We start from the raw sequence: 271805 nt of genomic DNA, 5'->3' as shown, positions 1-271805 counted from the left end.
GTTGTCCCTCCTGAGCCACTCAAGGACTGCAACGAAGAAAATGAAGATGTCGGGAATAAAAATCATGCGAGTTCTTATTTTGAAGGGGCAGGGGGCAAGAAGGGGAACTTGTCTCTCTCTGGTCAGATTTGATCGCCCGGTGGGCGCCGGCTGTGCCACTGCAGAACCAGCCCCGCGATGTTGGGGGGGGGGGGCTGGCGGGGAGGGCAGCGGGAGGCGAGTGCGGGGAGCCGGGACGCTGAGCGCAGTGGGTCAATGCCCCGCACCCGCGGCCGCACCGCGCTCCTCGGTGGCGGGACAGGGGGGGCGCCGCGCAGGTGAGGCCCTGCCTAGCGCCCTCCGCCCCTCTCCCGCCACCCCCCCAGCAAAACCCCGCGGACTTCGCTTCACCTCTGTATTGCCCTCCCCCGCCCGCTTCCCGGGGGGCGGTGGCACCCCGAGCGGCCCTGTCAGCCCCGACGGGGTGGTGATGGCCCTGCGGGGGTCGCCCAACGGCGGGGGCACCACCGGCCCCCCGGGAACGGGGAGGGACGGGAGGCGCGGGAGGACACGCCGGCCCCGGGGCAGCCCTGCCGGTCTCGGCGGCGGGGAGGGGTGTTCCCGCGGCCCGCCCTGCGGGGGCAGGGGGAGGCGGGCGGGCTGCGCCACCGCGGAGCCGACCCCCCTCCTCCTTCCCTCCTCCCCACCACCATCCCCCCCACCCCCCCGCCGCGGGCGCCCGGGGCGCGGACGCGCAGCGCTGCCGCCCGCTGACGGAGCGGCTGGGCGCGGGGACGGCGCTTTGGCGTTTTGGAGGGGAGTTTTGCATGTGGTCAGTGCTGCGCGGCTGAGCCAGCCCCCAGCTCACATTACAGACTACTGTATTTATAACCTCCCGGAGCTGTTTCCCCCTCCGAGCAGTTCTCCGGGACCACCTTCTCTTGGCTTCAGCCTCTTCCCGCTCCTTGACATCTGAGCAGCTCTGAGAACGGCTCATCTAGGTCCGCGCGTTGATGCGGCGGAGCCTGGCCCCTAGGGCTACAGACCTGGATTATCTGAGCTCAGCTGCCTGCTGCAGAGTCTGTCGTTGCCGTTTTGGGGGAAAAAAAAAAAAATTACATCCAGGCCCCGATCTGTTTACAGTGAAAGTTGACAAAGGGTGGTGAAGTTGGATCCTTCCTAAACTCTCCTGCCTGGAACCTGAGACTTGCATGCCATGGATCACACACTCTTTGGCTGCCTGCGCAGCCCCCATGCCACCGCGCAGAGCTTGCACCCTTTCTCCCAGTCTTCTCTTGCCCTGCATGGAAGATCTGACCACATGTCCTACCCTGATCTGTCTTCTTCTTCTTCCTCTTGCATAATAGCGGGATACCCCAATGAGGAGGGCATGTTTGCCAGCCAGCATCATAGGGGGCACCACCACCATCACCACCACCACCACCACCACCACCAGCAACAGCAGCACCAAGCTTTGCAGACGAACTGGCACATTCCTCAGATGTCGTCTCCTCCCGCTGCGGCCCGCCACAGCCTCTGCCTTCAGCCCGACTCAGGAGGACCCCCGGAGCTGGGCAGCAGCCCCCCCGTCCTGTGTTCAAACTCTTCCAGCTTGGGCACTAACACCCCCACGGGGGCAGCCTGCGCGCCAGGGGACTATGGCAGGCAGGCTCTGTCCCCAGTGGAAACAGAGAAGAGGTCCGGCAAGAGGAAAAGCGACAGCTCAGGTAACTGCTCCTGCGGGGCGGGACCCCCGGGCGGAGGGTGCTGGGGTGGCGGGGTTGTGGGGGGGAGCTGCGCTGCCGGGCCTCTGGTGCCCCGCCGACAGCTCGGCTGGGCTCGGCTCGGCTCGGCTGGCCCCGGCCCGGCCGCCGTGGTGGTGTCGCCGCCGGCTGACACCCGGCAGCCGATTCGCTCCTTCCCTCAAAGGCGCGCTCGGGATCTCCATCATTAAAGCAAAGCTTTAGTAGGGCTACGGCGGGAGGGGGAAAAAAAATAAAAATGAAAAAATCCAGCACGTGGTAGAGCATGAAATCAAGGTGGCGGTGGTGGAGGGGGGAGGGAGAGTTTCCTACAGTCAAGGAGAGAAACGCTTTGCAGCTTTGGTGAGGATTTTAGCATCTGGTCCCGCGCCCCCCTCCCCCCTGCCCAATTCGCCACCTCTGCTTCAAAATTCAGAGTACAGCGCGCTCCTGCGCCTGCCCCCGCGGAGCTGGCCGCCGCTCCCGGGCGAGGGATGGATGGCACAGCGCCGGGGAACGGCGGCGGGGATGCGGCAGAGGAGCTGGTGCCTCGCTGCCCGGTAGGACCCGGGTGCGCCCGCCTCGATCCTCGGGGTGGAACGGGGCAAAATTTGGAGTCTGGAAAGCCAAGGGGTTGAAGGGGAGTTGTAGAAAGCCGCTTCACTTCAGTTTGCTGGTGGCGGGGGCGGAGGGGAAGGAAGGAGCTGTCTGAATTTTAAAATCACTGCAATTCTTACTTAAAGACGAGCAGAAAAACATGTAGACTCACAGTCATTCCAAGGCAATGATTTGGCATCGCTGAGCATGCAAAAAAAAAAAAAAAAAAAAAAAAACCTTGACATAATCTCCGCTTTTTAAAACGGCGAAGCCTGTCAAAGTCCCGCTCTGACAAAAAACACTCGGCGAAGGCAACGCGACTGATGGTACTTCCGTTAGGGTGCACCTAAACCAGGGGGTCACCAAAAATATACTGAGACGGGCAGGAGGCACTTGAGAAAGAGAGGGCTCAACAAGTTTGAAAACTCAAAAGCAGGCGTAGCAAATTGTTTGTTATCGAGGAAGAGAAAGTGAAAGGCTTTTCCAGATATTTATGAAGTTCACAATTGAAACCATGACCTCTCTCGCTCAAAATGTTGTGAGCTTGGTAAAGTGGTAAGCAACAGAAAGTCTTTTAAAAAATAACGCTCAAGGACACCATCATTTTATTCATTGCCCATTACATTAAGAAACGTTTACAGTAACTCGGGGTGGGTTTAACTGAATTCCATCTTATGAAGCTGGTGTATGGGCTGAAAACTTTCAAGATTAAAAGCCGTATTTAGTGAAAACACTGGTGGCGGAATCTATTGTTGCATCTTCATTATATTTCACGAAATAAAAGGACTTCTCTGATTTCGTGAGGTGTACGAGCAATATGAAAATTTGAGTCCCTGTTACTGCTGGGAAAATAACGGGATGCCTGTCGGTGTAAAGATTTATTGTATTTGTCAAGTCTATTTAAAGCTGAAGGCAAAAAGGAAATCGGTCCCTTTCACTGTCAGGGAAGTATCTGTATCACTTTCTGTTTATTTCATTTTGCAATGCAAGCAAAAAAACCCCACTAGTGGGGAACCTTGCCCTGCAGTGACTGGAGCCTTCCACTGGATTTAGTGGAAGAGGGATCAAGCCTTTAGCCATGCTTACGCTTATCTTGCGCTGTGCTCCGAACCTTACTTTCTAAGACTTCCTGAAGATCAAGGCAGGTAACTATTTCCTCCTCCCTTCCCCTAAGAAAAAAAATATTATGGCCGTTCACACAGTTGTGAACCTCTCAAACTGAAAATAGGCATCTTTTGACAACAACTGGGTAGCTGCTCTATCTTCGTGTTTTTTTTTTTTTTTGTTAGGAGAAGCCTAAGTTTTGGACTGAACATTTAACCCCACCCCTTTATTAATTCTGAACTCTGGTGCTGGATGTTTAATGCCCTTCTAATGTATGGCTGCAAGAGCTGTTTTTAAGTCACTGCGTTTCTATATTTGTCATCCATAATTACCTCTCATTTGATTAAAAATAATCCCCTTTATTTCTCATTAATCTGGGATTTTTTATAAACAAATTACTGTACTTGGAATAATTTAATCCACGCCTTCCCCACTTTTTGGAGATGTATTCATCACACTTGGAACTACTTCAATAGGCATTTGTATAAAATCCTAATAGTAAATAACTAAGGAGTGAAGAGAGACTGTTTTAAGTTTCAGTGCCAGCATTCTGAGACAATTATTAATGCTCTTGCTTATTTACAGATGTATTTCCTCTTCTTTAGCGTATCACTTAAAGCCACAGCATGTTCAGTGTTCTCTTGAGCACGGAATCTGTTCCGCATTTCAGAGCTGAATTAACCTTAGGCTACCCCTTTCTTGCACTACTTTGCTTTCATTCCTGAATGTTTAAGATCAGGAACGCCGATTCATAAAACTGAGTTTATAGATAGTTTAAAGAAAGTAAAATGTGAACATTGCTCATATCATTTATCTCCCAAACTAGTAACTGTTGTGTAGATACTCTGAAAATTTACCAGCAGAGATACCCCATTTTCCTTGTTTGTGATGATGGCGGGAGCATAATTTTTTAAAATTATAAACAGAAATCCAGAGGGCAAGGAAAATTTTGGATGATGGACTGTGTGCTTGTCCCTGCGCTTGCTCTTTCCTCCTGGAATTCACATATTGGAGGGAACGGGAGGACAGAAATATTTCGCGCTATGCTCTGTTACACTTTTGTTCGGGATTGAGAAAGCAAAGTAAAACGTGCTTCCGTGGTAGTTTTATATACGCTGTCTGACTTACAGTTTTCTTTCGCCCTAACCCAGGTTTTAAGCTTGGGAAGTTTCCTTTGAAGATATTGAATAGGCTGCTACAGAACAGGGTGAAATTGTCAACTGTTCTTGTTGTAAAGGACTGGGAAACACTGCTTACTTAGTCACCAGCCCCTGCATGCTACAGCTGTCCGTGTCTCAAGGTTTTGCAGTCGCGCTCTCATTATCTTCAGAACGTTCCTTTCAACCTGCCTAGGCCCAGAAGTGGGGCAGTAAACGAGCCCGCGAGCTGAGGAGGGATGCACACAAATCTGTAGCTGTTCCATGTTTCACAGTGAATAATGGCATCTGCATCCTTGCCTCCATAACTTGGCTTGGCGTGTGTCAAGGATGCAGGAGTAAAGAGACGATACTAAATTTGAGGATAGGTTACAAAGAAAATCGCCTATTTTAAAGCATACTAATGGTCAGAATTATCTGTGTGCTAATGAGGTGCGGATGAAAACCATGCTGAGTGTATAAAAAACATATTCTTGGAGTGCTTTGTTGCTTTGTGGTACGAGTTGTTCTATATGGAATATTTTGGATTTTTCTAATGCCTCCCTTTCTCATTATTTGCCTGTGACTTTTGAGGCCATTTTAGTTCTGGTTTTTATAGAGTAGGTTTTGATTCTCAGATGATGCAGAACACATCAAATGCAAAATTACTACTGCAATTGTCTCAGTTGGCTTATTTAAGTTCAAGTTTTCTTAAAACTTCGGTCAGGAGAAAAGCATATTAATGCCTATATAGAAAGCGTAATCTAGGTTTACTGAGAAATACAAAAAGAAAGTAAATCTGGTAGCCTTAAGGAAGCCTAACAGGCTATGGCGAAAAAAATATCTGTACTATGCTGAAAAGACCAGGGGGAGGCTGAGTACTGTTGAAGGCATTCTTCTAAGCACTACAGCTATTCAAACTTTTAATTGCAATAGATAAATATATGTTATATGTAAATTTGATTTCAGTTAAAGTCTAATCTAATTAAACACATGCCTCCAGGCATGAGAAGCCTTTTTTTTCCCCCCCTTAAAGTTTGACATGGAAAAATGTTTTTATATGGTGCAGATTTCCGAGGAAAGGCTAGCAGGTAATAACAACCATTCATATTTTTGACTGTATTTACAATAGTATCATACAGAAACACTGCTGTTAAGCCTACACAAACAGTTCAGGAATCCAGTGTTTCAATAGCTGTTCTGCTGGTTTTTGTTCATTGACAAATCACATGAAAAGAAAACAATAGTCTTTTTTTCCAGTGTTTTAACATCTTTTATAACCTACCTGTTCTCAACATGCAAGTGGTAAAAAGTTACATCTCCAGGGAATTTATTTTAAACACATCTAAATATCATAAATCATAGGTACTTGTTTGACATGGTCTCTAAAAAGCAGGTCATTTTGATAAATGATTATAAATACTGCAAAATCATGGGTTTTGAGGATTTCTGATTGGTTTCTGAAACACATCTGTAAGAAAAATGAGCTGCACACTTGTAGTCAAAAAGAACTGTGTAGCTGATTCATCAATATGTCTGTGCTTTTCAGCGTAGTTGTAAACAGAAGCAAGAAAAATGCATAATAAAATATAGTTTTTCTGGAAAGAGTTAATTTGTTTAGTATACAGTATCAAAGCATCACTTGCCATTAAAAAAAACCCACAACCTAACAACAACAACAAAAAGCCACCTCTGTAGATTTTATAAATGAAACAAGACCAAAATCTGATGAATAATAATTGTAGTTTTAGGTTGAAAACTTCCAAGGCTGATTGCTTAGCAAATGTTGAACTACCTAGCAGGCTACTTGCTGGATTGTTTAATAGATGAAAATCTGTAATACATTCACTTTCACTCTCAGGAAATATAATCAGGAACTTTTCTAGGACTGTAAAATTTTTAAACACTATTTTAATGATACTTTTTCAGAATTATTTGCCCATAGCCAAAGCGTAATTTTGTGTGGACAGAAGTAAGTATGGCCTCTAATTATGTATTTCTGTCTGTTTGTATATATCATTCAGTAGGATTTACACTTCGCCCCCAACTCGCCCTTTTAGAAACATCGGGGTCCCAATATCCAGACGTTCACGGGAGCACAAATGTTTTTGTAAGAAGGTCTGTTGACTCTAGTGGAACTACTGAAGTGCTCAAGGTTTTTTAAGTCATTGGAGCTTTATTCTGTTACTCTGTTTTAAATTTTGGCACATGTAATTTGGCAAATGTAATTGCATGTTATTCTTTTTTTATTTGATATTAAGCGCTATCAAGGATCCCAGTCTTCAAGTTACTGAGGGGTTTGGATGAGTAAGAAGTGTGGTACTAGGACCAAATGCGGAAGGAGATATGGACACATAGGGATTAAAGATCCAAACATTCTGGCAATATGTGGAGAAAATGTCACTAAAACTTTTTAAAACCTCATGGCTGTAGTTACCTTTCAGGATTTTTAAATTGCTATTGTGTGGTAAGGAAAGCAAAATTCTTTACAATTCTTGCAGATATTTACTGATAAAATATTAGGATTGCGTGATTGTTTGAACATTGCCAATTCAGCATTATTTATATAAATTGAATTTTAATTTAATTGATTTCAACATCCTTGGATAAAATTTGTCCTAACATATAGCGTAATTTCTCTAGTATTTTGCAGAGTAAGTAATCAGATTCTGCATTTTTTTTCAGACTTGTTGCCCTTTTTAGATGTGCTAATTAATACATGCTTTTTAATTGAACCTATTAATCTGCATATAGTTTGCCGTTCTTTAGCAGTGTGATGACTGGATATGCTACAGGATAGACAAGACTTTGAAGTCCTCAAAAGTAGGAATGAGCTCTGTGTCTTGAAATCCAAGGGAAGGTGACAACATTACCTCTGCTGCTGTCTGCTAATAATCAGATATTGCTGGCGGGATTATTGCTTTCAGCAAATACAAAGTTACACAGCAGTAGGAATGGTCGCTGTAGTGTGTTTCTTTCAGTAGCAAAATGTATTCTTCCAAACAGTTTTGTTATTCTCTGGAAAGGAAGTGAAATAAATCTGGTTTCATCTGCTGGAATGAGCAAAGTTTAAATCCATCAGTGAAACGTAGTTATGGCGAGGCTGGGTTCAATCCTTATCTTTGCTATGTTATCCTGTGTCCTTGTTCTAATACACTTAAGAATGCAACTTGAAAGGACGCGAAAGGAAAGTCATATTTTTTAAATATAAATACTTGCATATGTCGCTAATAAGGTTTCTAACTAAAATAGCGTGGTGTTAAGAGAAGTTTGATAAACAGTGCTTGAGGCTACTTCATTACATCAGTGCACAGCTGGGCACTGAACCCAGCCTTACGATCGGCCGCGAGCCTGTGCCCTATGCTTTTATGTCTGTTTCCTCAACCTAGACAATGGCAATACCACTGTTTTCCTTCCATTTGTAGAGTACTGTAAGATTTTATTTAATGAAAACCTTTGTGTTCATGTGTGTGCACGTGCGGGCTTTTTTTTTTTTAGTAAGCATTAAAAGACTCACAGCTCTGCATCACCACTTCTCGAGTATTGCTGGTGGCAGGGTAGGAGCGAGACGGTGCGCAGCCACCCCACAGAAAAAGTCTTCCTCCCACTACTCAGCAGGGCAAGGCCATCACCTTTGCCAGTATGAGCTTGTCTGGTTGCATAGGTGTGCAGAGCAAGAAGTCGTTTGACTTCTGGAGTGAGTGTCTGGGGTCTCTGATGACCCCATAGCTGCTTTTCTATTGTATTGAATGAAATTTTGAATTAAAAAATAGCCTGATGTAATTGTGTTGGATGCACACAGTCTGATCTTGTATGTATTTCAAGTATCTGAATCACTAAAGAAAGTTATTAAAATAAATGGTATATAAACATACATGCTAAGGGAAGTTTCACCTGGAACATATCGATGACAAAACTCCCACTGATTTTTGGTAGTACCAAATTTTAAGACATGCATTCTTACTATGAATATAGCTTAGCTTGGAGGAAGGGGATAGACCAGTTAGCCGTGCTAGTGCTTATGCTTTGTGTGATACACCGTCTCGCATGCTTCCAGCGGCAAACACAGCAAAGGAATGTTTGTTTAAAAAACCACTGCTGCCATCGATTTAGCGTTCTAGCGTCTGTTGTTCTTCTATTTATTAATATATATTACAAAATCCGTGTCACTTGATAAGTTTACCTAAACCATATCCATTAAAAATAATATTTTAAATCACACTGATGTTATTCAGTCTCTGCTAATTTTATATATATATCTGTAATATCAGTAGTGCAGAGTTGCATCACTGTATCCTAGCATTCATGGAGTGATGCGAAGTGAAAAAAAAAAGCATTAATTTAATGAGATATAGTAGTATACAGTTTGCTGCCATACATGAAAAGTTGCTTCTGAAGTCTTCTACTAAACATTATAAATATTTACTAAGTTATACTACTACTACTACTGTATGTTACCGATGTTTAGTAGACAAATTTAGGCTGTCAAAATTCTACTTGTTAAAGTCAATCATATTAAAGGTGTAATATTTGTTGTAGATTAGGGAGGATGTCCTTTGTTTTGAGATCTTGGACCTACAGAAGACCATACCTCCTATTCAGAATTTGAGTTTATTTTCCATATGGAATTCTGAATTTTCCAAATAGTTTTCGGGGTAGGTTACTTGACTGGATAATTGTGCCTATTACTAAATAGGCACGCGATTATACTTCAAAATTAAAATCAGAAATGACATTTGGAAATTGGCTACTGAATATTTTGTTGTTTAACGATGAATGTAATCATGCAATACTACGCAGTCTGAAATCACTGGAGCTTCTTTCTCAATACAAAGAAAAAAAAGCAGTCTGAACTTTGTATTGAAATTTACCTTTGCTGAATAAACCTTTCAGTAGTGGGAAAAGGGGCTCTTAAAATACATAAACAGAAGAAAACACCCATGAAAGCTTAATGGTCATTTGAACAAAAAGTTATTTTGTACTTGAACCTATGTTTCCTTTTATCTTTCTTTTCAACAAATAAAACAAAATAATTGACCAAACAGCAGAAGAAATAAGTCTCACAGGAACGAGTTGAATCTTTCATTTATGATAGAAGAGCATAGTTTTACTAAACCAATAAAATCCAGTGGATTATGAAACCCTAACTGGAAGCCAAGTAATCTTTTTTCTTTCTTTCTTTCTTTTTTTTTTTTTTTATGAAGCTGCTTCTTGGACTAGAGAAAAATTGGTTGATTGAACATTATTTTATAGCAAATAGGATATGAAAAACTAAAACTGAAACAGATTACTGCAGGCTTTTAAAAGTCCTTCTTCCTTCTGGATTCTCTTAGATCTCTAATAGCTATTTTTTATTTTTAGCAAGTGAGCCTGAACAAATGCTGCCTTACATAAACTGTGTTAGACGCAATTCAGTAGCCTCTGCCACCATTGTGAGTTTTAATTCTTAGACTGTGATCCTACGATGATGCCAGTATGCATTTAATTTTGTATGTTGCGAGATGAATGAAATCTTGGGTGTGCTGAAGTCAAAACTAACTACTCAGTGGAGCCAGGACTTCACAGCAGAAGCAGTCGTATTACTTTGACACGAACACACCTGAAGTTAAGTGAATGTTTACACATTTCGGTGAATTGGAGGCATTAGTCACTTAAATTTACCAAGCGGAAAAAACCCTCTTTCCCACTTTGGTCCTTCTAAAAATAGATACTAAAAAATCTGTTGGACATATGTGGACTGACAATACAGCTCTGAAGAGAGTTGAATGAACCATGGGGTTTTCTACCTGCCAAGCAAAAAAAAAATGGCATATTCTAGAAGTATGCAATGTACCCTGAATGTGCACGGGGGCTTTTTTGGAAAGGGGTGCTTGTACAGGCTCCTCAGGCACACAAGTTCCAGTAGCTTTTCAAGCCTTTCCTTTTCTTCCAGCTGCTGTAGAATACCAGAGTGCTGTAGGCTCCATCCTCGTAGGATATGTGGGCTAGCAAAACCTACTTGTTAAAATGTGCTTATTACTGTAAAAAGAACAATAGGAACAGTGACTAGATCTCTCCTAAATTAATGAAAATACCAGTTGGTTTAGTGAATAGAAACAAACTGAAGTCAGAGGTGTTCATAAAGTATATGATGGCTGTTTTTTCAAGGCTTTGGTACACAGAGCTGGTAAAAGCCATATGAATGGAAGCCGGGGTGGCTACGGCGACGTCAATCGCTCGAAGATGCCTTGTAAAGCTTTTTGCTTAGAATGCCAGATGGTATTTTTTACTAGAAGAAAACAGAAGTCTAATGGGGGCTAAGGCGTGTGCACTCCTTTCAAATTGCTATTTTCTGATCTAGACTTTAAAACCTAGTAACAGTCCGCAAGTCATACACGCCTTACATAGGGCTTAGGGAGAACTGAGAACGTTGTGGGTCCTTTGCGTTTTGGAATTAACTGATTTGATTGACTCAGAAGCGACATAGTAGTATTAAGCTCTTGTTTTTCTTTTTTTTTTTTCCTTTCTATATTCTTGTTTTGGGAGTACCACAATGACCTCAAACCGCAGCTATGTGTTAAGTCTTTGCGTTCCAGAGGACATTAGAACAATACACACTAACGGTCTCACTCCCGGCTCCCTCTCCCTCCCTCCCTCTCTTTCTTTTTTCACACAATTCCATTTCTGAAGGAGTGTGTGCCTGTATATGCTTCTGATTTCCATTTATCCTTGCAGAATGAGCACTTTCTTTACTGCAAAACAAAAAAAATACCTCCCTTTACCTTAATCAGACTTCTATTAGATGTTAACCTACAATAACTTAAGAACCACAGTGATCCAGTACCGTTAGGCAATGTTAGTCTGTTAGACAATGCAAGATGAAACAGTTATGGATCAGTGGAGCAGAGTCAGATAAAAATAGGAGGCTTCGTTAGCCGTTGTCCATAAGGCATCTTGAATCGTAGCATTATATTTTCTTGTTTTATTACCACTTGAATTTACATGATTTTCTAATAGATTATATTATTAGGCCAATAAAAGAGTGACTATCTGTATTATTTGTTTTTATGAAGCAATATATTCTTATTAAAAGTAGTAAATAGAATAACTTAAATTATAAATTTTTAAAAAATGGTGTGAGTACGCACAGGAGAAAAAGCTGGAGACAAGGGCGCAAATATTTTGGACTGGTTTACGTTATAAAGAAATACACTGCCAAACTTTCCTTTTGTTTAGCTTTGCATTTTAATTTTTTTTCCTCCATTCATTCTGACTCCTTTGCTTTTTACATTTCAATACATTACTACAACTTTACAAGCAAACATCTTTATCGCTTTAAATTGAGGGTATGTAGAGAAATCTAGCTGTATTCAAACCTTATAAAGCTATCTTTATTTCACTGTTTCCAAACTGAAATTTAGACATGCAGAAAATGCGCCAATCGAGTTTGCAGTCTGCTGGCATGAGAAATATCAGAGATTTAATGTTTTTGTATTTGCAAACATATCACAAGAGCTTTGCCAGACATGACACCCAAACAAACACTTTTTTTGGATAGAGATTGTGTGTTTCAAGTACAGTGGCTAAATGTGTCCAGCCGTTTTGAAGTATGTTTGGTGAAATACAACTTACAGAATGACCCAAGTCTTCAAAATTCTTGGGAAAGCCGTTTCCTTCCCTACTACAAGAGTCACTCAGTGCTTTGCCAGTCTGTGTACTGATGCTCTAATCCTGTTGAAGCTTAGGTTACTGTGTATAATTCTCTTTGAATTAACAGTATAATATTAAAAAAGTTAAGCACAGGCATGTCAGTTGCCACTCTCATTTGATTCCTTCAGCTTGACAGTGTGCGGCTAAGAAATGTTTGTAGTTCCACAACATCTGGGTAGATACCATAAAAAGATTAGTTACGGAGGCTCTGGTTTGCTTTGTTTTTCAAGTATGTTTCTACAATTAATTGATAGTCTTAATTCACATACACATAAACTAAAAGCTGCGTCCATGATAACCTTGAAACATATGGTTGACTTGATTCTGTAGATAAGTAGAAAGCTTGATGCTGCCCATTTAGTGGTGTCTGCCTACATGTTATTAATTAAAAGGACCTTGTTAATGTATCAGCAGATTCTTATTGCAAAAGGCGGGGGTGAAATCTGCACTGAGCTAGAAATGCAAGAAGTACTGCTCTTGCCTGAGGTCTTCTTATGAACCTACATGGAGCATTCAGAAGTGACTCGGCAGTTATTGGATGTGTTTCCTAAATACCTCTGGAAGAGTATTTCTGCAAGTTTGGGAACTGAATCAAGTCCAGGGAATGCATGTAGCATGTTGCAGCACAAGCCGAAAAGGAAGGTCTCACTAATCAGCCTTTGCACCTTCCCTGCCATGTCATTTAATGTCTCATCTATCTCTGCTCTCTATAAAGCCTAAGAGCTGGCTTTATGCAGTTAAGATTGGTTTCTTTATAAAAGCAGGCAGCATTTCCTTTCCTTCCAGGGCAAGAATGCACAAGCGTAGGAAAAAAGTGCTCACAAAAGAGACCTGGGGTAAGCACAAAGCATCTTTTTACAAGGGCAAAACAACTTTGTCGGTGGTTTCCTCAGCACAAGGCCATGGGCTGCTGCTTGTTCTGAACAAGGTGAGAACTATGGTTTAGAAGATCTTATTTTGCCATGAGAGTCTGCGAGTTGCTTTTATCAATCTTCTCTCTCTCCAACATGTTTTCAGACTGTTTTGCAAATGACTTTTACATCACTTAGCAGAAATCAAGTACTGTTTTCCTGCCCTGGCCCTCTTTTGGCTCCTATTTTAACCCTGCCAAAACCAAAGCTGATGAAATTATCCCACCTTTCAATCATACCCTTTTGAAATTCCCTCCCTAGATCCTTCTTCTGGTTCCACCTTCTCCTCTCTGAGTTAAACTTATTTCCCTGCAAGGCGTTGCCCAGGTGTCTTCAGATCCTGTTTCTTATCTACCTTAATGTTTTCTCTGTTCTGTCTTAAGTGTATTCTTCCTTTTCCATTCACACTCTTAGCTGTCTTTGGTACAGAAGCAATATACTGTCATTATCCCATTGGCTCCAAACCCTTGACTGTTTTATTGTGAACTTTGGTAACTGTAGGTCAGTCGTGATTCTTCTATGCATTTATGACGTGTAAGATAAATGTGCAAATCTGAGAGTAAAGTGGGGAAAAAAAAAAAAGAAAGGAAAAAAAGATGGTTTTTTGTGCTCTCTATTCTCTTGAGGTTTTAACTTCATAAGTGTGTGCACCACGGAGCAGGTTCTGTAAACAGTTATAGGGGAAATCAAGCAGACATGACAGTGCTGATGGTTAACATTTAATACCAGTGATATGCCCAGTGTTGAGCAGAGCCTTGTGTCAAAAGGGAGCATTTGAAACTAAGCCAAATGGGTGAAGAAAATGAATCTAACTTTCTTAAAATGCACTCTCTTAATTCCAAGATTTTAGGTAATAATTACTTGTGCCAGAAGGAATGTGCTTCAAGGAAAGTAAAGTCTCATTTTGAAGGGGCCTCTAAACTCTTTAAATAGCATTGGCAATTTGTCCTTTCACTCTAGTTTTCTGTAAGAAGAATTTTGAAAACAGTAAAATATTTTTTTTTGTGATTCCATTTCATTGATGGAATAGACATGAACTTTGTTGTGTGTGTGAGTGTGTGCATGCATGTGTGTATCAAATCTAAAATAACAGCAGATAGGGACCTGGAGAGTCCACTTGATTTGACTGAACCAGGGCTTGGGTTATACTGTGCTATTTTATTTCTAAATGTGTTTTTAAAACAGTTTGGGGAGGGAGCTGCAGGCAGGGACGGAAAAGAAAAGGTACAGGAGTCTTGCTGATACTTTTTGAATGCTTAGGCTTGGCAATTTTGCAATTATTCTCAATATCTAGAATTTTTCAGTGTAATATCTGCAAATAGATTGCATAGTAAAATTACAGAAGATATTAAATCTGAACTCTGGGGACATAAATTCATATGAGGATCAGATCACAAGACTGGCTGCTTTCTGACTAGTCTCCAGTGGGCTTTTTTCCATATCACAAAAATCACCATGCAGTTTGGCACAACCTTCAGGCTCCATGAAGAGGGTTCTGTTCCAGGACTGAAATAGCCAAAAGCACTAGATGCCAGAACTGAGGTGCTTTTGCAGTGTAGGATGGAGACAGTTTTACAGCTTTTGTCTCAACTCTTCTTTTCCCTTGCTAGGAATAAATCTCTTTGGGTTTTGGTAAGAGTTCTATCAACTTTATAGAGGAAGGAGGGAGGAATGAGACACTAACCTTAGTATTTGTGACTTTATAACTAACAAAAACCTAGAAGTGTGTTGTGTCAGAAACTCACATTTCTGCAGCACACATTAGAATCTAATAGCCAGTACTTGAGAAGGGTATACAAAAAAATTGTAAACAGATACTTTTCTGGTAAAAATTAGAAAAAATGTAAACAAGAAATTTGCAGACTTCTGAAAGAGATGGAGTCCTGCTCCCTTCCCCCATCTTCCATCAGTAAGCTGATGTTTCCAGCAACTTCAAAAACAGAAGACTTCTCTGTAATCCTAAATGTACATAAGGAATAGATTAAAGTTCTGATTTGCAAAAAAAATTTAAGCATATGCTTAAGAACCATTGACTTCAATGGGAGTTAAACATGTCCTCACACACGCTTCTTGAACTGGAGACTAATAAGGATATTAAAAAGGATCAAGAGGCTGTCCCCCTTCAGGAAATGCCTCAAAACTGTCATAGGTAAAAACTTTTTTTTTTTTTTGTCATAATCATACTAACTTTCATCACTACTATCCTCACCTCACTTTCAGTCTTCACAGAGAGGAGAAAACAGCCCTTCTCTCCCTCTCTTCCCCGCTCTTCTCCTCTCCTCTCTGTGCTACTCTATGCCAGCCTAAGCTTTCTCTGGCTCCGTAAAGGAGAGGAACTACAGACTTTGCAGTGTCCATGAGGGATGCCATTATTTCCAGTGTAGTGAATGTGGATGATGGTCAGATTGTACAGTTGATTGTGGCTGAACAGTCCTCCTGAGTGAATTAATTACAAGATAATTAATTACATTGCTGTCTAGCTATGCAGACCTAAGCATGATTGGAAGGACATAAAATATAGTACAGGCTAAGAAAAAAAAAAGCAAGAAGGAAAGGAAACCTTGCTAAAAAGTCACACGTAATTCACCTAAAGGAATCCTCTTTACAGGGGAAAAGGCACCCCCCTGTCAAACAGCAATCCATATTAATATTCTTTTATTAGACGAGTGACAGATGGAGTGAAGTAGTGATGACTAAAATACTTGAGTGTGGGTTGATTTCTTTCAATTCAGTATGACAAAACGGGTTATGTATATGGTTTGTGAGTGTGGTACTCATTTATTAAATGCTCATTTGGACTTTAAAAAATAGCTTGCCTTCATTAGCAGTCTCAGGAAACTGACTCCATGGTGTAATAAATCTCACTTGCAGGAATTTTGGCCTGACACTCATCTTAAAATACTTCAAACTTTCTTTTTCTGAAGCTTGTCTCATGCTCTACTACAGTCCTAAGTAATTTATCCCTTCTCTTCATCATACAGCTTTAGAAGGCAATTCTCATGCATCCTTATGCACAAGATTAGTTAGCTTGGGGATGAGTCTTTGTTCTTATGTTCAAGTCATTCATTCCAAATTTTTTGTTTTATTTTCTTAATGAAAACTCTTTCTACAACTGAAGGTCAGAGGTAGCTTTGGCATAATGGCTGTTTAGCATAGTATCACTTATAGAAAGTAATCTGTGTAAGAATCATAAAGCAGCAGAAACATTAAACCTGAATATAGTTTGAAAAACAAAAAAATATGAGAAGAATGCTCATTGGGTGTAGACAAATCTGAAAATGGACTGTATGTTTCTTTCCACCCCCTATATTTTATTAAATTAGCGCATGTAAATTAGTAAACGTTTCCTGCCAACTCTGTTTACGTGCTTCTTGAAGCAGCTTTCTTTCATGCAAGTCAGAAAAAACCCACTGATTTCCATCTGTGGTTTTGTGTTTTCGTTAGTTGCTGTTTCCTTTGCTGCTGCATGTATTATAAAACTAAAATGAGATATCAAGTTGTTCTTTACTTTTGTCCAGTGGAATCTACTTATTAATGAACCTGCTTGAAAGTGTTGAATGTTTCAGTATTCACTGTGATAAGCCTACAAAATTTCTGTGTTCTTAAGCAGAGATTTTCATAAAATGTTTGAATTCGCACATTTCTGCAGAACGAGTTTTCCTGTAGTGGGAAGAGGACTGGGAATGGACCTTTACTCTCCCAGGGTTAGTATCAGGTAATGCTGTGCATTTCCTACAACGTCTGTTTTAGTCACTGAGGTATGGCTCTACCACGTCATTACATTTGCCTGTCTGTCTCAATAGTTGCCCTCTAACATTTAAAGACAAAATCTTACGACTACTTAGCACAGCTTTCGGCCATCTCAGGCCATATCACGGTCCAGGCACAATGATGCATCCTAGGCTCTTGCAGAGCATTGGAGCTCCCATATCAGGCTCTGCACCACTGTAGGATGGACGTAATTGTCCTGAGCAGCGGGAATTATGTAGCCTTAAAATTCCCCTTAGCATGGTGTGGCACAGCACACATCGACTTATATTCTACTTACACGTCATGATGTGATCTCTTTTGTATTTTCTTATGTAATTTACTCGGTAATTTTCTGACTGTTTCTGCTACTGTGTTTTGGTTTATGCTGATTTGCAGTCTCTTCTGTCTTCAAATCTGTGATTTAATCTGTGACCACTTTTTGATAGCCAAGTAAGATGGATTCATATTTTTTTAAATGCATTAAACCAAAAAATCTTGTTCCAAAACATATTGCTTTGAAAGATTTTTACAACGACTTTATACAAACTTTATGTCTGCTACTAATAAAAAAGAAAATATTGCAAATAATCCCTAACTGGGCATTTTGCTACGTTAGTGTTTTATTCATCTTATTATACTAAGGAATTTAAAAGCTAGAAAAACTGGCATTAAACTGAAAGGGCAATGGAAAGTTGGTAGCCTAAACATTTGTTTTGATTCATATAGAAGGAAAGAATTTGGACCAGATGCTTGAAAGAGCTCAGAACCCAGCAGACCCCATTGTTCTTCATTTAGGTGCCTAAACGGTAACAGTCGGGTGTGCAGCTTTCTTGAAAGCTGATCCTTTTGTGTTGATGCAGCTTTTAGGCTTTAGCCTATCTCTTCCTAGCTGTAGAATGTTAACTGTAAATATTTTATTCCAGAATTGTCCCTCATCTACATCCTTCAAGCATTTGCTTATAGTTAAGAGATCTATTGTTAATATTGCAGGGCTGCAACCCCTTCAGCGTGTCCTGAGTTTTAAAGATATGTGTCCCTCGTATTGCTTTCACACTGGGGACCTACTTCTCTGCATCTAATGCTTTGGTAATATGTTTTCAAGGAGCTCAACCAGTGTGTGGACTTTTAAAATACTGTACATTCATACGCCTTTGTTTGCTTGAGGCTGGCAATCCTGTAAAACATATTTTAAAGAAACCAAGGCTGTGCACTTCCTTCTATAAAGTAAGTAAGCTCCCAATCCCAGAATATTTCTTGAGTGAGGCTAGTGTATAGGGTGCTTGCAAATGGTTGTGCTTATACATTGTGCTTTGCAGGACTGGGTTAAATCAAGACCAAACAAGGCATCTAGTGCGCCTTCTTATGGTTAAAAAAGGATCGTAAATATTAGCTCTCGATTTTACATAAGTTCTGTAAACACACACACTCTCACACCCAAATACAAGCACAGTAAAAATACCATTTGAACTTCCGTTGTGCCATGGGCTGTATAAGATGTATTTGATTCAAAAGCACCTTTGGACTTCATTCTTGGATTATAAGTTTTGAAAATTTAGACATAATTACTAAAAGGAGGGGGGGGGTATTAGTAGGCTTAAAAGACTTAAGTGTAAATTTTAATAAGCCACCATGCTACCCTGCACGCCAAAAGTAGAGAAGATAGATGGCTTTGAAATAAGACACTGGAAAGAAATTGAGGAAAAAAAACCTTGATTTTCCAACTCTGCCACCGAGTTCTTGTACGAATTTGTCTACTAAAACATTGCCCAGAAACACCCAAGCAGTCTCCAGGGCTGGAAGTTAGCACATACAGGTCAGCATCATGATTTTGCCAGGCAAACTGCTGCTGCTGAGAAGCAAGTATGTTATTCTGGGCCAATCACCCTGACAGTACTCCCTACAGGAGTCCCTGTGTAGACCCACTAGTTTCATTTCCTTCAGAGTAATTTCAATAATCCTTACACAGTGCTGTAGTTATTCCATACTTCAGATCTTCAGTCTGTAAAATGGGAAAAACTACCTTACAGTTCCTTATGTATAAACAGAACTAAACCATTTGGGATGTCAAGCTAAACTAGGGAGTAGGACGAGTCAAAGTGCAATGATAATTCCAGTTACTAAATGATGAGTAAATTATTGATCAAGGTATTTTTGAGCAGGTATATGGGTCCAAATAATAAATAACACTTTTTATTTTATCATCTTAAATAGAGGTATTTTTATCATTTTGATGATTTTTTGAGCCAATTATTGGCAGATGTGCTTTAGCCAACCATATGTATAGAGGTGATGTACAGATATATTTCTCTGCCTCAACAAATATTCCAGCTTCTTTCCAAATGGTGTGTTTGTTTGGCTGATGCAGGACCTCAGCCAGACATTTTTCTGAAATTGAATCCAGATAAAATGGAATGCTCTGCTGACTGCCTTGATCACCCTTCCAGAAAACGGGCAATTGTCAGGTTATCTGCGATTTTCAACACAGGTTCCTATATGTTGACCATAAATCTATTTTACCTTCTTTGACAGATGCAATTATCCCATCCAGTTATTATTTGAAGACTATAGCAACATAAATTTGGTAGTGTCTTGCTCTAGAATGATTTTATTTATTTATTTATTTTTACATTGAGACCATGTAGTTCTCCAAGTAATTCTTCATGGGTTGCAAACCTACCAAATGCTGAAAATCCCATGCCTTTTCCTCTTGTTGAACTGAGTTTGATCAGCAATATTGTACAATTTATATTGGGTCTCACTAAAGTTTCATATAGATTTTCATGTTTTATTGCTCCGATGTAAAATTCTCCTCCACCAGGAGCTATTGTGAATTGCCATATTGTGAATTGTCTGTCCAGGACTAAAATTCTCTTCTATCCTGAGATTTAATTGCAAGAGATCAGACACCCAGTTATTTCTTGCCTATCACTGACTGACTCATTGCCAGGAGATACTCAACAGTCTGGCTCCTTTTGCTGTATTTTCAAGTCTGAATGTACACCATCAATATACCTGGATATATTTCAGTACAGTGGTGATTACATTTCTGTACAGAGCTCTTGCAAATTGTGTGAAGGGTGCTATATAAATGTACAGATTAGAGTGGAGTGGATTAAATAGGACGGGATTTCTGGAATGCACATCACCCCTTACTATGAGTTCTCATACTGTGGTTAGAGCCAGCCTGTACTGCATGAAAATTTTTTTGTGATGTCCATTTAACCAATAAATCTGTCATCACTGACTGGTCTCCATTTCCTCTGAAATAAACAAATCACTATTAGGTTCTTTGAAGCAGCAGACTGCCAGGAAACACAAAAGTCACTTTTGCTTCATCCACGGAGATAAAGTAGTTAGTAAGTGGAAATGAGCTGCAACTGAAGGAGCCTCAGTGTTCTCACACCTGCTAGAAAGTACAGTAGATTTCCACACAGCAGGAATTCAAACAAACCTCAGATCACTGTGCTCAGTGAAAGTGAGCTTGCCTAGCCAAGAAATGAATTGCAGGCCCTTGGAAACTGCTTAAAGAAAGCTGGTTTCACAGGGACAGAGGAAATTTGAAAGAGTCCAGGAAGCTCTTCTAGGTCGGCGGCGTGCATTGTGTCAGCTGTTGTTTGCCTGGGCGCCATTTTGCTGACCCCCACAGCTCTCTGGCTCCCATTTAGAACTAGATGGTGCTCTGCTCGTGGCACTTGGTGTTCCAGTCTGCAGGGTACCTCTCTGTGCCTTGACTGCCTTTAGCACCGAGCGTTTTCACATCTAAGTTTGCATCTGCTTTTTCTTTACTCTTTGAGCTGGGACTTATTTCATCGCAGTCTCTGTTGCCCAACAACCTGTGGCTTAAGTCTTATCTGTTACCTCTTTTCAACGTGAAAAATTAGCCTTGAAAAACCAGGGAAGTCCTTAATCCATTCTGGTTGTTCTCTGCTGAATTACTTCCACTGCTGAAAAAGGCTGTGGAAGTTAAGCTTCTGACAGGCAAACATAAATGTTGTGAAAGGAGAAAAAAAAATTCTTGGTTTTAGGTTCTATACTTCATTTTTAGGTTAAGTTAACAAGTATAGTAAGTATAGTTTATTTCTTAGTAAAAGCGAAGGAAAATGTTCCTGATAAAAATTTTCAGTTAATTTCAGCAAAGTAGCTTTAAGCTTTCTTCCTAATAAAAACTGACTTTTGACTTGTACAAATGTCTGGGAATATGAAAACTACAAGAAACTGCTAATGGAAGCTGAACTCATGACAGGAACAATCAATAATAATAGAAGAAAGATGACTATTTTTAAGAAAATCTAATGAATCTTTCTTAGGGGTAGACCCCTGGCCCAGCAAAAGCTAATGAGAATTTTTAAATCGGACAGCTTTACAACATATCTTATAAATAGTGTTGAAAAACCTTTCATGTTTCTTTATCCATTCCATTTGTTATGCTTTTTTCTAAATCACTTGATGCTTGTTAAGAGTTTTAACATCAGTATTTCCAATGACATTTTTTCTTTGTTGGAAAACAGTGTTATTACAGTTTCAGTGAAAGTTCAATCTTAGATTTGGATCGACAGCCAGTAATTTTTGTTTTTTTCCTTTAGTCCTATAAATAAAATATTTAATTTGTTCTTATCCAAATCCTTTTAAGTCACTTATTTTCAGACTCGTGCTGACATTCCACTCTATTTTTTATTGCTAGCAAATTTAATACTTCACATTTTGAACTCAGATAAGGTAGAAACTATTCTTGTAATTACTGCAAGCATAAACACAGTCTTGAGCTGTATCCTGTCCAAACACTTATTCTAACCCCTGTATTCAGATTGCCTTCTGATGCTTTGTGTATGTACTGAGTTTTATAAGTTAACATGGACTTCAAAAAAAATTTACATGTTTTTACCAGTAGCGACTTAAGGGGAGATTCCTGTATCTCTCTCTTTCCTGCCATGGACTGGGGGTTTGCATGCTCCCAGCACAGTGCTGAAGTGTCTCTGTGTTCCTCAGTGGGAAGATCCTGGAGGATTGAAGGGAACTAGAGGGAAAGACAGTCCTGTGCAAAGCTAGGGAGATAGATGTGCTTCACCACACCCTGTCCTGAGCCAGGAGCTTACCTCATCACACGGCCTCATGTGAGGGTGGGATGACACTACCCTTCTTCCTTTCTTTTTCATTGTCTGGACTTATAATTGCTTGTACTAGTGACAGGCAGATGTAAAACCAGACCCATGGTAAAACGGTATAAAACAAAACCAAAAGGAGTGTGGCACTTGCTGTGGTGCCAGATGCTAGATCTAATTTGAAAAAGTTGTGGAAATCACTTGGGGTTCCAGTTGACAATATATATTTCTTGGCTCTTGTTTAATCCCACATAAATGGTGTTTTTTGTCAATAACAGAACAAAAGCAAGGAAAAGAAAGAAAGGGAAAGGAAAGGCTTGTATCTGTCTGCCATACATATGACAGTTCAATTCCTACAAAATACACTACTTGTTTATAAAACTGGGATTAGTTTCCAAATTACATTTGCCAAAATATCCTGAAATGAATCCATAGACACTCTGAAAAAGTGCTTAGAGATGATTTTTTAAATACGATTTTGGTAGCTTCAAGTCCTGAAAAGGCACATTTGTTGAAACTACACAACTCTTTAGGTCCTGATGTATCACAGACATCATATGTGATCATTAGGAACAAATAATGAAATGGTGGGAAGAATCCAAATCTAGCTGGTGGGAATGTAGGAAATATGAAGTAGAAAGCACTAAGTCTGGTCATGCCTTATCTTTTTCTTTTATTTTCTTTTTTTTTCACCTCCAGTTATCATCTATATATTTTTTTTTGTTTCCCAGAAGCTTATAGCTCATCATTATTCTTAAAGACTGACGGTTGTTCACATGAAGAAACATCTGCACACCTGTATCTTTGTATCAGTCAGGTAGCATGTAGCCTTCTGCATGGATGGGAGTCCTAGTTTTGCCACTTTCAAGTTAATCTATAAAAAAATAGAGGGGAAAAAACCCATAAGATTAAATGAGCACAGGTATACCTTAAAGGATGTGTGAATAAAAATTGCATAAGGGTTTCTGGATTATGTCCTTAGATGATTTATTTATAAAGCTGCTAAAGCACCTTGTTACAGGAAGAAGGAAAATTTGAGGGCTACTAAACACTTAGCTGTACATTACATGAACTTCAAGGAATTTTAGTTATATGACAACTGTAAAGAATGTTTTTACATTTTACTGAGCAAATAAGGGATCGCTTTCCCTGTTGATTCATTTAATATCTCTGAAGTTCTAAAAATGCAGTAAAGAAGTGGATTTTTTTTTTTCTGGATCAAAAGTAGTAGGATGAGGTACTGCTAAAATGGGATCTTCAAGCCATTTTAAATAATACTGGAACTCAAAACTTGGGGAATTCTGTCTTTGGTTTGATAGCTAGTTTTGCAAGAGTTAAACACTTGGGAGTTTCCTGTTTACTTTGTCTTCCAACAAAAAATTGAGCCAAAAAAAAAGTATAATGCAGACAGTATCAGTCCAGTCAGAAAGATACTTCTTTTCTAAGAATTTATCTAGTAACATAAACCTAAGTTTGCAATGACTGGGCAAGCTCCAGGTAAGCATAAAAAAATTTCAGGGGTTGTTCAGAGCAAAAGCTACAGCCAGTTATTCAAGGCTGATTCACTGTTTTTATTTATGCTGCTCTAGTACTTTTAGTATGTGAATAATTGAAATAATAAAAAGTTTTTAAGCTGCTTTACGAGACCCCAAAGATGCCCTGTTCATGAATTCTGTATATTAATATGGCAGAGAAGAATTAAATTCTTCCTGTGTGTACTACATAGTTTTTGTTTGTGTCATATGTATATGTATAACTTATAAAATCAGAATTAAGACAACTTTGTATCTGCTCAGGTAAGCCATGAACTCAGAAACCACACTTTTCTTACGGGAATGAAGTTTCAGTCTTGCTTGGAAAAAAAGACCGGGTTCTGCGTTTGTGAGCCTCTCACACTTCTAAGTTTTAGAATGGTTTCAGGGGAACACAGTTGTCCTGGAAAAGTCGTATCTTGGAGAGAAAAAGCTGCCAGATTGCTCAAGCTATTTCGGGGGGCCAGGGGGAGCTTTAAACAGCTAGAGAGAGACCTCAAGGTGGAGTCTTTACTCCAAGGGGGAGCCAGTGCACAGAGCAGGAGGGGAAAGTGGGATGTTGTGTGAATCTTCACACTCAGCAGACAACTTGTGTCTTTATGTATCAACTCAAAACTTGTTTTCAGGACGGGTGACTTAATACCTGCATATGCATTACATCGGTTAGCAAATTCTGCTGGTGGATGCCTGCTTTGTTTCGGGTAGGACGGGGACTAATCTCCATCATCTGGAGTGAGAGTTCAGCACAGTGAGATTCCATCCAAGCAAACAGGCAGCAGCTAGGCAGTGACAAGGGCATCGGCCTGCACGTCTGAACATCAGGAGGAGGTAGGGTGAGGCGGAAGGCATTCAGAGAGAAGGAAGCCTTTCAGACAAGTACTTTGGTCCTATCTAGTGTCAGCTATGCTTTGTCCGAGTGATGATTTGTACCGGATATAACATTGCCATCTCCAACATTTTTCTTAATATTGATTTAGAGTAAATGAGGAGCTGAACATCGTTTTTGGCATCTCAACATTATTGCCTTACTGGTTTTTAACTACTTTTGTAGAAATACTGGATGCTTTGAGACTGGAATGGTACAGATATCCCGGGACATTGTATTCATAATGATTCACAAGGTTCTGAATCTGAGAGGAAAGTTTGTGTGTAATAATCAGTTAAAAATTGGATTGATAAATTTGATGATCAATAGCAGCAGAAGATGTAGAGAAATTAATAATCCAGCACAGCATTGTGGGTCATTGAAGGTCATTTTCCTTAGAAAAATAGGTACAAAAGGCAGCATACTTTTCTGAGCACTTTCTATGCCTTCTTTGTTTTTCACACACACGTTGCTGAAACAACTGATTGTTCATATCCTGTATGAGCCCTCCATGGGATTGTGATTTGTAAACAGGTTTTCAGAACTGGATTTGAGCTAAAGACTTTCATACACTATGTGTACTTTTACCAAGTTTTAAAAATTATTTTGGTTTCCCTAAAATCTCATGTCCAAAGGGAGTTTCAGAATGGCTGTTTTCGAAATACATTTGGGAAGATGAAAGTCTAAATACTGATAAGTGATTTTACCCCTGCACAACTTGACATATGAGTTGCCTAAAAAAAAAGTCTGATTTTCATAGCTCTCTCATTGATAAATTGTTATCTTGCATTTGCAATGATGCTTCTATAATTTCAGAAATTGCTTCCACCCTGAAACAATTTTTGGGTGATCGTGGCTTGTATTCCTGCTTCCTAAAAATGTTCCTGGAGTTGTAGGTCAGATTTCTATGTATAAGGATCTCTTCATCTGTTTGAATAATTCATTTATAAAAGGAATAGATCATACTCACATTGCATATTACCAGTTTGACATGTAGGAGATAAGCTGACTTACACCCACAAAGATTGATGCTTTCAGATGCTAAAGCATCTGAATTCCTATGTAGCTCAGTGGACCTGAGTATCTGTTGACATATGTCTCATGAAAGGTTTGCTCACCTTGTCACAAAAGTCTACAAAGGTTTGATGAGAACTATATATACATTTTCATGTTGCTTTTGTCCTTGGTTTAGATCTCAATGTTTCTTTTCCTTAGCCTTTTGCTGAACACGAACCTGAGGATACTGCATATTTTTACCTTTCCTATTATTTAATTTCCTGCAACATTGAGATAAACTATACTTTTTTTTTTGTTCATAAACATACTGTAAGGAATTGCAGAATTACAGTAGTAAAGAAGTCCATTTTGAGTTAGAGAAACAGACTGTTGCTATTGCTTCTGCAATTGTACCTCAGTGAGATGTGACCTACACAACGTCCTATGCCCTGTCTGCCCACCTTTGACGGGATCATACACAATTTGACTCCTCCTTGCAGTTTTTTTTTACCCCCAGGTCTGTTATTTTAAAAGTGAATTTAATATGATACTATTTATATGCAAAATGATATGTAATTATACAAATTTGGCCACTTATTGCCACCTTATTTGAATAAGGATCAAGATCTTGTTCAAGATATGAACTGCTGTTTTCACTTAGATTAATCGGGAGACTAAGTTGAAGGATGTCACAACTGTGATGTTTTCCCTCAGTCTTTACTTAAAACCTACTCTGATATAATACTCAGAATGATAACAGCTGGAATGCAGTGATCAATGTTTTCACTTGTTTGTTACCACCACAAAGAAGTGAGGTGCAGCATACGATAAATGCATTGTCAACTCTTGGGAGCATGGACTTTCATTTGTTAGTATGCAATGTCCAGTATAATGAGGAGGCCCTTTAAGCAACACTGCTACAGTAATACTAAAGAATAACAAATTTGGAAGTTTCTCTGTCTCATTCTATTTATGCATACATGTCTTCATTCAAAGAAAAAGCTTCTGGGCTCTTTCTACAGTTTTTGAACCAAACAAATGTCCTCCTAGCTAGGGAAGTAGCCTTCCTAGCTAAGGCAAATATTCTTCAGTCTTTGATTGAATAATAGTCTTTTCCAAGTAGTATTATAAAAATGTATTTGTTTATTTATTTCCCTTTAAGGCTTAGTAGGGTCACGCATTGATGTCCTGATGGTGTCCCTTCTCTGACAATAAATGATGAATAATTCCAAGTAGTAGCAAACTATCTGAAATGGGCTCCTGTTATCTCTCAGTGCAAGTTAAAGCAAATCAAATAAAAACAAATCAGAATTAGTTCTTAATTAAAAGGCATTTTTGATGTATTAAGACACACAAAAGCAAGTGTAGATCTATTCAGTAGCTTCTGGGGGCAGATCATGTTTACAAATAGCACATCATCCACACAAATAATCCTGTTTGACTTGCACGTTGATATATATGTGTGAATTAATGCTCATTAATATGTTGAAGTAGGATGGTTAACCTGAACTTCTTATCCAGTCAGCATTGATGCAATCCAAGAAGGAATGACTGGTGATTTTTTAATATTCTCAGCTTCGTCTTGACAACATCAAAGGAGTTGGTATTGAAATGTTTAATAGGGACTAGATCAGCTTGAAAGAGGTGAAATTTGTAGACGCAGGAATGGAAGCTATCATTGAAAAAAAATGGTTTAGGTATACATTTTTATTGATGTGACTTAAAAGCTAAGTCATATCATTGTGTGACTTATTGATGTGACTTAAAAGCTAAGGGAGGTCAAATGAGAATGTTCTGTTGTAATTGCATGACTATGAGATTTGTTTCTTCAGCTTTATGTCTGGATAAGCAGCTGAATAAGAGAACACCAAATAAGAGAACACCAAATTTGAACACCAAATAAGCAAGCGGTCTAAATCCCAAAATAGAATAAGTAGATGATGTAACCAATGTAACCAATGAGGTCTTTTATGGTAGACCAAAGTCTCCTTTGGAAAAGAGGTAAAAAAAACCCCCACCAACAACAAAAGAAGAGACAGACTTTAAAGGGAAACTCCAAGTCTAGGAGCAATGTACTGGGATTCCCTGGTTGGTTAGGTAAAACACATGATATAAAAATAATTAATTTTTTTTTTGTTTACATTTTGAGGCATGAGAAGATACAGATTTCCTGCTTTCAAAAAGAAAGTGAAAATATATGGGAGTAGGAAGGCATCAAATTGTGTTTAGAAAAAGCTTAGTGTTCAGTTAAATGCACAGATGCATAAACTAAACACTTTTTATGCCTAAACCACTGTTTATGTAGTAATGAGGATTTTCCATCAGTTTCTTCAGTTCAACAGTAGCTGTCTTTTCACTGTTTAATGGAAACAAGGCAGTCTTGCATAAGAACATCAGCTATATCAGCATGTTATGCTCTTTCATCTTTTATGAGTTCAGCATAGTCATAACTCTAACCGACCAACATTTTAACCCCCTTTCCTTTTGAATTTTGCCTCAGATTTGTGAAATGAACTGCGTCCAAGTTTGTTTGCTGGGGTTTTGGATGATAGAGAAAGTCAATATCCAGTTTTAGTTTTGTTTTGAGAGATGGAGAAAGCTTGTTTATGACTTGGAACATCTGCCAAATGCTCTAACACCAGCATAAATTAACTATTTACTCAAACCCATGTTTACATCTATGAAAGAAGCTATTGCTCCATGTTTTCAGTGCCCCAGAGGCCTATAAATCCCCCGGAAAACATTGCAACAATGTAAAACAACCCCGTCCAGTAATTCAACAAGTACCATTTTTATCAAGCCGTGCTGTACCGGAGCATGCTCAGTCCAGCATTTACAATAAAGCCAAGCCTTAGTGACATTTGTTCTACTCACTGGAGTCACTAGGGACCACAGAAAGGACGGGAGATGGAAGTCATGCTAGTTGGACATTTTAAATAAAGGAGGGAATGGGGTTGTTCAGGACATACCCGTAAGTCTGCCTCACGACGCTTTGCCTCGCAGCGGACAATTGAGATCACATGCTTCAGGTTTTGTCGTATATCAACGGAAACTATCAGCCAGTATAATCGCAGGGATGGCCGTGCTAAGCGAACAGTCCCTGCTTCGTAGGCTCTAGCCTTTGCCTCAGGCTTCTGAGCGAGAGGCCCATACTCGGAGTGGTTATCAATGGGTAAAAAAGATTGGAAAAGCTCCTTTCTTGTCATGAAGGTTTTCCAATGCTGTGCAACTTTAAAATAAGATACCCCTGATAAAAATAGTATGATGTCCAATAATCTGATTTAATTGAGTGGAAACTCAGTGCCTGAGTAGTTTAAAATTAGATGGAATAAAGTTTTGTATTGAAAAGGGTAACGCCCCAGAGCGCATGTCTAACTGCTATAACTCATTTTGTTGGAAAGTTGGAGACCTTTATTCCACTTCTTAATATACCTCTTGAATTTGTGCCGTTTCAGAGCTACTACATACTCTTTTTTCAAAGCTGCCGGACCAGAGTTCAGGAGGTATTTTTTGAGGTTCAGAGGGAGATTTTTCTACCTCGCTCTCCTTACCCCATTATCACTGCCAAATGCAGTGTTCATTGTTGTTGCATGAAGTCCAGCCCTGGAATTGCTGGTTATTGGTCTGTATGCTGGGATTTCATTGTTGTTTCAAGTCTCTGCTTTTTAGAGTGCACTTCTACATCCTCCAGTAGGTATGCTAATAATTTTTGTTGCTCCTTTTTTCCCCTTATTTCTGTGACTTGATAATCTCAAGTATTGCATCTGTGCTTACTGCAGATCATCCAACTCTAGATTATATGGATGGGAAGAAGAGCAAAAAATAAAAAAGCAGTTTTAATTTCCTAGAAGGATGGCGTTCAATACTTTCAGAGTCAAAAGAGGGAATGATGTTTAACCTCCAGCCTGCCAACCATTACTGGAAGGTGACAACTGATCACAGTAGAGAATGTGAGGACTGATATGAGTTTTTTTTTACAGAAGAATTAAGTAACTTCTGTATTTGTTTTTGGTGTTATAACTTTTAGGATGGAGAAAAAAGCTATACCTACCCAACTTGTATCTTCAATTGTAATGAATGTTCCTTAATTTTCTTGTCCCAGTAGAGGTAGGTATTTAAAATGAGACTTGTTTAAAAAAGTTCAACAAATACTGTCTGAAATTATCAAACATATATAGGATTTCCTATGCTTTGACATGCTCTGTCAGACTATTTCTCTAGCGCTTTACCAGGAGGATCTTTCTTCTCCAGCTTATATGCAGCAAGTTGTGTGAGCTGAATGATGGAAGAGTCAGGCCATATTATTTAACATTTGTGTGCCAAATGGCCTCTCTTATTTGGGAAAATAAGAGTTTCTACTTTTGTATTAGTCTAGTGACCACAGAAAGACTTTCCATTACTGAAAAGAAGTTGGAAACGAAGCTGGGGATAAAATGACCTTTTGATTTGACTAACGTACTGTGGACTTGTGGTTTAATTATTGGATGCTTTTGGGTTTTGGGGGATTCTTTTCTTTTCTTTTTTTTTTTTTTTTCTAAATATATCTGTTCTCAGAGTGCTCACTTGAGACCTGAACTTTATGAAGACACTGACATGTTTGCAAAATCAGGCCCTTATTACTGTACTTTCTCTTTCCAAACTAAAAATTAAGACTATGTAAGGAATATCAATGACTTTGGAAGTAGGAGTCCATTTTAGATCTTTAAACTATAGCTTCTTTATACCATACATATAAATGGTGATAGTACAAGTATGGCATAAAAGTTTGCTGTCTCAAAAACTATACTTGAACCCATAGTTGAAGTGACCTCCCCTCTTAGATATATAGTAAATATTTTCTTGCACTCTAATCTTAAAATAATAGGAAGTACTCCAAACAATTATGTCGCAGCTTTTTGCTAAGATCAAAGTTGAAGGCTGGGTTTTTTTAATTGCACTCTGCCAAAGCTCTCCATTATGAGTCACGCACTTTAACTGTACAACAAGTTTGATTGTTAGCAATCAAGAAAAATTATTCATCAAAAAGCTCCCCTAGACTGTAAACTTAATAGTAAAATAGATTTAGCAGAAAACATAAACCTGCACTGTAAGTTAAATTTTATTTCTTTTACAGATTTACCAAATATCTTTATTTAGAGAACTATTTTGGGTTTTCTGTTTAATTATGTGAGCGTTTTTCCATCCCTTAACAATTGTACTATAACTTGAAAAAGGAATTTGTGTTAGCTTCAAACATGACAAATCCTTTGGGTGTTTTTAATAGATTCTGCCATTTACGATAATCATTTGAGAAAACACAAAGAAAGGAAAATGTGGCATGCCGCTAGGTAGCAGAACTTGTAAGTCAAAACCAGCTGATAGTCAGGACGTCTAAAGTAGTCATTAGGAGGTTTTCTATCTAGTATTAACAGATAGTAATAGTTTAAAGTGAAAAATGAAACTGTCACGGTTGGTCTGAAAGCCAATGATATAAATAGTTTAAACATCTGAAAAATTTTATTTTATAAGCCTTTTTATTTTGGTTTCCCTTGAAAGACAGGTAATTCAATTTAATTGCATGTGGGAAAGTACTTTCCACTGTTTTTCCATTTTTATAGTTAGTGTTATACTTCAGCACAATGTTGTAAAGTAAACTGTGAATGAAATAGTAGAATACACCCAGAAAAGCAACCCTGTTTGGTAGGAGTGCGTGTGTGTGTATTTTTCTGTTCTTAAAAAAAGTCTGGATATCTACTAAGGTATGTTATGAGCACAGCTGGGCCTGTTGGCTTCATTTTAATGCTTTCTGAGGGATAATAAGATTTACAAAACATGTCACTAAAACGTATGCAGGCATATGCATTTACACAGATATCTATGATATTTCTTAAATACTCAGACAGGTATTACATTTGTGCCTCACGCTGAAAGCTGTAATGCTACATTAGCTAAGCCATGTCCAACCAGGGCAGCAACTAAGGTAGGAATGACCGTGTGAAATTGCCTGTGAGGACCGCTACACTCATCAGGACTGTGAAATGGAAGGTGATTTGTGTTCCTGCAATTCTGCAAGGTGCTACATACACAGCAGAGGCCAGTTATGAGTGTTTCAAAAGGACAAGTTTTAGAAAGAGTAAAAACATTTGAGGCAGACTGATTGGAGAAAAAAAAAAAAGAAGGGAGAAAGGGCATGCTAACATAGGATTAGGCAGAAATATTGGATGTTAGATTTGCTCCAGACACTGTTTTTATTCTGTCACATGTTCAACATATATAAAATTTTCACTACATCATTAAGGAGTTACAAAGAAATCCGTTCCATGATGAATGGAAAAAAAAATTAGCCAGTGTACCACACGTGGAAGAATTACACTGAAAAATACCACTGTGAAATGGCTTCCTGTTTCCTGTAGCAGCAAAATAATTCTTAGAAAGAGTTAAAGTAGAATTGTTGGTACCAATTTATATTTTCCTTTCTGTAACTGTATCCTGAAGACCTGCTTTGGAAAGATGGGTGAGTAAGGCAATATGGAGTCCTAAAGAAACTCCAACTGTATTAAACTTCTGTAAATGTTTCAACTTTTATTGCTTAGTATGGAAAACTAAAATCCTGGGTTCTTTGGCTTATGTGCAAAGTATTTATTTTTTTTGTTCGGACAGGAGCTCATGCAATTGCAATAAATTTTTTTTTAAAAAGCAAACTTAGAAGTCAGCAAGATTTTGACTGTAAGTTCTACATGTATATTTTGAGAAAATATATATGTAGAAGCCTAAGAAAACACTTTTCTTTAATCAACTCAAGACTTCTCATGACTATACACAAAGTAAGCTGGGACTTATAATAGGATCAAAATTGGCTCTGACACCCTTGTGACTGAGAGGCAATTCAACTGAAACTCTTGGGCTTGCCTCAGCTTGCCCACTGTAATCTGGGGAAAAAATTGGCCCATCTTTAGAAACTGTCCCAAAAACATACTGTTTTCTAGGCCATTTGCTCTAGTGAAGGTACATATTGTGGCACAATGATGTGGTCTGTTACAAGATCTACCAGAATTACTAGAGATTCTGGGTTTTACTTTTTTTTTAATGTAATGTCTTGTGTGTGAGGAGTGGGGGCAATGGCACTGTCTATATATAGCATGTCAGCTAAGGAAGAAGGAGCATAAGGCTATACACTTGTTGAGGTCTGAAAATTGTACCTTAATTTTGCAAACTTTGCATAAGGTGACCTTAGTGACTACATGTAAAAAACCTGAAGTCTATTTGCATACAGATAAAAGACAATAGTTGGTTATTATAAGAATATGTGGAAATTCACAATCAAGATCTATCGTAGTGATGTCTGAAAATTAAAGAATTGGGATTTTTATGTGGAGTAACCAAGTTGGAAATACCTCATTAAAAGTGTTTTACTCGCAGATTTGAAGAATAATATCCACAATGTCTGAACTTTCCAAGCAACAGAATTATTAGCAAGGGCTGACTGCCATTTGGGAAGCAGGTCTTGTGGTGGAATACACTGCTGCTTTAAATGCAAGGGACTTTGAATGTAAATTTGAAAGCACGTAAAACTAATGGCCATTTACATAAAGAAGTTAATATAGAAGCAAAGTTTGTAAAATGCATTGCTTGACATACGTTCCCATCCCCACTATACTTTGGATTCTTAATATTAACAGTGGTAGTCTGGCTTTACAGAGAAAAAAATAATCATTTTCACTATATTTAAATTCTAGATAGCACATGTAGGATACATACGGGTAAAATTTCTCTATATATTTCTTAGCAGTAAGTCACCGCAACATATTTTTCCATTCCTTAGCCTCATCTCTGGTTTTGCTGGCAAGATCATAAGCTAAATATTTAGTATTTTGTGTCATATAAAGTGGAGTAACCTCAACTGCGTTTTAACTATGATGAAGAGGCAGATCTACACATACTTGTGAGAAAGCATCTCCTCAAAAAGCTCACTGGCCAAAGGATTAAAACATCCAGAGTGCATTCTTTATCACTGAAGTATTTTACTTTTTTTTTCTTTTTTTTCAGACACAAATTAAATATTGCCTTCTGTTAAACTTGAGTCCCAGAACACTGCCTATATTGGCTGCTCTAGTATTTTTGGCAGGACAAGGGTCTCTCTGCTTCACAAAGCTAAAATGAAAACTACAACCCATCATTTTAGGGAGATAAAACTTGTTGAGAGGTGATTATCTAACTAAGTTCTGTGTGTCATATGCTCTTTTCTCTTCTTAAGCAACCACTTCCCTACAGTTTGTAGTGATTTAGATCCTTCATTTTTACACAATAAAGTAGGGCCAAAAGGAGTATTTTAATGCCTCCTTGGAGTTCTGATACAGCTTCTGTCCAGGGAAGGGCTTTCATCAGATCGATGATGATGATTGAGGCACGCCCAGTGTTTGGGGTGGGTTTGGTCACTCATCACTTTTATTCTGCTTTCTTTGGATAGGAAAAAGCCTCTGTGGGAGATGCCTAGGAGATGAGACTCCAGAAAAGAAAGATTATATAAACTCCTATCTCAACTACTGTTTTCTTCACTTGGATGTCTTTTTGTTCTAAGAGGCTCCTGCATGCAAAATTTTTTGGTTTAATTTTGTAGGTTAACTCAACTCTTACTCAGGAGGACTCACTGCTAATCTGTGAGGAGACAGTGCTGGCAGCTCTAACCTTCATTTAACGAAACTCTTCTACATGAAAGCAAATTATAAAAATGGTTTGGTAAATAGGCAAACCATCACCACGTGTATGTTACTTGATGCTGCATGTAAGAGATGTATCTCCAAAACTCCAAATGGGAACTGGAAGTCCCAGTTGTATAAAGTACTATTAAAAGGCAGCCCGTAAAGTATCTTTAAGGGAAATCCTGTGTCTCCTTTCCTAACATAAGCTGTAATTATACAATCATTGGGGACTGAGAGTAGTGTCTTCCACATGAAGATCTACTAACTAGTGCAATTATTCATATGAGAGAATTCATATGTTGTCTTCCATATTTGCATGGTTTGAAGAAGAAATGACGTATACATGCTACATAGTTAGATCAATTAGGTGACCTGGCAGAAGCACATCTTTTCCAGCATAGGTATCTTCAAGACCTTGCAACATTAGCTATCACAGTGTAATGAATCAGTCTTTCCAATACTGCAGTATAATTCCTAGACTTGTACTTTTAGAAGGCAGTAATAACAAAATGTTGGCAGTAACAACTAGTAGGTAATGGTTTAGGACAGTGTATAGTGTGTTTCGGAATATCCACAGGTTTTCTTGTGCCATTTCATGGGGTATTTTTGGGAATGGATATGAGGCTGTTTTAAATTCTTAATTGTCACAGACTGGTTTAGAAAGCATTAACTCAATAAGCAAACAAAAGTTTGCTTTTCTTAGAATGAAAAGAAGGATTCATATAATTTTGATGTCATACTTGTGCTACTGTGCATCTTTGCATATGCAGAGGTGTGAATTATGGAAATGATGATGCCAGTTTGTTCCAGTTTTCAGAAAGGATTCTCTAAATATATTTAGTGAATTGCAGTTCCAGAAATACTTTTACTGGCATTCTCAAAAGAGACACTCAGATTGAATATGTTCAGTGATTTGGAACTGTACTTTTAACTGAGCAAATTCTTCTATGAATACTATTTAAATTACTTTAAAGAGAAGGAAAATAATGAAACAAATAGATTAATTAAGTCTGCAGCATTTGGTTGCGTAGTGTCAACTAGTGCAAATAAGAGTGGTGTACGGAAGTAAGCATAGGTATGTAGATTTAACTAACTTTTTTTGGTAAAAAGTTTATACTCAGAAGTAGGTAGTGAGGATTTAAATCAGGATCCTGCAAAGCAATGGGCAATGTTTTGGACACAAGGTAAGTTTACATATTAATTCTGAGCAATTTTGAATTGAAAATTTGGAAAAAAATGTCATGGAAAAACTTCATAGTATTCTCTATTAAATGTCAGAAATATGTGAAAGCGACTATTTCTAGGTAAATCTTGCTCTTGCATGTAGTTGCTGGCAAAACAACAGGAACCATATGGAGACCTTTAGGCCAGCTCCTTGCTTGTGTCTCAGTAGACTATTTCATGCTGTGGTAAAATATAATTAACTATAAAGCATCAGAAACAATTAGATTAGGCAGTTCAGCTGTACACCAGTATGTATGTCTGACCATTAAAAAATATAGTAGTCCTCTCCATAGAGGTAGATTTAGACTGGACATAAGGAAGAAATTTTTTACAGTGAGGGTGGTAGAAGACTGGAATAGGTTGCCCAAAGATGTGGTGGAGGCCCCATCCCTGGAAACATTCAAGGCCAGGTTGGATGGGGCTCTGAGCAACCTGATCTGGTTGGAGATGTCCCTGCTCCTTGCAGGGGGGTTGGACTAGATGACCTTTAAAGGTCCCTTCCAACCCAAACCATTCTATGACTCTATGATTCTATAATATCCCTTTGCAATTGGAATAGTACAAAGTTGCTTATTTTCTTCATATGTGTATTTCAGATTAATGATATTTCGCCAGATTTTAACCCTGATACTAAAGCATTTTTCCCTAAATTTGTATCACTAATATCTTGAAGGAAAAGAAAAAAAAAGCATTTTGCATTGAATCATTATTGTGTCCTATTGATCTTTAGCTTCTGTTTACATGTTAGTGATTTAACCAAATGTAGAGGAATTCAGCTTCAAAGAAATTATCTTTAACGTAATGTTAAACTACTTAGAAGTAATCAACTTTTTGCATTGATTACTTTGTATAGATTTCTTCATTTTAAAGTAAACAACCATGTAGTCCTCATCTCTGCAAACACTTGAACATAATTTGTAGGAAGGTATGCAATTAAGAACATTTAACTTTTCCAACTTCATTATAGATTTATAGTGAAATAAATTTAGAAATATGTTGTTCATGGTAGGGGCTTTCTGAGAACAAATGTGGAAAGATGTGAGTGCAAGTTGAAAACCTGGACACTGAGTAACAACTCTAGAGATGAAATTCCGATGGCCTTTTTGTCACAAATCATTAGTGGCTGTTGTCACTACTTGCTCTCAGTATGGATGTCAGGATCTGCAAACCATCTGGAATTGCCAATAGAACACTAGCAATCTGACTTATTTTTGAAAATTTTTGTCTGGGATCTTACATTGCAGGCATTAACTGAAAGTTAATTTCTATATGAGTAATGAAGGCACGTGAGCTGTCGAACTAATCCAAGAAAAAAGAGCAGATGCTTCTTGCACATTTTGCCTGTGATTCTGACATTAACCAGTTGGCAGCAGATCTATGTATTGCAGATATTCTAACCAGTCTCTTTTCCCTATTCTGTGACCAGTCCTTTTTTTCCTAGGCATGCATCAAAAGCAAAAATACCAAAATGACCACTTTTTATATTCTACACAGGGGAGTTAGATCCTGTGTTTGCTTGCTTCATTTCTCAATGATGTAAAGAGAAGGAAATAGGAACCCTTGAGGGACAATAGAAATATAGGGATTAACAGCAATCCTTTCCTTAGAGTAAAGCGGAAGTAACTCTTGACGGTGGGGAAAGTGCAAATAGTAATGATTTTTTGTAAAAAAAAAAAAATAGGAAAAACCTAAACTTTTTAAAGTCAGAAAAAACCTAAGCCTCTAAAGACCTGTAGAACAGTAACTTATAGCTTTGAATTTCTTTCCAAAAGGTGCCTTCTGCATCAGTTACCAGCAAGCATTTTTGTCTAACAGGAGATATTAAAGATGCTGCCTGGGGTTTTTGAAAACTGATAAAAACAGTTCTGAGAAAGAGATATGGTCTGCATCTCTCAAAGCAGTGTTTAACTGCCTACATTACCTGACACCAAAGAACAAAGGTTTGCAAAAGAGAGACTGATAAGGTACTAATACCTGCATGTGGTCTACATCTTCTGAGAGTGTGCCAGAATTTGTCTGGGAGAAGACGGAAGACAGACAATATAGATTGCTGTATTTTTCATCAAGTGGTTTGTACCATCTGTATATATTTTATGTGTGCCTTTTGAGAGGCAAGGAGTGTAAGTTAGATCCCCCTAGGCTTTGTTCTATGCCTCTGCACCTACCATTTGGCATAAGACATAGCCAGTAGAAGAAAACTAAGGTTTTGGGGACTTTTTTTCTTGTCTTAGTTGCAACAGCTGCAAACCAGATGTGGGCCGACAAGAGTTCTGCCAAAAATCTCTTCCAAGACTCCCACCCATTTTCCACCAAAGAGAAGCTAGTCAGGTGACATGAGCAGCGACCTGAAGGTCAGAAAGAGATGGGAGCTCCCAATCCTGGCTCTATAGAGACTGTTAAAAAGAAACAATCAGAAAACCTAGATTTACCACTTTGGAAATTAAAACAATCCAAATTTCTAAAATTACTGTTCCAAGTAGTATGATATCAATAGGAAATAAAAGGCAATCTATAAATGAACCACAGGAACACTGCAGCAGAGAAAGTCAGATGACAGCAAGAGCTCATCGCTGGTGTTCACCTAACTGGCATCCATCTAAGTCTCTTTTTAGATACATTTTCAATATCTCAAATGCATTAAGCAAAATACAATTGTCTTGCTGGCCAGATATTTGCCAAAACAGATTTCCTAGGATTCTAGTTGTTCTGTTGTGTCAACCTCAGCATTGAGAGGGAGTCAGCTTTGTCTGTACCTGTCTCAGGTTTCTGCATACCTCTCCAACTTTCTATTTCAGCAATATTTAAATATATTTCATGGGGTTTTTTTCAGAGTATCTTGACTGTTACAAATGCATTCAATGACATTCACAACAAATAAATAAATAAATACCTGAAAATTTTCCACTGTGTTAGTCTGCTGATGAAATCGTACTGCTGACAAAACTGTGGCTGCCAGGCACTTACAATACAGCATGGACTTAAAGGTAGCACCCAGCAATGGCAGAAATGTCTAAATAACTCCTTGTCCAAGCATGCTTATATTCGCAGAGGATCTGTGTGGGCTAACATTGCTAGCAGTGCTCAATCCTCTGTGCTGGCAAAGATGAAGGACAAATGCTACTCATGTAGTTACATTTCCCTTTCTTTCCATCAGTATTCCAGGAACCTGGAATTTAGATGCTAACCGCATTTGTAAATTGGGAACTCAGAAACATGAGTATTAACCTGAACAACGACTTGGCTCCTTGTGATCTTACTGGCTGTACAGTAATTATGTTTTCCTCATAGAACTATCTGCTTGCAGATAAAAAAAAATTGCTTGTGTTGCAGGTTTCAGTCATGTACAGAGATCAGTATCCTCCTGAGAGACGTTTGGATGGGTACTCCTGAAGTTTTTCCCTTTGACCATTCACAATAGCAGTAGCTACCGAGGTTTTACACCCTTGATCTTATTTTCTGTTGCATTTCCAGGATTATGTCTTCATTTCTAGCATTTAATTTTCAATATGGTGTCAGTGTCATCTGTAGGTGCATTACTTTTATTTAAGGCCACAATCTTTAGTTTGGAAACCAGTGAGCTCTGGATCTTTCTTACAGCAAGTACTTACATCGGAAAACTTCTTGGCTCATGGCCTCACGCAGGCACAGGTTTACCAAGACAGTTAAGAGGACTTTAGCAATGACTTGCACGAAAGACATTTCTGTGTTGTACTGCGGATAAGGAGTATACACACCTACCTGCTTTCGAACACATATGAAACACATGTCCGGTGGTATAAGAACAGTAAGTCCGAATGCTAAGAAAAATGATTTAGGTATCTCAGTGATTCACTGGAATGCTGATATAGGGGTTTAAGTATTTAAGTTCAAGTCATCTACATAGTATTTGGACCTTATAATGTGGCAGGAGACGAGGAAATTTCAAGGAAGAAGAGCAATGTGCATGTTCCTGCAATGGAAAAATGAGGAAAGAAGTTATAGTGACTCCAATTTGCCAACTAGTATGAAGTAAGAAATGTGAACTTCTAGGTTTAAGGTGGTTTTGATCTGTCAAGTTTTCTATGTTGAGTTTGGACAATGGACCTTGGCCTCACACTGTAGTCAACGGGTGTGCCATCTAACAGGGTCCTATCCTAGAAAATCCCTACTCCAGTTGTGGCTGAACAGCTCCCAGACCCACTCAAAAACTTTGGTGGATACCCTCAGTCATACAACCAGCAGTACACTGCACGTCTGAAGCACAGGTCTGTGTGTTATGTCAGCAAAAGCTAACAGGTTTGGTGATTTGAAGCCATTAGCTTTAAAACATTTTAAATTAATGACTATAGCAGTGAGTCAAGCATCAACAGTTGTCATTAAAAAAAAAAAAATCCCTTCCAAGCAACAGAGTAACTGACAAAAACTAAAAACATTTTTGTACCTCTGTAAAATGTAGTTTTGAAACCAGACTCACTGGCCAGTTGGACAGTCTCAGGCATGTCGATGATTCATCTGACAGAGAGTCCCAGGGAGTGATTTCTTGCAGGCCTGTTCATTTGGATGTTGATGCAGGTTTCTATTTAAATCAGCAGCTGAAGTGTGAATTAATCTGTGACATTTTTAAGATGGTTCATGAGCCCAGAATTTGACTAATGATACTCCTCCTGATCTCCTGCTAATTTTGGTTTTATAGGTGTTGTATCATACCCAAACTTATAAATGTCTGGTGTTTTTTTTTTTTTTCCACTCTTTCTCTATTTTTTTTTCTTCTTTTTTTTTTTACAGTTTCATCTCTCTTCATTCGTTTAAACAGACTTCACAGACAGCAACACAATAACTGTTGTTGAGTTCAGTAGTTTGGTTCAGGATCAAGTGTACCTGTTTCTGAGATTGAAAGGAATCAGGAGGGTGGTAATGAAACTTTCAGCAAAGCTCCTTTGATTGTCGCCAAAGTATTCCTTAGATAACGAGCTGTAGTGGTAGCAAATTTCCTATACTGATGCCAGCTGTGGTATAACCTCCCTACCTGCACAGTGGCATGAAGAGGAGGGGATCCCATTATTACATGGGATGTGCTTACCAATTTATTTTTTATGTGTATTGAATTTCCTGTGCTTTGTCTGTTACCTTTCCCTGAAAGTGTAACTAGACTAAACCTTAAAGGGTATTCTTTAAAATAGAGCCTTGGCTTACACTACTAGTGAAATGAAAGGACAGAGATTCTTGAAGTATTACTCATTAAAACACTAATCAAATGATACACATCCTGTACTGGTTGGATGCACTGAGAATTGCCAGAAGTGGGAAGGATTGAAGCTTTGCAGAAATTCTGCAGAGAACTGTTAGGAAATGAAACACTACAAGGTTTTAAGCTAAAGTTTGATGTGGATGAATGGAAGCAATAGCTCATGTCCATCAGAATTACTGCTGCTTTCCTGATTTGCAGTGAAGAATCCAAAGGTATGAAAGCAAGGGTGTGTTTCTGAGAGAAGAAAGTTTGAAGAATGTAACAAGCATGTTGTTATCTTTGGGTTTGTTTCCTGTTTATCTGTATGCTTATCATTACCTCCATTTTTTAATTTTATTTTTTTTTTCAGATTCCCAAGAAGGAAACTACAAGTCAGAGGTCAACAGTAAACCCAGGAAGGAAAGGACAGCTTTCACCAAGGAGCAAATCAGAGAGCTAGAAGCAGAATTTGCTCATCATAACTATTTGACCAGACTGAGGCGATATGAGATAGCAGTAAACCTTGACCTCACTGAAAGACAGGTACTGACTTTAAATGCTTGCCCAATATTTCCCAGTGGTCAGTAGCTCCTCATGGTAGAGCACTTGCTTATGTTACTAATAGATATGTTGATCTATCAGATTTAATGTTTATAGCAAAATGATATACATATATTATCTCTCTGCTATGCAAGTAATTTATATTTTTATGTCTAGCAGCTACAGAATAGTTTCATCTAGTAGGCAGAGATGGAAGAATAAAGCATGAGTAATATATCTGTTAAACTGGTGTATATCTTTTCTAATCTGTCCATACTGATGTGGCGGAAGAAGTGGTAGGTCCCAAATACTGCATGCGCAAGCAGTTGATTTGCCTGCATGCAACAAATATGAGCATCTTGTTTTAGTCTATTAAATATATGCAGTTGCCATTTGTCCGGAGTTTCTGAACATCCTGTTTCCAGATGGCAGCAAGAATGGGAACACCAGCAAAACTGGAATACAGGCATTTTTAACCACTTTATCTTACCCTGCACTATGAAAACAGAGGAGATGATAGAATTTCTTATCATTGTTATTGGTTTCCTGCTCACCAAACTCTGGTCCGGGAATCACTTCTGCACGTGCTCAAATTTCATCATCCATGTTGTCACATTGATTTCTAATAGAAATATTCATGTTAAGCATGTACTGAAGTGTTTCAGGATCTCATCCCAACACACTAAATAGGTAGTAAAGTCACATTTCAAATAATAATTGCATCAACGTACACATTTAAAAAATGTGGTTTAGTAAAGACATTTAGAATACCAGACTTAAGTAGACCAAATCTGATGAAGTATTGTGTACAGTTTTATCATTAAAATTGAAGGCTTTTTACCCACTGATAGGCAGTCATCCTTTCCTCAGGAATCAATATTAGATTGAGCAATTTCTTTAGATACCATCAGTAAGATGATGAAATATTTAAGGGAAGGTATCAAAACAGCACCATGATTTGTGAACTCTAGATATGAAAAGTTTTGCAATTTTCTTGAGTTCCATTAACACATGCTATTAGTAGATATGGCAGTGAAAATCCAGTCTTTTCTATACACATGAACACACATTTACTCACACAAGCAAAGGAAACAATTTTTTTCTTTGAAGGCTTCTAGAAAATGGCTGCTCTTTCCAACTTGCCAAGAAGCCACCAGTAATTTCTCTTGCTTGACTTGGACACGTTGCCAGGTTCCACTGAGGTATTTTTCAGTTTACTTAAATATGTGTGTTATATTTGTAAAGCACACCATTTTGTATCAAACAATTGATAATTTTTTTTTCTTCTTCATTTCCACTGACTAAGGTAAGCAGAGACAATCAGATTAACTTCCACACTTGACTTTGACAGCTAAGGAGAGGAGGAATGAATTCTTGTCTCAGTGACAAAGGTAGAGTCTGTGTGGAACTGAGCAATGATAAATAAATTTCTAAAAATATCTGCTGGCCAATTTAATGGGAATCAGTCAGCTGAATTCAGAAAACATATCTTCATATTTAATAATGGTGAATTTGGCCTGGAATTTAACTGATCTTCCTTTATTCTTTATTCTTTTCTTCAAAGATAAGGTTGAGTGGTACAACTAAATGAATAAACAATTCATTATCCTAAAGGAAACAGTTAAAGTAAAAGCATTTAACATACTGGAAAGGGACAGATCAATAGTGAATATTCTCTCTGGAGGAGAAAAGTCAGCCTGTGCTACACAAGTGCAGAGAATTCATTTAAGTCATGGGAGCACTTGCTGTTTTCTACCTGTCACATAATGTTAGTTCTAAGCATTCTGCTGATAATTGTGGTAATTTCTATAGAATTATAATTAGTCTACCTAATTATGTAATTGAATTCTTCTCTGCTTCCCCAGATATTCACAGAGTGACAACTGAGCTGCTAGAGATAACTCCCTTCCTTCCTTCCTGCTTTCCTTCCTTCCTGCCTGCTTTCCTTCCTTCATGCTTTCCTGCCTGCCTTCCTCCTTAAAGCCACACTTACTTAGAAAAGGAAAGCATTAAAATTTTTAGCTTGATAAGAGTCCCGTTCTGTATCTTGCCACAATAAAATGGTCTAAGAGGAAAAAAAAAAAAGCATAAAACCTGTATTGTTAATTGAAAACAAAAAGAAAATTGAGAGAAAATTCTGGAGATATTTTTCAGTTTCTGAATCATACTAAGCCAATGTCGTAGTTCAGCCCTGATCAGGACCAGACTACGCAGTCTCTCTCTCACTCCCCCACCTTCCAAGAGAACAGGGAGAGAAAATATAAGGAAAAACGGCTCGAGGTTTGAGGTAAGGACAGGGAGAAATCCTTAAAGTTACCGTCACAGGCAAAACAGACTCAACTTGGGGAAAACTATTCATTTATTACTACAAACAGCAGGATAATGAGACAGAGAACAAGATAACCTCCCTCCACCCCTCCTTCTTCCCAAGCTTAACATTATCTCTACTACCTTCCCTTCCTGAGCGGCACAGGAGGGAAGAGGGAATGGGGGTTGCAGTCAGTTCATCATACGTTGTTTCACACCGCTGCTTCATGGTCAGGGGAAGAACTCCTCACATTCCTCCCCTGCTCCATTGTGGGGTCCCACCCCTACGCCACAGTCCTTCGTGGAACTGCTCCGGCGTGGGTCATCTCTTCCACGGAGTTCAGTCCCTCCAGAACGGCTGTCCCAGCGGGCCCTCCATGGGCCACAGCCTCCTTCAGGCATCCACCTCCCCCGATATGGGATCCTTCACGGGCTCCAAGTGGATCTCTGCTCCTCTGTGGACCTCCATGGGCTGCAGGGGGACAACCTGCTCCACCATGGTCATCACCACAGGTTGCAGGGGAATCTTGGCCAGGAGCCGCATTACTCCTCCCCCTCCTTCTTCACTGACCTTGGCATCTGCAGCCGTTCCTCACAACAGGCTGGCAGATGTCTCTCAGGATCTTTTTTACATCTTACTCACTTCTTCTCTCCTCTCCACTTCTTGCAGCTGGGCCGGACCGAGTCGGGCCCAGCTGGCTGCCTGGCAAGAGGCCAGAGGGTGAGGCCTGCAAGGCCCATGAGGCCTGCGCCTCCCTCTCTGCACCTCTGCCCCCACTCAGCTTCTTCACCTCTTCTCTCCTCTCTTTTTTTTTTCTGTTTTCCCATTCTTAAATACGTTATCGCAGAGGCGTTATCACGGGACATTCTGCTACCAATCGGCTCGGCCTTGGCCAGCAGTGGGTCCGCCCTAGGCCTGGCCAAGTCCACTGAACAAAGGGGAGTGACTTCTAGCAGTTTCCTACAGAAGCTACCACCTTAGGCCCCCCCTCACTAAACAAAACCACAACAGCCAATTAATGATGTCACTTCCAATGCTGTCAATTAGAAATGGCTTTTTAAAAAATCAAATGTATTGCTTTAATGGAAAAATGGCATAAATAGGCATGGAAGCGAGTGTGGGTTTCCATGGTATATGGCAGTCTTCAGAAGCTGAATGCAGTAAATCAAAAGGCTTGACTCTTCTTGCATACTTGTTTTAGATCAATATTCCTTCAGTGACTTAAAAAAAAATACTCCAGAGCGAACCTGTGTGACACTAGTATTTCTCTTTTTTTCCAGTTAAGAGATTGAACTCATATTCAGGACTTGTCTTTCCATCATTAGCAGAATGAATTATTATTATTCTTGAGTAGGATAACAGAACTTATTTACTTATGACTGTTATTACTTTCTTTTACTAGGTGTCCCAACAGAGGGGATAATATTGGATACCTATTTTAAACAGATGCAACAAAACCAGTCCTTTATGTAAAATTATTATGATTGAATTAAAATATATTGATGGAATTCCACAAAACCAGAATTCCTCTCCAGTGAGGTAGCATTTTTAAAAAATTGTTTTTTTTCTGGACCAGCTTTCCTTTACTTTTTTTCCCTCAAAGGCTACATTGCAGAAAATGGTACCTTATAGGCAGTAGTTCCTTTGCTTGAAATAAGTGAACACACAAGTGATAACTGCGATCTCATCACTGTTTGTGTTGGAAGCTCTCTTGACTCTCATGAAACGCTAAATTTGCAAACAGAGAATTTAAACTTGCTTCACATAATACAATGACAAAATCCAGCAGTGGGTATCGAGTGAACTCACGTATCTGCTCAGAAAATGGGTTGGAGAGCAGACCTAACTCCTGATGGAATGAATTGTTTAGCACAGTTGTTTTTACTAGTTTGTTTGTTTTTTTTTTTTTTTTTTAATGGCAAGTATTGTATCATTCAGCAGGCAGAACAAAAAATGATCTGGGGAAAGTATTGCTGGGTCATCCTAAATTTACAACTTTCAGTTATTTCCCAAGATGTGAGATAAATCACGGAGCCTATTATCTTAAGAAAGCTCTATCTTCCTCTTGACTATAGTGATAATTTCAACCATACGCCGCAGTTTAAAAGAGGCACTGACCAACTAACACTTCATAATTACCTTTCTGGCATTCAAACAAGCTGTAGAAAAAAACATATGTCTGACCATATTTAAAAAGCTATATAAGGGTATTAAAGTTTTCTACAGTCATCAAAGTAAGGCTCCATTTGACTTTTGAAACAACTTACAAGATCAGTTCAAACATAAATGACTCATGGAAGGCCATTTCACAAAAATAATAATGAAAAAAACCCCTTGCAACATATGGATTGGGAGAAGGAAGTAATCCTATCACTCCCTAAAAAGGAAACCTGAGTTACAAGACAGAAGGATGAAATGAAATAAGTGCCTCAATTGCCTAGATATTAAGAGTGCACTTTGAGAGCATTATAAGTACATCTGGTGGTAGGATGGCTCTATTATGGTATTGTAAGAATTCCAGCAGTATAGGTACATATAATTCCTGTTCCATCTCCTATAGAGTGCACTCACAATGCCTGCTCAGCCAGCAGTTAATAATTTTCAGCTGGCAGGCCTCTATTATATTTTGAAAAGCCAGTTAGACTAAAAAACTATCTTAGCTCCCTAGATATTTGTAACTTTGACAAGAGCATTTTTGGCTTTTTTTTTTTGTACGTCCAGATAAACTTGGAGAAGGTTCCATGCAAACTGTTTATTATCTCGCTGTGGGATGAGGAGAGGAAGCAGCTGCAGTGGGGTATCGGAGGCATGGCAAAATGGACATTTTTATGGAGTTGGTCCTGCCAAATATAGAAAGAGTAGGAGATCTTTCCACCTCGCAAGATCTTTTTGCATGGAGCTAATCAAAAGAGTAATGTTGCAGTTCTGCAGGCTAGCTAAGGTTACCGGAATAAACAGTCCAAATATGTAATGCTTCTGTTTGCCAACATAAACGGAAAATCCCACCTAGTCAGATTAAATTCTGCCCATGGCAATGAGAAGGTTTATTTCTTCTTAACTTTAATTTCCAATACACTCCCAGAAGCCACTAATCATTTATAAAAGGCCCAAAGCCATTGATTTTACATAGACAAAGGACAAAATTTTGTCAAAATGAGGAGTGCTTTTGCATCCGTGTTTGGCTTCCGTGCATGTGGTACCAATACGGGATGAGTGACAAAGGAAGAAGCTTCGTAATGCCTTTTTCTACCAGAAGAAGGAAGCAACATTATTATTTAAGTACATTTGGGCAATGCTGGTGTAGTACCATAACCCACACTGTAGCACTGCATTGTTATGATTATACAAATAATAAATGAAGTTTTCCATTAGAAAAGTTTCCTCCAGACCCGGTTATCTCAATTCTTCATCACAAGGGACTTCATTAAAATCCTTTTCAGCATTGCAGAGCTCAGGAGAGGCAAATCACTGCATTGTTTAGACTTAGAATCGTAGAATCATAGAATCATTAGGGTTGGAAGGGACCTTTATAGGTCATCTAGTCCAACGCTCCTGCAAGGAGCAGGAACATCTTCAACTAGACCAAGTTGCTAGGTAGGTCCACTTAGTCATCTGGGTGTGAAACCAGGGAGTTCAATGTTCCTCAATTAGGTATTTGTTCTGAACCACCCCGGAAGAGTAAATGTCTTTCCATGCATCACACAGCATGACTAGTTTCCTACTTTAGGAAGCCAGATTTCTAAGGTTAGGTGGTGAAATTATTCCCCTGTATGCTTTCAAACAAAATCAAACCACGGATTGATAGGACAAGCTTGACCATATCTGTCTGATTTATTGTGCTGTCACATCTTCTCTGAAAGACAGCTGCTCATTCTAAGCTTCCACGTGTTAAGCACTCTCTATACACCCTCTAATAATGAGCCTATGTGGCTTGAAATCCTTTGGATTGTTTGTTTTATTTAAAGTAACACTCTTAATAAAATAAAACTCACTAATACTTTTATATTTGTCTTGAGCAATATAAATACCAGCAGTAAGAGTTACTGTGCTAACTCAGTTTGTTCTTTCTTGGGAAAGAATGCTGCTGGCCAACTTAATTATAACTCCTGCATAATTTTGATTTGTACGATAATTTAAAAAAAAATACCTGGCAAAACTTCAAACAGCATATTTACTTTTGCAGTATTGATTGAATTCAAAAAAGCAAATCCATGTGCAAAGATACAAGTGCCTCAAGCTGTCAGTTGTGGATGGACCCTACACCTGCAGAGAAGCCCTGTGGGGTTCTGGGTGGGAAGAAACCTCGGTCTGTGCCAAGCAGCATATGCGATGTAGACAGAAATATTAGCAGCTCATACACCTGCTTTTACAAAGTGAGTAAGGCTCTGCTGTCCCCTACCCCTACCCTTTCTTAGACAAAAGCCGAGAAAGATGCAGCTTCTTCTGTCACCCGTTTAAGGAGATAGGAGCTTTTTAGGTTGGTCATTTATGGTTATTCTGACAAACAGAGAAGAAAGCAGTGAGGAACAAATGGTATTGGAAATGTACAAATGAACGTGTAGAATAAAGGAGAGATTTTTTTTTTTTTTATGCAGGGCATTGAAAAATGTAGACTCTCTTTCTGATTTCACTAGTTTCTTCTTCTCAAGGCAGGCCCTGCTGAAAACAGCTGCAGCTTCTTGAGGCTTACTAGCTTCAAAACTGGATGTTGATTTTGAGGCTACTTTACCATCAAAAGACTCAGGACTGGCTTGTTTTGGAAGGCAAAAGCAGTCCCTCCAGATTTGAAGTCATGAACGGTGGAATGAGTTTAAGTGAATACAAATGAAGGTGTTTCTTACCTGGGAAGGGAGATGGCTTCCGTAGCCATAAAGCCCTGGAGGATTGTTATGGGCTGGTAGTCAGAGGCTGCTTTCTGCCAAGTCCTGCTTCTTGACGTTTGCCTTTCTTCATGCTAAAGTAGTAGCAGAAAAAAAGCATAAATGTACTCAGCCAAAAGCCAGTCTTGATAACCCACCATCTTTTTTTTTTATTTGCACTCAGCTGACCTGTGAAAAATGGGTGCAGAATCGTGCATGTTAAAATTTTTTTTCTCGTGAAATAAAATGCTCTACATGTGAGTAAATCATGCAGGTAAATGCCTATAAAAAGATGAGACAAAGTTTAGCTAAAGGCGATCTTCGTCCCAAATTAGTTTTCCACCATTTGTTTCTTTTGTAGATTTCTATATATATGGAAAGAAACTGGATGAAAGTAGACTCTAGAAAGATATATTATAGGATAATAAGGTAGAGGGAGTTCTGGCAGTAGCCCCACAAATTGCCTTTCTTTGCCTCTGGACAAAAAAGAGAGACTAATTTTAGAAAAAAATACTCCCTTAGATGATGTCCAACAAGCCAGTAGGAGGAAAGAACCTGAAATAGTGTGTCCCATTCTGCTTAAGGTATGTTAACTCTGAAACCCTGTTAAGAGAGGTTTTGGATAGGAAGGGTTAGCTGTTTGATCATGAAATTAATTTTGAAGATCACTGGTAGAGAAGGTGGCAGTTCTTTGGATGGAGTAGAGGGAGGTAAACTGAGTGCTCTCGGAGACTTCTGAGACTGGAATGAAATATTCCTATCACTGCTGTCCTCTGAAATATAATGTCTATTCCATCTCTGTCTAAACGTGGGAGGTAGAAAGGAGAATGTATCACCTAAGCAGTACTCAAACCTCAACTGACTTCTGTGTAACGAAAAACCAGAACTTACTCCTACACCTTCCTGGGTGCCAAAAGCTCCAGCTGTCCTTTGTGCACCTGCCAAGCTCTCCCCTTTTTTTCTCAACAGCTGCTGCAAAGTACTTGTGCACATTCAGTGCAAAGTCCTGTAACGCAACATGGAGCAGATTGCTTTAAATCAGTGAGCAGGTGACTTAAGCAATTTTAATCAAAGGTTCTGGTAGCACTCATTAATTTCCAAGGAAAAGTTCATTTTCTCCAATTTATGTATTTTGGTAACTATTTTATAAAAACTAAGAAGACATTTAATACTCAGATTTACTTAAACTGGTTTTATGCACAAAATATAGTTAAGATTTTTAAAAGGATTTTTTTTTTGAATAGAAATTGAATTCCTTTAAATCATATAAGGAAGAAAATTAAGTTTAATTGAATAAAATTACCTTAACTCACTCTCCCATGTATCCAGCATGACTGAAATCCAGCTGAACTATTTAAAATGTCATGTTACCTTAGTTACTGAAATGAACTGATAACTCTGACTACCATTTCTGTAAATATTTTGAACTAATAGATTTTATTCTTCCAGCTCTTATATTTACTCATATTCTAGAATGGGAAAAGCAACTTTTCTGGTTTTATATTCCTATTTGCTTTTATACATTTGTTGAATAAACTACCACGAAAATACTATCTCTATATGTGCAAAAAAAAAAAAAAAAAGGTAAGTTTCAGCTGTATAATACCAGTGATTTCTGTAAAGTTCAGGAGTTTAACTTTCTTTAAAACTTGGCAGCATAAGTGTACTATCTAAAAATAACAGGAATGTTTTCAGAGCCAAAGAAAGTTGAGAAGTAAATTTTTCATTTTTTTTTAATTTTGAAAAGTCAGAGTTATTTTTTGTTATCCATATGTTTGTCTTCATTAGAGGAAAGTAAATTGACAGATTTAAAAAAAATAGTAATAAAAGAAAACGGACAATGGCTGACCAGGGGCAGAACGCTTAAAAGGCCTGGTGATTTGGTCTTCTTAACACATCATTTAGGTATAATAAAACATGGAATTTGGGATACTGACTTCAAAGACTCATACTTAGAAATATGCATCCCTTACAGCAAAATAACAGTTTCAACTGGCACAGCCCTCTTGTTTCCCATTTTTAAGGTTTGTGAGATATCAGGCCTCAAATTTTAATCTCATTTGGGACTCATGCCACTAAAACCTGGAACAGTAAACCTAATTTTAGGAAAGAATCTTTCATTTCAGAAAAGAGCTTTTTAAAGAGAAATGTCTTTTTTTTTTTATTAAAAGAAGAAAGACAGCAGACAGTGCAACTAAGGTAGTTTGAATTCAGTCATGCTCTAATTTATCAGACAAGAATGTCTTTGTTAAGAAATGCTCATTAATTACAGAAGGTGTCTTTTTAGCTTTTCTCTGTAAGTACAGAACGCTATAATTCCCTGTTAAAAGGAAGCATCTGCATTCTACTGAGGATGGTTGAAGTCAATTATTCTTAAAGTTAATGAGATTGAAGTGCTTTGCTGAAGAAGGAGTATTAAATCAGAACTTCAGGTGATATGGTCATTTGGAACCAAAATGATCTGTTGATGTCCACATCATCAAGTTGTATTAAAAATACACATGCAAGGCGCACAGGGGTGGCCCTTAACCCTATTAAGGACCTATGTATCATAAGTATATAATGATTAATTTAGTAGTGTAAACATTAACAATGTCAGCCTCATCTTTTGAATCTCCTCCCGTGATTCCTACAGAGCAGACCTTAAAATAAATTGGTCACAGCAAAAACATTTATCTTGTACATCAGGAGATGCACAATGTGAAATCATTTACTCGTATCTTAAGTAACAGTCTAATCATCAGATGTGGAGATGCAGATGCTAAACAACTTGTTGACTAAAGGAAAGGAAACTGTGCTTTCGTGCCAGTAAGCAGATGTACTCAATAGACTGGCTTGTAAGTGCTGATTTAAAAACAGCTGTTAATGCTACCATCATCTTTAATATAGTTTATTTCCCTCCACTTCCTTTGTTTTCAGTACATACATATGCTTGCTTTATACAGTTAAGTTGTGCTAGTCAGAGGGTGGAGGGAGTGCACTTTAATAAATAATAGGTAATCAGGACCTGATTCTGGGAGGTGGTGAGCAGTCTCAGCTCCTGCTGGAGCTAACTTAGACTTGAAAATCAGCATTAAAATGTTAATAAAACCTACAGTATCAAATTTGTCATAGTAGATCTTTAAACTACTTTTAAAGGATATCGTTTTTGCAAAAGTTGTAAATGGCACAAGCTAATTCTTTCACTGGCAAAAAAATCAAGTGTCTTTCAAGTTCACTTTAGCAAGGGCAAATAAAGCCCTCTCTTTTATTTTTATTTTTATTTTTATTTTTATTCTTATTCTTATTTTTATTTTTATTTTTTTTATTTTTATTTTTTTATTTTTTGTTTATCTTTCTTTCAGTCATTCTCTCCTTAATCTTTTGCTCTCTCTCCTCTTTCTTTTTCCTCTCTGTTTCTCAAGGTGTTTTGTTCTGATGCATGCTTTGTGCAACACGTGTAAGTTTTAAATGAGTTGTGCATTTGAAAAGCAGTTTTCCACGAACCCAGATAAATTGACACTCTGAAGTACTTCATACAAAGTTTGCTTCACTTCCTTCCCATTACTAAAATATAGGTGGATCACATATCAGTAACAACTATACCCTCCATAATTGACTCTTCAGCTCCAAAGGAAGTTCAGAATTCCAATATCTGAATTTGATCTCTAGAGGAAATAACAAGTGAAGGACCTGTCTTATATTATTAGCACATGAGTATTAAAGTCTTCATCTAGAGTCCATTGAACTCATTGAAAAAACTCACATTGACATTAGTGTACTTTGGATCAGGTCAAAAGTGGATTTCAGTATTTTATAATGGAGGACATAAAGATATATATATATATATATATAATACCTAATGTATTCCCTCATACAAGAGTCCTGCTGTATACTAATGCTGTGAATTACATCAAAATAAAAATACTTTCAATGATAAACTTCACTATAATTAATTTCTACCTTTTGAAAATAATCTTTGACATATCAAATAAAGAAGTTTCTTATTTGACATTATCTAAGTAAATCAGGTGCAGATTATTATAAAAGCTAAAGTTTTTTTTTTATTTTCTTTTTTATTTTTTAAATTGTTACCATTTTCTATCTATGGGAAGCCTGGCAGGCTATATGCCAGTCAGTAGTATGTATTTCCTATGGGAGTGCCAGACTTACTCTTTTCCTCCTAACACTCAAAAGAGGGGATGCAAAGGTGGTTGGAGTCCTTTCAGCCCTGCTTTCCTTAAAGGCCATGTTTCCCAAACAGTGGGTCATGTGCAGCGTTGCATGCTGAATCCTCTAAGGAATTTATAAATGTGTCTTGCGCTTATTCTTGAAAAGGGAAATCATCATCCTTTAACCAATTTATATCACCTCATATACAGACACTGACCTAGACCTATCCCGGGTGGAGGCATTTCAGGGCATGGTCAGATGAGCTAGTCTGAGGGTGGGTGATCTGAATGAAGAGGTGTTCCCCAGCCTGGCCTTGGCTGCTCACCTGGAAGCTGGTGCCACTCAGTTCTCCTGGGTTTAACGCTCAAGGAGAGAGACTGCGCTCACCTGTGGTTTTGTAAAGTGACCTGAATTATAAAAAGCAGAGGCAACAAAATATTGTAAGAAAAAATGGAAACAAAAAAAAAGAATCTTTTATTAAATTTTAGTCAAAAATGTCAAAAGAGAGAGGATGTCAGAGTTTAGCTCTGTCTGGGAGAGGAGAACAGAAATGAGCACCCACATCAGGAGCCAGGCAGCAGCCATCCTGGTCACGTCTGTCCCAGCCAGAACAGTTTCAGACAATGGCTGTAGGAGTATCAGCTTCAGTTTCTCAAGTATCCAAAAATGAAATGGATGCATCTGGAAGGTAGTTTGCTTGGATCTCTCCTGTTCCAGTAAGTTAAAGTAGGTTGAATCCAGACTGTGCATTGAAATTTTTGCTTCAAATGCATCATTGTCATTTTTCTCGAAACCACTTTTTGTATACATTATTATTTTGTTTTAGGCTTTCAGTACTGTGACTTATTCTGTGAATGTTCAAGGGCATAAAAATATCTGGAGAATTGCTTAGATCTTTTAAACATCACTCTAATCCTGTCATTTCTTCTTACTGAATGAAATTCTTTTGGCCCTTAGTTCAGATGAAGAATGATAATATTCTGTAGTACTGGGTTGAATCCAAAGTGTATTATTTTTGATGTTTAGATTATGACTGCAGTTGCATCTACGGCACTGTCTGGCACCAGTAGTGTCTTTTTCAAGAGAAACGTCATTGTCCTAAAACCCCAAAATAAACAAAATGACATCTTCACTTCCCCCAGAAAGCTGCCGATGCTGTACTAATGCTGTGCGCTTTTGAAGACACTGGTTTCATGGACACCTCTGATATGTGACCCGAGTATGATAATTCCCAACATCACAGCAGCCAGGAATAAATACCTTCCCCTTTACACTCATTTCACTTTACAAGCCAGATTCTTTGGCTCTGATAAGCTGAATAAAGGAAAGGATGTGCTGTGCTTTGTGGCTGTTAACTAACCTGGAATTGTTCTGCTCTGTTCCCAGGGGATTGGTTTTAACAGCTCACATTTGCTTTAACGGGAATATAGAGTATAAAAAAATAAATATACCTCTCTCCCTTCCCACATACATACGTACAGATAGTGACGTTAACTATCAGTTCAATTGTAAAATTTTAATGTAAAATTCAAAGTGATTGTAAAGGTTAAACATGGCAATGTTTCCTGGATGTATAAGACAGATTCAGCAAAACAGCATTTTTGTGGCTCTGCTACTCATGTTGTACAATACATCCTGCTGTGCCTGTTCCTTGCTGTTTCTTTTAAAACTCTGAAACACATTCTGCTAAATGCAGCAGAGGATACACTGACATTGCAAGCCTTCTTGCTTTCTTTCCAAGTGCAAAGTTGCAGACGTTGTTTATTTTTCTGTGGAACCTTCATGTGAAGAGCTGCACAGACACACACGCATGAGTTTTTTTAGCAACATTAACTCTACATGGATCAAACCCAACAATCTTCTATTCATGCTGTTTTCAGTGACAATATTTTAAGTTGATTTGAAATCAGCCTTTAATCTGGTCTAATACATTTGACAGATGCTATGCACATCTTTTTTTTTTCCTTTTCTTTTGGCTATTGAAAAAAAAAGTCCTTGTGGTTTGCAGTGCTGGTACTTTAGAACTGTGCAAATAATTTAGGTTTACTCCCCCCCCCCCCCCCCCCATATATTGCTATACAGAGAAGAGGAGGAGGGGAAATGAGTTTCAGCTGGAGTAAACTCTTGGAGTTTAATGTGACAAATACATATACATTTTAAATCTTTCATGCTCTGAATTTCTTTTCCATTCTTATCTAAAATTATCTGCTGATTTTGACTCAAATTTATAAATGCCTTGCACTCTGGCTTTGGGAGTATTTATTTGTCTGAAAAATTTGACCAGGGTCTATGGCTAAATGTAGTAGAATGGAGGATCAGTCAACTAGGATCTTTTAAGTACAATTGTGAAATAGACAGGAAAGACATAAGTTTTGATGGTAAGAAATGCTCTTTCAGATACTTCAGCAATTGAAGGGTGATAAAAAGCACCCTGAGCACGAGGGACAGCAGTATGGGTCCCTGCTACAAGCTGGGGCTCCCTGTTCCACAAAAGGTACGTTCTTCTGCGCAGTCCCTTCATGGGAACCATTTTGCTTCTGTTTCTCTGCCTGTGAAATGGCATTAATATGTTTTTCAAGAGTATGCAACCTTTTAAATGTTTTCTAAAGGGCTCTGAGATCTTCCTGCAGAGCTAACTGCTGTGGATGGCCCTGCTGCCTTCTCGCAGTAACCCCATTCCCTCCTTTGCAGTCATTATCCTCACATCCCCGGGGTTTACGTCCTATTCCAAACTGGGTTGCCTGCTCCCCAGGGAAGGTTTGCTAAGCTTTTTACCATACAGACAGAAAGGCAGTGTGTTGCACATTAAAAAAAAAATAACTCAAGTGCTGTGCTACAGCTAGAAAGATCATTATTACCTTCAGTGACCCAATCTTTATTTTCTTGTTTTGTCTTTCTTCCGTGAAGGTAAAAGTTTGGTTCCAGAACAGACGAATGAAGTGGAAGCGGGTAAAAGGGGGCCAGCAAGGGGCAGCAGCCCGGGAGAAGGAACTGGTGAATGTGAAAAAGGGCACGCTGCTCCCCTCCGAGCTCTCTGGTATCGGCGCGGCTGGTCTCCAGCACACGGGGGACTCACTAGCGAACGACGACAGCCACGACAGTGATCACAGCTCTGAGCATGCACACTTATGATACACAGAGAGTGTCCCAGCTCCGTTCTCAGGAAAGATGCTTTGCTGGCAAGCCTCACACAGGCAACGTTTACGTATGCAAGTGACTCTGGCAGTGATTTTTACAGTTGTTACGGAAAATTCAGGCTTATTGGGTCTGCTTTTCTTGATTTTTAGATGGTTTACAGTAAGTGCCATGTCTTAAAGGTGCCTCAAGAGTGCAGAAGTGGAAGACGAACTTACTTTGAACATTCCAGATTTGTTTGTCATGTATATGACAGCGGGCAGGTATTTTTGCTTTAGCTTGCACTGAAAATTACATTGCTCTCAACAGACGTTATATTCTGAAAACCACAGTGCCACAAAATCACTATCTAGTGGATAAGAAATGTATTTTAACTCTGTATATATTTACCTTACAGCATTTTCCTGTCTTCACTAATTTTAGCAATGCATTCATATTAGCTGATGGCAATAGTCACTCATGACAATAAATGGCTTTTTGTCTCTTTATTTTTGTTTTGTTTCTCCAAAGACATACAATACATGCAGATACTTTTGTTCAAGTAGAGAACAATACAAAAGTGTCTGCTAGGACACGTCCTTGTATGACAGACAAAACAAACCTTATGTTGCATTTACTATCAACTGCTGCTAATAGGGTATTATTAACTTACCTAGCTCCTCAATTCTTCTTATCTTATAACTGCAAAAAAATGATTTTTAGGATCATAAGGATAGTCCAGTAACCTGCCAAAAAATGTCATGTTCCACTTATGCTTGGTGGAAACTTCCCAAAGGATTATTCATTTCTACTTTGTCATAATTGAGTACATTGATAAATACTGAAACTCTGCAGAAATGTTATTGCTTCATCTACAGTTTAAAAAAAACCAGCAGATAAGCTGAAAGTTATTATCAACTGCTTACGTTGGTAGAAATCAAAATATGAAGGTAGCTCAGTATTGTGTCCCATGTGTAAAATCAAGACACATTTTCTGTTATAAGCTTTTTTTTTTTGTACATACAGGCAAATACCAAACCCCAAAATTTAATGCAAACCATTGATTGTACTTTGTAAAGAAATATGTTTAATAAATAATCCTTTTTAAATAATTCTGGTCTCTCTACTGTGATTTCATAGGAAACTTAAAGTGCTTTTTGTAGGTCTTTAGCAGCTCTGCCTTTTTCAGGTCTTTCAGAACTGGGTCTGTCTGTGGACAACACAAAGCTGTGTTTTCAAATTTAGGCTTTTAATCTTGGATAAACCTTCTACCTTGATCCATTTGGGAAACTCTTTCCTTTAGCAGGAAAAAGGCATCTAGCAGCTAATGATGTCTTCAGCCAAAACCAACAAGAGTCTGCTCAACCATTTTTCCAGATTTAGAGCAAATATAAAGGGTTATTTTGTTGGACCTTGTTGAAATGGATGAAAGGGAATAAATATCAGGAAGGGATGCATACTTATATTATGCCTTTGTTCAATAAGCTGTTCAGGAGAAAAAAAAATCTCCAAAAAGTTTGGAGCTGAATTGGACTGGGTAGTGCGATAGAAGGAGCTGAGTGAAAGAAAGAACAAACAAGAAATGTGCGTATCCTGGTAAATGCTTGCGCATTCCCTGAACTCTGCTACGTGGAGCAGTAGGGCATCATAAAAGTTAAAGGCGATCAAGAACGCTCTGTTTTCCAAATCCTTTCCACTGTAGGTTTGATCTTTCTTGCATGTTAATTGTTGTCACAATCATTTTAGTTTAAAATATCCAAGCAATGGGTAATTCTTTCTTTAAAGGCTTCAGAGCATTTTATTGAGTCCAGCAGTTAAGGGGTTTTGCTTTTGTTTCTTAGTTCTTTTGCAAATGCCTTTGTCATACAAAATAGCTGAAAATGGGAGTAGGAGAGAGAAGTAAGCCAAATACTTGCGAATATTTGATATTTTTGATTACATGGCTGGATGGGAAATTTTTTTTGGGTGGTGGTGGCAGTGATTATCAAAACAGGAAAAAAACCCCAATGATTCAGACTAAAGGTTTTTATTCCTAGCGTTTTTTTCTCCCTCTTAAATGAAATACAGCTAAATTTCAAAATGAAAAATTAGAATGAAAAGTTGAAAAAAAGCATCTTGAATTTTCAAGTAACACTTCTTGACAACAGAGAGTCAAATATCTTATTACTTGTTTTGCTAGTAAAGTGGGAAGAGAAGATTCTTGTTTTTCAAATACTCTTCTTGCCAAAAATGCCTTTTCAGGTTTGCAGAGTTGTTTGTTGCTGTTTTTCATACAAAGTTTAAGACTAAACCTGAAAAGGGATCAGCCAACTTTGACACTTTACAGAACAAATGGAAGTGCTTTATTTATATTACCTGAAATGTGCCAGCAACGTGTTCCTAGCCCACGGCATTTTGAGAGGTGTATTATTCTGTTAGCAGCATTGTGATTTGACTGGGAGACTTGCAGTGGGGTAGCTGCCAATATGTGTGATGATGGCAATCTGTGAGCCATAATAATCTCCCTACCAGGAAGAATTTCTCCTATTGAGACATATAGTCTTTTTCCATTTTCCTAGTTTTCACTGAATCTGTTGAGACTTAAAGCCCAGAATGAAGAGAGAGGAACATGCGCAAATGGATTTACAGTGCTAGGAGATTTTTTGTTTAGATAATTGAATGAACCTTCAAACAAAAGACCAAATTATTTAACTTTATATTACAGGAAAAAAAAAACCAATAGACTAATATAATTTATCATTTCCCATGCTTTAAAAGCAGCTTAGACTTTGGCTGTAAGGTGCTAACTGTATGTAGTAACCTCTCAGCTTGCTTAAAGACCTCTGGTGGCTTTGAACAACTGTTCTGTGGGTACACCATTGGTAAGTGCAGAATGGTGCAGAGATCTCACGCTGGCAGAAGTTGAAGCTATGAAGTTTAAGCATAGTGAGCTTCCTACCATGGTCTTGAAGGACTTTACTTAGAAGCACAGCCCCACAGAAATAAAGACATACTTCTTCCAGATTTCAGCTAGCTCATATTCAAGTCTCCCATAGCAGCAACAAATGCCCTCTGCTTTAACTCCACTTTGTGGGTTAGTGGGTCTGCTCAGAACTCATCAGTGCAGATGATGTCTTATTTTGTTCTGAATACACAATTACTCAAAAACTGTCTTAGGAAAGCCTCAGGGATCAATCACCTGCTGTAACATATTATGACTCTGTATCAAAGTTTTAGCATAATTTTGTAGCTGAAAACAGCTTTGGATAAAGGCTTTTAAACTATAACTTGAAGTTTTGTTTTATCTTCATTGGCTTTTATCTGTCTGCAGACCAACAGAGGGTTCTTCTACCAATCTAGCCATATGGTATAGCTAAGACTGTACCATCTAACAGATGGACAAAATCAAGCCCTGAGATTGTGATTTGCCCAAAGTTGTGCAAGCACTTGGTGGCAGAGTACAATGTGATGAAACCTAGTTTGGTTTATTTATCTTTATTAGTTCCTCTTATTAAATAGTGGCTAATAACTTTTCATGCCTTATTGTCAATGAATCCTGCTTCTAAGGACTAATGATGTATTTTTTGAGTTACAGTAATTTTTAAATCCTATCTGTCCACTTAGGAAATATACACAGAAAATATTGACTGCAAAAAGGCAGTGATGTTTAACAGTTTAATTTTCAACATCATGGATGCTAAGAATTCTTTTTTCTGCTGTCTCTGAGGTACATATATTATTCATAGGATTTCTTGCTCTTCCCTTATGACTGTTGAGTTTTTATTTTGTGTTTTTGTTTACTATGGCTTCATTAATTTATTTTGACAATACCAGCTCAAGAGGTGTGGTTAAATTAATTAAATGCTTATCTTTTCTTGACTTTCTTTTCTTTTCATTGGATCAAAAATTAGTCAGAAAAGGAACACAAGAAAGAGACACTCTATACCTATGTCTTTCCACCACAGGCCAAGTTTCAAGGTATTTTATGTATCCTGCTTTCTTAAATGAAGGCTCTGACTGCTGCAATAATATTATTTGTACAAATAAAGAAAGAAACACCATTAGGACATGCACTCTTAGTAGTTATGAGGAAACATGGTTATATAAGTTAGGGACAAAATGTCAGCTTGAGCCTTCATTTAGAATTTCCTGGCTTCAGTCAGTTTATGTCTCTTGGGTGAGCTTGTATTTAATAGACTACATGCAGTATTTAAGATTGGCTATAAGATTCAAGAAATTTTAACGAGTAATGTTTAACCAATTATGTACTGTAATTTAATATTGTTATGTGCAGATTGAAAGGGAGAATTCTGTACACGACCCGATGTCTATATTCATTTAAAAAAGGCAATGTAGCCAGTAGCCAGCAACAACTGGCGTGGGGCTTTAGTGATGATGCACATTATTACCTCAGAGTAATAAGGACTTACTAGAGCTCATTTGCTTTTATATATTTCTATTCATTTTCATTTTAAGCCCATAGCCTTTTGACATCATTTACAGCTGAAAGCTGCAGTGTAGGAATCCATTTCAGCGTAATTTAAGGCCCCTGGCTGTTAGTCAGGGCCTCCATATGGCATAAGAAGAGGTTATCACAGTCATCTGTATAAACTGCAAATGTATTAGAAATTTCTCAGCCATTTGTTACTTCTGTCCAAGTTCTGCATGCAGATCTGTTAGCCATTGTTCTTCTTCTGGCATCTGAACTGTCATGTCCTACCTGCAGAAATCTGATGAAACGTCAGTTTCATTCAGTTTAAAACAATCACCTGGGCAGTAGACTTCGTTAGTATCAATAAACGGAGAAGACCCCAAAAAGTGCTGAGCTTTTTAAAGAGCAGTTGTCATAGGAAATAATCATCATTCCCTTTTTCTGTAGTGCTTTTCTGTAGACAGAAATAGCCTTTTTAATGGATAGGCCACAAGGGATTTAAGTCATTTGTACTGGCCACCTTGTATCATAGGCCCAGTAAGCCTTTTGGGATTAGGTTGGTGCTCTACTAAATGTGCTGTGAGGACTTGGTTCTGCTCTTTTTTAATCCTTTTTGGCCCTTTAATGCTTTCTATGGTGACCTCTTCCAAGCCTCATCACTCCGAGTCCTTCCCCTAACAAGACTCACAAAAAAAAAGAGTAAATATACAGTTCTTCAAAGCGCAAGTGAAAGATACAATAAGGTATAAGAATGGGATCCAAGACATTAAATAATAATTAAAATGGCATTACTTCTGTTCATTCAGAGGACTAATTGACTGGAATAAAGCATATTGCCACATCCCTGTTCTTTCCATAAATGGTTTCATATTTTTATATACCAATGTGATTATTTTAGAAATTTTTGCCTATTATATCTATTAAGGTTATATGTTTGAACTTAAATATTCAGTTCTGATGTCTAACAAAATAGCATTACTAGTCCACAAATAGACTTCTCTCTCTCAAGAGAGAGACAAAATCTGGCCATAAATACTCTTCTGCTAACGTTTGGATTTTATTTGTAAATTTTTAAAATTTAACATCTATTAAGAGAAACCTTGTTAAATGTTATTTTACATTAGTGACCAACAAGTTTCAGATTCACTCATCCTTTAAGACAACAGCACAATAATTGATTTGTGTAGGAAGTTTCTTGTCTTATAACTGCGTGATAATATCACAGTTTTTGTGTTAGAGAAGTGTGCTCCAAAACTGTATGACGCAATGAACATGTCAAATATCTATAAAAATGGTTTAGTATTTAGGGATACCTCATCCTTACTGTCATCATGAATATACAGACAATGTATATGTTACTTACATTTGCTTATGGACTGCAGGGTTTTTAGAAATATGCCTATTCTGAATGCTTACCATATTATTTGCCGAGAAAGTCACATGCACAGCTGAGAAAATACTGAAATGGGCATTTTCCCAAATTAAAAAATTATCTTGAAAAGTGCCCTTAGAAAAATTTTATGCAATTGCCACAGAAATGCATTTAAGAGAGTAAAAACTACCAGGGGGGAGAAAAAAAACCCCTAGTTTGGAGTTACAACACATTTTAAATTATTTTGTATATGTATTTTATAATTCTTGCATATATACCTATTCATTGGAACTGTGGAAATAAAATGCACAACTTTTTAGTTCATAAGCGATACTAAGTACAACATAGAGCAGTTACTTTTCTAATTTTAGCATATTTGCGTAAGACATTTGATTCTGATGACAATAATATGAAGAGTTCTCAGGACTCCTTTTATATAGAACATTTTTGCAAGAAAGAAGTAAAGATTCGTCTAAGGAAGCAAAGGACTTCATCTAAAGCCTATAGATGGCAATGGAAATATCACGATTGATTTCACAGGGATTTGGATTTAGCCCAAAGTACACACACAAGTTCATACAAATCAGTGAACAGTCCAGGATTAAGACATTAGCCAATAATTTCCAAAGTGACTGTTGACTTTGTGCCTCTATTATGACACACGGTATCCTGATTTCAACAAAGTTTTGAGTACACAGTGAAAATTAGGACCACTTTATGGAAATGTTGAGTTGAGGACCCCGTATTTCTAGCCAGTTAAGAAAATTTTGTTCCTGGTTCTAACAAGAATCTTACAGTATGGGATTTCTATGGCTGGCAAATCATCACATTAGGTTATTAAATCATAGGTTTCATAACCAATATAAAAGAAACTTGCTATGCTGCTTTTCTTCTCCTGTAATTTGTAGCATTAGTAGATAAGAAAAATAAAGCACATTATATATAGGAGTAGGTTTAAACAGATGTTCCCAAATGGTTGCGGGGGGGGTAGGGGTGTTGAGGAAGGTAAAACTTTCCTTCCACTCAGATGTCTGTCTTGAATTTCTCACAGTTTTTGCAGACAGTTTGGCTCACTTCCAACATACATCGTTGCCTGTCTGGTATGAAAAATGCCATCTGTGGTGTATGGAAGTTCTTTCTTTAAAAGTGGCCTGCTAATTATTCTTTAGGCAGGTGTTACTAAAGTGAAGTCAGGTGTCAAGCATGGTGTAACCTTCGAATTGCCTAAAATTGCCCTGTTCTTGTATGCTGTTCTTTCCCAAAAGAATAGAACAGAATTTTACAGAGAAAGAAAATGTTGGTTGATACAGAATTGAGATGACTCTTGCAGCAGTATATATTGTGGTGACACTCAAAAACTGAAAGTTAAAGGATGTGGGTTGAATGAAGTGTGTAAATTTTCCAAAACAAATATCCTTCTGATTCTTATAAGCTGCCTTTCTGTTCCTTTACATTTGCACTGCTGTCCTGCAAAATGTTAAAAATCCTGATGCTCTCAGAAATTTCAGACGGGGTAGAAGGTGACGGAAAGAATTTCCTTCTGTGCTTTAATAGACTGGGAGAGCTGTTTGTTGAAAAGAAAGGGGAAGATGGCTGTATTGTGTGAATGACACCTGCAAATTCTCACCTATATTCACTCTCTGAAACACTCGTACTTTAAAGCTTTTTGAAGATTAATAGGATGGTTAATGGGCCAGAATCAACACATGGGGGCTGCAGGCAGCCATTCAACTGATCCAGGAGTCCCAGCTCCCAGGATAAACACTGCTGCTGCCTCTCATTTACAATAGCTAGTCTGCTCCTCTGTTCCTTACATGACATCAGCCCTCCCAACTGAAGATGAAAACTCACCACACTCAGCCAGATGTTACAACACTTCTCTCTCCCTAACAGATGAGTGTTGTTCGGAGGTGAGGGATTACCAGAATAAATGCAAGGCTTCCTGTTTCCTATGCTGTTTTCAGAAGGTCTTTTGAATAAACAGTCCTTTTACTCTTTGTAATCTTGGCGTTCAGAATGAATGACACTCTTAATGGTTTAAAAAAAAATGAGGATGAGGAAAGCACAGGCACATTTACTCCTTTTGACAATAAGACTTCGCATTGTTTGCTGTATCAGTGGTGAAAGCAACCTAACTTTCTCCCAAGCCTTATGCAGAACCCTGGAAAAAATATTTACAATAGATTGACATGACACTGAGATAAAGAGTAGTCCTGTAAGTAACTGAGGATCTAGTGCTGTTATATTTTTGATCAATCCTGAGACATTTGGATGATTCTGAACTACCAGTCTTCTACTATGAAGAAGAGTCTTACTTTCCTAAGAACTTCCTCTTATGTTTTCAATATAATGCTTAGTCTCTGACTAACTTAGCATATTGTGATAATGAGATGTACACAAAGCACTGGCATGCAGCATTACTGAGATGATTTCCTTTTTGGCTGAGCCAGATTCCTGTTAAATGTTATACAGACTCTTAAGAGACTAACAAAAGAAGAATTAAAGATCCAGCAATGGCACGAAGATAAGCCTGATGAAGCTGGAGTTAGGACCTCATGAAATTAAAAGCAGACTTTGTATGAATACATTGATTGAACTATACCAAGGTCATTTCATTACATAACAAAACCAAAAAACCCTAAGCCCCTTTCTTGGCCCAAGTTGAATACCTATCAAAATCCCAGCATTTACTTGTTAGAGTGAGTTCTTCATTAAATTTGCAGAATAAAGGCTTAGATGAACACATTTTGATTAGAAAGAAAGGAAAATAAAGCTGAAAAATTTTACTGGAATTGTTCCTGTGCTGTTAACGCATTAATGGCTAAAATCCATCCTATACCTGTTCACATTGTGGATTAAATGAGGATGAAGCCATAACTTTGTGACTGAGTCCATCCTACGATGGCCTTTTCAATGACTTTGTGAATACAGCATTTGACAATTCAATACAGAGATTTATTTACATTCTATCAGGAGACCATCGTCTCCTAACACATTTGCAAGGTATGTGCAAACACCTTCCACTGCCTTAGAAAAGCAGAAAATCACAATGGGATTAAAAAAAAAAAAGGGCTTTTTCACTGAACAGTCCTTTTGGAGTCATCTTTGATGAGTCTGATAAAGTTTTGAGGACCAAGATGGATATACATTTATCAGAAATTTTGACAGCAAAAGTTATATTATCATCCGAGTATTTAAATTTGTATCTAAAAATGATGCTGAAAGGTACATGCAGCATTATGCAAACCACAAACACCTATTATCCCTGCTTTTGCCTATCAGTGCTGCACAGCTCTCTCTGAGGTGACACTTCACAACTGTAGAACAATTCAGAGAATGACAACAGAACAAGTGAATGTGAATAAAGATGCCTCTAACCACAACTATAATTTGCTTACTTAGCATCACTTTGATTACCGCAATTACACAAACTGGTTTTTAATGGGGACACTGGATTCCACTCCTCTGTTTTTTTAATTTCTCCTATCTGGAGAATGTTGCAGGTTGTTTTTTTTTTTTTAAGTGAATTGGGAATGTCAAATATTATTTCAACAATTACTTATATAAAATATAATTTTTGATTTTTATTAACTGCGAATTGGCAGATATGTCTCACATATCAAATGAGTAATGGCAAATTCCTCAGACTAGCATCAATAAAATCATGCTTGGGTATTGTATCTCTTAAATGCAAAGAAAGGATGACAATGTATGCAAAAAAATTCATCAGCTCAGTTCCCACAAGGATCTTCTTCTAGTACAAGTGTGTCCTAAGCTGACACAAAACATGAGATTTCATTTTACAAATGATGCTGTGATGCTCAGGGCAATAAGAGCATCTTATTTTTAAGGATATTTAAGATTTTTTTGTATGTGTTCGTGAGTCACAAAATGAAGTGAAGACCTAGTGACATATCTGAGATGAAATAAAAGCATTCCTCTGAATTTAATTAAACTGATTCATCAGAAGTCTCCATATATTGTATCTATGATATATCTATGATCATAGAGTACTCATTTTGTGAACTTTTTGTAAAATGTAATTCTTGTTCTGTGGAAAATTCAATATTTTAAATTAGTCTTCACCCCAAATCAAGTTGCAAAGTTAACCTGATCATAACAAAATGAACAAAGAAAATACTTACAAACCAAAATTGAAACTTGTAGAGAACATATATATTAAGAACTTTTTGAGTTAGAATGCTACTTTCACATTTCATTTTTTGTTTAAATTAGGAAATACATAAAATTTTGGGTTGTCTTCACACTATTGCAGTGGCTTAGGCATCCCATGTTGTGTGATTCAGAAAAAAACAAAATTATATTAAGTACTTACGTGAGCAATGGAACAATTAAAAGAATTTCAGTTGCCCAGAATAGCCAAGGAAAATAATGTAAAGAGTATTCCCCTTCTTATCTGGGTAAATAAAAAGAAAACTCTCAGCTTCTGAAAGGCCAGTTGGCATAAGGTCCAAGACATTTTTTGTATTATAATGTCAGTAAGACAAGAAGTCTATGGAGGTTGTTTACGTAGGAATGTGCTTCTCTGGAGCAGAACAACTGGATGTGACAGGTATCAACATTTCACATACTATTTGCATGCCTGGTAGTTCAGAATTAAACATCATATGTCTCATTGCAGATTCTAATGTCAGATACAGTATTGTAATGCTAAAGCAAATACAGATCTGTATGTGATCATTACATCTAGTTTCTAGCAGAGAAAAAAAAAGCCACAGAAAAAAAGGGAAAGAATCCTCTAAGATGCCTTTTCATTGACAATTGCTTTGCTCACTACATTTGAGTAAAACCTAGGGTTTTCTCAGGTTGAAAGGTAAAAAAGCTGAAAAAAATATAAGGAAAAAGAATAGGGAGATCTAAACTGGAGACATAGATCAACACGTTTCCATTTCCTTTAGCTTTGTGACAACAGCTGGACTCCAAAGGTACACCCATATTCAGTGGCACTTCTCAAAGAGAGTCTGAAGTCAATATTAACTTTCTTCTCTGAATTCTGAAGAGATGGTAGAGGAAAGTTTGTGTTTGTTCTCTGTTTCCCCACTTCCCGTCCCATCCCTTCCTCTCACTACATTACAAATCGAAAGATATACCTCTACATGGCCCAGAGGGAAGGACGAATGATGCTACAGACATGGCTCACACATATCAACAGCACTTTTACTGATTGAGAACCATGATCTAAAAACTTCACAAATTTACAAGTACCTAGAGAGCATTGTGAGGTCAAAGTATTTTTTTTAATTGGAAACTGTAAAATAATGTATTTTATAAATTGTATTGCTTTATTCAGATTAACTATTCAGATTGTTCTAGATTTCGTAACCTTTTAAGAATGAACGTGAATTCCCCAGGTAGCTCATCAGTCTCTTAAAAGCTAGAGGGATGATTCATGTCAAAATTATGGAGCTGATTCATTGCAAACCTACTCTAAGTAGACAGAACTGACCTTGATAGCTGCATCTGGACTCTTGCAAATCTTTTTCTAATTTTCCAGTATTTTGTCTCCCAGTATCTTGAAAAATTGCCACAAAAAAAACCACAAACCCCTAAGCATCTCCCAAAACACTACACATACAAATCTTACTATTGTGATTGGGCTTTGGGGCAGATATTAAACCAGTGAGTGTTTCAGAACAGGTAAACAGCAGAGCAAAGCAAACCTTACAGACATCTTGATCACAGCTGCTGTGTAAGTTAGTCTGTAACACTGGAAGGATTCCCCAGAACTAAATATCAGGGAATACATTCCACACTTACGACATAAAAATTTGAAGTCCATTTCATTCCCTAAACATAAAAAGAAATTAGAAACATTCATGAATACATGGAGAAATAAATTTTAGAACTAGAATTAATGTAGGCATTTCATAAGTGAATTTTGTAGTGATGTGTATGAAATTTCTATTTATCTTTTAATTTACAATCATCACATTAAAAAAAAGGGGATGGAGTTTATTGCTGCAGTGAAGTGTGACATATATTACTTGTAATGTGATTGATCATACTAACTTCAGTAATTTATTTTAACAAATCGTTTTTGGAGTTATTCTTATTTTTCATACTATATTAAAAAGTGTGGGGCATGAAATGAACTTCAACTTGCAAAATGAAAAGCACTCAAAGATTTAAAATCTTTAAGCTTAACATACAGTTCCAGCGCTTATACATTACAGTAGTCTTTAATTACCTCATCATATGCTACCTTGTACCAGGACCTCTAACTAGATTTCTGCTTTTGATTTCAAATATTCCAGAAACTCTGAGGTTTCTATGAATTTTAACTTGCTTACTTTCCTTTAAGTTTTTTTAATAACATTTTCCCTCAACAATTATTTGCAGATTTTGTAGTATTTATTATTAGGTTTTGCTCTAGTTTAATTTTTTTTTTCTTCAGTCCAAATTTCAGCTTTTAATTGCTTCTGAAAGCTTCCAGAGTGTTCTGGAACTAACAGCTTCAGCTAGTTACCTTCTGAAAGGGAGACTTGATTAAGAAGTGTCTGCAACTTCTCTCTTTATCTGATTGGTGATTAGGAAAGAATGTATTTAGGTCAGTAAGAGTTCGGCTAATAGTTATTTTGGCAATTGGAGAGTCAGCTGGGGTTTAAAGAGTATGCTGCAACGTCTTCAGGTAGGATGGGATTGCACTGTATTGTAAGATCTGGTCCTCCACACATGACAGATAAATTACCCGAGTGCATCTACTGGAGCAACAAAGGATGCCCTTATGCCAGTTTGGGTTGCAGAGAGCACTTGGTGCTTCTTCTTGGGGTGCTCTCACAGTGGGAGATGTGCTTTGTCAGAGGAACTTGGGCACTGGGTAAGGGATCAGTGGGAAGAAGTGTGTGACTGTAGCTTCAAAGATGACAAGTAGGTGATGGACAGGGTCCCCACAGACTCCTGGGGCAGCATGAGCATCACCTGCAGGATGTAACAAAGGAGGGAGACTGAGAGGTTACTTGTGGATGAGTAGTGGATGGAGACTCCCTTGATGGAGGAGGCTGTCAGCTTCTGACTCTGGGCAGCAGGAGAAAGGCTCCTTCTTTGCCCTCAGACCTGAATTTCTGGCATTGATGCAGTGTCTCAAAGGCAAGGAAGGGGAAAAAAACTCTACTAAGGGGGGAGCATAGAGGGAGCTGGATCAGAGGTGAGCACTAGCTCTGGAGTGGCAAGGGACAGTGGCTATAGGCCCCATTTGGAGGGTGGTGGGTTGGCAGTGTCCATCTCCTACCAGGCTTACTGGCACAGAGGCTTGTTGCCTGCCAAAGGACCAGGTAACCTATTAGAAGGAAAGAAAAGGAGATTTCCACCTTTCCAAAGGTGTTCTACCACCTTTGGAAGCCAAGCATTTTATTATTTTTAGTTTGTTCAAATGCATTAATTGTACTCAGCATTTATAACTCACTGTAGTTTATTTAAGGGAGTCGTCCACAGAAAATAATCTCTCCCTCAAGGACCTGGGAATTGCAGGCTAGGAAGAAATAGAATCACAGAATCATTAAGGTTGGAAAAGACCTCTGAGATCATCAAGTCCAACTGTCAAATAGAAACTATGTGATTTTCCTAGGAAAAATAAATTTATCCCTCTTCCTCATGATAAAGAAAAATAGTTGATTTAAGGCCAGATGATGCTTGAAGATCTCAGGCTTTAAAATATTACCCAGTGATTTTTATCAAGTACATCTGCTGCTGGTACTAGAACATATCTTTAAAAAGATGTTCAGCATCAATTTATGACAACTGCCTTTCTGTTGAAGTTCAGATATATGTGCATAATCTTTACAATTCTCTAGGACTGTTCTTCATGCTAAAAAATTCAGTGTTTTGGTTAGTCTTGCTTGAAAGGTGGTACTTCCTACGCTTCCACTCAGAAATGACCCAAATGATTCCTGCCTGCACACATGCAGTAAAGTGGTAGCATCTGCTATATCTCATGAGATGTTCCATAATTTTGGATCTACCTAGCGTTGATATTCATATGCTTCTAATTCAAAAACATGAAAGAGACTGTTCTGGTGATAACAAACAGTTATAATCATTGGTCAGACAGTACAAACACCTATCAAATAGGTTATAACATGTCTGATCAAGTGATCTTGATGTATAAGATACTCATCCTGAATCTGATGTTGGCAGCTGACATACCATGTAGGTTACAGCATGCAGCAACTTGAACTCTGGTAATAAATTAAAATAAGATTTTTCAGGAATAAAAGTGCAAGAAATTGCACAGTGGAGCATGTCAAATAAAATTTGGAAACACTCACAACAGGTGGGCAGGCTGTTCTTCTAAAGTTACTTGATAGGCTTGCCTGGAAGATGGAATTTATTTTTCCAGTAACTCCCATCCCATCCCCTCTCCCACCAAAAAAAAACAAAACACATTTTTCCTCAGTAGGAACAAAAGGTTAAAGTATTTCAAGAGCAGAAAATGCTGAAAAAAATACAAAAACACACTTAAAAAAAAAAGTCTGCCTTATCCTTCAGCCTGCCCAAGTACCCTGATGACAGCTTCCTGACTCATTAGGCAGCTGTGTCTGTATCAGAGCTGGGCAGGAGCGAGTCAGCTGCTGTGGGGCTGCTCACGGCTTCAAAGCAGCTTCTTAGAGCTGTTTTGGGTTGTGCAGAGATACGCAGCCCAAGAAGCTGAGGTTGGGGAGTGCCAGCCACTGACCTAATTAAGAGTTCACCACTAAGCTGAACACCCGACGGACGGGGCAGCCAGGAGCCCGCCCATGGGCAGCTGAGCAGCCCAGGAAAGGAGGCATGCAGACAGAGGATGAACAATCAGACCACATGCCTGTTTAACGAAAAACTTTTCTACAGAGCTTAGGCATGAGATATGGAGATAAGTCTGACATTCTGAAATTCCCAAGCTTTCCTCAGCAGGGTAGAGTCCAGAATACTCCGTCTTCCTGCTCATCCTTTCTGTTGTCAATGTCTGTCTTGACTTCAGCCCAGAACAACTCAAGCCAGTCGTAGCATTTTGTTTTGCTGGGCTATTTTCTGCTGATGGAGCATGTTGAAATGGCTCAGCATAGTGTCTACTGACCACCAGGGCTTACACAAGGAAAGCAGTGAGAGTGCACAACGCGCAGCTGGAAGTGGAGGAGGGCTGAAACCGCTACTTAGGCTCTCTTGGGAACTTCTTGCCTTTACAGCACTGTTCAAGAAGGCCAATACGCAAACATGTCAAAGGGCTTTCTGATTCTGATTGGCTCCCAAAAATCAGTCAAGAGCTTCGGGATGAACCTCCTTGTCTGTCTTCTTTGCAGTCAGCATAGCAACTACACCAAAAGGGTTTTCTGTTTCTAACATCACTTTATTAGAATAGAAACTAAACCAAAGTAGCTTCTGAAATACAGAAAAGGGTTTTTTGGTTTTTTTTTTCTGATTGAGGACTAATAAAAATACAGAGCATGAATGCCAATTTCCCTGCTGCTGTGTCTTAACAAGGTGAGCCATTACCTTCAGACTTTGTATGTCTCATCTCAGCTGGTTTCCTGGGTTGCAGCAGCTCCTCTGGTCTCCAAGAGAACCACCCTCCTGCAGCTCTGAGCCACTGTTGTGTCCTCTTCCTCATCATGCCTCTGCCTCATCTCATGCCGCATCTTTCCTTTGCTACACCTCCTGGAATTTCCCCTCCCAGCTTTCTTGCAGCCTGATAGTCCCTTGTGGTTCTCATGGAAAGCACCATCTTCCTCTCCTTCCAGAACATGCCCCGTGACTCCATCCACATGTGGCAGCTACAATATGGGGTACCAGGGAGCTTGCCTGTCCACCCAAAATCAATCCATGAAATGCAGTATACAAGACACAGTTATGTGAATAGGCAAACAGCAAAAGCTGCCATCCTGCTAGAGACTGGCCTTCCAGAAAAAAAAAGGACAACTTTGAAAAAGGCAGTTACTGAAGTGCTGATGTAAAGGAAGCGTGAACTGTTCGAATGTAGTTGCATGTTGACATATGATAGCCTGTTGAAGCCATATTTTTGGCAAATGCACAGGAGGCAGTGACTTCGTGAGCTGTTCAGTTGATCTAATAACTTGCTGCTGCTGCTGAAAGGAAGAAGTCCTGTTTCCACCTCATTCTCCCATCCCTGGTTTGTAGCAGTGTGGTTCTGCCCTCTCTCTCCTGGGGTCTCATGCCAACTCCTGCACTCCCTGGCACCTCTCATGAGCCACTTAGAGCTCGCTAGAGCAGCAGAAAAAAAAGTAAAACTTTATTTTCTAGCTTAATTTCTTATTACAGGAGTTTGTGAGGCAATTCCTCATGGAGGAATCCTGTCAGTCCCTGTGCCGTGGAAAGGTAAATGGTAGAGCAAGCCAGTTGGAAGTAAGGAGGGAGAAAGCAGTGCTGCCCACCCATTTTCCAGCAGAAAGTCAGGATCTGGGTCAGCTAAGTGGGGGACCAGAGACTAAAGTGCAAATGATTCCCATGATCAATACACTAGGGGACAAAGGAAGGCAGATAAGGAATTTTAAGAACAATTTAAAAAAAAAAATATTTTCTCCATAAGAGAAAGGAGAAAAATATCTGACGTATCAATGTGATAAAAAAAATTAACCTGCTATAGGAATAAGAATAGATGCTAATAACAAAGAAACATAAAGTTCTATGACTTGTATGTACATTTATCACAGTAAGTTTCCCCCAACAGATTGCTTGAAGGATGTATTACTTTATCTGGACATCTTGGCAACCCTTGAATAACCTGATTTTGCTAACAAGTTGCACTGAATTTAATAATTTAGAATGATCACATATAAGCACTGTTTTGTGGTTAGCAGTCCTGCATAGAAGAAATGGAAAGTTAGCAGTAAGTGGTTATGTGCATGGCATGACGTTGATTAATAAGCAGAACATCCCAGTCTTCAGGCTTCTGGAGTCATATTATTCTGTTATTAAGAATTGCATATTAATACATATAGCTTATATAATATGAAAAAAACAAACATCTGATTTTTTTTTTAAGTTACTGTATGATGTAGGGTTTATCACTGGCAAAGACTATGTTCAAAATATTTTGTAATACCAGTTTTATAATAACACTGTTGCCTGTAGTGCCCCCCTAATGACATCCATTGCCAAGCTTGAATATAGAGGCTGAATACCTTGTGCAGGCATACAAAAAAATTCCAACATCTGCTCATCACAATGTACTAATTTAAAGTGCTTCTACATTCAAAGATATCACTTTGTAAACACAGCACGCTAAGCCCAGCTCGATTCTGGATGCGATTCAGTTTGCTGTGAATGATTGCCAAGGCAGACTATATCGCCCATCCCAATTTCAACCTGCCCTAATTCCCTTTATGAGTTTATTATTTAGTGCTGGTTTAGTGCTCAGAGAGACCCAAACAGGAAGCGTCTGGGCGTTCTCTGCTTGTGAAGTGGGTGGGATGGAGTTCTTTAGAGAAAACAAAATATGATCCACCTACAGATCATGTCAGGCCAGCTCCCCAGTTTCCTCTAAGTAGAACAGAGGCTTTTGTTGCCTTAGTTACTGGAACGATCTGCTAGTCAACAGCAGAATCCCAGTCTCCAGACAGAACATCCTCCTGCATTTCTGATGGAAGCATAGGATGGGGAATATCTACTTCTCTATTTTTTTTTTTGTTGTAAAAAGAAAAAAAAAAAGTAGGTTATTTAACACTTTGAAGAAAATAAAATAATTTAAAAAATTAACTCTTGCAAAAAAAAAAAAATCTGCAAGGTAACTGAATGGAGGGAGCATTGTCTGGTAGAGAGTTAGAGTTTCCACTTAAGCAACATTCCTGGATGCTTTATTTTCCATTCCTTTCCTAACAAAGAAAAGAAAGAGCACTGGAAACTGCATGCTGTTTCAAGGCTTAAATAGACAACAGCAGCTACATTTGTATAGCTAGATTACTGTCTAAAACTCATAGATGCTCCAGATAGGCTTTAAAATTGTTCTTCTCACCAGAGGCGTAGCTATTGTAGCACGATCATCTACTTTTCCTTGGACACAAAAGTTGGAAAATAAGCCATCTACTTCCCCCGTGAGGCACAATCAAGTCCAAATTATTTCCTTTAGTTTTGAAAACAAGAATTTCAGTGTGGTGATACTTGGGTGATAATTTACACTGAAATGGTAATCCAAAATAACAATTTTTAAGAAGGTATAGTGTCCCCAAACCTGGTGGATTCTCTTCTTTCCCAGAATGGTGTGACATGAGGTAGTGGTTCCATGGTACCTGAAATGTATCTCACCTTGTGTAGCCATGGGCTCCCTTGCCCTGCCCCTCGTTCTTCTCACCCCAGAGTGGTCCCCAGGTACTGATCACTGATAACATTTTATTGTGGGATTAAGTTTTGGTCATTTTAACTCTGCAAGCTGATAGCGGAGCAAGAGGAACACCAGCACTAGAGCGACAGAGGGCTCCGGGTGGCCTGCTGGGATGGTGTGGCTGAGGTTAGGGCGAGTTCAAGGAGCTTGAATGTGAGAGTAACACCAGAGAAACACTTACGCTAATCTAAATGAAAAAGCAAGCATTTTCTATCATGTGTCATTGCCTTCAATGAAGATCTAGTCAGAATGCTGTTGCTTTGTGTGATTTTGAGTAAGTCTGTAATTTTGATTTAGATTAATTCAGTTTTTAGAAGTTATTAACTAAACTTCTATAAGAACTTCAGATTACCATAAATCAACATTGAAGTTGAGAATACTAAGTTATAATTTTGAAGCATTTTAAGTTTATTAATTTTTACTTATACCATAGTACTAGTAGAAACTATAGAAATTAAGAGGGTGCCCAAATCTGTTTCATCATTAACACAATTTTAAAATACTCGTGCTTTGTTCAGCTTAAAGTAATATTTTTATTAGTATTTCCACTAATTTTCTGACATTCATGCTCTACGGTACTGTCACATTATTCCAATTGCAGAATATTGTTTAAATCTCCCCCCTAGCTGTTGTTTAAATGCTGACATATTTAATACAAATACCACAAATGTGCATTGCTTCAATTATTTTAATGTCAATTTCTACATAGGTTTCTTTTTCTAAACAGAAATTTCAGCTGAAATTACCTGTCATAGTTCCTTTCCAAAACCAAGAGTTGATTCAAAGTAGAAGGCTTTTCTTAATTTAATGACTGGCAGGATTTAACGTGTGGCAAAATCCTCTACAGCAGGATTTACAGTCCATTTCTTCTGCAAAGACCGTAAGTGGAACTGAATGTTTGAGATGAAGGGGTTTTTGGGACATTGTGTTATTTTATTTCTGGCTGATCTATTTTATCACAAAGGTTATTATTTGTACTAATGCCAAACGTATCAAGTGTGATTGACAAACATTTGACAGGGAAATGCACGCTCCTGAGCTTCAGATAGAAGGCCTGAATGTACAAAGCCTGTCCTTATTCCAATGTCTAAAAGTCACTTTCTGCAAGGACCCGGCATACATTTAATTTCACTGTTTCTTTGTATTTCCCTGGTTTTCATTCCTTTGTAAATAAAAGCATAATAGACTGCTTGTAGAGGCTACCTTCAGTATAGTCATGTTAATCAGAGCTGTATGAAATTTAAACTCCTGAAAGTTTAAAAAATAGAACCTCTTAACTGGAAGAGTGCTGGACTGACCAAGGCAGCTGAACAAGGGAGCCAACACGCTCACCTTGGCTTGCTTCTCGGATCCCTTGGAATTTTGATTTTATAAAATTCTGCTTTTTATGCAGAAGGCAAAACCTGAGCCACATTTTTGTGCGTAGAAACCTATACGGAGTTGTCTGTTTAGGGATTTCTGAGGGTGAGGAGGGAACTGGGGCAGGCAGTGGGTAGGTGTGCGAGCGCTTCCTCTTGACTCCCAAAAGCGGGCCACGCATGTGATGACACACACACACACACACACAAACCAAAACCAAACCACAAAACAAACAAAACCCACCAAACCCCCAAAAAGCTCCAAAGCAGCAGGACTCAAAGAGAAAGAAGCCATTCGAGGCTTCCCCCAGGGCTGCCTTCAGGCTCCCCAGCGCCATGGGGAAACGAAGCCCGCCCGCCGGGCCGACTTTAAAGCGCGGGCGCGGCGCGGGGAGTGGGGCGCGAGGCGGGCGGTCCCCGCCGCTCGTGCACCTGCAGCGCCGGCGCGGAGCGCGGCCGGGTCGAGCCGAGCCAGGCCGGGTCATGGGCAGCGCGGCGGGCGGCCCGCGGGCCACCACGCCGGGGCAGCAGCTCCGCGCTCTGTTCTACGTGCTGCCGCCCGGTGAGAGCTCCTTCCGCGGGGTGGAGGAGGTGCCCGACTACGTGGAGAAGGTGAGAGCCCCCTTCCCTTCCCCTTCCCTCCGCGGCAGTGTCCTTCGGGGGCCGCCGTCTCCGCCCGCCTGGCCCGCGCCTCCCCCCGCCTTCTGTTTCAAAGCCGCAGGCGGCCCAAGGAAACGCTGTCCGCAAAAGGGCACCTAAATTAAGATTAAGTACCTTGTCTTCCTCTGTCTGCTTTCACTCCCGGGCTCTGCAAGCTGCCTGTGTAACCCTGCACTCTATTTTAATGTATTTTAAGTGAAAGCTCAGGTGCTTTCGCTGATACCAAGAGCCAGAGTTTTCAGAGAAGCACCCCAAATACCTGAGGGTGGATGCTGACATTGGCAGTGCCGCTGGGTATAACGACAGCAGACTGAACTGGGTAAGCGAGAAAACACGATCCTATGTTTGGCTGTTATGGTTCTTAAAGTAAGCAAAACGTCAGGACTCTTTGTGCCCTTCAAGCTCAGCCAAAGAAAGAAAAATAAAATTTTTTATTTAAAATAAAGACTGTTTAAGAGAAAGAGAACAAATATTTGTGTTGGGACAGCGCTGTCTCCTAAAGCTGCAAGGCAAGAGTACAGAGGTCAGGGGTGAGAGCTCCCTTGTCAGCAGGCAGCAGCATGTCCCTCCCTCCCCTCCTGCCCTGCCAGCTTATCCCCTTCCATGCAGGTACCTTTGCTCCCTTCTCTCCTGCCTATTGCACATACCTTGGTGCCCAGCTCCTGAACTTGGCACCGATGCCAGCTTCTCATGGAGACAGCAGATAAACACTATTTTGCCCTTGTCAAAGTAAATTCAGTCCAGCTTCACCAAATACCCTCACTTTTTACAGAAGGCCCTGTTAGCTCTGACTAGCTCCTCTGCCTTGGACTGCTGTGCAGCAGCTGCTATTGGGTGGCAGTAGGGCTGTCATGGATTGCGCAGAGCCGTGCAACACCATCAGCAGCTTTCTGGGAATTGCAGTACGCGGCAGTCCCTTGCTGACGGCTGTTATCAGCAAACATTGCCCTTTCAGATAGGGTACGCAGACAGCTGCTGCAAACAAGCCTATGTGTGCATTGTCTGGTCAGTGGACTGCGTTCCTCAGAGGCATTTTGCAACTAAGCTTGAGCGGCATGATCAAGGAAGACTTGAGCGTGACAGTTTTGCCTAGTCAGCTGATGTCTCCCTCCAGCTCTATCCATTGCCTATCTGAATCCCTTTTACTGTTCTCACATTTCCAGACGAGCAGCGTTCACTTTCTTTCTAGCAGCATTCCTTAATATCCCTGGGCTTTCTTCTCCCATGCAGACCTGTGCAATATTCAGCTCAGACCTTGGCCAAACCTGGAATTTCTTTTACTGGGCACACAGCTGTAAAAGTTTGCAGAAGGTTTCCTAATGCTTTGCATTATAAAAGTGCCTGCAGGCTTCTGCTGTTGTAGAGCATCGTTGTGATAAATTTGTAAGGGAATATATACCTTGCAAAAAAACTACACTAAAAAAAAAAGTTTCCCATTACGGTTATACTTCCCTATAATTGCTGTCTTGGGTTGGTTATACTAGAATCTACCCCCACTAGTGCATTTGTTGCGGGCAGAGACAGTGGCCCCCGAAGGAGGCTTGGTTGGGTGGATGTGTAAAAGTCTTTTAGTGATATGACTGTCTTAACTGTATGGCTTTGGTCTGAGCTTAGGCAGTTCTCACACCTCTTCTTCTGTCCATGTGTGTGTGGGCAGAAGGTAACTACCTACAGTCAGTCCCTCTCCAGCTGCTTGTCACTGTTGTTTATTTGACCTGCTAATCTGGCAGGTCAGTGGTAACCCCTTAAGTTGGTACAAATACAGAAGTGGATGTCTGAGCTCAGCCCAGCACAGGACAAAAACATTTCTAGTGTAGAGCTGGTAGTAAATGAAGACCTCAGCTCACACTATTCACTCTAAATGACAGTAACGATGATGCGAGTGTGAAACAAACTACTGATTACCTTAGTGTCTTCTAGACAGTTTTGGGGCTTTTTTCCTGAGACACTGTACGGAAGTAGGATTTAGAGCCTGGGTCTGTGATCTATCGTGTATCAGATGGATGAGGGTATTTCTAGTACATTAGATCACATGGCTACAGCTGTGCCAATATGCATCTTCCAACATTAGGCAGGTGGCAGAACCTCCTAATTTACTCAAATATACATATTTTTAGTGGTTGGCAAAATTGAGCACTTTGGTAATTTACAAAATGTATCCACTTCATACAAGTAGCTCCTTTCAGCTAGAGTGAGCTGTGCTGTTACAGCTGGGCAACAAATGACAGCAGTGGGTGAAACAGCTCTTATTTTGAGAACAGAATAACTTAGCTTAACTTGAGTGGTGTACTTTCTGGCTGTGGTTATATTACTTCCATTTTCAGAGGCAGGACAGCTCCCAGTTCCTGCGTTGTACTCTCTATGGTGGCAGAGCTGTATGTGAAACCCCCAGGTCCTGTTTAGAACGTGAGCTGATTAGCTACCAGTGACTAGTAGCAAAGCTCTGCAGCCCAGGGAAAAGTCACCCTTCCAACTAATTTCCAGAATTCTGGGAAAAGGGGTCTGAATCCTGGACTGAAATAATGGAATTTATTTTTATGCAAGCTTTTGTAATGTAGAACTTGAAACCCTTGATTTTTTTTCCCCTTATTTGTAGGAAGAGAAGAGAAAGTATAAGTCAATTTTCTTTCTCCAGGGCAGAACATCCTTACAGTGTGTGCCCTCTCCTTTCACGAGTATCCTCTTTGCTGGGGATATAAAATTATGCTGTGCATGGTCTGGTTTTTTTGAATCTTTCATAATATACAGATGGGCAGATGGAATGCTGCTTTTTGCTTACTGAATATAGTTTTCTTGAACAACAACTTTCGTTTGGTCCATGGTACATCCTGAAATTATCACTTGTGCTCAGTAAAGACTTTCATGAGTCAGACTCTGGAAGAGAGAGCACTGTTGCTTCTGCTGAGAGCCCCAAAATGAAAGCTTTAAATTTAATAATAACTGGTTTTCTTTGCTATTTACTCTCTACTTTTGAGACCCTAAAGATTAAGTTAACATTTACACTCAATTCACATTTTAGGCTTTGCTTCTAAATAATGAGGTGCAGAACCTTTGTATTTAGTTTTGTATGAAAGTTGAGATTCTTATGTTACAAGGACCTGGAACTTTAAGAAAACATAAACTGTTTCAAGACTTGCCATAAAACCATGAATTTATGCTGAGTTTCAACTTAAAATATTATTTTTTGCAACTGTATATAGCAGAAACTGATTTTAAATGGTCCTTTGCATTCTGTGAGAGTTGGTTACTTATAAGGGAACCCCTCCTACTCAGTGCTCAGAGTAAGACTTCTGAGTTATGGATCAGTTATTCAAGTAAACCACAAGGTCACACAAATTTCCATTAAATATTTCTGGTGATGGGTGAAGAGAAAGAAACTGGAAACAGAGAGGGAGTAAAATTTTTATAGATGCGAAGATACCAAAAGGATCCAGCTTCTGTCTCTGACCTGTGATGCCAACAGTGGCTATTTCTTAACTTTGTGCCATTTTATTTCTAGGGGCAATCCATGAAAACTTTTGCAGAGCTACCTATCCTCAATGAGTTCCTTAAATGTCTTCGTTGTCTTTACAACTAACCAAAATGGAAAAAAAATAAAAGTAATGGTTAGGCTAGTGACACTATTGTCTGTCTTGCTGACTGTCTTCTTTTTTTTTCCTGAATTATTTGCATTATCCTTCTGCTGTCTTACATTTTATCCTTAGACTGTAGGCTGTCTGGGACAGGGAGTGCCCTTTCCTTCTCTAACATTATACAATTCTGCTGCATGACAATAGCTGTTAGGTGTTACGGTCACATAAATAATACATAGTTCTGACATAGTTGATTTCTTTGATCTGCTTTGGACACAGCTTCATGTGAGCGTGTGGGAGAGTGGTAGTAATTTTTTAGATACTAAGAGGTATGCCATAAATCATTCCTTCTGCAGGCTCCTTGATGGGCAGGAGGTTAAGACTGTCTGAATGTTTCTCTATCCTCCTTGCTATGACACTCCCTATTTGTGAGTCAAAAACTGCTGCCAAGTGCTTGGCTATCTTACGGCTTCACGGTGGGAAGAAAATATTTAATGAAGTCAATGGGAAAGAAGTTGTATTAATGCGTATTAATATAAAGTCAAATATTTTAACCATTTCAGAGGTTGCCAGGTAAAGTGAATTGCCACATAGAATACAGACATCATATATTTCCTATTCACTATTTTCATTCCATTAACAAAGCATCCCACTTTTTCTGCCCTGAGCCCATTCAATTTGCTGTGCAGCTTCTGCTGTTTCATAGCTTCAAACTGCCTGTAGTCTGTGCTAGACCTGGCTCCTAATATTGTGGTCACGTGTTTCTTAGTTGTTCTTAGTAAGACCCTTTGTACCTCTGCTGGAATGTATAGCTGTGGCCATCTGGCTTATTATCAACCTTTGTTTGATAAGTTAGGAATCTGTTTTTTAATTATATTGATTAAGAAAAGTACATTAAAAGTCTTGTCTACTTAGAAATGAAATAGCTAGAGCAAAACATGGAGTATTTGTATTTTCCTAGAATGTTTCAGTGATGTCAAATGGAAGATTGTGAGGTTCGATTTTAATTTATTTATTTATCGTTGATTTCAAATATCCAAAGGTTTACCACATCTGTTTTCTTGGGTTCTGTTTAGGCTTTATCCGTAGGTCTTCCTTTGCTTTCAAAGTTTTTTATATCATCAGTTAGTGTGTATCCCAAACAGGCTTTTAGATACTTAAAATGCTGTTAAAGAACAAGCTAGGCATCTAAATTAAAAAGTGCCATGTTGATATTAATCTCTGTTCATCTGTTATTGTAACCTAACCCCGAGCTGCTGAAGTTTATGAACTTTCACATTTCCTAGACGCTATAAATCTCTTGCTGTTTGCATGGTTTGAATCATCCAATTCTTCTTTGACTGAGCAATCTGGTCTGTATCCATCTTAGACTCTATAGTGTCCCAGCCTGGTAGGAATTCCTGGATCATATCTCACTTGGCAACCAGAACTGAACACCCTCCAAAGTGCAGTGGCATTTGCAGAGGCAAAACGCTTCTTCCATTATAATATTGTATAGGCAAGAGCAGCCTCTCTTCTACAGCAGTGCAGTTTGAAGGGTTTCAGTCTGTGAATTTATTTGTATTTGAACATCATGTAAAGGGGCAGTGACAGAAGACTAACTGGGGCAAGTTTGGCCATGTGATGTCTCCCATAATGGTGCAGAAAGACTCGCTAGTCTTGCACTTCTCTAGGCCTGCAAAATGTGGTGGGAATTTTACGCCTTAATACCACCAAGAAGGGGTTGTCTGAATGTTTTCAAGATCACCTAAGTTTTCCACAAAGTAAGGAGGGAGCCAGTTGAAGGAAGAATTCATGTGCACAGAGACCAGATGCAAATAGCTGCTTTCTGGATTTTGGTGGTGGTGGCCGAGATGCTGCCACTGCCTCATCATTCCTTTCACCTATGATGTGCAGGGGCTGTTAGGACAGTAAAAAAGCATATGCTCTTCCAGTTACTATTATTCAATCCTTTTTTTTTTTTTTTTTTTTTTCCTTGCCTATGCTGATGAAAATTTGAGAACTGTAACAGCTATAACAGTCTTTCTCCACTAACGAAACATGGTATTGTCACAAAAATGTTACCAGTCCTACCACTAGTCACAGCCGTACCTTTCTCTACTGGGTGCTGTTCTTGTGCATTTTCAATTTGCCAGTTGATCTGGGGTGCAAGATGGACAGTGTGAACTGAATCCTAAATTGAAGCAGGGTTGTGAGTGAGAAATGTTTCGGTCTCACTCATCATTACACTTTTCTTCAGATGGCAGAAAATTGTTTTACAGTTACTACAACCCAAAAGAAAAAAAGGGACCATTGTATTGTTGCTACTTGGTCTGGAAAAAGAACATGCTGTATGGCTCAAATTGGAATGGGCTGCATAGTTACTGGGTTGTCTGATGAAAACGCATACAGAAGAGCAGTTGCTATCTGCCACAAGAAGCACAGTAACAGAAATGTCAAGCAGAAAGAAACTCACTGTAATATATCTTTTGGATAATATTGTTGGATGCCAAATTCAGTGGCTGAACACATTCAAAACCACTTGCGTATCAAATCAAAAGCAGATTCTGTTTTACCTTGTGGTTAGATGAGTCCACAAATGTTCCTGCTCCCACTGATTTACTTTAACATGAGAAATACGAGTTTAGAGAGACTTTTGTCTTTTGTTTTGATGCCAACTAACATTTTATGTGCAGAAGATACCTCTTCCCATATTGTTTTCTTTTGTTAGTGCACTGGATTTATACTGGGGTTGTGAATTAAATGGTGGTAGCCTGGGTTGTTCTGATTCATAAGGTCCATGTGTGGCTTTATCTAAGTAGTAGTTAGTGAGGTGCCAGCCAACGCGAGAAGTATCCAGCTACATAACCTGCTGCTAGAAAAGGTGGATCTAATTCTATTTGTGTTGTGACTTCTTTTCTTCAAACTCTTTTTCAGAGTATTCCATTCTTCATTGCTTTTATTGGGCTGGAGTTTGCTGTCAGCTGGGTTCAGAAGCGTAAGCTGCCAGGTCGGATCAATGATGGCATAAGTTCTCTTTCCTTAGGTATCCTCTCTCGGCTGCCAGAGTAAGTATACATCTTACATTAGCTTCAGATTGTTGTTTTTTTTTTTAATCACTAAGAAGGAAGAAAACAGAATTATATATTGAAGATGTTATTGCTAACCCAGGACGATTAAACAAGGTATCTGGATCTTACTTTGAGAAAATGAATGCATGAAGAGTGCATGAAGAGTGCATGTAAATGTCTTTCTAAACTGTAAGACTAAATATGATACGTGCAGGGTCTTTTCCAGCTCCAATTATATTAATCTATATTTGATCTTGACTGTCACCTTTTTCCTGATTCTGAGACTTCAGCTGACTTAGCTGTATCTTATCTTAAACTGTATGTTAAAATCTGAGTTTTCTTTCATTAAACTTCAGAAAGAAGAAAACGAAACATAAAACAGTAAACCAAAGCATGTCCATTATTTTAATTAACCTTTAAAAATAAAATTGTGTGCATATACTCAGATTGATAGAATTGTGAATATTCGTATGCTCCAAAGTTCTTTGAACTCAGTCATAATCTTGTGTTTGTCTTCAGTGGACTTCTCAAATATTTTAACACCTGAGAGAATTGTGAAAAGTGAGAAAAACATGATAATCTAATCTACTCTCCAACCTAAAGGCCATGAGATTTACCTAAATTAGTTTATGCTGAACAGAATTTTGTTTTAAATAAATATCCACCACGGATTACGAAATACCCAGTAACAGTGGATCCAGCAAATTCTTTCTAGAATTTGCTGTAAGTGTTTTTCAGGAGGTCTGATTGCTTCTATTGAATATAATGTTTTAGATCTGCCTTCGCATGATATGAGCTTCCAGATTATAGATTTTACTACATCTTTTCTGTTAAAATGAAATTACATTTCTCTTCCCCATGTATGAATTTACAGATTACCATCAAATTGCATGTAATCTGTTCATTGCATAAAGAAAAGTTTCTCTTACTTGAATTTGACTATAGGATATGTTTTCAAGTCTTTCAATTATTCCCACAGTCCTTTTTCTGAATCCTCTGCAGTTTTTCAGCCTTCTTAATGTTGATGTCTCAAGTGCACTCCGTATTTCAGAACTGACTACATCAGTGCCAAATAATGAAGTCATTTGTTCTCTATTTCTACTTGTTGTTCATCCCTTTATATATCCCAGGTCCTTTGAGCTATGCTTCATCCTAAAATATTTTTTTAAATTCTGTGGCTTGCATTCATCATTCATAGGCAATATGTTCTTGTATTTGGCAACATGGAAATATATGGATGATACAGTTGGTCACCCTGAAATAGTTTGATTCTGTAAAATTTTGTCTTTGTTACTTACAGATCCCTGGTTTATGTCATATTGAATTTTACTAGAAATCTTCTTTTTCAATCCAGGTTACTGATAAAATATATTAAAAGAACACAGCAACTATTGAACATTTGACATTTGGTTGGTTTTTGGGTTTTTTTGGGTTTTTTTTTTTTTTAACTTTCTAATCAAGAAAAGTTTTCACAAGATCTATGTCTGTGCCTTTAAATTGAGTATAGAGAGAATTTGTGATGGATTATCTTAGTTAACACTAGTAAATAGCATGGATGAAGCCTTTTAAGGAGTTTGGTAGATAAATAATGTCACTTAGAGATACTCTCCCAAACTCTTCATATGTCTGCAAATAAGAGGCATGAACTTTCAGCATGAGAAATATTCAAGCATAATGTCTTCAAACATAAAGTAATGTCTAATTTGAGAATTCTGTGAAGCTATTTTTGCATCTTGTGTACAACCTATATTCAAAGCATTTTGCTGCTTTTAATATTTCTTGAGAGCATGGTCTTGAAGGAGAAACAGTCAATTTTTTGTTATACTTTAAGCTGTCAGAAGTTAAATATTTAATACATTAGACTTGGGTGCACCAACTCACAGCCCTAAGGAAGGCTTACTTGAGTTTGTATACAGCTGAAACTGAATTGGTTAAAATGTTGCTTCTTCGCCTAAACCCAAATTTTCTAGACAGTCACACACTTCACAGGTTTACCCTGCTAAGTACTTATTTTTCTCATCTGAAAGATTTAGGACTGATTAAGTTAAACAAGGGAACTGAGATACATATAAAGTAAGTTTGAATGGTTTTGCAAGGCCTTTTGGCTTTCTTTTAAGAATACTAATATGCTTCAGCTGCACTTATTCCTGAAAGAAATGCTTGCTAAGAAAGCTAGCGTTGCATGTGTGGAACGCAGCTTTGCAAGGTGCTGAGTACTTCTATTATTATTTTGGCACTCAATACTTTGCTGCAGAATTTGGCTTGCAGGCCATGCAGTTTTCTTTCAGATAAGAATTATTTTGCAAGGTTGTTTCAATTGAGTGAACCCAATGACCCTAAAGAACACAAACATCTCGGGATCAGGCAAATCAGCAGGATTGGTACACTTATTCATTGCTACAGTAGCACAAGAAGTCTCTTGCATATGCTTCTGTGGCTCTCATGGCTGGAAGTACAAGACTGTCCTCAGCAGTTCTTTCTAGAAAAGAGTTCTGTAAAGCTTTTAACTTTCTGACTGACTGTGAAAGCAGCAGGCAAAACACAGACTTCCTAAATTATTTAATCACATGTTAATATCACACTTATAATGGTGACTGCTTAGTGCAACACTTCTTTTGTAAAGGAAGTTGTGAATAACAGACTGGCTAAAAAGGCTTGAACTGAAAAAACAGAACAATTTACCCTTCTGTGTTCTGCTTCCATGGTGTGGAAGAACTGGGTCAGAAAAAAAAAAAAGAAAAAAGAAAAAAACACGCGCAAAATCTGTTGCTAAGACTTTCACTTCAGTCTTTCCCTTTCAGGCAGAAAAAAGGTAGGGAAAGCTGACAGAAACTGCTAAAACAATATTTCAGCAGAACCCACAGCATCAGGGGAAATAGTAGTGCAAATCATTAACAGCTGAAGGTTAGATTAACACACCATTGATTGTATCCTCTCCCAGGGACTAATTTTCATTTTCTCAACTAGCAGCAATGGTTTGCCACTTCCTTAAAAAAATCTGTGGTTGAACTAAAATGGTGGGCTTCAGTCTGTTAGTTAGAATGAAGCTTCAGATGCATCGTTGCAAAGAGGTCTTTACATTTAATGAAAAAATTAGGAGCCTCTGAATATGTTTTTCCATTTCACAGTCTGTATAACAGAAGTACTACATACCTTGAGGGAAAACAGTATTTATTCAGTGTTTGTTACGTCATTGTGGAGAAAATGGAAATCATAAATTGTTGATATCCGTATGCCAAATATTAAAAATGTAGGTGCAAGAGGAAAAGCCTAATCGGACAAGGCAATGTGTTTTGTTTTTAGGCTTATTAGACTCAACAGCATGTAGTAAGTTGAATTGCTTTGTGTGTACATATTGTCTCTTGTAAAATAGCCCATAGATTTCTTAAATATAATTTTATCTGCCTTAATGCAGACTATGCATTCCTCTGCATGTATGAATACTAAGTGTTAAATGCAATGAAAAGTAAATTGAGGGAAAGGGAGAAACTTGAATTAGTAAGCTTACTCCCAGTATCCTAGATGTTGGTGGTTAAAAAAATTCTGAGAACTTTTATTCTAAATAAATAAATAACTTTTCTAACTAACCATTGCCAGGAGACTTGAAATGCTGCTTTAAAAATATTCTCCCAAGAGAAAGTTTATTTTGGGTATAAATATCCACTATACAAGTATGTGCATTATTTCATATTGGCCCATTTCTTCTTTTAAAGCAGCAGAACATAAATCAAATCAAAAGGTGTTTGGGGGATAACTGAGGTAGTTACATTTTCAAACTAGTTGGGAAAGTCTCTGTTCTTTATGCTCAGTTGCCAATTTGTAGTGTTCATCTCTGCAACACAGTCGTACATTGTGTGAGTGTATATATATATGTCTAACAGTTTTGTCAGTTAAATCTGCAATGAACTTTTAAATTTCTAAAAAGAACATTACAATTTGTGTATATTATTTATTTTAGTTTTTGAAACAGAGGAGATTAGAGTTCTCTGAAGTGTTGTTGAACATCAGAAAGGAATGTGAAAATGCTTTTCGATTAGTTCATGCTGTTATGCATTGTAAGATATCTGCACATCAGCAATAATTGAATCAAAGGGGTACAAATCCTGTTTCTGCTGTAGACCACCATATTCACAGTTTTGTACATCATCTGGATTTTTAAAAATCTTTTTCCAAAAGTTAGATTGAAGAAGCAGTTTCATGTACATTTTAGACCAGCACTGCTGCCAAATGAAGCACCTTTGACTGACTTGTACTTCTGGTTGCTCATTCCTGCCTCTGCACCTTCTCTCCTCTTTCACCAGTATCTGCATGTGTGTTGCCCTGTGGTAAAGTGGCCCAGGAAGCTAGTCCAGCATCCCCCATCATATTAACCTGCATCAATTCTTAATATGGCTGTACAAAATCTTGTGGTAGCACAAGAAATGGGCTTGGAAAAAGCAGTCAGGGTTGCAGGACAAGAAATAATTCTTTTGTAGCATTACTGAGTTATCCACTTAAAAACATGTAAAATTGCAGTCTGAAACAAGAAGTTTTCAATTCTTAATACTAACAATATGCAGAGCTCATTAGAATACACTTGATTCAAGTTGGTGCAAGTAGTTCACAACCCTGTGGGGCTGGCAGTGTCCTGATGGAACACAAAATACTCGCCTGCATGAATTTATCCATTTAAAGTATCTGCTAGATACTTCACGTATGACTGTAGAAAATTATAATCTCATAAACTAGTGATTGCGTCTCTTAGAAGAAAATCTGATACATGCAGTTTCTCGTAAATTATATTTTCACTTCAAGACTTTTTTTTTTTTTTTTTTCTTCACAGCTGTTTGACTAAGGCTTTGGGCAGATGTTTATTTAGAGCATGGTCAGATGTATTGCTTCTGATCCAGCTGCCCCCTCAGATCTGCCAACATAGCTGCACATTTAATTGCTCCCTAACCTGGTCCTGACAAAGTGATCCAGCTAAAAGCAGAAACAAAAGCCCCCCAAGAACTATAAAAGAGGTGTTTAAGCTCAGCTGCATTCATTTTGACAGAGCCAGGTCAGGGAGCAGTTATGCACACAATTATGCTGGCAGGTCTGAGGGCTGGTAACCACCACACTTAGGCCAGTGACGAGCAGATGGGGCTAAACTGGAAAGGTAATTACTTAACCTGGTTAAATGGCAAGTAAAGCTGCCATGCTGTGCCATGCCCCTAAACCAACCTAACTTCTGGCTACTGCACTTCTGTCCTTCCTGTACTCATTTACGTAGTCCTCCCTTTCTCTTGTGTTGGTTCAGGTGCTCATCTGATGCTGTGCAAAGGTATTTCAGTTCACTATGGGAGCAAAAAGGTATTTGCTTAAGGCAGAGAGACAGGCAAGGGATTGGGAATGTGGCAGCCAAGAGCTGTTTTGGCTTAGGCTCTACTGAACCTGCAGTCACGACCATGCCTGCAGCAGCTAGCTATGGCATTTTAAGATACTACCTGTCAATAGATGTTTCAAAAAAATATGATTTTAATAGGTAGCAACCCTGAAGAGACAATCTACTTACCTCCCCATTCCACCCACTCTACAAGAGGCACTGAGTAGTTATATATTTCATACGAGCACCCTCCTGGCTACACTGTCTCATATACACCGCTAATTGTTCACACATTTTGCCAAAGGTCACAGCCCTCACAGCTCTGTCAGAAGAACAGGTTTTGAAATAACTTACTAATCTTCTGTACGTAAAGCAGTCACAGCAGGATAAACAGTTCCAATAAGGGAGTAGTACTGTGCAGTACAAGCTGGTAACGTTTTCAGCAGGCAAACCTGGCTCTGGAAGGAGGTTTTCTAAATCAGTTTAGTTAAGTTCCTGGTAGTGACTGTCTTCTACATGAAAAATTTGTGTTTGGTCTAATTCGTTTTTGGGTTTTGTTTTTTTTTTGTTTTTTTTTTTTTTCTTTTTAATCATTGATGAACTGAGTGGGACTAAATCAGTAAGTGCTAGGATAATTAATCCGTGCAAGAGTTACTATCTTCTCACTGCATAACATAGTTTTATAAATTTGGTGAAAATCATGCTGCGATCTTGGGCCAAATCCAGCTATGCCCAGTGAAGATGCTAACGTTTCCTATCTGCTCTCAGGTGCTCATCAACACCTCCCCACTCCCCTATTACCATCTCCACTTCTCTCAGTGATGAGTCCTTCCCCGGCATAGTAGCAGCATTACCTTCAGTGGTTTAAAATGTAGAATTTTGTTAACCTGGTTCATCTTGTGTGAAGCAGGCTAGAGAGCACCCATATGGGCACAGCTGTTACCCATGAGCAGCTCTAGACAGCCTAGCCTGCATGGAGCGGTACTTTTTTGGTGACAACTAAGGGAAACTGAGCTTAAAACTCTGGAGTTTTTTTTAATGAAATGATGTGTAAGCTGCTAAACATTAAAAAGAAGGATTTGGGAGAGAGACATGGGCGAGTCAGGCCGTTCTCAGACTAATTGACTGAAACAACTGGTAGTCCCTATCTGCAATAGTGTTCTAGACATTGCTATATTTCACACAAGCTTATCGGGGAGCCAATTACTCTTTTAGGTTGTAATCTATTATGCAGACACAGCTGGTTGCAGAATGCATATTTGTCTACATCCTTAGTATTGCATCATTGCCTTTTGCTATACAGTGGGGCCAGTAAACGGCTCGGTGATTGCCCGTTCGTGAATCTCAGAGCCCAGCTTTGCACCTGCCGTGTCTTTAGAGACAAAGGCAAGCTGTCAGCATTTGTTCTCAGATATGCTTGTGCTTTTCTTTGGAAGTACAGACTGTGAACTGAGTTTACCCTTACTAGAAATAACATTATTAATTAAGTTCAGTAGTCTCTGTAGATCACAAATATACTAATTTCTCAAACCTATTAAATATTCTGTAGATTTTTATTCCATGTTTCTGTGTTTTTCTTTCAGATAAATTGTGTCAGTTTGCATGTGTTTTGAAAAAACTCTAAGGAACTTCTTCTGTGTAGAGTACCCTTTTGACTGAAGCGCTTCTCTGGTAAAAGATGCATTAAGCTTAAATCAGGATTCCACTAGATGGAGCACAGGGGTAGCAGTTTTTGAGCTGGCCAACCTAGTTTCCTGGGTCAACACCCAGAAATTATGGAAACTGGGGAAAAATGTCTCGTAATGATTTTGTAAATCAGTGTTACAGATCTGAAAATAACAGACTTTCACCACTGTGTAGATAGTGGAAAAAAAACACACTACAATTTTAAAAGTTCAGAAGTATAATCAAAGCAGTTCAGTAGAAATTCTCATGTAAATATTTTTTTTCTCATTTCATTTGATGTGCTATGATGTCTCACTGAAGTTATTTCACTATATTTTTATAGACATAGGAACAGTCATCTGTTACCAGTTGCTTTTTTTCTAGATAAATTTAGAAGAGCTAATTGAGGTGAATAAATACCCTTTTCTCTTTCCTCATTACTTCTATGTGACCTTTGAGAGTATTATAGGCTTGTTTCTAATCTAACTTTAATACAAATTTGCTGACTTCAGTGGAACAACCAAGTAGGAGAGATCAGATCTTCTATTGGAAAAAAGTACTAAGTAAGCATTTGTATTACATTTATATGGTACTATACAAATATTGAAAAGTCAGGTCCATTGTCCCACAGAAGATAATGTTCTAGAATTTCCCAGTGTCCTGAATTTACTGGAACAGTATTTACTGCCCAGTGTGCTGGGCAGGTGTAAATAGGTCTACGGAAATAAAACTTCCATTCTCATAAAAGAAGAGTAAGCTACAATGCCAGAAGCTCAGCTGTACTGAAGTTTTTAAACTAGGGTTTATAATCTTTTAAAGTTCCCATGATTATATCACTAAAGGCAGTGGAACTTCTCATGAAAATATTTAAGTTGTGCTGGTTTTTTGTTGATTACTCGTTTATGTATGAAAGAGCAAAGATAAACAACAAGTGACTCAAATCGTATAGGTAGGACTTGGACTTAATAAAGTGTAACACCGACTTCTCTTCTTTTCCTTCCAAAACCTGTTGTTTCATGTTTTATTCCACCCACTACTGTAAATTAATTTTAGTGTCTTAAATTAGAGGGTAAAAAGTGAAGTGCAAGAGAAGTAGGTTCAATGAAGAAAAGGTCAGCTCTGTCAGACAAAACGTTATGCAACACTGTGTATAATAGAGCTAGTAAGGATACCAAACTCACCTCTATTTTACCTTGTGTTGCATTTCATAGTTTTTTTTTCTCCTCGAGGAAAAATGGAGTTTTGCATTATTTAGGCTAAAATGCCAGAGAAGAAAGCCATACTGAGGAAGAGGAGAAGCTCTGATTCAGCTTTTGTGTCTGGTGGGAACTTTTTCTCAAAATGTAGGTGCTATTTCCTGTAATCAAGGGCTTTCCAGAGCCTGATAATCATTTCCCAGCTGTATCATTTTGGTGAATTATTTTTTAGCCTTGGGTTATTTCATGACTGGTTTTGCATATTAAGAATGGGAGAGGATCATATTCATCTTGATGATAGAAAACAGGGAATAGAACTCCCACAGCTCCCTCTCCCCTTCCCTCCACCTTGTGGAAAGTTTGGCTTTGTGCTAAAGCGTGAAAAAAGCCTTGACTGCAATACGTCAGGCAGATTTCAGCTCGATTTGTGTCAACCCTAATAAGTCAGCTGACAAGGTAATAAATTGGGTGTCTGTTCAAGACCTGGCACCTGTACAGGAAATAAAAGGGGATTTCAGTTGCAGGAGGTTTGCTTTGTTTTGCAAATGGACCTTTTCTCAAGGCTTCTCTACCTCCTCCCCACTTCTCCTCTTTACTGAAGTCATGTTATCAAAATGTTTATTTCAATTGTGACTGGAGCCAGTTTCTCATCTGGAAAAGAAAGCTCTATGAGTATCCTTGGAAATGGAAATCCTTACACTTTCCACTCTGAAACAAAGGCTTACAGAGCATTTAATTATTCATGTATGCTGCTGATGCATATATGGTCTGAATAATTTCAAATTATTGAGGAGAAACTGCCTTTGTTCAACATTTTGAAACTTTACATTCATGTAGTTTGAATCAGGCTAGGAAAACTGAATTTATTTAACCCAGGGAAACTGTATTAGTAATATCTCACTATTTTTAATGATAATATAACCTTGTGACCAGGGTGTCTTAACATGTTTCCCTCTGTGTCTGACCTCCAAGGATGCAAGTCTGTTAAAACCCTTGAGAGCCCAGCTTTTGTAGGTCCAGCTGTAGAGTTGTGTTTTTAGCCCAGGGGCCCCAGGTCGGTTCCCAGTGTGACACAAGGTGATGACTGCAATGCTGGCAAGAGCTGAGGCGGCTTCCCTGGGTTTCCATGGATCTTCCTTTGCGCTTGGAAGAGAGACTACAGCTACTGACTCTGACCCATTTTTTACCTTTGGTGACTGTCCTGGGCAGGGAAGAGGTTTCCTAAAACTTTAATTTTGGGCTCTAAGGCTTATCTGTGAGTTGGAGGAAGCAAAACAGGACCTTGCATTCTTTAAAAAGAGGCATCTGCCTTTTCTTCCTTTTGAATTTCCTCCACCTTTTCCCTCCTTCATTATCCCATAGGGATCTACCCTAAGTAGATCTTTCATGTTCACATGAAGAGTTCATCTCCCAGAATTTCCTTCTTGGACTTTTTTAATTAGAGGAAGTGATAATCTGACCCAGTGGAAGGAGAAGAGGGGGAAACGGTTTATTAAAACAAATATCACCTTTGAGTAAAGTATATATGAACTTCAGAAACAAGTCTATCAAAGTCAAAACAGTTGCCTAAGTGCATACTTTGCACATAATAAGAAAATTTTCATCTGAAATGTTCAAAATCCAAGAAGATAAATCTATGCATTGTATATAAGAAGTTTTTCTATATAGTCAGTCTCTTCTAGGATTTATTACTCCTTATGCAGAGAATTTGACTTGATGACAAATATCTTACCTGTCAGCTTCTGTCATATTTATGGTTAAAAATTAACATTGAAATGAGGAAAAAGTTTTCTTAAGTTCTCTTCAGTATTTTCAAGTAGTGAAAATGGAACTTGAGGGGAAAAAAAAGGGCAATATAAACCTTTACCACTTGAAGTGAACCTTCAGAATTGTAATTGAATGCAAGCTCTGGACTTTCCTATCTATCACACTGTAATTTAAAAAAAAATACTTAGCTAAGCAACTCTTCTTTCTCCAGCATTGCATAGTGATATGATGGATTACTCTAAAATAATTACAGTAATCAGCGAGTGTTATGTGCTGTAGAGTTGTGATTCAAGCATGAAGAAAATAATAAGCAAATTCTGACTTGTACAGCAAATTACATATATAAAATATGTGTAGCAGGGTTAGCTAAAGTTTTACACCTTGCCCTCAGCCTGTGGAAAAAAAAAAAGGGACTCGGGGGTGAAATACTGAAAGCTGATCAAAAAATGAAGGAAATGTACCAGTTCACATATCTTTGGATGAACTGCAAATGCATTATATGTTAATAAAAGCAAAAGAATAAAATAAGAAAACAGTACCTAATAATAACTGATGCTCTATGTTGCAAGAGGTGTTTTAAATTTCCTGGTCATTGAAAAGATGTTAATAAATGCCCGTTTCTTTGTGTTTGAATAATATCAACTCCCTTCTGACCTGTTGTGAAAGGCATTGAGAATTTATACTGAATTTTACAGATGCCTCATGAGGTGAATTGCAAAAATCTGGTTGGACACGTATAATCTTCTTTAAAAATATTTATAGAACACAGCTCTTATGAAAATTAAACATGTTCCAGGTGTGTATAGTCCAAATTCTGGGCATAGCTAAGTTGTTTTTGAAGTAGTAGATACACCTGTCATTGCTTGTCTAGAGAACTTCTTCATCTGCCAGCTGCTGAAATGAAACTTCGTGGGTTTTGCTGTGTTTTGTTTTTGTCCAAGAGAAAAATTGGGATTATTGTAGTAAAGGTAGGAATGAGTTGCAGGTAAGATGTGACAGCTGGCTATGTAAAAGATATTAGTTCTTTTCTTCCCAAGCAGCAACTTGTAAAGCTTCAGCTTCTCAGGATAAAATGGTGGATGTGATACTATTCTGCTTGCAGGCTAGTATTGCGAGCTTAGGATTTTCTGCTGACTTTGTTCCTCATTAGCAAAGAAACTAGCAGCACAGAAACTCAAGATGTTTCCTTCTAGCCTTATTCAAAACACGGTTATGGGAGGAGGTGCTAATGCCAGAAGTATAAAAGTTCTGAATGGGTGTCTTTGCAAAAATATGAAGGCGACTGCAAAGTTCAGTCATAGCGTGGGAGATGGTTGCAAGCTGAAACAGCCACGTTTGTTGGGGTTCCCTCTTGTTTCAGGGCAGCTACCTAAAAGAACAGGGCATGGCCAGATTGTTTGCAGGAATGTTTCCCAGGTGTGTGAAACAAGGCTTTAGAGGAGGAGGAGTAGAATGTGTCCTTTTTTAGTTTTGCAAATTAAGTATTTTTGGGGCCATGCTGTAAACTAAATGTCTGAAATCATATTAAAAAATAATCTAGATGAATAAAAGGTTTTTTTTTAAAAAAAAAAAAAAGCAGGGTTTGGCAAGAAGTACCAGTGAAAAGTGCCACTGAGACAAGAATGAGCAGACATGGACAGAGAGATGCATGGAGACTCTTTTAGCTGATTTCAGTGTAACGTGAAATTTCAGGTGAGACTGAAATGACAGAGACTTGTTGGTCTGCAACATTCCTTCAGCTGAGGATTTGCAAGGTTGTGACCCCTATGTGCAGTTTGTTACCACTTCTATTCAAGTAGTGGTATGCCATTTGCAATCTCCATTTGAAGTTCCCTGAATTTGAATCCCTCAGTCTTCCTCTGACCATGAATATGATTTCTGTTCTAAAATCTTCCACAACTTTGCACAAAGATGTTGTTCTACTGATAATTCCTCCACCCCCCCAGAAAAAGGATACCAACAGCATAACATCTGAGAACTAGATTAGTTTTTCCTGTGCGTAGAGATGGTGCTGATGATAACCTTTTTTTTCTGACTCTTAGGCCCTCAGCTGTGGTGCGTTTAAGCTATTGATACATAAAAAAAGGATAGGTGTGACTTTCCTACAGCTGGTGTCTTTTCCCTGTGTTTTTCTGCATGCTGTTTTTCAGAACTTGCGCCAGTTCAGTTCACCACAGTCCCACAAACTGTTTCAGTAGCACAACAAAGGGGAGTAGCAGGAGGGAGTGTGAGGAAGCTGCTGCAGATCATGCTGTGGACTACTCCCTTCTACAAATATGCCAGTTTAAATATACATCAATTTGCAGCTGAGGTGCCATTTCACAGCTATGCAAGCCAGTTGTCACCTGGGCCACCTCAGTGCCCATAGCCTCCCATCTCACACTAGGGTTCACACTTCCCAATCTGTCCAAAAACTCACACAGCAAAACCAAAGCAATTTGTTTGCAGACAGTTCAGCCTCCAAATCTGTGAAATGAGGTGGGAGGTAGCAGGGCACTGAGGGGAGGATATGATGGTGGCAACCCAAATCTGTATGAACCTAATCAGCTGTGGAGAGTTACTGCTGGATCTGGCCTGCCCACCCCAAAGCTACTGTCTTTCTCCTCCTGTTCTCAGTACTGACCTGCATTAGGTCAGGGGTAGCTGCTACTCCCTGTAGTCCAGGAACTCGGCAGTAATAGAAGGTGCTGTCTGGTGGCTTTCCTGCCTTTGCAAATTCATTATTTTTTCTCCCCCTTTCCGGCAATCCTGCCATTTCTCTCTACCAATTCCCCTTTCGCTTCTTTTTGAATGCATTGGGCTTTGTCTCCTCCTGCTGCATTGATCCTCTTTTAAAGTGAAGTTAAAGTGGTATACTAAGCAGATCAAGTATCTCAGTGGTCTCAAAAGTCCTGTCACCTTCCATGTCCTTCCTTACAGTGTTTGAGGATAGTTGCTGCTGCATTTCAGTCACTTGTGAGTTAGCAAGGATGTGTTTCTTCCAGACTTGGAAGAACAGGAACACCATAGCACCTGCAGAGCACAGGAGTGCTTCGGGCTTTGAGCATGCCTCATGCCACAACACAGGTGGTGAGTGGGTGAGGGCTGATTGAAGAAACCTCTTGGATGCTAAAGAAAGGTTCTACTGAAGTCAGTAGTAGCATTACTTGACAAAGATTGCAGAACTTAGAGACTAGTTTTATGTGTTAAGACTCATTCGATAAATGGTAAATATATAGTAAAACAGTTCTATAATTAAAGTTGACAAAGTTATTGATAAAATTTTTGGGATCTCTGTTTGCAGTGTTTTATTCAGAAGTGTCGATTTAATTAGTTATATCTACGTATGGAATAACTACAGACTCTTTGAACTGCCTTGGGACTCGCCATGGACATGGCATTTGACGCTTCTGGGCGTGGACTTTGCATACTACTGCTTTCATCGCATAAGCCATGGTAAGAGTTAACAAGTTTTTCATGTATTAAAATACAAAATATATTAATTATTTATTAATAAAACAAGGTATTTGTTTTTGTTTCTAAGCTTAATCTAGTGTAAACGTATATAACTGCTGCTCTACCTATAATTAGCAAAGATTCACTTTGAGCGTGGAAAACAGTTTATACATCATACTCTGTATAATAAATTTGATTTTGTGAAAATGAGTATAATTTGAAAGCAGTACCACAGTGAAAGTGAAGTATCATAGGAAAAAATAGGAAGCTCATAAAAGTTTAGGGTTAGTATCCCTACGTGCCTGCATGAAAACACAGCACAGTACAGATAACTGTTTCAGAAGAATCTCATGGATGTACAAAATGGAGAGCAGTAATAAGCAAGGTGGCAAAAATAATGACAAGACAGCTGACTAACTTAATCTGTTTCTGTGTATTATTTTAAAAATATTTTTAAACATTCAATCAATGTTTAATTGGGAAATGAAAGAAATGTTTTTATACTTTTTATATATATAGATATAGATACACATATATAAATAAGATATTTTAGAAATCCTGTCTGCAATTAACATTTGACTACGTAAATGCAAGCCTTGCCTTGATTTTTTTTTTCAGAAGTACATTTTTAACCGTACTTGCTTTTATACATGAAAGAGAAAAAGCACAGTTTAGAAAGGATTTAACTTTTTGTTTATTGTAACAATGGAGCCCATGTAAATCATGCCAGTTATTTCAGCACATCTGTATTGATAATATCGATCCCTCTGTATCTGTCTCATTACATATTTCTGTTCTATAATGACAACATGTTTTTGTATGCTAGCTGAAAATGCAATAACACTTTCTGTCAGTCTAATTTTGGGCCTGATCTAAAGTCCGTAGCAATGAAATAAGAATCTTCTTGTTGTTTAAGAGATTTTGGATTGGGCTTCTCAAGGCAGAGCGCCCACAGCTCGCAAAAGCTGTGGGATCTAGTAACGATAGTTTATGTAATGCGCTTTCAGAAAGGGAAAATTTTTTGATGCCGATAGGTCAGCAGAATATATGGAAGTAGGTAAGAAAGGAGCCTGAGCTGCTGCAGGGATGGGGGTGGGGGGAGGAAGGGTCCCTCCCGGGTGGGGATGGCAGGCGGGCGGGGGCAAGAACAATGCAGGGTGGGTGCAGGGGGACAACAATGGTGTGGGGGGCCAGGGCTGGCGGGGGGATGGGGTGGGAGGCGAGGAAGTCGGGGGGAGCTGGAACAATGTGGCCGGGGGGACATCGCGGCCAGGAGCTGGGAGCCCTGCGTGGGTGTACGGGAGACTGGGAATACGCTTCGCAAACAATGACATTAACAGCGCTGGCAGGGCTACAGCCTCAGGCTGAGAACTGGACCAGAGCGGAAGGCTATTCCTGCATTTTAAAATAAAAATAATTGCCTTCAAGTGTTAGAAAATCACTAGCCTGGCTGTGCTTTCACTGGAGTCAGTGGTAAAATTCCCACTGGCAGAAAAGGGAGCAGGGTCAGCTCTGTGCTCTCTAAGGCACTTGCACGTATTTCTGTTCCTGCAGCAACTTTGCATTTACTCTCATCTGTTTTTCTGTTTTGAGAGGGACATTGGGGTTGTGCACTTTGAAATTAATCGCTCTAGCAGTTTTAGAATTAAAAATCCAAACCAATTCTGTCTATGTGTAATGGATTTGAGGAAACTATAACAAAATGCTGCTCTTGTCTTAAGGAGGTCAGCGCTGAGCTGTTCTATAAATGTTAGTTTACTCTTCTTCAGGTTACAGAAATATTGTTCGCTGTTAGGCCTGTGCTTCTCAGCAGGGAACTGAAGCAATGTTAGAGCAAATCACTCTAAAGTAGTGATTTTAACTCAACGGACACTCTTTTCTCTGGTCAAGCAATGATGAAATCTGTAGTGCGGCACCACAGCTGTGAAAGTAGGCTGCTTTGGAAGTTGCTAAGGAAATTTAAGTGTAGGAGATGCTTTTAAAAAGTAAAATGTAAACTCCTGAAAAATACCTTTGCACTTTGAGAAGTTATGGCACTGGAACAGTCTCTGGTATGAGTGGACAAAACGCACCCTTGCACTTGAAAGTGACAGGGCCTGGTGATTCAGGCTTGGATCTAGAGTGAGTTAAAAATTAATAGCACATGTATATCCCAGGAAATTCAAGCTGTGTGGGCTTATGTGTGGGGATGTAAATAATGGCACTAATTGTTTCAAACTGGAAAACTAAAATTCAAATACATTTTGCAATTTTTTCTTAATACTTGATATAATTTTGATACAAAGAATCATCATCATTATATAGCTTTACCTGTCTCCAAGCAATAATTTGACAAACCCCTGGCTTTTTACTACCTTATTTCATATTATCCATGCAATAATTGAATTGTCTGTTCTGCTTTGAATAAATAGTCTGAATCCTTTAATGATTTTTTACTTTCTTCTGTAGCAGAAACTCTACTATACAATATCAAGTTTTTACCCTGTGCTTTGAAAGCTATTTTTTTCCTTTTTGCTATATGGGTGTAATAGCTATTATCATAAACTGAAGTTATACAGCAACAAGAGGAAGTATTTTTAGGTGTGATCTCATTTTGCGAAGGATAGAGTTATTCTAAGTATGTGCTTGTATTTTCCATTGTTTGTGGTAGCCACTAAAAAGTTAGAAAATAAAATTTTTCACCACTTATTCCAGCATTCTTCTGGGCCTGTTCCAAAAGCCATGGCAGTCAATGGGAGTACTTTGTTAACCACTGCTTTTTCTCCTGGAGTTTTAATGAATTTATAAGTCAATGTAACTTTTCCCTTTGTTTCAGTAAAAACACACATTATGGCTATACTACTAAGGAAAGTAAGCTGTAAAATCACAGGTTTTATTGTGGTTTTTTTTTTTTTTTTTTTTTCAGGGAAGGATATGTGTGGGTTTGAGGGATTTTTACCAGATATTTTAATCTAGCATATATGGATTACTCCTCAAGTTTCCTCTCCAGGTGCAGAGTCCTTGCAGTTACTCCCGCTAGAAAGGGGGATTCAGAGGTCCCAGAGCAGTGCCGAGCCCTAGCGTGGTGCAGCACACCCCTCCCCGCACCTTGGCCTCATGGATGCTCCTGTTGCAGACATATGACAATGGCAGTAAGGAATTTGGAGGCTCTGTAAGCTAATTTCTTCAGCAGCCACACCTTTTAATCAGGGAAGGAAATCTAGAGACTTCCAGATCCATGCAAAAACAAGGGAGACAGCCTCTTGAAGAGCCCAGGTCCTGGCTGCAGGGCAGCAGGGGGTTTCGTGGCCAACTTGGGTGCTGCGGACTCCGCTGAGCCCCAGAACACCCCTGCGCTGAGTAGGGCCCTTGGCAGCGACTGCGCTCTCAACCCCATGCCCCAACGGACAATAGCAGGGAACAGTAAAACTCTGGTCTTCTGTGGAAGGGAGTAGTTTTTAATCTACATGTCCTGGGGGTTTGCATCCTGCAAAGCAGTGTAGTTTTTTGTCAGCGGGGGACCCCCTTCTCGTCTTTCAGGCCCTGGAAGAAGCTGTCCAAGTCTGGCAGCCAGCAGGTTTAAGAGAGCCTGTCTCTTTTTAACAGCAGCTTCCAACACCTTTTCTTTTGTTCTCCTTTACTGCTGGGGAATTTCCATTGCTTCAGTGTCCCTCCCCTCAGACAACCTGGGAGAAGCGAGTTTCCTTCAGCGGGGCCAACCTCCGCAGCAGCTGCATTGTTCTGCCAGGGCCACAGCAGCCCATGTTAGCCGCTCACCCCCATTGTCCGCTGGCGGCTTCCAGCCGCCCTGTGGGATACGTGACATGGTCCCTGTCAGCAAAAGGCTGAGCCAATATGAGCTGGTGGTTTGAGTTATGTGCAGAGGTCGTAAAATAGACTTCAACTGATAAGTATATCCTCAGCAGATTCCCCAGCTGCTACATAAAATTTTGAGTTAATGGTGTTTCTCTTAATAATTCTGAGTTTATTTATGGTGAATGAGAAATAAGCCTTCTACTACACCAGGCATATTCTGGAGCAATAGACTCTGAGCTTCTCAGATATTCCTACCCCACAGGACTGACCTTCTGGCCAAGGCCAGCTTCTGAAGGGTCAGAGGACAAAGGAGAAACCCTGAAAATTCACTTCAGTTTTCTCCCTCAGCAGGTCTCAGATCTGTGGCAAAATGTCTCAACTGAGAATGCTGAGGAGGTTTCCTTTCTAAGATTTACAAGAATTGGAAGCTTTGTGAACTTTTCATCTCCTGTTTTGTACAATTTTTAAAAGAGGAGTTTCTCTTAGTGATGACTTACATTGCCTCTTCTCCCAGTAACCATCTTTTGTTATAGTTTCATAAAGCAAGTTCTTCAGCAGCAGAGCTGACTTCAGAAGTTTTTGACCACTCTTTCCTACACTGCGCTGCAGTTCGCTACCCACTCAGTTCTGAAAAACCCGTGGAGACTATGTGCATAAGATCACTGAGATTGTCCATGTTGAAAAAACAGTTTTGTGTTGGGTTTCTTTCTTAAGCAATCCAGCTCGGTTCAGTAGTCATGGGGCCAACTTAGCCAGTGGTCAAGGACATAAGCAACATCAGCAAGATATGGTAGCACAGAATCTATGGGATAACTGGAGACTGCAGAGAGGATTTTCTGGATCAGTAGTGTGCAGGCAGGTAACTCATTCTTGTATAAGGATGTGGAGTGGATAAATTAGGGCATGTAGTGTCTCAGGATTCATGCCATGATGGAATGAGCAACACTAAAACCTAGTCCTGTTGTTTCTGCTAATTATATATGTAGTCTGCAATAATAATCCTAATATGTTATCACTTTGGACACCAGTGGGATGCTATGTTCACTGTTAAAGGAGAAGATGAGCTTGACCTTGCAAGCTTGTTGAAGGAAAAGACAGCAGGGCTCAGAGTCACTTCAGCATCTACATTTACTGCTCATTTTTGGAGAGTGTATTGGAGTCATATGATCATGCTATCTTTATTTATCTGACCCGTTTCTGCCTTTGAAGTGGTCCTTCCATCTGCGTTTTATAATGTATTTGTCTAAAGTCAGTGTATTAGAATGGACTTGTTAAGTAGATTTTTATATTAAGAATTGATAGTATATTGAAATGATTTTGGATTTAAAGGATTTCAGATTTATGGGAAATTCATTATGATAAAAGGATGTCTGACTTTTGTTATTAGGTACATGGTTAGAGACACAACGTTTTATTTCAGGAAAATCTGTGTTCTTCTAGAAATACAGTAAACGACAATGTCCTTTTACATGCCAAAGGCTTCATTTGAAGGGCAGTGGGGAAGGGTTGGGTGGTGGTGTTTTTTTAGGCTTGTCCTTGCATGTGGGAAAATGCCACTGTTTACCTAACTAGGAATTCAGTACCATATTGATTATCCAGCACGAAACAAATTTAATTCCACCCCAGTGAAAGACAGAAAACTTTGGGAACTTTCAAGTGACTGAATGAAGCTCTGCTCTTGTCACAGCTTGTGTTGATTGCAAAGGGAGTTGATACCTAGTGATTAAGAGAAAAATACTCTCTTCTTGCGAATTTCAGAGAAAACATTTTTTGCCATTCTGTCAGTTGTTTTTTCTTATTTTTTTTAAACAGGCTTAGGAGGGCAGGATATTAAAATGCTGACGCTGCTTGCCTTCCAAAAATAGCAAAAGCAATAGCTGGTTGTCATATTTTCTGTTCTGTCTTCTGATTGCTTCTAGTCTAATACCTGCAGACAGCATAACATGAATTGAAAATAAATAGAGAGTTCATGTGATTATGATTCATTCCCTGCCTTCGAACTCCACTGTAAATAAGCAGCATAATTTTTTATTTCTGTACACTTGTTTTGATAATATATCTTTTACCTTTCTCTTACTTCTCAGAACTAAGAGGTTCTCCTTTACAATGTGCCATCTAATTTTCCAAGTGGACACTGAATGTCCACTTCGCAAACTAAAATATTGCCATTGCTTCTGACATTGAAATGTGTATTTTGGATGAAAAGTTCACCTGGAAACGACCTCAGCTGCAATGAGGCTTCCTGATGTGGTGTGGGCTAGGGTCCCGTAAAATTATAGGAGCTTGCTTGTATTGTTTCCAGGTTGTTATTGTTCCTTATAAATTCATGTTGCTTGAAAGACTGATTTCTTATGTACTGGCAAGAATAATGTCCTGATAGGTGGTGACGTTGACTCATTTATTCTGTTAAATTTATTGTGGCACATGCAGATATCACAAGCCTCTTGCTGGTTTACTTTAGAAGCCATGAGATAAGTGACTTTCTGAAAAAATCTCCATAAACTGAAGAGTTTAGAAGATGGGAAGAAGAGGAAATCCACTAGAGAGCTTTTAATTAATTTTATTTTCTGAATATCCAAAATGTGTTTATGGGTAAATAGATTTTCTAAATATGAGATATGCCAGCGATTATTAAGAATGATGGTAACAACAAATTCACCAACAGGTTGGATGGCAGACAAAGTGATCAGCCACGGATTTTTAGCTCTTTGGAACTGCTATAGGATGTGCTCCGGAGTGGGAATATGATGTAGTGAAGGGTAGGACATGGATCATTGCTATAGGTGAGGGGCTAAACTCCATGATCTGGGCTCAACATCTAATCCAAGGAGAAGTAAGGGACTTACCTTCGGATGATGGAAGGGTATCAGGAGAAAAGTCACTGTACACTTGCCATGGTTCTTGTAGGTTTTCTGTAAATATCTGGTAATTGCTTTTCTTTGCCACAGGGTACTGGGAGAGATGGATCTCTGTCTATGGTTGTTATGAATTAGGCCTTGATATGAATATAAAAGCGATCTTTGTTGATTTTTTTTTTATGATACCAGAGACGATGTATCTTCTAAATATAATGAAATATGTATTCATGAAAGTGTGAGCTGACGCTATTATGACACAATTTTTATACCAAAAGTTCAGGTGGTAATTCCATCTCCTCTCAGCACTGTTTGTCTTTTCTCAAGCTCCCACCGTGAAGAGTTCTGGCAAGCTCCTCAGTACAAAATTAAAAAGAAGACATATTCCTCCATTTTCCTTGTTAGTTGTCTTTTCTTATGGTTGGGAAAGGGGCCAGCACAAGGTTAATACTCCTCTTAAATATCATTCAAATCCTGCTTTGAGGTTTTACATAATACATTGGCCTTCTTGAGGCTGTATATATAGAAATGCATTAACTGGGGGTACCTATGGGTGTATGGAGGGTAGAATCTCATCTTTTTCCTTCCTGCAGCGCCTGGGTTTTCCAGAGTGCACAGACTGGGGAAAAAGCTCTGGATCTGCTTGCACAAAAGCAGGTTTGTAGCATACTTTTACAATAAAACACTAGAAAATGTAAAAGAAATAAATACTCAAAGCCATGGGGAAAATCCCTGCTCTTTTTCATCTTTTTCTTCAAGGTGGTAAAATGTAAAGTTTCTGAAGCTTGAAATGAATTCCAAAAGTCATTTATGAAACAACTCTCTTCTGAGATCCCCGGGAAATGTGCACGGTGTGTGGATTAAATGAGAGGCTGTGATGAAGAAACTGATACATTTCACACGTGGCCGTTGTGATTACTTCTAACTGTTAAGCTAACCTGTTAGAAGTGCCATTGCACATGAACAACTTAACACAGTATCTTATGGGATGAAGTGGGAAAAGAAAGTTTGCTATAAGTCAGGATGGGTTGACCATTTAAAAAGACAACAGTCTTCACACATTCGTATCCTTGGCTACTGCTGCCCTCTAGTCTGTGCATGTGCGTTTCTAAACAGGGAAAAGAAATCTCTTTTCAGTCTGAGTGGAGACATGAGTATGAAAGCATCTAACTCACTGTGCAGTGAAGGAGTTCATTTGACATACTTTTCCAAGTGTGCTGCTGAAAACCACTGAAATGGCGCATAACGCTTGTACTTCTTAAGGTATTATAGAACGTACAGTAAAATGTGAATTATCCAAGTTTTGAAGTGAACCTTTTTTTGCAGTTAGTGAGTGTGGGAGAGGAGAAACTAGTTCTTCTGCAATCGTTTGAATTTTTAGTTTTTATGGGGTTTTACTTTAAAAAGGTTTGAAATAGTTATATTATAGACGCTATTTAACCTCGTGAATGTTACAGAACCGCTTTCAGTCAGGTGACTTCATAAACTGAAGAGAGAGACTGTATGTTTGAAAGTTCAACTAGTTGTTCAAGAAAGGCAGTTCAGCTAGGTCTGTCTTCCTTTTCTGTTCCTTTCTTAAACTTTGAATATGTATCATATTGAGTAAGTGAAAACCCACTTGAGAGTATATATCCTTGTTTCCTTTGATCGAATTTTAAGCCTTGTTACTTATTTCAGCTAAAGGCTTCTTACTAAATTGAAGAGAAACATAAAAATATTCACTAATATCTATTTCCTGAATAAGTTGCACACAAATCACTGGATCCACAGTGATTTTTAAACACATTTCTTTCCTAAACCTGCAATGACTTTGGAGATGCTACCTCTCGGTTTCTGATACAGCACCTTTGCACACTCTCTTGTTAGAAGGCTTTGTCCTGGGCTGCAGGGATGTTTGAAGAGAGGCAAGGTTCATTTTTATGTCACTTCCATGTTTTGCCAATCTACTGAAATCAGCAGATCAGCAATAAAAGGTACCAAATGTAACAACAGTTTTTAATTTGTGATATGAAAATGTGATTGTAGGGAATTAGATTTAGAGTAAAAGCACACGTCATGTAATTCATCAAACAGCAGCAGTGGTAACTATTTCTTGTCACTAAGTTTTAAAGTAGAAGCAGAGGCCTAGAGAAATAAAAGGCATTGTTAAAACAGATGGCCCATTGAGATGCTTGTGCTTTTTCTGTTACAAAAATAAGTTGTTTTTCTCCTGCTGTGCTAGTAAAAATTGCCTGGTCCTTATTGCTCTGTCAGTCTGTATAGTTTTAGCATGAGAAAGAAATGCACAGATCGATGGCTCTCTGCATCCCTGCTCTGAAGCAACACTTCAGCTAATAAGCACTGTGAAGATCTATAGTACTTCGCAATTTCAAATAGCTCTCTTGAATTTTTTTTTTTTAACACTTTCCAAACTGTGTGCAGAATTTAGCTTTGGAGCACCTTCACAGTCTACCTGCATGGAAAGGTAAGGTGGCTCCTGGGGCACGTATGGGGTTCTGTGGCTGGGGGGTGCGGAGCATGGATATGGACCCTGGTTGTTTCCTCCTGGGGAGATGGGCCGCTCTGAAGGGCTTGGACTCACACCTCTGTTCCTCAGTGGGATGTTGCTAAAAACTCCCATTTCTGGAGTATTAGGACCAAGGATATATCAGAAATATCATTGCTGTTTCCTTTTCTTCCAAGGACACATACTCTTTATCCGCATTTTTCTATCATTTAAATTGTCCATTGCTAATTGCACCATCAGTTTTACTGACTGATGTGCACTCCTTACAAAGAATAGATGGATGATTATTTGCAAATTTGAAAAGGTTATTGTTTTTTTTTTTACTATGAGAAAGAAATTCAAAATGACTTTTTAAAGCAGACTAAAAGTGCATTCCACCCCAACCCCCAAATGGCACTCTGTTTCTTTCAGGATATTACTCAAATTTCTAGAAGCTGGTTGTCTGTAATAGTTTTCCTTGCTTGCTAAAAATCTAGTGAGGCTACTACCATTTAAAATACTTTGCTATACATTTCAAGATTGGCAATTAACATTTAAAGTGTGTTTGGAGTGGACAAAACATTATTGTATCTGGACAATGTTCCTCGCATGTATGTTTCCTTCAGTATATCTTTATTGCCTTAATTAAAGTATTTAAACTGCCAAAAATGCTTTTTGAGTATAGGAATGGCAATCTTTTCCACATCACACTCTATCTAGATTTGATAGCATTCTAGTGGAAGGTGTAACTTAATAAAAATTACTTATTGGATTTCTTGCCTTTTTTCCCTTCTTTTTTAAATAGTTAAAATTATCAGTAAATCCTTTTTTGACATACGTGGTTTTTTTCAACCAAAGATATTTATATAACTTACAGTATTTCTCAATTAGTTTTTCTCAAGAATCAGTAATGGTCAAACCTGAATAAATTCAGCAGCGGTAATATTTAAAAAGTAAAATTACTTGTTTAATCTTAAAAATGAAGACATGTTACAAATAGAACATACACATCGTGTTGCAAGGAGATATCTGCAATGTTCTCTTGTACAGATGTTCTCTTTCAGACAGACATCCCAAATAAGAATCACTCAGCTGTTACAATGGTATTCATAGTTGGATTCCACAAAGCACTGGGATTTTAGCACTGGATGTTGACCTCTGGGCTGCTTATTTTGATGATTAAATAGGAACTGAAGTATTAAAAAAAATTGTTTCTGGTAAACAAAAATTGTGAATAATGAAATCATATTGGTATGTATGCATGGGGCAGTGCAAGGTTGTGTAGGGTCCAGGAGAAGGACTCTTGATTCTTTGTAGTTTTTAACTTTCCAGAAACTTTTCTTCTGAAAAAAACACGATCATACTCAGCCTGTCTGATGAGGACAAATAAGTGGCAGTCATTATGCAGACTATCAGTAAAATGGAGGGGGCATTGCTTCAGACAATGCAGGGCAACCTGGACACCTGAGCTTGTAAAACATGGGTGGGATTTTCCATTGTTACTTTTAACTTCAATGAAATTAGAGGAATTCCTTTATAATTAATGAACGTATATCACAAATATCACTGTCGTTCTAAGAATACCTTGCCATATTATAGTTGTAAGTTCAGCAGTTGCAAAGCTTTTGCTAAGTATAAACGAGGAAGTGCAGACTCTCAGATTGTAATAACACTATGGCATGTGAGATGTTTTCACAAGGAATCATTTCAGAAATCAATGACGTCATGTTCATGCCTTCCGTCATCTGGAAACTACCCTATTAAATCAAGACGGAAGAAATTATAATTTTTTAGATTTAACAGCACAGTGGTGTAAGGAAAGTATATGCTTTATATATGCATCATATATTTTACATACTTTTAGGTTTTCTTTTCTTTTAAGTTATAGTCACTATTAACACATATGGATGCTGAGATCCTAAAAAGTTTATGGTCATAAAATCTTCCTTTTTCCCCAGTAAGTTAGCTGTGTTACAGAAATAAAAATAAAAGGAGTTTTTCACCTGAAACTGTCTTTTAATTTAAACAGAAATTACCTTCTGTTTAAGAAAAGAAAAAAAAATTAAAACAAAACAAAAAAAGAAACTGTTCCCAAGTTGTTTGTTGCCTGGAAGTGATGTGAGGCAGGAGTAAGCAAACGTGTCAAAGCCAACTTTCAATTATTTCCCACTATTCGTGGCTTTGCTCTTCTCCTGATCTCTCTTATCCACTCATTCTAACATAAATTTTAAATTTTTAAATTATAAATGTTGTTTTGGTACTTAAACATGTATTTTATTTGTTGATTTAAAGTTGAAAAATAAATTTAAAAGCATTATGGAGAAATGCAGAGTTAAGTATGTAAGCTTGTTATATCATTAGCAACTTCCCTTGTACCATATGGTTAAAATGAGTCCGAGTCATGAACGCTTTGCAGCCTTCCTATGGGACAAATGGCAGTGTGCAAAGTGCCCACAGTACACGTATAAAATAAATTCATACTAAATGATAGAATTTTAAGAAGCCATAATATTAATTTTTGCTCTTTTGTCTATAAATATTGGTATGATTTTTAAGTTAACCTCTCTTCTAAGAGCACTTCAACTTTACCAAGCAGAGTTAAGTTGGAAAGCATGAAGCTGGTTCAAAGAAATAATAAAGGAGAAGTGAATACAACCTCAGCTAAACAACAGACTCAATGCATAGTTTGAATTGTTTATTTTTTGTCCAAAACATTTTGCTAAGCAATTTCAAATTGGATACCAGGATGGTGATTTGGAAAATTTAAAGTCAGCAGTAGGTTCAAATTACTGAGTAGTAATAGTAAGAAAAACTAAACTCATTATTAAGATAGACTCAGAAATGACTGACATTTTCCTTTTCTAAATATGTATCTTTAGTAATAACATTTGAGTTTCTTAGAGTGGGTTTTCTTTTTTCATAGTTAGACTGTGAAGTGTTTTGCAAAGGAGGTGAGTTTCGTTATGCTCCCCTGTAAAACGGGAAGGACGGCACCAGCAGATGGAGAGACTTTCCTAGAACAGTTGGCAGCGCAAGGTTGAAACTCGGGGGTGAGCTCCTCAGGCTGATGCCTCCAGTCCAAAGGCAGTGCTTCCATTACAACAACTCTGCAAATGAGGTGGTTTGTTTTTTTTTTTCTCTCTCGCTCTCTTTTTTAAAAAGTGAATTGATACTCTTATTTCCTCTTTTGTTGCTATCCTAAATCTGAAGTTTCATTGACATCAGTTTTTCTATATAGTTTATATCACGAATCGGTCTGTATTCTTATTTGTGATTTGAGTGGTTTCTTCTGGATGTGTGTAACACTTAAAATAAAAAAAAATAAAGGTGTGGGATATTTTGCATGCATTGCAGATATAACTGTGTAATAAATACAATTGCATATGTATGCTCCTTGTGGCTACAGAAGTACATAGTCACAGAATAAAAACAACAGTCGAAGGAATCCAGACTGCTTATTTTTATACTTACTGATATCCCAGGGAAAAAGGTAAAAAGCTGTTTATAAAACCTGGACAAAAGAAGGATGTAACATTTTTTTGTACTCCCTTGGGCTGCATCTCAGCTGAAATAACTGACAGTTTTTGGACTTACTGAAGGAAATGATGAGTGAAGATAAATATCCAGATGTTTGCTGGCCAGATGTGTAAGGTTACATTTTGAAAGGCATGAATGCTCTACCTGTGTCTTCTGAGAAGGAAGTTGTAAATAGTAAACATGCTAATTTTTTATTTCCACAGTTTGGTGGGGTAAAGGAGGTTCAAAGTAAAACTCCTTGGTTTGCCTTCAATCTGGTGTCTTAAGAACACATGCAGTTTGTGCGTGCAAATTTGCACAGCATACAAGTGGGATTTTTTTAAATGGCCATTATGTCTGTGTGGCTAACTTAACACCCTTTGTGCATTGTTTTTAATTTAGGGGAGATGCAGCTTATTGAACTGTCTTAGTTTTCCAGCAGTAGGAAATAGGTGTGTCAAGCCTTAGAAAGTTTCCTATTTTCTGTTCCCATGTTTCAAGACGCTTATTTACAACAACAAAAAAATTTAAACCTTGACTTTTCCCCCTCTTTCTCCTGCCTACACTAAGTCTCTCCCTTTCCCACCTACCATACAGATCTGCTTCTTTTCAAATAAATTGTTGGAAGCGGGTGCCTGCTTATACAGCAGCACAGCTCATCTCAGCTTGTGCTTGCTCTCAAAATTGGGAAGAGGAAAGAAAAGTCTTGTTAAAGTCAAGTAAATAACTTAGCTGCTAGGCAGTAGGAAAAATATTGGATTTGATTGTGTATTATTCCCATATGGGTGAGATATATTTAAAATTGAAAAGGAAACTAGCTTCCTTAAAACTTAAAGGGACAGATTTTAAAAAATTGGCAGCCAATTTTCGCCTATAATTGTACTTAATGTGGAAGGGATTTTCCTCTGCTGATGAGGGATAAGAGGGTCTTGCCACCAGACTAGCAGTGAGGCAGAGGAGGCCCCTTCCAGCATGTCGATATTGTTACTGGCCAGATCTTTCTCTTCTTCCTTAGGCTAAAGCTCTCCCATGTGCCGCAGGGCCCCGGAGAGATGGGCAAGGGCTGGACCCTGCCCCAGTGCATGAGAGATGATGAACTCGTTTATGTGAACTCCCAAAACAAGCATGTCAAGAGTGAAACTCTCTTTTTTTTTTTTTTTTTTTTAAGAAAAAAAACTTTTAAGCAGGGTTATCGTTCTCCTGGGCAGGCAATGTTGCTGTGTGTTCTAGCACTGCAAACTTCCTTAAATGGTATGGCCTGTAATTTTAAATTGAAACAACCTTGAAGGTTTTTTTTTTGTTTACTGTGCTTATGTAGACTTGTTTTTGTGTTGCCATTCTGCCAGTCTGTAAACATTAGAAAACATGGTAACTATATAATTACAGAAATTCAGTCTCTTCCTCCATAGAAAATATAAAAAGCTTGCAGAAAGCCTTGTCTCAAAGACACGGACTGTCTGACCCCAAATATCTTCAGTGACTTACTAATTTCTTCCCAGTTGTTTATGAGAGAACAAGGGAGCATGACCATTGCAATCATGTAGATATAGCTTGTTTCAATTTCAGTGTAATCTTCCTAACATTGCTTGGAAGTATCATGTGCCGAGGGCAAGCAAAGATGTTAAAAGGTGCAAAGAAAGTATGGCGGTATCACCAGATGCAATACTTGTTGTCATGGGTCTTTGCATGTAGATGGGGAAGGAGAGGGATCAAGAGTGACCACAAAGTAGTGATTATAGAAGTTATATGATCCTGGTCCTGGGAGTTCATCTGTTCCTGGGGCAGCTGCTGCTCCCTGTGAGGAGAAAATAAATTGCCAGGCTCTGGGAAAAAACCCTTCAGCTAAAAGCTGAGCAAGCAGGTTGTGCTTGGAAGCTGCCCAGGTCCATCACTCTGGTTGTGGTGGGCACCACAACCCCTGGGCAAGCAAGGGGTCCAGACCCTGCCACCCACCTGCTCTTCCCACTTGTGGCTGTGGTTCCCTCACACAGGTGGAGGGATGGGTGACTGGAGTGACAAAACACGTAGATTGGATATGCTAGTCGAGCTTGTTTTTCAAACACGTCAAGGCGGCTTATCTGTTTGTGTTGCCGGGTCTTGCAATGTTACTGTCTGTCTCAGTAACTTTTTTTTTTTTGTGGTATTAGCTTTGAAATTCTTATTTTATTTATTTTTTTTAGGTTATTAGATTAATTTTTGTTTGTCTTTGATATCTGTACCTATAGGCCACATTTGCATTTCCCTCCCCCCGCCCTGTATCCTGGAGGAGTGAAATAACTGATAATAGTGGAAGGGATCTAGACTACAGCAGCTGAAGCACCAAGAGGAATTTCAGATATCACAAAAATAACTGTACAGGCAAAGCACGGTGCATTCAGATAGGAATATGCTATGGATCTATCTGCCTGTGTGAATGGGATGTGGAAGCTCCACTGGATGCAGGGGAAAGCATGGGGAGGTCAGGGAAATGTGATGGAAAACAGGAGGCACTGGAGCAGTATGGAGGAACGTATGCAGAGTCAGGATGAGTTTAGGAGGAGTGGTCTGAGGCTAAGGGAGGGAATTTCAGATGGATAGATTTATGGCTACTGCATGACAAAGTTGAGGGATAAAGCCCTGTCCCACAGAAGCCTGCAAAAATTTTAATTAGAAAGTGAGAATTTGCACCAAAAGTAAAGTCAAGTCCTCTTTTTTTTTTTTTTTTAATTAGGCACTAAGAAATCCTGTATTTTTGTATATGGCTAAAACAAAATTTTGCCGTGAAGTTTGGGCAGCCCTCTCTAGTCTGGTGAAAATACTCTACTCACTTCCCAATTAGTTATGCTTGAAAAGCTTGCGGTCGTCAAGGGAATATAATGATTTCTCCATGTGTAGAACTGGCAGTGGTAGTTTTTAGTGGATGAGTTGGGTAAAATTGTGCTCTACTCTCTGTTATGAAGGAAAAAGCTATGACAAGTGCTAGAGGACTATATTTTTGTTGTATATTATGTGTATTTTTTGTAGATTTTTAAATCTCTTTAGAAATACCTAAGATTTTTTATTTGCTTATGTTCAATAAAAGGCTGTATTAATAATTTTAGTTACATATAGTTTTATATCTGTTAGTTGAGTAATGTAAGCATCCCTTGAGAGGTGCGCGACTGAGTGTTAATATAATTGCTGAAAAGTTTCACACATTTTTTTTAGTTGGGAATAATATCCAGTATATAGTAGTGCCTTTCGTGTGAGGCGATAGCACAACATTTTACACATTAATCAAAATAATTCACAGAGCTTACTTCATCTTCCACTCTAGTAGGATATGGTTACTACACAAATAACTTTAGGACAGGAAGTAAGAATAATACTGTAATTAGCTGAAATTGCAGGGGAACTTAGGTAGTCAGAATGTAATTATGCAAGGCAGAACTCAGTCAGGAAACAGGATTAACTTTCCTGTTCTTTTGAAAAATGCCAGATGATTGCTAATATTTATAAATGGTTTTTACACATCAACTGAATAATGATGCCTGTGACAGAGGAGCTGCCTTTAAAATTGTGCTAAGCAGTTGGTTCCTCTCTGACTCAGTGATAAAGATGCTTCCTCCAGAAGCAGCTGTTAAATTTCCTTCTTGCAAGTTAGATTTCCTTAACAGTGTCACATCCAAACACTGACCCAATCTTTATTAGTTTGTCAGGATTAATTTGATTGTGGTATATCCAAACTAAATTCAAATTGAAAATGACTGAATAAAACTGGTTTATTTTAGGGGAAAAATAAAAAAGTGGATATTCTATGTTATGTCAGGCACTGATACAGGGAAGTTCAGCATGGCGGATACTGGCTGAAGAGTGAAATGCAGTTATCTCTTTCAAAGGATTACAAGATCCCTCCTAACTTTAGTAGAAATTGTTTATATAATCTGTATCATTCCTGAAAGTGTTTGCCATGTGGTTCAGAAGTAGCACAACAGAGGTAAAGCCAGAATCAAACTGTCTGAAGATGCCAGAAGAAATATAAAACAGGCGTAGTTACTAAGTATTGTCAATTAAAATCCAAATGCAGGGAATCGTGTTTAGTTCAGGAAGAAATTCACTGTGTCTGTGATTTGCTCCAAAGAGAGCTTCTGAATGCTAATGGAAACCAAAGTGTTGCAGCCCCCAGGTCTGACTCAGGTGAATGCTGTGTTGGCAGCTGCTTTGAATGTGAAATATTAACAAGGTCAGACAAACCACAGGTGTAGTCCTACTGCATAGTATCAATTCCCGTACAATAGCCACAACAGCTTTAATTGTAGGCCTGGGGTTGTTCTTCAGGCAAGTAATGAATTTAACTTTTAATTGTTTTATTTAATTTTTATTTTTAAAATTGTGTTTGCAATACTTTTAAGGATTTAAAAATTAAATTGCTGATTGCTATGTTAAGCTTTGAAACAGGTTACAGTTGTTAGATATTTTGAAAATGGGATTTATTTTAAAGTAAAAATTGAATTTTTTCTTCTAAATTTGTTTATTTTCTGTAACTCTGAATAACTTCGTTAATTGTCTATAACCTACGAGGTTGAAGAACTATGTTTACAGTATGATGACCATTAAATAACGTTGTTTTGTAAAAGAGAGCATGATGTTATACTGTTTAGTGTAAAATACTTAATTAGAATACTGTAATCTGACACTTTAAAAATATTAATCTTAATGCAAAGTAAAATTATTAAGTCTACACCTAATTTTACTGCATGCATTGAGTCTACAGGGTAAAATCACAATAAAGCCTATAACTTCTTAATGATCTTGAGAGATTTGTTCTGCTTTTAACATGTATATTTCTATGAAAATAAGATTTCAGTAAGTAGTATTGCTTACATTAGATGCCTAAGTGCCAGTCTTTCTGACCAAAGAGCATCTTGAACTCAGGGGCTGAGGTGCAACAGTTCTGTATCTTCCTTTAAGGAACACTAACCAAAAGCTTACTTCTGTCTTTTTGGCTTCCCGTAGCAGTGAGCAGATCAGCAGAGAGATACAAAATGTGAATCCTTCGTACTCACTAAAGTATGTCTGACATCATGAGCACAATTCTGCGGTGTTAGGGAAAGACTTGCCAAGACTATAAAGAAAATGTTTTTGCAGGGAGCCTTACTTTGTCCTGACATTTATGTGAAGACACAATTCGCCATGAAGCTTTTAGTCTTCCTCTTCCTTCAGAGAATAATGAAAGGAGCTTATTCATCCTGGTCTCTTGGAGTTTTTGTGGAAAAATAATAGTTCAACTGCACAGGCCCACTCCTCATCTGAAATATGAGTAAGCCCTTGAACCGGAGCAATCTGTGCCCACTGCATATTTCTACCAGGATGCTGGACTATTGCCATTGTTAATAATGTTGAACCTAAAATCAGCATCCGCAAATGACAGAAACAGATAAAAATACTTATAAAAGATCAATGCTTATAGAATAAATATACCAAAGATCACATTAGAAAAATATGTAGGATAACTGTTTATTATTACATTAGATTTTAAAATATTTACACTTAGAAATGGCCTTCTCTGATTTTGTAGCTGTGGAATATTCCTCTGGGAGTAATGGCAGGATGTTTTCTGTTAACCTCATTTTTTTTTTTCTTTAACTAGAAAAGGAAAACCTTTTCTAGCCAATTTTTCTTTTTTTTTTTTTTCTCTCTGTAACTAGGTAATAAACTTGTATCTAAAAAAACACTTGCTAGAAAGTGCTGTTATCTGCTTAAAATTTACGGAAACACTGTAGTTTAATGGTACAATAACTAATGCTCAATTATAGAGGAATTCCTCCGGAAGAACAAGTCATAACTGCAAGTGCCAAATAAATCTGGTGGTGTGACATGGATAGTAAAATTTCATAACAATAGTAATCTGAGGGTTGTGTTTTCAAAGCAGATTGTATTGATAGTACTATAGCTGACCTGGCCCTGTTTGATTTGCTGTGTATGAGAGGTATAATGCTGCTAAACTACTGCGTATTGAACAGGGTGACTTACTGTATCTGAGGTGAAGAGTCATGAAGTTATAATCCAGATTAAGTACTTTTTAAAAAACAATAAATAGTATTGTGGTTGCGGAGTTCTCAAAAGCCTGTGTCTTTCCTCAGATGGATACCCCTAACTGTAGTGTTGTAACCCAAATCCATGGCTATCAAAAAAAGCAAAACACTTTTGTTATGCCCTCTAAGAAAAAAAATATTTAAAATTTGAAGGGGAGAGAGAAATGAGGAGAGCCTCACTCAGAATTGAGCTATTACCATATAGAATGAATTTAAAAACTGGATTACTACAGGCAGTCTCTAGGAAGTCAGACGTGATATATGGAGAGAGGTTGCAACTTCACTGCAACTGTGAGTTGCAAGACTGCTGCTGTGACTACTGTTGGAGTTGACAAGGAAACAGGTAAAATTTTTGGGTTCAGAATACCCTTAGCTTCCATGTCTGTGGTATTCTGTTTCTTAATGCTGGGTTTTTTTCCACTAGTGGTTCTTAAATCTTAAAAAAATGAATCCTGTTTTTCTCAGGTAAGGTATTTACATTTAAGTGCTTATATTTGTACTAATACATTAAGTAGAACAAAGTATTTCTCAATTTATTCTTTTAGATAAATTCAACATACTGTCTCTTGCTGAAAGTACTAAATGCAAACCTGCAACAAAATGTTAATGCTCCTCTTTTTGTATTTGTTAATATATTTGCTTTTAAGGATTAAGTTAATTTTTCAGAGCAACATTCTGGTAAAAATGCATAGCTGACTTCCTTCAGGAAGTCCATTCCCCATTTATATTCTGGAAATATGATGGAGTAAAGATCCAAAGTTTCCTTACAATTTCAGATTTCCAATTAAATGAGAGAGTCCTGGCAATTGAAGACATATCTTTAATGAAATAAGATGAATTGCTTTCAGGATTATGAGATTTATTTTTTTTTTTTTTGCAGATGAGAGGGTTTTCATTGTTTTCATTTATAAGTGAATTGGAAACTTTAATTTTCTAGTTGACTGAAGCGATGTGGAAAGGTTTTGTATGAGCATGGTTTGCAACGGTATCAATTCCATACAGAGTGCATAAAATATTTTTCATCTTTAAGAAGTTGAATAAATGAAGGACTGGGGAATTCATTTAACACTTTTTTAGTGAGTATAGGTGACATAAGAAGCATAAATAAAAATGTATCATCTCGGAAGTCACTTATCATTTGGTTACTGGAAACATTAATTCCACAGCATATTGCAAAGAGTAATTACTAGAGCAAATGGTTATTTTGCAGTGTCTTGGATATGATGATGGCAATGACGTTTTAAAAGAACATGTGTAGAATTCAAATTTTGTTTAACATACAATTTATATAATGTCCAATCATGTATTAATTTCAAATAATATGAAATTGTTTTATAGCAATACAATAGCAAGTACCAAAAGCTTAGATTTTAAAATTCTAAGTATCAACATTAATTATCAAGGTATGTAAGTCTGTGAAAATAATGTTATTTTGACAGGTGACTCCAAAAAGCTGATATTTAAACATTTCCATTCTGAGAAAGAGAGAGGGAAAGTGAGAGTGTGTGTGGCTGGGTGTGGTTGGGTGGGTGGGTTGGTAAGGGTACATTAGGACCATAGCGAAAAACATTTCCATTGTTCAGAGTTCCCATTGCTTTAGAAGATTAGGTGACCTGGTAGCTGACCTTGTGCTGGAGAAAGAAACAGGTAAAAAACATGGCAAAGAAAGGGCTGAATTTGTTAAGGAGAAGATTCTTGTTTGCCATCTTTCTTTGGGCACGAGATTGTGAACTGTTGTAAGGTAAGGACTGCGGACAGTTGGCTGCTGTTGCCTGAGAAATCAGGGGGTCGTTGGGGTTGGAGCCTCCTTCACATGTGGAAAAGGTCAGTGGAAATGTTACTGGGGATGTGCTGAAGTTCTAGCACTTCCCTGCTGGCTTAGGAGGGAGGGCCTTTCCCTTACTGCGCTGTGACTTGTAATGTACTTTACATCCAGCCGTGGTGGAGGAAGTATGGAAAAGTCATCTTTGCAGGAAGAAATGTTTTTGAACCTGTGCACGTTTAATGGATGGCTATTTTTATATGTTCATAACATTATAAATATATGGAGTATTTTCTATTTTAAAGTGTTTACCTGAGACAAATAAAAAATTTTAGACACTATGAGGAGCGAGGCTGCTGGGGTAACAAAATATATTGCTTCTTATAAATACATCTTTAAAATTGAGTCGTGCGACCGTTGAATGACATCAAATTCTGATAGTCAGTGTCCAGCTTCTGTTGAAAACTTGAGAGCATCACTGTGATTTTCTATGTATCTGCTAAGTTCTTCAGCCATTGGTAAATAATACAACTATTGAGTTGAACATATAAAAATATAACCATAAGTAATGCCTAAAGATCTTAGTAGACAATATTCTTGCCATAGTTTTTAATGCTACGTTCAATACATTTTAAATTGTATTTAAAGATAAAATATGAAACTATTAAGAGTTATGTTGATGGTCTCCTAAATATGGAGATATCTAGAACCAGAACCAGAGCTTTCCATTTGCCAACTCGAAGTGAATTGTGGGTCACATTTTCAGATCCTGTCTTGTGGACTTCTAAATTACTGGGCTCTACTTTTTGCTGTGATAACCTGTAAGGGGAGACAGATCAGTTCAAGCCAATCAATATAATTTTCTAATTAATTAAGTTGATCCCATGCTGTGATCCTGCATCAATATGAGAATTGAAAGAAAATTATAGATGTGTTTCACCTGAGCACCATTTTCTTATATTTTTAAAAAAGCTTGGATTTAAAGGGGGAAATTGTATTACTTTTTCCTGTCTGAAGACAATAATGTGAGGAGTACCTTTTACCCTGAGAGACTAAAGAACATTATCTCTTCCAGAATAGCTGTGGTCTGTACTAATTGCTCTTGTGCAACTAACTACTACTTATGGAGACATCCTTAATCTAGCTGGTTTATTTCTGATAGCCATGGAAAAAGCTCGTTGCAAGCTCTTAAGACTATTCTGATAAAGCAGAATTAGTTTGGTTTACATTTTGCTGCCTTGGTTTGCAGTATGCGGATGAACTAGCTGCAGATAAGCTTGGGTAGTTCAACCCAACCTGTCGTCACCACCCACCTAGGAAAGTCTTCACATTTGGCTGCTTTTATCTCATATTGCTTTGAGCAGGAATTAGTCTGTCCTCCAAGGACACTTAGAACGTATGCACCCTCTGAAGGCCTATTGTACGGGCTGTGGTTTCATCACCTGTTAACAGAGCTTAACGGTGGATTAGGAGAAGAACATACCTTAAAGCAACTTTCGAAATTTGTGTTGCACAGAATGCAACACAAATTTCCCCTTTTAGGGAAAGGTTTTAATTGATGATGACAGATACATAATTACTAATAATATCTTTGTAAAGTTAAGCACGATTCAGAAATTATAGGTTTTTTTTATAAAACAACTTTTGTATGTGTGAAACTGCTCAAATGAGAGAAAAATGCAGTTTTTTACAGCATGAATGTTGTTTTACTACTGCCAGGTTCTGACTCAATAGCAACATGTGCATATGTTTTTTTAATGAAAGACTTTTCCAATTGCTCAGTGTTCAGGATGAATTTATTATGAAATATTTAAGTGCTATTAATGCTCTCTTTGAGCAAAATAACAGCTTTTATTGGGGGAGTCAATGTTCATTCAACTTATTTCCTTATTCTTAAAATTATCCATCATGCAAAGGATGTGTTTCATTGATTTACTCTCCTACTGGCCAAAAAAAAAAGGCAGCAAATTCTAATTAATGGAAGGTTGACACCCACTTTTATACATAGTATAAGGATGTGGCAGGGAAAAAAACTTCATTCCCTCTGTCTGTCTTATTAGACTTTGGAAGCGGTAGTCTTTAGTTTAATGAAGGCTCTGTCCTCCAGCTGGATTTGTGAAGGGAAATGCTCCCACACAGAGCCGATTGAAACTAATGCTTCTTTTATGTGAATGCGTTATACCTATCTAGACCTTGTGACACTTGATATAGTGAGTGCAATCTACAAGTCATCAGTGTTTTATAAATGTGAACAATTCAGTCTGTGATGTCTCAGTACCCTGTCATATTACAAGCTTCTATTTATCATTTAAATAATTTGCATTGTATATTGCTCGTGGTTTCTTTATGTTGTTGATTTCTATATTCACTTTAAAACTTGATTTAAATTCCTTATGCCTTTTGCAGTCCATTACCCATAAATGCTTCTTGCACATTGTTCAGTTTATAGCACAGAATATTACTTTTTTATTGGTAATTGCACAGCAGATTATTATGTGGTGAAAAAAAATCCATTCTTTTCCTAAGGCATAAAACCAAGTTCCTGTCTGTTTTGCGGATGTTAAAAATCCCTTGACACTCAAAGAAGAAGAGTGGGAGTATTAACTCTCAGGAACCCTTGGCTGAGTATCCATGAAAAGAGTCTTTCTCCTCCCAGCACAGGGGACTAAGCTTGTTAGGAATGCTTACTGTGAAAGAAACACTTCATGTAATCTTAATAAATAAAATAAATTTAAGAGCATTTTCCTAAGCAGGAGAGGAGGAATGGGAACAAGTTCAACTTTTTAAGTTATTAAGAAATATACAGAGTAGGATAGATTATCTGAGGATTTGTCCAAGCTTCTAAGCATGAACTGCTTTGGAGAAAATGACTGTAAAAATAATTTTCTCTACCTATTTTTAATATTTGATAACTTCAGTGGAAAAAAAAATCATTTTTCTCCCTCTTACAAAACATATATGCCATAAATAGCCAAACCACTTGCACTGTAAAGGTCATAAGGGCCTTGAAAGTAACTTTTAACATGGTAGAAAAGAATCTCTTAATTATTGGAAATTACAGGAATTTTTCAGTCAGGGTGACTGCTCTACATGCTCAAATAATGTTAGTGACTGGCACATAAAACTAAAGGGTCTTGCACTGTAATTAAGTATAATCAGAACCTCTATAATGTTTTTATTAGTTCACCTCACAAACTTTTTACAGATTTTGCAGATTTGCAAACTTTTCCGAATATGTAAAGGTATAACCCCACTGGCTATGAGATTCCAGCCTTTAGAAACTCGAAGCGGTCCTGGGAGGTGTGGATTATCTGGGCTGACATAGGTTTGGCAGAATGCAGGAGATGGGGCTACTGTGCCTAGGGGAATTCCTGGCCGCCCTTGCTAGAGCTGGGGGCTTTGTGTGCGCCGGTTGTGAAGACAAACAGGGAAAGCGAGTGCCAAGAGAGACCGCCCTGCAGAGCTGCAGATAGATGTTATTATTTTTAAGAAGAAGCCCTCTGGTGATATAACAGGGCTGACCCTGTTAGCGGAGGCTTCATAAATCTTTCTCAAGTGAAAGTTCCTGGCCGCGCAGGTTGGAGGGCAGACAAAAGAATCAAAAGAGCCAGGATGTGAAGTCTCTGTACTGTACATGTGAGGGCTGCCTGTGGGACTCTGCAATAATATAACAATAGCCAAGATTGCAAGGCACAGCTTCAGTTCACTGCCTGCTTTCAACTGCTTCTAATAACAGTTTTAATTTTAGATTCCTCGCAGCCTTCTGCATAAGATCTTAAAGCCATAACAATTCTTTAATTCTCTTTTTTTTTTTTAATTACCATTGAAATCTCAGTTTAGAAAACTCTCCTTTCTCTCTTAGCAATATAATAATAATTAAAGATGGTGATTAGGATAGAAAATATAAAACTATGAATGTCTAGAATATAAATGTTTTTGATTCATTTTGGCTTTCCACATATTTGTCGTGCTGTGATGAAAAGAACTTTATATAATGTATTATCTGTCAACCTACAGGAGACATTTTTATCTTGTTATCATCTGCTAATCATTGCGGTTAGATGCTTTGCAGCACAGGACCTTCACAAAGCTGACTGAAGAAGCCTCCTTGGAGCATACTGATGACATACCAGTCTCACAGTCCAGAATGAAACTGAGAAACTTTCTTTGTGGTTAATATTTGCACCTGTTCAAACATGATATATGTAGATGGAATATACATAGCCTTTCTTACTCCATCAGTGCTGAAGCCGCAGGCCTTGGTGTTTGCCAGCTGTGTATTGGTGACCCTGCAAATGGAATAGACACTCTTCAGGTCCAAAAATCACAAGACTTCTGCCATTTGAGCTAACTGGGCTTACAGTAGGAGTTAGGCGGTTTTGTGTTGCAGCAGGTATTAGAGATGACATAATCTCCAATTCTGGGCTGTACCTGAAAATTTTATTTTATCCCTCTGTGCCGTTGTGCATAAACAGCTGGAAATTAGTTGTGTTACCCTGGAATCCATATTTTCTGTGCAAGAAGTAAGGGAAGGACAAAGAAGTGGAAGTATAACATCTAGACTAGTATGCAGGGCCAGCTTTAAGGCCATTTGAATTGAATAGCGAGACTCTCAGGTTTTTCTACTTGGATTCGGGACAGGAGCAGAATGTATGCTGGTAGAGTTTATGTGCTGTATTATTTCTAGGGCAAGTCTTTCTTTCTTTATTTGCTATTTTAACATTTCAGCATACCATCATTCCCCCAAGTGGAAAATTTACATGAGGTGAAACATAATGAAAACAAACGAGCAAGTCTTGATTGGCTTTGCAATTTACGTAAAAGGTTGGCAAGAGCTTTGATTAAGAGCTTAAATTCACACAGGCTTAATCAAAAAGAAATTAAAATCCTATAAAAAGGCTGCTCAGGATTCCCTTACAGAAACCAGAATTGTCAGCAAGAGCTAATTTTGTGTGTTTATATCAAGACAGGGAAAAGGGAATGGAAAATAGAGCATAATGGGCAGTTGAAGTGTAATTAATACATGTACATCAGTGTACTCCCAGAAAATATGATAAATAATACATGCTGTAGAGCTGTGAGCTTGGGCTGATAACTACCCGATGGAAGACACAGCCTGATCTGGTTGGCAGGGAAGGGTACCGCTCCTGCGGTTGCAGCCTGGTGACATGTGCCAGGAATGAATGAGGACAACCCTAACAGCTGATAATGGGTGGCCTTAATGTTCCTCTGCAGTAAATCTGCCCAGACTTTATCTTCTTATGTTATAACCTATGCTCTTTTGTTCAATAGTTCAGGAAATTCTTACTGTACATGTTGGAAAGTTTTAGGCAATACATTGTAACTAAACAAAATTAGCCTATGTTATTCTCCATATAACTGAATTATCATTCACCTTATCCATCATCAGGAATGCAAGTTGTACATTGCAGTGCATTTTAATTACATAACAGGAAAGACATGAAAAGTAGTCTAATTAAAGTTCAGAATGGAAGGAAAAAATAGAGAAAATAGGAAAAAAATTGAAAATAGTTAATGCTAATTTGACAGAAAGATTCTCTGCATTAAAGATTTAGTCAGTCACTTTCTTTTGCACAATCTTTTACAGCTTAGCAGATGGGAGAAATGTGATTTTTAAAATGAAAGGTAGCATATCAGGAAAAGAACTTCATTGTTTCACAAGTGAAGGTTGAATTATTTATGCTAGTTGTTGTTCATATTTTATTACTGTGGCCTGAGCCACCTGTTTTATAGCAAATTTCACAAAGGTGCAGATCTGAAAAAAATTTGGCCCAATAGTGCTCATTGTAGATGCCCTGACAATCCTGATCTTTCCAGGTTTTACCAAATGAAAAAATCCACTGTTTCCAGATTTATGTAGGTCAGTAAGACAGAAAATGAGCAAAGTTTGTATTCTTCATACCTAGAATTCACCAGAATTTTTGAACTTAATTGTGGGTTTTTAAAATGGAAATTAAACACCAATAATTTCACTAGGAGCAGGTTATTACTGGGACAACTAATCATTTCCCTTTTGAGAGTGCGAGCCTTTAATATGTTTGAAACTATTCTATATTTTTGGCAGGTATTTCACAATTGTAGTTAAATTTGAAATATGCCAAATGTATGATCTCAAAGGACTCTGGGCAGACAATAGATTACAGCAAATAGGAGCAAAGCAAGATCCTGCATATTGGTATGTGCTTTGCTACCATACTGGGAGATATTTCTTTTAGCCAGCTACAGACCTTTTGTATTATGGGGAAAGCAATCAATAAATTGTGTGCTAGTAACGACTGTTCCATGTATCACATCATATTTCTATATTTCAGTACCCAGCAAGGGTAGAGGGTCCCCATATTTTATTATACTGAACTGTACCTGTTCAGTTCTCAAAGCCAGGTTAGGAAGAGTTGTTTTCCAATTCATAGTAATTGCAACAACAAAAAAATCAATTCCTTCTGCCAAAGCGGAACAAAGCAAGGCATTGAACAGAAAACTCCATTTACCCAACGTTCCCAATGTCTGTGGCCTTACTAAGGAATTGCAAATTGTGCAAAATAAACAAATTACATTCCTTGTAAGAAATCTTCATGAGTAAACTACTCAGATGATAGCTAGTCGTAGTCCCTTAAAAAAAGTCAAAGATACTTTTGACAATAACAGTTTAGATGTGTTGACATTGGGGCTTGAAACACCTAGACTGAAAAACATTTTTATATAAAGTTCTGATTTTTCTTTTTTTTTTTTAAATATTAAGAAGGAATTCAATGTACAAGGCCCCAGTTTATACTCTAGACTGTAGATAGCCAGACATGAATGCATATACTGTGCGTATGATTCTGCAAAATACATTGACTCTTTAAGTCCTGCAGAAAACGGGCATGGCCCATCATCAGCTTTCAAGGACACATTCATTTAGTGAGTGTTCAGAAAATACCAGGTATGTAAATTGCTATTTTTACAATGAGTTTCTTGGAGATGCTCAATACTTCATTACTAAAGGGATGAGTTTAGAAGAGGAACTGTAACAAACACAGAATAAAACTACTTTTGATATGCTTTCTATCTGACCTTTAGGTAGTCAGGATAAAGATTTGAACGAAGAAAAAGGCCATCTTGAGTTAATCAGAGTAATTGCTGGAGGTTTAAATACTGTTGCACACAAGTAATTTTTTATTAAAACTGATTTGAGAGAGTCTGCATTTAATATAAAAAGCAGGCTTTTCTGCTGGCATGGGAGTGAGAACAGCAATGTGATCTGTGATGACAGCACGTGACATGTCCAGTGTCCTAGGATCCAGTGTTGTTTTGCTTGGCCAGCGTCACGCAGCAAATTCCATAGGATTTTGTCCTCCATTGACTGTGCTGGTGACAAGATCTGAAGTCACTCAGCAGACAGAAAATCAACAGCTATTCGGCATATTGCTTGCATGTGCTTGACTCCACTGTTTTCTGTAAGGTTTATTAGCTGCTTTCATTATTTTTTGTAGTAAGCATTGCACTTTCTGATCCAGAACAAGTTTAGAAAGCAATAAAAAGTGATTTTGTGCTGCTTTTTACAGTTTTAACTGTGTTTAAAAGTAGAAGCACATGACAGTTTATTGAGTTGCATTGATTTTAATGAGTTTTCAACAGCTCATCTTGGAGATTTTTTTTTAAAAAAGGTTGCAATTCCAATGTGAAATTTCCTCCCTGAAGCATCTCAGTTAGTTGTTCAGGTTACACTGTAAAATGAGAGATTTCCTTTTTCTTCTTTATTGGCAAAAATTGGCATACTGTTTATTTCTCAGTATTTGAAAAAATGCTCAAGCAAATACCTGTGTTTCTTGAAAGTAATTTCCAGTTGTGTGTACTGGAGCTTCTGTGCGTGTACCGGTGAAAAGGAGACAGAGAACTGGGACTGAATTCTCACCCATTAGTGAAGGAAATTGCTTTTTGAGCTGTACAGTTATTCCTATGCAATGTTTTTGTATGGCCCTTACAACTAGAATATCTCATTACCTCACAAATGATATTAAATATTTCCTCTCAAGGGGGTATTTTCTTTTCACAGTACCATTTGCAAACATGAGTGTAAAAAAAAATTATATATTTCTAAATACGTTTTTCATTTCAGTGTTTTGTTGAAAGAATTTTAACAGACAAAAGCAATTCCATTATATCTTCTGTCTTTATTAACAAATAGTGTGCTATTAGGAAACTGAGAAACATTTTGAAGTACCATTTAATAGATGGCTTTGTTTCCATTGTGTTGATCCTTATTTTAATTTATGTGTGAAATGCTGCTGTCAATATAAGTCTGTTAGATTGAAGGTGCTTTTTTCAGTAAGCAGTAATTCATGAATGCCGCTCAAAAATGACCAATTTGACTTTGCAGTGACAAAGAATGTCAAGACTTTTCTTGCTGTGGAAGGCCTAGATGTTGGTTTTGTGTTGTGTGTTTGGAGCCACATGTATATCAGTAGCACATTACCATCACCTTTAAATCTTGCACAACTGTTTTCCAAAACATCCTTTTCTGTGGGAAAGAAAGAAGCCTTTTCTCTTATGTATTTACTGACTGTGGTGGAAAGTAACAAACAAGTGCTGGATGTTAATCTGCTCCTCCCACTCACCCCTTCCCCAACAACAACAAAAACCCATCCATGTATTTCTTTTATCCCCTTTTCCATTGACTCAACATATGAATAATTTGTAGGAACACTTATAATTACTCGTAGTTGATTTCTTCATAGGGAACACTTGGCTATAGTAATATTCAAAGGGAGAAGTGTGTATCTACATGCAGATTTTTTAGGTGGCTATGTTGACTTCTAACAGTCTGACACTTTGTACAGATGATAAATGAGCCAAGAGTGGTCACCAAAGGACAGACATGTGCAAAAACAAATGTATGTTCAAGGAATTATAAAAAAAAATTAAAAGCATGCCAGAGAGCAGGGTGCCTTTAATGTGAATATATATATGCACATTTCTAAAAAGCTTTTCTTTTCATTATTTTCAGTCAAATTATGTATTGTCCAATCTGTCTTCCTTTCTCCTTTATACAAGATCTTTGGCTGTACTTCTGTGATGAGATTCAAGAGGTGGTTCTAATCTTTTTTTTTTTTTTTGTTAATCTTTAAGTATGCACATGAAAAATGCTGAAGTTATTAGCTCTTCTGTAATGACAAGCAATTAAAATCTTGAGATGCATTTTGGAGGATGTCTGGATTCGCAGTCCTGTCCAGGACTGGATAGGATTCAGAATCCAGGGATCCCTGCACCTACCCAGCTGTTACTGTTTGCACTGCAACACCTCTTGCCGTCACACCAGAGAAGAGCAGGTCAGTCGTCTGTATCCGACAGCATGACTTAAATGTTTTAAACAGCAGACGTTCAGGTGGTGATTCCTGCTTTCCCATCTAAGACACAGATCTTAGAACTGTGGAGAAGTGCTAAAGCATGAGATAGGCAGGGTTTGAAAACTGCAGTTGCTTGTTTGAAGTTTACTTTTTGCTTGTCTTCACTTCAGAACGGTGCCTGCCCTTCTGGAAGCCCATACCTTTCCCTACGCACGTGATGAGGGATAGAGGAACTCTCTGAACTCATGGCTGACTTTTAGGTGTTTCTGTGTTCACTGTTACTATGACGGTATTTTTATAACTGGATCCAAATGCCCTCCATGTGAGTAGAAGCAGGGGTTAAAAGGAGAACTAAACAGCCAAGGATGACTGTCCCACTTCTCCTCTTGTTTTACAGTCCCAGCCAAAACCAAACCTGGTGAGCTGAATTACCCTGCTGAGTGTTGTCGTGAGTGCCAGAGTGAGCAGGCATGTGTGTGGGTGTAACAGGAGGAGAGTGGGGAAGAGGAGCTGAAGAGGGACGCGTGATTGCTGCTTTGGTTAGAGCAAACTACCAGATGGACTTTTCCATGTGGTCTGGCTTCTCCCTGGAGCTCCCTTCCCCTTCCCCCAGAAAACATTTCCTTTGCGTGTCTCCAGATGCAAACTGAAGCAGGACTTCAAGGCCTTTCTGCTTAGGGTGGATCCAGCACAGCCAGGGTGGCACGTGGGAAGTCCCTATGGGGCTGTATTTGGCAGATTTGCATGTCCCTCTGTAAATCGCTATATTTTTATTGTTTCTGATGGACACACGCTATTCAGCACTGCCAGGGAAAGGACCAGGTCTGCAGAGAGAGCTCTCAGCTTTCCATTGCTGCAGCAGGCAAGTGCTGACTCCAGGTAGCACTGGCAGAGGTGAAACATTGCCACCTCCTTCCAGGGCTTTGGAGAAGGCAAGGTCGGAAGGAAATCTGACTCAGGCTTTTGAGAGGGGCAAGTCTGTAGCTGAATCAAAGCTGAGAATTGACGAGAAGAAGCTGCCAATCCCTAGGGCTGGTGGGAAGAGGAGGTGAAAGTAATGGTTGGCAGGAGCTCTAGGAGAGGTGGGAATTTCCCAGATACCTGAATGTCTTGCTAGTTTTTCTCCTGCTTCACATTTCTTCCAAGATACAGTTTTACTGATTACTAAGCATTTTCCATACAATTTCATGTGGGTTTTTTTTATTGTTTGGATTTTGAGTGAGGAAGGAGGGGATGGGTTTTTCTGTTGTTTGCTTTCCATCAGAAAAAAACTTCAGTGACTGTCCTGTTACTCCATCAAAAACATGCCACTGAGGTTTTAATTCTCTGGCATCCTACCAGAGCAGAAGAGAGAGGAGTTCAGAGTAACAGCTCCATTGATAAATGGCAGCTCTGATTGTGTGTGGCCATTTTCTCTTACCGTAAGTATGCTGCTGCAGAGTCAGCAGTTTTGATGATGTTTGTTGTAAGTTCACATGAAACTTTTGGATAACATGAGTTTTAATATGTCAGCTACATATAATGTGTTAAAGTCAGATTTCTGTCCTGGCTTAAAATCACTTTTAGCTTAAAACCACTCTGAACTAGACTGGCCGAATACTTTTTAAGGAGTCTATGTGAATCTGAAATAAAATAACAGAGAATGATATCCTGGGACAATAGCTTGTCCTAGATAACAAACAAATCACTTTACTTCTGTAGGAGTCAGAATGTTGACTTGCCATTTCATCCAATCTCAAATTTTAAGAGTGGAAGAAATAGCCTATGGCTAGGTCCAGGAAACATAATCAGCTACTGATAGCTTTGTACAATGTCGTCATTTCATTTTCTAAAATTGTTTTCTGCTTTAGCTCTCAAAGTATTAGAACCACTTTGTTTGTTTGCTGTATGTTTGTATTTAAAATCCTTGATGTATAATTAAGCTTAAAAGAATGCAGAAAGTAACCTTGAGTAGGACTCGGAAGATGTGTAGGTAGCTGAAATTATTTTACATTTGAAATGTATCAGTAAAGAATTAAAGAACTGTGAAATGAATCTTGTTTTGCTTCAGCAGAAATCTTTTTTCATCAGATTGTGGTTAAAAAAAATCTGATAAGTTAAGCACAATAAGTGTTTAACTTTAGATTTCTAGTATGTACTATGCTCATTTCCACAACATATGAGAAAAGCCTCCTCATAAACTTATAATATGTACGTCTAGTGGCCCAGCAGGATAGAATAAATATATCTGCTTTTTGTTAGCAATGTGTCTACTAGCTACTTGAAAAAAAAATCATAATATAAAGACACTCAGAAGGGAAATGAATATTTTATTTTATCTGTTTGTTTCTAATTTAAAGTTGAAAAGGAAAGGGAAGCTTTTTCTGTCCGTAATAAAGTCAGATTTCCTAGAAGGACATATGGATTCTTTTGCACTTATCTTTCAGTTTTGTATTCAATAACTCTTCGAAAACACAATACATCATAAAATATTATTTATATAAAACATAATAAAAACGTTTCCTTTACAACCAGGTATTTGTTATTTCTGAGTAGTTCAAAACCAGAGACTTGAGGAATATACTTCCAAGGAAGACAGAGTCTCTGGTATAGCCACATGTAAGCATTGAACAGTCTTCTGTTTCGAGCCTCCGCTTGCTTTCAAATCACACTAATGTCTGCTGCTAAAGTCACAAAGTAATGAATGTTGTTTGATGCTCACTGGTGGATTTTTGGAAACAGGCAGAATGCCGTGGTGCCCTAGGGGTCAGACTAAAGAAAATCTTATAAAAAGCTGTTTGAGCCATTCAGATTTGAGATGAAAGCTGACATTGAGCATCCTCATATCAGTCAGCAGAGCTGGCCTGTGCCATCTGCATCTGTCGCTGTTCAGATTATGCACAAAGAAAATTTCTTCTCTTTAGAGCAGTGTGAAAATTCAGTTTGTCCTGTTTGTACTCCCAGCAAAATGACCAAGTGTTTAATTGCTAATCCAGACTGGTTTTACTCTTCCACACCAGACATCCAGGGCTTCTTTTGATGGCCCTTGAAACACCTTTTGTGTTTTGGCAGAGGAAGTGTCTACTACACAATCTGCTGAGCCAGAAAGCTAAAAAAGTTCCAGCTCCTTTCATTTTCTTGGGACTTTCTGGGATTGCACGTGTCCAGAGAGAACAGCTTGAGGGCTTGGGTACGAGATCTCACCACTCTGGAAAGGTGCTGGAGGAGCAGGATGTGAGGACAAGGAAGGTCTCCTCAGAATGGTGGCGTTGGGCCCCTTTGGGACCAGAGGGCTTTTCCTACTGCCAAGGGTACCTGTTTGGAGAAGCCCATGTTTCCAAAGTTTCTTCCCACTTGACTCTGCATATGAAATGTTTTTCTGTTGCCTGATTAGGGGAAAGGCTGCAGCAGGATGAAAAGAAACGGAGGGTCAGGCTTTATTCCATATGTGGTCAATTATCTGTGACTTAGGGGAGGAAAGTGCGTGCCCAGCCCTATTTCCAGGGTGTTTCCAGCCACACCAAGTACTTTCTAGAGAAGCCCCAGGAGCACAGTACTTTGCAGGAACAGGATGTTTTTGTTTGCCAATGTGTGGATTTATAGGCTGATCACATCAGAAAATCTTGGGCTTGACCTTGAGTTACACATATGTAATTTGTGTATGTATCCACACCATATATGTACATTCATGTTGTCTGTGTACATATAACATCGATAGTTCCTGTGATTGCATGCATCTATTTCAGGATAAGAAAGACAACATTGACCCAGTGCCACTATTTTTCTCTCACATGAAACTTAAAGTTTTGGTAGTATGACTTGATTGATTCCAGCTATAGCTGATTTGGCAAATAAGTAAATTTTTACAGTTTTTTTAAGCAAGCCCATACAAACAATGTTGAGAAAGGAAATTGTATCTGGCAAGTTAAAGCAGCATGGATCACCATTCTTTACTTCACTACAAGATACACCCACACAAACTTTGAACTCCATTGCATCCCAAGTTCCTGCTGGCTGCATTTCCAAAGATTCAAAATATTTCTAATAAAAGAAGTGATCAGCCAGCTTTTCCCTCTGAGTTCTGAAATAGATGGTGCGACCTGTAGTTACCAGTTTCCAAAATTAATGTATGAATCATAAGAAGACATACTTTATTCTTGTTTATAATTTGAAAATGTTGGCCTTTGTGTTTAGGAACTTTTTTTTTCATTATTCATAATTTCAATATTATAAATGTGGGAAAAGTTCCTAGTGGGAAAAGAATGCTGCAGACACACACACACACACAGAGCGCAAAGCCAACCCCCACATTGCAATTTTCCTATTGCCTCACATCTGGAATGTGTAACTTGCAAACTCAACCATAACAAGAATTACGGTTGAGCAAGTTAAAAAGTTTGCATTTGATAAGGAGAGGAGTGAAGTTGACCCTGATAAGGACATTCTTTTTCTTTATATGAAGCCATATATGTTTTCTTAAAGGCAAAGAAAAAGAAAATACGTGCTAACGTTAAGCCTAAGCCCAGGAAGTTAAAACCCTACTTATGAGGGCTCAAGCTCACACAGCTGGCTTGTAATCAGGAGTAACTGTACTCCACATTGTCTTGCACATATATTCAGGTTTTTTTTCTTCTTCTTTTAGACAATCATCTGTACATTGCAGCTGGGACATGGTTCAGTTCATAGTTCGTAGCTCATATTTAGTGAATAGCACAGTGAAGGGTAGGTTGACAAAGGACTGTTGGATCAGAAATTTCAACTTTATATTCCATTAGACATAATTCAGGATTTCTGTAGTAATACAAAGTCAAAAGAATATCCTTCACCTAGAATGATTATGTATTTTAAAGTATGCTAAATTCAGCAGCATACAAAATAACAGGCTTAATCTCTCCCTGATATAACTCAAGTGAACTCAGAAAATGTACTTCATAGATTATTTTCTCCTTTGATAATTTCTAGTTGCACAATTAAGAATTACTATATTTATGGAAACCTTTGCAAATCTGATGCCTCTGAAATTCTGGTTGTCTATAGGTTTTGTGCAAATTGAAAAAATGTAATTCAATAAACCAACAAAGACCTACTGCATTTCTAAATAATAGAAGCTGGGGAGGAATTAACTGAAAGATTTGATTACATAAATATAACAGTGATGATTATAAGCAAGAAATATAATAGGGCCTGTTGTGACAGGACTAGGGGGAATAGTTTTAAAATAGAGGGAGGTAGATTTAGATTAGATATTAGGAAAAAATTTTTTACACTGAGGGTTGTAGAGCGCTGGAACAGGTTGCCCAGAGAGGTGGTGGAAGCCCCATCCCTGGAAACTTTCAAGGCCAGGTTGGATGAGGCTCTGAGCAACCTGATCTAGTTGGGGATGTCCCTGCTCCTTGCAGGGGGTTTGGACTAGATGACCTTTAAAGGTCCCTTCCAACCCAAACCATTCTATGATTCTAAGAAAAGGGAAAAGAAGAGGTGGATCAATATCAAACCACAGTGAACACTGAGGGATATAAAGGCAAAGCTTTATGACCTTATTAATGTGAAGATAAATAAATTATTACAGATAAGATCTCCACAGCTACAGACTAATGCTGATGAATTTATGTGACTTATTTGGTAAAAAAATTGAAAGAATCCTTACTACTGCAGCTAGATGCATAACATGTGTTAGACACACTTCTTTCAGATGTGTGCAATGAAAGCATCATTAATAGAATTGCTCCCAAACAGGAGTTATGCTGTCCTGAGAGCTTAAATCCTCCCACTTCCGAAGTGATCAGATCAGTATGAAGAATGATAGAACCATTTTTTGTATCTGCTCCCATTGCCAATCTGTAAGAGAATGCTGTAAAATATGAGTGGACATAAGATTAGCATGTCAAATGCACACTGGAATTTGTTCATCATCTGAAGCTGAAAACATTGGGTGTTCAGGATAAATGTTCACACCAAACAACTCCCTTTGGTAAGAAACACTGTCTTTTTCAAAATAAGTTGAGCTCGTTAGCAGCCTCCTAAAGAAATGCGATATATTATATTAACCTGGCTGTCATTTCCTTTCAGTAACTCAGTTTCCAGATTTTCCTCATGTCTTACAAATTCACTGATTTTATACTTGATCATAGAATCATAGAATCATTTAGGTTGGAAAAGACCTTTAAGATCATTGAGTCCAACTGTGAACCCAACACTGCTAAGTCCACCACTAAACCATGTTCCTAAGCACCACATCTACACGTCTTAAGTACCTCCAGGAATGGTGACTCAACCACTTCCCTGGGCAGCCTGTTCCAGTGCTTGACCACTCTTTCAGTAAATAAATTTTTCTAATATCCAATTGAAACCTCCCCTGGAACAACTTGAGTCTCTTTCCTCTCATCCTATCACTTGGGAGGAGAGACCAACACCCGCTTCCATACAACCTCCTTTCAGGTAGTTGTAGAGAGCAATGAGGTCTCTCCTCAGCCTCCTCTTCTCTAGGCCAAAGAACCCCAGCTCCCTTAGCCTTTCTTTCAGATTTATCATGATCTATTTTAATATTTGTTAAGAGTACTTTTCATTTTTAAAATATTCTTTGTCCCTAGCATTGCATTGATTCTCTCCATTAACTGCTTAACCAACTTATTTGTTACTTTTCTGCAGCTATAAAGAAATTAAGGCATTTTGGACTTAGTAAGTAAATAGTTAAAATACATAATTTATATCTATGGAGTTATAAAATATGAGTTCTTAATATTGTAACTGTCAAAGTCTCCTTGGAGTTTTAGTATTAATGATTTCTTTAGTCTTAAGTTACATCCTCTAGCCTCTTTTCTTGGAGGGTTTCCTTCAGGGCTCCCTCAGCAGTGCTGAGGCCACACATAGCAAACATGTAGCTGATGCTTATTTATAAAGGATTTGACCTATCCCTTCTGCTCGCCTCTTGCAACGTCTGTCTTATGATCTCAACATTTCACTCAGTCAAGCCTTGTAAAATTCTGCTTGTTTGTGGGAAGTACTTTTTATGAGTATCATTTTCCTTGTTTTTTGGTCATTGTCCTCACAATTGCTACGGTAGAGTTGGTTGCACAGATGTTGTATTTTGACTGGAAAATTTTTCATGACAGTTGTGTAAGGCTGCCTTAATTGCAACAGCCTTCCTCAGCCGTCCCTTGGCTGTGACCTATGACATCTTCACTCCCCTACTTCTAAAACCATTTCCTAATAGAACCCGGCAGATCTTGTCTGTGATAAATTGTAATTCTAGGTTGCAGCTGGAGATCTCATCAGATGTGCAGTGTGTTCTGGGGCTCATTCATTAATCCAAAGTAGTGGCCACAGGCACATCCCTACATGCACCTTTGAAGATTTGAAGTTCAGTTGTGCTGAAAGCTGGCCTAGTAAAATAGGCTATGAGTAGGATCTGTGTTCATAGTCAGTCACCTCTACTTGGATACCAGTGGGTGACTGTATTGCAGAGGGGGTATCATTAGATAATAAACAGCAACACACTTATATAGAAGTACATAGAGTATGGCACATTTGTGGACTCAAAATCTTATGTTCCTGTTTCTCAATTTTCTTGATTTTACATTTGTATATCTTTAACTTCAAAGGAGCCATCCTATTAAGAGCTCAAAATCACACCTAATCTCCTCATATGTTGTCTGTAGCCTGCCTCTCTTCCATATTTTAAGTAATTTTGTACTGATCTTCTGGGCTGAAGCATCAAATTGATCTTCACATGTGAACTGATAGAGTGAGTAACTGAGGGGCAGAGGACTGTTCTTGTTCCTTGTCAAGAGCTTTACTAGTCGCTAGAGGATGGTCATGAGTATAAGGTGGTGTTTTTTGACCATACTCTGACTGTCATAAGCATTGCTTGGAGTCATAGCAATTGGCCTAATTCTAAACCAGAGTTTCCCGTGAGGATGCTGTTGAGGTAGGGCAAAGCCATATCTGCAAAAATCAGCAGCAATGTATGAGTTGGAGCTGATGAGTTACTCTCACAGGCCCTGAAGCTGTAGCTTGGCCATTCCAAAGACCTGGTTGACACCCAGAGATCAAAACATTAGGTGCCACACTGAAAGGATTAACTTGTATAGATTTAGGATAAATAATTGGGGGGGGGGAGGGCGGGGCGAGGGGGGAGCCAGAAATTTCAGAGCAGAGCAGCTATATTTCTCAATAATAATCTCATTGATTTTTTTTCTAGTATGGCTGGAGATTAGTCAGGAGGTTAATTTTTCTTCTCAGGAGTTCCTCCAACATTTTGACATAGCACAAAAAGTTAGAAAGAAAAACATTTTTTTTTAGTACTGTGCCATCAGCAAAATTTTTCTACCCAGAAATAAAAAATTAATGTAGTAAGTTTCTGAAAGTGACTAGGAACAATCCTCTGGATCTTTATGATTGGTGATAATCTTGATTTATCTGAGAATTTAAAGCAAATGTTTGTCATTTGCGGTTCACTCTTCAAGCTGCGAGAAAACCACCCCACCTGTAGATTTAATGGCGCATGAGGTCATAAACTGCATAGTCCTTCGGTCATGAGGTTGGTAATTTATATGTAAGCTCCTACTGTCCATAGGACACCAAAGGGGTGAAATTATTCTCGAGTTTAAGTTAAAGATTAAGTTTTTTAATGGTTTCTAGAGAGTCCCATTGTTTCACAGCCTTTATTATCTCCTGTTGCTTTGGTCTAGCACTGCAGCTCAAGAAAAGACTGACCCAGCCTACTGTACTACATTGCTACTACCTACACACTGCTGAGGCCTCAGCACCTTGCAGAATGAAGCCCTATCTGAATTAATGAGGCTGGGATTAACTGATGCAATACATGGATAAATACTAAATCATTTCAGTTGTTCAGTTACTCACACAAAGGCCATCCCAGTATGTTTAAAGAAAATATGCTGTGAACTGGCACTATAAATGGTAAACAAACCAGACAAAAACCCGTACCACCTGCCAATGAAAATGCTTGCATATCTGCAGAGTCGAGACCAAGAGAATGTGTGAAGTATGTTGTTAAAGCTGTTCCTGAAATATGATCTGTACTGGGTGCTGTAGTATATTTTTAGTTTCACACTCTCCCTTCAGCATTCCTCAGGAGTAATTACAAGAGAATGAACCAGCAATCAATAACTATGAATATTAGTGGCTGAAGAAAGTACCATGTTCTATGCCTGCTTTAATAAACATATGTTAAGAATAGGTATTGATAGTTTATACATTTTTGTAGTTTCCTTTAAGGCTCCCAATAGATGTGAACTGGAATTTAGCAGTTCTTCACGTGGCTTCATGCTCCTGCACCTGGAATGCTTGAAGAGCTGAATCAAAACTCAGACTCTAATCCAGCATTTAACATGTAAATAGACATAAATGCAGAATAATTTCTAAGCTTTCATAAGGTTATGATAGGCACAGTATACTCTGTCTTAAATATTACAATATATAGTATGAAATTTCAGTGGGGAGAGCTATTTTGGAAAGTAACGATAGTTGTTGATTGGATTGTTCTTATGTCTAGTCGTAATACTGTAAAGCCTGTCACTCCTTTTAATAACTTTTTCACAGGATTATTAGAATCCTTACAGCATCAAAGGATACCCCACAACTGATAATAAGTTTGCTTTGCTAAAAGTAATTTAGATCTGCTGTCATGCACAAGCCATTCTCACATTAGTTTGAACTTTAAAATAAGCTTTATCTTATATGTGAAATTTTTTGTCTAGTGTTGAAATAAATTAATGTAAATTGGGAGCTTAGAATGCTAATTTTTTTTCTCGCACCTGTGAATTTAAATTTATAGCCTCTGAACTGTGACCCATGTTAGATGAAGAAGAGATTTAGACATGGTTGGTGCCGTTGTAGATTAATGTGTCGTGCAATCTGTGTGACTGCAGATTAGTCACGCCCATTAGTTTTCCTTCAAATTTTCATCTTTTGATACAGAAAATATGGTTTAACTTTAAATTTTGTTTGTATCTAGTAGCAATTAATCCTCTAGATTAAGATTTTGGATTTTTTTTTCTTTCCCTTTTTATATGGTTTACTACGTAATTTGTGTTGTAAAAGGCAAAACTTCTTCTTGTTACACCTACCAGTTTCTCCTCTGTGTAAGCAGCATTGTAAATTATTAAATACAACTACAGACAGTGTCATGATAACTTTTAATGTGATGGTGAAGTGAGAGCATTGATCTTATGTAATTTGAGTCAGAAAAATCTGAACAGGTAAACTATTTGTAACTTCTTACAGCTGAATAGGAACATAAGTAATATTAGTAACAGAAAAAAGGCCATCTGGTCCAGCTTGCCTGAGTTTGTTTGATTGGTGCATTATAATCTCAACCACCTGCTTTTCCACAGAGCTCTACTTCACCAGTCCTATCCTATTCCAGAAACAAATGTATCTGTCTCTTGTACACCTTTATAAATCTTTCCTTGTAACTTTGATTATTCAGACCTTATGTGGTCTTATGGCATAGGAGATCCCAAAGTCTCAGAAGAGATTGGAGCTGGTAGGTTCTGGATGCTCAACAAAAGCACAGAAGGAAACAGAAGGAAATGCTCTTGGTCTAAGGGTTTGTAATCTAGTCTCAGAGAAAATACATGGATACTTAGAAGAGTAGTGTGTTAGAATTATTTGAACATCTATGTGGTGATATGATTGCCTTGACCAATTACACAATACAGATATTTATTTTGCTTTTAGATTTAACAGCAGATACCTGTACTATTTATAGTCTGTACTGGCATTCTACTAAGACATTTTTTATTGTTTTCTCCAATTTTTTTTTCAAGGCAGTACTATCTTTCTTGTAATTTTGGAGGGGTATAACCTGGACAAGCTTGAGAATTGGGCCCATGTGAACCTGCTGAGGTTCAACAAGGCCGAGTGCAAGGTCCTGCACATGGATCAGGTCAACCCCTGGTATCAGTTACAGACAAGGAGATGAAGGGATTGAGTGCAGCCCCGCCGAGAGGGATTTGGGGGTACTGGTGCATGAAGAGCTGGGCATGAGCCAGCAATGTGCACTTGCAGCCCAGAAAGCCAACTGTATCCTCAGCTGCATAAAAAGAAACATGGCCAGCAGACTGAGGGAGGTGATTCTCCCCCTCTACTCGTGAGACCCCACCTGAGCTCTTGTGAGACCCCACCTGCAGTATTGCATCCAGCTCTGGAGCCCCCAACATAAGAAGGGCGTGCATCTGTTGGAGTGAGTCCAGAGGAGGCCACAAAGATGATAAGAGGGCTAGAGCACCTCTCCTATGAGGACAGGCTAAGAGAGTGGGGGCTGTTCAGCCTGGAGAAGAGGAATCTTCAGGGAGACCTTATAGCAGCTTTCCAATACTTAAAAGGGGCTTATAAGAAAGATGGGGAGAAACTCTTCAGCAGGTCCCGTTGTGATAGGGCAACGGATAATGGTTTTAAACTCAAAGAAGGTAGATTTAGACTAGATATAAGGAAAAATTGTTCTACAATGAGGGTGGTGGAACACTGGAACAGGTTGCCAAGAGAGGTGGTGGATGCCCCATCCCTGGAAACATTCAAGGCCAGGTTGGACGGGGTTCTGAGCAATCTGATCTGGTTGGAGATGTCCCTGCTCCTTGCAGGGGGGTTGGACTAAATGGCCTTTAAAGGTCCCTTTCAACCCAAACCATTCTATGATTCTGTTAATAGGGAGAGTATTTAGTACTCTTAAACTACAGTTCTTTTCACTAGTAGGCAGAGGAAAATAAACAACAACAATCCTATGAAGTAGCATTTTCATTCTATAAACTAAGTAACAGAGAAATTTACAGTTCTGCCCATGCCTCTCAATTCCCATTTACTTTATCAGACATGCTGCTGCTTTATCGCTGTGGTTAAGTAGTTGAGAATGTTACCTAAATGAGATTAAAACAATTTAAATGATCACTTAAACATTAGTTTGATTAGTTTCTACAAAATAATGTCAACCTTGATATCCTTCAAGTTTTTTATGAACATATGTGAATTTACTGTCCTGATATGTTTCAGCAACTAAATCTAAATTAGATTCACTTGTGCTCGTAACATTTTTTTTTTTTCCTTTTCTCCTCTTCTACTTCCCTGGAGGTGAAATAAATAAAGTTCCTGTGCTATAGCCACTGTCCTAGATTTTTTGATACTGGTGCTAGGTGCAGTAAATTGTACAGCTTTCATTATCTGAGTCTTGATTCCCTAGTGTAAACGCCTAGCAATTCCTCTGGGGTTTTAGCAAAGGATATTCTCAGCCTGGACTGGCACAGTTGTGCTGCTGCTGAGTGTCTCTTGGCTGAGCAGCTGAAAAAAAAAAGACTTCATCCATTACTGGGGCCGTCTACCAAAGAATGTAAGTTAGTTCTGGGAGGATTATGGGGTAGCCATTTAACTTTCAAGCTTTGAGAGCTCCCATGCTGAGTATAGGGATAATGGGTACTGGCGTGCATATAAAATACCCTATGAAGTTACACATAAATGCTTACTGTTTGGTATGTCTTAGCACACTGTAAAACTTTGTACTTACAAGTATGTTTTCCATAAAAATAATCAACACTTTGCAGATAAAGAGAAAGATTCTCTGTTTCCCTCTCCTCGCCTGCTAAATGTGGAAGGAGATTTGCTGTGAAGGAAGAGGAATTTTTTTGGTAGACGAGAGTTGCGTTTGGCACAATCTGCCTAAAGAAGCCATGAGCATGCTCTCATTTTGGGTCAGCTCTTTTGTCTAGCAGTGGATCTTAACCAGAGATCTCAAAGCAGCAAAAAACTTCTATTTTTATATTGAAAATAAAATAGTGTACTCTTGCCAGATAATAATGACACTTTATAAAGTAAAGGAGCCTATTTTTCTTAGGCAGATCTGTTTCCTATATACAGTTTTAGTGGCTGAGGTAAGTTTGCAGTCTAGTATCTTGCACTTCATAGCTTTAATGCTTATTTTTGTGTGTTTGGAAAGTACAAAGTACAACAGATGCATCCTGCATTGAGCTTTCAATCTTAACTTATTTTATAGCTTAGAGCAAACAGGTAAAGGAAAAAAAATAATTAATTTACAGTGGGATATATTAAAATGTCATAATTAATCAGTTAAAACACATTCTTTTCCATACGTGATATTTTCTGTCTCTGAAATCCTTTCCTTTCTGTTAGCTCTGCTACTAATCCTGCCACTAGCTGTAGGCCTTTAAAGTCAGAAAATGCAACATCAGTCAGGAGACATGTGGCTGTGAAAACCAGTGAGCATGTGGGAGGAGTGCTTTTACAGGTCGCCTGCTATAGTTGTTCTTTGACAAATCCATCTGAATTAGCATCACTGGAGCCTGCTGATATTCCTGCTTCCACACACCTTCGCCTTCATCTCTTAGCTGCTGCTGTTGCCAACCCTCATTTTGCGTTCCCAGATCTGTAATCTGTTTCAGTGTTTGTTGGCAGTACTGGGGGGGCTTTGACCTCACAAACATGACTACCAAAACTTATGGCAAGCATTGAAATAGACTTTGCACCTGAAACTCCACTGTGTATGGCTGTGTGTACAGTCTTCAGCTAGTAATTGTTTCTTAATATTTTGGGGAAAGAGGAAATGGAATATAGAGTAACTCCTCTGACTGATGGTCAAAGTTCAAGAGATGCCATTAGTAGCAATGGACACTCAAGTAAAGGTCCTAAACCCCTTTTTTACTAAATGTATTTGATCATACTATTTGTACCTGTATCCAGAGGTGTCTCCAATGAAAAGACCTACTTGTGTAGACCTAATTTAGGCACAAGTCTTTGTTGCCTGCAGAAGGGCAGGGCAGGGAGTGGTGGGAGAGAAAACCTTGAAGATAGCATTCTGATGCTAGAGGCATCCTCTAGATAGTCCTAGCTGACACAGGGGTGGGCTCTACCCACCCAGTTTGGTAGGGTACAGAGACAATTTTATACACCTTCTTTCTTTTTCACCTTTAACTTGAGGCTGTATGCTTTGACAATTGCCTGTGTTCTGGTCTCTTTATCTAATCTATCTGTCTATGTGGCCTCCGTGTTCTTATTAGTGATGAATGGAAAAGGCTATTAAAGTTTCAGCATGCTTAATAGTGTCCAGAGCCAATCTGCTGTATGACAGATGCAGCAATAGGTAACTATTTGGTGGACACAGAGGATCTATGGATCTGAGGAATTGGTCCAAACTGGTCCAAATGTGATCTGTAGAAGTGCAGGTTTCTTTTTGTATGCATCACATATGCTATGAATAAGCAATATGACTACCAAATACAATGGATCTGTCACTGTTAAATAAGCACATTGTGTCTGTTACTATAGTGGTTCTTATTTCTCAGAGAAATGATTTGATGCTTGTAAAACAAATGTATGAATAAATGGCTAATCTCACTAAATACTTGAACTTGACTTCAAAGGGTTAACTGTCCTTTGGTTTGAATTGTATAATATATAACAAATTTGTTTCAAAATCTGTTGAAGTTAATGGATATTTTTCAACTGAATTCAGTAAGTTCTGGATCAGGTCCATAGAGAGTGCAAAACTATGTGCATTGCCTGGAGTGTCTGTCTGGGTTTTTCTATGGTTTGCAAATCTACAAAGAGATGGAAAGTTGGATGCAAATGTTTTTTTCTAGAATATTTTAGAAGTTTATTTAAGAGGGGTGGTGTGTCTTGATGCCCCCAGACTTTCCTGATGTCTCAGGAAATTTCAATAGATTCCTTTGCAAATCTAGTGTGTATTTCCACATATCTGTCATTCAGAAACTTGACTTAATAAATAATCTAAAACACTGCAAAAGAGAGCTATGTAGAGCTGATTCCTCTTTTACACCAGAATAAGTCCGCTGACTTATTAGTGTTAATTCTTACTGTATCTGGCTTGCAAAAATGAAGAACCAAAGAAATGAATGCAAGAATTTGACCTACAAGGTAAAAGTTATGTGAAGGGGCCTTGGATATTTCCTTTGAAAAAGTGTGTTTATGCCTTTGAGGTGGAAGATTTTAATTCATTCCTGTTCATCCTTTATTTTTTCTTTTCTTGTTTTAGTGTGTGTGTGTATTTCCCCAGCATTCTTTGAATGTATTGTTCTGAGGGGCAAAAAGAAAGATTAATGCAGCTGAGTTAGTATCAGTTATTGTTTTCTTCCTAATATCCTGCAGCGTTATGTTGCTTTAACATATGCACATTCAGAGTTTTGAACATTGTGGGAAAAGGTTTCACTGGCATCCATTCTTGCCATTAAAGTGCTTCCCATCTGAATATTGCCTGCCAAAGTATGTGGTATCCTGCAGAGCGAGAGGATGAGGACATAGATTGCAATGAAGCTGAACAGTTTGCACTTCCTAACGGTGACACCAGACATCAATCTTTTGTAGAGACAGTCCAGAATACAGGAGAATAAGATATCTCACCCCTCACCCACTCCCCCAAAAAACAAAAGAAGAATTATTTTCTCTTTTTTCCCATTTCATTCCAGCAGTTTTCTTCTAATATCCTCCAAGATGAGTATGATCTCAAATTGCATAAGCTGACATTTCAGTGGCTGAGATGCTTTTGGGGAAGGAAAAAAAAAAGAAAAGAATTTAAGTTAAAAAAAAAACAAGCCAGGTTCTCTGTAGTACCTTTTTAAAAAAAAAAAAAAGAATTTTTTTTTAAATTTGGTCTCAGTTCTCTTTATCATCAAGCTAAGGAGCAGAGTGCTAATTTGGTCACAGTTAATGTGTTTCACACATTTATACCACAGTTCGACATCAGTATTCAGTGACCCCAAGTTGTATTATACAGGTTGGCAAACGCTCAGAACTAAAGATTGCCAGTTCTGTCATCGGCCATATTTGGAGAAGCTTGAGTCAGGTTTGCAGCTTGTATAAAGTGGCGTAGATCTACGGAAGTTACTTTGCACCAGCTGCTGAGGATCTTCTCCTTTACACAGAAATTTGTTGCCGGCTTTTATTTTAATATATAAATTTAACTTCACCAACAGGATGATTTATAGTTGTGCAATTAATGACCCATATGCTCCTCTTTGTAGTAAAATAGGTGCAGAAAGAGCTAAGTGCTAGAGAAATTGCTACATCAATGAGCTGCAGAAGTTAACATATACTGTGTCACTCAGTCAAGAGGCTGTGAGGGTGTAAGGTTGATAAACCTTGCTAGAACCAGTAGGAACCATCGCTAAAGAAAGAATAATCAAAGAACTTGGGCCAAATAGTGGACTTAGGCTGAGAAACGCTTGACAGGATGCTTGGCAGGGCTTAGGACTGGGTTCACAAACAGCATTTTGTGCTATGATTTAATTATCCTTGAAAATGCCACAGCACCAGTTTAATTTTTGGTATAAATCAGAGCTGTTTTCAAACTCTTAAAGCTAAAGAATCTTGTGTGAAAGCCAGAAAAACAGGAAAACGGGTTACCCAAATCAAGCCTTACACACCCATGAAAGAGACAAGTGATTGTGTAACAGCAGCTGCAGTCATGGTTCCTCATGATCCAGAGCTCAGGTAAACTAAACTTTCACCAGCTGTAGAGCTGCTCCAAGCAACTAGAGAACTTGAACAATTGGCTTCAGGAGGGTTTGAGAAAAGGTTGGTCAGGCAAGTTGGTGTTGCAGAATTTGTGAGACCTGCTGTGTACTGAAAGACTTGCCAAATATTCCACTGTTTTCAGAGGTTACATATATACACATTACTAAAACTTCATTCCTTCTGTGTATTCCTTCATCTTTTGAATTTTTCCTGTTTGTCTTTGTGGAAGTGTCCAAATCCAACATTTGCATGCTAAAATTGCTTTGGATCATTTGTCTTCTCAATATCTTTCCCCATGAAGGAATGCACCTTCATTTTTTTATTAAAACTGTGAGTGAAGTCAGAGATTGAGTCACTGTGAATTAATTTCTGAATCCTTACCTAATAAATTTGGATTCCTTTGTGGTTTTCCATGGCATGTGTGGGAAGAGACTGTTCAATTCCCGGCAACTGTATGAAAAGCTCACAAGCTGTGGGTTAGGACTGTCCTAATGCAATTAACTAAGACTCTTACTCTTGTTTACATTGATATAGCTACATTGCATGAAGTTTGATCCATGCAGCTTAGCTTCCGAGGGAGCTACTCCTACTAGAAGAGCCTGAGTCTTTGGGAACATCGTGGCTTTTTCTAAACTTTCCATTGGTATCCTATGCTTATGAGGATGCCAAGTAACATAGGGCACGTATGGATTGAGAAGACCATTATTTTTGACCTGGCCAAGCTCTGCTTTTGTAGCCACATGATCTCTTAAATATTTTACAGATTCAGAAGTGTATCTAAGTATAATTCGCAGTCCCTCGGATTCTTGCTAAGAGGAGATATGATCTGGCCTGTTGTTTGTTCTGGGTAACATATGTAATACTTTGGCTTGTCTTGATTCTTCCCACGTTTCCCTAGACCATTCTGCATCTTAAATTTTACAGATCTTATTGTGGATTTTTTGTGTGGGAGCAGTTTTGTGTTTTCAACTGGTATGGCAGCAGATCAAGCAGGAGGTTTTGGCTTGTGGACAGATTCTGGAGGCAGGTTTTGTAGAAGGTTGCTCCAATTTTTGGCTTGTAAGCCATGGGAGCATATACCATGTATTACTTGATTATACATTAGCCCACTCACTAAATAGTTTTCTGACCGCATACAGTAACTTAAGAAGGAGGCTGAAAAACAGAGATAATACTGAACAAAGCACAGAAAAAGCACATCTTGCATCACGGAAGGATCAGATGCTGACCATCTAGTGAAATTTCCTATTTAAGCTACTGGATTGCAACTATGTAGGTTACAAAGTGTCTCGTGGTAGCATTATTTTCTGTTTGTGACTGAATGTGTGTCATGCTGCACGATTGCCTATCCTAGAATTACCTGGGTACCGCAATATACTCCACTGCAAAAAGACCAAAGAGGACTAGATGGTGCTGAGCTGAAGAGGTGCTTCTGAGTTGTTCCGCTTCTGATAAACAAATTCTGGGAGCAAAGGCTAGCTGATTCTGTTTTTTCTGTTATTCTAAACAGCAGTGGAACATCTGCTTTCTAAGTGCGGAGAAACTGGTCTGTGTCAGGTGCATGCACTGATAGGTGCTTCTCAATAAAAATGTGCAGAATTAAGTTAAGAAAATTATTTGAAGCTATATAGTGAATCAAGTCTAATTCACCACTTGAACTCAGATCTCCGTACATTTAGTCTTTTGATTTACATATGTGATCATCCTGAGAATATAAACTGCTGACACTCACTGTTGCCAAGGCCACAATATAAGAAAAATGTGTCTTATTAGAAAAAAAAAAAAAACCAAACTCATGTACATTTCCCTGTATACACACTTTGTGTGTGGTATATGATACAGTCTTCCAGATAAATTCCTTGGATCTAATCCTGTTCTCATTAAACCCATACAGCCCTATGCTTACACTAACATAACTGAGGAAAGAATTTGTTCCTGTAAGAGTTACATTTCTAATAAGAAGGAAGCAGAGTCTTTTGGCAAATAATCTTGCAGCTCTTATTGAACAACACTAAACCAAAAAACATAAAGCAAAGTTGGATCAGAAGAGTAACAAAAGAGAGACTACACCCCAACAGACTAATCAGGGGAGTCATGTACGGATCATATTTACTTCTGTTGTGGAGATGATGACTAATCTGTGTGGGCAGATTTCTGTTTTCATGTGAAGTGGAATGGATTCTAGGGTGACTTCCCAATTTTAATAAGGGCATCAACTCTGGGTCCCAAAATCCAGTGTTTTAGCCAACCTTTATTTTAAAAATCTGGTAATTGTCCCTCCTAGTAACAAAACTTAAGTGGTGCCCTGTCTCAGTGGTTATTCATCCAGTGCACGTGTAGAATCCAGCAGGGAATGAGACTCTGAAAAAGCCTTGCATGAGAAGAAATTTATTGAAGCATTTCAGAAGCATCAGCAGAACAAATCAGTTAGAACAAGGCGGGAAGGTAGTAAATAATCAAACAGTTGTTTTGTGCATAAGAAAAGCTAATGGTTTAGTAAATAAATTATTTAAATACTATGTATTCTTCTCTGGTTTATCTTTGTAGGGAGGGTTGAAAAGGAATGACTGGAAGATTTACCTTCCAGACCATTTTTCTTTCCTCAGTCGTCCTAGGGTTTCTGCTAATTTTGATTGGAGAGAAGTAGACCCGTGAGGTGATCCCATTGCTATTGCTTGTAGGCAAACACAGCACAGAGTACCTGCCTCTGCAGTGCTGCAGGTTACAACTGCTCAAGGAAGCAGCAGTTTCCATGCTGGGCTCGGCAGGGACCATGGCATGAGCAAGGGGTTTCTTGCCACATGCTTGCCTTAGTGGACTTCATCGTAATGTGGTAATCTGTGCCACAGTAAATGTAATTTTGCTATCTTCTACATTTCTAGCTAGGTAAATTGTAGTTCAGTTCCTCACCGAGTACTGAAGGTATCTAATCTTGTAAGAGATAGCAAGCATAGTCAAACTGAAGGTTCTCTTTAAATTTAAGTAGATGCTGAGAGGAAACTTTCACCTGTTTTCCTAGCTACAGTCAACATTGACTGAAAGAGAATGGAAACTTTACATGACTCATCATATGGAGCTATGGAGCTATTTCTAAATAATCTGTATTTTTTTCTCCCACTTTATATCCAGGTTTTATAAAGCTATGTGCAAAGAAATTACTCCCTTTTAATTAAAAGGTCTGCCTAATCTTGTTTATTAAGTAAAGATTAATCAAATCTTTACCATTTCACTGGTTTCAAGAATTGTGTAAAGTGTTTACTTTCATTAACATCAGTCCTTGAAATGACTACAGGGGTTTTTTGGCATACATATTTTCTCCTGTGTTAATCAAAATGTGTTGAGCTGTGGAAATCACTGAAAGCTACAGAAATGAACAAAAATGAAGTCTCATTTTGAACCCTCCGCATTATGTATTCTTAAAGAGAACTCTTAATGTGCATGATGACTAGTTTCTACTATCATTATAGAAATACTTCGGAAGTAGTGAAGTACACCCCAGGCATTGGATCTGTCTTTGAGTCTCAGAGGAAGGGATCTGATTAGTGCCAAAAGATGAATTTGAAATAGAAAAAAATTAGGGCTGACTAGAATCATTGGTTGCCATACCAATATGGTTGTGATGGTGTGTGAAACGTTATATTTTTTGTATCAAGTAGGAGGAGGAGAGAGGGAAGAAGTGGAAAAAAATGATAACATCATTAATCTTTCTTCCTTTTGGAAAACACAGAAAAGAAGATAAAGTGGGAGTGCTGCAAAAAGCTTGGCTTCCGCTTCTTGATAACCAGTGCTTCATTGGTGCTGCAAGGCTACTATTCAGTTCCCCAAAGCCTCCTCTTCTCTAGACTCTTTCCTCAGACTCTTGCTTTCTTCTTCTGTCAATAGAATTCGTATATTGGACTAATGCTAAAGAAGACAAATCTTCCTTTTCCTTTAGAATTCATATTAGGATACAAATATCTCAACCACTTGGAGCCCACTGATTTTAGCAGCTGCGGGTCTGGCTCTGAGATAACTTCATGGAGACTTGAAGAGCTAGAGTGAAAACTGAGGGTCAGATGATAATCCATCCATCATGCAGCAATTCCTGTGTAGCACCAATTTTCTTTCCTTCCTCACCTATCTACATGGCACAATTCATTCTCTTTTGAGATTACATGTTGATTCTTTTACAGTTTATATTGGCTGATGGAAGAAAATATTCATTGATTCTGTGCAATGGTAATAATAATATATTAAACAATAATTAACTCCAGTAGCGAGATGTAGTTGTTCTGTTCTTCCTCAGATGTGAATAGCTCGTTGAGTCTCTACCCATTAACAGGAACCTAGGGAATGCCACACTGGGAAAGGAGGCCCTTGCTGTGTTAGGTTATAATTTGTATACCTTTTCTCACAGCTACATGAAAAGGAAATGCTACCTTTATCTTCTGTTAGAGATAGTTCTTCATAATACCAGAAGATGCAGAAGCTTTCCAGGACCCAACTGGGTGAAATAATCAGGAACTTAAAACTGGTCCCACTGTGAGCAGGAGGTTGGACTAGAGACCTCCTGTAGTTTTCTCCATCCTGAATTGACTTATGATTCTATCATATTAATTGTCCTGAATCAAAAATAGTGGGTCTGGGCGTATGTGTATTGCAGTTATGTATTTTTTTTCAATTGTATTTACCAATCGCATTTGACTTGGAAAACATCAACAATTCTATTAGAGCATTGTCTAGATGGCTTCTCTAGTCCTGTCACCTACTTTTTTCCTGTAGCTTCATGAGAGAATTTGAACTGGAGAGATCTACAAAGTGCAGTAATGCTTCCTGTTTTTTTACATAAACTTTTTAAAAAAACTGTGTTGGAATTGGCCATATCTCAGTCTTGCTTTCTTTTTTGGTAATTATGCAATAATACACGTGAGATAGTGCACGTGAGAGAGTCTTTTATAATTTTGTCCTCATTCAAATAACTTTTCTCATATTATGTTAAGTTATCATCATTATGAATGAAAAAGTGAAACCACAACTCTTCTATAGACACATACATTTTGGTTTCTGTCGCGAGTGAGCAGTCAGCTGTATTCCTTGAAGAGTGCTTGATCTGTTTTTAACATTTGTGAGATGTCTTTTAGGCATTATGCTTATAATATTTTTAATGTACTAATGGTTACAGACTGAGTTTTGAGGTGATCTATTTCACACTTATTCATGATGTTATTCTTTTGCTTCAAATGAAAAGTTATTGATGATCAGTTTCTTCAGATAAGTTTTTAAGACAAAAATTATTTGCGATCACCAACTCTGTCTGTTTTGCCATGGTATTTAACATAGTCTGTGCCATTGACGTCAGCAAGAATAAGATTAAGGAGCAGGATTTAATTTACTTAGCTGTAACAGAATAAGTCAGAAATAGCTTCAGCAGTTTAAATTACTTGTGGCAGAATTGTTTGTTTATGTCCCTAATATTCCTGTGGTATATTTTTGAATGATAGATCGTTTAAGCTGGCTCGCACATCTGAAAGATTAACATTTTACCTCTGTTCTCTTACCTTATTCCATATTCTTGTTAGTGTAAGAGGCAGTTTAACTGAAAAATGAATGCTAATAAAATGCCTTTTTAGTAATTCATTTTGAAAACCATTTGACCTTAACTACAATGAAAGTAGACTGTAAAAATCATCATGGATTCCCTTCCTTGAACTTTTCACAATGCTGAAAAATGACTGAGGGAAAGAAGCAAGATCCAGTTACTGTACCCTGTTTGTACAGCTGTACTTCATTGAGTGGAGGCTTGTGTTACACACAGTTTGTGATAGGAAGTAAATGCTTTTAAAACAACTAAGGAGACGGGTCTTTAACCTCCACCTTTTCAGATGCTTTGTTCACTCATTTAGCTTCTGTCGAGGTCTTGGGAAACATTTCAAATACAAATTATTATTGAATACTGAAGCTCACCTGAATAATTCATCTCCTTGTGAGCTCGGTAGTCAGAGATGCATTAAGATGTTGTTGGGGTTTGTTTTTTTTGTTAGGGTTTTTTTTTTTGAGAGGGAGATCACTAATTCTTGATATAGTGAACCCTTGTTCCTTCAGGAACAAATGTATTTAAAGAAGGAAGAATTCTCAGATTGAGTGTTAAGTGTTTTATGATAGTTGAAATTACAGTTTTAATTCAGCAATTGTGAGGATTTTCAAGGACTTAAAGGACATTCAAAAATTATATTGTCATGTAAATTACCAAACTGTCAACTAGATTTAAAATTCCCAGTTTCTAGGATACAAGACTGTTACCTTCTGTTACAAGACTGTGTAGTCCTCTGAAATGGCGAAGACACCTTGAGATTCATTAAGAGGATTTTTTGGCATTACTTTACATTGCAAGTACATGTTAATCACCAGACCTAAAGTATTTGATGTAAGTTTGGAACCAGATAATTTCAGGGCTTTTAATACACATTATAAGATCATTCTGTGAATGTGATTCTCTGCCAAAGACACTTCTCTAATTGCTCTGGTGAAACAAGTCAGTGGCAATGGGAATGTGCAGCTGGTGGACAGCCAGTTAACTTTTAATTTCTGTAATCAGCTGGGACTTCAAGTATACTTCATCCCATGAAGTACGTGTGACCTTAAATTTAGGTTTATGTTAAATAGGCATTATTTGGGCTGCATCAACCACCCACTTTCTCATTTTGCTATATGTAAGGTCATCCTTGTAGCTATGCATCTGGTGGCCATGAACATTTCTATCTTAACCTCCCACTTAAGACTGTCCAGATATCAATATACAGTGCAGAGAGGCCACCCAGATCTGCACTTAATGAGGAAATGCCTTGAAATACAATCAGGATTTTGAAATACTCTTCACTCCAGTAGGTTAGACGTGTCATGCCTTCAGAGGACATGGCTGACACTGGTTTTGCCCTTATTCCAGCAACTTTTTTTTTAACTGTAACGCAGTAGAGCCACTTCTCTCCTTTGGCTGGGTCCAGAGTTCCCAGCAAGAAACCATTTGTTTTTCTGTTTGTCACTAGTGGGCAGGCAATGGCTGTGTTTTGTGGTCTGTTGTACAAGTGGGCTTGAAAATGTGTGTATTTCAGAAAACTGTAAGTATAACAGCAAACACCAGTTAAGTTGTTTAAATTGGAGCATAAGATTTTTGCAACATTTTGTGTCCCCTTCTAGTCTTCAATAAACAAATGCAGGCATGAAAGCATCCTCAGTCCTTGTCCCTCTGAACCCCATGACAGAGCTCTTACTGACCCATGTTTTCAGGACTCAGCTCAGGCTTTCTGGCTGGTTAACTCACAGATCCTTCTGCTCTTCCCGCAATGACTTGAGTTCCTGCCACTGCCTCACCTTCCTCAGCATGAAAGTTACGTTGACTTATGTCCACTTACTGGCATTTAACCCAGCCTACCCAAACTCAGCTCTGAACATTAGGTTTTGTTACTTTCTATACTATGGTAAAATAGCAAGGTGTAAGTTAGGGGATTAGTTGCTTTTAGCTTAAGAAAAAAGGCCTTCGGAAACAAATGTTACTTTGTTCTCTAGTACATACCTCATTAGAAATTGTGTTTTGCAGAGGTTAATGTACTGTGGGCAGCGCACCAAGTACATCATAGTTCTGAAGATTACAACTTATTCACAGCCTTGAGACAATCTGTACTGCAGAAATACACCTCCTGGGTAAGTTGCACCAGATTTGACAAACAAATTAATGTCAACAAGATTTAGTAAAAGTGAAAATGTAGAGTTTAATTCTCTTCAAAGAAAAACATAAATTATTTAAGATATTTGGCACTGAAAGCACAGAAGTTGAAACTGAAGAAGCTGAGAAATGTAAGTTTTAAAAATACTTTCATTAGTGTTTTTACAGCAAACTTGAAAAGAGATACAGTAGTGAAGTGTAAGAAGGCTAATTATATCCTTGCATTTTTATTTTCATAACTTTTTTTGTATAATGGGACAACTTTTTTCATTTCGTCATTCATACATAAGTACAGGAAAAACTCAGAGTATAGCATAACTACTCTAGAATCTGTCTGTATAACTGAAAGGAGCAGGGAGAGTAATCATTAGTAAAGATTGCTTAGGACATGTAAATGTATTTATTTGTCTCTGCTTATTGACGTCATGTGTCAGTACTCAGGTAAGTAAGGGCAGTATACCATTACCTTTACCTAGTGTTATTTCAGATGTGATTTCTTTTAAATGGTGAGCTGAGTACACATGCAATATAAATTAAGGCGAGTACTCATTTACAGATTTAAAAATTTGTATTTCCAAATACATTCATAAATGTAACACACTATTCAGTGTTTAGTTTTGGGCCCAGAATAACTGCTTATATCCTTAGTCACACTCTTACGTTCTCTTTTACCTCTATTTTTCAACTGAGATTTTAGTTTGTTTGTTTGGTGGCTGTTTGTTTTTTGAAAAAGAATAACAACTTCAAAATTTGGATTTGCAAAATTAGAGATCAAAACCAATATTAATTGTATTTTTGTGCATACAAAATACATAAATATTCTTCTCCAATAAGGTATAGTCCTGGTGGTGGAGGAAATCCATAGTCCTCTGGCAATCTCTACAACTAGCTTGTGAGCAAATGACCTAAAGTGAAAAGTGTGTACTCACACAGGCAATTCCAATGAAACTCCGTTAAATTCAGTAAATTTAGTCTGGATTTATGCTCACATAGCTGAGCATAGACTTAGCTTGTTGTTCATAACTGTTTCAAGCCCATGACATTAGATGAGTTAAAGTGTTAGGTTCCAAAAAAATTACTAGTTCTTCTGGAAACTGTGAAACAGATACTATTTGTTTTGTTTTATAAAGTCTTCTCTGTAAATTCTTGTTATTTTTTTATTCAGAAAATAGTAATCTAATCTAGTAAGAGTGTCTCACATTTTAATGGCCATAATGAACAATAGCGGAAGGGATGCATCTCTGTCACAACCCTGCTTCCTATGTAAATACTACCATGTTAAAGATTTAACCTTTGCACATTTACCCATTGGGACCATATGTGCAAATGCTTAACAAAAACAATAATTCAAAAAAAGACAAAAAGCCTGTGTGTGCATATGGGTGTGTGTATGAGCACTTTGTCTGCCTGCGTGGTTTTGAGGATGATACTTCAGAGGACGTAAGATATTCAGGAAGGCCAAGATGTCTGGCAGCCTTAGATTGTGAAGACCATCCTCAGGACCACACTGGTATCACTTGGCAAATAATACACGTACATTTTAAATTCATCTGTTTTGAGCAAAGGGAAGTCAACCTAGGAATCTGTAATGCTTTTGTGTGCAGTGTTTTTTCCACCAAATGTTTGGTATTAGCCAAGACTTTTTATTAGTGTAAATATTGGTTTACCACCCCCTAGAACTTCTGAGAGGTGTGCCAGTTTTCTTTCTCCAAAGCCTTACTGTGCATGAACACAATTTTTGCTAATTCTTAGAGCACTGCTGTTTTTTCAGACTGCTAGACTTCTCCAGAACCCTGTGGGTGCATCTGTGTCGAAGCTGAAACTCAGGGAAGCCTTCAGTTACTGTCTGAGAGTGATCTGATGTTGCTGAATGTGTGCTGTCGAATGCAGTTTGACGTGCCATTTTGTGGAGGCTGTGAGAAAGTTGTGGTGGATGATGTGGGATTGTGGGACTGTTCTGCTGCCAGCTCCGTATGTGTTTTAAGTTAAACGTTATAAGATAAATAAATCAGCATATCAATCTGTGTGGGTTGTGCTCGAGCTGATTGAAAAGATGTGAAAGGAAAGAGAAGAGAAAAACATGCCTGAAGTACAATCTGTGGTGTGAGATGTAGTCCTGAACTTGGAACCAAATGCTCATTGCTTCAGGCCGCTTGCACACACAGTGTTTCCAGTGGAAGGGACATAGTCAGGCAGACCTGCTGTTGAGACTGAGAGATGGTTTTGAAGCCCGTTTGTGGAGAAAAGATGTGGAAAAAATATACATTCATTTTTAAAAAGAAATCAGCAAGCTAGTGCTATGTAAATCTTCACTTCTGATGAAACGCTTAGTTAAAGTGAAATTGTGGAAAGAGAAAGTAAAATCTACGATTTAATTCTACGAGTACTGGTTCTTAACTTTCCTCCAAGGGTAAGATTTGATTGCAAATAATAGATCCATAATAATTTGATAGCTTTAGGCGATACATTTAGATAAAGGCTTGAATTATGCCTTGTTGGTTTAAAAGCAGGGGAAACATCTGTATATAAATCTGGAAAGGGAATAGGGATCACTGTTCTTTTCAGCACAGAGTCACAAAGTTCACTTCTTATCTACTGAGGAGTCTGCCAGGTCTGGGCATGGTAAGGGATATGGGTTTTGTTTTTTTTTTGAATCCTTAGCTTTAACTCCTGCAGAATCCTCACAGAAGTACAGCCCACATGAGCTGCCTACCCGCAGCTGCCCCACAGCCCCTCTGCCCCTCCACGGCCCGTGGGTGGGAGCCAGCCCGTGGCCCCAGGGACCTCACGTGGAAACGGAGGGGCTCGGTGTGGGGAGCTCAGCCCTCCTCCTGACCTGAGGAGCTTCAAAAATTTACCTTTCTGTAGTGGAAGCATTTATAAGCTTTTACTTGCAAATGGGAGGGAGAAAGGTAGAGCATGCCCACGCCAGAGAGCGTGCAGAGGACACACACCCTTCAAAAGGGGCGATACTTTGCGTGCTAAGGCACACAACTGCAGTGCAGCAGTCCCAGGTAGGAATCCTTCTCCACTCCCACAATGAGTGCCTTTCCTACCAGGTTGTCAATTATTGTGGCGCTCTCTCAATCTCTGTTGCTGAATCCACAAGTGGGAAAAGATCTGTGAGTGTGCTATGTGTTTTTCTACAGTTTTGGCCAGAAATTCCATCTTGGAGCCAGCTTTTCCTCTACAGATTAGTGAAGCTGGTACATTCCCATGAAAGGTTGTGGTTTGGTGAATTGGCATTTCCAGTGAAAAACTATTTCATGATTAATTTTTTTTTTCCCAATATTGATCTTATTGTTCCAGTGGAACCACAGATAGGAGAAAACAAATATTTTGTATGGGAGAGGTTTTCATTCCTCCCTATTGCGTCCACTTTTGTAGAAGATCTTTGAAATCCTTTCTGTGCAAAATAGAGCTTACATTGCAAGGAAACATGGGGCAGTTAAGAAAGCATTCTCCTTTGCCAATCTCAAATTTACCTGTAGATTTATATAAAATTTCCTTCATCTCACCACTTGGTGGGGAAATCCTAGTACTTATTGGGAGAAGTACGTTAGAAAATAAATATGAAGATGATCCTTCCTTCCCCTCTGAGTCTGTAAATACTACCAAATTGCCTCTGATACTTTTAGGGAAAAAGCATATCATTTTTAAACCTGATTTAAATCCTACAGCGACTTCCATGAATAATCTGAAAACCATCTGTTGGTTTTTTTTTTTAATCAACTTCCTCTCCTTTTAAAAAATTTCCTGCTTTTATCATGCCATTAGACAGGTACAATCAATAATAAGATAAAATTGCAGTAGCTTTACTTAAATCTGGCCATGTGTCCTACTCCTTCGTTGGCTTCTTTGTAATATAACCTTTGAGAAAAAAGCATCCCAGCCTTGTAAGTGTTGTGTGAATAATGTGTCTCAGTCTCTTTTTTTTTTTTTTTTTTTTGTAGCTCCCCCACTTTTAGTAATTAAATACTAAGAGGGTCCAGGTTAGAGAAAGGAGGAAACAGGAACTCAGAAAAGAGATTGACTCCAAGCCAGTGTTTAGGGCATTTCTTCTAACATATGGGAGGCTTGCACTACATTTCTGTTTCAAAGCATGGAGGACTGTGAGTTTGAAAGTCGCTTTTCTGTTTAGTAATTTTCTGCACCAGACAGTCTGATCTGCCTTTTCAACTCTTAAAGAAGGCTCATGCCCACCTCTGCTCTAGAATTTCATGCCTATATGCCACATCCCCCTGATGGCATTTACTAGCTTCTGCCTTTGCTTAGGTAAGAGTTGCTACTAATTTTTGTAAGTTTACTTAGGCCGAGTGATTTTTAGGGATTGAATGTGCAAATGTCACCTTCCAAATATAGTTTCCTTTTCTTTTTGTTTTATAAATGTTACAGAGATACTTCAGCCTTTGAGGATCAGGCTGATTAAAATAGCTGTTTACATTCTTTTCCCCAAGTTGTAGAAGCTCAGCATGGTCCTTCTACTTGGAAAATAACTTTGAAGGCATTCAAACAGAATGCCCCATGTGTAGTTTGTGAGGCAGCTGTGACCCATGAAGCCTTTGGATGCAGCTTCTGAAATCACAGCTGTCCCAGCCCTACCAGGTGATGCTGCAACTGCAGCGACTTCAGGGTTTCTTTCTAGTGCTTCAGTTGTTGTCTGGTCATGAAGCCAGCAGACTGAGCTGGGGGCCTTAGTCCTCTGTTGGCTCGTGAAGTGAGATACGGCTGTGGTGACTTTTTTGAGAGCATCAGTCACATCATGGGGATGGAGAAGCAGTTATTTCACAGCCCCAGTGTGACTTCTTACCTATTGGGTAGACCTTTTGACAAAAACTGAGGAAATATTGCATTAAATGCTTCGTGCAGACATACACGAAAGGAATTCCTGTCTCAGGAGGCCTGTTGTGGTTATCAGATTGCTTTCTCTGATGTTCAAAGATTTGATTTTTGTGAGAAGGACAACAGGATTTTGAAAACAAAGATTGCTGATTTTGCTCTGTGTTTCACAGGGAGCTCTTCTGCCCAAATTTTCCCCAAGTGCTAAGGAGATTTAAAGTTTTGAAGATACATCTGCCACTGTTTGGTTTAGAAAAATGTCTATATTTCTATATTTTAGGGAATGATTAACTTCTTAATGCAGCTGGCATAACACAGTGTCAAGCTTTTTTTCTGAAGAAAGGAGACTGACTTTTAACACGTGAAGGTCTTGGAAGTCTTATTCTGTTGCTCAGCCAGTTAAGCAATTAATTGTGAAATTCCTGGGACTTTACTCTGTATGTAAGACACTAATGTCTTTCTTAAGTAAGCAGTTTTCTGAAACTGTTTTCATGCTAGCACATTTTTAGAACTCAGCAATGTATCAGGACTTTGAGGGAGATGCTGTGAGGAAGTTAGGGTGAGAATTTATAATTAACTTTGAAAGCCAAGTAAGCTGCCTTGCCCTTACGGTGCTCACATAGGGAGTTTGGATGGAAAAGCTGTAGTGTTATAAATTCACACCTTGCTTACTCCGTGATAATTCTCCCCTATAAGTGAACCCTTCATGTCAAAGGTATGTTGCTGTCTGCTCCATATAGTACAGAGAATAAACATCTAATCTCAGGATTTTTGAGTTCTTTTCTCAAATTTTCTACTTGCTCACATTATGACTTCTGGCAAGTCACTTTTGCAGCAATATATGTCTCATTTGCTATAGCACATCTACTAGTACCATAATAATCAGTATCTGTTCTACATAATGTCTATATTATGGACGTATTCAAAGAAGCAATTATCTTGTGCAGTGCTTTAAGCTCCTGGGATAGTACTTTATTATATTATCATAAGTTTAGAATGATATGTCTAATGTATATGTTCTTTGTTGTTTTTCAGATTTTCAACTTGCCCATGGCTCTTTTCATTCCACCTTCAGTGTTCGCTGTTCATCTACAGTTCAATCTGCTTTACCAGTTTTGGATACATACAGAGGTAAATCAGGTTTTTAAGCCATACCTAAACAGTTAGCCTGGAGCAGTGTCCTGGAAATCCACTAGCAGCTGATTTATTGTGTAAGAAAAATCTTTGTCTGACTTCTTTAAGGAGAAACATCTGTTCATTTTTATTCCTTTTTCTGAATATATATTGCTAAGTTTATAAGAAGCAATGAGGCCAGTTGGTCCCAATTAGATTTAAAAAAAAAAAGTAACTGTAAGGATTCAAAACTTTTTGCTATTTTAATACTATATTTTCCTATCTTGCAGCTTATTAAACATTTCTGGCAGATACTGAAACTGATTTCATTTCTAAGATAAATATTTGAGGGAAAAATAGCCAAAACCTGGTGCTTCTTAAAGATCAATTAGAGTTACAGCTGAATTCAGATATTTTTTCCTTCTTACTGCAAGTGGTTCTCAGATGAAAAATGCTCTTTGATTATCTGATGGCTATTTGTTCATGACTGCACCTATTTATTTGTGTTTTGGGAGTCCATAGACAATATCTATTTTACATACACATACACTTAATAACCCACTGTTATTCGTAGGTATTTTCCTAGACTTCTCAGGTGGTTGAATGGACTTCTGCCTTCTCCCTCGCAGTGCAGTTGAGGTATTTAAAAGCATGCCATATTACACCTCAATAGCCCTTAGTGGGCTGCGGGCTAATTATCTCTGCAAGACTTTTACTTCATTAGTTTTTCTGACTGTATAGATGCCTTTTCCCTTCTGTAGTTTTATTATATGATGTATAGGAAAATTATTTTGGAAGACAAAAAAACAAAGACAAAAAATTTATTTTATTTACCTGCTCTTTTAGGTGGTTGTGTTGCTTAAATTTCAGGTTTTATTTTCTCTTTTTGATATGCTTCCATATTTTTTTTTTTTTTAAAAAGCTACTGCCAGTGGCCCAATAGCAAATTTTCATTGTTGAAACTTAACTTTTGTTGGGCACACTTCTAAAATCATTACTATATATCTAAAGTAATTAAGAAATATCTAAAATCATTAATACGTGTTGCTCTGCAACACCACATGAATAGGAAAAGCTTACAATAAAATGTCACACACATCACCAGAATTAGCATAAACTCAAGCAATACACTATTAAGCTTGTCAAAATGTTCTGAACAAGTTTTAACACTTTAAAATTATACCAAATGAATACACTGAATCACATAGTAGCAAAGTTTCTTTGACCAGAGGTTCACCAGACCAGTTTTACTGTGTAGGTTCACCAAACTGGTTTTACTGTGTTTTGCCTCTACAAAAAGTATAATATGCCTCATCTCTCTTCTTTGCTATCTGAAGCCATTTCTTCCTTGGCTGAGATCTTTCTGATGTTCTGCTGTGTAGCAGTAACTGAATGAGTCTCAGCACTGGTGCCACAGTATGCATCTAAAGTTTCTAAAGTGAATTTCAGAGGCTCATGAATTGGCTACGTCCCTCTAAAACACTAAATCCTTCACAGGGTTTAAAAGGAATTTCCATAGCTTATGTGCCATGTGCCAAGTTTAGACAGTAGTCTAAACAGGAATGAATTTCAGTCTCAATGAAAAGATAAGCGCTCCTTACTATTAAATTATTGTGTCAGTAGAAAAACAAAGGATCTTTTGTACTGATCCAGGTGATCCAGTCATAGATCTTTGTTTACAAGGGAAGATATTCTTAATGTTGTTGATTTTGTAGCACAGCTGAAATCAGTTGAAATATGTTGAAGTTATGCTTTAAGGTCAAAAAATAATGTCAAAATAGAAATAGGATTACACTGTGTATTAGCAGATTTCCTGCTCTCAGGGGCAAGGGCATAACAGACAAGGGAAAGGGAGAGAAATAGTAGCAGCTATTGCAGGAATGCAGGTTTATAGTAACCCATATTTTTTGCAAAATTAATATGATGCTTCACCATTATACTGGGCTCTCTTTTTTTGGAACAACTATTACAATTTAACTGTTTAAAGTCATGGCATTTCTAATTTTTTTTCAAGAGTCCTTCTCCTGAATTTTAACCTTTCCAATTACCTTACTAAAATTGTAGTAGAGTGAAAATCCTTTCCATAAGCCTCAGTTTCCAGCAGTTTCCCAACATATGAGGTTTATTTGGGGCTGCAGGCCGGGTCTTGTATAGAAAACAGCACTCTGTCTCAATGGCTGCTGGTAGCCCTTGCTCTGAGAGCTGAGATTCATCGTCCCCCAGCAGCTCTGGTGTACTCTGGGAGGTCGTGGTGGGTGCTGGTGCAGGGTGGCACTATGTATCATTAGGGGTCTAGTGGAGATATGCTTCGCTATTTCTATTCTACCACTGCAAGATGTAATAGTTTGCTTCTAAAATGCAGGAGCATTTGATAATTTTTAAGTTTATCCTCAGATTTCCATTGCTTTTAATCAGTGTCAGTGTTTCCTTAGGCAAGGTTTGGCCCCATATTGACTAGTCAAGTATGTTTGGAAATTGTATCTTCACAACTTTTGATTACACATCTTTTTCCTTCAGAAAAAAGAAAATCTATTAAGGTACAGTAAAAAAAATATATATTTTCTTTAATAGGCATTTTAAAGTAGCACTGAAAAGCTTAATAAAGTTTGTGCACAATTTACTGTTTTATAAAAGAAAACAAATACGTGATATTTAAGTAATAGGAAAGAAAGTATATGAAAGTTTCTGAGGGAAGATGCCTTGTTTTGGGAGTGAGTTAAATTGAATTCAGTAATTACAAGAGAAGGATTGTGCTGTGCTGAAACTTTCTATGCCATGTTTCAGCCTAGAGCAGAAGTGTGTAGCCCAAGTGTGATCCCTGATATTTTCCTATATTTTAATTTAGAATTTGTCCAGTGTTTTTTCAAACAATGCTAAGAGAAGTTTCCCGTGTTATAACTTTGAACTTCTTTAATGTTTGTTACATCAGTTTTTTTTCCAGCTTTCCTACCAGCACATCAGACTTGGTCTACTTTATTTTAACTCAAGTGGCTCATATATTCCTGTGAAGACAGTATACCAATTATAAAGATTAGAGTTACCCACTCATTCTATCTCAGTTAGACTTCTTTATTTCTTGCATACTTGGTATGCGTCATATATGGCCTTTCATATAAAGTAGTACAGCATTTTAAACACCGTAAATCTTGTATAAAGATTATACTCTACTATTCTTTTATTCATAATAAAAGATCTCTAGCACCAAAATCAGAATGGGCTATTGCTACAAGAAAGGAATTTCTGTAATTAATAAAGAAAGGTTGGGTGTGCTAGAGTGAGAACATAACACTGTGACTTAAGTTGTGCATTTGCGTGTAACTATATTCTGTCATTACAAGAACTTTGCTGTCTCAAGTCCACTTTTTCTTTCACTGCTTCTGTGCATTATTGCACTGTGTACACAGCAATTTGAAATGATGCTGAGAATTTTCCAAAGATTTTTTAAAATCTTGGAGTAGCACCTGGTAGGTGCTGAAATAAACTCATAATAGTTTATTTAAATGAAAAATGAAAAAAAAAACAAAAAACAATTGAAGAAAACACTTTTCTGTAATGGTGCATAAAGATAGGATCTCAATAAATCAAGGGAAAACAATTTTTGGTCCTATGCAACACTGTTTAGATCAATACAATAACTCAGTAGATCTGCTCTTAAATGATCTGAGAGAAAAATTTCCATGACTAGAGCATTCTCATCTAGGTCATACAGAGAGTAAAGAAAAAATACTTTGGTCAAAGAGCACTAAAAATCTAATTTTTCAAAAACCACGAAATGTTTCAGGACTGTTACTGACAGACAGAAATACTCCATTTCAGTTTATTTTCACAGGTGATTCGGAAGGTCTATGGCTCATATTAAACTATATCCTTCCGTTATGCATTTATTACAACCAATAAGTTAGGTGTGTTTATAACCTGATAGACACCTGTGAAAAACAGAAATTAGTTTCTGTTGGTTTAGCTGTAATTTTTATGAGATGTCAAATTGTATTTGGAAAGTATAAACTGATTCAATCCCTGTTGGTAGTAATTGCAGCAGCAGATTATTCCTTGCCTGTTTGATCTTTGACATGCATTAGTTTCTGTTTAATTTTCTAATTTAGGGAAAGACTGTAATTTGCCCTTTACCGTTCTCACAGAAGTCAGGTTTCTTAAGGCATCTGTTTTTCCCTTGTTTAAGTCTTCCTACCTCATCAAACTCTGGGAGCATAAAAAGGTGAGCCACTAGTATTAACCAGGAGTAACATGGGTGAAAACAGGGGAGGAATGGGAAAAATTTTGGCAACACTTCATGCAGGCTGGAAAAAAGAGACATACGTTTGCTTCAGATGTAGGCCAAAATATGTTTGGTTTTCTCAGAAAACACCAATTCAGTAAAGCTGGAACTTCTTGTGGAAGTATGTTGTATTTGTAAAAAAAATATTTTGCACTTACATACAATGTGCACTAATCTAAGTTTCTGTCTTTGACTTTCTTTAGCTTTGACTTCTGGTCAGTTTTCTTTAACAAAAAATATTAAAAGAAAGAAATTGTGGAGGCTTCATGCTTTAATGAAAAGGAATTCTGTTGCTGGCAGGAAGCCATGCACAGCCTACTGGGGCTCCCTGAGTACAGGTGAGCTGCTGTGGCCCAATCCTGAAGTTCTTTCAGCAGTACGCTCCTACCTAGGAAGATGGACAGATTCAGAAAAAATCTTATATGTTTTAGTTTGGTTTTTTTTCACAAACATGATCTTAGAGTCAATAAGGAAATTAAACCAGTAGATTAAAGAATGAAATAAAATTAAGTAATGTACATAAGAATGTACATATTTCTTTTAAGTAGCAGTACACCTGTGATTACTGTATCAATAGCAAAAGCTATTCTTGAAACTCTAGGGGATGTATGTGTCTTTTTAAGAAGAAACTATTTGAAACAAAAGTCTATTGATAGCGGTTAAATGAATCCGCCAAATTTAAAACAATGTAATGATTAAGTGACAGCATGAGACAATAGATGAAATATTCAGTTATTAATTCCCAGGCCTAACAATTGAGATTGATCCTCTATTTCTTTGCAAATTTCATTTTTCAATTTTCTTGGGCCTGCCTTTTCCACATTGTGTGCTCTAGTCTCATTTAAATAAACAAGAAAGGAATGCAGGAGTAAACAAGTCTAACAGGTTTATTTAAAGTACTTTCAATAGTTTAGTAGTTTAGAAGCAATTTAGTAATTATTTTCTCAACACTGAAAGGTAAATTTGATCAATAAATGAGACTTTGAATTTTAAGAGTGTTTTAACAAAACTTATTTGACTGTAATGCTTTTGAGTGTTTGCAGTGGAAAGAAAATAATTTTGGTTTTGTGGTTGTTTTGTGGAGTTGGAGAAAGATTTTTGGTAATGAGCTAAAATCTTCAATGGTTTGGAAATGAAAAATGGAGGTGCTCTGCTGGTAGGTAAAAAAATCTTGAGGCCTTGTTTACAAAGGCATATATTTATGCTTAATTTAATGTATTGTGAATAGCTCCTGTAAGATCAGTGAGTACTGAGTCAAACTTCACGTGTGGAAGTTTTTGCAAAATGATGGTGTTATTGAACAGATCACAGTGGAAACAGAATATGATGAACTGATCTGATTTCCTGACCGACATGAGAAATGTGGTTTGTGGGTTTGTTTTTCTTTTTTAATATTTCGTCACCAGTGAAAGGTGAAATCCTTAATAATCCCATGTATTGAGTGTAATTATGGAATTGCAGTCTGGAAATTCAAATAGCATATGCCAACAAAACCTTTCCTTTTTTTTTTGTATTCTAATAGTTTGGTTCATTTAATGAAAGAACAAGATTGTTTTCTTTAATTTGGCCAGTGTAGCCAAAAATAGACATGAGTTTGTCTGTTTGCCCCTTGAAATTAGAAACACACACATCTGTCCTAGTCAGGTTACAAGGAATCAATCTAAAAACTTAACCATTCACAAGACTTTCGCTAAAAGTCATAAAAAAGATGAATGTAATGTAGAGGTGATATACAGCCAGCCTCTTAGTCTGATGTTCAGGATTGCGTCTGACAACTCTCAGTGAGGCAGATGATTTAAGTGGAATTTCTAGAAACAGGTCACATCATCTGACAGGCTACCAGCTTTTAGAAACCAGATTTTCTCGCTGTTACAAAGATCCAGGAAATTATTCTAAAACGAGTGGTGAATGAACTAGTTGCTGATTTGCATAAAGAACACAATTTTGGTTTACTAAAGAAAGTTCTGGTCCCGTTGCTGATAGCTGGTGATTCCATCAATCAGAAACTCATTGTTCACCTGCCGCAAATTGTCAACTCAAGCATTTACTGTGGAGAGAAGGAGAACAAATAAATCAATAGATACCAGGGAGACAAAAATACTTTCTTTAATGCAGACTGTGCCTTTGTAGGTCTGGATAGGATATATATACAATGTAGACAATAAAACTCAAACATGATTCCAAGAAACGAAGACATCTCACTGCTTCAATCCAGCATGCCTGCCAAAATGGCTTATTAGATTTTCTGACCAACCTGCAGGATGAAAGTCTTGTCATCATTGCACTTGCCACAGCGCGCAGAAGAGCAAAGCTAACAACACTGTCTCTGAGCGGAAACACGAGCAATAACTGCAATATGTGTTCCACTTTTCCATGTTTCACTCTCCCCATGAGGGAAGAAAAGTATTATCTTTCTAGATATATAAAACGCATAACTCAGGTTTTGTTTTAAATCAATAACAAAAGAGAGAGAAAATAAGACATTCATAAGAGAGCACACTGTTTCTGTCCTGCTAAGTATAGGCTACACTTCAACAGTTTCATCAGGAAGGACGTAGTGGGATGAGGTTTGGAGTTCCTTCCTTGGCATGACCTCAGTGATGATTAGGAGTGCTGACTTTACACCTTTGTAGCCCTATGATGAGCCTACTGTTTTAAAAATAACTGCTCCTTGGCACTTTTAGGTATCTGACTTTACCTGGCAGTGCCTTGACATGGTGAATTAAATGTTTTATTCTTATCTAACTTCTCTTTCAACTGAACTGCACAATAGAGAATGACTTAAAAATACGTAAGTAATTTAAATGAACTGAGTAGCGCTCTGCACTCAGTAGCTCTGAGTTCAACACGCGGCACAGGAGTCATGAACTTTTTCATTCAAAAAGCAGCTGCTCTACAATAATTGGCTTATATCGGAGATCTGCTTTTGATGGGCAACAATCTGGGCAGAGGAACTCTTCCCTTTCCTTGTTGAAGCTGGGTCACTGGTGAGGCCAGAAATGAAAAGTTTGTAGGATAAGAACACAAGCAGAAACTTGACTTTCCATCCTAATAGCTAAGTCCTTGAGTTTGAGTGTTGGCTCCTGATCCTTGCACCAAAGACTCTTCTTGCCAGAAACAGCTATGAAATGTTTATTTCAGCAGCAGTGGGCCTGACTATTGCTCATGTGCCTGCAGAAACCCTAAAACTGAAAATCATATTTCAAGAGTTTTATTTAGGCACTTGTGTCTATTATGTCTCTGGAAAATTATCAAGATAAAAGTGAAATGAGCCACTTAGAGATGCAGCACATTTCAGTACCTTCTGCATCCTGCAAAACAATTGAAACAACTCATTTACCAAATACAGTTCAATATAGTAATGAAAGGATATTGCACTAATGTGGAGGTGAGTTGAAGATACTGCTGTCTGTCAAAAAAAAATCTGATTTTCCATCTTTGCGTGTTACTCGTAACACTCGAGTTTTTCTCATAGCTTATACTTATTGAGAATCTATTTAAATTAGTTATGACTTCAAAGCCAACAGAAAATTAGAAAGACCCTTATTTGTTAAAAAACCAAAGTGTGGGATGGTGACTATATTTTGGTCTATTTAAAGAGGAGGGTGAAGAGCTACACTTGGCTATATTTTAGTTTATTTCAGGACTAGCCTACTAATTTATTTCTTTCTGGGATTTTTCCCCAGAATCGCCAGCATGTATTTGTCAAGCTGCTGAAAAATACTGAAATTGTATAGCAATTTTTCTCCTAGAGTTTGTTTAAAATGCTTAACTTGATATGTGATGGAAAGAGTGACTTTCTCCATACTCTGCTATTTGTAATGCTGCAATTAAAACAACCAGTTGCGTAGGTTTTCTCTCAATTTTAGTAGATAAATGGATTGAAACTTCCGATTTGTGCTCATCTTTCCCACGACAAGGCTTATTTGGAACTTTAAAGAAAAAAAAAAAGTTGCATCCACTTTTTAAAGTGTTAGCTGAAATATTCATGTAGGATGCCAATTTGATTCAAACCTTACCTCCTGGCTGAGGCATAAAACAATGAAAAGTGACAACAGCCTGCCTTCAAGATAATTTATTATAAACGTATTTCTTAAGTCTATGAGTTTATTATATAAGTATGCCGTAAACCAGAATATCCATTAAAACTAGGCTTTTACCTCCCATTCCTACAATTCAGATTTATCAGAAATTTGCCCCCTTTGAAACTCTTTATGATCCCAACAGGCCTGATTTCTCTCGCTTGTTTTACTTCTAAACTATAAATATTGTTTTTTCATTCCTCAGTGTGGAAATTTGGCTACATCCATTTTACATGCTTACTGGAGTAGAAAACTGCCTAATCAGATAGGAAAACAGTTGGCGGTGTATAAATCAGGGTTTGCCGAGGATTTCAAAGTGTGAAACTGGCAGACGAGCACATATCGTAGGAGTTCTGCCTTTCACTGGCTTCCCTGTAGAGATTTCACATGGCAAATACGATCACCAGGGCCATCTGTATAAATACGTGAGTGTGTTGTCCTGAATTAACACAGCAGCTCTTCTGGGGAGTGTAATTAACATCTTATTTTTACATTTCCCCAACAGACTGTCTGAAATACAAGTTTGTACACCAGGAATAAAAGTCTTATCTTGATTTTGATGAGGAAATCAATAGTAATATGTGGTTTACTACCAACTGGTCTAACAGAAGCCCCAAAGTTAAGTTCAGAGTGCTCCTTAGTGATGCTCCAGGAATGAATTTACCCACTCCTGTCCTGTAGATCAGTAACACTATTATATTGAAAGCAATACTGTGCTACAAACAGCTTTTCTTATACTCAAATAAACAAAAAAACCACCAAACTTTTTATATACGAATGGTTTTACTCTAACATTGCCTGCTCTACTCAGTTGACATTCCTTCCTAATGTTCATGTTGAAACAGAGTTAAGTAAAGATTCATGTTGTAGTGGTGACAGGAGGAGTTGTTACACAAGATGTAAAGTTTCCTTTGGATTTCATGTCACGATTTTTTCTCATTATTTAAACAAGAACTACATTGAAGTGGTGCAGGTACCAGGCAATAAAGATTTCCCTTGGTGCTGACAAACTCTGAGACCGCAAACGGAGGTGCTTACATGCCGCAAGAGATATTGCATAATGTTCTTTTCCTTTAGGCTAGGGATTGCTGTCACAAAGGAAACATCTTTATATAAGAGTACTATTACATAAAAAAAATGTTTAGTTCTCATTATATATGAAGATTCCACTTCCAGCATATTTTATTCAGGGATGTATGGAAACTGTTTCTAAGCACGCAGCTTTTAGCCTGCCTTATTTATTAAACTGCTCTTGGAATTGCTTCAAGTGTTGTCAGTAATTCTGTTTTATTATTTAACAATACCCAAGAACAATAAAGGAGAGAATATATTGTTTGTTTTAAAAAAGGAAGAAATAAGAATGCATGTTTTGTGGAGAGAACTGACAAAGCTTTTGTAAGTGGTATACATGAGATACCTACATATCTGATTTATAGGTCGTTTATCGAGTCCATTTTGGCAGGTGAAATTTTTTTTTTTTTTTTTTTTTGTGGCTATGGGATGTTAAAAAAGAAGCAAAGCAACCAGGAAAAGAGTTTTGCTGGAATGCTGCAGTTCATCTGTGGGTCACTGGCATGGAAGTTGAGGTGCACATGATGTGTTAATTGAGAGAGAAAAATTGGAGACAGGAAATGATTTAGAACAGTAGGTGTCTGTATCAGGGCAACAAACACAAGTGTAACCCCCCAGCCATATCGGTCAAAATGCAGATAAGGTCATCGCTGGACAACAGTTGGGGTATTTCAACTTTTAGGGGAATGGGAGCTATTGTTCTGCATTCCCAAAATCACTGCAAGAAGATGATATAAAGAACAAGAATATTTTATATTTACCAGCAGACTCTTTTTCCTTTCAGTAATATGAAATAGAGTTTGAAGTACAGTCAATAGGGATATCGAATAATGACATTTCCACTTTTTTTTTTTATTTTGAAACTACTTTCCAGCAAAAAAGATACGAAACAAAACTTTCTACTGCATAGAAAAAATATAGTAAAAGAAAGCTTTTTCTTTTTTTTTTATGAAAAATCTGATTACAAGGCACAAAACCTGAGCTGTTCTAACATTCTTATCTCATTTATTTTATTAATTTTTTTTTTCCTGAAATTTGAACATTGTGAAAGATCTTATTCAAAAAAGCCATTTTGACTACAAAGCTATTTAAAGCTGAAAATGTTTTGCTGTCTTGAATGACTGAGCCCTAGTGGTGTATGTGGTTTGGTGACTGGTTGCAACTGCAGCGTAAGCTTGGTTACTGCTGCTGTGAAGACTTACTAGCTCCTTTGCAATTGCTTTTCTCCAAGGAAGATGTCTGCACACAATGGAGGCACAGAAAGGAGGGTAGACTAGCAGCTGAAAGGTAGATGGGTAGCTGGAATACCTACCCCTGCCTTTCTCCCTCTGTTGCCTGTTAGGCATTCTTTTGAACATGGGCGATTGTTGAACCACATTAAATTTTGTTAAAAGTCAATTCCTACAAACTTCATTTTTTTCACTGTGATTTCAGTAAGTTCCTGTCAGCCTGACATGAGAGGGTCAGAATTTTGCCTGGCAAAAGTTATCATGCTATCCTAGCCTATCTTGATGGAAGATCTGCTTGTAGGAGTTTTGCCCCTGGTAAGATATCAGAATATAGAAAAAATCAACAAAATTCAAGAAAATAATTATGTTCTTTGCCATGTGGTGGTGCAGAAGCCTTCAAAATTCAGCTTTCCAGAGGTGATATGTTTCTGTTTGTTGGAATGATATATGGATATATTTATAAAATATACATTTGTAAAATATTTATAAATTTTTAGCACCAAAAGTTTTCCACTGACAACAGTTTTTTTCAGTTATTTAGCAGAAATGTGCTAAATATATAGAAATAAACTTACTGGTAGCAAAGGAAGTTTCTAGAAATAGCACTCTGTACCATTTTGAGTATTTGGTGAAAAAATATTTTTTATGTGTTTTAGCCAAAATGTTGGTTTATGGATTGCTAATTTCAGCATGCTGAATTTTCGCTTGGTCAGGTTCAACGCTCTGTACCACCTCTAAGCTTAAAAGTAATGCAGTTATAATTGTTATCTCAGATGATATTTCCATCAGCATGTGGTTAATATGCCTTTGCAATGGTGGTAACCTTGGCTGAATAATGAATTGAAGTAGGCTCAGGCATCAATCACTAATGATGCTGGAGAGAAGATACTTCAGCAGATTTGTAAATGTCATCACCAAAAGACAGACTGTGTGGTGGGGTGGGACCATTTTAAAGGATGAGAGAGGTTTTGTTTTCCAAAGAAAAGATTTTCTCTAGGATTAGTCAGAAATATTTATTTAAAATTTTACCTGAGCTCCTTAGGAAGCTCCAAGACACAGAATTCTACTTTAGCATACTTTAATAATGTAGTATTGTATCATCTTTCAAAAGGATGAATTTTGATTTTTAAGTATGAATTTAGTCAGCTGGATATTGAAGATTTGAAGGCGTTCATTCTGAGGACATTTTATTGTTATCCACTTGTAGGCTAGAAATGAAGACTACTCTTCCTTAGCGATTCCCTGCTCTCCTAGTGGAGATTTGGTTTATTTTCATAAGAATTGTTAAAATACTGAGCTAAAAATGTATTTAAACCAAGCAGATCAAAGTTAGGTGTGGTCTAATAGATAAATCGCTGCTCTTTCAGGTGCTGGGCTGTGGTTCAATCCAAGACACAGTGACTCAGTTTAAATTAATTTAGTGGTCATATCTTACCTAGTTTAAAATAGTGGGATTTTCTGCTTGACAGAGGTGAGAAATGGAGCTAACATGAATGATGAATTGTTTCTCACCTTCAGGTGGTCTTTTCAGGCTTGAACTTATTTTGAGGAGGAACTGAGAAAAACAAATTGTCCTACTTATGTTGTCCTTGGCTTCTGAGTTAAGCAAAACAAAACAAACATCCCAGTATTCTGCTTTTCCAGTCAAGTGCATGCAGGATTTTGAGACAGGTGCTCCAAATGTTACAGTTCTCTCTGTCTGAAGAATCTGCTCATTTCTGTACTCCTTTAATTACAGAAATTCTCTACTTAATCTAATAAGCAGAATTTCTTTTAGCTGTTATTAAAGACAAAAATGAACAAAAGGTATTTATTCCTTTTATTGTGATATTTGCCTGATTCATAAAGATTTAAATACATTCTATGATTCTATGATTCTATGATCTGAAGAAGGTCCTGTGTCTACTTTTTGAGTCCAGACCTACTTCCACTTGCACAGGTGTGAATTTAAACAAAAAATGGAATTATCATATATTAGGACATCCATTTCTGTAATATCAATATTAAATTCACTAATTAAGTTCTGTAAAAGACAAAGTGATAGGTTCTGGAGTTTGTTTCTTAAGGTCTAAGCATTTTTATTTAACTCCTTTTTTTAAAAAAAAATTCCCTCCTTTTAATTGCAAGACATTACAGTCATAATCAGACATGGTGAATAGATACCATTTTAGGTTATATTTTGAACATAAATCCTTTTTCGTCAACCAGTGATTGCATCTATTTCTGATTGATGGTTTTGTGTTTGGCATTAGGCAATAGTTGCTGTGTTTGGGTATCCACACACTTCTATTGAGCTAACCAAAGCACAAAATTTGAAGTTCATGCTGACTTTCCTCTGGTTCCATAATACAGGAGAGTTCCTAATTTAGCATCAACCTTGCTGGTACAAACTTAATTCATCAGCATTTTCTGACAAAGCTTGAATCATTAGAGTGAATTTATGACAATCAGCACTTTCTATCATTTTTGGTCTGGTGCTAAAATGGTCAAGGCTGGATTTTCTGAACTGTTGAATCATTGCCTTAGATCCCAGCTCCACTATGAACTTCCGCTGGTCTAAGCTGCTGTTGCTACTTTTTTTTCCATGCCTCTGACTCATGCTGATGTATTTGTGACCATATGTTGGATCAGATTCAGGAATTGATCCAGTTAAACTGATTTAGAAAAAACAAACAAAATCACTTTTAACTTGCATCGTTTCCCTAATCAGGTTTGTTGTGTTGCTGCATTTGTGCCAGTGTAAAAGAAGGGTTTTGGTAGAAGGAACAAGTAGCTGAAAGTACTCAAGGAGGAAGGAGTATTGGTTTCTGGGCCAGTGCCAGCCATTTGCTGGTCTTCTCATAACTGGGAACTTAGAGTTACACTGAATCCCAAGCAGTGCCAATGGATATGTGTAAAAAATGTGACTGAAATGATCTGTATGGAATCACGAACTGATAATAAATATAAGAGGACGATGTGCTGTTGGATCAAAAAGAAATTTAATTTTTATCTTGCATTTTACATTTTACTTGCATTTCTTTTTTTTTTTTCAGTAATATTCTTATAACAGTAACATAGTTAAATGGTTCAGGCAAAAAAAATTGCATTCTTGTCTTTTAATGCAGTTCTCCCTAAGGTAAACATCCTCTTTATGCCTTTCATACCCTCTTTTCCCTTCTTCTTCTTGGTTTTATACAGTATTTTCACATTCATTGAAACATTACTTTTTTTTAAGGTTATCACCAACCTTGGGCCTCTGGAGTGGATTCTTAATACTCCCAGTCATCATAGAGTTCATCATGGTAAGCTAAAAGTGTAACCTCTTGTTCCTCAGTGTGTTTTTTTCTCAGGGTCACTATTTGTGTAAGAAGAATAATATAAAGTACTAAAATTGTACTGTAAAATTAGTTTTACAGAAGGATTTTAATTTTGATTATTGCTTCAAAAATAGTCCTTCTTCCATTCAAAATTTCACAGTATTTTAAAAAACTTTTTTATAACTTAAATTTAATTTTTAAATTTTTACATTTAATTATTGAGCAGAAATTAAGCTTGGATAATGTGAAACAATTTGAAGACTTGGAGCAAAACAATTCAACATTTGTAAATATGAAGAGCAATAGAAAAAGATCTCATCCTTCCCTGACTACTAGAAGATCATCAACTTGACAGTCACTAACAGATGGTTTTTCTTTCAAATTCAAGCACTGAATGTTCAAAAAGACATGATTACTTTTTAGAAGAAGAACCGTTAAATGTTTTAGTGGAATTCGGCTTCAGCTCTCTAATTATTGAAAAATCTCACTGCACGCAAGTGCATGGTGGTTGACTTTTCATCAGTATTCAGAGGCATTCAAGACTGTACTGCATATGCAAGTTGGATTAATAACTCCACCAAATACTGAAAAATGTCATGAACATATCTGAGGAATAGAAGTGGATTTTGTAGATGTCCTTGGCTCATTCAGTGTGCAGAGATAAAGAGTAAAAAAGTAATAGGGGAATGGAAGAACAAAATAATTTGAAACAGACTCAAATGCAGTTATACGTACAGAGGATGTCATTAATATTTATTATATCCTCCATGTGTAAAGTGTTTATGGCACTGTGTGGACTTTTTAAAAAGATTGTGGTGCTGTAAGTGTCTAATCCTTAAAATTTGCACAAGTACTGGTAATCCTGGAGGGAGACACTCTGCTCTTATTTGGTCTGCTGTAAATCCAAACTAATCCTCTGATCCTGATTGGAGTTAAGCAAAATCACTGTGGAGCTGATCAAGTATTGTACAGCCACTCCAGACAATCTCCACAAACTTAGGGATATGTAATCAATGTTTCTTTGCTCATACTTTTGATAGGACAGCTTCTATAAAAATACATTCCCTAGAAAACAGGTAGAAGAATCAGCTTTCCTCACACTGGAAGTAATAATGAAGGCAGAATCAGATATATGGCATAGAAGATAGCGGCAGCCGAAAGCCATTAATGAGATGATGGTGCATAAATGTATTTGGCTTATATTTTCTTAGGTATAAACTGGTGAAATGATTTTTTGTTTTTCAGTTTTGTCTTTATAAAAATATTTTGAACTGAGTTTACTCTCCAAATGAGTCCTTTTATTTCACAGAAATTTTGGCTATGACAGGTTTGGTTTGTATATTTGAATCTGAGTAGAAAGAGAGCAATAAGCCTAATAAGAAAAAAAGAAATTTTATAGATGTATAAGGAGTGCTGGGTTGTCTGCCTTTTAAAATTAGATTATAAATTTATGCTAATGGGGAAGATTTCTCTTCATAATTCAGTTGCACGTATTCTTATATATGCAATTATTGGTCTCATAAATGATTTTTATTATAGGTAGAAATCCTTACTGCATTGACAAAAATTATGGCGGCACACTCATTATCTGGGACAGGATATTTGGTAAGTAAAAAAAGAGATTCTGTCTCATGTTTAGTTAGTGTAGCCAAAATATGTATGCTTTTGAATTTGGTTGTTGATTGTTCTTTTTTCTTCTTCCATCAGGAACATTTGAGGCAGAAGATGCCAAAGTTGTATATGGCTTAACACATCCAGTAAATTCATTTAATCCCATCATGCTCCAGGTGCTACAGTTTGTGTCACTGACTCTGCTATCTTCAACAGCCACTCATGTTCAAAAGAAACTCCTCTCTTAGGAAAAGATGATTCCATCCTTGCATTACTGTACTGTCACTTAAATTATCTACAGTTTCCTCAGTATTTCATTGCAAAACAAGTATTTCTACTCATTTCACGTAACATATACAGGGCTTGTAGTCATCATGAAAATACAATACAGTAAAATTAACAACTAATTACAATGGGGATATAACAGGCCTTGGGCCGAATTATGTCTATTTTGCCATATGCAGAGCATTATGCAGTGAAGCACAGACAAAAATATGTGTTTTGTCTGTTGTTTGTCTTCTCTAAATATCAGTATTTAATAAATAATCACGTGGTGTAACATCTTTACTTTTTAAATCTCTTTTGCATATTTGCTGTTCATTCATTCCAGAATTATTTGTGTTGATAGCCTTATGTAGCAGCCATCATGGTCTCAACAAAACCTCCAGAACAGGTTGAATATACTTTTTTTTTTTTAAAAAAAAAAGAAAAGAAAAAGAAGAAAAAGTACTTAGCATGGTGCTTCATAGATTTATTAGTCTAGGCTTCACTTAAGCTGGATAAAAATTCTCTTTAAAATCCTCCAGGACCGAGGAGTATTGAAGTCCCCATTTGCTTTTCATGACTGTTCACCCAAGGAGGCATCTCAAAGAATGAGAAATTCTAGCTGCAGGGGTGTCTGGGCTGGAAGCTGGAAGGATGGCCATAGCCTGTGTAATTATATCCGTTCTAGTCAGTAACTAAGTCATTTAGTTTTTGAGAGTATGTCATGTCAAGGTCCCAGTAACCAAATTCTACTTTAAAACTACCATAAATACAGCTCTAAAATATACTGTTAAATACTCTGGATTGATTACAGGAGAGAGAGATTTTCCTCTGGGCAGAAGTAATTGTAATCCTCACTATAAACCGGGGGCTTGATATGGCTCCTGCCTGTTTCAGTCAGAATTTCTGAACTTCTGATTGTCTTCATTTATTCCTAATTTATTCTCTTTACAGACTTGTAAAATCATTTAATCGAGAGCTAAAAATGAATAAAATATAATATTTGATTAAATTTTATTTTACTAACAATGAAAAATTGCTTGCTCTTTTTTCAGTTACGTCCCTTGGCTCATATTTGGAACACATTTTGGGCCACACCTGGATTCTGCAATAAGCTTTCTGTCGTATTCAAAGGGCCAGGCTGGGGACCAGGCAAACCTAGACTTGGCCTTCCTGAGGAAATCCCAGTGGTAAATAGAACATGCACAGGCTTTCAGTTTTGTGTAATTTACTTGGACCTCTTAATGCTACTGGATCAATGTTAAAAACTCTACACATGCTATTTTAAATTAGCAAATTAGCAGTCATAAAGCATAGGGGAAGATGAAATGGGAGTAGAAACTGAAGGAAATGAATGTTTTAGCTGTGGTTTTTTTTATTTTTATTTGAAGAAAAAAATATTTTTATTTATCTTTTCATTATTCATTTCCTAAAGAGATTTTCATAATTGTTCTATAGAGTACAGTAATTTCTGTTTTTCTTTTAGCTGTGTGTGTACACACAGAGAGTTAAACTGTCTCACACTAGGTAGTACATGAGTTTGACAGTCGATTATCTTTGTACCATTACCCATGTCCCTAAATCTTTTTTGTGTTTGTAAGTGTAAAGAATACTAAAAAATAACAGGCTGGAGCAGGTCACTGTTGAAGGCTATTATCTGTTCTTCTTCATACAGATCACTGGAAAAGAAGTTCCCTTCAATCCAAGTGTACCAGCTTATCTGAATTGCTATGCAGTTCTACATTTTGCTGTAATAGTGGACTTCTATACTGAACTTCTTGGTACTGTGACCGTAAGTAATTCCTATGTTTATGAAATAACGCCTCATGCTAACAGTAATATGACACACAGTGTATTTAAATAATAAAACATTGAGTAGAGGCTCTGCAGCCTGACTCATATCTTATTTAAACTCTTATAATAATAATAACTAGATTCTGTAAAAAGAATCAAAATATATGGCTAAATATATAATTAAATATTATTAAATATATGTTTATTAAACAATATTTAATAACCGTATTAATTGTTTACAGACGAATATGCTGAAGTTAAGCAATTAAATTAAAAAATAATAAATGTTCTATATAAGACCTATGTGGCTGCTTCATTTTTTAAGACCTTATGAAAGGAAAAATTTATCTACCTCAGTCTTGAAACTATGTAGGTTTTTAATATGCCAAGGTTGATCATATCTTTAGATGCCAACAATACTCAAGCTTTAAAAGAAAGATTGCAGAGGTCTTGCAGTGCTTACAGGTGGGAAGCTTGGTGTCAGCATGAATTCAGAGTTGGAGGAGCACAGACTCAGGACAAATCCTTCTTCCACTCTCGAACATACAACAGCATTGATAGAAATACAGCAAGTAGAGGCACATATTTACCACCTTTTGTTTTGTCTGATGGGCAAAACACAATGTGGTTCCTCCATGGATACCTGTCAGTCTCGAGGGTGATCTATGAGGCCATCTCCACCTACAAGAAGTGAGACGTTAACTGCTTCATGGCTTCACACCCTTCCAACCTCCTTTTCATTCTTCCTTCCTTGACAACACTTTCACTTTACTAAAGCTAAAATCTTCTAGTTATGAAGCATAATTTTAGTGCATCTAATATTCCCATGAATCAGTCAGAGGCGTACCAGAACACTACAAAAATCTATCAGTTTGATAAAATGCCCTTTGGCCACCTTCTTAAGCCCTTTGTAAGACCTCCTTTGTTAAAGAACAGTCTTGTTGTGTTTATGTCACCCACTTTGCCACAGGTCTGCTGTCAGGGTCCCAAGGACCCCCGGGTTCTTCAGCCTGTGCTCACCTGGACCTACCTTGTCCTGGCACACTCGCCCGGCATTCTCTGGCCCTTGGCCAGCGGTGGTTACTGTCCCCTGCCTACCTTGATGGACCCTGTGGGACAGCACCCTTCCTTCTGGGGCCGTGGCCCTGTCTGCTGCCTGCCCGCCCCTTCCCCGGGGAGCAGCCCCTCTTGCTGCACCTGCTTGCCCATGACCAACATGTGTGAACCCAGCTAAGAGGCAGATTTCTAGAATTAAGTCTCTTTTGCATATCGGAGTGTGATAATCCATGCAGGATTCCAGAGGATTGCAAAGCAGTTTCAAAGCTCTCAGAAATCATGTCCAAACGTTGACGTTTTGGTCTTCCAACTCAGACATTCCTCTTACGTCCCAGGGCAAGAGGGACAGGAGAAGGACTCTGCCTGCAATAATTTCTTGGGTTACGTGGCATCAGGCTTATAGCAGCTGCTGCACGTATGAGCTGCTACAGCCCTTTTTTTAATATTTTTAGTTAGATGTATTCTGAGTAGCACATCAGAATGATGCAATTCTTGAGAAAAGTTTACAGAGTGAGTATCTTACTTAGCATTCCTGATATAATATAAAACCTACCTCAAGCATACTCTTCTGATTATTATTAAGTTACTCTATACATTGCGCTCACCACTATAAGGGGTCACACTGCAACTGCAGGGATTTTGGAGATTGCTAACCCGTCTGAGGCTTAGTCTATTCTAAGAAATTTTTGAGGACAGGAAATTAAGCCAAAGGTATGGGTAAATATCTTCAATATATGCAAGATATACAGTATACATGATTGCCAATGTTCTTATATTGAGAAAAGCTTCTGCAAGATTTTTCGGATATGCTTTTAGATTCCTATATATCAGAAGCAAGTCATACGTGTGTAGGGATCTAGTGGGTGTTTTGGTTGGTTGGTTGGGTTTTTTTTTTGTTTTTTGCTTTGTTGCTGTTGCTTTTAGCAGCAAGAAGTAAGGAGTCTGCTCATGAGTTTTTTTCCTATTTTATTATTTTCTCCTTTTGCCTTTCTCTTGTGCTGGAAGGAAAAATTGGTGGTCCAAATTATTTTCTCTACTGATAGCTGCAGCTGTTTAAGAATAAGGAACAATGGAACTTAAAAAATGCACCCAAGCCCCAGATGATCATTAAATTTTTGCAGTCATGGAGGAAACATCCTGAAGATCCACCATTTATGAACTTATTTTAGAAAAACAACTAGAAAATTCTCTGCACAATACTGTGGAGTAATAAGGTAGTAAGGATAAGGAGAGCATGGGGGACCAGAAGCACCTCATCTCAGGACATAAACCTTCAGCGTGGGTGTAGAAAGTGCTGGTCCCAAGGCAGAGTTCCAGCATCACTCTGCAGTACAGTGGGGAAGCTGTCATGAGAAGGAAGCTTGTGTATGAATAACTTTACTTGGCAAAAATCTTTCCTCAAGATCAGTTTTCCACTACACTGAGTTATGAAATGTCTATGGATACAACTGGAACTTTCTGTCTGGCTATGAATTATGTCATAACTGTGGCATAGCTCCATAAATGGAGAAAGCTAACTGTTTTCCTCATTTTTAGGTATAAGTTCCATTTCATAATAGCCATAAGACACAGCACACAGCTATTACATTTCTCAAGTGATTACAGTTGCTCAGTGTTTGGTCTCATGCCCTGTAGAAGTGTTAAATTTCCCTATATGTGAAGAGCAACCATATACCTTCAGTCTGAATGACCTACATTTAACTTACGAAAAGAGCAAAACAAAAAAATGAACAAATATATATTTTCCACAGGAGAGAGCATACAGTGTTTGTTTTCTATATAGTGATCTGCACTACATCCAGAGAATAAAAGTTACTTCTGAGCTCTGCACATCTAGATCTGATCCAAAGCTCATTGAAGAAATGGGATTTGGATCAGTCCCAGAGAGAGTGCTAGGAGTGTAAAACAGCAGTACATTCAAAGCAAAAGTCTCATAGTTCCAGAGCTGCGTGTGTCACATAAATCAAAGTGAAGTGTACCGTAAACACGTTTCACAGTGTCTTTTTTATTGCTGATAGATACTGCAACATTTATTGTACTTATAATGCTATGAATATGCAAGCAGTTTCAATTAGATGAAAAGTAGTAAGTGATAAGATAGGTCTCTTGAAGTTGAGAACACAATTAATATATCAATTCATTAAGTACTGTATGTGGAATATGGCTAAGAATTTACAATTTTTTAAAGAATTATAAATTAAAATAAATACAAAGACAGGTAACAATACAAACTTCATAGCGTTGTATTAGCATTCTTCAATTGAATGTTCAAAGTCTGATATATGACAGCAGGACATCTGTAAACTTATGAAATGTGCTGACGTCCTTTCTAGCAGTTCTTTTGAAACACTGAACACATCAGGATGAGAAAATGCATCCATGTTATTCTTCAAAAGGAATAAAACACTCTGAGTTCTTTGAAATATAAAAGTCAATTTGGAATTTCAGTATTCATCTAAATACATGTTTGGAATGGTGTATTTCCTTTGTTAAAATGAAAATGAATTATTTTTTCATTACTAAAAACCATAAAATAATAATTCTGTAGCATTCAAAAGCCATGTAAACTTCTTCCCAAATTCTATAACTCCCCCCCCGCTTTTTTTTTTAAGGCTCCAAGATATTTTTAAAGCTTTCAATGAAATCAAAATCCAACAGAAATATTTTTTTTCTGTTTGATTGCAGCCAATAACCACATTGGAAAGTTGTGGCTGACTTGTAATTGGGGAACCTGCTGTGGTCCCACAGGCTCCTCTGTTTATACAAATACTCCAGTATATAAATACTCATTTTTTGCGTACATACATCCATGCATATTATGTTTAAGTGGAAGGAGGATGCTAGCTCTAATGACGGTGTAAAAGGCACATTCTTTTCACACTACAACTTGGAGTGTGTAGATTTAGTATATGATGTTTAGTTTAGTGATTTAACCCACTGACTATTTTGTTGATTTTGGTAGAGTGATACCTAGAAAATGGATGCCTCAGCTGCCAGCATCCACTTCGTAGGGTGATACATGTTTGAAAGTAAATAAAAGAATTAAGGCAGCATGTAACTATACCACTGGAGCTGTAAAGAGAAAGTTATGGAAGCAAACTAGTAATGCTAAAATTTATGCTACATGGCTGGTTTTCTAAAAGCTGTTATTCCTAAGTGGCATCGTGGTGTATTTCACCACAAATTTCTGGGTAGTCCTTGGCTAGGAGCACAAATGAGGGAACATAGATTTTTTTTCTGTATGTGAATATGGTGCGTGTATTTACAGTGGAGAGTAGCTTACACCATCTACCTTCATGGTTCCCAGTAAGGCTTTATGCCTCACCCTTCATCACTCCAGAAAGCTGAGGACTTAGGAAGTGGAAGGCTACAACACTGTACTCCAGCATTACAGTACCATGCATTTGTGTTAATCTGATGATAATGCCAGTTTGCAATTAACTGTGATCTGCGGGTTGTGCTTTAGAGTCCTTCACATTCTGAGCCACAGATGGCATTGGACCATAAGAAGTTTTACAAATAGGTAGTGTTCAAAATGTTCAAGTAGGAGAGTGTCTGAAGAGAAACGGAAATTGGCCTGAAGAACATAATCTGTAAAATACAATCACGCATGTCTCAGGTAGTTATTATACCAAAGAATTGCATGTAGCATGTTAACCATTCAGAGATAAAGGCTTGTTTATATTTGGGTTTGATTTTCTTAAATTATAAGGTTACTTCAATTATTTCTTCTGGTTTACTAACACACATTAAAATATATTTCTGTTCTCATTTTTTTTTCCTGCAAATCCATGTTTAAAGCTAAACTGCATTTTATTACATTTCTTTCAAGTTGTTAATCTATGCTTTTTTCTTCTGTGGTTAAATACATGTGGAGAGTCAAATGGTAACTCCAGGCTCCAATTTTGCACGTCTTATAGAAAATGTTTACGAGAAGTTTGTAGAGTCACACTCCAAATTCTTGTATTCAATCCTTTCTTTCTTTCTTTGCAGAGGGACAGTTGCAGTCTGAATTACAATATTGCACTGTCTCTAATATCAAGTTTTTCATTATTTCAAGGTCCATCAACTGCAATATAATAGAACAACAACAATAAAAATTGTTGTTGTTTCCTGAAAATATGTTGACTTTAGAAGAGTAATTTTTCATTTTTCCCTACTCTTCTGTAGATGGCAATTAAAATATATCTTTAAGCAAAGAAAAAAATCTTGATAGAAGTTATGAGGTAAAACACCACTAAAAATATAACACAAAAGTGTCTGCTTTGGAGAAGTATTTCAGTCATCCACTCAAATCCAGCCCTTAGTGTAAGAACCAAATTTAGTCTCTAGACTTGCTGTCTAGCTCATGGCAAGAAACAGATTCATTCAGAAAGTGCTCTTTCTTCACTGATTACAGAGAAAGCTTAGGTCAGTAACAGATTTTCAGGCACTTCAGTAAAGGTACTTAAAGGAAGGTAGAATGAATCAGCACCTCAGTGTTCTGAAACTGGAAGCACAAGGAATCCCGGATGCCTAGGACTTGGTGACTGGTTGTCTAATGCTAGCCAGCTCAGAAACGCTGGGAGGGCAGAAATGGGTGAAATCATGCAGCTCTCTTAAACTGGAAATTGGAGACACCCTTATTCATTCATAGCAGGTACTGTTCCATCCTTCCTGAAGAGAAATACTAGCATTTGTTCTCTCAAAACCATTGCATGTTCATTTGTTTTCCATAAAGTGTGATTTTAGCCATGTATTTTCATGTAGCTATTACATGACTTGGTTGAAATTTGAATATTCAGTCCTCTTTCCTGTCTAAGGAGCATACAAAACCTTATGTTCTTTTTCTCAGAATAGTGCCCTGCCAGTGTGGGAACATTATTAAGGCAGACTGTAGAAGCTAGTGCATTGCACTGCGAACTCAAAGCAAAATCAGACTCATTTGACCAGAAGCACTAGGTTTCAAGAAATGTGTAATTCTCCAACCTAGAAGTGAGGGCAGTCTCTAAGCATCTTGAATTCCAGTTCTAGTTCCGTGGCAAACTCCTTTATTAGACAAGTAACAATCACTGAAAAATTATGTCGAAGTATTTCTAAGAAATTTATGGGTGAGTTCCCTTTTGTCTGTGCCAAATCGTGTTTTCCTTTGCTCACTTCTTGAATTTTTGTATGACCCAGTTTCTACAGGAAGCTGAAGTGGGAGTTAAACTTACTGTGGCTACATGAGCAGTTTGAGAACTACTCGTTTTATTAAAGAGTCCATGCCTAATTTTATAAAAAAGCTCTGTCCAAAAATACTGTCACTTTTGTCACTTCAAAACAAATTGCTGTGTGTTAACAATGGGAAATCTTAAACTTAGGACAGCTGGGAGATTTTTGGATTCTAGAAACTAAGGTTTTCGAAAGAGAGCATCCTCAATTTAATCTTTTATTGATAAACTAAAACTTGTATCTGGAATTTGCAAATGTATTCCAAGTGATATAAATATTGATAAGGGATTATAAACCCATTGGAGCATTTTTTGCTTTCTTGACTTAAGTGAGAGCCTCAACACATAGCTGCTGTACTGAGTTCCCTGCAGGGTTCAATATCTGGCTCAGTATCCTGACTTCTATGGTGGCTGATAGCAGATGCCCAGGGTAAGAGGGTAAGAAAAGTGTAAAGAATATCTTTTCTCAAGGTCTGCGTATAAGTAGATGATCATGGTAATCATCAGTCTGAGGTTTTGTAAATTTATCATAAGGAGGGATAGAATAGATTGGAAATGTAGCAATGTAGTAATGAATTTGATCTGTCCTGTTATAAATCTGTGCAACAGAGTGGCTTGAGGTGTCATTTGTGAGGAGAGTGTTCTGGCTTGTAAAGTGGTGAGGCTGCTGTTTAACTCGCTGGTTGCTGGGACTGTGCTTTCTTTGTTCAATAACTGTTTGTTAAGGATATCTAAGTAGGTGCTTGTGATTCTTCAGTAAAACAACAGAAACCTGCCCAGCCTGAGTGTGTGGTTTGATGTGTTTTGCAAACATGGGCATTGTAAGTTCACACAGCTGTAAAACTTGAGAATATCCTCCTGTGGCCTCCCACGCTCACAGATACTTACCTTAGATCTCTTTGAGGGGTAGGGGCCACCACTGAAGGAAGGTGGGCATGTCACAGGGTGGGATTTATTGAAATCAAGGCAGACATTCGTAGATTTTTATTTTTCCAATGCTTATAGTCTTGAAGTGCAAGATTCTGTCTGTAAACCTTATTACTATTGAAGACAGAAAGGATTCCTGTAACTCAGCAAGATCCACAGCAAGATCCACTACTTTTGTTTTGGGGTTTTTGTTGTTTTTTAAATGAAAAAACAAAGGCTTTTCAAAACTAATATTTGAAAGGAAGTCAAGGAGGGAACAAGAAAACTGACTAAATATTTGATTTTCCAAGGCAGCAGTGTAGAATACAAAAATATTTAATAAATGAAAAGAAAAAATTCAGACTTCACAGTGAAAATAATTTCTGTTTTCCTGAGGTTTTTTTAAATATCATTTTGATGTAAACTTTAAGAACATACATCCTCATGCTGCTATTCATCCAAGGACTAACACACATGTTAGTGTTTAAAAGTGTTTCAAGTCGGATTGAAGTTAATGGTATGAGTTGAAGAGTTTTGCTGAATTGGGAACCAAGTGTCGAGTTGTCATGAAGGGACAACATTAATTTTGTTGCTTTTTAAATATGGCTATATTTTCATGTCATGTGAGTTCTTATTCTCACTAATGTATTATTTTTGGTATCCATTGGGATTCATAGATTACTATTGTAAAGACTTGGTAACATAAGATGAAGAGAAAGAACAGGACTGCTGGGATTTTTATCTAGAAATAGTTTTGTTCCCTTTTGGGTAAAGACGTAAGGGAATCAAGTAACTTCAGGAAAATACATAGTGCAGAAGGGAATATCTTAAACATTACTTTGGAAATACAGCATTTGGGAAACAGCTATAAGGATGGTTACTCCAGATGAGTGTGCTATCCAGAGCAGATATTTCTGTTGTAAAATTTAAAGTAACAAATTCCTTTAAAAGCAGACACTAACATCACTGAGTAAGCATGTTGAATCTACTGTTTTGTTAAAACTCTATTTCTTTTCAGAAAATTACTCTAAATGAATTATTTGTCTGCTTTTTAACAGATGTTATCACAGGGAATTATTCTCCTGAGAATTTGCTTTATCATTCTGTCCCTGACGTCTTTTGGACTACTTTTGGAGAACAGGCAAGAGGAAAACAACGTTTTATTCTTTGTTGGTTTTTTTTTCCCCCACTATCATTATGCATGATTAATCGTTATATGGAAATCACAAGCATGTAAAAAATTACAGTGATAAAGAAATACAGATACCCTGGGACACATATGTTGCTGTCTGTTGAGCAGAAAACAATGCATGAATAGCAAGCATCTAAACCCAGGAGTGTTCCCATAGTGATTAGTGTCTGTATCTTGCAGATTCTGCCTTGCAGAAAAGTTACAGGCAGTACCAAGCAGTTACAAGGCAGTTCAAGCTCAGACTGCAGTCGTATTCTGTCAGTCCTGTGTAGCATGCCGTAGGTGTCAGATGTACTGATAATATATGAAAAGCACACAGTATAGCTTAGAGTAGACCCAAAACTCATGTGAAAAAATGGTGTAGACTTAAGACTAAGTTTAATCAGTATGGATTCACATCAAATTGGGTCTTGAATACAGCAGCCCAGTGAGACATAGACTATGGAAGTAGTCCATATGGGCACTGTGACCCTACAGAGGAGTAAATAGCAGATACAGTTTCTTACAGAGAAACTATTTGCACTGCCAGAACAGAAACGTGGAATAGAAGCTTCTTTTGAGATTGAGGTGCCAGTCCCGCTTTGCAGCTGCTGTTCGTTATGTTTTCAGAAAGGAATACCTTTCACTTGTATGGACTGAATAGCTTATTTCAGGATAAGTAAAAATCTGTGAATATGGCAGATGAGTGTATAATTCACGGTGTTAGTAATGTGAATTAGTAAAAATTTACAGAAATATACCAATGAAGAGATTCTGAACTACTTATGTAGCAGTTTTCAGAATTTTGCCGTTGCTTTTTCTGCAATCAAAAGACAATAGCTATATATGCATTCACATTTGTGTGAGCTCATATATAGTTTATGAGTATGTGTGGTCTCACTGTCAGCAAATTCAGTGTTACAAGTCCATATAAGGTGGATACTATAGAAATTTAACAGTTAGATTAAGATAGATGACTTTATGTAAGTGTAGGACATCAAAGGCTATTTCTACATTCTCTTTTTCTCTCAAGTTAACAAAGAAGAAAAGATTGGATGTTAATCTGAATGACTTCCTGTTTCTAGGCCCAAAGCAGGAATTTTGGAAATCATCCGCTGCTTGGTCTTCATAGGTGTGTACAAACTCGGCTACATAAGGAGTCAGTTTTCTTATTTGGGCTATGCATATGAGGTAAGACGTTTATTTTTAAATGTCTGTGCTGATTACTGTAGATATTTTATCTTTTTAGAAAAAAACAGAAACATTACAAATTTTGATTTTGCTTCTTTACTTTTTATTCTAGTCTATGAGTAAAATATGGATTTTTTTCTTATCTTTTTAGTTCTCACTTTTTATGATTAACTTGTAAGAAAATTATTTGGTTTTGCTATAGAAATGCCAATTCACATAGGAAAAAAAAGTCAGGAAAGTGTATATTTACCATTTATTGCAAAATAATATATTAGTGGCTATATGCTTTGAAGAGAATAACAGAAATGTGTTGCTGAATTTGAATTTATTAACTCACCTTTCATGGGGTAAATCTGAAAATGCTTGGAGGATGGAAGAGTCTTAAATATAAAATACTTTGTTCTGTACATATACTGTACCTCAGAAGCAGATTTTTAACCATTGACAAAGACAGGATACTGGATTAAAGAGACCTTTGGTCTGATTAAGTATGGTTGTTGCTTTTGTGTTCTTAGAACTTATTTTTATCCTGTTTGTGACTTTTGCTTTTTAACCTACCTTTTCTTTTTTTCAGTACACTTGGTATGTCGTAATAACTTCTTTAATATTGTCTGAATTAAATAACACTGAATCATAAATATGATTCTGATCTGAATAACATTCCCAAGCTATCTAGTGCTGGTTTCCAGCAAAGATAGTTATCAGCACGGTTATGAACAGTTTACTAGACGAGTAGAACTGTTATCAGAAAGTTGTGTTTGGCTAAAAACCAGGAAAAAATGAACTAAAACAGTAGAGATTAACACTCAAAGCAAATTCAAAATGGTGCTGTGGGTCTGTGGTTCTTTTTTTTTTTTTTTTTTTTTTTACTTTTGTCTTTTTATCTGGGATAGGAAATGATAACTATTGGGCAATATTTAAAGCTAGATAAATGCCACTAGTAAAGAATTGTTTTCTTTGTTTTCCTGTATGGTTACATTGTTGAAGTTTTGGTGTATAAATCAAACAGTTCTTGAATTCCTTTGCTTAAAGTCTGCCATAACTCAGCAGATATTTTAAGGATTTTGCTTGCTTTAATATAATTTGGAAATGTTTTTATTATTTACTGAGTAGCTTACTACACTAGATAAGCTTGAAATGAAGAATTCTAAAATTTGGCAATTAATTCTATAGCCCTTGAGATATAGCTCTCAGACTTGAATTATTCTAAGTGAATTTTGAGAGAATTATATGTCAAAATATACACTCAATTTTTTTTTTTTTTAAAACCTGTATTTGGCTTGCTTAAGGGTGTATGTGCGTATGTAAAACTGTGTATTACTAAGAAACCAGTTAAAATAAAATTATCAGATTGTTATTTCTGTGTAGGGAACTATATACCTTCATATTCTACCATGAAGAATAAAATAAAACAAAATATTTTTTACTCTGTTCTTTACATGTATGTGTCATTAAAATTTTAGCTTCTTTGCCATCTTGAGTTCTTCCCTACTGTACTTTATTATCCTTCATTCTTCCCAGTGTTTTTCCTTTTATCCTATACATTACACTTCTCTGTTACTCTCTTTTTAGTCCCTCATTTGCTCATTTTTAACAAGAAACAGGAGTACCTTGCTTACATGGTTTTCTTTGAAAATACTAAGAAAATAGGTGTCTTTGAAATTGTTTGCTCTCACTGAGACCTGGATAGATAATGCTTCTGAGTAATGCCAATATGTCGACACTAGAGACTTACATTTTATCATAAATCAACAAGTTTGTGATATTAATAGCTTTTGTGATGTTTGTGATGAACTTCAAAGGGTCCCCTGTTTTGTTATAAATGATACACTCGTGCTCTCAAAGCATTCTATGATTTCTGGAATCACAGTGGGAATGTTCTTAAGTGTGGTAATATTGTTACAATGGGATTTATGATTAAAAAAAATTATGAGCAAAGGGAGAGATTTGTCAATTCATGTTGGAAAGTCTTCAAATATTAATGTTTTAGCTCAATATTTACCTGATCATTTTGAACCAGCACATACCAGAAAGCATAATAAATAAATAAATAAAAGGTTTTATCAGAAATTAGGTCTAAAATTTATCCTAATTTTTTTTCTATTCTATTCAACATTTGAACAAGTTATCTATCCTTCACAGTATTGTACTGTAGTTAACTTTGAACATCTTGTGAGGCCCATAAGCACAGATCTGTCTCATAAGCAATTTTTATAATTTCTGCTACATATCTTCTAGTAATTTTTATGTGCTTGTTTTCCAACTTTCTTTGCTCTATTTTTCTTTCAAATCCACTTGTGATTTTTAGAGGTGTAAATTAAACCATTTATTTGCCTCCTGTACATATTCCATCTTTAATGTACACCTAGATTTATCTGACTTTTATATTTTTAATGTTATTTTTTCAGTACTCATAATCTGTAGCATACTTAAATGATGTCCTCCTTATATCATCATCCTTGTATGTTACCACATAAACAATTCTTTAGTAATCCAGTAGTCATGAGCAAAAGGAATGAATGCATGACATCATGTAAAATAATTTCAGTTGACTTATTTTTTGAGTATATGAATTACGCCTTTCAGGGCACTTATTTAGGGATGAAGAAAAATAAACTACAAGAGGCATGATGACACTACTCAGTGTGTCTAGAATTTAACAAATAATTCTGTCACAACATTCTTAAATTAATGGTGCACATTGCAGCAGATAAGTACAAGACTGATTTTGCCATACAGTATGTTGAATCATTACTGAAAAAGTATGAAAGTATGTGACTCCTGCCTATACATGTTCATTTTTTTCTATGACTATGTTTCATTTTCTCATTAATATTTTAGAACCATTAGATAAGATTTCAGAAGTAAATATCGTTGCAGTGGTATTTGCAGGGTACTCTAACTAGTGAAAATAAGTCATTTAAACTGCAAATGATTGTATTTGGCTCAGAACTGATACATGGGAGGAAGGCCGCCTGAGTGAAAACTAGAAGGAAAATATAGAAGACATGAAAGAAAACTAGGTGAGTAGTGAGAGAGAAGAGCAGAGGAAATAAGAAGTGAACCTTTCCTGTTTTACCGTTAAGTTATCTCAGGTGGCTCTGAAAAAAGCAGCTAACGATTTCAATTCCAGTAGCACAAGCAGTCCTGCCCTCTGGCTCCAGCCTCTTCCCCTCGCTGCCCAGCTAATTGGGTTGGCCAGCTGGTTGGACTAATGCAGCCCAAGATTTTTCTTCAGATAAGTGAGTTGATGTAGCTTGCCATGCAGAAAGAAAGATTTCTAATGTTGAAGCCTAGGGGTGGTGGAAGTATGATGAAGCTGGAGGTGTGCAAGAAAAGGACTTCTGCTTTTGCTAATAAAGCTGTGATCTTAACATGATTGTTAACTGTATCCACAATCCAGTAAGTACAAGATTGCAGCTATTGGTACGTTGAAGTTGCGTGTTACCAGTCTTTGTTTCATATGGAAACTATGTTATTTTTCTGGTCATTTAAAGGTATTGTTCTCCCTCCTATTGTAATTTAAGTCCTTCCAAGATACACTCCTGGAGGGTCTCTCCTGGTGTCCTTTCCTTCTCCAAACAAGACAATAATTTGAAATTATCAGAGTTAGAAAAGTGACCTTTTTCTTCCTGTGGGAGGTGGAACAATACACATTTCTCAGCATGCATTTTCTTTTCCTTGTGCTTTATGTATTTCATATGGATGGTTAGGTGAAAGAAGCAGATTTTTTTTTGGTTTTTTTTTTTTAAAGAAAAAAAGTGATTATGTTGGAGGAAAGTTTTGGGTCTTAAGAACGTTGTCTCTTGGGTGGAGGTCGAAAACCTTGATGATAAGGCAGAGATATTGTATTTGACTGGTTATAGACAGTAAACTGAGGAGCTTGACAACGTATGGAGCCATATCCTATACTAGTTAGTTTTCTTTAGGCTGATTACTTCATGCCTGTGTAATGTGATGATCATGTGTATTACTAAAGCCAAATAATTTTCGGTCAGACTGGGCCCAAAGTCTCCTAACCACCTGGAGGCAGCAGAAGACATTGCTTGTGTGTTCAGTTATGTGACAGTTCAGCAGACATGATATGTAAAAATAAATCTGTGATGATGGTGCACCTCTTCAAAGTGTTTCCATCCAACTGCTCTGGTTTGGCATCAGCCAGTATATTCCATGAGCTGATTTTGGTCAAGCACTGGCTGTTACTTGACAGTAGTACTAATGAGGAGCAAGTAGAAGTGAGAGCCATTGGCATGCTGTTGGAACTCTTGTCTTAAATGTTTTCACCAACTCTCATAGTGGCTGCAACTCAGTACTGAGAAAGACTCTTAAACTAAGGGCTAGGAGTGAGGAGGCTGGAGGAGGAAATACAGATTTCTATCTTGATGTGCTTATTTACCTTTTACCTTTGTTTCAGCTAAGATGTTGTATCTGAGAGTGAACCTCTTCATCGACTCCTCCTGCACTGCAACTTCCTGGGCTGCCTGGCTGTGAAAGCGTTGGCAGACATGCATTCATTTACAGATAGGAAGGACAGAAATCTAGGACAACTTTCATTGGAGAAAAGAGAGAAAAAGGGAGGCTGTACATACCTGTGATATTTTAAATGAAAAACTTTTTTTTCTTTTCTGTTTTACATGGGAATGTAGTGCATTAGAAATATAACCAACTTCGGAAGATATATATATCTTGTGCTACAGGGTGTAATTTGGCCCTTAACTACTGAAGGCAGACATGAACTTAATAGTGGTTGAATTGTTTATTTACTACTCCAGAGTATCTGAACTTGGTACATGCAGATTTTCTGAACTTTTGGAGGCAGTATTCTGTACCAACTGCACTGCTTCTCTGATCTTTTATTCAATTCTGGTGTTTCTTACGAGGGTATGAGCTAATTAGTCTGGATAAAACATATAATATCTCTTTATTAAAGAACTGATTTGCACTGTATTCTGTGTTCCACAGCAGTCTCTCTTAGTGTGATATATTACCACAGTACTTACTTCTCCTTTCATCATACAAAGACTTGCTGTTACCTCACTTGTTTCTTAGCGTAACTTGCCAGCGTTGGAATACTGACTTACGAGTACTGACTTAAAACAAACATTTACTCATAAGAAGTTATTTCCACATCAACGATAGTTTTCTGCTCTGTGGCATTTTTCCTTGGTCCCTTGTATGATCATCTGTGCCACATTTCAAAGAGCAGCATATCCCATATTTGGTTTCCATTAAGGTGAAAGCTCCATGCCCTGTGCTGTGATTTACAACCTCAGCATTTAGGCAGTCTCTGTGCCCTAACAAGATTTGCTGTTGTGTTTAAAATGTATTTTAGAAATGAAGCTGAGGATGGAAGGAAACTGTTGCCTTATGATAAAAAGCCTTGTCAACACACATGGAATTAAACAAACATGAGTTGTAATCTGTATTTTGTACGTTAGCTTCATTCAGAAAAGTCCGCTGTACCATGCAGTGTAGCCCAGGGACTGGACTTTTAATATTCTTGACAACTGCCCTAAGGGGAATAATGTCCCTTAGAAAAAGTCACAGTAAAATCTGGCAGTAGATTAAGTTAGTTTCCATTTAGGTGTGACAGCAGAGTCATTACTGATTTTAGACTTAGCCAGTTTGAGAGTCGGCTTCACCACCATCAACTAAAGACTATGATGTATAGTTCCAGATGCTCTGGCCAATTGACCGTAAAATTGCTCCGCATTTCTGGCAGAGCAGCCAAGCTGGAGCTTTTAAAATCTCCAGTCCTGGAGCTCAACACCCTCCCCCCTCTGCTTAAAAGCTGCTCATTATTCTTCTTCTGCCCGCTGATCTTAGCAAAAGAAAAACTTCTGGAATCAATTAGAAGTGTCTGCACTTGATGAGATTTGCACGTGAGTTCGGAATTGCGAGGCTTTGATAGTGTCAGCCAACAGCTGCAGTTTCAGGTGGTAAAATTGGGGAAGGAATTTTCCAGGGTTTATTTACAATCATAAAATAAAACAAAAATCAAGACAAGTTGGAAACCATCTAATGTGTCGTTAAAATGAAGCCTGAATTGGGTTACATATTTATTTTGTCTGAAAAAGTAAACTGGTGGTTTATTATCAGGATCTTTTCAATTACCGTGCAATTATTAGGCTGTATAGAGTGGTTGTAATAAAATGCAAGCTATGGTCTGCTTGCTGCAGTTTTAACTATGAAAGAAGCATCTGCTATTACTTTTGTCACTTTAATTACTTGACAAGACAAGGAGGTAGTCATGCTTAATAGAAATCAGAAGCATGCAGTCAAAGATGAAGTGAAGGTGGTACTCTGAAGATAGAAAATACGTCTTCACAAATAATGTCTGAAATTTTTCTTTTTGTTCTGTCAACATTTACACTGATAGTTGTAAAGTTTATTTTCTGACTCTTCTTAGCCCAAAGCAGTTAGTGATTGGCTTGTATCTGTATGCAATGTTTGCATTTTAAAGATAACTGCCATGCCAAATGAAATTACTTATGTTTAGTTATATGTCTGAGGGTGTCTTTGTAAAAATGAAACTGTGCCTTTTCGCACACATTGATACTAATTTGCATTGCAGGCTGGTTTGGTAAATAAGTCAAAGCATAATTTTTCTAAAAGCCAGTAATGCCATCAAACTGCATTCTTTTCTACATCATAATAACACATGGATAATAATAGAAATCTCCATACCAGTGAATTGCTTCACTGATATTAATCTCTGGTAACAACTGAGATACTCCACATGGGTAGATGTTTCTGTCTGTGTAATTGCAGTTCCAGTACTAGAGTACTAACTGGTTTTTGTTGCTTTTTTTTTGTTTTGTTTTCGTTAATGCACAAATGCATGTATTTGTTTCATACCTGGATTTCTACTGCAGAGGTAGTACTGTTAGGAAAACTAGTGTGTAGAGTTCTTTTTTTTTTTTTTTTAAAGAGCTTAAAAAAGTATTTCGGGTGAAGGAGCACTCAGAGAATGCCTTGTTTGCAGTATTAGTCATCTATGTAAGCACAGAGGCACCTCTGCATCACAGCACAAGCAGCGCTGGTGTACACTGGAGTGAAAGGCAGACGTACAGGCAGACCCCGGGCCATTTGGATTATGTAGGGGAGATGCAAAAGCAGTCAGAGCAGACTCGTGTTTCTTATGCTTGACAGAGCCAGTGCTTACTGATAAGTTTACATTCTTATACATTTTACATTCAAACTTGATTTAAAGTATCACGTACTGTAAAGCACATTGCAATCTCTAAGAGTCAAAGGTGAAGGTAAGATGTGATTACTTTGTCCTGAATGAAAGACACTGACTTACTTGCTGATATTTCCCATCCGTGCACATGGTGTGGGGAGAAGCAGAAGATACCTTCTGCATCCGTCAGGCCATGTCCCTCAATCATGCTGAGCACCCTGGGGCAGGGAGTCTCCCAGCCCTGCCGTGCACGGCCGGTCTGTACATTTGCTCTGTGGCCTAGCTGTCTTTAGCATATCAAGCTCGCCTGTGTCTATGTGTTTATTAGGACAGCCTGGTATGCAAAATTAGTAGACTACTTTCCAAAATCAGGATAGTCTGCCACCAAAACTATTGCAACTGGCAGGTGGGAATGGTCCTAACCTTACAGAGAGGAGAGCTGTACCTGTATTTCCAAGACCATGAAGGCAGATGGCTTAGTTTGAATTTTATCCTCAACATGACAGGCAGAGGGATTGAATTAGCTTTTAGGAGATGACAGTTTTAATTAAGCTAGCTGTTTCTGATATAGAGTAAATCTGGGTTTGGCAGATACAAGGTGACCACAAACCACCTAGTATTTGAAGCATTTTGGATATTTTTGTCTCACAATATTTAAAAAGAGAAAACTCAAATGTTAAAAAGACATGTAGTCTGGAGTTACTCAGTTTGGATATCTTTCATTAGAAATGGAGGTACAAGATTATTCTTCCCATAAATGGCCCTTCTCGCTTCTGTAACAGTGAGCAGAACATGGCAACTGCGAAAACTCAGCATTTCTGGAACAGAATGTCTCTGCAGGACCCACAGAATCGGACTGTAACATAGACCATTGGAAAGCCAAATCAATACCTGTGTTTAGGAAAGCAGAAATTAACTCAAAATATTCCGTAATATATTTTATTAGAATTGATGATTGAATAAAGAATCTTTTGCTCAGTCTGGTTTTTTTTTCGGAAGCTTCTTACGAGCAGCAAAGAAAGTGAAGCTCAGTAAAAGTCAAGCTTCTGTTTTTCTACTAGCAGCACCTGAAATAACCACAGAAAACTAGTTCATTACATCTGGGCAATTGCTTGCTAAATTCTAACAAGCCAGTGCCTCTTGTCTGAAGTGGGCAATAGATCAATGAGATAAACCACAGCACAGATAATGGCTTGATTTTTTTCTTTATTACTGCTTTGTTATATCATTAATTTGTACGAGTTCTGTTTTCTATGATGTTTAGAGTCGGGGAATACAGATAAAGCAACAATGCTATATTTATTTTTATATTTAGGTATTACGCAAGGCAAAGAGAATATTTTACAATTTCATTCTCCTGCCAATGTCAAATAAAAAATTGCCTGATGAAAGAAGATTAGCAAATGCTATGTTTAACAACTGATTCCCAAATGCAGAACACACAAAACACTTTGTATGTTTAAAAGTTGGAAATAGGTGTTGTGGGAAAAAAAAAGTACATGTAAAGCTGTAGTTATCACTTGAAACTAAGGCAAAATAGTGCAGTAACCCCCTATGGAGTCTGGGAGTGATCACATCTGTCCTGACAGAATTAGTTTGGTTTATCTTCATATGGAGCCCATGAAATGCCTGGAATAGGTTGTTTATTTTGCTGATTGGAAGCTAGTACATAGTTGAAAATGCTTGGTTTTAGTTTGAACATTTTCAGTTTTATAGAGAAAATGATGCTGTATTTTGTCCTTAGCTGTTACCTGAATTCATTGCACATCTGCACAAGATTATAAATCTCTAGATATATTTATTTCTCTTCTTGTTGGCTTCATGTAAGTTGGCTACAAAGACCTGTCAGATATTAGGAAACAATTAAAAGTGGCAGTTAAGCAGGATGTTAAGAAGCAGAATCTGACCATTAACTGCACAGTTTTATATCTACATGTCTCCATACCTCTCTTCACTTTCCTTTTCCTGCGAGCAATCTAGTTAGATTGTAACATTTTAGGGCAGATACCCCCTTTGTACGTACATAAAAAGGTCTACTCCACTTCTGTGCACTATGTAAGCAATGACTAGGGCTGCCACCATCCTAGTTAAATGCTTGGTCTGAAAAATATTTGAGACTTTTCTAAGTAAAAGATTTCGATTTTTAACTTTCCTTTCTCCCTCTCTTCCTTTCTCTTTCTCTTCCCTTGTGTTACTTTTGGTTTGGTTTTTTTTTTCTGTGTGAAAAAGGAAAAGATACTAAAAAGAAATTGAGAGGATTAATTTGAGGATTTGCACAGAGGAATTCATTTAAAACTTTAATAATAAAAAGAAAAAAAAATAAAAAGGCTCATGAGGAATTCCCAAAAAAAGAACTGTTTAAACCAGTTTTAACAATTGTCTATTTGTATTTTAGGCCAAGATTTCTGATCAAATCTATTTACTCCAGATAGAATTGTTCATACCATTTTATGGCCCTCTGTGAGTAACTTCAGGGTAGTGAACATAGTTTGTCCTATCTATATGCCAAATATTTGAATTGGTCAGTAAAGACTCACAACTCTACCGGAATCTCAAACTGCCGTTGCTCAATGTGCTCTGCCTTGTTTACTCAAGTAATAGAGGGATATAGGAAAACTTTATTTTCTGTTTCACTAGCCAAATAAAAAATAAATAAAGTCTCCAAAATAATTTGGTCCATGAAAACTGGAAATCCTTTCACTGCTTTTGCAAAATGGAAAACGAACAGAAATAAGTGTGAGGCTGGAGGCAGGTGATTAGAATGTTTCATTCTACTTGGACTAATACGCTTCTATTTCACTTTGCAGTTGTTTTGTTTTTTCCCCCACTATTATAAAATGAGAACAGTCAAATGCCGGAATAAAGTGTTGCCTGTAACAAAAACATCTCATTTAAATGTCTTTGCTTAAAATAAAATCAAAAGTCTTAAACTTGCTGGAAGGTAATTAATCTTGAAAAAACACACTTAAAGAAATAAATTATTTGATAAAATTGTCCCATCTCCACTTCCAAGAGCAGAGAGAGATTAGTGACTGTCTTGTCTAAGCAGCTATATGAGGATCTTGTCATTGCAAGTAAGAAGCTTTCCATTAGCAGAGGGAAACTGGATATTAAATAAAGCAAACACTGTCAATTTTTAACACAATCCTTGGTATTGGTAGAATATTAGTGCCTGAGATTCAGATCAGATTTTTCATGCTCTGATTTTTTTCTGTCACTATACATTACTCAAAGGTGGCTCACTTGAAACAGACAGATAATTCTAGAATAAGAAATTCTCAGTAGAGGCTCCATGAAGATCTTGGAAAACCCTTTCATAGCTTGAAGGAGAGCTAGAGTCATCTATGGGGGTCGGGGGGGGAAATCTGTCTTTTACGTGTATATGTGGTGCATAGTTGTCAATGATTTATATCAAAGAATAAGAAATAAATGTAAATAATAGCATGGTATATTCTTATGTAACTTTTTTTTCCCACTGTAAGGTCAATTTATACATTGTTACTCTGATTAAGAACAGGAATAGAACAAATACAGTTTTATACCCTTATTTTTAATATAAATTGATGCTATCTTAACTTCATGTTTTTGAGTATCTTATTGGACTGTTTACTAATTTCTGCCAATTTCTTATAAAAAGTCTCAGTCCACTAGATAAATGAAATCTGCTCCTTCCAGCAACGTAAAACTGGCAGTTCCGCTCCTGGCTAGTGGAGAGTTAAGAAAGAGGAAAATTAGATCTTTAGTAGAACCAGGTTTATTTTTTTGGCTTGTGAACTCTGTGGCTTTCAGAACTTATTAGCATCAAATAAAAATCAAAAGCATCAGATTGCAAAACTAACAAAAATAATAGCTGTGAAAGCAGCATGCAAGCAAAACTGGTCCATTTTTCCTGGACAGTCCACATAAAATCTGCCCAACCAACTACTTTACATCCTCTACTCTTTTTTTTTTTTTGTGGGAGATCACATTATGTTATTGTTATGATTTTATTTTGCTTTGTAATGTGCAGTAATCCATACTATTAAACTCTACACAAAAGCATATTGCTACTGTAAAATCTGCATGCGTGAGACTGTGGGTATTTGGGCATATATGCCAGTAATTTCAGAGAACCCATAATATATTTGCAGCAGAGATTCTGATTTTGAAAACTCTTTGTGTGTGGGCAAATGTTTGCCGCTTGGCTAAGACAGTGTCTTTACAATGCAAATCATCATTGGAAAATTGTGGTTGAAAGGGAACTGTGTTGTTAGTTTAATTGCTAATAAACTGAAGCTATGCTTAATACCTTTCAGAACAAACAAAAAAAAAAGGTAGGTTTTCTGCTGAATGCCTGTCTGTTTGAAGGAAAACTCAGCTAAGACAGGTCACACTTTTGCCTTCAGTCCAAGGTGTGGTCTTCTTTGGGGGAAGGACTTGGAAATGGGTCACTGTCAAAGTGTGTTATCAAATGGAACATTATTCATTGTTGGACAAAGTATACATATTCAAATATTAGCCAGGTTAAAAGGAGAGTGGAAGGAAACTATGTGGGAGAGAAGGCAGACATGACAGACCCTCTTCAGCCCATGCAGGGCACAGCTGGTCCAAAGGACACCCGCAATGACCTGGGAGAGAGTTAGGGTAAGAATGGAAAGTAGGGAGGATCTGTGCATTCTCCCAAACTCCTTACTTCCTTTGTAAAGGAACTGGAACGATAAGAAGTTGCTTCTCTGATCCCACCCCTGCAATATTGTAAAATTCAAACTTTACAGGGAGAGTGGGAAATGAAAGAAGAGCCTTGGGTTTATACAGCATTATCTGCATAGCTTATATTACATCCTTCCAGCTCAGCTGCCCTGATTTCTAAAGTATTTAGTCACGTCCTTGCAGACAGATTATCTCTTTGTAGTTTGGGGACAAGGTCGAGGAACCATGGTTGGATATACTATAGACACATGCTAATCTTATTTCCCCAGTGCTCATGACTTCCTGAATCAGTGATTGAAGCCTGAATATGGTGTTGGATTGTTGTTTTGTCCCAGACTGCAGAGGAGACATTGCTGTTGTCCATATTCATTAGCAGAAATTTTCTCTCTTAATAGTTGTATGAAGTCATCAAGACTGCGGGTTCAGCTAAATGTTGTACTAATGCCAGGCAAGAATGCTGCATGACTTTTCTCCACCATCGTTTCCCTATTACGGTTAATGCAGTCCATCTTACTGAAACTGAAAAGCCATTGCCAGTACACCTCTTAAATTATTCTCAAGCTGCCAGCTGTGCCATTTGACTTTGATCCTTTCTTTCATGGTAATTGTCATGCTGAAATGTAAAACTAAAATATATTCTGCACCAAGTGCCACCTTTTCATACTTTGGGAGGATATTCGTCTTCATGAGATTTCTGCAGACTTTATGTGCTATTAGTAGTCTTCTCTATGTGCTATTGCTGCCATCAAGTGTAATTATATAATTATGCATGTGCAACTATTCATGTACAGTAATTTTTAAGGAACGCCAGCTCTCTGGAGCTAGTTCTCATCCAGCATTTTCATACTGCTTAGCTTTAAAAATAACACTTAGCATTACATGAAACACTTCATTGTTTTATTTTAATGGGAGAAAAAAAATTGAAAAATTCTGGTTGAATATGCACTTTGAAGTATGTTGCTGAATGGAAGAATAGATTGCCTTTTTATTAGATGAAATTTGGTAGCTTAGTGACTTACTTTCCTGTTTTATTTTGCTCTCACTGTTAACATAGTTGAGAAGAACTGTCACCAATGTAAATAAATCCCTCCATTAGCGGAAACAATTGTGTTTGCCTTACTGGTGTTATTACATGCTAAGACAAAAAGCTCTAAAATATTCTTCTGGCCAAACTGGTTTTTAAAAATGCTTTCCAAATATAAAAATTGATATTATTTCTGATTAAAACATATTTAGAGATGGAAGTACTTTGCAACTGTTTGTTTAGTGCTTTAGGGATCTCATTGTTAACATTTGGGTGGTTTTGACCTTCACTGTATTAAGGAAGCTGTCAGAAGCACCTTGCTGTCCCTTCACTCTACAGTAGCAAATCCATATTTTAATGAACCCATGAGAGGCTGGACTGCAAGTGGCAAAATGCATCATCACTACAATCACTGTTTGCAGTGTGCTGCTTAAGAGTAAATATTTCCGTTATTAACTCTGAAGTCAAACTGGTTGGCATCCAGGTTCTAACGGCTGTTCAAAGTTCTGTCAAGTCCCAGAGCAAAGTGATAGTCTTACTTCCAGGCACGTACAGCGTCAATATGAGATAAAAGGCAGCAGATGAATGTGGACAAGCATTAGGACCATTGGAGGAGAAGTCACAAAGTATTTCTATGAAAACTGAGCGTGTTGATAATGGGGGCTAACAGAGTTAGCTTAGGGAACAGAGAGATATGCTGAAAAGATTGTTAAAATGTTGAAAATTAGCATACTTTTGAGACTGGAGCCAAAGGAAATGTCCATAGAGAGAATGACATAGCCAAAGGGACAGTCTCAGACACCCCTTTATTTCAGTAGCATTCTAGGAGGACATCAGTGAGGTATAAAGGTTTTGGCACAGAGAATTGCTGTATTGGAGATCTGAGAAGATAAGGGCCTGGATGAGAATCCTAGATTCATGAATGAGTAAGACTAATTATCTCAGATATGTTGTTAGGAAATAATCTGCACATGTGGCTATGGGGAATCTCAGGAGAGATGGGAATCGAAGATGATATATAAACAGTGATGATGGTATCTAGAATTATAGGGAAAGGATGAGATAAAATTTAGTTGGAAGCAGAGAAGGTAAATAATTTAAACTGTATTTATCCTAAGCTGCCAATGAGACACACAATAATATTGAGAAGGCTGCAATTCAGTTGGCAAAGGGAGGGGGATAAGACTTGGAGAAGAGACTGGGATCTGCGTAGAAATGATAGAATTTGTGCTGGCGATAATAATAATATCTAGAGCAGAACAAGGACAGAGCTTGCACAAAAACTTGGTGTATCTGAGCTGTATATAATGCCATAAAAACTTGATGTATCTACTGAACCTTACATAAAATAAATTAAAAATAAATTCTATTTATACAAGATCTACACTGTAGATCTTTTGAGTAAAAGAAAAAAAATGATAGAAATACATTTTATTTAAAGAAAAAAATGACCAAATATACAACTGATGAATAGATTTATCCTTGCTGAATTCAGTGATATGAATTTTTTATTTTTGAGCACATGAAAATGGAATTTTCTGGCAACTGGAACCAAATGTGGTCCCTGGTCATGCTGCAATAGAGTGTCCTAATACTGCAAACAGGCTTCACTATTGTCAGAGAGAATTGACTGAGGATTCATCTGTGATATAACAATTGTTCAGCCACCAGTGTCTTCTGCCAAAGCAGGAATAAATTGAAGTAATGTTGAGAATTCAGTAAACAATGCTTGTGACAAATCAATAGCCAGAAGAATTGGAGATCAGGGTGCTAAAAGGAATTAGATCTTTGCTATTAGCTGTCCTGGTTTGTGCATACAAGAATATATAGACACTTGCCTTTAATCTGGGCAAAACTTCATTTATTAGCTCTCTTCATATGAAAAAGGACCCTCTAAAATAAACCTTAGTATTTACAAACACTTCCAGAAAGAAGGAAAGAACAAACCTCATAGGAAATCTGAAGTTATATATGAGCAACAATGAAGAAAGGTTTCAGGAAAGAGCTTAAAATAACTGAAGTGCTAGTGAGACATAAGGACACTGGAAGGCTTTATGATGGGAAGAGGTGAGGAAAAATAAAGTGATGAATTTGTGTGAAAGGATGTAATAGAAGGAAAGGAAGGAGAAGATAAAGCAACCTGATTTGTAAGGTAAATGGGAAAATGTTATGAAAAAAAAATTCATCGCTAAATGGTATTGTTATCACATGTTTCTAGGAATCAAACATTAGTAGCTATTCACTGGATTATTCTCATTTAGTTCTTCTAATATGTGAAAACAGTGGTAAAACTAAAGTGAAAATTAAGTCAACACAACAACTGCTTTAGAGTTTAGTAACAGCAAGCCTGGTGCAATTCTTTTTAAAAAGTAAATTGCATTCTGAAGTGAGATAATCTGAGTTGGTAGGCTTTTTTGTAAACAAGAGAGAATGAAGATGTATTGGCAAATATTTATGGTGAAAGTGGTACACACTCCCTTTGAAAATGCTTTTATTTTTTTAGACCTGTAACCCAGTGCATGATTTGGGACTATTCTCAAGGATCTACCATGCCTGAGGCAATGGCTCCAAAGTTTCACTGTGAGAAATATAGAGATGCATGCATTTCAGAAGTAGAAGATGTTGTACTTTGACTTATATTTACATAGATTATAGAACCCAGCTGAAATGATTGGCTTCTTGAAAAGCAGTGCAGCAGGAAAAGACTCAGATGATTATAACATCTACTGTGAAGTTTTGCGTGTGATATTAGTATTTAAAATAGCCATAATATGTACTTTGTGTGTTAGTGAAAAACATAATTTGGAAGTGTTTGCATCTGACAGTGATCTATTTTAAGTAAAAGAAGAATATTGTTTAGGTGCTAGTGAGAAGTGTGAATATTGTGATTGGCTACTGCACAGAAACTTGCAGACAGGTAATATGTGGAGAGCAAATGAATTGCTACTGTGTAAGCTTAGAACTGTAGATGCAAAAGCTAAAATAATATTTACCTATATATGGTATAATGAATCTTTATTGGCACCTGGTATTCACAGACTATTTGAAAGGTGGTATTGGCCAGACACAAGTTATTTGGCAGAGATCTTGCATAGTATGTATTTGCAGAGCCTGTCTGCATAAGGATGCTGGCAGGTTTACCCTGATTTCTATTCCAGGTGACAAGTTTCTATCCAAGCGTATGAGTGATCAAATATTTTCCACTGGAATCTGGGCACTGTAAAATTTCTGAAGCTGAGTAGAAAAATTGCAGGATTTGCTTAAACTATAATAGCCTCTACATACCAGTGTGACGGCAAAATATTTCCACTTGGCCAACATCAGGGCAAACTGCGCTGAATTGAACTGAACATTTTTCTGGAAGACTGCTGGTATTTTGTTGCCACTTGTCAATGGCATCTTCTCTTAGCCTAGAAGCTGTGATCGCCGTGGTCTTCAGTTAATTTCTGCGTGAAAATTAAGCAACAGCGATGGAAAGTACTGGTGCGCTAACTTTATTTACCAAAGCAAAGAATTCGGTCCAAACCAGATGAAAGCTATACCATAACCACATTGGCTTATTTTTTTCCGATGCAAAGCCAATTAAGAAATAGAACAGTTTCCATTAGTTTATTTGTCTTTCCTGGAGCAATTACAATTGCTAAACTTTCCTAAACTATACAAATGTGGAGTCTCCCCTTGTGACAGGTTGTTTAAATTTATAACTAAAGCTAGCATTTCCATCTCCAATAAAAGCCAAACAGACATTTAATTATGGTGCGTGACATTTCTGACTAAAATAGAGCCAACAGAGCCTGTCAGACAGCCCTCATTGTTCATGAATTTTGAACAAATTGGGGATCTGTGAATTTATAGCCAGGTTTTTCTCTACTATTGTTTAAAATAGCACACATGGAAAACACTCCATGGGTGTGTTGTAATTCAGCTTTAATGATGTAACACTTGGTTTCAGTCAATTGTTGGAGGACTGCAGTAACGCTGGTTTAGTGCTTCAGACATCGCATGTTCCTTAGCAATTATAGCCCAGCTTTCAATAATGGCTGTTGGCGGGATATCCACAAGTGAAGTCATAGCAATTTTGAAAAAGAGCTAATAAAAATACACCTGCCTTGTAGTGGAAAATGAGCCTTTAATATCTTTGCTTTGAAGTTGAGTGAAGCCCAAAGCATTAACTAACAGATACTAGTATTATGATGCAGTAATCCACTCCCCCAGGGGAAGTCAGGGGATTGAAGTATGAAAGGCTGCTATTTTCTAGTCACATATTTTTTAGTCACCGTAACATCATGAAGGAAGAATGGGAATAAGGAGGTGATAATAAAAATTGGAAGGGGTGTTAGCTGTAAAGTTAGGAATACATGAAGCCATCACAAACCATAATTCAGGGATGCTACAACTTAAGTGATGTATAACGAGTCAGTTTTTAATACAATTCCTTGTTTAAATACATCCAAATCCACTTTTTGTAAGAACAATATATGGAATATTAGAACAGTGTTTAAGAAAAAGAATAAGAAATATTTTTTTCACACAAGATCTCAGCTTTCTATTCTGGATCAGTTTAGCTTTTGACAGCATTTTTCACAGCCACTGAATATTTGCGGCCATTAATAATCCTCAGTTGGTTTTCTTCACCAAAAGATCTAGGGTGGATTCCTTTTGTTAAATTCTCTTTTATGTTCTCTCCTGATATACTTCATATGTTTTGAATTATTTTTCATTTTAGGAAGCATGTGTTGTTACATCGTTGTGGCATATACAGTCAAGTTACCTGTCTTTCTAGGGCAGTCCATAATGCAGTAGTTATATGCAGTTATAAACTTCTGTTTGGGAGAAGTGTAACAAAATACATTTTCAATAGAAATGGTGGGAAAAAATCCAACCTCTTTAACTGCTTCTAAAATGAGAATAGGAACTTGGAGGATCCATTCCTGCCTATTGCTAAATTAGTGGCTGCTTAGGCAAATGACAGAATCTTTCTTTGTGTTGGTTTAACTGAGTGGGAAACACATCCAAGAATGCCCACATAATGATGCGTTTATTGGGTATGATTACTGTGTTTGTAAAGAGCCTCTAGAATTACACTATGAAAGGCCTTAAGCACTTGGAAGTTACACTGTCGAAGGAAACACGGTTCCTTGCATTCTTTTTATTCTGCACAAAGCTTCATGGTCTATTGTGGCGCACTTCTCCCATCGCAGAGATGGCTGTACTAGTCTTAGTGTAGTGAACATGCCTGAGGAAACTTTAAGCCAGGAAAGTATAATAAGAGCTCAGCTTAGGCTCCCAGCTGTTTGGTGTGATATGTTATGCGGCTTTTCTGCGATCACTGCTGTTGCAATTAAGATTCAAACTGCAAAAACAATTGTATGGGTATATACACAAACCGGCCTCTTTGTCATAGTTAGAGGGGAATGGGAAATAAAGTCATTAGTATATTCTTAGCGCAACAAGATTAATCTGGAAATCAGCAGAGCTACTTCCGTATTAATCACTAGATATAATTTATGAAAAAAAAAATCTAAAACATTTTGATGAGGGTTTTTCTGCAACCCCAAGCACAACTCAGGAACCTGCAGGATACAAATCTTACAATTAGACCTTCAGTTTCTGCTGGCTTCAGTTTCTGGAGGCTCTTCTTCTTAACATAACCAGAATTTAAACTGTATGCCTTCAGGGCTGGATTGCTCTTCTCGCATCCTCACCCCCACCAACATAGTAGGGTCCTCTGAGGAGAGAGGTGAGAGATAAAGGGTGCTTCACCCCATGCTGGCCTGATCAAACACCCTTCCCCGCTAACACAGGAAGAAACATTCATCAAAGGGATATCACTTGAGTATGAGCCTACAGAGACATGCACACATGCTTAACTTCACGTTAATGGGACTATTTAGGTGCGTGAAGTTAAGCATGTGTTTTAAATCTTTGCTGGGTCGTAGTCGGTATTTTCCTTTCCACTAACCTGAGCCCTTACGCAAGGCAGTTACCTTACTGGTCTGAAATGCTGAAGTTTCTCTCTGTCTATCGAGAAGATTTTATATGTCTGAATTCACTTATTGATCTTCCCTAGTTGCCATGGATTTTTAATTTTATTGTGGCTGTGTTTTCTATTTTTGTTTAGGGTTAGTGGCACACTGACAAATTTCAAATAACTTGTATAGAGTTACTACTTTTTCAGAGCAAGTATTTATATAATTACTTTTCAAAGAAAATTCAAAATAATTCATATTTTATATTTTTAAAAACTCTATTATTAATAATGGTACTGACTTCTAACTTTTGTACTGATTTTCACTCTTGTATAAGTCCTTCAGCTTTCTCTCAACATTGCTATAAAACAACTGAAAGAATTGTCTATTTTACTAATTTATACTGTATTGTTTTAGGAGTGAGTGAGCTTGTGCAGAGGTTGGAAGAGTTCCTATTCAGCATTCAGTTTAGTAGAAACGATGTAGAGAAATGCTGAATCAGAGCAAAATTCAGCTCTGGAAGCAGGAAGAAACATAGCGAGTTTTTAAGCTACTGCCATGTTCAATTCCGTAGATAAATTTAAGTACGCTCTGCGTTCAGTGCTAGGTTTTGTTGTGCTGAGTAAACCAGATATATCAGGAAGCCGATCCGTCACACTTCTTACAAACTTCATAGTACTGTCACTGCATATTTTACTGCTGTTCTTTTCTTTGTAGAATTCAAGTGTGTAATTTGCGTCATTACTCTGGAAGTAAATTGCTATTGAGTCTTGACACCTGCCAGCACTGGTATTCATTTCAAGCTGTAAAGCACTACTTTGAAATAAATATTGGGAAACTCATTAAATGTTGTCAGCTATATAATCTATGTTAGCATATAATAATATAGCTAAATATTTCCGGATTCTGTTTTCTACTAAAAAAATGAATAAAACTCTTTGTGGATGCTTCTCTGTATTTTAAAAGCATTTTCTAAAGCTAAGTCTCACAATTTTTATCAGTGTTATACACACACTATTTTTCCCATATGTTCCTATGTGAAAAGCATGTACGGTTTCTGTTTTTATACTTAGAAAGTTCAACATCCAATTAAAGGATTAAGGGGGTCCAGTCTGACAAGAACGCTGAAAGTGAGATTCCCCTAGCCTTTGTTATTTCCAAATTCAGACATAAATGAAATTTAACCGAACTTTGAGACTGCATAGTGCTTAAAGTCAGTAGAACTTAGGTCCTGACCCTGGCTGATCCTGGATAACTCTCAGTCATTTCAGAGGGGTGGAGTGTAAATATCAGAGGAAATAATTTTTTTATATATATATTTTAGAGGTTGCATTGATATTTATGATCACTTCTGCTTTACTCATTTTTAACAGGAATCTCCCCTGCCTTGTGAGGCATTTTTATCTGCTTCATCTTTAGGTAGACTTTGTCTAACTGGCTTTAATGAATCTGAGCTGAGATGTGTCATAATGAAAATTATTCCTACAAATGTATTAAAACAAGAGTGTTTGTAATCACATATATTCAGCAGATGATTTCAGCTGGAAAGTATATATACATTAGTATTAGTTTCCTGTGGTGTGAATAGACTTATTTTTTAGAAGGTTGAAGGGAGAATGTGATAGGAAGAAAAACATTCTTATTAGATTGATGTGCTTTTCATATTTGTGGTCCCTCAAACCAGAGTCGCCAAATGCAGTTAGAAAGAGATTCTCAAATATTTTTTTTTTCCTCCAATGGTAACAAACTGCAACACAATAATACTTGCAAGGTAACTTGTGATCATCCCACCCTTTTCTTGAACTTCCACCAACTTTAACCCAAGTGAGTTCAAACTTCTTGTGACTTCTTCAAGTTTTCCCTTCAAATTCTCACTCTCGTCCTCCACACTCCTGACTGTGTGGAGTTAAGTGTCCCATCAGCTCCCCTTTCATCAGGGAGATTGATCTTGAGCCTGTGCCTGATTGCTTAAGTGTTCATTCTATCTGGCTGCTCCTTTCTCTCATTGAACTAATCTCTTAAGTTACTATTTAGTAATGTCTCCCTTAAGTCTTTTCTCAGGATCTGTTTCTTTCAGGGCTCCTGTAAGACAAGAACCAGTGTTAGAGGGCTGGCCAAACAGAAACATTTAGATGGCTACTAGTCTAAGGCACATACTATAAGCATACCTCACAATTGTCTCTTATCTGTAAGAAGTTCTTTGTCACTGTAGGTTATAAGCTCATGAGAAAAAACACAATTTAAGGCTTGTTTATAATACTTCACTTACTGAAACCCTGATCTTGATTTCAGCTGCAGAAGTTGACTGTGGTAAAATAGTAAACCAATAAGGCTACCCAAAATCAGTTGCTGAATTATAAGTTAATAGACACTGTTCTGGTTTGAGAAGATGTTTTTTTGGCCAAAGATGCATTAAGAATTTGCGAGGAGGGATATGCAGCCTCTGTAACACTGGACCCTGTCCTGGACCATGCAGTAGATGCTTTGCTGTTGCTGAGAAGGAGAAGCCCTGATGGCAGGCAGCAGTATCCTTTGTCCTGGAAATCAATCGGGGGATCATTCAAATAATATTAGAGAGCATTCTTCTAATGAAACCCTTGAATCTCTGAATGAGACTAGAAATGGAAACTAGCAGCTAGCAGGGGAGCGTATGGCTGAATTTATGTTCGGAGGACAAAAAAGAATCATAGATAACAGCCCAGGGGCATAAACTTTTCATGCTGAGAATTGTGGCCTCAAGCAGAGGTGTTAAATCAGCATTCTCAGGCTGCAAAATTTTGTGCTACCACTCAGACAAATTCAAGCTTCCTGTCCTGATGGAGCTGTCTGTTGGAAGCTTTGTGTAGAGACTCAGGGCATGATTGTATAAATTAGACCAGATTTTCTGAGGAGGAAATAATACAGCTGTGTACATTTACTGAGTCTTCTTTGGAGCGAAATGTCGTAATAAGGTATATGGACACTTTGCAAGGTCCTTTGAGGTATAAGCAGTCCAATTACAAAATGTTAGGAACCAGATCTCTCTTGTGGTTTCTCTAGACTATTGTCTTAACTCCAAAATTAGTAGCTGCTAGGCATATTAAGGAAGGGAAATTGCATATTGAAAATCTGCTAGTTAATACCCAATGACTAAGCATTAACCAGATAGTAGCAAAATTCTTTCTTTTTATTTGGCTATTGGTGATTAACTGTGCTTGTAGTTTTACGTGTACAGCTAACTTCAAGCGCAGGATGATAGCCACTGAACTTGAGCCTCTTAAAGCATTGCATTTTCTTGGATCTGCCTAATAAAGCCCTCCCATTTATGTATCCAAATCAGTTTAATCTAGGCATAAGTCCATGGAATAAAACATTCCATATTGTTGCCTTTTCAATAATAAATCAAATTTTTAATGTTTTCTGCTTTAATGTTTTACATTCAGAGTGGTATGAATCTCGACGTTGTAGCTTTCTCGTGTATTCTGTAGATTACACCTGGCTGCCTGACAGAAAGCTGTCAAAGTAAATGACCAGAATTAATTACCATTCAGTAGAGTAAAAATTAAACAGGGATGCGGAACTCATAGGAGCTCCACAGTGTAATATACTCCTATATAGCTCTCTAAGTTATGGTTCATTAGATGTGTAAATAAATCTTTTCAATACAGTTTGGCAGTATGGAAGTAAGTTGTCATTTTAAATTAAAATCTCATTAGTGAGCTAGTATATACCTCAGTATCTGAAATGCTTATTTTTGTATTGATGCGATGATATTGACTTAACTGTCGGTGTTTTCTAGTCACCTGAACTTGATAATAATAAAAAAAGATGTGAAGTGATTCTATTCATTTTGGATTTGAACTTTCTTATACCTCTTCACAGTGCTGCATACCCAAAGGAAAAGAATTCCTTTATTAAGTCTGAAGCCTAAAATTCCACTGCCTCAGCTCTTAAGAGGATTTTAGAAAATGAAGAACCCCGCCTACAAGAGAGGCTGAAGAAGGGAAAAATAGCCAGTTTACAGGCCTGGAGGGATTAATAAATCTTCCCATATTCCTTGGAATCCCATTGAACTAAAGTTACAGTGAGGCCATGGAGACAAAGGTCTTATGCCTTTTGCTTTCCTGATTAAAGTGGAAAATATAATATTTTGGAAAGCAAATGGTGTTTTTCCCCACTTACTTTATCTCTAAATCTCTATGTCACTGTTTGTTTTACAGATTGGAAATCAGAACTTCAGGTTAGGAAATTAATTTACCAAGTAAAACATTAATGATAATGTTTATGACACTATAGTGGTTAGAACATCCTACATATTGAAAGTACAAATTTCTGTGTTAATGGGGGAGAAGTTGGAAAATATTTCTGTAATCTAAAAGTACACTGTTTATGTCCATGCTGGAAAGACTGAAACAGATTGTCAAACTGAAAAGGTAGAACAGAAGAATTGAAGAATTTGCCTCTACTTAGATGGCTCATCTGGGAACTAATATCATGATAATACTGCTGCAGTGTGATTATTTAAAAAGAAATAATCTATTGAATGCAATGGAAGGGTTGGCTGACCTGTAGTAAACCTAGCTGGGAAGAACAGAAGAGAGGGGAGGTCAGTGGAGAGGGGATATGCAGCGGGGAGTAGAAAAAAAAGAGGTATTTTTTCAATAAAAGGAGCCATTTTAAAAAACAATTTTCAGCTAGGAGACAGATATGAAAGGGAGGGGAACTGTAGAACATGCCAGTAAAGGAAACAAGGAAAAAAAAAGTATGAAAAAAATTTCAAGAGAAAGACAATGTTTATGGTCCAACAGGAAATGAACAATAAAATCATAGTGCTTGTGAGATGAGTTGAAAGGAGAAAGTGGAGAGCACAGAAAGGCAAGCGAAGATAATGCCTTCACTTTCCACCGTAGCAGAATGGAAAGGCTGGTGAAGAAGGGAGTATTCCTGAATGTAAAATCGTGAGGGCAAAACGGTGATCTGTGTAGCTATGGGCCCATGTTACTTTGGCAATATGACATTAAAAATGGGCAAATTCAAGTTTCAAAGGCTGCCTTTGAAATTGCCAGACTCTTTATTAGAATGGCTTAAATCATGTGTTTAGGCTGGGTTACAGACTTGTAAAGGGTCCTGTGAACTGAGAACAGAATGCAAATGTGAATGAGTATTATAGGTGCTACTTACGTATGCTGGCATCTGATGGTCTCTTTTGGTGAACCGCATGTAGGCATTACGTCACTATGGGGGTTTGTTAGCGTTCATGTCCATGTGCATCTGACGTGCACAGATAGAACTGAATAAACAAGTTACAATGAGGGCAGAAAGCACCTGTGTAAAGACTTTTATGGTGAGAAAAGCAGAGAATGGAGCAGAGAATGTAACTCTCCTTACATAAGGAAGTAGAATGGGTCAATTTTCACTTGTGCGTTTGGTCATTCTGGCAGGCCTTTTTGTGTACTTTGCATACTAATACTGACTTGAGGATACTGTAAGGCTCAATCTTTGTTCTAGTAGCACATTACTTTCATGGAAATACTATTTTGTTTTTGTTTTGTTTTGTTTTTACTGGAAATTCCTGAGTTACCTTATAGAAAGGTGAGAAATTTCAAATGTACTTGCCAAAAGACATAACAGGAGATATAGTTTCAGCTCAAAAAGGAAAAAAAAAAAAAAAGCATAGACATCTCTGGGATGGGTTGTTGAGTATGATTTGGTGTAGTGGCATCTAATTTAAAGGCATCAAAGTATCTTATTGGAGCTGGCCCCAGGTGACTTATTTAAGTCTGTCTGTCATCTCCCATTAGCATGTGTGAGTTGCAAAAGGATGTGGGAACCAACAGTGGATTAAAAATTAAATGAAGCTTGGTTCTAATGTAAGGAAAATGCCTCCATCTACCACAGGGTCCTTCCACAGCAAATCAAAGCCTCTCTTTTCCACTCCCGAAATGTATGTGCCTTGTAGCCATTAGTTTATGTTATTGTTATAAACTTAATTTTTTTTTTGTTTTTAATTTAGTGCATACAGCTTTAATGACCATTCTTTATAGAAGGCTCTTTCTGTCAATAATTGTTTTCTTGTTGTTGATGCTATGAAGTTATCTGAATGTCGCAACATAATATGTACTCTCAACGTTGCCCCCAAACTTTGAGACATTCTTGTATCCAAGAGTAAGAGCAAATTCCAATAAAGATTTAGGAGCAAAATCTTTTTCAAATTTGCTTCATTATAAAGTTTTCAGGGAAGATGCTATGTGTCTTTTCATAAAATTTAATCTTAGAGATTTCAAACAGAAAGATTTAACAATATTCTTAGCAATGTGTTCTAGCAATTCATTTGTACATATTCAATAGGATTATAAAACAAATAATGAGAATACATGGTGCTAAATGTCTTCTTTCTACTCATAGTTCTAGTAAAAAGCATCCATCAAGTCACTGACATCTTCTTCCCCTTCAGTTGAAGTGTGGTGAACCATTTGTTAAAGCGCCAAGAAACTTTAAAAATCAAAGGTAAAGACAGGAAGGTCATTCATGGCTATTTACTCCCTGCTGAAATGAATACCAAAGAATGTTATCTCTCATGAAATTCCACTTTTGTCCACTTTTTTTTAAAGAGACAAATGGAGAAAACGAGAACACAGACATAAACTTAGAAATTGCATTAATATCTATGTGTTCAGATATATATAAATAAAATAGACGTGTATTTGTTGAACGTATGTAGTAACACACATGCGCAAACATGCTGTATATGAAAGAATATAACATACAATATGTATCATAGGAAACATAATAAAAAGTTAATTAGTATTTATCTTCGTAATGATAAGCCAGATCATCACTCATCCTTTTTCTTGCCTCTAGACTTTCTTCCAAAGTCTTTGGGAGTTTGGCTTTGCCTATCAAAACTGCAGAAATAGAGGTGGGATCACAAATTGCTAGCACTTACAGATGCATTGATGTTTCTTGACGTATTATTTGACACTACAGGTCTGTTTTGCCAATATTATGATTGAGAAAGCAAAATGCTTGAAAAATATTCATTAAAATATAAATATTTTTTCAGAGTCTTGCAAAAGAAACATTTTTATCCCTTTTGTTAAAAAATGCAAACAATTTTTTGTTTGAAGTGAGCCTGAAATCACCAACTATTCTGTCCTATTTTTTTTATCTCCAGGTGAACTAATAATGAGTAATTTACATACTACTTTGCCTATGTTATTTTTTTCTTATGATTGTTCATTATTTTTCTTGTTACTGCTCCTATCTAATCCTTAATCTACTAGACATCACTCCTTTCTTACTAAATACCCACTGAATGCTGGCTCGTCTGTCCAACAGCATTATCTTTATTAACATTAATGATCTATTGATCTTGTCTTGAGCTGTTGAAGAGAGAATATTCTTAACTATTAAAATGTCATTGCATTCTTGATTTAGGCTTTTTGTGTCATACTACTCGATTTTTTTAAATGGATTGCCCTACATACATCTCATCTTTGTGTTTAAAAAATTTAACTTTTTAAAAAAAATATAGTTCACCTGTTACTTCTGCAGAGCTGCTATGTGCTATAGCTGTCAGCTGCAGTATATTCAACAAAGATAGGATAATTAGTAACTTTAGACAGGAATGATGTTCAGCCTTTGTTTTATACATTAGCTTTGCTTCTTAGAAACAACCTAGTAAACAGAATACTGAAATACTGAGACCCTCTGAATATACCCTTAATCAGCTTTAACCAATCTGCTGACAGGTGCATAGATGTACAGACTAAACCATATACTTGGGTTTAGTGATGGGACATAAAAACTAACGGAAATGAGAATAAATAATCCAGAGATGGTAACATATTAATACCAGATTTGTCTACTAGGGAATGTTCTCTGGTCTTCAGAGATGCAAAATATGATTATTATTGTAAATAAATTCTTAAAAGCCCTGAAGTAATATTTGGTGCCTTGTAGTTGGTAGTATTTAAAAAATAATTTTTTTTTTCCATCAAATTCTCTAGTTTTTCAGCTTAAACAGTCACTTTACAAACCTCTCGAGTTATAGAGAATCCACAGCTGAGGAACATGTGTTAGCTTATGTGGCAATCAGAAATATCTGGTTATGCAGTTTATATATGTTTGCCTTGCCAGGTTCCACGATGGACCTCTGTTTCATTGATGCAGTGTGTAATGCACTGCTTGCATGGGAAGACAAATGAAAAAAAATACTAGACTACTTAGCAGCAACTGAAGCTTATATGTCACTTGGAGAATGCAAAACCAAAATAAAATAAATTAAAAAAGAAAATTAAAAAAATTAATTTTAAAGGATGCGTTTGATGACAAAACATGATTTTGGCCTTGGGACTTCTCACAAGACTCTATAAAAACAAAAAGTTCACAAAAAAATTAAGGAGAGGCTAGAAGAGATCATGGAAAAAAAAAATCATAGAAAATTTTTCTATATGTAGAAACCATGGCTGGTTCTGGGATTCTTTGAGCAAGAGGAACTTGGCTGTTTAAGATGCGTGATGTTAAATCTTCTTCAAATTCTTGTCCATAGTATCTGATGATTATTTTTTTACCAACACACAACTAAGGAGGAAGAAGTACTAACTTGGATTTAGAGGACTGCAGGCTTCTTTTTATTAGAACTCTAAATATCACTGTTCCATCAAGCTTTGGCATTTCGATTTTACATGTTTGCAGCCAAGAATGGTATGGTTAATTCCTAGTAAATATCTGCTGGTAATGCAGTAATTTATGTCCTGTGAAAAGTGCCGGTATTCAATGCAGACCAGCCATCAGTAATTGCACTTAAAGAAAAAGAAGCTGGAAATTTCTGACTGATTCGGGGGGTGGAGGGGGGGAAGCCTAAGTTTTAATTTTTTTTTTTTAGGAAATTTGTTGTCTAATTTGCACAGTAGCACAGCATAACTGGCAAATATGGACAGTGGTAGCTATAGTACAACGGTGTTATATTGTTGATTTTGGTTAAGGTTTGTATATGATTGTATCCCAAATGCTTTTCAAAGCACACAAAAATAGTCACAGATAGTAAAGAACTTAAAGAAAAACATGAAAGCTGGTTACTACCTTTGCCATTTGATTCTGAACAGCCTGCTTTTCAGATAGAAATGTGAATTTTCATTTACTATCATCTTTACAGTAAAGTTTTTGGTAGGTATACAGGTGAATTTGGATATTTAAAGTGCATCAGATTTCAAATGTGTATGTTACTTATAATAAGCTTTCATATGGAGTTAGAAGCTGTGACATTGTTATTAGAAGGATCTTCAGACTATTAGATTATTAAAGTCTTTTCCTAAAGTCAACAATGAAAGTCATATAAAAGAAACTTTTATGAGTTTCTGAAGTGGAGTTATAGATACTATGAGTGTTGTCAAGCTGTGGATGGTTTAGAAAATAGTGACAGCAATGATTCTTTGACTGTCTTCCAAAATCTTTATGTGGCTGATTGTCTTGAGACACTTTCCACGTCCCTCAGAGAGCTCAGAGTAAGGGAAGGTGAGGAAGGACAAGAAATTCTGCTGGCTTCCAGGGCCCTGCTGCTCCAGGGCTAGACATGATTTAGGCTGTTTATTTAGTAGCTTTATCACAAGGGGACTTGTCAGTTTCAGCATTGGCTGTCTTCCTTGGCTAAAATGCACTAGGGCCACCACTGTGCACAGCAGATGAAAGCTAGGATCACGGGTATGCAAGGAACTTTGGATTGCTCTCTAGCCTCACACTGTTCTACGTTAATCAAGAAATGAGCAGCTGTTTCTGCCATCTGCAATCCTAGAGATTCAAGGACACCTAAAATGCATTGCAAATAGTAAACAAAATAAGAAACATTACAAAAATCATTGAGGTTTTTTTGCACCTTCATTACTTGCCTTTTGATAAGAGTCCCCACAGACCAAGAATCCTCAGCTGAGTATTACAGCTGTTTAAAATTCCATTGTTTGACAATCAACCCATGTTTTTCTGAAAAGGACTTGAAACTAAGCAAAACTTCAGGTATGTGAAACACAACAAAATGCAAGGTTTATTGTCTTGGTGGAATGTCACGCTAACATGGTCTGTGCTATTTTGCTTTGGTGCCTAAGCTCATGCGTTTGAATTTCCTCAGGCAGCACATGGTCTTTACCCTTCTGGGCAAGCTTTTTATTTATTATTTTTTTTACAAACTGCAACCAGCATTTCCTTCAGGAAAATAATAATTTAAAAACACATCACGTACTCTGGAGCGGGGTGTGACATAGTTGTTCTAGCAGAAATCCAACTTTTATTAAAACCTTTGATCAGGTAGTTAAAAAGGAAAACGCTGTTCAGTGAATATCATGCACTGTGCTTCTGTGAGCAGCAATACTATGAATGCCTTTCACATGCATTTGTGTCCTCTTTACCCTTATACACACTCAACGCAGAAACTCGACTCCCTCCTTCCTTTCCCTCCCACTTGCAATTCTCTCCAGCCCCTGATGCAGTATTACCAGGTCTTTCTCGTGTCCTGTGCCCAGTTCTTTCCCTACCATACCAACAGGGATGTCAGACGCTGAGGAGATGGACCAGGTCCACCCTTAATGCAATACTGAAGGGACCGTGGTGGAAAGCCACAGGTTCATAGAAACGGGATAAGTGAGGTGATGGGTTAGGCTCTGAAGGGCAAAGAATACCACATAAAACTGATGGAATTAATAGGAATGGCCACTGAACTGTAGGGCTGCAAGAATCACAGAAAAAGCCTCCAATCCTTCTGCATTCCCCAGGGCGAGGTCAATAACACTTCCTAACAGCTGTCCTGGCAGATGTGTTTCTAACTTATTCTAAAGAGTTTCAGTGGTGGTGATTCCCCAGGCAATGTATTTCAGTATTTAATTTTTCTTGCAATTAAAAAAGTTACTAAGCCTGAATCATACTTGCTATCTCTTGTCCTATCCAATGTGGATATAGTTTTATTCAGTTTGGTTTTCATACAACTGTTAGTTGTTATGCTTTACACATGTATTTGTGAGGATTTTTTTTAATACATATATATCCGTTTATAAATAGTTTATTTGACCTTTTGTTACAGTATGTTTAAAGTATTTCCTGTACATTCCATCTTGTGTTTGGAATCAGGAAAAGCTCATGATTTAGGGCAACTTGTATCTTAATACTCTTTCTTCATAATGAGGGGTTTTTTTTGTTTCAGTGTTTTGGCTTTTTAATGTTTACTTCCTTAATATTGGTTTTTTTTTTTTCAGGTACTATGAACTTTCTTTAACTCCTTTTCATTTTAGATAAGTTTTCCTTGAAAACTGGCAACCAATTCTGTAAGTTTATTGAAAACTTCATTGCTAAAATGAAGTTCATTGTTTTTATTTCTTTCTTAGTCCTCCTCCTATCCCAAACACCACAAGGTAGTATTTCGTGGTCACTGTGACTCCAGTTGTCAAATTATGTTTTGATATTTCTCATTGTGTTACCCCTGAAAGTAAGACCCAAATACAGAAAGTCGTTCCTTCTTACTGTTTTTACACTTTCTGTATCAAGAAATCATATAGTAGTAAAAAACTTAAAGGACAAGCTACATACTGCTTAATTTTTTTCCCCAAAAAAAGTCATCATAGATACAATTTTGCAGTATTACTGAGACTTATATTATGAATTTTGCCAGTTGCTTACAGAAAACCTCATACTCAATAAAATAAATTATTAAGCAGCTGAGATGCTGGATATGATTTTCAGTAATTTCAGCTTGGTCTTGTCAAGTCTTATAAGTAAAATTGACTAAAAATGGAAATGCAGACTTTTATGTACATTTGGTATCACACTGAATATTTTTCTAGTCTCCTTGAGCAAAGGCAGCAGATTTTCATGTGTTCCAAAACTTCGCAGGTAATTATTTTCTTTTTTTTTTTTTCTTTTTTAACATTATCCCTAAATTAAATATATAGAGTAAACTAAATAAAATATTATTCAGAGCAGCTCTGTTACCATCTGATTTTGAACTTAATCTTGAATGACATACTATAAGGAGTAAGAACTGAATCACATGAGAATCAATTAATTGGCATTATCAAGAAGTCTGTAAAAATAATTACTAAAGCAGAAGTCTGTAAGATTCTGAAGCATTGCGCTACCTGGAACACAAGCAGCAGGCAGCAGAAATTCTATAAACCAGGAATTTTGCCAAACCTTCTCAGGCTATAGTCCAAATGAAATTTTTTTAACCCAGCCAGATTTTCCATACTGAACCAAGGAAATTGCAGCCCAGCGGGGTCCTAGGAGCCCTTGCATACACTTCATTGCAAATGAATGTCTGTCGTCTTTTTTTTTTTTTTTTTTTTTAAATAGTGTCCGTGTTAGATACCAACAAAAATGTATGTTAACAGGCTGACAGAAAATAAGATGTGAAAATACTGGAAATGGTGCTTGCATAACATAATTTATGATGTGATGTGCATAATGTACAAACTGAGGTTTTGGTGCTGCAGAAGTTTACATACGTTATTAACATTATGTACATGAGTAATTCCTGAAGGATCAGATCCTGTAAGTCTCCCTCAAGTCACTATTATTTGAACGTTTATGACTGCAAGACTCAGCTTGCTTATCAGAAGTAATGAAAACACAATAACTTCCAAAGGTCTATAACAAAAACATTGGTGTTTGTTTATTATAATGTTCCTGTAAGCATTGGTTTTCATAATGCCAGAGAACAGTATCTTTCATTTGACAGTCTCATCTCAGCACACTTAAACAGATTTGAGTCCGTGATTTAGACTTAATTGTCACTGGTATGCTTTATCCATTATGCTGAAATTCCGAAATAATCCCTAAACCAAAATTTAACCATTCTTTGTGTTAGCAGACCTACAATTGTCTCAAAGCCGTCAAAGTAAGTTAGGTGATTACAGTTCTTAGATCTAGGTGAGAAAAAGGAAGTCATGCAGGAGCAGGTAACAGAGAAAATAAAAAGGAAAATATCTATGCAGCATGACCTTACCAAGTACATAATGATGGCTGAAATTATGTCCTGACGTGATAAATGGGCAAAGACTGGCCTGTCCTGCCATGACTGCAGGGGCAGAGGTCACTCACAGGGCGATGACTGGGACAGTGCTGTTCAGTTATAATGGGAGGTGGGGGGGAGAAAGAATGAAAACCATTGCTAATGTGATTGTAGCCATCCTGTAAAAAAAGGAGCCTAAATAACCACAGCTTTGATCACTTATTGCAACTGAATCGTTCTGAAAGCTTTTAATGTTTGCTTAAATAAAATCATGGAGTAAAAAAAAAAATTCTTTAAATGAAAACCAAACCTAATTCACCAAACGGCAGCCAAGTTGTTAAGATACATAGCTGCTCTCTGCTGTAGCTGCTTCTGAAAGAATTACCCAGAGAGAGAACAGAGATAGACTTTACTATGACATGTAACTGATGAGTGATGACTTATTTCAGTGCAGAAGATGATTTGCAGTTTTGACTATAAAAAGGGTACATGTGGCCATGTATACTGGTAGCATTTGTACGCCCAGATATGAGAGTGTTCAGTGTAACCACATCTATAAACATGATTTAAATGAAACTTTCTTACCTGTGGGAGGAGGATGGAGTCACTTGTGGGTGTATGAGCCTGTATGTATGTGCTTATGAGAGACAGAGCTGTATGGAATGATGAACAGCACAGGAAAATATTTTTGTCAGAATAATGTAATTTGCTGTCCACATGTTCTTGGTACAAAGCTGATTTCAAATACCTGAATTATGGAGACTTCTTACCCAGAACTACATTCCAGCAGGTGGTGTGGATCAGGTAAAATGATTTAATTGCTGCTCTTTCAAGTGGAGGCACAAAAGCAGTCATACAGCACGGCAGAGTGTCAGGGAGCAGCAGTCTCTAAGATTCCTGCTGGAGATGCCTGTGATGTGAGGAAGTCCTTCAGAAGGTGTAACCTGACTCTTGTGTCTCCTTCCTATAGCTACTGAAACAAAACCCAGGGGAAAGTTTTAAAGCAACTGTCTTTAAAGCTGAGGGAGTACTATTCTCTGATAACGTCTGTCAGGTTTTGAACATAAAGCTAGTAGTCTTGGCCTGGTTTGAAGCTGATGTGCATGGCCAAAGGAGAAACATCAATCAGGTCCTCATGGTAGCTCTGCATATTAGATTCAGGCTTTTCTGCATTAAGAAGTTATAGCAGCTAAAATAAACCTGGTTCAAACTGAGGTATGATCTTCATATAGTTTGTAATCTTTAAAATGCCATGTCAAGGCAGGGCAGCTTTGGCAAATACAGGCTATCTATGGATAGAACAGCAAAGTCTACTCCTCTCTCACTTATTATCTTTTTTTAATTGCAAGAGTATTTTGTTTGGTTTTGGTGGTTGTGTTTTTCCCATCTCAAAATTAGTGTGTTAAATTCTAATGACTTGTTAAAGAATAAGTTAATGGGCACGCTGACACAATCTGCTTAGCCCTCTTCGACTTGTGAAAGTTTGGAATACTCCGTTACAAGTGCTCCTTCACAGAAATGGTTATTGACTAAAAAGTTATATGTGTTTAACTATTCACACCAAAAAAAGGCCAATGTCCATTTTCTTTCCTTGGGATCTTTTTTTGGCAATCCTCTGTCAGTTGCTGGAGGGCCAGGAGCATTGCTCAGCGACAGCATAGGCAAAATTCTTCCCTTGCACAAGCTGCGACAGGTTGATATGAACAGTACCTTTCCAACCACCCTGGCAGGTCTAATTTGTGGTGAAATCTATTAGTTTGTGGAATTGTCTTTTTAGCTCCATTCCTTGGGGATACTTAAAACATGTCAGTGCAAGACACTGGGAAATGGTCTGAAGAGCTTTTTAATCTTATGACCAATAATTTGCTAATGCTGATTTTTAAAAATTATTATTATTTTATTTGTTAAGCATCAGCAAGCCTAGATAGAGCAGGAGCACCTCTAGGGCTTAGGATAACCCCACAGGTTGGGAGGACGGGGCCCAGCTGTGGCTGTGAAGAACGGCGAGGGGCAGATGCTCTCTGACTGCTCAACCCTCTGGTTCTGCTGCTGCCTTGGTGGCAGGCTGCAGAAAACCTGCAGTCTCACCTGTAGGACTTGGGCATGGAAGCTCTGGTGAGGCTTGAGTCCATCCTACCAGGCCCTTCGTCCATGTGACAGGCAAGTCCATCTTGTGTGAAGGGCAGCTTCAGGGGCCACTCTGGGTAGTTGGTGTGAACACTCCCAGGAACTGCGTCTGTGTTTGCAGCTCTCAGGTTCCTTGTCAGACCTACCCACCCTTAGGCAATGAACCTTTCAGGAGATTGTAAGTAAAGATATAAAGAAAGGCCCAGGGGCTGGTGTATGCAGCACAGACATTTCATCCTCGGAGCAGTGTGGTTGCAGCCACTGAAATAACAGTTCTATTAACATACTATTTTTTACTGAATGAAAACAAGTTTTAGAATTTAGACTATTTAGCTATTTAGCCGATGCCTCTAGCAATAGACATTGTGCATAATCGCAATAGACATTGTGCATAATCGTCTTTCACATAAATCTTTTCCTTCAGTTTGTGAATTGGAAATCGCTGGAAGCTGGGAGGGTGTTCTGGAAAGACATCACTTTGTGCTTGCCCTGTGCTAACGCTCTTCTCTAGGCATCAGCTTTTGGCCCCTGTTACAAATTGGATACTGAGCTAGACAGACGTTTTGATTTTGCTAAGTACTTCCATCTTAAGAATCTTAAGCGATGAACAGAACAAAAAGAAACCTGGCAGTTTGTCAGGTAAATTCATTCCAAAGATACAATATTCTTGTATCATTTTACATGCGTTGCTTGTTTGGTGTGGTCTGTTTCATTCGGTCTACATGTATGCATCAGGCAGTTAAGGAAATGCTTAATGCTACTACATTAAGGAAACCCTCAAATGCTGTGCTTTTTTTTTTCCACCCCTGCCACCCCACCAAGCTCTGTCCCATATTTATCAGACTCTTAAGTAAATTCTAGACTTTTCTCTTTTTTGAAAAGAAGTTCCGAATTTCTGCATTCCTAGTGTATAAAGGTATGTTTGTTTAAAAATGAGTAAATATAATCTTCCACTTAATGCGTAACCGCACATTACTGTTTTGAGATTTTGATTTTGTTGCCAGTATTTATTATTACGGTCTACTTTTTGAGTTATCCCTGACAGCTTATCTAGGTTGTAGATTTATAGATAATACAGAGACACTGAGTTTGATGCCTGCAACTTGAATTATTGTCTCAGTCCTGACACTTGACAAACGTGATTATACTTTTTCTCTTTTGTCCAAGAGCAGGCTAGCAGTTGTTTTTCTGAGAAAGGAGCATAAAATAATAAAGCCAGTGAGGCGTGGGTTGCACAGTGAATTGAGCACTTGACCATCTGAGATGTCACTACCCATGTCCCCGGTCTAGTGGAGCCGAGGGCGTGGAGGAGCAGCAGCATTCCCATAGCTGTCTGTAACACTCCTTAGTGCTACTGATTCCAGGAACACTTGTCATTTGGGCTGTTGCACTATTGTTTCACAAGGAGACAGCTCACATCCCAGTTTGTGCCTACGCCAACAAACTTGTCTCCTCCCTAAACACTGTTCTTGGTGAATCACAGTCTAAAAGTTCTCTGTAGGAAGAACAGAGAACAGCCATTCCCTGGCTCAGAATGGGCCAGGTTTCACCTAGACTGACCCAATGTTAGCTTGTCTCTGTCTTCTGTTCCTCTACATTTTTCTGTTCCAGATGGTATCCCAGATGCCCAACATTATTGTGTATATCAGAGAGGAGACAGTATTTGTGTTACTGTTCAGTTAGACAACAGGAATGCTTTCTCAGAGGCGTAAGGAATTTTTAATGTAAGGAAGAGACATAATTAAGGAAAAAGAAGGGTCAGGACAGAATCAAAGGAGAATACATGCTTAGGCATGTTATTCTTAGTCACTCATAGTATATAATTGAAGCTCTAATAATCATTGTCTTAGGGAACTTTTAAAAAAGCATCATCGTTGGACAGTAGAACAGAGGATGTACAAGACTTTTCTAGATGAGGACTAGAGGAGAGACCATAGAGTCACTGAAAGACTGTTGATCTGCTGTTCTTTTTTCTTAAATACAAGTGTGGGCTCCAGACTTCAAATGGAGCCCATAAACATGAAAGAGTTTCTCTCTACACTTCAACAGAAGTTTTTTTTTTTTTTCTAATGGCATGCTTTTTCCAATGTTTTGATATGGTAGGGAATTTTGATGGTTACTGTGTGTGATTTCTCTGCATGTGCAATTTCCTCAAGCTTGATGGCTTTTTTAAAATCGTGTGCACAGCTCCATCAGTTGTTTGTAAATCTCCTTATGTAAAGGAGACATTTTCAGTTTCACCTGTGTAAGGAGCCGTCATACTGGCGCATAAAATGAACTTTATGCTGTCACCTAAGGTCCTCTGTGCACTTTTAAACAAATTTGAGCCTATAAAATTCCAGGTTTTAGATTCTTCAAAAGCCACTTTCTGTTCTTCATATTGATAGCAATAGAAAAATTTTAAATTTGAACAATTCTGAATGAAAGTCACACCCTATTCAGATCCCCAACTAGATGGGACAGGTCTTATCTACTATTGCAAGTACATACAATGTGAAATTATTATTAATGCACTTTATAGTAGCCTGTCTTCCATATATTTTGTTCATAAATATGTCTTCAATGTGATAAATTTTGTTTAAATGTTACAAAGTATTGTCAGACACCCAGAGATTTCAATGGATTTATTATTGATTTATATTTACATTAACTAATAACAAGCCATCAGCATATGAGCGATTTTCCAGAAAACCAATTCTCAAGTAAAAAAAAGGCTTGATATTTATCATTCTGAATGATAACAAATGGAACCTTCGCTTTATTTTAGTAAGTTAATACTATCATGTGTAAACCTCCTTATACATCTTGTGTACTAAAATGCTGTCCCCTTTGCATGTGGAATTAGATATATGGTGATTATATAAAAAAGAACATTCTTCTGATTCTAAATGTGAAAAGCTGACCTTTTAAAAACACTTTAACAACTTTTAGTGTTATCATAAATCTTACCAATTCTTTAATGTTGCCGTTTTTTGGTTGTGTATAATACACCAGTTCTTCGACGAGTCAACTTTTGTTACAGGGAAATTTGGGCCTGGGGCCAGGTAGAGCTTTGGAGAGCTTTTAAGTTTGAGAGCCTGTTTCACAGCTGGAAAGCTCCCCAAAGTGAAGTGATCCCAGAAGAATATGTTTCCCATTATCCAAATCTCTACCAAATCATGCCTTGTAGCTCTAAAATAATTAAGACTTTGGAAGCCCCAAGAGGTCTTTTTTGATCCATGAATGAAGTTACCCCAGGTTCAAATAACTAAAACCTGACTCCCTCTTAACCAATGAAACACAAAACCCCTCCATTTGTCAATGTAACATAAAGAGAATGCTCAAAAATGTCAGAGCCTTTACACTTTAATGGATTCAACCTCAGGACATGTCAAGAGTTTTGATTGCAATTGTTGGAGATCAGGCTGAGGTGTCTGTGCAAGTCCCCAGGGCAGAAGAGTTAATGTTCTATAAAATATGATGTGAAAAGACATGTTGTTTTATTTTGAAGTTTGAATGATGATGAAATTGATAAAATCAGAAGAAACCCTTCAAGTCCCTAGTGTTGCTATTAGTAATACATTCTTTTGCAGAGGTAGAACACTGTGATTAATTTTAAAAGGTGGGCCACTGCTTCTGCTATAAGAACAAGAAATAGATATTTATGGGAAAAGGTAGCATACCAAGGTATTATGAAGCCTTTTATTTACTCTATATTCAATTAAAATGATACAATGGCTATGAAAGATGTCTTCCTGAGAGAAAACATAGAGCTATCTAGCAGTATTACTAAGAAATGTTTTCAGATTCATTGGATGAAGAAATTCACTGCCAGGATATTGATGAAAAAAAACCCACCCAAAACAGAATAGGATTAATATGAGAACCAAACTTCATTGAGATTCAGGAAAAGAAAAAGATTATATTCACCAACTATGATTCCTACAAGATGAAGCTCATAGGAAACATAACAATGTAACACTTTTTGTAGTTGTTAGAAAAATTCAACACCTTAAAAAGTGTATTAGAATGTGCTGTGGGATGATGCAATATCAATGCAGTTTCTAGTCTACTTCTAAAGCCTCTAACCTCAAAAAAAGGAAAATTTTGTGAGATGCTAACTTCTGAAAATTTATTCCTGTATTCTTATGCTTGTTCAGTGCTTTGTGGATAGGTGGAAAAGAAAGTGGGAGATGTATTATGAGGGGACAACTAATGTCACTTGGGAATCTGATAGCTTAAATGTGATCACAAATCAACCATCCATATAAATTTATTAATGCTCATTTGTAATTGATGATGAAATTTTAATCCTGCAGAATCTGAGAACTAAAAGTATATTCCTTAACTTGATTTTTTTTTTTATGAAACCAGTCTACTGGCTAGAATTTCTGATGTGTAACTGGTGGTACTAATTTATTATACTTCCATATTTTAATACAGTATAAACACCATGATAGTTTAAGTATTCATTTAAACAGCAAAGTTGTAAAGGAATTAATCAAGTTCAGTAGAGGTATTTACACACCTTTCATTTAGTGTATGCATATTTATGGTTGGACTACCTACTGGATGATGGTACTGAAATAAAAGTGGCTTAAACAACATTGTGTGTTAAGTTGGCCAATGTGGCTTGTTTCTAGCCAGATGAAAGTATTCTTTTCTTTTTATGTTCACTGCTTAGGAACTCTTTTAGAAGAAGAGATGCCAGCTGATGTACTTGATGGAGATTTTTTGCAAATACAATTATGTTCATCTCATAAATGGCCAACGTTCCATCAGCTGGCTGCAACTCCAGACACTGGTGCTTGACAGCTAGACTAGACTGGTGGCTAAAAGATTTATAACCTCAAGAGAGACTATCTGAAGCAGCTAAGTCAAAAGTTGTCATTAGAACTTTTTCCTTACACTAGAAGTACCCAGACTTCATCTGTTTTTCTTGCTTAATACAGTTGCAGTCTGGCTAAGTCTAGCAGGGACCAAGATGAAGTTCCTCTGTCTATACCATGAGGACTCCAGTTCCAGTATACTTTTACAGAATACTGCCATGGCACTGAAAGGTTCAGCTCCCTTTAAGATGCAGCAGCAGTTGTTTTGTTATAGCACGCACACTGTTGGTACTTCTCCCTCTTTCACCTGAAATATAATAGGCTAGCAAAGACAGAAGTTGTTCAGGAAGTACAAGAACCAGATGCAATTCTTTTTTCTGTCTGAAGAGACTGATATATATCTCCTGCCTTCCAGTGCAGTACCTGAATCACAATTTATTTTATCTGGTGAATCAAAGAATCTTAGAATCTTTAAGTTTGGAAAAGACTTCCTAGATCATCAAGTCCAACTGTCAACCTAACACCACCATGTCCAATAAACCATGTCCTGAAGCGGCACATCTGCACCTCTAGACCCTTCACCAGCTTCGTTGCCCTTCTCTGGACGCACTCCTGCAACTCATTGGCCCTCTTGTACTGAAAAGCCTAAAATTGCGGCCTAACCAGTGCTGAGTACAGTGGGACAATCACTTCCCTACTCCTGCTGGCCACACTGTTCCTGATGCAAGCCAGGATGCTGTTGGCCACCTTGGCCACTTGGGCACACTGCTGGCTCATGTTCAGCTGGCTGTCAACCAGCACCCCCAGGTTGGATGTCTTGGTGAATGTCCTTTTAATGCAAAGTTGTGTGTTGAAGTTGCATAAAAAAAAAAAAAACAAAAAAAAAGCAAGACCTGGAATTGAGATTTCTCAAGTCAGTGGTCTGTAGAATTGTGTTCACCTCTTTGGGTAGATGTTTTCTCTCATTTCTTAAATATTTTCTTCTATTCTTGTGTAGAGATATAATTTCAGCAAGAGTGAAAGAGGGTTTTCCCTCTTTTTAGCATAGATTTCAGTATGGCAGTTGGAGCATGGTAAAGAATGGATGTGGGTGTGAACTCACTTGGGCTAAGGAGAAAATTGAAGTAATCTTCCTAAACAATTTATCTCTTGACTTTATAATACATTAAATTTTTGGAGAGTGACTTTGTAAAAGCTTAGTACAGTCATCACCACCTGCTTCTCTGATGACATTTTAAAAGAATGAATCTTGCTCAGCTGTGAGGCACCCATTTGTTGGTTGCCTCACCTTAAGCTTGAATACCTGACCCTGGACACAGACTTATACTACATATCATCAGTTAGGTCCAGAAGTGTTTAGTTGCAGTATGAATTGAAGTGCTTATCCTCTGGGGAGAAACGGTATTTTTCTGTGATTGCTGGTTGCAGTTCCCTGTTTGGTGTCCTAGCCCTCTTGGAATTCCTTTTGAATATCTTTATTTTCTCTATATGTTTATAAGGTCTCTTAAGCATCTCTGTAAAGTGAGTGGCATCTGGGTTACAATTTCTTAGAAGGTGCCTTAAGTTTAGTTATTGCACTGTGGATGCTGCCCTGGGTTACATTTGAACCTGTGACCCGGAGATGTAAAGTCCCATGTTTTATTTCCTGTCTTTTGAGTCATCCAGCTCCACCAAACATGTTCTTACTGTTGCTAAAAATGTACTGCATATTGACTGCTGACAGGTTAGACTCTCTTTGTCCAATTGCTTCACATATTACCAAGATTTGTACATCAGACCTGTCAGTGTTATTCTTTTGTGGCTCATGCTAGTCTTCTGCTTATATTTCAGGATTAAAGTGTTCCGGAAAAAAAAAACAGCTGCAATATAATTAGATTTATTGTTACATTCTCTAATTTTTCTATTAGTCACTTTTAAATATGGAGGCCAAATTTTCAGCTGGCGTGAATTCCTTTGATAAATTCCTTTCTTTCCAGAATTCCTTTAATCAATTATCCCTCTTGAATGTGGAAAGAAGTGCATTGATTTGTGCGTTGAGATTGTATGGATTAGATTTGACTTCAGCTTTTCATCTGATGCATTAATCATATTTAACAAAAGACCTACACAGAAAATATGTTTATAAGGACTGGATACTACACACGCTGCTTCCTGTACTGTAGATAGCAGACATTGTCAGTTAGAAGCCAATTGTATTTTATTTTACTTTAATGTTACCATGTGGGAAGGCTGACAATTAAAACTGTCATGTGCTCATTTTTCAGGAACAGTGTGTTGTATTTATATGAATATTAGAAATATTTATGCATTCAGCTATTAGCAAATAAGCGTGTTTGCTTTTTTAAAAGAAGAAAAATAGTGGAATGGATGATTTCTGGTGAGAACAATTAATCATGCTCTCCACGTGCTGAGTTAGAAGTACTTAATTTATAATTTGAAGATCTATAAATAATATAGAATGCTGATGATTAACATTCCCAGATAGAGTAGAATTAACATTTCGGTATTTTCATAATTATATGGGACAATATTTGGGTATTTATGTCTTTAAATTCTATAATTAGCAATTCTAGTATGTTTTTAAGAGAAATATTGGTCTGAGGAGGGGCAAGGAATGGCATATGCTTTGATTTGTTTCTAGAATAGAAATGGCTTGGTTATGCACGTGTTTACTTTTCTTTTTCTTCTTGTGTTTCTTCCTCTTCCTCCTCCATTTAGCCTTTCATGCCTACCTGAACAAACACACTTTCACTTCCACAATCAATATTTCATTCTCCTGACTTTCAGCATCATTCATAGTCCTTGCATTCCTTTTGAGCAATGCACACTTGCTCACTCTTATAACAAAAAACATGCATTGTGGTTAGGCGGCAGAGGTCAGCACTAGTCTTGCGTCACAGGTCAAACAAGTTCACTTACATTCTTTATCAGGGTCATTTCTTCTCCATGGGTGGGATATGAACTTTTCTTTTTCTCAGAGAGGAAACAGCACAGATGTTCACCACTCCTAGTTCAGGATTTCTGCTGCATGATGTACCATCATCTTTCATGTTGAACTTCTAAAACAACAAGGCATGAATTGCCCGTAACTTATCCTACTAGTTATGTTCAATATTCTAACAGAAAAGTAACCGCACAGTATATTTAAATGCACTTGTGATGTATGTAAAAATTTAATTACATATTTTTTAACTTGCATTTTAAGAAATCTCCAGTATTCATGACAAGTACTTACGAAATTCTCAAAGTGTTTATTTCTGGATTTTTATTGAGACATATATTTTTCTGTTGCATGTGTTTTCACACTTCCTAATATAACTTGACTAATATTATAAATATTATTTTTATTCCATTTTTGCAATGTTTGTGCAAAATAGTAAGATTTAAATGGAATTATTCTGGTTAAAAATGTTTTCGTCTTTTCTGATAATTTTTCTTGAGCTAAAAGTAAACTCTCTTGCCATATTTTCAGCTGTAGAAGGGTGATGTTACTAGTATTTATTTTTATTCTTGCATTTTATTGATCCTAAAGGAAATAGAGTATTAATTATGCTTTCACCACTGAGTATTCCTCTTTCATGGATGAATGTGGTATCACACAAGAAATTCTGTTACTAATCTTCCCATTCATGACTGATTTTTTTGCCAGTATGTGTCAGCAACATCCCACTTCTAGGTAGTTTTATGTCATAAGCATTTCCTAGAAGATATGTAATTTTCTATTCTGTTTATTCCGTGCTTACCCTTTTTGTTCCCAAAAGTTGGAATATGAAATTAGCAATATGAAAAAAAAAAACCAAAACAAAACAAAAAAAACCCACACAAATCAAAACCCAACCCAAAACACAACAAGCCCTTACTGAAAAGTTTCAACATTTCAGATTATTTCTTCCACTTCTAAAAAAGTGTTTGTTTTTGTTGGTTTTCCTCCAAAACCAGCAGGTCTTCCTCTCTATACTGCTCACTTGCTTCAGAAAGCCATATTTCCTATTTGTTTTGAGGCATCGGGACAACTCGCGAGCCCTACAGGTTCTCTCATGAGTGCCTGTGTGACGTAGCTCTGTCCACACTAGAAAGCAGTACAGCACAACTGGAACTGATCTCTAGAGCGAAGTGGTTGGTGCTGAGGATCTTAGTCTACACTGTAGATGTGTTGCTTTGGCCTGGCTGTAGCCTGGTCTGTGGACTGAATGCCCAGTAGCAGCTGGAGAGCATTAGCTGTGCTGCCAGTAGGCATCTTTCAGTGGAGTTTCACCCCGAAGGAATGTAGTTCTAACACTTCAGAGCTGTGATATGAACCAAAGCTCAGCAAGTAGGGATGACCAGGAGATTTGCCTTTAGACCTTAAATAAAACAGTGTTAAATGCATCCTTTGTACCTTAGCATCTTTCTAAGTACAGGAGAAATTCAGTATTTATATCAACTGAGAGCAGAACTCTTTTTTTTTTTTTTTTTTTCCTTTGTCAACATCTGACTGAGTTTGTCACCAGTCACAAGTGGTGTTCCCCAGGGGTCGGTGCTGGGGCCTGTCCTCTTCAATATCTTTATTGATGAGCTGGATGAGGGCATTGAGTGCACCCTCAGTAAGTTCGCAGATGACACCAAATTGGCTGGGAGTGTGGATCTGCCTGGGGGTAGTGAGGCCCTACAGAGGGATCTGGACAGGCTGGAGAGCTGGGCTGAAGCCAATGGGGTAAGGTTCAACAAGACCAAATGCCGAGTCCTGCACTTCGGCCACAAGAACCCCAGGCAGCGCTATAGGCTTGGGGCGGAGTGGCTGGAGGACTGTGTGGAGGAAACGGACCTGGGGGTACTGATTGATGCTCGGGTGAGCATGAGCCGACAGTGTGCCCGGGTGGCCAAGAAGGCCAACGGCATCCTGGCTTGCATCAAAAACAGTGTTACTAGCAGGAACAGGGAGGTAATTGTCCCCCTGTACTTGGCACTGGTGAGGCTGCACCTCGAGTACTGTGTTCAGTTTTGGGCCCCTCACTGCAAGAAAGACATTGAGGCCCTGGAACGCGTTCAGAGGAGGGCTACGAAGCTGGTGAGGGGTCTGGAGCACAGGCCTTATGAGGAGCGGCTGAGGGAGCTGGGATTGTTCAGTCTGGAGAAGAGGAGGCTCAGGGGAGACCTTATAGCTCTCTATAACTTCCTGAAGGGAGGTTGCAGTGAGCTAGGGGTCGGCCTTTTCTCTCGTGTAGACAGTGATAGAACTAGAGGCAATGGTTTCAAGCTGCGCCAGGGGAGATTCAGGCTGGACATTAGGAAATATTACTTCTCGGAAAGGGTAGTCAGGCACTGGAATGCACTGCCCAGGAAGGTGGTGGAGTCACCGACCATAGGGGTGTTCAAGAAACGTTTGGGTGTTGTGTTGAGGGATATGATTTAGCTGAGAAGTATTGGTGATGGTTGGACTGGATGATCTTTTAGGTCTTTTCCAATCTTGATAATTCTGTGATTCTGTGATTCTGTGATATTTTCATATATTCTGTCTTCAGGCTACTTTTGTTAACTGGATATTCACAGAGAAAATAAGGGGTAAAGGAGAAATATGAGGATCATGGGAGGCTGACATTGTTTTTGGGAAACCATACCCAATAGAGCTGAGCCCAGATTTAAAAGTTAGTGACTCATATAACAAGAATAATTAGGTAAAGTCAGTCTACTGACTTAACAGCACCATCCTATGTTGTTATTGTTTGTGTTACAGTAACACCTAGGTGCCTGTTAAGGTTCCCTATCCTATCATGCTAGAAGAGTTTCTTTTCCACAGTCCAGGGACAAGACAAAACTTCATGAGTAGGTAAGATAGAGGGGAAAATGGTCAACCAATGACCCCAATTCATTTTACAAAAGATGCAGTAAAATCATAGAACAGTTTGGGTTGGAAGGAACCTTTAAAGGCCATCTAGTCCAACTGCCTGGCAAGGAGCAGGGACATCTCCAACCAGACCAGGTTGCTCAGAGCCTCATCCAACCTGGCCTTGAACGTTTCCAGGGATGGGGCATCTACCACCTCTCTGGGCAACCTGTTCCAGTGTTCCACCACCCTCACTGCAAAGTTGTAACATAACTTGTTGGCAAGGTGTTGGAATAGGGTAGATTTTAGATTAGTTGTGAATAGTACCAGGCAAACAGTATTTTGCAGTATTTGCGTGAACACATTCTTGCATGAAACTATTCTGTTGCTTCAAACGAACAAGTAAAGCAGAGTATGTGTGTTATATGTTGGGGTGGTTGGACTAGATGACCTTTGAAGGTCCCTTCCAACTCTAACCGTTCTATAATTCTATAAATATGTGCAAATATTTTAATGTACGGGGGATATTGTCAGGATCTTTCCACGGTGGAAATCTGTTGCTGAAGTTGTCTCAATGGGGTTACCAACTGAGACATAGTTAATGCATATTATCATTAAGCTAAGTGTTAGTTGTTCTTATAAAATCTGCTGTCACTTTACAAAGCAGTGTAGATATATCCTGTATGAATTAACTATGATGTTCATGTCACCACAATATGAGACACTTACTTCACATATGTGCTTCTTAACAAGATGGCTATGTATGAATTCCATTTTTACTTAGTATTTCCCGAACGTGACTTAGAAAGTTACAGTGCAGTCAGGCTTGCCAAGCAGTGCCATTTTATTTCAGCCCAGTGTCACACCTTAAAGCCACATATAAGCGTGAGCCATCAACTCTGTATTTCTAGTCTGAACCTTCTAATATGTTTTTTAATCTCCAGGGTTTCAGGGTGCACACATTTATCATTTGTCTCTAGTTTTGAAGAGATAATGGTTCATAATCCATCCTTACTAATATTTTAACCTATTTTTTTTATTGAACCAAAACTATGAAGATTCGTTAACTGATAATTAATGCTGGAGTGGATTGACAAATTATTGTGTTTAATGAAAATCTAGATGCAAGAATTTGTTGATTTCTGTAAATGAAACAACTATGTGCAACCTTTGAGCACAGAAAAATGAGATACAGATATTTAGAGGAGCAGCAGACTTGTCATCACTCTGCCTAACACTTGCATCACATTATAATCCTGAAAAAGCTTACTGCTCTATTTCCATTAATTTTGGTAACTTGTTTTGGCTGTTGCGTAGTCCAAATCTTGCAGAATCCCAGCATTAATTTTAAAATTTATGTGCTTTGAAAAATTGTATAATGCAAGAAATATTCTTTCACTTTTATACTGCAGCTCAGATTTACATTTTTAGAGCTTCCATCAGCTTTGGCAAAATGAAGATGAGTTTGATCCAACTTCTGAAGCTGGGAGCTAGGCCAAGACTCTGGTAGTCGGAGATCTGTGAAAGCGTGTTGCTGCTCTATTACCTGACACTTTTGGCCCTATTTTCAAGATTTTTATACACTCTCTTTATTTTCTCGTGTGTATAGGGCTCATATTTTCTTTTCTCTGAGGCTAGAATCTGATACTATTTTCGCTTAGCATCTTTTGCACATCACTAAATGCCTTGTGAAGCACTTCCCCAAGCCCAGCTCCACTGCTCTGGGGATTTGTCAACAAACAAGTGGTTGAGCTGGCTTAACCATGGACATTCCCATTTCTTATGAGTATTTAGTCTCAATTAATAAAGCAAGCCTGAACTTTTCCAAAATGCTGATGCTTACAAGGAGTAGCCTTTGTTTCTCTGTGCCATCAACCTGAACATTGATTCTGAGTGGGGAAAAAAAATTCATATAATATGCAGATGTACACTTAAGCATTAATAACCCAGCTATAATCAATCAAAGTAGGAATGGTCCAATTATTCCTCAAATGTAATTTACTGTATAAGTATCTGTGGATTAAGTTTGTCACGATGTAACTAGCTCTGCTGAAACTATTAAGTAAGATGCATTGTGAAAACAGATGCATTGTTAAGGGAAGGCTTTTATCTTCTTGTTTCTATTTTTGCTCTCCAAACAATATTTAAATTAATTTATCAAGACATTACAATGCAAATTTTAAATCTGAAATTGGCAGATCTGAGTTCTTATGAAGATCTGGTTTTGAGAATTTATTCTTATATATTATGAAGCATTTCAGAAATATATTTGCAGGCCATAGAAAAGCAGTATGTTCATACATACAGCTTAACAAGAGAAGCAGCTGTAATTTTTTTTTTTTTTCAGGTAGAGCTGTAAAAAAGGGATCATGATACAGAGGAGACAAAGGACTTGTTTGTACTCTTTCGGCTCTGAGTTGTTTAGGTTTTGTTTGCAAATAACTACAACAAAAATTGTAATGTGGTGAAATTCCATCTGCAAGATAATGTGTAACCGTTGCAAATTTGAAGATTATCAAGGTATTCTAGGTTTTTCTCATGCAGAGAAAAACTAAAATTTGGAACGAAAATGGAAAAGTTGGCAATTGATCTTTAAACACTTGTGGTAATAACTTTAAAAATACAGAATATAAAAAGGTTCGTTATAAAACACACTGAATTTTTTTTAAAAAAAATTATATTAGCCTAATTCTAATATTCCATATTAAATGGAATTAAAGGCAATATTGTTAATTATAAAATATCACATAGTTAATTTAGTTAAACAAATGAAAGAATTAGTGGAAAATTAGTGATGCTCTTAGTTTACTTTCTAAGTAAATTTAATGTCTGATACTTTAGGAGGTAATTTTCAACCAGCAGAATACTTTGAAAATTTAATATTTTTTAAGTTTAGCATTTTGCCAAAAAAAGTGGGAGTTTTTGGGTTTTGGGTTTTTTTTGTTTGTTTGTTTGGGTTGGTTTTTTGGTTTTGGTTTTTTTTTGTTGTTGTTGTTTTTTGGGAGGGGGAGTGTTTTTTCCATCCCAATTCTGAATTATCATCCACATATTCTCTGTTTTGGTGTCTAGATACACTTTTCTACCTTAAAAAAAAAAAGCTCCAGTCCCTCCCACTTCGTTCCTCTTCCTGTATACTCCTCTATCAATGCTCACTTTTAGAGAAAGAAAAAGGAAATGAGAGGTACAGTGTGTGGGGAGCTCTTGACCCACTTTGCAACAGAAAAAGAAATAAATTGAACTCAAACAACTTTGGCAATTTATCATAGATATTTTCAGCTATTCTCCAAGGTTTTTTCCTTGACACCAGCAGAACTCCCCACCTTTTTTAGGTTCACTCTGTTGCCAGTGGCCTGCGTCACTTGAGTGTGCTTCAGCTTGACAGGTCACAGAAAGTATAGAGCCTTTCACCTTCAGCTGCCCCTCCACTTGACTTCCTCTGAGCAGTATTGGCTTCTGCAGCTAAAAACTGCTTTTCCAATATAATGAAATTCACAAGTGCATTGGAGGAAATGTGATTTTTTTTTTTCTGCCCCCACAATTTCAATAGCAGTTTATTCCTTTAAAAGGCAAATTGCAGAAGGGAATAACTTTGAAAGCAAACTGGAAATATAAAGACAGGAAATGAGTCTGTGACTGCATAACCACGTTCATAAATGGGTCCTTTTTTGGTATGAAACTGGGCTTTTAAAGTAGAAAAATCACCTACTTAACAAAACCATTCTCTGTTTCAGCACTGCAGGAGCATGAAATAAATCCATGTTTCTTTCTAATATATCATTCGGTCTATCAAACTATTTCCAAATGACCAGAGCTCTAGCAGTGCAGCAGAAGGTTCCATACCTCTGCTGGGGTGGTGAATTTTTTTATATAATCCTTCGCATTTCCGTGTTCATTCTGGTTTACAAATCTGAAGGAGAGATAAGTATATTCTTTCTGAAATTATGAGCTACAGACATCCTAACTTCCCTCAGAAACCCCTTTCAGTTCTTCTGGAATGAGGATTTCTGCATTTTAATGCATTCAAACATATTCTCCTGCGTAAGCCTCAGAGTGTCTGTACACGCTCATTCTACATTAACAGTTATTCAGAATCACCAGGATTGTCCCTCATCACTGAGTTACAGTGCTGTCATGTCAAATGGCATTGATGGAATACGTAAATCACTTCATTATCTTGGCACAAAAAAAATCCCTCAAAGCCAGCTTGCCAGTACTGTTTGGAATGCATGGAACCACCATAAATTCTTACAATTTCTCTCTAGCTTGACTCCATCTCCCAGATAAAAAAAAATACAAGTAATTAGTTGCTTTGTTTTCTACCCCTGACCCAGAATCAATATGTAAAAAGCACATACACATGAGAGATGCACATAGTAAAGCAGTTCTGTAGGATTTAGACTGATTTCACAAAAAAAAAACCAAATTTCCTTCAAGATTTCCTAATTTTTCTGCTTGTTGAGAAATCTTCTTGTTTTCTTTTTCTGAACGTTAAGATGAGACATTCCCAAGTACTTTTCTCTAATCCACTGCTCCATCACAGTTTCTTACTGTTTTATGGAAACAACTTTTCTTCCAACTCAGAGGTTTGAGGAGAAGGAAATTTTGCAAATTCTGTTTATGCTAAACATAAAAATATCTGGAGGATTTTTGCAGATGTGGATTATCTCAGACTGTGTTGTGCATCAGAAGGTGGGAGTGCTTCATAGCAAGTGCACCTTGAAAGCAAATGGATAATAAAAGCCAAAATCATTGTGCACATTGGACATCCACAAACGATTCCAAATCTTCTAAAGTCTTTGAAGAAAGAGATGGTGGTGAAAGAGCTGGAGCTGATGCTGATGTCCTATCCAGTTCATGTGGCTAAGGCTGGCAGCTATGGTGGGTGACTGAGATCTCTGAAGGTTCAGATATTCTGCTTTCAGTAGAGCCAGACCTAACCCATTTCTTTTTTTTATTTCTCTTTCTTTTTTCCTACTCCCCACCCCCCGCCCGCTTCTGTGGTCTAAAATGTAGTTTACTGCTGTAGCCTAAAGGTGTCGTGATAGTACCTTAAGGTATGTGAACTTTAGGGATTGCACAGAAGATAACTGACAAAACAATTGAGTAATTAGGAAGAATACCCTCTGTCTCAGGAAATCTCATATTGGTCTTATTTAGTCTTTAATCGGTTTTGTGTTTGTTGTTTTGGTTCCGTTTTTTTAATCTTCCAAGGAGCTACGAAACAGGGAATGATAATTAGATTTTCACTGTAGGCAGAGTAACAAAATGCACTGCAATCTCAAATCATGATTAGCTACTAAGAAAGAAGCTATAGAAAAAATATTGTGTGGGACAGAAAGCAGAGGAGGGTGTTAATGACCCTTTGTATATTTTTAAAATAGTAAAGGTGGCGCTATGCTGAGCCAGTCTACTATGTATCTGAAAATGGCAGATCAAAAAAGTGTGAGTTGTATTTGATCTGGCATTTGATTATGGTCAGCAAAACCTATGAAGCTATCATATTGCTTCCTCCTTTTAATTTTATTTTTAAAGGCGATTTTGTCTGTCGATCATGTTAGAATGTGGAGGGGTTTTTTTGTCTCTTTTGATAGGTTGTGTAGGAATGGTATTTTCATTATTCCTGTGGATGGGAACTTTGAGAAACATTATAATTGTCTTCATTGACAGATGAATTATATTTTTTTAAAGGAAAAAACGAATGGACTGGATAACATCTTAAACTTATTTAAATATAATTCTTTATGTTGTTTTAGAGAAAAAATGTCGTCTTGAATAAAACGGAATAGACTGAAAACATCTTTAACTTATTTAAATATGATATTCTTTAGTGTGTCTTATGGAGGGAGTTTTTTTTTTTTAAATTCTGAGCCAAATTCCACCATGTAACAGTCACACAGTTTATATTATTTTTAATATTAGTGTATTGAATGCAAAATATAATCTTTGCAATATACTTTACATTCAAAATTAAGATATACTACCTACCTCATAATTACCCTAAGGCTACAGAAATTAGTATGTTTTAAAATTAGTCACTTTTCATCCAGTCTTAGACTCTTTAAAACATGGAACTTTTGAGTGGTTTGCAAAACTAAATCAACTCAAAGATGATGGAAATATTTTCTTTCCATAAGATGTTTGATAATTTTTTAAAATAATTTTCAATAAGTTCTTATGCTTAATTAAGCGTAAAAATTTTGGTGAGTTTTTTTTCTGGACAGTTTTCTCTGAAGTCTATTTGAAAGATATCAGCTTAACTTCTAGCCAGATGGGCATGCATTTGTGGTAAGCCTTGGATGCTGGAGGAATCTGTATAAGGGGCACTACTTTCTAAATGACTGTTTCTATTTTCCACTTCAAAGAAGATCACTTAAAGTTAGCATACTGTCTTTCCACAAGATATTTTAATCAGAAATCTCAGGGTATTTAATTTCTTTCATGTACAGAATATCACTAGAAATGTTTTCAAAGATGGACAAGGATAGATGCACAGAGACAGGTGTTTGATTTCGTGCAACTACATCCAACTTCTCCATCATACCAAAACTCTCCCCTTGCCACTCTGCCCTTCACTACACTTAATGCTGTGAGGACGTCTGTCCATATAGCTAAGAGGTGGCCTGCTGGCAAGGTGGCCTGAGCCACCAGTATTTCAGCTTCTAAATACATACCAGACAAGTTCAGATACAGTTCTGCTGCTCGAACTACAATCAGTCTCAGAAAAGGTATTTCTCACCTATTCTGCTGGGGTTTACTAGTTTAGCAAGGTTCAGAGCACAATTACCTCAATAGCACATCAAGGATCTTCATAAGTGAATTGATTTACATTATTCTAATTTGGTCAACATCATGTCTGCCCATTTCTTACGTGCACCAGAGAGATTAGTTTAGTTACTTTTTTTATTGACTACTGCATCACTGGTTTAACCCATGAAGCATAAGCAAAGGGAAATGTTAATGCCCTCATAAAATCTGTCTAGGATTTGGAAGATTCAAGTTCACCATGCTTTTCTGCTGTTTGATCTTGCCTATGCTTCTAAAATTAGGACCTCTGCCATTCGGGAGAGAGACAGAGTACCTTTTGGGGATGCTTGTGCTCAGGGTCTTTTGTTTGAACCTTTTGTTTGGTTTTGTGTCCAAAAAATTCAATATTCTATGAAGAAATTTAACTCAATATCTGAGAGCTAAACAGAGTGATCCAGCCACCAAGCTGCATTCCTTGTCTCTCTGGTTCAGTGGGCATACTGAACATACAGAAGGTACAAGAATCTCCTCTAACTTTTGGTTTAACACAAATAACATTTTTTAGGCACTCATATCTGAGGGAGAGTTCAGAGTTTAAAATACTAAGGGTAGGAAAGAATTTCCTTTGCTCCTACATCTTTGAGAGGCAGGTCTAAGCCTCCTATTGAGCAGCTCAGCTGGATCGCTCCTCGGTTTACCTGTATTTGTGAATGGTTTTTGGTATTTTGAAAGTTCTGTGTGTCCTTTGTGGAACTTTGCAATTTTTAAAGTTCTGTGAGGCACCAGAGAAATGCATAAAGCCACAGGAATAGAACTTCACTTCCGATTGCTGGAGTGTCATATTCCTGGCAGGACTATGCTAACTAACTTCTAACTTGATTAACAAAACTCCCCAGGCTAGCCTGAGTTCAAACCTGGATCTCTCACATAAGCCTTCTTCAAGAATATTTTACCACACCTATTTGCCAGCTGTTTCCTTCTGACCTTCCTGTTGCTGAAGCCTGTATCCACCCTTGAGAAAGCTTCCAGATCATCTTGCACATCTCCCTGGACATGCATTATCTCCTACGCTCCAGACTTTGTTCCCTCCCATAAGCATCCTGGTCTCCCCACCCAGCAGTGTTATGAACTCCTGGGCTTCAGGACACATTCTCTTTCTATGTGTCGTTTAATTGGATGCTAGGTAGGTAGTTTAGCATAATTAGTAGATATTATTATTAAATAGTATTTTTAATATAATATTTTAAATTTTTGTTATTTTCCTTGAAGTAAGAATCATCGTTATGCTTAACTTTGCTAAGGAAAAAATATTATTAAGGTATTCTGTTATTTTTACAATGTTATGCGCTGAATGAGTCTAGCAAGAAAATATCTATATATAGAGAGAAAAGGAAGATGGAGAAAATGAAGATCTGATTCTGTAATTAGACTTTCATGATGAAATTCAATAGAGGATATTAATTAACTTTAGCCTGATTTTTCAGGGAACCTTCAAAACTTTTGTGCTTCACCAGCACAAACAAAACCTGAGTGGAAAACCTTTTATTGAATCACAGACTAATGTTAAATGACTCAAGGCCACCTTCAAAACCTCCAGAATTATGGTTATCTCTGAAATTCTTAAGCAATGAAAAATACATATATCCAATGTAAGAACTTTGTTAGGGACAAGAAAAAGCACCCTAAATAGCTCTTTGCCGTTTAAAAAATAGACAAATCAGTTCTTATGAAGAAAATAATTATCTCAAGAAATAGAAATGAGGTAATATGGCCTGGGAACGTTGTGATAATCAGGAAGGAATCAAATGTTTCAGATTAGGTAACTGTTCCTGCCGAGGTCCCTTGCACCAGTGTCTGTTAAGCAGATGAAGAAAAGTTGCTGGAACTCATTTTTCTAGGAGACAAATATTTTTAAATTTTTCCCTCTACTTGGTTACCTCAGTGTACCATAACAAGAAAATGAGAAGAGCGTTCAGAAGCTGCAGTTCTTGGTCCCCTGTTACCTCTTTCAGTAGTCTTATTAAGGAGGATGGGACTACAGACATGAATCAGTTCAGGATTTCACCCCGTGGAACATACTAATTTTCACAAGAGACAAAGGGAATTTTCTCTAGTTTGCTTGTCCTTCTGGTTACTTTCTTACTCTAAATCTGTCATCTGCTTACAGTTTTGCATGTGCTTATGTGCATCTAGCTGAATCTTGAAGAATTGCAGATATATATGTATTTCTGAGAAAGGCATGCCTATCATTCCTCTCTCAGTTAAGTGATCTTTCAAATATCCTTCAAATGCACATTTTTCTTCATGGTAAAGCTTTCTGCCACACGAGAGTATTTCTTCATTCAAGCTAGGTCATGATCGTAGCGTTGATAATAGTTGAACAGTCTTAGAAAATGTAACTATAGAAAAGTTCTATATATGTGGTATCTTGGATATACCCTATGTGGAAAATGAAGTAGGTCTTTTTAATATACTATCTGTTTCGTATACATTCAGTTACCTGAATGCGTGGTCTTATGGTCTATAGACAGTTCCATTGCCTTTGCTTTCTAGTGTTAAGCATTATTAGAAATGTTCATAATTGTGCTCTCATTGTTCATGGCTGCATTATTCTGGTTTTTGTTTTTGTTTTTATTTTTTTTTCCCCTGAGCTTCTGTCATGGCTGATTCCTAGTAATAATATCAAAAAGATACAAAGAAAGAGGAACAAAGTGGAATGAAAGAATGGAACACTACTGAGAAATGAAAGCTAAAACCAAAATACATCACCTGCTTAGAACTGATCCCATTTTAATGTGTTGTAAACACCTCTGTGAAAGTTGATGATGGCATTATTTTTCATATTTAGAGCTGAATGCTGCCCCTAACCTATTTATGCTTTCAGCTTTGGGGGCAGAACTGCCATACCAATATCTTTAAGTACCAAACAGTATTTAACTCGGAATGTAGACATTACCTAATTTTTAGGTTAGTATTATTTTATTCAGGTTCTTAAAGCAGAAGTGAGAAGAAATGGAAGGAGGCTCACCATAAAGCTTTGCAGTCACTGAGGCAGCTGTAAAGGAAGCTGAGACTTTGACAACAAATATATTGGAGTTCAGTGTAAGCATCTCTGGCTCTGGCAGATAGGTGATATTTTGTGTATATCGACTTTGTTGTCTACACTTTTTCAAAGTCTCTCAAATCTGATTATGAGTAAGAAAAAAAAAGAAGGAAGAGGTACTGTTTCTGTGATTTCACTACTTCTAACTCAAAACGTCCTTGCCTTGGTCCAGCCACCTTTCTATGGATTTCTGAGATTTGCAGTTCTAAGCATCAGCAGTGCAGAGATGAGCCTTACCCAGGGGTATTCTCACATATTCTGAAAGCTGATCAGCTTCTTTTTGGTACTTCCACTGCTAATGGTATGATCACTCTACTTTCTACTTCCATTGCTTCCATTCTCCAGGTAAAGTGTCCAGGAGTTTACTCACATTTAATGCACAGAAGGATAAATTCACTGAGGAGAATTCCTCTGTGCATTACAGCATGTTGACATTCCACGTAAGTCACTTCTGGTGTAGATAATGTGCATTTTGATATTATGTATTATGTCAGTGCTAGAATTTGATAATGAACACTCAAATTAACCTTTATACTAATTTATATTTTGTATTTTACTAAGATGAGAAACTTATCCAAAATAACTAAAAATTAACATCACATACAGAAAAAGATTAAGTGATTTAAATTACATTTTACTTTCAACAGTAAATGACCTGTTAGAAAGAATATGAATTACCTTTCTGCAAAATGGAAAGGTAAAGAGCTGCCGTGAATTCTGCTACTTACAGCAGTCTAAACAACATGAAAAATTCTGATGCACTTCATCTTAATTCCAAGAAGTATTCGTCTGTAATACATATCCTTTGAGTCAATATCTTTTGAGTCAATTTGTTGAGCTGCTGAGTATAAGCTGTTGAGTGAGTTGCTTTGTTTGCCAACAAGTCAGCAGAATGTTGTTTAAGTTGACAGAAAAATCATGACTCAATGGGAGAAAAATATCTGAGGTAAATTACTAGTAAGAGTAGCAACTTTCTAACAAACCTTGTGCCTGTTCTTCCATGTACTCTTTTTTTTTTATCACTCCAGAACATCCCACGGTGTCAGATGGCAGATTTTATAGCACAACCGATCACAATTTGAGCTCTTCAGCAATTTCGAAGTGTCGCTAAAACAAAAGCACTGGCAGATCTTTGGGCAAAAACGTAACCAGACTTTCTGAAACAAAGGCAGCCCTTGATTTTTCTTTCAGTAGACCCTAGTAACACACCAGGTGAGAACGTGTGGTGCGTATCCTTGGAGCACACTGCAGAGCTGGCAGCTGGGAGTAGTAAGTCTTTGTTAACGCTGACTCTGATCTGCTCCGGGACCGGCACCGCCAGCCCCGGCATGATTTAGAAAGTCTTGAAAGTCTGGGGCTACAGAGGCCTGTCTCTAGTTACATCCACTCTGCCTTGTAGTAGTCGGTCTCCGTTTCCTTATGGGCGGGATCATGACCCACGTCTCTGCGGTGCTAGCGGATTGTCCTGATATACGTGCCAGTTGCCCAGCGCTATCCTGGGGCAGATGGGTGATTCTTGAAAAACAACTTAGGATCATGTCTGTATGCATCTGCCCTGGGGAGAATATTGCTGATTTATGCTTTATGCTATTTTATACCTGGAATGGGGAGTGGATGAAGATGTGATCCTTTGTTAGCTTTTTAAATTTGATGTTAGTACCCAGGCAAAATATAAATATGCTAAAGAAAAAAGCAGAGAGACATTCTGTCATGTTCTTAATTTTTTTGTTGGGCATCATTATATTATTTTGAGTTATATAAAATCATGGAACTAAGCATTGAATATTGAGTGATGCTAGAGATGCATTTGCAAGCTGCTGTTTTATTATTTAATAATATTCAACTAATTAAATTCTCTTGCTAATCTGCTTTCTGTCACTCACTAAAATTGTGAGGGGGGAAAAAATAGCATTTCGAAAACTGAGTAGATAGAAAGTGTCATACCTCAGCTGTTGTTGTTTTCTGTAGCTAATAGTAATGGGGTAATGTATCACACCAAAGCAACTCATGTTGATTTTAAACGGTTCTGGAAAAGATGATTTAAAGACGTTTGCACAAACCCGGTGATTGGTGTGGGAACCAACTGTGCAAATCAGTGAATTGCAGCATAAATTCTGCCATTGTCAGTCATTCCTGTTCAAAAGTATGACCACAAAAACAGAAGTAATGGATACCAGTGAAGGACTTAATTCTCAGAAACAAATAATTAAATGATCCACTGAATTAATATTTGGGGGACCTAATCTTGAGAAGTGACTGGCTGGCATTTGCCAGCTTCGTCTGTTCTTAACACGGCGTCTAGCAGCCAGCTTGTATCACTCACTGCATGAGCTCCAGGGCAGACTGTCCATTTCCTCTTTATCCCATTATAATTTTTTTAAAACATGAAATAATTTTCTTACAGCAGATCTTAATCTCTTATCAATAGAAGGAATAATTGGGTTTTATTTCAGCTTCCAGAAATAAGTATTATGTTATGATTTTCCTGTCAGCAAACACATTTTCAAAGGGAGAAATACTCTAAAATTAGGCGAGAGAGAAGATTAAATCACCGGAAATGCATTCCTCATAGGAGATAGGCTAGTTTTTCTTTTTTCTTCTTTTTTTTTTTTTCCTAAGCAGTCATTAAAATCTGTTTCTGAAATCTTAACTTTATCAGCTGCAGATAGGAGGGTGGAAATATGTGTGGAGAAATTCTTTTTTGAATGAGTTCCATTTTTCCCATAACTCCAGTTGGGATGCATGATAAAATTATCAATGAAACGTCCTAATTTGATCCTTAACCAAAGGGATGTTGTCCTATGAATCATCTGTGTTTGTGGGAGGCAACGCTGAAGCTAACAGAGTGGGAATGGGACCCAGATGTGTTCTGGGAAGCTGGTTGCACTGTAGGCTGTGTGTATTACCTAACGTAGGCGACCATATGGAAGAAAAGGTTGGAAACATCCCATTACAAGTCATATATCACTGAGCTGACAGCAAGGATTTCAGCTTGTTTTTATTTAAATCATGAAAGCAGCTGCTCAGCTGTCCAGCTGTATTAAATTTAACCCTTTTCCTGGCAAATGAATTTTGCTTTATGAAATGGCAGCCAAACAGTTTGGTGTGCTTGCAGAAAAACCCAGATTAAAGGGTCCTGCCGTAACCCTTGCCCCATGCAGCAGAACAGTGGTCATGATGGCCAAGGCTGCACCTGGGTGACGGTGCAGCCACCTGATACACCTGTGCTTTGGGAAACACCAGCAAGCCTCTCCTCCTGGGCCAGCTGCAGAAGAAAGGTATCCACACTGTATAAAGAGAGTATTTGTAGAATATTTTTTCCTTTTATTCTACTTATACTTCAGTTGTTGTACACCTTTAGAATGAGTCTTTATAATTGTTTTTTTTTTCGTTTCTTATGCCCTTCTGTTTTCTAAATTTTTTTGCTACTATTGTTGATTCTTTCCTTAATTTTCCTTCTGCTTTTTTTTGTGTTTTTATGTGATGTTCATCTCACTCCATCTCCTGTAGTCTTTCTTTTCAGCTCTTCCCTCTGCTTTTCCTCTCCTAGCTCTATCCTTTTTATTTTCTCTTCTCGCCTCTATTTTTTCCCCTCTATCACTCGTATATGAGCTTCTCTCTGTGATTGTCCCTTCGCTGCTTCTCTGTCCCCTTATAGAGACTGTTTACTCTTTACTGTGTCTTTTAAAGAACTTCCTCTTTCCATTGAGTTGATATTTATATTAAAAAAAGCACTTAGTTTGCAGAAAGGCTGTTCCCATCAGTAGGAAACAGTCTTTGGCTTCCAAATCAATCCTTCACCACATGTGTCTCAAGCAGCTTATTGATTTGTTATTTTTTAGCACTCTTCTGCTGAAGAAAGAGACTTTAACTGAAGCCTAACATTTACAGTTAGGTAACAGCCATACAGTAAGTACAGACTTTAATTTCCTGTGTAGAAATCTGTAGAAGAAATATAAGGAGTATCCAGCATAATACTAAACCAGATTAGTAGTTTTGGCACACTAAAGTAAGTTCGTCTCTTAATGTTTCTGAGGCTCTACTCTCTATTGTGTGCTCTGCCTACCCTGCTCACCTCCATGTGAGAATCTTCTATTTTTTCAGAGCACAGAGGTTTTCTTATTTTGCATCCTTCTTGTTTTATATTGTAGTCATAGCCCTTTAAAACTCCAGAATATTTTAAAACAATTTCTTCCACATCCATCAGTAAGAGGCTTTGGCATAATGAAATGGCATGCTTATGTTAGTATTTGTGTTTGATACAAATATTTACATCCAGATTAATTCTCTCTTCCCTAAACACAGTGGAAATGCAAGGAGCTCAGCAGCAACCACTTCCAGCCAGTGCTTTGCCTCAGTTGCTGCAAGACAGCTGCTGGTGCAGACGTAGCCTGTAAACCTCCAGTCCAGGTGCTAAGGTGTGGCTCCAGTAACAGCATCAATCCGTAGTTTATTTTGGGAAGAGGTAGGATCACGATCTGAGATCTTCCACTCTGGTTAAGAGCAGCAGGATGTGTCCTTATAGGCCATGCACCTGGCCACAGGATGGTTCTTCATGGCCAGGTACTGTGAAGGGCAGCCAAAACACTGTCATTTTGCAGGAGAAGTAACATCTGTAATAATGCTCTGTCAGTAATTGCATGTGATTTCTCTACTTCCTGAAGGTTCAGCTTTCTTGTTATTAAAATCATAGAAAATCATATTAAAATAACTTCATCTTTTTTTTTCCTCTCTTTTCCTGTTTCCATTTCCCTTTCCAGCTGCACAGGCTATTCTTCTGAAGCACTCAGCTATACCTAGGGCATTATTTTCATGCCTATAACAGTCTGTTTTCTGCTAAAACCTACTGTTCCAACTTCCAAGATTTTGGTCCTTGTTTTACGTAGTTCACACTCACCTACTGTGTGTAACGTAAGGTTTGAATCTCTCTGTTCCATAACACTAAATTTTCTCTTCCATCCTGTTAGTCAGACCTCTGCTATCACATTAACCCTCTACACCTATGTCCAACTTATGGTTCATTAGCATTTTCCTCACATTCAAAGTAATAATCCCATTGCTAGCTGTAGTTTTCTCCAGGATGGTTCTAATGGGGGATGCTTCACTCGTACTGATCCTCCTCCTGCTGAAACAGCCTTTCTTCCCTTCTACAGCAGTGTCATCCCTATTGGGTGGCATCTGCTCCTTTCACAAGTACGCCAGGACTTGGATCTGTGGGGAGGCTGCGATCTGTGCTGACTAGCACGTATCTGCTTGACCAGCTAGACTTGCAACCAAAATATGCCTGGAGGATTATGTTTCTTCAGGAGACACTTGGAAAAGTTTTCAGCTTTCTCTGAAAAGTTTTGCTTCTTGCAGATACAGCAGTTTTGGTGAAAACAGTTAAGTTTGTTTCTTGCTGCCACACACTATTCTCTAACTTTCTCCAGAGTCACTGTATTTGCAGTATTTTAAAAACATTTTGCTTTCTCTCTGCTTGCTATGCAGGACTTGGCTTTACAGCCATTCAAAGTAGTATCATCTTCTTTTCCTTCTCAAATGTGACGTTTTATGGGTATGTTCTGCAAGGTGATATATTCCTTTTGAAGTTCCATTTTTCGTATGGATGCAAAATTCTTCAAATCTCTGTTCCTTAACCTGATAGCATGTTCTCCCCCACTTGTTTCTAGGTTTTTATGTAAATCTGAGGCCTCAGACTAAGCAGCAGTTTCCAAAAGCTACTGTTCTTTCAATATTTAATCAGTAGGGGTTTTTTGTTTTCTCTTTTTAAAAAACGGACCATGTTCTTGACTTTTTTTCTAGTTGTTTGCCATAATGTTAGGTAGTCCAGCTGGACTGGAGACCTTAACTTCTCTGTTTTGCCATTCATCAGCTTTCAAGGAGCTGTGTTCTCTTTTTCTCAGTCACAGCTAACTGTGAGCTCGCATCAGACCTTTGTGATTAAGACAACAAATAGAATTATTAGTATATATACTAATTTAACAATTAGCAGTCCAACAAATATATGAGAAAAGACAGTGTGAAAGGGAGGGGAAGTGGGAGAAGTATATCCCTTATCTATATGTATACCTGGTTGGGGAGCTAGACATCTTCCAGGTGATCTCCAGAGCTTCCCAGGCCTCCCCCTTGCAGGGGGCAGTGGGAACCCAGGGTGGGTCTCTTCCTGCAGCACAAGAGGCTGCTGGAACTCCTGGAGCCTTAACACAGGATCTCGCCCAAGGAATTCAACCTGATTTTGCTGTGAGGTCCTCCAGGTGGCAATGCAGACAAACGAACAGGTCAGAGCACCGGTTTAAAAACACTGAACCTAGAACATCTAAAGTTTAGATTGCCAAAGTGGTCATTTTAATTGTGTTTAATTTAAAATGTTTGTCATTCGGACAGGACTCTCAAGTTCATGTAAAGGAGAACAGGGCACAAAACAAGAGGGATAATTTTTATTTATGTAATCCCATTAACATCATTAATTACTTCATAGATTAGAAGATGAGATGTTTTTAATGTAAAAAAAAAAAGACACAACAAATAATTACATATGAAGCCACTAAAATGAGTGCTTTTATTATTGGTGCTTAATTCTCTGCAGTTGTGTATATTGGTAGTAATTTATCCCGTGAAGAATGCATTAAAAAAATTACTATTATGATTTTATGTCATTTGTACCAATTTTACAAATATAAAAATATGTGTATAGTTATAACAAGATGAAGATGCAACTTCTAGATGGCTCAGGAAATAAAAAGCAGTTTACATGTTTAGATCTGAGGTTTTCAGGCAATGAATTTCAGTGTGCTTATGTTTTGCAGGAGATTGTTTAAGTATCTAAAAGGTCTGACTGGTGATAGAATGCTGTATGTCCTAAGTTGTAAACTGTAACTCACAAAAAGCCAAAACCAAAGTTTTAACAGTAAGAAAACAAAAAAAAAAAAATCAACCCTAAGTTACAGAAAAAGATTTAAATAGGAGTTTTCACTATACATGCTACAAAGATGTTACAACAGTGAACAAAAATGAAAATACCTCCCAGTGCCAACTTTACAGAGGTTGATGACTTACATTACTATTAATTTTTGTGATAATGTGAAAAGGTTATTAACTTTGGCAGCATACCTCTGTCTTGTAGCCTGCAAAATGCAAAATCCACCTCCACCCCTTAGCATACCAACCTGGCAAGATTGCTTTGTCAGGGAAAGGAACTTTATAGGGAATTTAACCTTCTCAAGGAGACTTATATGCCAGATGCACCTATTTGAAGCTATCTGTAAAACTTTTTTAGAAAAGAAAGTCTTCTGGAGTTCCATAAAATGATATCTGATTTCTTAAAGAATTTTTTTCAGCCTGATCCACCATCCGTTGGAACTGGAACACTGGTTTCTTATATGAAAGGAACAAGTATCTCACTTTAAATTGGCCACTCAGATGGCTAGTATCTACAAAGCCCCACACAACTGTTCTAGTTTGGGGATTTAGGGGTTGTCTAATAAGATGCAAGATTTAGGATTTATAGCTGAAGTTTACTACATACATTTTGTTTCATTTAAATATTGTACCTGTTTATGTAAATTCATTTATTTTAATTTCACTTGACTTGTAGTTCTGTGCCACACTGCTATTCTATCTTTACATAAAACTTCTAAAGGAAATGTTCCTAATATACATGTTTTGTTTTCTGTCTTTTCTGCATTCATTACTATGATATTGAGAGCTGCTTTGGCTAAGCGTTCCACAAATAAATGTACACAATAGATCTTTTGTGACGGATTACCAGGCCACACAATTATTTGCAGAAATGATACAGATGCTCCAAGGGGTAATTAATTAATTGTGTGAACTAATAAATATAAAAATTAATGATGTGGATTACTATAATGCTTTGTAATTTATAATATGTTCCTCCCAGCACTCCAAAGCACTCTATAGGCTATATTAGTCACTTCAGATGCCCTCGTTAGAAAATATATTTCTATTTTGGAGTATATTATTAGATTTTATCTGGAGCATGAAGAGAAAAGCTGGCTTATACAGCCAGGAATTTGAGGATCTGTAGTCCTGATCTATGTGTGCTTCCAAGAGTGCCATTATGGCTTCCCTCATCTTTTTGTTGTATAGAACAGTTGTGGATGTTGTGATTTTATTGTAGATTAAAGTTTAACAAAGCATTTGGGGAAATATTTTTAGCTTGTGTTATGCTCCATAGGTTTGTCTGGACAAAGTGTTTGTGTGGTTTCTTATCACTGTGCAAACTGAACTTGATTTTGAAAGTTCTTCCAGTCATATGTTTCTAATACCCGTATTCCCTATAGCTCCTGTACATTTGTATTTCATATTGTGGAATTGATATACGTAATTGATTTCTAGTGGATATATATTTGTTTACAATGTTCTCATCACTACAATACCTGAGCAGTGATAACAATCCAAGTTCCAAATTAGTCCATCATGTCCGTTTTGCTTAGAGGTGACTTCCAAGAGCTATATTCGTCCTTTAATGCCCTAGGTAGAGAAAATGACACCCTACCTGTCAGATCCTTATTTGCCCTTCCCCATCTGTTTTTTTTGTCCTTGACCCAGAAGCTGCTCTCCTTCAACCATGACCTAAACTTGTTGAAACTACTGAGTTTTTGTTACAGTTTTCCTCCAGACCTTCAATGGTATACCAATATAAAGAAATGGCATATTCCTTTTTCCCCATTCAAAGAGAACATATCACTTAGGAAGCAGTTTAATGGTATGAGGATGTAAAGCCTTAATAATGTTTCCATTAGCTAAAATTCTTTCTGACCTTTTTGCCTCATAATTTATTGTGATATGTTATTACCATCTGTGTATTCATGGGTGGGGTCCAATGTCAGCTGTCCAGAATGGGAACTGGGTGTGTGAGGGTCTGGTACATGAGAAAAACATGCCTGTAGTTCCTGCTACAGGTGGGATGCCAGGCCAGGCATCGGTACACGGGTACCAGCAGGGATTGACACAGGCTCCTCTATTTAAAGGGAAGAGTGACAAGATAAAGTGATTGAAGAAGGAAAGCTAAAAACACCAGGGTTTTATTGTTTGTTTTTATTGCTGTTGACAGTGAGGGCCTTGATGTAATAGCAGGATGGTGAGTATGGAGAAAAAAAGAAAAAGAGACAGAACTACAAAGGGAGTTATAACCATCAGTATGTGAGGAGCATTTTCCTCAGGAGAGCAGCAAAAATTAAGTTATGAGAGTTCTGCTGCTGCTCTATGGAAGAGGCAAGTGTCTTCTGTGCCTCATATGTTTATTTGTTATCTGTCCCAAGAGCCTGGGTTAACTTTAACTTTAATAAGCTTTTTAACTTTAGTAAGCTTAACATGGGATATCTACCAACATGCAGATGATGCTAGGATGCTGCTGACCTCTTAGTTTTTTGTTATATCTTTAACATCAAGAAGAGACTATTGACTTCCTATATGAGTAATTAAGCCTCCTTGTGCCACTCTGCATATATGAGGGAATTTCTGTTTCTTTCTGAATGGTGCTTCTTCTATCATATATTTGACCTAGCAATGGCAGTTTGCAGGTCTTTTCCTTCTTCTGTAAGGCCTTAGAAAACCTACCATTCCCTGAACTCTCAAATATGAGCCATGTTTGAGAGAGCACTGCTAGAGTGGTTTGCCTGCTTGCTATGGCTTGAGAAACAGGAATTCAAGTCTCTCTCTGTGCTGAAAGCCAAAGACTGTTCCTGGTCAGCAAAGTTGTAAATGTTCATGTGATTATTTCAGCTGGAGAATCAGGGTGGTTGGATACTGTTAAACCTGCACAGGCTTTTGCCTAGTTACCAGGAGCTGTAAAAACTCTTGTATTAGACTTGATGCACCAGGTAAGCTCAACTAGACTCGGGAGACGAGAGGCAGTTCTTGGGGGACTTCTTCAGGCTTGCCTTCTCAAAAGTTGTCAAGCACCTTGTCAAGTTTGTACAGGGCAGATGTATGGAATACAATAGGATGTTTTCATACAAGGTTAGACATATGTTTAACATAGATATAACAAAAAATTGAGTTTATAATATGATGCAGGCACATCAAGCATTTGTAATAAGGCGTGATTTGTAGGAAAAGCAGAATCCATAAGGAATAATTTTGATTAATAAATCTATTGTGAGGTCATTCTGTTTCCATAAAAATTGTGTATAACAGAAGAGTTGAAAAGTGCTGAATAAATTATTCTTTCAAAAGTACATCTAAACATATCTTTCAGAAACATGGCAAACTTTTTCGTGGAGATAAATAATTTTCAATTGCATTTTTCATGCAAAAAACAAGAAAGCAAACTAAAATCTGCAGCAATATCTTTCGGGTTGATAGGTGCTTCCTTCTCACCCCTCATCTCTGTAATAGGATCCAGTCATATCAATCCCATATAAGAGCTTCAGTATGTTTTGACAGAATAATAATAGATGTATATATGTTCACTATTATTTTGTACATCCAGATACACATTTCATACTACATGTTTTAGTTCTTTTTTTTTTTTAATTAACTACACCTTCTTCACAACTGTCTGCTTAAGGTTTTACACCATCAAAATGGAAGTCTCATTTGATTTATTTTCTAAATGAATCTATCCCAGCACAATGCTTCCTAAAGAGAACATGAGTTAATGGAGATAAAATAATTAATATATGTCTGATTGGTTTTGCATATGTTTTTTTTTACTCTAAAATTGGTTAGCTATGAAAAAGATATATAAATAAATGTTACTTCTTTCTCTCTTACGTTTTCCGGACAATTATATTTCAGTACTGAATATGAATTCACATAGGAATTGACAGACTGAGAAACCACTGGGCAAAATTACAAAAATATGAAAAAAAAAATTTCACTTTAGAATTATTACTTGTCATTATTATGGATGTGTGTGGGAGAAGAACTTTACAATAAGCCCCTTCAAGGCCTGTTTTGGAAACTGTAGATAGGGATACCATCGCTAAAAAAACCTTTGCCATTGCTCCATGGCAGCCTGTGGAAGATGCCAGGTCCAGCTCACCCTGACTGGATGCAGAGATCCACTGGGAGCCACCTCTCGTGCTGCGGTTGCCCAGTATTTTAGCATGGCTTATGGCCTGGTGAGCACAGTAAAGCATGTTGATCCAACTCGTCTTCCATGGATCAGAATCAGCCCTGTCATGAGGTCCCACAGAAAGCTACTAGCTACAGCTAGAACAAACCTGTGCATTTAAATTAAATAATTGTGTGGGTTTAGTTAATGGAGAACTCATGTTTGTTTATTCATAAGTACAACATCTGTGTCCAGACTTGTTTGGTTCCTCTTCATTTTTGTCTTTGTTCCTGAATGCATTTACATAATATTGTAGATTGTGATAAGCTTTTTTTCACTCTGTGGATAGCTCATTCATTTCTTTTTCTCTGGTTAGTGACAGATATAGGTGCTTTTAAGTCACTTTTTAAACCAGTTAGCTTCTCCTTTATTCCAAAAAATCAGTTCTCTCTGCTGGTGTTATTATGATATCAGTAGTAAATCCCTTTAGATACTGACTAATCTTCCTGCAGTATCTGACAATAATTTCTTTAACGATCAGGAGGAGACTCAATGCCATATTCCAAATTGTCTGTAACAGCCTCTCCTCAGGTTCTATTATCTGTCATCACTATAGTCATGCCTATAAGTCTTCTATAAGATTATCTTGTTGCTAAGCTATTTTACTCATCTGGACATCATTTGTTTTATGATGCAATATTTGTTCTCATAGCTGAAAAAATAAGTGGATTTCTTTCAGGCTTTCAGGATTAATCCTGTATTTTTTATGTGCGTACTCCTATAGACTTCAGTAAGATTACTTCTTTGAGTAAAGGTTGCAAGATTAGATCTTATATCACATATATATGAGCTTGTCAGAAATGTGTCTACACTTCTGTAACCCTGTTCCGTTTCACTCTCCTGCTCTAATGATTTTTATGATAACATACTTATTTTCCATATTTTCTGTATGATTCAGTATTTAAGTATGCAGGCTTTCAACAAAAAAAAAGAAAAGTAATGTTGTGTTTTTATGGTACTGCTGAAAGTATGATTTGGCTGATGTATATGCATAACTGCAAAAACCTTCTATTCTGAGAGTGCTTGAAGGACATAAAAATAGGAGATATTTTCAATAAAAATGGGATAATTCATTACTAGTCAATTGAAGGATAGAAAAGTAATTAAAAGATCTAGCAGAGCAAAATGTTTCCAATAACTGAACTAAACCTAGAGATAAACATATACTATTACCTAGGTTAATTCTCGGTTAATTAGGCATCAGCAAAACTTCTTTGATCCTTAATGAACAATTGAAAATGATTACATTCTTATTTAAATAGGTAGTGAGGGATTGATTCTTATTGTCAGAAAGGGACACTTTGTATTGGGCAGCCATCTGACATTTTTAAAGACCTCTGTCACTTAGTCTGGAGAAAAAAGAGAGGATTGCTCACTTTTTAGCTGCTAGGTTATCAGATTCTATGTTGTAAATCCTTAGACAAGAAGGCAGGAAGGTCAGGCATTGGTTCTGTTGGAAGTGCAATGAATGAGTTGCAAAGGGGGAAGGAGACAGGGCAGGACCAGGCTCTGGCGTGTAACACAGGCAGCAAAATCCCCATAACTCTTTCCCCTGCTTGAGCAGTTTTGGGTAAGGTGTTGCTTCAATACAGTAGTTCTTTTTCTGAATTTGTGACTTCCTTACCAGCTCAGACTCACTGACTTCTCATGGTTTGGTCAAGCGAAACCACTTTCTTCCTCTTGTTCCATTCCTAGAAGTGTTCTCACGTGATCCATCTTACTGGTGGTTTCTACCTCTAAGGAGGGGAGCAGCAGGCTGCATGGCTGAGCTGTGAGATCAGCATTCAAAGTGGATCTAACTTCTTATCCTTATGGCTTAGAAATACTGTGTCTACCATGCTGGATTTGACTTCACCAGCTTTAAAGCTGCTTTGGTCTGAAGGAGCCCCTCAGACACTCTATTACAGAATACTTCTGGAAGCTGTCAAGCCAAAGCTCTTACTCTGTCTGGGGAATGCACTGGCTAGGAGAGCAGCTCAGCTCTTAGTGCAAGAACACTGATAGCATAGTTTGATCATTGAACTGAAGTAGGAATAGGTGTCTGATGCCTAGGCAATAAGACAAAACCAACAAAAAAAAATTGGGGGACTGAATGTTTGAAACATCTTGAAGAGCAGTGAGGTGGAGGGGGAGAGCCCTGAGGAAGGCTGGTTGGTGGCTGTTCCAGTAGCCTGCTGCGAGTCTTTAAGCAAATGTCACTGAGACATCTTGTGGGGAGAATGCCTTTTTGATTGTCTGTTGGGGAGAATTACCACTTTCAGAGAGCTGCTCTTTCCCAAAGCTTTTTGCAGACAACATTGATCATCTGGGTACTTTCCCTGTTGATAGACAGATGTTTTTTTCTTCTCATAGAAAGAGAGGCTGTGACAAAAGGGTCGGGCACTGACCAAGCACTGCAGGTAGCAAACAGGTGCAGCCATGAAAAAGACTGACAGAGCCATCCTTAAAATAAGCAAATAAAGTAGTGAACTGTGAACTTAACTGATAGTGCTTCTGTTGATTCACTGAGCACTTAATAACCATTAAATCCAGGGGTTTTACGGTATTACGTATGTGCTGTTCTGCTGTTTACATATCAACTATACCTATCTACTATTCCATTTTTACTTACATTAATTAACTGTGCTTTAATTGGATTAGTTAAGTCCACTTATATAATACTTGGAAAGGTAGAACTGGAGAAAAACGTTGAAGCCTGTCAATATAAGGGCTTCAAACCTGCTATGTAATCTGTCCAGAACAGAAGCATAGACTTTTGACTCAGTGTATCTATGAAAAGATCATTGGATATCAATACATATAGGAAAAAATGGCAGATAGAAATAATTACTAAACAGTTACTAGACAGTATCATAAGCTATATGCTAATCTAATGAAATTTCAATGAGATTTATGAGGTAGCTGATGTGATATACAATTCTTGGCCAAATCAATGTATAGTATAACTTTGCAAATGTATTTTCTTTGACTTCAGAATTACACTAGGGATAAATATGGCCCCGCAATTCAAAATCGAATCCATATTATGACATTCAGCCTACAGTCTGATGGAAGAAACAAATCATTCTAGAAAATACATATTTATATATGTATGTATAGATGCACACGCACACTTTTATGAGTGATACCTTTTCAATAGTATGCAGTATCATTTTTTTCCCTGACATAGTCTCTGCTTTCATAATTAAGGTCTTTATCCTGGTCATTAAATTTCTGCTCAGGATGGGAAGATGGGGAGCATTAGTGCATGCTCTCACCTTTTTTTATAGTTTGAAATCCAGAAAAAAATCTTTTTGAACATTTTTAGTGTTTAGGCAATCAGTACCTGTGCTGCCAAGGCTTATTGAAAGCAGCTGGATGGCTGCCTCTATCCTCCCCCTTTCTCGGCGCTGCTGCCAGAACAGGTAGTCAGAAACGGAAAGTAGAGAAATATTTGAGCATCTGTGCTCTCTCTCTCAGGAAAACAGCTGCGGCTTCCATAGGAAGCACTCATTTTTTCCCATCAGCCAAGACTCTGGATACCCTTGGGTCCAGTTTTGGCACAGCAAGCCAAGTAGGATGCAGTTTATGGCTTAAAACTTATGAGAGAAACCGTTCAGGCGGTCCCATCCTTGGCAGAACATTGAGCAAAATTCCCCAGGCTGTAAGCCACATGTGGGCCTCTGACCTTTTATTAGCACACCACGGGAGAGGTTAACAATTGTTGAGACTTCAGTCCTCCCTTTGACATACAAGTACAACAATACCTGGTAGCCTTTCCAAGACAAGCATATTTAGGGCACAGCATCCTTTTTAATCTAGGATTCAACACAGGGGGAAAAAAAAAAAAAACACAAACCAAAAACTTAGGATGAGAAAAGGATCTATTTCTATAAAACTGAAGCCTGAATTGGTATTTTTTACAACATTCTGTTGTAAATGTTAATGATAGTGATTGTTAGTGATTTGTGATTTTTTTTTTTTAAAAAAAAACCAACATAATCATGAGATGGAAAGAAATTCTTACTCCATTTTAGCTCTTCATTTGATCAGTGCCATGAGTTATGGAACTAAGATTGCTCAATAGCTGGAGCAATATAAGAAATGCGTGCAATTATCTGATTTTTAAGGATGTCTGTTGTGTTTATTCAAGTACATAATTGTTGAGATTAAAAAAAAAAAAGTAGGATGCCAGAATTATTGATATGAGGCTTGTCAGAGAAAAAAATCCCAGGAGGCATAGACACGTGCCTATCTAACCATTTACACACCTTTTGCAACTTCCTTACGTAGTAGCTGAATTCAATGCTATACCATCCTTAAAGCTAGCTATTATTTAGTGAAAATGTTAGTTAAATTTTTGTTGTTGTTGTTTTTATTACTCTGAGCAGTAGCTTATCATCTGATACATGTCAGAAGACTGATCTTATTGCCCCTCCTGAGTCTTTCTTTTTTTTTTTTTTTTTTCCCCCTCAAGAATACACAGCAGAATTGCTTCAAGCTTTCCTGCAGGTCAACGTTTCTAAACCTTTTGTCATTCTTGTTGTCTACTTCACGACTATATCTGGCTTATCTATGCTTTAATTAAAGACTTTGTCACCTTTCAGTAGGCTGGATCAATACCTAGGGGCTGCATGAAATGCTTCTGCTGATATCTTCCACATTGATCCTGGCATCTTTTTGTATCAGCATGGTATGGTTGAGACACGTTTTGTTTTTGTGAACTGCTCCAACTCTCCAGTTTTTTTCTGGTGCACTCCTGACTAATGATTGTTCCTCACTACAGATTTGTATATTTGGTTTCTCTTGAGTCTAGTGTCTTTTATTTCTATTAAATTACACATTTTCTTCAGTATCTCCAGATTTTTTTTTTAAACCATTATGAAATCTCCTCCTGTTTTCCAGGAAAAGAAAGATGTTTCATAGTTTTTTTCTATTTTGTAAATGTTACGATATACATGCTTGCTTTTTACTTAATTTTTATTTCCCTCTCATTTTGTGATATAATAGATTCTTCCTTTCTGGATGTTTCCTCTTCCACTCAGTTCTGTACCTTCCATACAGAAGTTTCATTTAGACCATGTTCCCCTAGTTTTCCGAGTAGAAAGTCATGTGAATCACTTCCATTAATGTTATTTCTTCTTTTCTATAAGCTAATTAAATAATACAACTACACTGACTTGACATAATGAGTAGGAATATCAATGATTTAGCCCATTTCAATATATCCGTGGTTAACGTCAATAACAAGGACTTTTACATAACCAAAAGATGGTGAATTTTGGGAATGGGAGTTTTCCCCAGACAAGAATAGAAGCAACAAGCCACAAGAGTTTCTTGAGAGCAGGGAAGAAAGAGAGACACCAATAGCCAGAAGATCTACTTTTCCATGTAAAGGGATGGACAGAGGGCTGGACTGACCTCAGCACATTTTTCCTCTCCTTGGAACTTAAAAACAGTCAAATTTACTGCTTTTGGCCTCAAAAGAGTGTTGGCCGGAAGGATGGGTGTGTTTTGTCTATCTTTAACTTGGACATGTATCTTCTATGGCAAGATTTTTCCTTCACAGTATCAATTAATATTAACCCATTTCCTTTGCTCAGAAGTTAAGGGTTTTGTTTAGTTTTTTTTTGTTTGTTTGTTTGGCTTGGTTTGGTTTGGTTTTTTTTGTTTGGTTTTTTTTTTAATGCTGAGATCAACCTTCTATTTTCTCCATTTTTCAATGAAAGGATCCATTTCTCCTTACAGCATGTTGGCTTTAAGAGCAATCTTAATCTCAAATGACTTTTAGCCTTGATCTTCCTCTGTCCTTCATGAATACTTTTCTGATGTTTATTCACTATGCTGGAAATCCCTTCTGCTTGTCATTCAATTGTTTTATCGCTCTCTACACATTCTTATTCTTTTCTTTCACATTTGCCATTAGTCACAGTAGCCAGCTTTTTCCCATCACTTCTTTTCAACATCTGCAGCAAAGTTTTTCCTGTCAGTGATCTAATGTCTGTGGGTTACAGTTAAAGGCTCGGCTTATTTTTTTTAATGTATTTTTTTTCCCCACACAATGGAAAAATTCCCATTTTGGAGCTTGTAGCTAGTCAACTTTCTCTCAAGAGGATATTTAGTATAGCAGTGAGCAGAGATCTTCCACTTTGCAGCCACCTTTGTCAGAGCTCTCCAGGCTGACAGAGCGCTCTTGGTTCTGCTCACCACCTCGCCAGGGTGCTTACGCACAAGTGCCACGCTCTGAAATGAAACCATCTGTGTAGAAACATAGAATATTTTGCATTTCCTAATGACAGAGAGATTGGACACTGACTTGCCTAATGTTTTTCCTGCAGTGTCAGTATAGTATTGTATCAAAATGACATAAAAATGAAGGGATTGAAGAGATTGAATTATCTCTGCAGATGCTTATTTGATGAATGTTACACAGCTAAGTAACATCCAGTCCAAATTCTGAAATGTTATGTGTAGCAATTTTTCTTCTGCATTCAAACTACAATATTTTTTTTTCTGTAGCTGTAATTTTCCTTTATTTTCAAGCAAGGATGCAGCCATAAAGGAGAGGTCCTCCTGCATGAGCTCCTTTAAATGAATTTGCCCCTTCTTTTAAGTAAAAACTTACTTCAACATAGAATTAAGCAGTATGGTACCTAAAATTTTCTTAAACCCATGACTATATGAAAAGAATACCCTTACTCTCATCCCAGAAATATGCATGTCCAGTCTTTCTCACATAGAGTGTTGCATTTAAAAGCCTTCAATTCTTTATGCCTAAGAGAACAATTTAAATTTGATTAAATATGAAGTCTCTGCAGTAAACTATTGATTAAACTGAAGTGAGCTTCATATTTCCTGAATATTTCCTGTACTCTTTACATATAATTTAAATAATATATTTTAAAGTTAAATAGTTCTTTGCAGATGTTGGTTTTACCCTCCAACTTGTGTTTGAGCTATAAGTGATGCAGTGGGGTGTATGTAATTATGCTACAGCTGCTGACAGGCATAAAAGTAAATGAGATGCTTCATCTCAATGGGTACATTTCCTGTTTAAATGTTTAAGAAAATAAACTCAACAGCTTTAGCCAAACTGAGACAGGACTATCTCAAATATGTTGTTTCTGCAACAAACAGCTATTAATAACTCTTTCAATCTCATTTGACCAGTTAGCCTGCAGCAGATTAAACTGGTATGTTTACAGATTGAGTAAGTTTTGTCATCTTAACTTTTATGAAATCTTTATTTTAAATTGTTTGTTTAAAATATAACAATTGAGAACATTTCCCTGGCTATTGTTTCTCAAATTTGAGAGAAAATGGAGGCTGAAAAATTGCAGAATATTTAAAATTAAAAAGTGACATTCAGAATTAAGGTCTTCTAAAACTGTTGATCTTTGAACTTGTTTTTCAGTTCTGTATTGTCAAAAATGAAATGAAAGAACAATAAAAAAATTCTAAAATATTGCTATGCCTTAGAATGTGTAACAAAGTGTACCTTTTATCTGCAGATTTTATGAAATTTTTAAGCTCAGATAACGATTGACAATTTACAATTACTAAATATTTTTAATGTATTTGCAAAACAATGAAACAATTCAGTCCAGAAGGTATTTTTAAATGTTTGTTGAATAATTAAGAATATTTTTTTGTTTAACAGAGTTTTACTTCGGAGACAATTTGAAATGGCTAACCAGTTTAGAATTATCTAGGAATTTATAGATAGATTTAGATAACTTATTGTGGAAAGTATTCGCAGATGTTTCAGTAAAAGGTTTTAAAACAAATTTCATACTGAAGAGTTGCAGAGAGTTTATATATATATATTAATGAGTATAATGTTGATACCATCTCCAGCTTGCATTAGCTCATCGCAAGGTGAAGATTTAGTAATTATTAACATGCTTTGGAATTCCTGCTCACATGACTGACAGCAAAGCTTCCAACTTTAGTGGGGTTTTTTTGTCTTTTGGGGAATGAGGTAAAACCTTCCTAATCCTAGTGCTTAGGTTGTGGATTATTCTGTGACCCGAGAGAGAAGGAATTTCATAGGTAACAGGACAGGATACATATATCTACACAAGTGATTTGAGGGGCAGTGGGCTGATTTCTTCTGAGTGAAGTATGTGATGCAAGATACCATCCTGGATGCACGTAAGCCATTTTAGGTCTAAATATAACTGCAGTGGCACTGCCTGTGTAAAAATCCCCATGTGTTTAGCTGAGGGATGTGACTTACTAGCTTGTATGCAGTGCCAGGAAAGTCAGACTCAACGTGGTGCTGTGCTGAGAGAGATTTAGCAGCTTATGTCCTTGCTAGCTCAGGCATCTCTGCAGTGCACTTGATTTCATACTGGGGATGTGCCCAGCTGTGAAAGCAACAGAGGAATATATATCCTTTCTCCAGATCTTTCTTTGTCTTTCCTGGATAGGTAATATAAGCCTTTCAAGGTATGGGGGCTTTTGCAGCCTATGTTTTCATGCATTATCTAGCTTTCGAGTCTCAGACCACATTTTAATAAAAGAAGGAATGTTTAAAACATTTAACAGAATAGGAAGGAGATGTATACATCACTTCCCTATTATTTTCTCATTATCTGTTAATAATGAAGTATAAAACTAATGAGGTATATCATAGTAGCAAGAAACCAGTCTGTGAGTGAACTATCAATATGCTTTGTGGGAGTTGAAGATGCTTGGCTTAATCCTGTGTGTGCCAACAGTCTCTTAATACACACTTTGTTCTATGTCAGGGACATGCTGAATCTGTGAGATATGTTCTATGCCAATAGTCTGAATGTGTGTCATGAACCCTTATGGGGAACTTCCAGACATCCTGCTACTTTCACAGAAATCTTGGACAAATACTGTGAACCCACTACTATTGTAGTTATCCCTGTTCCCATCTATCCACATTTCCGTCACCAAAAAAAAAAAAAAACAAAACACCAACAACCCAAAACAAAACAGTTTCTCACTTCCCTCTCCATATATTTCCAAGTATATAGAAGGCATCACACAGGGAAAGAACCTTCTTGTTTCTTGGTTTCCCTTTCCAGGTATTGTTATTGCAACTTTTTTGGTAGTGCAGTCTTCTTGATCTGTGCACTGTACAAGATCAGTGACTTCTGGATCTGCTGTTAATGCTGTGACATTTCTTTACTTGTCTCAGATTGCTTATCTCAAAACATTGGACTGAGAATGAAGATCCGTGTATTTATTACCCAAATCCTGTCTTCCAGAAATACTGAACCTCTTTCTGCCATTCTGAGATACATATATCTTCTGTCTCCTGTGTAATTTAGCACCTGAAAGAGTCCTACGTAGAGAAGTGGGAAAACAGTGAAGGTATTAGTGAAAACTGCAGCATTTAGGTACTTGTGAAATCGGGAGTAGGTTATTCAAGTATTATGTTCTTAATATTAACATTTTTATTAACAGTTACATCAGTTCATGATCTCCATCTTTACTAGAAAAGGACAATGACATTACCCAGACACGGCCTTCTCAAATAAAGTCTAAAAATTACCATTAATAAATAATAACATTATCATTAATATTGATGTTATTAAATTATTTCTGGTGCCTTTGAAGAAGCCGTGTCCAGATTTGTAGATAAAGAATGTAAAAAAAGAACTTTAATCATGTTTGATTTGTGGTATCAGTTAAACAGTTCTCAGCAGCACATTGAGATGGCTCATTGCTTGTCATGTTTGCCACTACCCGGCCCACTTTAAGATGTGAACAGCCAACCTTGTGAGGTACGTGGATGTGCTGATCTTCCTGAGCCCTCTCCAGGGCTACAAATACATTACATTACAGTACAGAGATGTTCAGAGAATTCAGCAGCAGAAGTACGCCTGTTCATATGGTGTTGTACCCTAGATGTAGCCAATTTGTTGCACAGTTGCATACTGTCTCTGTGGCAAAATTTGAACTGAACAGGTCTGGGTAGAATCTGAGAAATTTCAGAGAGTCATTGAATGATGCAGGTTGGAAGGGATCTGAGGTCTTGTGGTTCAAGGCTCTTCCTCTTCCTTAACACAGGGCTATCTGGACATTTGTCTACATTTCTAGACCAATGTCTAAAGCCTTCTAATTATATCCAGATGAAATCTGCAAGAGAAAAGACACTATGTCTAGGCAACTTGGATATACAAACCCTTTACAAAAGACGAGAAAATGGCAGAAAATAGCATTAGTGATCAACAACAAAGCTAGTGATGCAGAAGTGGGTGCCTGAATTTAGCTAATGATTTTAAAGTAGTTTACAGCCTAATAAACTTCGATCACTCCAGTGGGGATTTCATGTGAAGAGCAGACTCAGTCCTGCAGTCAATCCATTAGTTAAGCTACCTTCGGTCTTATGAAGAATGCTATTTACATTTCTGTAGGCGTATTCAGGGACAGAATACGGGCTCTGTGGAAACAGAAGGACTGTATGAAAGGAGGTAATGTAAATATTTGGAAGAGGACTGTCCTCTTCTAGCAGTCTAAAGCATAGTCAATAAATAATCTGTAGTTACTTGAACAGGTAAATATAACAAGTGCTTATATTAAGGTGACAAAAAGTTTTCATTTGACTTTGCTGGCTATATGGTTAGAAATTCTGCTTTTAGGCCTAGCTGTTCCATGTATGACCACTGTTCACAGCAATTTTGTATTTGAAGAAAGAAATTAAACTATTATTCTTATGTAGTATTGTTTGTGGGGGAACTTTCTCTGTGTAAAAACAGGAAAAAACTCTTTATTATTTAATACTATATTTTAAATTAAAAACCAGATGGATTAGGAAACGGTATGTAAATATTTTTGTCAAGGGACAAATATTAGTTGGTTTGGACAATACAAGCAGGAATGGAAATTTTTGTGACAATAATTTAGAAACTGCAAAGGAAAAACAAACGAACAAACAAAAAAAACCCACAAAGCCAAAGCCAAAACCCAACCTGTTATGGTGGGGGAGAATTGAACGAAAAATGCAAAAATATCTGTCCATAGGATTCAGGAAATATGTTTTCCCAAGGGTATTAGAAAAATACCGGTCAATTATAGTTCAGGTTGCTTGGTGGAATATTCTGCTGCAGCTTCCTGCTGTCTACACCATTGTCTGCTTAGACTTCTGGCACGTATCGTCTAGGCTTTCCATTGCTGACATCACCTGATTGCAGCATTCATTCTAGTGGGTCAAGCCTTGTAACTCCAAAATATGTAGCAGCAATCAAAAGAAACTGAACTCCAACCTACACAGCAAGTTTCTGCTTGGTAGCCCCATAGAGCTGGCTCTGCTCAGGATGGGTCAGCATTACAGCAGTACAGCCAGCCAGAATAGCTGTCACATGTGGGAGAATGTGGCCCCTTAATTTTTTTCCCTGATGTTTGGGTTTTTCCTTAAACCCTGTCCCCCACAACCTTGCAGCATTATTGTTTCATGAATGCATTATTTCCATTGAGTACTGGCAATCCTGACACTGATAGGCAGTGAATCAATACCTTTATAGACTCATGAAGCCAAACTAGTTCTGCAGATCCACAATGTGCGGTATGTGGTTTTTCATTCTGGATGTAATAACTGCAATTTGAAATACGCCCCCACAAGCATTGATTGGATGCTTTAAGAAATTCACAACAAAGGATTTCATTAAGAAAGAAGAAACTGCATCATTCCATTTTAAAAAGAAAAATTCACCTGAGATGTTTTTTTCATTTTTGGGCTATAATAGCAATAGCCACCTTTAGCTGAGGACATTTCCTGGGGCTTAATGGCCCATGGCTGTGCTTCTTCAGGTGATCATCATCTCCCAGCAGTCATTAATCCCCTACAAATGCCCTGCACCTCAGTCATTAAATGTGCTTAAACATGCTGCTTCTGAAAATGAAATACTTCTATATTTAATGCATCTTCCAGGAATAGGAGTGCTCTTTCTGAGGTGAGGAATGAAAGGAGTTTAGTAACGTGTCAGAAAAGTACTAATTATGACAAGTGGATCAGATCTGGAGATAGCATGACAAAGAATTTTTCTGCAGTAAGAGCCTGTTATATGTAAGCGTCATTTTTGGTATGTCACGATTCATAGTCATCCAGTTACATAACCATACCAGTCATACCAGTTACAAGTGGTGTCCCCCAGGGGTCGGTACTTGGGCCCATCTTGTTCAATATCTTTATTGATGACCTAGACGAGGGGATTGAGTGTACCCTCAGTAAGTTTGCAGATGACACCAAGTTGGGTGGCGGTGTTGATCTGCCTGAGGGTAGGGAGGCCCTTCAGAGGGATCTGGATAGGCTGGATCACTGGGCTGAGCTGAATGGCATGAGGTTCAACAAGGCCAAGTTTCGGGTCCTGCACTTTGGCCACAATAACCCCATGCAGCGCTATAGGCTCGGAGCTGAGTGGCTGGAGGACTGTGAAGAGGAAAGGGACCTGGGGGTGTTGGTTGATGCTCAGCTGAACATGAGCCGACAGTGTGCCCAGGTGGCCAAGAGGGCCAACGGCATCCTGGCCTGCATTAGAAATAGTGTGGCCAGCAGGAGCAGGGAGGTAATCATCCCCCTGTATTCGGCACTGGTGAGGCCGCACCTTGAGTATTGTGTTCAGTTTTGGGCCCCTCACTACAAGAAAGACATTGAAGCCCTGGAACGTGTCCAGAGAAGGGCAACAAAGCTGGTGAGGGGTCTGGAGCACAAGTCTTATGAGGAGCGGCTGAGAGAGTTGGGATTGTTTAGTCTGGAGAAGAGGAGGCTCAGGGGAGACCTCATTGCACTCTATAGCTTCCTGAAGGCAGGTTGTGATGAACAGGGGTTTGGCCTCTTCTTCCAGGCAACAAGCAGGACCCGAGGAAATGGCCACAAGTTGTACCAGAGGAGGTTTAGATTGGACTTGAGGAAAAACTTTTTCTCTCAAAGAGTGGTAAGGCACTGGAACGGCTTGCCCAGGGAGGTGGTGGAGTCTCCGTCCCTGGCAGTGTTCAAGAGGCGGCTTGATGAGAAGCTACAGGATATGGTTTAGTAGCTGTGGCAGCAATGGTAGTGGGAAGACGGTTGGACTAGATGATCTTATAGGTCCCATCCAACCATGTGATTCTATGATTCTATGATTCTATAACAGCCAAATCAGAAATACAGATAGTTATTTGTAGGTGTTTTTTGTCTACAGGGCATCTCAGCATAGAAATAAAGCATCTCACAAAACACGGAAACTATGTGCCTGCAGCACTGCTAAAAAAGTCTTTCCATTCCATAGCTGCATAATAGAGCTATGCAGTTTTACAACGTGTTTGTCATAATGCAAGGAAAAAAAAAAAAAGGTAAATCTTTCATACCTAAAGGTCTGAAACTCTTACAAGTAAGTCTTTTGGTGAGAATTTTATGAGTCTTTCTTACAAATGGGACCACAAATACAGCACCAACAGTGTCATCAGAAGTTTTAAACACAGTACACAGCCTGCCCTTGCTCAGGTAGAATTAAAGCCTTCAGTGAAAACAATTGAAGGAAATTTGTCTGGATAGAGGTTGAAGGGGGGGATTGGATTTTTTTTCTTTAATTTGATTGGAATTCTACTTACATTGATACATTGTGTTATTTCCACCTCATGCTGCTAAGTATGTAAAGTATAGATTACATGAAGCCTGCACCTGTCCCAAACAGGTTATGAGCGGGATCAGACCTGATCCCATCACATTCTCTTCAATGAGTGCAAAATAAGTACCTTTTAGGTATTGTGGACATGTATTATTCATATTGGACATTCAGATCTTATGTACTTTGGTGAGTTACTCTGAGTTAACTCTATACTTCAGAGTTACTCTGTAGTTAAATGAGTGTTAGGGCCATGAAGATGATAAGAGGGCTGGAGCACCTCTCCTCTGAGGACAGGCTGAAAGAGTTGGGGCTGTTCAGTCTGGAGGAGAGGAGGCTCCAGGGAGACCTTACAACAGCCTTCCAGTACCTAAAGGGGGCCTACAAGAAAGATGAGGAGAGACTTTTCAGTAGGGCCTGTTGTGACAGGACTAGGGGTAATGGTTTTAAAATAGAAGGAGGTAGATTTAGATTAGATATTAGGAAAAATTTTTTTACAATGAGGGTGGTAGAACACTGGAACAGGTTGCCCAGAGAGGTGGTTGATGACACATCCCTGGAAACGTTCAAGGCCAAGTTGGATGAGGCTCTGAGCAACCTGATCTGGTTAGGGATGTCCCTGCTCCTTGCAGGGGGGTTAGACTAGATGACCTTTAGAGGTCCCTTTCAACCCTAACCATTCTATGATTCTACGTTATTAAATGTTGAATGTTAAATGAAGTTAATGTTGAAATTTGAGTTCTCCTAGCTGGTACCTTTTGATTGTTGATTAAGCTGAAAAAAAGAACTATTTTAACCTGACCACAAAATTCCTTTTCTTTTCAATTTTCTCTGTCCCTTCAAACAGACAAAAAATCACTTGAACAAAATATCTTTCAGTATAAATGGAATGTTTTGTTTAACTCAGTAAAATTTTCACTTCAGTGAATAATTGCCTTAATTTTGCAATTTTTTTTAAGTTAGAGAAATTTTTCTACCTGAAAGGCAAAGGTTTCTTTCAGAAAACTTAAAATACAAAATTTCACATATATACATGTGCACACCCTTTTTATTTATCCTGCTCTCTTTCTTGCTTTTTGGACAAAGCTATTACCTGAATTAGACTTTACCCTGCAAGTATTTGTAGTCATCCCAAAGCAGTTTTCAGCAAATAAACTAATGAAAAAAAAATTATTAGATCTCTTATTAAAATTCATCGACTGAAAAAAAAAAAATGTTGCACAGAGCCAAGGACAAGATAGTATTACATCTTTAGGTTGTTTCCAATCTAGTTTATATCTCATAATAAATAGCAGGTTGGGGAATAAATACTTCTGTGTTGTACTGCAGCTAGACCACTTCTTTTGCCATAGATTCTGTTTAAGGCTACTTTGTGTATTTGTACCCTGCCATGCAACTTACAGTGTCAGCATTCTTCAGACCATTTGCCAAAAAAAAAGAAATAGTTAACATTTTTGCACCTACCTTCTGTCACAGCTGGTGTTATTATTGTCCTGTCTTGCTATATATGACTCTGAGTACTCCAAATCCAAATTCAGTTACAGGGTAGGGAAGGTCATGCAGACTTTGCCAGTTATCTTGTTTTGGTACCATTGAGAAAGAACAAATTCAGATAGGAATGTACATGGTAAAGAGTAATAGAAAAGAGAAAGCATACATTCCTAAAGTTAATTTATCAGTATGCCTAGAATTCTTGTATAATTTTTCTATTCGAGAGCTCTGTGTTTTTGCTCATTCATTATATTTACAGACCAGTATAATTTTAAAAAACTTATATAATATTTGTCATTTTAAATTCTGTGTTGTAGGTCTTGTTTTCCCTCTGTGCTGCATTCTGGGGAATCCATATTATGAAGCGGATCACTTCATCCAAAGATAAACATCACTGAAAGAGCAGATCTAACATCACTTTAATTACGGATACACCACTGTGGAATAACCTTCTAAGTTCCTTGGAATTAATCACCCATGAATCTTACTGAATCACAGTCATTTCACTTATGATAGGAGAGATTTGTGATTTCGTATGAAGGTTTGAAAGATTCATTAGGATGTGTATTCATTTTTATTTGATATTTAATTTCCCCTTAATTTAAATAAAATGTTCATTCACAACGTATATTTTTGCATTCAAGGGATTACAAAGTCTTTGAAATGATGTAAAACTAGCTGTAGTTTGCAGTGATTTTGTTAGTGGTCATATGTATTTTTCACAATAGGAATAATTAAAATCATATTTGTTGTAACCTGCTGCAAAGTGACTGACTGTCTTCCTATTGAGACTAAACGTAAACATATGTGAATGTCATTTTTCTGTAATGATTGAATTACACTACAATCTGAATGTCATGCCCAATTCGGTGGTCATAACATACAACTACATGAGGATGAGTAATAGAGGCAAGAAAATGATTAAAAACAGCATGATAAAATAACTCGAACTAGTATGAGTTGAAACATCTTCAATAAAATTGGCTGATGTATGTGTTGTATAATGCAGGCTTGCAGTTTAGATTGAATTATTTAAGGAGTACACCTGCGGTTGCCAACTTTAGATACTGATCAAGCCAGCACTTACACATTGGTATCCTGTTGACTAATGGTACTCACGTGACAAAATATTTGCAAGGCTAGGTCCTTAATTTCTGGTAATTTCCTGCCAAGGTGATCTCAGGGGAGATGAACGTCTTGTCTTTCAGGAGCTGTTGGAAATATGGTTTGTACTAAGATAGGAAAATTAAATACAAATGCTAAAGGGAGTCTCCAAACAGCAGGACTGGCAAAAATACTGGAGCTAGGTTGTTTTTCTTTCCTCATGCTCTTCCAACTTTTTATTTGGCTCCAAGACTTTTAGAAGTGCTTAAAGTCAAGTAGCTAAAAAATGTACGCTGTCTTGCATGCTTCAAACTAGTAATAATACCTGAATTTAAAAATGGGTATAAGTTTGGGTTGGGTTTTTTTCCCATTCCATTTTCCTTTAAGATGTTAATGACATGGTAACAGGCATCTCAGATTTAGACAGCCAGCCTAATTTTAATTAACCTGTATTTTCAGTCTAGCTGTAACAGATGCCACTGTCTACATAACTGGATACTTCCAATAAATTGTCAGAAACACAATAATGTTATTTAAGTAAAATTGATCCAATGTCTAGTGATAGTATCAGCTTAATTGTATATACAGTTTTACTTTAAAGCTCAAGTTTTAAATTACTCCGTTTGTGTATCAAATGCCTTGTGCCTTTTGCTTTAGATTATGCTCAAAAACTTTGAAATATTTGACTGAGAAAGGAGATGTTAGTTTGACTAGGGGTACTAATACCTGGAGCACAAATTAGGGATAATACTTTCCTAAACTGAAAGGATGTTTAAATAGAGGACTTACTTGTTCATCACCTTCACTTTACATAATGAGAAGATTAAAAAAATGTCCCATGAAAAAACTAGAAGAAATTATATTTTAAATATTGTTGAGAAGTTTAATACCAACTTCTATTCAGAAGACGGTAAGCTTCTAATGTCTTTTTAAGAAATGAATAAATACAATTATATACCTCTGAGCTCAAGAGTGGAAACACAGGTGCAACAGCCAGGAGCTTTCTCTGGTACTACCAGTTCTGACCAAAACTTGCCATCTCTTTGCCTGAATTTCCCCACCTGTGGAATGGGAATGATGGCAATACTGATGATGTCTCTCACCGTAGTCAAAGTATTGTATTTACAGTCTTTTTCTTACCAAGCTATTATAGGTTATATTATGACAGAATCTATTTCCAGAAGTACAATACAATCTACAAACTTCTTATATGACCCCATAAGTTTGTGTACCTATACTTTCAAAATTTGTAATAATGACATCGACCTCACAGGAATATTTTGAGGTCAGTTTAATGTAACAGAGCAAAGAATCATATTGTAAGTCAGTTTCGTTATCAAAAGAAATCCTTCAAAAAGACAGGAACAGGCTGAAGATTTAATATTTTCTTCATTTTAAAAACTGCAGTCTTGGAAGGACAATGATGAAGACCTGAATTAAATTAATTTCAAAGATATCCTAATTAATACCATTTATTTACATGAAGTAATGAAAGGAATGTGATTTCAAAAAATAAATTCAGATTAAGATGTAAATATTCTACATAAATCACCAGTTTCTCCTTCTAGTCACTGTCACTTGCCTACAAATGAGCTAAAAAACATAGACAAACTAATGACAAATATAAAAGGCCCAGTAGTTTAACTACGATCTTATCTGAAAGAAAGCAGTTGTACTCATGATGTCAGTTCTAATAAATGAAATATGAAAAAACCAGGCACAAAGTATAATCCAAATATACTCCTGCCACAGCCTACTCTCTCAGAGATCCTGAACTCTGCAGAAACCTTACTTTCCTACCCTGAAAGTGTCTAATTTCTCAGCTTGATGGGAATCTGGAAATGAAACATTCCTCAGTTTCGATTTGACAGCCCCAATTTGGCCAAATGAGGGCGGAGCTTTACCACTGGGGACATCTAACATGTCTAACAGAACTGCATCTCTTATAAAAAGTGGCTGATGAAGGCAACCTAGTCAGTAAAGCAGAGGACAAATAATTTTCCTCTTTTCCAAGAGTTTTTAAATCCCAGTTTCCTACTTCCAAGGACTTGCCATTGTCTATAGGTTGTTTGAAGGCAAGGTGCAGGAGAGAAACAGCGTTCTTCCCATCACATGCTGAGCAACACAGATTCTTAGAAAGACTGCTCTTAGAATGACAATTCTATGACCCCATTCTCTGGCTGAAGGCTTGAGCAGACTCATCATGGGTGTCTGAGACTCTGGTACTTTACAATAACATCTGCTGGCTATGTATAAGCAGTCCTTTGGACAGACTGGAAGCTAGGGTTTAGTTTTCCCAGAGAAGAGAGAATTTCAAGGACGAGCTCGTAGAAACACCCTTGACTGCATCATTCTTCCATTAGCTATCTGGTAGGTAGCTATATCCCTGTCAACTTGCTTGTCATGATTTTTTAAAAATATAAACTGTTTCAATGTTTTAGGCATCTAACACCAGTACTGGATCTAGTTCATACTGTCTTTATAGCCACTACATAGTGTGAAACAGTCATCCCAAAGATCTCCGGTTTTGAGTAATCAAGAGACTCTGGAGACTAGAAAGCCAGTTAATTGAATTTTGTGTAGTTAATGTATTACATACAGTTAATTGAATGAATTAAATGCTAACTGCAAACATTGTTTATTACGAAGGCATATTAGTGACATTTTGGTAAGCCATCCTTCTTCTTTCACCTTTTTTGATATTCCATTGCTTATTTCTTTAGAGTTTGACCATGTTGTGTGGTTTGAACAGTTATGTGAGATGAAGTAAAATCAAGTGAATTATGTGAGGAAATTAGCGACCAAAATACTGATGCAGAACTAAGATTTTGAGCAAGAACTTATTTTTCTTTTAGAGAGGTACTGTTTCATGTCTCTGGAAACAAAAATATTCTGCAGGCTAAAACCCTAGCCTCACATGTCCAAGTGAGAAACTTCATAAATACCATTTGTAATATTTGCAGTATTGCTTAAGACTTCCTTTTGTTTTTGTTTGTTATTAAACTCCCTAGTGGCACACCTTAGGGGAAGAATGTAGATAAACAGAACTTTTTTTTTCAGTAGAAGTGTTAAATAAGTTACTTCCCCTGCTCTTTCCAGCTGTTGTAATCTCATATCCCTACACATGGCCTTGCCGGACTATGTACACAGTGATACCAAGTTACTGAAAACCCAGAAGTAAGCAGCTGAATCCTGTGTTCACTTGAGACCTGACCCTGCACCATTCAAGTCACCGAAAAACTTGCTGCTGACCTCAAGATCAGGGCAGAGCATTCCCTGTATGGAAATAAGAATGATGCAATATTTATTGCAACTCAAGCTTTGGTACTGTGCATTAATTAGAAGTAACACAGTTGCACAATTACTTGTTCCCATGAGCGGCTAACATGGTGTTCTTTGTGTTATATTAAAATCAGAGCCCTTTGATAGATGATTATGGCAGTTAAAGCTGTAAGCTAAGCATACTAGATACAAAGGACTCAAGGCCCTTTCTCTTGTCTTTCCTGTCTCCAGTTTTCTCTCAAGTCTGTGGGATTAGGGACATTGTTACCTAAACCATTATCTAAAAGCAGGTAGCTGATCGGATATTGTAAAGCCTCCTTTTTGCAAACAAATTTCTGTGAGCTTTCAGTATTTTAGAATCATAGAATAGTTAGAGTTGGAAGGGACCTTTAAAGGTCATCTAGTCCAACACCCCTGAAGGAGCAGGGACATCTCCAACAGATCAGGTTGCTCAGAGCCTCATCCAGCCTGGCCTTGAATGTTTCCAGGGATCGGGCATCTACCACCTCTCTGGGCAACCTGTTCCAGTGTTCTACCACCCTCATTGTAAAAGATTTTTTTCCTAATTCCTAGTATAAATCTACCTCCTGTTTTAAAACCATTACCCCTCGTCCTATCACAACAGGCCTCACTAAAGAGTTTATCCCCATCTTTCTTGTAGGCCCCCTTTAGGTACTGGAAGGCTGCTATAAGGTCTCCCTGGAGCCTTCTCTTCTCCAGACTGAACAGCCCCAACTCTCTCAGACTGTCCTCATAGGAGAGATGCTCCAGCCTTCTTGTCGTCTTTGTGGCCCTCCTCTGGACTCTCTCCAACAGGTCCACATCCTTCTTATTTTGGGGGCTCGAGAGCTGGACGCAATACTGCAGGTGAGGTTGACTGGAATAGAGGGGAGAATCACCTCCTTCAGCCTGTTGGAAGGTGACATGACATATTTTATGTCATGTGATTAGACACTACTAAGCAGAATGACACTGAAGGTAGGAGTTGCTCAGACTTTTCTTTTTTGCTCTTTAACTTGTGATAAAAACAGCTAAGGCTCAGCAATGGGATTCATCAAGAAAAGCAATAACTCTCAGAGAATGCTCAAAGCATTGCCACATCTTGCAATATTATGCAAATTATGTTGCCCATAGTTGAAGTTTTTCTGAAAACTCTGGCTTCTAGAATCCTGTGACTGCTGGGTTTTCTGTTTGTTTTTTTTTTTACTTACTTGCTTTATTTAACAATTTTTTTCTGGCTGATGAAAACAAAAGCTATAGAAGATCAAATCTAAGAGGCAAACAAGATTTTAATAGGTAATATTTTAAAGTATTTTTCCTTTTAAACCACCCTAGTGACTACATGAGGCTGGACCCATGATTTTTAAACTCGCGGGATTGCTAATGCTGAATGGGAAAAAAACTATTCTTGGTCTATCCCTTTTCCATAAAACCTCTGGTTCCAGCATAGGCATATACAATGGCCATGAGGCAGAGTTTTGCTTTATTTCCTGATTCCCTGCTGGTGTTTGACCTGTTCAGTTCGGAATTAAAACAAAATAGGCCACAGAGCCATCTCTCTGAGGGCCCACTCCCCTCAGTAACTCTGAGCACATGCAGACCTCAGCCACAGTATGTCATGTTACCTATCACTCACAGTGGTTCTGGTCAAAGCAAACAAGAGATCTGCTGTGGACTTCAGGATTTTCTCTTTCTACAGAGGTAACAAGTGTAAAAATACCCAGTTTGAAACTCAGATACAAACCACAAGGTAAAGCGAAAATAAGATATCTCACATACTGGAGAAGCACTTCCATATTAATATCAGGGCCAGTGGAAAACTTGGCTTTGTCCTTTGTCGTTTTTGCCCCACCTATGGAAAACAGCAGAAAAATGTGGAAACGTTGAGTAAGAATGAACTGCTGAGTGTTCATGGTTTATGGTTTGGCAAAGAAAAGTGATATAAAATGAATCCTCTCCCCTCACCCCTTGCTGTATTTTTAATGCTTCCTCCTTTATTCTTTCTTCCTATTTTTCTGTCTTATCTCTTTATCTCTCTTGTGTTTATTTATCTTTGCAACAAATCCTCTCCTATCTTTCTTTAGGTTTGTTTTGTGTTGAGGTACATAATGGCATATTTCATATCCATGAATATGTCATTTCATTTTAAGAAATGAGAGCCAAACACAGTTACCTAAAAATGACCACTTTCTTTACTGTTCCTATCAGTCAACATTCTATTCTAGTATTCAAAACACACAATACACTACTCATGCATTGATAATGTTATATTTCTTTATTTCATATATATCTGCCTAGTGTCCTCTAATGATTCATTTTCTATTTTTATTCCAATAACATAGCACTGTCCTTTTCCCTGTTTCTACTCCCTCTCCTGTTTCTTTGCTATTAATTCCTTCTAGTTACTTGTTCCTTCAGTGCCTGTTTTAGCTGTCACTGGTGCTCTCTGCCTCAGGGTGTACTACTACAGTTTTTACGCAGTATTTTCTAACCTGCTGATTTTAGTGTGGCAGAGGCAGGCAGCCCAGTAGTAATAATGTTTGATTAAAAAGACATTAAATGAATAAAGAAAATGATGGAACATTTTAAACACTGTGGAATTTGTGGTGTTTCTGCTACTTACATTTTTCCACACACCTTGAATGTGAGTATTTATCAGCACATAAATTACAATTACAGAAATGTTTGCCAGGAAAGAAAAATACTGTAAGACAATTGAATTACAGTTTTTAGATTGAAGAATAGCTTATTAACTTACTGAATGTGATAATGTCTTTTGCTGGTGTCTGTCTGCATTGGAGGTCATGAGCTTGTTATTTGAAGATAATGGCATTATTCCTGTGCTTCAAGTAGCAGCATTTGTGATTTGAGTTCTAACAGCCCCTTACCTTCTCGCCACTCATGACTCACGGCTGACTCATTACCTTTAATCATTCTGAAAGCCTAGATTTTATTTTTGCTCTTCTTTTAATCACAGTGAAGAAAAATGCTTTGAGGGAGAGTAATACTGTTATACACTGCAGCAGTGTAGGTATGTACCGGGGCTTATTTTTTTTAAAACCTCAAGTATTCCCAGTTTCCTACCCATCACCACAAACTGGATTTCACAGTGATGTCAAACACAGGAAAGCCTGATGATTAGGGATCGGTGAGAGAAATAAAAGAGATGTTTCTGAGATTTTGACAGCAAAGTTTTCCATTGAAAGTCAAATCAACTTTGGTTTTATTTTATGTATGACTTACTTCCCCTGAAATACAGCTGTACGAGAGGAGTAATGTATTCATGTTTTCATTGCCAAAAATAAGATATATACTTGAATATATATTTTTCTTTGCCAGCAATATTCCTATTATTCATGGGAAAATCTAAGACTGCTTCATGCCTATGGTTAATTATGGTTAATTATGTCTGATAATTGGACTGTATTTTGTGTGTAAATGGTCTTATTAACAAAGAACAATGAACAACCATTTGTGCTGCAGAAGTAGAATTATTGCTTAGTATTTTTTTCCTCAGGATTTCTCCTTGCAAGAAAGACTGTGGTAGTGTTGGAATTTAGTTAGCATAGTCCTAGGTGTTACAGGACCATGGAAACTTGCTATACGCTGCTAATGGCTTCCTCTTTTCACCTATTTATGGAAGCCTGTGATATTTTCCTTGAGGAATCAACCAGCTCTTAAGATGTTAGATGAAAAATAATTTGTCTCTGAGTGTGGCTTAGAGACATCTGAGCATTGGCAGAAGTGGGCATTGTACCATATCAAGCAGTCTAAGCAAGATGAGATGATCCATCTCCCTTCCACAGCATTTCCATGCAGGGAAGCGGAGATGGACTTGGGCAGCAAAAGCTGCACAGATTATAGCAGACCCTGTTGGGGCAGCACGGGGGTATGCACTGGCAGGGGGATGCACCAGGAGGTTGGCAGTTACAAGCCTATCAGGCACAAAAGTGAGTAGCACAAAGGCCCTCTCATTTGAAATAGAAAGCTAATAAGAGATGGTCCACAAACAGTGCCTGTGGCCTATTTGTGGGTGGTGGTTGTTCTTATTACTGATCCTTCTTTGGGTTTCTACTGTACAGAAAGTTCTCCACCACTCTATGTTTTCAGTAAGTGCAAAGCACACAAATCTTCTAAGA

At 37.7% G+C, this 271805-nt stretch overlaps 2 protein-coding genes across 2 annotated transcripts; both read left to right on the top strand.

Annotated features, from left to right (window-relative positions):
* The first annotated feature begins 785 nt into the window (after window positions 1-785).
* On the top strand, window positions 786-56593 carry MEOX2 (mesenchyme homeobox 2). The gene is made up of 3 exons (XM_086742427.1): window positions 786-1706; window positions 40879-41051; window positions 55275-56593. Exons 1-3 carry the CDS (start codon window positions 1196-1198, stop codon window positions 55497-55499), a joined length of 909 nt encoding a protein of 302 aa, XP_086598553.1. The 5' UTR covers window positions 786-1195; the 3' UTR covers window positions 55500-56593.
* An 18840-nt stretch (window positions 56594-75433) lies between these two features.
* AGMO (alkylglycerol monooxygenase) lies at window positions 75434-263908 on the top strand. Its single transcript, XM_086741669.1, has 13 exons — window positions 75434-75562; window positions 82099-82229; window positions 95491-95642; window positions 149508-149611; window positions 155508-155603; window positions 169461-169527; window positions 171082-171147; window positions 171250-171329; window positions 172473-172607; window positions 173093-173209; window positions 181424-181506; window positions 182622-182727; window positions 263598-263908. The coding sequence occupies exons 1-13, from the start codon at window positions 75434-75436 to the stop codon at window positions 263676-263678; spliced, it is 1347 nt and encodes a 448-aa protein (XP_086597795.1). The 3' UTR covers window positions 263679-263908.
* The last annotated feature ends 7897 nt before the right edge of the window (window positions 263909-271805 follow it).

Source organism: Chlamydotis macqueenii, chromosome 2 (assembly GCF_036417535.1).
Source record: "Chlamydotis macqueenii isolate bChlMac1 chromosome 2, bChlMac1.mat, whole genome shotgun sequence".
Lineage (NCBI taxonomy): Eukaryota > Metazoa > Chordata > Aves > Otidiformes > Otididae > Chlamydotis > Chlamydotis macqueenii.
This window is presented reverse-complemented; position numbering and strand designations above follow the sequence as displayed.

Excerpts from the sequence above, each read along its gene's own strand:
- MEOX2 (XM_086742427.1), top strand. The coding sequence starts at position 1,196 with ATGGATCACACACTCTTTGGCTGCCTGCGCAGCCCCCATGCCACCGCG. Across the intron at positions 1,707-40,878 it reads GAGGAAAAGCGACAGCTCAG|ATTCCCAAGAAGGAAACTAC; the intron begins GTAACTGCTCCT and ends TTTTTTTTTCAG. Across the intron at positions 41,052-55,274 it reads TTGACCTCACTGAAAGACAG|GTAAAAGTTTGGTTCCAGAA; the intron begins GTACTGACTTTA and ends TCTTCCGTGAAG.
- AGMO (XM_086741669.1), top strand. The coding sequence starts at position 75,434 with ATGGGCAGCGCGGCGGGCGGCCCGCGGGCCACCACGCCGGGGCAGCAG. Across the intron at positions 171,148-171,249 it reads TATCTGGGACAGGATATTTG|GAACATTTGAGGCAGAAGAT; the intron begins GTAAGTAAAAAA and ends TTCTTCCATCAG. Across the intron at positions 181,507-182,621 it reads GGACTACTTTTGGAGAACAG|GCCCAAAGCAGGAATTTTGG; the intron begins GCAAGAGGAAAA and ends TCCTGTTTCTAG.